Source organism: Saccopteryx leptura, chromosome 5, assembly GCF_036850995.1.
Source record: "Saccopteryx leptura isolate mSacLep1 chromosome 5, mSacLep1_pri_phased_curated, whole genome shotgun sequence".
In the NCBI taxonomy this organism is placed as follows: Eukaryota; Metazoa; Chordata; class Mammalia; order Chiroptera; family Emballonuridae; genus Saccopteryx; species Saccopteryx leptura.
The window spans coordinates 218114197-218366696 of record NC_089507.1 but is presented as its reverse complement, the minus strand read 5'-3'; the positions used below and the strand labels follow the sequence as shown (position 1 = coordinate 218366696).

The 252500-nt window shown below is 57.5% G+C and overlaps 10 protein-coding genes, 1 long non-coding RNA gene and 1 other non-coding gene across 22 annotated transcripts in view; 7 read left to right on the top strand and 5 right to left on the bottom strand.

Annotated features, from left to right (window-relative positions):
- The window catches only part of CDH26 (cadherin 26), a 33149-nt gene extending 5846 nt beyond the window's left edge, over positions 1-27303 (bottom strand). Inside the window, exons 1-13 of one of the 2 annotated variants that reach the window (XM_066384315.1) lie at positions 27012-27303; positions 22311-22415; positions 19771-19932; positions 18428-18575; positions 16276-16439; positions 15940-16068; positions 14799-14984; positions 13284-13555; positions 9620-9762; positions 7721-7966; positions 6385-6609; positions 4380-4612; positions 984-1052 (exon numbers count right to left, since the gene is read on the bottom strand). In XM_066384315.1, coding sequence (XP_066240412.1) covers positions 984-1052; positions 4380-4612; positions 6385-6609; positions 7721-7966; positions 9620-9762; positions 13284-13555; positions 14799-14984; positions 15940-16068; positions 16276-16439; positions 18428-18575; positions 19771-19932; positions 22311-22415; positions 27012-27074 — 2145 coding nt within the window. In that variant the 5' untranslated portion in view covers positions 27075-27303. The remainder of the gene's footprint in view (positions 1-983; positions 1053-4379; positions 4613-6384; positions 6610-7720; positions 7967-9619; positions 9763-13283; positions 13556-14798; positions 14985-15939; positions 16069-16275; positions 16440-18427; positions 18576-19770; positions 19933-22310; positions 22416-27011) is intronic. The other variant, XM_066384316.1, reaches the window with a different exon arrangement.
- A 7352-nt stretch (positions 27304-34655) lies between these two features.
- Positions 34656-48855, bottom strand: FAM217B (family with sequence similarity 217 member B). 5 transcript variants are annotated; one of them, XM_066384321.1, is made up of 5 exons: positions 48770-48855; positions 42853-42972; positions 37517-37628; positions 37302-37387; positions 34656-36629 (listed from the first exon to the last, which is right to left on the bottom strand). In XM_066384321.1, exon 5 carries the CDS (start codon positions 36623-36625, stop codon positions 35468-35470), a length of 1158 nt encoding a protein of 385 aa, XP_066240418.1. In that variant the 5' UTR covers positions 36626-36629; positions 37302-37387; positions 37517-37628; positions 42853-42972; positions 48770-48855; the 3' UTR covers positions 34656-35467. The 5 variants fall into 5 exon arrangements, with proteins under 5 accessions (XP_066240418.1, XP_066240419.1, XP_066240420.1 ...); XM_066384322.1 differs by having other exon boundaries at positions 48824-48840; XM_066384323.1 differs by lacking the exons at positions 42853-42972; positions 48770-48855 and adding an exon at positions 40304-40386.
- Positions 40491-42859, top strand: PPP1R3D (protein phosphatase 1 regulatory subunit 3D). Its single transcript, XM_066384326.1, has one exon. The coding sequence runs from the start codon at positions 40997-40999 to the stop codon at positions 41900-41902; it is 906 nt and encodes a 301-aa protein (XP_066240423.1). The 5' UTR covers positions 40491-40996; the 3' UTR covers positions 41903-42859.
- On the top strand, positions 47832-141864 carry DNAAF9 (dynein axonemal assembly factor 9). The gene is made up of 37 exons (XM_066384327.1): positions 47832-48011; positions 61653-61732; positions 65731-65850; positions 69890-70014; positions 72067-72163; positions 74072-74178; positions 76510-76587; positions 81065-81163; positions 83900-83955; positions 86937-87072; positions 89286-89367; positions 90711-90744; positions 93912-93999; positions 95214-95290; positions 97899-97943; positions 98419-98464; positions 100017-100128; positions 100957-101027; positions 102727-102777; positions 103297-103384; positions 107948-108051; positions 111443-111589; positions 112573-112664; positions 113079-113180; positions 113548-113665; positions 115630-115718; positions 117273-117431; positions 122571-122696; positions 124311-124348; positions 129175-129310; positions 130171-130257; positions 133394-133500; positions 133845-133919; positions 135984-136189; positions 137420-137485; positions 139162-139255; positions 140015-141864. Exons 1-37 carry the CDS (start codon positions 47929-47931, stop codon positions 140125-140127), a joined length of 3534 nt encoding a protein of 1177 aa, XP_066240424.1. The 5' UTR covers positions 47832-47928; the 3' UTR covers positions 140128-141864.
- On the bottom strand, positions 63646-63709 carry LOC136407344 (small nucleolar RNA SNORD42). Its single transcript, XR_010751889.1, has one exon. It is a non-coding gene; the product is annotated as a small nucleolar RNA SNORD42 (small nucleolar RNA).
- On the bottom strand, positions 99831-100942 carry LOC136405209 (uncharacterized). The gene is made up of 3 exons (XR_010751482.1): positions 100768-100942; positions 100556-100661; positions 99831-100046 (listed from the first exon to the last, which is right to left on the bottom strand). It is a non-coding gene; the product is annotated as an uncharacterized lncRNA (long non-coding RNA).
- A 9333-nt stretch (positions 141865-151197) lies between the features above and the next one.
- On the top strand, positions 151198-163871 carry SLC4A11 (solute carrier family 4 member 11). 2 transcript variants are annotated; one of them, XM_066384298.1, is made up of 20 exons: positions 151198-152482; positions 154626-154670; positions 156930-157094; positions 157229-157278; positions 157543-157774; positions 158419-158500; positions 159150-159273; positions 159682-159897; positions 160027-160126; positions 160221-160346; positions 160435-160548; positions 160643-160775; positions 161011-161084; positions 161547-161805; positions 161995-162101; positions 162198-162366; positions 162466-162639; positions 162845-163040; positions 163154-163323; positions 163452-163871. In XM_066384298.1, the coding sequence occupies exons 2-20, from the start codon at positions 154640-154642 to the stop codon at positions 163513-163515; spliced, it is 2586 nt and encodes an 861-aa protein (XP_066240395.1). In that variant the 5' UTR covers positions 151198-152482; positions 154626-154639; the 3' UTR covers positions 163516-163871. The 2 variants fall into 2 exon arrangements, with proteins under 2 accessions (XP_066240395.1, XP_066240397.1); XM_066384300.1 differs by lacking the exons at positions 151198-152482; positions 154626-154670; positions 156930-157094; positions 157229-157278; positions 157543-157774 and adding an exon at positions 158293-158310.
- A 2229-nt stretch (positions 163872-166100) lies between these two features.
- ITPA (inosine triphosphatase) lies at positions 166101-177648 on the bottom strand. Of its 3 annotated transcripts, XM_066384297.1 has the most exons (9): positions 176680-177648; positions 172550-172607; positions 172402-172466; positions 171717-171790; positions 170896-170927; positions 170098-170213; positions 168169-168215; positions 167756-167832; positions 166101-166576 (listed from the first exon to the last, which is right to left on the bottom strand). In XM_066384297.1, exons 1-9 carry the CDS (start codon positions 176965-176967, stop codon positions 166344-166346), a joined length of 990 nt encoding a protein of 329 aa, XP_066240394.1. In that variant the 5' UTR covers positions 176968-177648; the 3' UTR covers positions 166101-166343. The 3 variants fall into 3 exon arrangements, with proteins under 3 accessions (XP_066240394.1, XP_066240392.1, XP_066240393.1); XM_066384295.1 differs by lacking the exon at positions 168169-168215 and having other exon boundaries at positions 176680-176830; XM_066384296.1 differs by lacking the exon at positions 168169-168215 and having other exon boundaries at positions 166380-166576; positions 172389-172466; positions 176680-176830.
- A 1213-nt stretch (positions 177649-178861) lies between these two features.
- Positions 178862-197658, top strand: DDRGK1 (DDRGK domain containing 1). Its single transcript, XM_066384294.1, has 9 exons — positions 178862-179020; positions 180165-180371; positions 181547-181659; positions 181919-182020; positions 189958-190080; positions 190622-190660; positions 193881-193937; positions 194464-194512; positions 197219-197658. The coding sequence occupies exons 1-9, from the start codon at positions 178930-178932 to the stop codon at positions 197383-197385; spliced, it is 948 nt and encodes a 315-aa protein (XP_066240391.1). The 5' UTR covers positions 178862-178929; the 3' UTR covers positions 197386-197658.
- Positions 197659-214371: 16713 nt separating this feature from the next.
- LZTS3 (leucine zipper tumor suppressor family member 3) lies at positions 214372-219885 on the top strand. Of its 2 annotated transcripts, none has more exons than XM_066384293.1 (4): positions 214372-214736; positions 215346-215839; positions 216126-216992; positions 217305-219885. In XM_066384293.1, the coding sequence occupies exons 1-4, from the start codon at positions 214508-214510 to the stop codon at positions 218001-218003; spliced, it is 2289 nt and encodes a 762-aa protein (XP_066240390.1). In that variant the 5' UTR covers positions 214372-214507; the 3' UTR covers positions 218004-219885. The 2 variants fall into 2 exon arrangements, with proteins under 2 accessions (XP_066240390.1, XP_066240389.1); XM_066384292.1 differs by having other exon boundaries at positions 214709-214818; positions 215362-215839.
- Positions 219886-222169: 2284 nt separating this feature from the next.
- On the top strand, positions 222170-252091 carry UBOX5 (U-box domain containing 5). Of its 2 annotated transcripts, none has more exons than XM_066384291.1 (5): positions 222170-222300; positions 245354-245448; positions 247655-248789; positions 249828-249989; positions 251453-252091. In XM_066384291.1, the coding sequence occupies exons 2-5, from the start codon at positions 245395-245397 to the stop codon at positions 251572-251574; spliced, it is 1473 nt and encodes a 490-aa protein (XP_066240388.1). In that variant the 5' UTR covers positions 222170-222300; positions 245354-245394; the 3' UTR covers positions 251575-252091. The 2 variants fall into 2 exon arrangements, with proteins under 2 accessions (XP_066240388.1, XP_066240386.1); XM_066384289.1 differs by having other exon boundaries at positions 251448-252091.
- FASTKD5 (FAST kinase domains 5) lies at positions 222186-232749 on the top strand. Its single transcript, XM_066384288.1, has 2 exons — positions 222186-222300; positions 230054-232749. Exon 2 carries the CDS (start codon positions 230078-230080, stop codon positions 232514-232516), a length of 2439 nt encoding a protein of 812 aa, XP_066240385.1. The 5' UTR covers positions 222186-222300; positions 230054-230077; the 3' UTR covers positions 232517-232749.
- Positions 252092-252500: the final 409 nt, after the last annotated feature.

The following is a 252500-nucleotide window of genomic DNA, read 5'->3' as shown; positions in this document are numbered from 1 at the left end:
GCCGTGTAGAGCGTGAACGGCATGAGGCCCTGCTGAGCCCAGGGCCCGGGGCGAAGGACCGGGTTCCCTGCCCAGGACGCTGGCCCCACGGGGACCAGAGAGGGACCCGCCGATCGACGCACGGCCCTCGCGGGGCGGGGCGGGGGGGCCTGTGGCCTCCTCCTTGTGCAGAACAGAGCGCGCGTTTCTGTCTGCAGGCTGAGAGAGGACCGTGAAATTACAGAAGTCTTGAATTCTTTTCTTTAGAAGCTTTCCATCATAGAAATCGTGGCTCTTTGGACCCTGAATACCTCTTTCAGTTTTTTGTTGTTTTTTTTTGTCAGAAAAGAACATTTTTGCTGTTGTTGCTGCTGCTGTTGTTGTTACAATAATAGCGAGTTAGGCAAAGTCGAGGTAAGGTCTGTATTTGAGACCTACGTGAAGAGCGCCGTACCCAAGTCGACGCTCTGGTTTTGATCACGTGCTACGTTTATGTGAGATGCTCTCCCTGGGACTCCGGTGCCTGGGAGCTCTCTGAACGACGTTTACAACTTCTCGTGAGCCTAAAATTATCTCGGGAAAATCCTTTAGAAAAGCGGAGCCATAGTTCGAGAATTTGTACCCAGACTTCTCAAAGTCAGGATGTGAGGAGGCTGTCAGGGCTCGGTTGGGGCAGGAGGTGCCAGATCAGGGGGCTGGAATTGTCACGTGCTCTGAATCGTACAGAACGATCCCCGGTGTCTTTAGACCGACACAAGAAAATGTCTTGACTCCTGGATGTTCTGAAAGGTGTCCTTTTTGACCGGGACGGTCAAATAATAATAATTCTTAACTACAACCAAGGATAACAATAGCTCATTAAGACAGGTGAGGTTTTTCACTGACTGCCTGTCTGTTTTCACCAGTATCGCAGAAACTTCTAGAAGGAAGGTCGTCCCTAAGGGAACCAACAGCCCCATCGTTAGTGAGATGCCCACAGCGGGGAGTGAACCTCTGTAACTCACCGGAGTCCCCAAGATAAGGTGCGCGTGCTCTGACGCACAGGGTGCAGGTGGCAGCCTTCCGTTTAGATCCTAGGGGGTGGGGGAAATAAGACCATTTAGTGACGAGATCGTGCGTTCTCCTCCGGCTGAAAGCGAAGCAGCTCACACACTCACAGGCAAATAAAAATTAGCGTGATGACGACCGGGAGGGAAAGGAAAATTGGAGAGCCGGACCGGGCTCCAGCCGGTGACCCCGGGGGCTCTACCCCGCGGCTCGTCGCCAGGACAACGCTCTGTCCACTGCCCCACTGGTCAGGGCTCTTTGGCCTTTTCTGCTGATGGAACGCACGGCCAGCTTTTGTCTGTGGTTGACAGTCGGTGGACGGTGGATGGACTGCATCAACAGTGACGTCTCGGATGAGGCGAGTCCTCCCGGGGGCGCAGAAGGTCCCGGGTGAATGTGTGCAGATGTAGGCGGGCGCAGGCGTGTGAGACGGATGATGGAGAGAAGCGTGGACCCTGGGGGATGGCCTTGCTGACCCACGGTTACAGAGACACAATCAGACGTTCCCGTCCGTCATGCCGATCCTTGGCGGCCACTGTGTATCATGCGCCTGCAGACGCCCTGGCCGGCGCTGAGGACTTCAGCTGTGCGTTTTGTTATTTGACTGAATTGTTAAAATCCACGTAAGTCAGAGAGAGAACACTGTCCACCGTCCTTGATCAAAGCCGCGGGGCAGCTGGCTCACGCACCTCAGCTACAACTTCGTCATCCCAACCCAGGTGTGCTGCGTCCCCCGTTCTCAGGGCCCCAACGGTACCTGGGCAGGCAGAAGTGGGGGCGCGTCCTGAGCTCCGAGTGGAGGACGAGGGGAAGGGTAAGTAGGTACGAGGGGGGGAAAGAGAGCCCCTTGTCCTGCGTGGAGCTCTCGACCCTCTGACAGCTGGTCCTCAGCCGGTGACATTGCCCACCAGTCACCCCCGCCCCCAACCTGCCAGGCTTCAGCGCCTCCGCGATGACCGAGCTTCCCTTGCGCTCGTTCTGCCTTCTGTAGCTGCCGCCTCCTTCCCGGGAGGCCACACGAAGCTGCCGGCCAGTAGGAATCGCATCCGGGCATCACCACCCACGCCGGTCCCATCTTGGCTGTGACAGCAGCAGCCAGTCCTTGGGGAGGCGACGCCCCCCCCCCCTTGCCTCTAAGCTCAGCTGTCTCGCTCCGCCCCACCGAGCAGGAGGCTAAGCGCTGACCCTGTTTGGGGAGCCAGTCCCACTGTCCTGGTTCGCTGAGCTACGGAGCAGAGAACTGCCCCAGGCAAGGTGGTGTATCGGTTCCACAAAGCACTGCTGGTGGGCAAAATGATTCCCTTCCTAGGCCCTGGCCGGTTGGCTCAGCGGTAGAGCGTCAGCCTGGCGTGCGGGGGACCCGGGTTCGATTCCCGGCCAGGGCACATAGGAGAAGCGCCCATTTGCTTCTCCACCCCCCTCCTTCCTCTCTGTCTCTCTCTTCCCCTCCCGCAGCCGAGGCTCCATTAGAGCAAAGATGGCCCGGGCGCTGGGGATGGCTCCTTGGCCTCTGCCCCAGGCGCTAGAGTGGCTCTGGTCTTGGCAGAGCGACGCCCCGGAGGGGCAGAGCATCGCCCCCTGGTGGGCAGAGCGTCGCCCCCTGGTGGGCGTGCCGGGTGGATCCCGGTCGGGTGCATGTGGGAGTCTGTCTGACTGTCTCTCCCCGTTTCTAGCTTCAGAAAAATACAAAAAAAAAAAAAATGATTCCCTTCCTAAAAGGACACAGACTGTGGCTCTCATTGTTGGGGTAGGGGGTGGGGGGGACCCAGCTATCTGGATAGCTAGGATCGTGCCTCCTACTTTCTCGTCCCCACCCTGGGTAGGGCGTGAAGCCGGTCTGCGTGGACGTACAGGCGTGAAGGGCGCAGAGCCGGTCTGCGTGGACGTACAGGCGTGAAGGGCGCAGAGCCGGTCTGCCTGGACGTACAGGCGTGAAGAGCGCAGAGCCGCTCTGCATGGACATACAGGCGTGAAGAGCGCAGAGCCGGTCTGCGTGGACGTACAGGCGTGAAGGGCGCGAAGCCGGTCTGCGTGGACGTACAGGCGTGAAGAGCGCAGAGCCGGTCTGCGTGGACGTACAGGCGTGAAGGGCGTGAAGCCGGTCTGCGTGGACGTACAGGCGTGCACCTCGGGAGCGTGACCCCGAGCAGTTACTTCCCCTGACCTCACGCCCGTAAGGAAGAGAAGGTGGGGAAGGACCTGAGGGGTCCAGCAGAGTATCTCCCCATTTACTCGAGCATAAAGCCAGCGTGAATCAGACATTCTTGTCCCCGAAAGCCTCTCACGTAGCCCAGCAAACCCCGTCCGTCCGTCCGTCCGTCCTCCCTGGAGAAAACGTCTACGGAGTCTGAGACGGCAGATGGCGAGCAGCCTCAATCCTCTGGGACCAAAAGGTGTTGCCTTTTGACCTTTCTTTGGGTTTTTTTTTGTTGTTTTTTGTGTTTTGTGTTTTTTTTAGGTCAACCGCCCTTAGGTTCCTGGTGAAGACAGACAGACCAACGGACGAGGAGTCCACAGCGCTTTCAGCTGGTGGCCCCGCCAACCTCAGCCCGGCGTTGCTGCGAAGACCACGGAGACACCGCAGGGCCGGTGTCAGAAGCACAGAGGCCGCCGGCTTGGAAAGCCGTTGTTCACTCATTGCTTTCTCATAGTGCCTTGACCGGGGGCTCCAGCAGAGCGAGTGACCGTGTGCTCAGGCCAGAGACCAGGAGCTGGCCAATGACCTTGCGTGTCGGGGGCACCGTGGGGGCTCCCCCAAGCAGCGTCTTCTTCGACCCCCCACCAGCGGAGGGCGTGGGGTTCAATGACGCCCTCCGCACAACAAAGCTGGCACGACACGGAGTCCGGGTCTTGTTCCCTTTAAGGCCAGTGAGCTCTGCTCATCCTCTGCCCGTGAGGATGGGGGAATGGTTCCGCCTCCCTGCGCCCCAGACCGCGGCCGGGAAGCCGGCGTGGACTCATTCCATTAGTGAGCCCAACACGTGGTCCCCTGAGAGAAACTGTGTCTGGTAAAAGAAACCGTTTCTCCCCTGAACGAGATTTCTCAGCCTCGGGACTGCTGACACTTGGGGCCCCACGCGACCCTGTTGTGGGGCCCTCTCGTGCACCGGACGGTGTTGGGCAGCATCCCTGGGCTCCACCCGCTGGGCACCAAAGGCACCCTCTCCCACCCCAGCCGAATTATGACAATGAAAATTGTCTCCAGACACTGCCCAATGTCCCCTGGGGGTGAGGGGTGGGGGGTAAGATCAGCCCCCACCCCGTGGAGAAACGCTGACCTGAAACAAAAGGTCAGTGTCCTCGTTAAGTGGGACGACTCTGCCAGTGTCTTTCCCCGTTTGCTACTCACATACCAGGGAGCGTGGGCGAGACGGGCGAGGTGGGCTCCCTGAGAGGGGGAAGGTTGCACCATCCACGTCGCCGTCATGACACGGAGCGCCACGTTCCGCTCCCCGGGCTGCCGCGGCTCTGCTCTCGTCGTTGTACGCGATCAGGGTCTGCTGGCCCCCGTCGGGCGCGAGGGGGCCCCGGGGCGGCCTCTTGGCTTCGGGCAGGACACGGAATCGCAGCAGGAGCAGCAGAGCGACTGCGATGAGACAGACAGGGCGGGCAGTGAGCTCCACGGGCCCGTCGGCCCCCACGGCCGCCGCGGGGTCACGTCTGCCAACTCAGGTTTTCTGTGTTTGATCGTGTTTTTGTTTTTGCAAGAGGGAGAGAGGGAAAGAGGGACAGACAGACAGGAAGGGAGAGAGAGGAGAAGCATCATCTCATAGTTGCGGCACCTTCGTTGTTCACTCATTGCTTTCTCGTGTGTGCCTTGACCGGGGGCTCCAGCAGAGTGAGTGACCGTGTGCTCAGGCCAGAGACCTTGGGGTTTCAAACCTAGTTTCCCAGCGTCCCAGGCCGACACTTGACCCCCTGCGCCACCGCCTGGTCAGGCTCATCTGTTACCTCACAACTCAGTCATGAATGACAGAGTCAGACTGCACCTTAACCATCTTTGCAGCTGCGGACCTCCAGGGGGCACGGCTTGTGGCACAGCAGGTGCCCGGTGACCGCTTGCTGACCGGATGGACTAACGCCACGTGACCAGGAGTAGAGTCCTTATTGGAAATCTGGCTTCTCTATCCACCCCCCCACGATGGGCGCTCAGAGGGGAATCTGCTTCTTGCGGCCCCCACTGTTATTACACACGTCAGGGTCGCCCCTCAACGGGGTCCGTGCCCTGGCTGGGGGCCGCACCCACTGCCTAGAACAGGGGTCGGAAAATGTTCTGGCCGAGAGAGCCATGAATGCCACATATTCTAAAATGTAATTCCGGCCTGACCTGTGGTGGCGCAGTGGATAAAACGTCGACCTGGAAACACTGAGAGGTCACCAGTTCAAAACCCTAGACTTGCCTGGTCAAGGCACATATGGGAGTTGATGCTTCCTGCTCCTCCCCCCTTCCCTCTCTCTCCTCTCTAAAAATGAATAAATAGGCCCTGGCAGGTTGGCTCAGCGGTAGAGCGTCGGCCTGGCGTGCGGGGGACCCAGGTTCGATTCCCGGCCAGGGCACACAGGAGAAGCGCCCATTTGCTTCTCCACCCCCACCCCCCTCCTTCCTCTCTGTCTCTCTCTTCCCCTCCCGCAGCCAAGGCTCCATTGGAGCAAAGATGGCCCGGGCGCTGGGAATGGCTCCTTGACCTCTGTCCCAGGCGCTAGAGTGACTCTGGTCGCGGCAGAGCGACCCCCCAGAGGGGCAGAGCATCACCCCCTGGTGGGCAGAGCATCGCCCCTGGTGGGCGTGCCGGGCGGATCCCGGTCGGGCGCATGCGGGAGTCTGTCTGACTGTCTCTCCCCGTTTCCAGCTTCAGAAAAATACAAAAAAAAAAAAAAAAAAAAAGAATAAATAAAATATTTTTAAAAAATGTAATTCCATGAGAGCCATACAATGACCTGTACACGTTATGCATTATCCAATAAAAATTTGGTGTTGTCCCGGAGGATAGCTGTGATTGGCTCCAGCCACCCGCAACCATGAACATGAGCAGTAGGAAATGAATGGATTGTAATACATGAGAATGTTTTATATTTTTAACATTATTATTTTTTTTTAATTAAAGATTTGTCTGCGAGCCAGATGCAGCCATCCAAAGAGCCACGTCTGGCTCGCGAGCCATAGGTTCCCGACCCCTGGCCTAGAAGCTGCTCTCGCCAGACGTGCAGCCTGTCTGACCAGGTCGGCGACCTTTGATCTCCATGACCCTCCAGGTCATCCTCCAGGCCTCCCACTGCTCTCTGTCACCATCCGCTCCCCACCCCCACGGGGCCCCACGCCCCTGGCTTAGGGCCCACACAGCCCTGCAGACCGCTGACCTGCCAACGCCGCGAACCCGGCACAGAGAGGAGCCAGGACCCCCACGAGGAGCTCCGGCCGTGCGGCTGTGGACTCCGCGGTGCCCGTGGCTCCTCCGGGGCAGGAACAGACCCCCACGAGCGCGGCCTGCCTCCGGGAGAGGCCCTGCCTGTCTGCGATGAGAAGCGGCACGGAGTGATTCCCACAGGGGAGGCTGGTCCGCATCCAGAGTTCAACCGACCTTCCTGCAGAGGGACAGAGGGACAGGGGTCTTGATGCAGCAGCCAATGACCTCCCCCGTGCCGAGGCTCCTTACGGAAGAAGCCGGCCGATGGCAGAGTTAGAGGGGAGCCCCCGGGACCCCCCCACCCCCGTGCTTCTGACAGCAGCCGCAAGTCCAGGGGTTCCCCAGGCCAATCGGCCAAGGGAGGAAGCACACAGGGCGGAGTCCAGGGACGCACCAAACGAAGCTTCCAGTCCCCTCCTGTCCCGTGGAGTCAGGACAGCCCTGCACCGAGAGTGACCAGACGCGTGGCACATGGCCAACCGGGAAATCCCAGCCCAAGCCTGGTGTCCAGAGCCTGCGGACACCCAGCCCCCTCAGCCTGACTGGCCGCCCACACGTTCCTGTGAACGGGCACGGGACTCCCCCTCGCCACCCCCAGGAAACACTTTTATCAGGTAGGACATTCCAAGGGCTTGGAGATCCGCTCCCAGAAGCCAAGGCAAAGGCCAGACCTCGTTTTGGGGGGACGGTCAGTGCTTTTACCCCACAGGCTGGGCCTGGGAACGGCACACAGGAACTCGGCTGCAAAGACGCGCTCCCCTCTACAGACCCGTTAAGGGAAGCACCAGGCAGGATGCTGACCACAGCAGAGGCCGTGGGTTCCTCCTGGGAACAGCCCCCCCAGTTCCCCTTTGGAGGAACCCACATTCCTGAACTCTCAGCCCCTGGGGGTCCAGAGAGCTACGCCCCAATCTCAGCCCGGTCCAAATGTGGATTCAGTACCAGCCACCCACCGCCGTGGGCAGGGCGGGTGACCCAGGCCTCTCGATGATATCAGGGTTCTTGCCGGGTATGAGGGTGAGTCTCGGGGACTCTGTGCAGCCACCCTTTGACCCCCACCCCGAGGCAAACCAGCCTGGAAATGAAGGAACCCCAGAAGGACTGGGCCGTGCTGTGGACAGGCAGTGTCCGGGGCTGTCCTCCGAGGACCGGGGCACCGCTGGGCCAGAACCCAGGCTCCCCGGCTGTCTCTCTCACTCACATTAACCCCTCGGTTCCTTTTTCTGCCTAAGTTCGAGTCCCGTCTCCGCCATTTCAGTCCTCGACCCCTGGCCAGTCCCAGCACTCACCTTGCCTCTCCCCGAGTCTCCACATGTCCCCCGCACCTCCCCCGGCGTCGGCCGCGTCCAGTTCGAACGTGAAGGGGTCCGCGTAGGGCTCCAGGTCCCGGTCCTCGGCCTCGATGAGGAGGGGCTCGCTCACCGAGGACTCGCAGACCTCCAGGTACTGAGAGCGCGGATGGAGAGTCGGGGCGTTGTCATTGACGTCGGACAGGAAGAGCAGCAGGGTCCCCGTCCCCGTCTGCGGCGGGTGGCCTTGGGGGACACCGGGAAGGGTTGCTTATCAGCTTAACCAGCCCACTCCGTGCACAAAACCCCGCTGGAGGAGGAGCACGCAGCCTCGAGGGACAGAGCCGTCCCGCTGAACCACGGACACCGTTTCCCTTTCTTTTGTCTTCTTTTTAGAGCAACTGAATGACTGATTGATTGATTTGAGAGAAAGAGAGAGAGAGAGAGAAAGACAGAAACATCGATCTGTTCCTGTACATGCCTTGACCAGGGCTTGAACCAGCAACCTCTGTGTATCAGGACAACGCTCTACAGAACGAGCTGCCCGGCCGGGGCTCGTTTCCCTTTCAAAGGCGAGTGTGCGTATGTGCGTGCGTGCGTGCATGTGTGCGTGCGTGCGTGTGTGCGTGCGTGCGTATGTGCGTGCGTGCGTGCATGTGTGCGTGCGTGCGTGTGTGTGCGTGCGTGCGTGTGTGTGCGTGCGTGTGTGCGTGCATGTGTGCATGCGTGCATGCGTGCGTGCGTGTGTGCTTATGTGCGTGCGTGCGTGTGTGCGTGCGTGCATGTGTGCGTGCGTGCGTGCGTGCGTGCGCTGTACCGTGGGCGCTTGGTCTGCCTGCCTGCTTTTTTTCCCCTCAAGTCCCGAGCCTCTCGTGAGGGTCAGTTAACAAACCACCCTCTCAAATCCTTTGCAGAACCGGATAGAACGTAGAATCCTCAAACGCTTTAAAGCGTCGGTTTCGCCAGGTATGATGAAGAAGAGAGGGATGGGACAGGAGGAACACGGGTGGGCTGTGAGGACGGACATACTCTGTTTCTGGCCGGTGTCCACGTCAGGGACCCGGCTGTGAGGTGCATGCCTGTAGTTCTGCAAGGCGTCGCTGTTGGAGACCCTGGGCAAAGGGGTCCTCGGGGTCCCGCTCTATTATTTCTTTACACCCCCAAAAGATGGACCTCACTTTCCTCCTTCTCACTCAAGCCTGATGAGGAACACAGGTGTGCTGTCTTCCCAACCCTCGCTCTGCTGGTTCTTTATTACAGACAAGAGCGCCAACCCCTCCCCATCCCTCGGGACCTGGGTTCCAATGCACAGATTTCCTTATCTACAATCACTGAGGGGATCTGAACGTTTTTTGTTTTTTTGTTTTTTTTATCTCTTTGGTTTCCTGTTCTGGCAGGTTTAAAACATCCGCCTCGGGGGGATGGCAGAGAGAAGTGTTGAAACACGCTCAGCAAACCCCCCCCCTTCTCCTCCGCCCCCCCCCCCCCAGGGTGTCGAACAGATTTGTTCTACGCCGTCACATTGAGCTCAGCTCCTAAGCCGTTCCAAGCAAGGGGAAACCGGCTAGATGTTTTATCACACGCCCTGGGCTTTGACAAAGAGCTGAAGAGTTTGTCCTGTGAGCTGATGAAGAGACGTCGGGTTTGATGGCGCCTCCTCGCGTGTTTAACGGCCCCTTCTGAGCAAACGCTCCCTTAATCCTTCTCGGGCATCGGTCCCCCCCCACCCACCCCTATGCTGTTTCCAGGATTGTCGCCAAAAATAATCACTGCGTGCGTGCCCGGCGGTGATGAAAAGGTTTGTATTTTTCCCATTTGTGCTGAGAGGCTCTGTTGTTTTCCCTCAGGAGTGAGGAAACACTTTCCCACCTCCCCCCCAAGTCTGGATAAAACACTTACCGTCGTCCACGGCCTGCGCCGTGATCACGTAAAAGCTGTCGTTCACGTAAGGGGACTCCCGGTCCAGCTGCCCCCTGGTGACCACCACTCCCGAGTGTTCGTCCACGGAGACCCAGTGCGCGGGGTCGTGAAGCAGTTTATACCTGCAAGGAGGAAAAAAACAAAAACAAAGATAGGCCGTGTTAAAAATGACCAAGTTGGCCTGACCTGTGGTGGCGCAGTGGATAAAGCGTCAACCTGGAAACACTGAGGTTGCCGGTTCAAAACCCTGGGCTTGCCTGGTCAAGGCACATATGGGAGTTGATGCTTCCTGCTCCTCCCCCCTTCTCTCTCTCTCTCTCTCCCCTCTCTATAATGAATAAATAAAATCTTAAAAAGAAAAAAAAAGATAAATAAAAACGACCAAGTTAACTCAGAAGTCAAATGGGAAAACATCGCAGCGGACACCATTCCAGCCGCAGGTCACGCGGGAGGTTCTGGGAAAGGTGACGTTCGGAGCGCTCCTCAGTCTGACGAGGGCGCCCAGGCGGCAGCAGCCCGACAACCGCGGCGCTTCAAACATCAGGTCGGGATCCCCGGCGAATTTTGTGTCAGGTGCTGGGCTGAATGTAGCTCTGTCCGCCTCGGGGAGAGCACTGCATCCCAGACGGGAACCGGTCTTCGGAGGCCGGTAGGTGCTGGTTGGTAGCTTAGTGTAAAAACCAGCCTTCCCCTGCAGCGGATGCACGGACGCTGTTCCTCCACCCGGGTGTCTGCAGCCCCCTGCATGCTCTCCACGTCCCCTCGCCTGTGCGCACCGGTGCCCCTTGAACAGGTGAGCATGCCCAGCGGTCTGGAATCCCCCCTGAAACCAGTCAGAATCAGAGGACACCCAGTGGACGGACGGGCCCGGGCACTGCTGCCTGCCTGCTGAGGGGCCCGCAGGGAGCCTCCTGGACACAGGGGCCAGCGCTAGACAAGCAGCGGGTCCCCCACAAGGGCCGGAGAAGGGAAGTGCCCCGCTTGCTATTCCCCACTGGGAAAGGGTCGGCAGCTAACCACCCCCCCCCCCGCCCCCATAGTCCACATAGTACGGTTTTTGTTGTTGCTGTTGTTTTTGTTTTTTTGTGTTTTTTGTATTTTTCTGAAGCCGGAAACGGGGAGAGATAGACAGACTCCCGCATGCGCCCGACCAATCGGGATCCACCCAGCACGCCCACCAGGGGGCGATGCTCTGCCCCTCCGGGGCCTCGCTCTGCCGCGACCAGAGCCACTCTAGCGCCTGGGGCAGAGGCCAAGGAGCCATCCCCAGCGCCCGGGCCATCTTTGCTCCAATGGAGCCTTGGCTGCGGGAGGGGAAGAGAGAGACAGAGAGGAAGGAGAGGGGGAGGAGTGGAGAAGCAGATGGGCGCTTCTCCTGTGTGCCCTGGCCGGGAATCGAACCCCCGCACGCCAGGCCGATGCTCTACCGCTGAGCCAACCGGCCAGGGCCATAGCACGGTATTTAAAGGGACTGAGGCTTTTCTTCCCACGGGTCTGCATTCAGGAGGCCCCAGGGGTTCCTCGGAAGGGCATCGTTTGTAGCGTTCACAAACCAATCGAGGGTGGGAGCTCAGAGTTCGTTCGTGGATCATCTCAGGCGGAAGGCGCCTCTCCGCAAGTTCACGCGTGAAAGGGACGCCCCCCCCAAAAAAAAAAAAAGAAAAGAAAATGGAGACGCTGTCGACACCAGTGAAGCAGACCCGCCCGCGGGGTCACAGCCCCGCTCTGTCCCGGGAGCTCTGGGCGGACACGTTGGCAAAGGCGATATTGGCGGCTCAGGCGAGCAGGCTGTCCAGTGTTTGACTCCGGCACAACGCCAACGCTTCCGGAGACCGACTTGTGAGCCAGCACGCGCCAGGGACGGGGGCGCAGCGGGGACCGAGGATGGACAGGGCTGTGCCTCGGGGTCCTCAGAGCGAGGCCCACGGGCCAGCGGCATCAGCGTGCCCCCGGGGGAGCCGGTTAGATGTGCAGAGCGCCAGGCTGCGTGGGCCGGGCCGGCCCGTCATCAGTGCCCGCCGCGCGATAGCCGCCAACGTGGAGGGCAACTTCTCACGGTCACAGTGTCACCCTGACCCCGGCATGGAGCCGTGTCCCTAGTGATTCAGCGCTCCACAGAGAACTGAAGATTAAAATCTGGGCCCTTCTCAGAATAGGAGCTGAGCAGCATTCTTGAAAAGCGGGCGGGGGGGGGGGGGGGGAGTCTCAACCTGCGTGCCACAAGCGTGTTTAAACCATGCAGTACCTGACTGTTTAGTCAGGGGGTGCAGGTCCCTTCTCCCTTTAGAGCAGCGGTCCCCAACCTTTTTTGGGCCATGGACCGGTTTAGTGTCAGAAAATATTTTCACGGACCGGCCTATAGGGTGGGATGGATAAATATATCACGTGACCAAGACAAGCGTCAAGAGTGAGTCTTCTTAGACGGATGTAACAGAGGGAATCTGGTCATTTTTAAAAAATAAAACATCGTTCAGACTTAAATACAACGGAAAGAATGTAAGTTAGTTATTCTTTCTCTGCGGACCGGTACTGGTCCACGGCCTGGGGATTGGGGACCACTGATTTAGAAAATGTCCAATAAAGAAAGAAAATGACAACCGCCAACACAACTGTGAATGAATGAAAATTATACCTATGTCTTTGTCAGATCAGCAAAAAATATCGCCACTCTAAAGAAAAATCTCACACTCAGGTGCCCACGGGGCCCAGCAGGCATCCAGAAACAAGGAAGCCAGCCAGCAGGGGCCAAGTGTTAAGCTTAGTCCCTTAAAGGACCTGACCCCACTGGGCCCCTAGTGGCTTCAGAATGCAGATCCAGTGACGTCAAATCTTTCATCTTTTTTTTTTTTTTCCAAGACGTCCAGATATCTCAGGCTATTTACTTAATCTCTTGATTTTTTTTTTTCTGAAGTTGGAAACGGGGAGGCAGTCAGACAGACTCCAGCATGCGCCCGACCGGGATCCACCTGGCATGCCCACCAGGGGGCGATGCTCTGCCCATCTGGGAAGTCGCTCTGTTGCGACCAGAGCCATTCTAGCGCCTGAGGCAGAGGCCACAGAGCCATCCTCAGCGCCCGGGCCATCTTTGCTCCAATGGAGCCTTGGCTGCGGGAGGGGAAGAGAGAGACAGAGAGGAAGGAGAGGGGGAGAGTGGAGAAGTAGATGGGCGCTTCTCCTGTGTGCCCTGGCCGGGAATCGAACCCGGGACTTCCACATGCCAGGCTGATGCTCTTCCGCTGAGCCAGCCAGCCAGGGCCCTCCCACAATTTTTTTTAAAAAGCAACACTTCTGTAGCCCAGAAGCCAGAGGGTGGCCAGTTTACAGCCTTTGTTGAAGAGGGAAATAGTACCACATAAATTATTCTAAGACAAGTGAAGCCTGTGAAGGAGTGTATTCTAAGTGCAAAGGGACATGAGCGAGGGAGCTCCACCTGGCAGGGTCAGAGGACACTGTGCCAGGACCAGGCATGGACCTGGGCCAGCCAGAGGGCATTCTGGGGGCATTCTGAAATTTCCATAACTGAGACAGAGCCGGCCTCCCCATCACACCCAGGGAGCTGGCTTTCCAGCCAGGGGACATCGTGGGGGGAGGGGGGTGTGGCCGTCTGCTTCAACCGCCTCCTGTCTCCTTCCTGACCTCTCACCTTATCTGGCCGTCAGTTCTGTCTGGATCCGTGGCATTGAAAACTCCCAACTGCGTCCCCGGCCCGGCGCCCTCGACCTCGCTGACGATGAAGGTCCTGGGGTGAAAGGCTGGCGGATCGTTGTGGTCGGTCACCCGCACGCTCACCGTGGCGCTGGCCGCCGCCGCCCTGGGCCTCCGAACCTCGCCCCCCTCGCAGGAGAAGAGGGGCTCCTCGTTTTCCACGGCCACCACCAGGCTCCTGGCCGCTGGGTGGGCTTCGTAATCCAGAGCCTGCGAGAGCCCCGCGGAGAGGTTTCATTAGCGCCTGGCGCTTCCCGCCTGCAGCTCCCCTGTTATTTATCTGGGCTTTGATAACGATCAAGAGAGGGCAGGCAGCCCCCCCCCTCCCCGTCAAATCATTTATGCAGTCCCTTCACCCCCCACCCCCATCCTGGTTGGAAAGAGCCACCAGCCGTCAGAGCGTAATGAAAAATGCAACAAAAACCGTAACCTAATAAAACATTCATGGGACAACCCTGCTGCAGGGGAGAGAAAGCCGGGGACCTGAAGGAAACGTGCATATCAACGAGCTCAGTCACTCCGGGTGCAAAGCGGTCAGCAGGGACCAACCGGGAAGGATGGGAAGGCCAGGGGCCTATGGGCATTTCTGCCCCTGGGGAATGTGCAGACACAAGCCTGGTCATCACCCTGGGGACCTGCAGCACGGACAGGCAGAAAGCCGGGCCCCGCCCCAGACGTAGTCCGCTCAGGTCCACCTTTGAACCTGACCTCCAGGTTGACTCACCTGCACTGCCCCAGAGGCACTGGCCACCACCCTCGGGGTCTAGCCGAGAGCCATTAAGACCAAAGGCACTGTGACTCAGGCTGCCCCGGTCAGAACCTGGTCTAGCTGTGTGACCTCACGAAAAAAAACCACCCTCTCTGGGCTTCGGGGTCCTTATCGGTAGAGATAATACTTTGCTGTGGGGTCAGCTCTCTGCTGGCCACAGCAGGCCAAGCACCAGTGGCCCACGGCACCACTGGTCAGAGCAGGCCGAGCGCCGGCCGCCCACGGCACCACTGGCCACAGCAGGCCGAGCGCCGGCGGCCCACGGCACCACTGGCCACAGCAGGCCGAGCGCCGGCGGCCCACGGCACTCTCGGGGGCTCGTGAACGTCCTTATTTCTCTTAGACTCAGAAGGAAATAAATGAACTCATAGGGTTAGAGAAAATGTCCTTTTATCACATCAAGGGGGAAAAATAACATTTTAGGGCCTATGCAAGTCTATTAAACTTTGTCCAAAATTATTGAGTGTCAAAGTACTTGAAGGCTCATCAAAGATCCTTTTTACTACTGATGTTAATTTGGTGGGAGGAGCCAGGGAGACCACCGCAGAAGTCGTGGCCAGCCCTGCGCCTCCCCAGATGCCGCGGGGTCCCCGGGGTCAGCTCCTGCCTCGCTCTCAGGACTCCCCCAGCACGGGCGTGTCAGCGCCCACGCCACCCGCCGGTGTGCCGTCCACGTGGCTTTACCTTGATAACATCGATGATCCCGTCGTTGGTCTCAGGGTCAGTCCGAACGTCAAAATGTCCCCCTTCGTTGCCCTCGGATATGTTAAATCTCGCCCTCCAAGCTGACGTGAACGGCGAGTCCCGGTCTTGGACGAGGAGACGGAGGACGCCCGGGCTGACCTGGCCTTCGGGAACCTCGACCTCATACTGCGAGAGGGGCCGCCATCGTTCCCAGGGTCGCGGAGACAGAGAGACGCAGTGGAGAAAGAAAGAAAGCAGGAGACGGGAATGTCAGCCAAACCTTCCGCCACGGCCTGGATCTTTCCCTCGCTGCTGAGCTTGTTGACCCCGGGGGATTTGAAACTGCCTGACACAGCGGAACGAGCATCAGTAACACAGCCCTCGCCTCCCCCGCCCGCCCTCTGCCTGGGCGCCGGCGGCTGAACGACTTTAAAACGGCTCATCCATCCAACGCCCGGCACCATTTTTCGAAGACTTGAAAAAACAAAAAATAATAATAATAACACACATCCAAGTCTGGGCTGCCTGAGCATCCTCCCGTCCTAAAATGGAACCCCGATGGCTACTTAGGTCGATACTCTAACACACACAGATCTTTACAATCGATGGCTGCTCCACAGGCGGGGTGACAAGATAATTTCTCCAGACAAGCACGTCCCGGTACCAGGGCTCATTTTTCCAGCCGGGCAACAGAGCCCAGCGTGACCCAGGCCCGGCAGGGAGACTTTGGAAGCCAGGCTCACATGTGGTAGGCGTCATGTTGCAGCGACTCCTTGCTGCGTGCTGAGGGGGCTCTCGTTGGAAACATTTCAGCTTTACTTTATACAGCTGGGTTTTTTTAAAACAATGACTTAGGTACCCGAGTCTGTGTTAGGTGCTATAGGAACCAGTCCCGCCCCCAGGCAGCCAGGGGACGGAGCACCGTTTCCGGCACGGAGTAGTGAAACATCGCAAGCTCGTTCGACTCAATGGGATGATGCCGTGCCCGCGTGGCCCCTTTTGGATTCCAGGGTCGACGTTACTTGGGAGAACGGCAGGGTTACAGGGTGATGGGAGGGGGGCGTCCGTCCCTCAGTGAGACCGAGCCCGGGACTCGGGGCCATCGTGGCGGGACTCAGACCGGGAGTCAGCAGGTGCTTACGTGCTCCTGGGCGAACGTGGGCCTGTGGTTGTTGCCTTCTCGCACGCTGACGTGGACCGTGGCTGTGGACGACAGTGGGGGTTCCCCACAGTCCCTCGCCCTGATGAGTAGTGTAAACCGGGGAGCGCTCTGTGTGGGGAGCAAAGAGGAAGTCAAGACCTCCAAATACAGAAAAGGAAAAATGTTAACAAGGAGATAGTTCCCCATTGTAGCAATTTTAACAGCCAAGTCCGGCCACAGAGGGTTTCCCGCCACGAATACAAATCCTGTGTCCGGGGCTCAGAGATAGAGAACACACTGCATTGGGTTTTGATGTTTCAATAAGATCCAGCCCACCTCATAATCTAAGCATCCCGAGAGGCGTAGTTCTCCACTGTCCCGGTCAATCTCGAAGACGCTCTCATCCAGTGACGGCGTTTGAGAAACCAGGGAGTAAAGGACCTGAGAATTTGGAGTATTCTCTTGATCCAAATCGACCGTTAACATCTGAAAAATAGGGCCTGGAAAGAATTGTTTCCATTGTGACTCTTGGTCAAAGGCAGCTTGTCAGAGCAGTGGGAAGGCGGGTGCTTCACTAAACGGTCCTGGGCCACACAGCCGAGTAGCTGAAACGTTTCAGTACACACTGTAGCTATACCAGGCAAAGCAAGAGGACTAGTTACAAATCCGTCAGGTCGTGATTGCAAATGCAGAAGACTTTTTAAAGACAGAACTGATGGATAGATTTTTAAATGTGCTCCCCACCCCCCTACCCCCCCCCCCAACAAAAAAACCTGCAGGCGAAAGTGAAAAGGAAGTAGTAAACCAGAAGATCATTTGAAATGCTCAGTGGTAGAGCACTGGCCTGGCATGTGAACGGCCTCAGGGGCGATTCCTGGTCAGGATGCACAGGAGAAGAGCCCATCTGCTTCTCCATCCTCCCTGCCCCTTCTCTCTCTTTCTCTCTCTCTCTCTCTCTCTCTCTCTCTCTCTCTCTCTCTCTTTCTCTTCCTCTCCTGCAGCCATGGCTCAATTAAAGCAAGTTGGCCCTGGGCACTGAGGATGGCTCCATGGCCTTCATCTCAGGCACTAAGAAGAGCTTGGTTGCTGAGCAATGGAGCAACGCCCCAGATGAGCAGAACATCGCCCCCTAATGGGCTTGCAGGGTGGATCCCAGTCAGGATGCATGAGAGAGTCTGTCTCTCTGCCTTCCTTCCTCTCACTGAATTAAAAAAAAAAAAATGCATATGGCAGACAGGCATTCCTGATATAGGATGAGGAGGTTAAAACCAGGAAGAAAAATGACAAGCACGCTCACGGAAATGGACAGAGAAAGGAACAAGCCAGTGGAAAGAAGAAATATCCAAGAAGAAAAGCCGGTGAGAACACACAGGCTCAGCCGTCACAGGTGTGCCCTCGGCTCCCAGGACCGCTGCCGGAGCCGCAAGTGGGCACGTAACCTGTGGGCGCTGTTTGAACCAGCAGCTCCCGTCTGAACCCGTCCTGAGTAAGTAACACTGATTTAGCTGCGATAGATTCATTGGAACGTTTTTCATAAAAACAACAAAAAGTGGCAAGAGAGCATAAATTCCAGCAACAGGAGACTAATTAAATACCTAAAAGCATACGTGTAAAATAAAATATTTCACTCCCGATGTTGTAGGATACTGCTCGATTACTAATAGAAAAAAAATGGCATTTTTCGAAAAAAAAAATCAACCCACTAATATACACAAATAAAAAAGCATGCCCGTATATTTGTAAATAATACACCCACACACATATGCATTTTTACCATGATGATTTTTAAGTGGATGTAGATATATACAAGTAAGCGTTTGAAATGATATCTTATCTCTATCGAATCTGGATCATCTGGATATGCACACATAAATACACAGCGTGGGCATGCACCGAAAATGCAGAGAAGCACACAGACGGAAGGCAAAGCGAACAGCAGCGGCCCAGGTCTCTAACTGGGAGCGCTACAGACGCTTTCTGTTTCTGCCTTCCGTGGCCTGGAATTTTCCCAGTCTTCTAAAGACCGTTTCTTGCAAAAGTAAAGAATGTTTTGTTCTTTAAACAGACGCACGTGCTCGTGCGTGTGGTTTGGTGTGAGAGACTCCCAGCGCCTGCAGGCCTGACACGAGGTGTCTCACCATCTTCCAGGTGAGAAGTCCACCGGGACGCTCAGAAACTCACCTCCCAGCTCCGCCTTTTCCTCCCCTCCTGGCGGCGGGCTTTATTCTAGATCGGTAGTTACGTACCCGCTCTTCCGCTGGACCCGATCCCACGTCACTGTGTCCCCAACACAGAACGAAGCTGCTGTCGACCTCAAGCGTTTTTGCTCTAACCCAAGGCATGGGCCCTTCGGGACATGGACAGTGTGTGGGGTGGGGTGGGGGGCTCCCTGAAGATCCCCTGGAGCGAGTGCCCCACGTGACCTCGGGGAGGAGAGGCTTCAGGGAGCCAGACTGGGAGGGGCAGCTGAGGCCCCCCCGGGACGCACCTGCGCCGTGGTCCTCTCTCACGCTGACGTTAAATTCCTTCTTGGGGAACTGGGGGGCGTGATCGTTCACATCGCGGATCCTGATGTTGAAGATCAAGGAGTTATCCACGGTCTTTCCCGTCAGGCGGTTCACGGCGTCAAAGTACACCTGGGGGGGGGGCAGAGATCTGGGCTCAGGCGGCAGAACCGTCGACCTGGTGACGCCGATTGAGTAACCATCAGCGTCACCGTCTTTGCCTCTGTCTCCTCCACGAGACCGGCAGTTTCCAAAGCCAGGCGCCGCCGACGGCTCGTTCAGCAGGCGGCCCAGGGACCAGGCCCGGCGCTCAACAAACGCTGGTAGATCAGCACATCAGTGCACCAACTCGAGAAAAGACATCACTAGCTGTTACCAGGTTCGACCTCAGTCTCTCCCCCCCGGGTGACAAGCCTCGGCGTGCATGGCCTGTCTGTCGTCACGTGAAATGAAGACGTTAATGGATATTGCCGGCACGCCCCAGACAGCGGACGCTTCAAAGCTCGGGGTAAAGTGAACGTTTTAAGGTAACGAGCCCGGCTGGCCGCGGACCCGCAGTGGGTTCCGAAACGGTCACCGCTCTTCTGCGAGAGGGTCAGATCCTCTCGCGCATGCCTGTGACAGGCCTTTTTCCTTCAAAGATCTCAGCTCAGTGCTTGAAGCGTCTATCTTGAGTTGCTTAAGAAGCTAAAGAAGAAATGAAAAGCAGGCGAAACGCAAACAGGAAGAAGGAAGTGTTAAAAATAAGGACGCAGAGCGATAAAGTTGGAAACAGCGAAACAATGAAGTCGGCGAAGCCCAGGGCGGGTTTATGCGTCCCCCCCCCACCCCCACCCCGTTGCCTCTGCCGGCTGAGAACCTGAATCTCCACTTCACAGTAAGTGGACCGTGGTGTGGGGATGACAGCAGCATAAAGAACACCTGGAGACACACCGAGACCCTGTCGTCACCAGGGGAGCAGCTCGTCACTCATCAGTTACTACGCAACCCAAGGGGTCGGCCGGTGCCTCTCCCCGTCAAAGGGTCAACTCGCCCATTTTACAAACAATCTGTAGCTCTACCCCCCACCCGCCCTCCGAGAACCCAATACAGGTCCGGGGGAGGCAGGGGTGTAGCCGTTCACACGGGTCGCAGAAATTGTTACAAAGCCAAAGTCCACACTGAAGGAAGATTACGAAATCAACCTCCGTGCCCCCGGGCATACTTCCACAGCTCGCCACGGAGCATTAGAATACATCAACCTCCCAGAGGCCTGGCACCCAGCTCAGACAAGCCTCACCGAATGCATTACGCCCGCAAGAGCTTTACGGTATTAGATTTTAGGTACCGTGAAAGATGGTGTTGTCTCTCGGTCGACAGGGCGGTGAACGTATATTTTTCCGTTCTCATGATCTTCTACAGAAAACAAACCGATCTCTGGCTCTCTGTCCACACCGGGTCCATTGATTAAATACGTTAATGGCATGTTATGAGACATGTTATTGAACAGCTGGAAGGAGAAAGAAACGAAGGAAGAGAGAGAATGAGCACACACCACTCGGGGTGTCATTTATCAAGACTGAGATGAAGAGGCGTCTGTAAGGAGCCGTGCCCAGCAGTTGTGCGTCGGACGGTTTATCCTGCAGAAATAAACGGGTGAGCAAAGACGCAGGGAAAGGAACAAGTGGGCGTCGGAAATGACATCCGTGTGCATCCGTGTGCCCGGGATCCTGCAACGATGCCCGTCACACAGAGCGGGACCCGGGTTTCCACGCACGGCCACAGAAACGGGCGTGACACCCGGTCAGGCCGGGGACGCGGCCGGCGGGATGTGCAAAAGCGTGACCTCGTTCTCCTAACGCAGACTCATGTGCAGAATCTGGGCAGAGGAGTCCGAAAGAACACGGACTGACTTGTTCGTCCTGGTTGTCCGGCCAAGGAAAGACAAGGTCACACAGCTCCCGTTTCGGAGGAGCTCACAGTGAGCCGTCCTTGTCCTAAGCTATTTAACCTGGAGGACAGCCCCCTAATGGAGACACTGTCACCCATGAAGAAGCAGCCAGGGTCTCTCAGAGACTAAGGATGTGGTACGTCTGGACTAGGAGCTCCCCGACCCTTGGGAGTTTACACATTTAACCACCAACCCTTGAAAACTTCCTGTAGGTGAGCTATATAGATATAGATAGATAGATAGATAGATAGATAGATAGATAGATAGATAGATAGATAGATATAGATAGATAGAGATATATATCATATAAATGCATATCACCTACTTCTTGTATATATGACCGGCAAACTGTAGCTCATGAGCCCCGTGTGGCTTTTTGGCCCCTTGAGTGTGGCTCTTCCACAAAATACCACGTGCGGGCGCTACCTCGATAAGGAATGTACCTGCCTATACAGTTTAAGTTTAAAAAACTTGGCGCTCAAGAAAAATTTCAATCGTTGTACTGTTGATATTTGGCTCTGCTGACTAATGAGTTTGCCGACCACTGACATATACTATTTTATAAACATTGCAAAAATATGAGTTATGCTTAACTCTCTGCTAGGAATCATAGAGTGTCAGAGGTCTGGGGGACTTCATTACTCGGGCCGTAACTCAAGGTTGGGAAGGTAGTGGAAATAACGTGGGCCACGTGTAAGGAGCCTGGCGTTCCAACATCACCCCGTGTCTTCCTTGGTGCCTCAGCCGAACCTCAACCTCTGTGAGGGAGACAGTAGGGGGTGGTGGGGACTGCGGCGTTCTGGCACAACTCGGGCCCCTCTCGGTGGTTGCTGTGTGGGAATGGGGCTCCCCGTGGTCAGATCTTCCGATTCTTAAAAAGCCTCTAGACGTGCAGGACTTTTGAATACAGTCTCCCTTATTTTTTTTTCTAATTTGTTTTGTTTGGGGGGGGGGTTGTATTTTTCTGAATTGAGAAGCAGGGAGGTAGAGAGACAGACTCTCACACGTGCCCGACCGGGATCCACCCGGCATGCCCACCAGGGGGCGATGTTCTGCCCATCTGGGGCGTTGTTCTGTTGCAATTGGAGCCATTCTAGCGTCTGGGGCACAGGCCACAGAGCCATCTTCAGTGCCTGGGCCAACTTTGCTCCAATGGAGCCTTGGCTGCGGGAGGGGAAGAGAGAGACAGAGAGGAAGGAGAGGGGGAGGGGTGGAGAAGCAGATGGGCGCCTCTCCTGTGTGCCCTGGCCGGGAATCGAACCCAGGACTCCTGCACGCCAGGCCGACGCTCTACCACTGAGCCAACCGGCCAGGGCCTTTTTTATAATATTTTATTGTGGTAAAAATAGTACAACATAAAGTGCACCGTCTCGGTGGTTTTCGGGTGCGCAGTTCTGAGGTGGGAACTACGTTGATATCTTTGGCCGCGTCACCACCATCACCTCCAGAGTCTTTCATCTCGTAAAAGGGAAACTCCATCCCCATTAAACACTCACCCTCCTCGGACACCCTCCCAGCCTCCCCGGCACCCACTGCTCTGTTTTCATTTTTTTATTTTAATGTCCCTTGTGCCCCCACCCCACCCCCCAGCTTCTGGTAACCACAATCTCCTTTTATTTGTTTTTTAAAATTTTTTTTTTTTTTTTAAAGAAAAGACTGCGTGGGCCAAATTCATCAGACCTGCCAGCTGGACTCAGCCTGCCTGCCGCCCTGTGTGATCCTGACCGTCTGGGGGGCATTCACGCCGAGGAGCCCGACGCGCGGGCACAGGGGCACCCGGGGCACAGCCCACCGTCCCTCCCCGCCCTCCACCCCCGACCTCACTCAGCGCCCGGCCTTCCAGGGCCTCATCCTCCTGCGGGCAGGGGGGCAGGGGCTATGCTTTCTCAGAGGGGACCCTGGGGGGGCCTTTCCCAGAGGAAGAGTCGCGGCCTTACCTGACCCACAAACTTGGGGAAGGGGCCGGGGTCTTCCTCCGCCAGTTCCAACGTGCTGAGAATCCACCTTCTCCTGGATCTCCGGAGAGGCCCATGGCTTTCTCCCTGGAAAGGGGATGATGGTGACGGTGATGGTGACCGTGATGGTGATGGTGACGGTGACGGTGACAGTGATGGTGATGGTGACAGTGACGGTGATGGTGATGGTGATGGTGACAGTAACGGTGACGGTGAGGAGGGGGGTGATGCCGGTGGCCCCTGGGCTGGGTTGTGGCATGCGTTTTCTTTCTCTTCCCCCCCCCAGAACCCCCCCACACTCAGAAATGAAACGGGCTGTGCTCTTCACAGCAGGGTCCTTTCTAGACCGCGAGGCGCGTGCCGCCCGACGATCTCTCACGATTTGTGAGATGATGATTTTAGGGGTTGTAGGGACATAGCAGGAAAGGCCACTGCCCGTGACGGGCTCACCCCTGTCCTGTGGTAGACATGCAGGTAGTCGTCAGGGGGATGAGGAAGCCGCTCCCTCTCTCTCTCCCTCTCCCTCTCTCTCTCTCTCCCTCTCTCTCTCCCTCTCTCTCTCCCTCTCTCTCTCCCTCTCCCTCTCTCTCTCTCTCTCTCTCTCTCCCTCTCTCTCTCTCTCTCCCTCTCCCTCTCTCTCTCTCTCTCTCTCTCCCTCTCTCTCTCTCTCCCTCTCCCTCTCTCTCTCTCCCTCCCCCCCCTCTCTCTCTGTCTCTAGCTATCTTTCTGACATCATTGATAAGGGATAAGGAAGTCTCCATTCAGTGCGGAGGGGTTTTGAACGCCCTTCTGTGTCCTGCTCTCCCTTGTGACAGGGACACGCAAAGGGAGTGACAGAGACTCTGACACTGGGGTCAGAGGTTTGTGGGGCAAAGGAACAGAAATAACAACACAGTTGTCTTTGCCTCACCTACAATATATTTTACAGTCACCATCTGCTTATTATTTATATAAGTGAACCGAGTTTATTGCCACATTAATTTTTAATCCAGCCTGACCTAGGCTGGCCCAGCAGACAAAGCACCAACCTGGGATGCTGAGGTCACCAGTGTGAAACCATGGCCTTGCCCGGTCAAAGCACATATGGGAATTGATGCTTCCTGTTTCTCCCCCCTTCTCTCTCTCTCTCTCGTCTAAAATGAATAAAGTCTTTTTGTGTGTGTGAGAGAGACAGAGAGAGGGACAGATAGGGACAGACAGACAGGAAGGCAGAGAGATGAGAAGCATCAATTCTTCATTCCCACACCTCAGTTGCTCATTGATTGCTTTCTCATATGCCTTTTGACCATGGGGCTACAGCAGATAGAGTAACCCCTTGTTCAAGGCCAGCGACCTTGAGTCCAAGCTGGTGAGCCTTGCTCAAAGCAGATGAGCCTGTGCTCAAGCTGGCGACCTCGGGGTTTCGAATCTGGGTCTTCCACATCCCAGTCTGACGCTCTATCCACTGCACCACCGCCTGGTCAGACTAAAGAGAATGAAGTCTTAAAAAAAAAAAAAAAGAAAGAAAGAAAAATGTTTTAGATAAATTTTAATCTATCCTGACCAGGCGGTGCACAGTGGATAGATCATCGGACTAGGATGCGGAGGATCAGATTTGAAACCCCATGGTCGCCAGCTTGAGCGCAGGCTCATTCTGCTCCTCCCATGGTCAGCTGCAACTCCATGGTCTCTGGCTCGAGCAAGGGGTCACTCGCTCTACTGTAGCCCCCCGGTCAAGGCACATATGAGAAAGCAATCAATGAACAACGAAGGAGCTGCAACGAAGAATTGATGCTTCTCATCTCTCTCCCTTCCTGTCTGTCTGTCCCTATCTGTCCCTCTCTCTATCTGTCCCTCTCTCTCTCTCTCTCTCTGTCACATACAAACACACACAAAAAAATTTTAATCCAGAAAAATGTTTGGTTTTTTTTTTTTTTTTTTCAAAAAGTGACTTAATTAGAAAGTGAGTTGATCCCAAGAACAGGAGGAAGGAGACGGCCCGCGGTGGCCGAGCGTGGGGACGGGCACCTGACCGCGGCCCTGTGTGCTCGCGCTCGCCTGGGGGACAGACACCTGACCGCGGCCCTGTGTGCCCGCGCTCGCCTGGGGGACAGACACCTGACCGCGGCCCTGTGTGCCCGCGCTCGCCTGGGGGACAGACACCTGACCGCGGCCCTGTGTGCCCGCGCTCGCCTGGGGGACGGGCACCTGACCGCAGCCCTGTGTGCCCGCGCTCGCCTGGGTGACAGACACCTGACCGCGGCCCTGTGTGCCCGTGCTCGCCTGGGGGACAGACACCTGACCGCGGCCCTGTGTACCCGCGCTCGCCTGGGGGACAGACACCTGACCGCAGCCCTGTGTGCCCGCGCTCGCCTGGGGGACAGACACCTGACCGCAGCCCTGTGTGCCCGCGCTCGCCTGGGGGACAGACACCTGACCGCGGCCCTGTGTGCCCGCGCTCGCCTGCAGGGGAACGTTCGGTCCACTCTGCCTCGACTCCACCAGGAGGGACAGGGCGTGGGTGAGCCGCTGGCTGGCCTCTGATGCTTGCGGACAGCTCACGTTCTAATTAGACATCAAAGCACCACCAGCAGCTCCCTGGCAGCCCCTCAGCTTCCGCAAGCCCACGTCTCGTTCCTAATCCGTCTCTGCCAACCAGACAGCGCCCAGGCTCCACTGTGAGCGCAAAGCTGCCATCCGGTCTCCCAGGAGAAGTGGAGCCTCACTCGGCGGGCACAGACACTGACTTCCACACCCAGCTCTGTCTCATTGGTAAGATCGTCGCTTTCTGGTTGGAAGCTGTGGATGAGGGTGACCTTAAAAAATAAAAATTGATGGACCTGGCCGGTTGGCTCAGTGGTAGAGCGTCGGCCTGGCGTGCAAGGGGTCCTGGGTTCGATTCCCGGCCAGGGCACACAGGAGAAGCGCCCATCTGCTTCTCCACCCCTCCCCCTCCTTCCTCTCTGTCTCTCTTCCCCTCCCGCAGCCAAGGCTTCATTGGAGCAAAGTTGGCCTGGGCACTGAAGATGGCTCTGTGGCCTCTGCCTCAGGTGCTAGAGTGGCTCTGATTGCAACAGAGCGACGCCCCAGATGGGCAGAGCATCGCCCTCTGGTGGGCATGCCGGGTGGATCCCGGTCAGGCGCATGCGGGAGTCTGTCTGCCTCCCCGTTTCCAACTTCAGAGAAATACAAAAAATAAAAATAAAAAATAAAAAATGATGGCCTTGGCCGGTTGGCTCAGTGGATAGAGCATCAGCCCTACGTGCGGACGTCCTATGTTCCATCCCCTGGTCAGGGCACACATAAGCAGTGCCCATCTGCGTCTCTCCCCCTCCCTCTCCCTCTTCTCTCTCTCCCTTCTCTCCCGCAGCCAGTGGCTCGGTTGGTTTGAGCATCGGCCCCCAGGCACTGAGGATAGCTTGGTTGACTCAAGCATCAGCCCCGGATAGAGGGGCTCTCAGGTGGATCCCTGTCAGGGCACACGTAGGGAGGCTGTCTCACTATCTCCCCTCATCTCACTTAAAAATAAATCAATAAAAAATAAACAAAAATGATGTTCATTGGTAAGGAATAAACTTAGCAGAATCAAGGAGAAGTACAAATCATGTAGAATTGGGGTGGGGGGATGGGGAGGGAGAATGTCAACATTTAGTTTGATAAATGTTCCAGGCCATGATGACCACTCCTCTTGTGTAAATACAAGGGAAGTGGCCCGAGGCTGCTGATCTACCGTTACCAGGGTGGGGGCACAGAAAGCCATAAAATCAACAACGTGGTGGGGGGGGGGAGGTCACACCGTCTGAGAAAGACGGGGGCAAACACATTTCTACGTGCCCATGGGAGACAGCACCCCAGGACAGGTGGTGCTGGATGCAGGTGGGCTTTTAGCTGTTTCTTTCTTTGACTTTTTCCCCCCAAATTTTTGGACTTGACCTTACAATAACCACTGAGGTCACTAGATTATTCGACCAAAAGCGGGGAACTGTTCGAAACGAGACAACAGGCCCACGCCCTGGCGGTCGCCGGCACTCAGCCCCAGGTCGCCAGAGTGAGGCTTGACTTCCTTCCCTGTGGTCCTCTCCCAGGAGGGGACACTTGAACCGATCCACCTGGCATGACCTGGTCAGCACCAGCGAGGTCAGGTGCCCGGCAGACCCCCGCCCACCGCCTGGAGAGAAAGGCGGCTGGACCGGTAAACTTCGCCGGTGTAACCTCCCCGTTCCGCCGCCCCCCGTCACGGTCTCTCCTTCTGCAGAATTCCTCGGAGCTCCGTCTGTGACTCTGTGACCGGGGAGGCTGCCCGATCCTCGCTCCGTAAAGCCAGCGGAACCTTGGGGCCCCTTGGGACGTGGGTCTCGAACACCTGACACAGCCGAGGTTCTCCCAGTCTCGGGTCCAGTGCGAACAGGAGAATCGTCGGGGCAACTCGCCCGCGTGTTGATACACATCGGAATAACGGGGTGCGCGCTGTGTGCTCCCCTCCTGAACTGAGTCTCCTCAGCCTGGTCCGCCGCTCCCCCAAACAGAGGGTGGCCTGGGCCCCTCCGTCTCTGTGAATCCTGGCGCCCCACTGCCCACAGCAGGCAGGGGCTCTGCCGCCTCCCTCCGTCTCAGCCGGGTCACACCCATCCTTGTCCCTGTCCCAGCGGGTAGGTAGATGACAGGTGCCCAGTGGTGGGTCCCAGCCCCCTCCCCCACACTCACCTGCAGCAGCAGCAGCAGCAGGAAGAGGAGGAGCAGCAAGGAGGGGGGCACCCTGGAGCTCATCGTGTCAGCTGGTGATGCCTGAGACGCCCCGAGCTCCCAGCTGGCAGTGGTGACAGCTTCTCCCGGGCTGTGGTCTCACCCGTAGACAGGCAACGTCCCTCCCAGCAGGACCTTCTCCCCCGTCTGCAGTCACTTTGTCCCAGACACTCTCAGCCCTCCCTGGCTGGCCCTGGGTGTATCAGGGTGGGGCCGGCCGAGCCCTAAGCTTTACCCTCTAATCAAGCAGTGGAGTTCCTAGGAAGGGAGTGGAGGGCGGCGCTGCTGCCGCGGACACACAGCTCCCACGCTCGCTCGCTGGCAGATGCCAGGGAGCCTGACCCGGGGGTGAGGGCGCCGCCCGCGGAGGAGCTGAAGCCAGCCTGTCTGGGGAGTGGGGCTTCTCTGTGTGTGTGTTCAGTGTTCAAGTCAAAGGTCCCACGACTGACCTCCTGCTGTATGTAGCAGGCTGTTGTAAGGACTATTTCCTATGACCCCTCGCCTTTGTAACGAAAGAACTGGAAAAGAACTCCAAGGAAGAATAGTTTTATTAAGGATAAAGAGAAGGAGGGAAGGGAAGGGAAGGGAAGGGAAGGGAGGAAGGAAAGAGAATTACCTCTTTCTTTCCGAAGCACTAATCATCTTCATGCCAACCCTGTCTCAGGGCTCTGGGGTTTCCAGATGTTTTTTCTACCGACATCTCTTTTAAGCTGAGATGAATCTGCCTTTCAGATTTGTGGATTAAAGAAGGAGGAAGGAGACATGGGAAAGAGTCTCCCTGGGGGAGGGTCTCTGTACCAACCGGGGGTCTTGCAACTTGCATTAGAATTCTGGGGGAAAGGGGGGAAGTTGGGAATTCTACTCCGCCAGTACCGAAGATCGCAACGATCGAGTGTAAAGTGAAATCTGACCCATTAACCCTGATTACCTCAGCATATCACCGTGTTATCGCACGGCCTTGTTTAAAACTGTAAACAGTTCTTTACTAGGCAAAAGAGGAAGTAGACTTGCTCACTGCACATCCTTAGCTCTGGGAGACGCTCCAAACACTGTCGTGGAGATAGTTCATTACCTAAGTCCAAATGAACAGCTTACGATTAAAAAGAGTAAACGATGCGATTGTAAGGTCTACAAATATTGCCTGTGTGTAAAGAGAAACAGTCATCACTAGTGGATTTACAACTTTGTGCTTATTTTTAAAGTGGATATCTTTATTCTGTGGTACTCTATCAGAAACCTTAAGCTAGAATCCTTGATCTATCTGTGTGTGTGCGTGTGCGTGTGTGTGTGTGTGTGTGTGTGCGCGCGCGCCCTGACCAAGGATTGAACCTACAACAACCTCAGCATGTCAGGATGACGCTCTAACCCAGTGGTCCCCAACCTTTTTTGGGCCACGGACCGGTTTAATGTCAGAAAATATTTTCACGGACCGGCCTTTAGGGTGGGACGGATAAATGTATCACGTGACCGAGACAAGCATCAAGAATGAGTGTTTTTTTTTTTTTTTTTGTATTTTTCTGAAGCTGGAAACGAGGAGAGACAGTCAGACAGACTCCCGCATGCGCCCGACCGGGATCCACCCGGCATGCCCACCAGGGGGTGATGCTCTGCCCCTCCGGGGCGTCGCTCTGTTGCGACCAGAGCCACTGCCTGGGGCAGAGGCCAAGGAGCCATACTCAGCGCCAGGGCCATCTTTGCTTCAATGGAGCCTCGGCTGCGGGAGGGGAAGAGAGAGACAAAGAGGAAGGAGAGGGGGAGGGGTGGAGAAGCAGATGGGCGCTTCTCCTGTGTGCCCTGGCCGGGAATCGAACCTGGGACTCCTGCACTCCAGGCTAACGCTCTACCACTGAGCCAACCGGCCAGGGCAAGAATGAGTCTTAGACGGATGTAACAGAGGGAATCTGGTCATTTTTTAAAAATAAAACATCGTTCAGACTTAAATATAAATAAAATGGAAATAATGTAAGTTATTTTTTCTTTCTCTGTGGACTGGTACTGGTCCGCGGCCCGGGGATTGAGGACCACTGCTCTAACCCACTGAGCTAACCTGGCCAGAACCACTGGTTTAGAATTTATCAGAAAGCTAAGCCGTATTGAATGTCCAGAGGTCGGGAACACTAGGAAGGGCTCCACCGCTCACATTTGCTGTCAGTGGGAAGAAATTGGTCTGTTAACAACCGAATTTTCAACATCCTCAAACGTTTAAAAATAACCAAGCAAGAAGCTCGTTTCCCAAAAGGCAACCCTTTCTCCGTTAGGCTGTGACTCCCTCCCGCTGGTGACTCTGGGCGTCACCTGCCCAGTGTCCCAGGTGAGACGGACCTGGAGGAGGTCCAGGTTCCGGTTCTGTTCACGGTACCCACGATTCCAACCAGGAAAAGAGCAGCGGGTTCCCGTCCTTAGAGGTGCAGGAATGCATGACGGCCACAAGGTGGCAGCTCCCAGCTCCGTGTAAACTGATCAATGAAAAAAAAAAATACAGAGGATTGCTTGTGAGATCAAAGCAAGTGAGTGATGAAAAGGGGGTCTGAGCTGCAATTCATTATCTAGACGCAACGCTGTCACCTTGGGTGTTGAGGGGTTCCCAGGCGACTGCAAGTTCTCGGTATTTTTTTTTTTTTGTATTTTTGTATTTTTTTTTCCTGAAGCTGGAAACGGGGAGAGACAGTCAGACAGACTCCTGCATGCGCCCGACCGGGATCCACCCGGCACGCCCACCAGGGGCGACGCTCTGCCCACCAGGGGTCGATGCTCTGCCCCTCCGGGGCGTCGCTCTGCCACGACCAGAGCCACTCTAGCGCCTGGGGCAGAGGCCAAGGAGCCATCCCCAGCGCCCGGGCCATCCTTGCTCCAATGGAGCCTTGGCTGCGGGAGGGGAAGAGAGAGACAGAGAGGAAGGAGGGGGTGGGGGTGGAGAAGCAAATGGGTGCTTCCCCTATGTGCCCTGGCCGGGAATCGAACCCGGGTCCCCCGCACGCCAGGCCGACGCTCTACCGCTGAGCCAACCAGCCAGGGCCTCGGTATTTTTTTTTATAATGGGCATAAGGGCTGGTCTCACACTCCGGCCTGGGAAGGATGGCATCTCCCTTCCACTTCGGGGATATCGGTGGACTGGGTTTTCCCGGAGACTGGAAGGGGGAGGAGCATCAAGAGAGTCCCTGGTAGTAACCAGGGCTCCTGCAAGACTGAGCACCTGGCCCGGTCCGGATCTCATCTGCTCCAACGACACCCTGGCCAACCAGGCCCGTGCCCAGCTGAGGAGGCATCCAGGGCAGACAGCAGGGTTTTGAGCAGGACAACAGAAGTGTCCAGCGTCCTCCACTCGGGCGGGGTAAGGAGACACCACTTCTCACATCTCAAGGAAGTGTCAAAGAAGAAAATCGGGGAGGTGGGGGGTGGCACCCTCCTCCCGCCCTGAGAGGGGGCGGGATGCGGCCACCTGCAAAGGTAGAGGGCAGAGCACACGCCTGGCGGGACGTCCAGCATTGGGACACCTGGAGGTCGGCTTACCCGGGCAAGCCAGCTGCAGTGAGAACCCGGCAGAGTAGCCTGTTAGAGAGGAGCGCGGGTGCGGGGAGTGGGGAAGGTTCTTTATTTCTTTTCTTTGTCCCAGCCCTGGAGGAAGCAGAGCAGGGCAGAGCAGAGGGAGGACTGGAGGCGTCCCCATGGCGAAGACCAGCCACGCCTCCCCCCCTGTCCTGGTGGAGAGGACAGCAGATGGCCGGCCGAGCCCTCTCACCCTGACCCGGAGGACGGTCGGTCCTGGGAGGGGCAGGGAGTCTCTACATAAATCGGGATGGACATCGGTGGTTTAAACTGGGCTGGCTTCACCAAGGCCTGGGGGTCGCCTCCGATGGGGCCACGCGGTGGAGGGAGCTTGGTGGGCAGCACAGAACAGGGAAATCAAAGGGTCCGTGGCTAGACCTCCCCGGGGGTCGAGACCTCTGCGTGGAGGTCGACTCACTCGAGGTGTATTTTCCAAAGGATTCTGAGGTCAAGGTCCCATTGCTTCGTGGTCACAAGAAAAGTCTAATTTCTCAGGATAACCCTGAGTAGAAGCCAAGAAACAAACAGAGCGGAAGAAGCCCAGGGAAGGGCCGGGCTCCCGCCATGGGGCCATGGCTCCCAGGGAGAGAGAAGACAGACCCAGCAGGAGAACCGCGTCTCAAAAGCGAAGCAAGACCAGCCCAGACAAGCCCAGGCCCTGTCCCTCTGCCGTCTGAGTCGATCTCCAGGAAGGAAAAATGCAGTCTCCAAGATCGGGACGGACCCGCTTTATTGTCTACAAAATGAAGCCTGCGCACGAGCAGGCTTCGCGCCGCGAGTCACACACGTGCCGAATGTCACCAGGCTCTTCTGAAGGGGGCCCTGCGTATGTCCGTGAGTAAATAACAGATACCGCTCTGCTGTGAACCTGGAAATACGGAGCCACCAGCAGCTTGACACGTGTGTGTAACTGATCGAGGGAGCAGAAAGGAAAGCAGAAACAGGCGATATTTACATCGTGGAAGGCAGAAATTCTTACCTCTTTTTAGAAACTGACCCGACAGGCCTGAGAGCCAGGAAAGACCACTCCCTTTTAGCTATGAGCTGTCCTAAGACCCCCGCCTGTTGTCTTGGGCCACTGCTCTCGTGCCAGCCACGTTACTTTACAAACCTTCAGCCGGTTTCATCAGTCGGGTTTTGAGAAACAGCCTAAACCTAGACAACTGTAGATAATACTGGTATATTTTTTGTGGTTCGCTGTACATTTAAAAAAAAAAATTTTCCCCACTAACTGATTCTAAGTCCGAAGTCATTTTCCGAAGTCATTTTTTTTACACTCAACACTTTTTGGGCTTTCTTTCTTTCTTTCTTCTTTCTTTTCTTTCTTTCTTTCTTTCTTTCTTTCTTCTTTCTTTTCTTTCTTTCTTTCTTTCTTTCTTTCTTTCTTTCTTTCTCTCTCTCTCTTTGGGTTGTTTGAAACTACTTGTACGTAAACAGCTCCCCAGAAACAAGAGGCACTTCTTAAAAACACAGTGACTTCCGTCGCTACATTGGCAAGGAACTCAGCGGCTCAGACTCGAACTGGGTGAGCCCATGACTCAATGCTCTGACGCTGCCCACATGAGAACGGCAGGGTTTTTATCTGCGGCACTGAATGTGTTCAGATGTGCTGGATATGTGTCTCAGAAACTATAAAACCGAAATTGTGCTTATGTTCACTAACGGACCTGTAACATCCATTAGGAGTTCCGAGTCCATCCCAAGAACACCAGTTAAAATAAACCACCCACCGGAGGCCAAAAGTAAGCCAGCAAAGTCACCTCTTCAGGCCCTTTAATAAGTGTCCTGCCCTGTGATGTCACGACTGTTCCCCAAATGAAGCGACCGCCTTCGATTCAAAGAGCAAGGGACGGCCCTGGCCGGTTGGCTCAGTGGTAGAGCATCGGCCTGGCGTGTAGAAGTCCTGGGATCGATTCCCGGCCAGGGCACACAGGAGAGGCGCCCATCTGCTTCTCCACCCCTCCCCCTCTCCTTCCTCTCTGTCTCTCTCTTCCCCTCCCGCAGCCAAGGCTCCATTGGAGCAAAAGATGGCCCAGGCGCTGGGGATGGCTCCTTGGCCTCTGCCCCAGGCACTAGAGTGGCTCTGGTTGCCCCTGGTGGGCGTGCCGGGTGGATCCTCGTCGGGCGCATGCGGGAGTCTGTCTGACTGTCTCTCCTCGTTTCTAGCTTCGGAAAAATACAAAAAAAAAAAAAAAAAAAAAAAAGCAAGGGACAAAGGTAACATCGGAGGCGGTCCCTCTAAATCTCTGAAGTGTGACGGTCTTCACACGTGAGGCCAGCCAACTAAACCCTGTCGGCCTCACCCCGCCGGGTCCCCGGGAGCACCCACACAGGCGGACACATCAGCAGGCAGGCAGCAACGGAGCGGAGCGTCAGCCCTCCCGTGTAAATATCAGGAGAACACGTGGGTCTCTGAGGGGCTTACCGAGCACTGTGGGCCCTGAAACTCCGGGAGAGCCGTGGAGAAACCTGGCAGGGAAGAACCCGCAGAGGCCGCTGGCGTTTATAAAGGGCTGACCCGCCTGCGCTCACAGGGAGCGGGGTGGCCCGGGGCACGGGGGTTCCACTCAGGAAGCAGAGAGAGAGAAGAGTCAGAGCAGGTCTGTGTGCTCTCACAACACAGTCCATACACTGAGAACAAGAGGGCGCTAGGCGGGGGGGACGGGGAAGTAACGCCTACAGACATCCAGCTCTGATTGTTCACAAAGGTGAGAGTCCTCCGGGTACCAGCACGTGTGCTCCCTGGGGACAGGGCAGGAGGTGAAGATGTGAGAGAGGACCTGGAGACATCTGCAAGTCAAGTCGGGGAAGAAAAAGACGACCGTAAAAAATGTTACACGTGGCCCTGGCCGGTTGGCTCCGTGGTAGAGCGTTGGCCTGGCGTGTGGATGTCCCGGGTTCGATTCCCGGCCAGGGCACACAGGAGAAGTGCCCATCTGCTTCTCCACCCCTCCCCCTCTCCTTCCTCTCTGTCTCTCTCCTCCCCTCCCACAGCCAAGGCTCCATTGGAGCAAAGTTGGCCCGGGCGCTGAGGATGGCTCTGTGGCCTCTGCCTCAGGCGCTAGAATGGCTCTGGATGCAACAGAGCAACACCCCAGATGGGCAGAGCATCGCCCCTGGTGGGCATGCCGGGTGGATCCCGGTCGGCCGCATGCGGGAGTCTGTCTGTCTGCCTCCCAGCTCCTCACGTCAGAAAAAAAAAAATGTTACGTGTTCTTTAGTATGACTGAAGTCTGATTTCAAAACAGGATCTTAGTATTTCACACCCAGCCTTTATTTTAATTATCATGAATCTTGTCCTGGCACTGTTGGCATAAAAGCGCCTTGGATGACATTGACCGCTGAGTGCAAAGTCTGCAAGCTACATTGTATGTCTTCAAAGGAGAAGGGCCACGTTTCTCATTTGCCCCCAAAGGTGAAAGAGTAGAAACATGTATGTAAAAAATAAGTAGAACAATCATTTAAAGGGATAAAACCCGCGGCTGTCATGAAAACACACTGTACAGCGAGGAAGTCTCTAGAGCCGCTCCCAATAATATCAGCAAGAATCTCGCGGCACAGCCCCCACGGCAGTGGGGACACTTAGAAGTCACTCCACTGCAGTGAAGCAGGAAACCAGTTGGAGCGCCCGGGGGCCGCGGGGCCAGCCGAGGCCGCTAAGAAGACATTCAGGAACTTCATCCACGTCCCCTGCCCACTCTGCCCCCCACCCACCCAGCAAGATGACGAGATCCTGCTCTTGCAACCTAAAAAAAAAAAATCATCATTTTGATTTAGAGCACGTCCCAAAACAGAAACGTAATAACCGTGACGGTCCGAGTGGCTACATGTGTTTCTCTCTGACAGGCGGGCCCTCTGCGTACAAACCCCACACCCACCGTGATTTCCCCCGCGTCCCCCCTCCAGAAGGTCTGGGGTGCCGTGTAGCTCACGCCGCCCCCGGCACACACAGGAATGTCATGTTCACCCACTGACGTCCCCACCGGGGATGGGCCGCACACTTTTTTTTATCGCCGGTTCTAAATTTAAAATGACTTTTTCTTGTTTTTCACCCACGTCAGGGAAAAGGCAGGAAGACACTCGATTCTGTGGTCTCCGTCCAGCAGGCGGCTTCTGATACATGACTTTGCTCAAAAGACAAGCTCCCCAACTGGAAGAGGGGCCAGAGCGTCCCAGGCTTCTCTGCCTGGGGGGGGGGGGGGGCGCTCGTGACAGGGACACTGCGAGCCCTGACCCTCTTCTCAGACGCTCAGCATCCGACGCTGCCGGCACCGCTTCCTGTCCTTACAGGCAGGGAAACTGGGAGCCACGCATGACGGACGGACGCTGTTCTCCACGGCCACCCGCCTGCTGGTTCGGTGGCGCTGACCCCTCCTCGGGGAGCTGTCACTCTGTCCCTTCACGTGGCACAGACCGCGCTGGGTTCATTGGTATTCAAAGGGCTGTCATTCACTTAAGGTGGTCCATAGGGAGAAAGGCTTCCTGCAAGACACCTTCCTTTGAAAATAACCTGGGGGGTGGGGGGGTGGGGACGGGGGGAGGCGCCGAACGATCCAGGCAGCCCCTGAAATGGCAGTAATCACAAAATGTCACGGTATGGTCACCTCGGGAGGAGCTCTAACCCTTAGGCCCCCCGCGGGGAGGAGCTCTAACCCTCAGGCCCCCCGCGGGGAGGAGCTCTAACCCTCAGGCCCCCCGCGGGGAGGAGCTCTAACCCTCAGGCCCCCCGCGGGGAGGAGCTCTAACCCTCAGGTCCCCAGTGGGGAGGAGCTCTAACCCTCAGGCCCCCCGCGGGGAGGAGCTCTAACCCTCAGGCCCCCCGCGGGGAGGAGCTCTAACCCTTAGGTGCCCCCGGTTCGCCACTCAGGACGCTATTGGAACGAATGCGCGTTCTGCTTGCCTCCATTGGTCCGGAGTTTCTTCTCCCCGGAGAGGGAGGCGTGGCCGCAGCTGTCGGCAGTGCCCTTCTTCTTCAGGTTGGCGCGCGCTGGCGTTCTGGAGGCCTTGTGGGCACCCGTGGGGTCCAGGATCAGCGCGGGCTGCTTGGGGACGCGGATGTTCCCACTGCTCTCCATCCGAGGGCCGCCATTGCTGCCCGCCGGCTCCCAGCGCGGTGGCCGGGGGCTCTGGCTGCGTTTCTTCTTCTTGTCCTCGGTCCTCACGTCCAGGGCTTGCTTCTGAGCACACAGCCTGCTACCGCCCAGCACGTCCAGGGGCTTGGGGCACGTCTCACAGCAGCGGCAGGACGGATGGTCTTCTTCGTGGGGAAAGAAGCCCTTCTTTCGTGAAGGGCCGGTCTTGGGAGGCCCGTCCTGGTGGACCCTGGACACGGCACCACTGGCCACGAGTCTGCTCCTCCCCGGGCTTTTGAGAGGCCCCGCGGGCCCCCCGGGGGCTGGCCTGGCCTTGGCCCCCTTTCCTCTCTCGCCCTGGACAGTCTGGATTTGCAGCCACTCGAGCTGAACGAGCCTGTCCACGTACCTCCCCAGGGGCCCCCCCACGCGCGGCACGGCCCCGGGCCTGTGCTCCGCGTGCACCAGCACGGCCATGTCCCGCAGGTCCCAGCAGTTACAAGGCGGCGGCAGGAAGTCAGGGTAACCGTACTCGGGCCCGGCGTGGCCCTGCCCGGCGTGCAGGTCCCGATCGAAGCAGACCGGGTCGATTTCCTCTGCTCGCAGCCGGAGATCGGGCGGCGGGCGCGGAGAAGGAGGGATGGGGACCCGCTCGGAGTCCGAGAGGTCGCTGGCACTGTCCTCGTCAGCGTCTTCCTTCAGGATCCTCAGGGACTGGAAGTCCAGGAACAGCTGGCTCCCCGAGGCCCCCTGGCAGCGGGGCGACCCCAGTGGACTCCTTTCGGCTCTGCCTGGGGGTGAGGTGCTTCCTCCAAGCTCCTCCCCCGCCGCCTGGGAGACTCCTAGCAGGCTGCTGTCCAGCCGGGAAGGAACGCGGGGGACTTGGGGCTTACTCTGCCTTCTTCCTGAAGAGCTCTTCGACCGTTGCACTTGAGTCCAGGACGGGCCAGCATCCATACTGCTGCAAGAAATAAAACCGCAACGCTTAGTGCCGTGACAAAAACTCGCCTGCCTGCCACCGATCATGAACAAATGCTCTAGCTGCCAGGAGGCATTGAGACAGGGAGGACCTCTCATCTGCCCCACCCAGAGTGGGCAGTTCTTACAGACTGGGCCCAGCACCGTTCTCCACGGAATACTCCATCTCAGAAACACTCCCGGGCCCAGGGCCGGCAGTGTGTGGGTGGGTTCTAGCTTACATCAAATATTAGCATTTAAGGAAGACAGGAACACTGCTTGAAGTGCTTATGTTACCAGTCTAGGCCCCTCATGTGTACTCTGAAAACAACTCGTTTGGAAAGAACCTGTCAGAGAATGCTCCACCTGTGCCGTTAGTGAGGAGAGGTGCTTCTCAATATTCACAAGTAAAACCCACGGGCTTTCTTTTACACGCCTGTTGTAAATGAAGTGTCAACAAGATATATATAGATAGAGATAGATCTATAGATATAGGTGTCCATAGATCTATCTACATATATATAGATATGTGTGTGTGTATGTTTCTCATCCAGAGACATGCTACTTCTTTTTCCAAACACACAGAGTCAATCCAGAGGACTGAGAGAACACAATGTTACAAGATAAAGCAGTTCTATGAAATCCATTTAAAAGCAGTTCTATGAAATCCATTTACCCGCTTTTCTGATGAGATTCCTTCACCCTACTCCCTTTCTTGAAAAAATCACATGGCTGGTCATCCTCTAGGGTTGGATGGACGGTCTAAAAAACAACAACAAAAAAAACCCCAAACCAGACATGCAGCAATAAATACCACGAACACGCACGAGAAACAAACAAATGAAAAACAGAACCAATCTAAGTACGGTCCTCCTCCCAAGGTTACATCACCTTCTCTGTAGCGCTTGAAATATTCTTGCTCAAACTGCGGGAAGATGATGACACCTGCGGAAGTGACTTCTTTATTCCTCTTATATTTGGAAAGGACTCCTCACCACCGGAACTAGAAGCAACAGAACTCTGTGTCAGTAAGTTGGGGATGCTTTCTTAATTCATCTTTCAAGTACAGTTGGCATACAGGAGTGTATTCGTTTCAGATGTACAATGTAGGGAGGAGACATTTATGTAACGTCAAGGAGGGTCCAGGACCTGTCTGACACCGTCCACGGTTATGAGGATGTTGGGGAGTATAGTCCCTGTGCTGTACCTGAACGCCTCTCCAGGACTAATGTTGTAACCGGTGGTCTGCACCTCTTCATCTCTCCCCCCTTCTCACCCATGCCCCCCACTCCCCTCCCACCTGGCAACCATCAGGTTGTTCTCTGTATCTCAAAGTTTGTTTCTAAAAATAAGGAACGCTTCACAGATTTCGGAATCTGCCTGTGATCCTTGCCCAGGGCCCATGCGGACCTTCTCTGTAACACTCCAATGCCAGGATGGAGCAAAATCAGTGAGTGCTGACTGTACGTGGTCCCGTGTCCAGTATCGGGCTGGTTTTCAGTTGCTTGTTTTTAAATATGTGCAAAGTATTAAAATACCGGTGGGGCCCTGGCTAGTGGGCTCAGTGATAGAGGGTTGACCCAGTGTACGGATGTCCCAGTTCAATTCCTGGTCAGGGCACACAGGAGAGGAATCCATCTGCTTCTCCACCCCTCCCCCCTCTCTCTTCTCTCTCTTTCTTCTCCTCCTGTCCTGAAGCCATGGCCCCACTGGAGTGAGTTGGCCCCGGGTGCTGAGGACGGCTCCATGGCCTCTGCCTGAGGTGCTAAAATATGGCTCTGGTTGCAGCAGAGCAACGCCCCAAATGGGCAGAGCATCGCCCCCTCATGGGCTTGCCCGGTGGATCCCGGTCAGGTGTATGTGTGAGTCTGTCTCTGCCTCCCCTCGTCTCACTAAAATAAAAAATAAAATAATAATAAAGTATCAGTGGGGGATAGGCCTTATGTTTACAGTTTAATTTTTTTCTGCTTTGTTTTCCACAGTGGGTATTGGATAAGAGATCGCACCACTATAAATGCTGTGAGTGGAGTCACACACACACACACACACACACACACACACACGGTCTCCTTGGAATTAACACATTGAGGAAATACATGAGGCGAGGTCGGGTGCTACTCCAAAGTTCCTATAGCCAATCATTCCCTCATTCATAATAATTACAGAAGCACCTAGAAAGTGACAGGATTACTGCCATATCCCAGCTCTCAAGGAGCTTCCACTCTGTTGGGGAAGCTCGCTTTCCATGCTATCACACCAATCCATTAAAAGATTATCAATATATATTAATACACATCAGATCGTCCTGTCTCTTTATGAAATTCTGTTGATTCAGATCACACGACACTGCCCTGGTCTCTTATTCTGAGTGTCCCCAAAGTGCCTTGATTTAAAAAGTGAATACTTTTTTTTTTTTCTACAGGGACAGAGAGAGAGAGTCAGATAGACAGGAACGGAGAGAAATGAGAAGCATCAGTCATCAGTTGTGACACCTTAGTTGCTCACTGATTGCTTTCTCATATGTGCCTTGACCGCGGGCCTTCAGCAGACCGAGTAACCCCTTGCTCAAGCCAGTGGCCTTGGGTCCAAGCTGGTGAGGTTTGCTCAAACCAGATGAGCCCGCGCTCAAACTGGCGACCTCGGGGTCTGGAACCCAGGTCTTTCCACATCCCAGTCCGATGCTCTATCCACGGCGCCACCGCCTGGTCAGGTGAAAAGTGAATACTTTACTCAGCAGTAGGCCCTGCCTCCATAACAGGAGAAAGAGGTGGGATTATAGAAGGTGTTTATTTTCTTCCTGAAACTTTGCTGTAGTTCTGGTCACCATAAGCGTGCACGCCTTTTTAGTTGGCGTACACAGGATGGTGACAAACATCCCACCTGGGCTCTCACAATCAATGAATGATGCCATAATCAACAGGCTGGATGGGTTGTAGATACACGGAATGTTCCTTTACCAACCCTCTTTCGTTAGTTTCCTTTTCTGTCTGCTCTGGGTAGTAAAAAGGAACCCTCTGGAATTCCTGGCCCCAAACTGCCCTCTTAGGCTTCCGCGTTTTCTGCCCAAAGTGACCGAGGGACAGGCCTGCAGGGCCCCAAGGATGGAGAAAAGGAGCTCAGTCATGTTCTGTTTTCCTAACGGTTCGGGCTTGCCTAGGCACAATGCTAAAAAGTCCGAAATTCTGGCTACAAAGATGCTTCCCAAGCGCTGAAAGGCCGATTAAGGGCAGCTACATACTTCATCACAGAGTATTAACTGCTGTCCCCACATCTTCTTCTCCGGCTTGGCGCCTGGAGATGGACAGAAGCAGCACTGCCCCTCCACAGCCCCGGGAATTGGCTGGCCGTCCTGGGTGGCAAAGCATTGTGGGTGATGCGTGGACAAGAAGCTTATCTACGCAGGGAGGCTCCCTGGGTCCGGCCGAGGGTCCGGGTGACAGTGCCTATGTCCAAAGAGCTGGCCACCCTAGAGGCTTAAAATGCTCCTGGGAACCAACCCCTGGAAAGGCCAGTTTTTGCGCACACCCCCCCCCCACACCCCCACCCTCCCTGCCCCCCAGTAACCCAGAAATCCCAGGACCCGGCAGCATGCATTTTCCTCATCTTCCGTTGGTGCCGACACCGATCTACGATCGACAGGCGCGCGGGCCAGGCGGACGCACATAAAATTGATCAGACCTGTTTCGCGATCGCCGATGACACGTGACGTGGCCGCCAGCCTTCCTTCCCCGGGCCCGGGGGAGGGGGGTGACGGAAGGGGGCAGGAGGGGGGGCGGGGGGGGGACGGGGAGGCCGTTCGGCGGCGCCCTGCGGCAGGGGCGCGGCACGAGGGCGGCCCGGCCGCGGCGGCGCGCAGCTCGGCCCGGGCTCCCCGGCGGCGCTCCCGCGGGCAGGAGCCAGGAGCCAGCGCGCGCGGGCGGCGTCACGGGGGGCGGGGCGGAGGCTCGCCGGGAAGTTGCACCCGGACAAGTTGCAGCCATGTAAGTCACGTCGCGGACCGGAGGAAGGTGGGAGGGGCCGCTCTACCAACACCACCTTCCCAGAAGAACCTAAAAGGAGGCGAGAAGAGGTGCCACCCTGCGCTCCCCGGGTGGCCTCGAAGACCTTGCCCCGGAGATAGCCCTCATCTCTTGGGAAACAAGCTCTGTTTTCGCAGCAAGAAACGGGAAGACCTGAGAGAGGACTCAAGGCTACGAGGTGGCGGAGGAGGGAGGCGCGCCCCGGGCCCCAGGGTTTCTAACCAAGCTGCGGTTTTCGCGACACTAGGGGACTCCTGAATACGACTGGGAACACTGCCGAGGTAGCGGAGGCGGGGTCGGGAGGCTGCCCTCTCCGGTTCGTACCCCCATTGCCCCGGGGGCCGGCTGGGCCATGTCCAGAAGCTCCAGCTCCGCGGTCCTGCCCCGCGCCCTGGGGTCCCGGAAGCTAGTCCTGCGGAGCTTCGGCTGCCTGTCGGACTTGGACGGCAGCGCGGCCCCTGAGCGGCGGCCTGTGCGGCCCCCCGGGAGTCCGGGCAGCGCGCCGCGGCTGCAGCAGCGGTCCGCACCGTCCGGCTGCGACCCCAGCCTGAGACCCATCATCACGCGCCGGGCAGTGTCGCTGCCCAGCTCGCCCGAGCGCCGCCAGAAGGCCACGGGCGCCTCGGGAGCTGCGTGCCGGCCGGGCTGCAGCAGGCAGCACCGTGTGCGCTTCGCCGACGCACTGGGCCTGGAGCTGACGCAGGTCAAGGTGTTCAACGAGGGCGACGACCCGTCGGTGCCGCTGCACGTGCTGTCGCGTCTGGCCATCAACTCGGACCTATGCTGTAGCAGACAGGACCTGGAATTCACCCTGCAGTGCCTGGTGCCCGACTTCCAGCCTCCCATCGAAGCCTCCGACTTCAACGAGCGCCTGGGGCGGCAGCTTGTGTGCCTGGAGCGCGTCACCTGCTCGGACCTGGGCATCAGTGGCACGGTGCGCGTGCGCAATTTGGCCTTCGAGAAGCAGGTGGCTGTGCGATACACCTTTACCGGCTGGCGCAGTGCGCACGAGGCCGTAGCCAGGTGGCGGGGACCCGCGGACTCGGAGGGCACCGAGGACGTCTTCGCCTTTGGCTTCCCAGTGCCGCCCTTCCTGCTGGTTCTAGGCTCCCAGGTGCACTTCGCCCTGCGCTACCGCGTGGCCGGCGCCGAGTACTGGGACAACAACGATGGCCGTGACTATAGCCTCACGTGCGGCAAGCACGAGCTGCGCATGCCCCGTGGGGAGTGCGAAGAGAGCTGGATCCACTTTATCTGAGCCGCGGGGGTCAGGGACCCGGCGCCTCGGCACCCAGGCCACCCTGGCGGTCACTTCCTAGCTGGGCTCTCACGGAAGAGGTGGTTGCCTTTCCTTACACTCCGTCCCCAAACCTACGTCTGATCTCACATCCTGCTGGAAGGTCCCCTGGCAGGAGCCATCCTAACAGCTACTTGAAATGTGTGTGTCACTTGCTGTAAAAAGTAGCTTCGGGCAGACAGAAGGCTCAGTGTTGTCATAGGCTGCGGCCTGGTGCTGGTGGGTAGGTACATGGAAGTGTTGGGCCTCTGGACAGGGCTCTGGCGGGGTTTGCGGGGGGAAGGCCTGTGTCCTCCTGCTGGGAGGGCCTGGCGCTTTCACCTGTGTTGTGATGGGGTCTCTGTGGACCTAGGTGTTATTTATTATCATTGCGATGCTGGGACCTTTTACCCTTAATGGATGCCTTCTCAGGAACATTCTGGATTTATTAAGCAAAACAAACAAACAAAAACCAGTCTTGTGTATTTGTGCTGCAGTGTGACACCACCCCCCTCCACATCATGGTCCTTTGAGGCATTCCTGTCCTGGGACAAGGAAAACCTGAAACCAGGTGTGCTTGCCAATGTCTGAGGGATTCTTGCAGTGGGAAACTATTAATAGGCAAGGAATTTGTGCCTCCTTAGTCACCACACAACCATTCTTAGGCGTCCAGGCCACCCCCGCCACGCTGCGTGTCTCCCACATCACAGCCGAGAGAGAGGGGAGAGCTTGACATTTGTAAAAGAGCGAGACAGCCCGTTCTAGGCAGTCTCTCCTCTCCCGTCTGTGCATTTCTCTGGTGCGTGTTTGATAATTATGCGTCTGCATGTTATTGGGCCATTCTGTTTAGTTTGGAAACAACCTAAATGTGATAAGAAGCTCTGCCTCAAGGTGTTGAATTTTTTTCAGGCAACAAAGCCCTTTTCGATTACCTTTTTGGGGATGATGACTCTTGTTATGTCTTCTTAAGCGTCAGAGGACCCCAGCGGTCATCTTGCAGCGGTCAAGACACCTCGTGGAATTACTAGGTGTTTTCAGCAATGGCCAGAGCCCTGGAGGAAAAATAATTCACAAATATTTATACCTTTTTGTGTTCAACTGTATCTATCTATCTATCTATCTATCTATGCCCGGTTTTATCTGCTACCTGCCAACTTTATTCTTTGTGCCTTCAGATCAGAGTGTTTCTAATATTGTCTGGACTTGTTTCCCAGTTTGAAAATGTTAAATGCTTTTCTTTTGTAAAAAAAAAAAAAAAAAGAAAAGAAAAGAAAGAAAGATCTCCAACTAAGAAGTCAAGGCCATTGTCCCCTGCAGAGTGTCACAGTGACTGGTGATGTCTTTTGGTGCTGAGTGATGGCTTCGCTGACACCAGGTGCTGTCACTGACGTGTGAAAACCCAGCTTCATCAGACAAGGCCTGCAACTTGTGAAGTTTCATTATGGTAGGCGTGAATCCAGTGTGGTCAGTTTGTGAAAGCTGTCACTGGTTAATTAACTCTAAATTTTTAAATGCTTGCTTACATTTGTTAAGTCAATAGTGGAAAGGGTGCATTTTGCCTTTCAAGCAATTTGTCTATTACATAATGGCAGCTTTTGTGTTTTTAAAATTCCAAGGAGAAGGAGGCTTTCTGATCTAGAGGGAGTAGCTTCTCATTTAAGAACACTGAATTTTGGTCTAAAACATTGCGATTAAACTAAACAACCTTTGGCTGTTAGCACTTCCATTGACATGCAAGAGAGAGAGAGGCCTGGTTTCATTTCCTGTTGTTATAACAAAACTGTCCAATTAGGTCAGCAAGCTTGTGAGGGCCCTGGCCGCTATGTCCTTGGCCCCAACCCAGAGTGCAAGACAATTGTCCAGAGTATTCACGTAAGGAAGTTAGAGTGCCAAATGCATCGTTGTATAAAGGCATGTAGAGAATCTTGTAATCTGTGGAAATTCGAATTGAATTTCCAAGACAATTCAATGGGGTGAAAATAGTCTGTTCAAAGAAATGGTGTTGAGACAGCTGGATAGCCACACGCAAAAGAGTGAAGTTGGACTTTTACCCACACCGTTAAATATAAAGTTTAACTGAAAATGGATCAAATACCCAAATGTAGGAGCCAAAACTATTAAACTCTTTTAAAAAAATGTGAGGGTAAGTCCTCATGACCTTGGATTAGGCAATGCTTTCTTAAATTATACACTAAAGCACAAACAATTAAAGAAAATAATAGAATAATGGGTATCATCGAAAATTTTTTTTTAAAGTTGTGCTTCAAAGGACACAAGAATGTAAAAAGACAACCCACTGAATGGAAGAAAATTTTTTGCAAATCATATATCTGATAAGGGCCTTGTATCTAGAACAGGGGTCGGGAAACTTTTTGGCTGAGAGAGCCATGAACGCCACATATTTTAAAATGTAATTCCGTGAGAGCCATACAACGACCCGTGCACTTTACGCATTATCCAATAAAAATTTGGTGTTGTCCTGGAGGACAGCTGTGATTGGCTCCAGCCACCCGCAACCATGAACATGAGCGGTAGGAAATGAATGGATTGTAATACATGAGAATGTTTTATATTTTTAACGTTATAATTATTTTTATTAAAGATTTGTCTGCGAGCCAGATGCAGCCATCAAAAGAGCCACATCTGGCTCGTGAGCCGTAGGTTCCCGACCCCTGATCTAGAACAATTACAATGTAATAAAAAGACAACCCAATAAAAATGGGCAATAGCTCTAAAAAGACACTTTCCGAAAGGATATGCAAACGGCCAATAACAAGTACATGAAAATGTGTTCGACATCGTTGGCTAGCAGGAAAACGCAAACCCAAACCACAATGACGGTGGGGAGAGCACGATGTCAAACCATGATGTGCCCCTGAAACTTATGTAAGTGTTATAAACCAACGTTACCTCAATAAAAAATAAAATGTAAATGAACCACTATATATATAGATGTATATGAGATACCACTCACACCCATTAGGATGGTTATAATAAAAAAGATGGGTAATCACATTGGTGAGAATGTGGAGAAATTGGAACTTGCATCTGTTGCTGCTGGGAATGTAAAGTGGTGCAGCCACTTTGGGAAACAGTTTGGAAGTTCCTCAAAAGATTACACAGAGGCCCTGGCCGGTTGGCTCAGTGGTAGAGCATCGGCCCAGCATGTGCAAGTCCCGGGTTCGATTCCCGGCCAGGGCACACAGGAGAAGCGCCCATCTGCTTCTCCACCCTTCCCTCTCTCCTTTCTCTCTCTTTCTCTTCCCCTCCCGCAGCCAAGGCTCCATTGGAGCAAAGTTGGCCCAGGTGCTGAGGATGGCTCTGTGGCCTCTGCCTCAGGTGCTAGAATGGCCCTGGTTGCAACAGAGCAACGCGCCCCAGATGGGCAAAGCATCGCCCCCTGGTGGGATGCTGGGTGGATCCCGGTCCGGCACATGCAGGAGTCTGACTGCCTCCCGGCTTCTAACTTCAGAAAAATACAAAACAACAACAAAAAAGATTCAACAGTTACCATATGATCCGGTAATCCCACTCCTAGGTTATATACCCAAGAGAATTGAAAACACATCCATACAAAAACTTCTATAAGAATGTTCATAGCAGCCTTAGCTAAAAAACATAGAAAAAGTGGAAAGAACCCCAATGTTTGCCAACTAATAAATGGATAAGAAAGATGTGATATATCCATGCATTGGCATATTATTCGACCATAAAAATAAAATTCTGGTACATGTGAACAACATGGATGAGACTTGGAGAAATTATGCTGAATGAAACAGGTCAGTCACAAAGGATCACATATTGTATGATTCTGTTTTTAAGAAATGTTCAGAATAGGCAGATCCATATGTAGAGAGAAAGATTAGTGGTCACCCAAGCCTGGGATGGTTGGGGAGAAACGGGGTCATGACTGCTAAAAGGCATAGGGTTTCTTGTTGGGGTGACGGAAATGTTCTAAAACTGGTTGTGGTGGTGAATGCACCACGTTATGAACATAGCCATAGAAGTTGTAAAAAAAAAAAAAAAAAGTAATAATAATGGCAACCATCATAAGACCTGAAAAGGTTGTCTTTGATAAGTCTCATGGCTGCGACATTGCATTTGTCACAAGGCCAACCTCATAAACAACAGCAAGAATTGAATCTTGAAAGGATTACGAACTTCAGACTTGCGGGGGGTGGAGGGTGGAGAAATGTTGAACTCAGTATCTGATAGAAAAAAAAAATGAATTTCTCATAGGTCACCAAAGGAAAGCTGTACTTGTAAGGTACAGTCTCCTTTTGTTTAAAAAAATAATGTTTATTTTATTGACTTTAGAGAGAGAGGAAGGGAGAGACAGGAACATTGATCTGTTCCCGTATGTGCCCCGACAGGGGATCGAACGGGCCACCCATGCACTTGGAAAGGATGCTCTAACCACCGAGCTTCCGGCCCAGGCAGGCACAGTCTCCTTAAACCCAGCGAGGGCTGATTTTATATAGGTTTGGGGAAGCCTGGCGTTCAGGCATTGGCCGTTTCAGAAGCGGGAGCGTCCAGCGATGGACGGACTTGCAGCTCCGTTATGTGGTCACCGTTGCAAGGCAACGGAGGACCGGCAAACTCTCGGAAGCTTGGTCCCTGGAGTGAGGCGCTGGCTGATTGGCTGTGGTCTGGGACGTGGAGCTGTCCATGATTGGCCGGCTTTCAGAAGCTTGGGGCCGTAATTGATTTACTAACTTTCAGAAGCCTGGTGACCGGAGTGAAGCCGTTGTTGACTGGCTGATTTTCAAGCGCAGCCACTGGGAGTGAGGCCGTCGCTGATTGGCTGTTTTCAGAGTCTGTGTACTGACGTCAGGTTATCTCTAAATATCTTGTTCACGACTTTGAACTTGAGCCAGAAGCCTTTTCTCCCTTGAATATTAAAATATAAATATATATAATTACCTTTTTTTTATTTTCACTCCCTTCTTTTGGTCTTCCTTCAGTTAAACCCGCGGGAGACATCACAGCCATTGTCCAAGACGTCTTACTTGTGCAGGCAGGATTTTCAGCTAGTATTCCATTTAAGCGACTTCAGCGCCAATTCCCTTGGCGGAAAAGTAGCTCTTAACATAGGTGTCACTGACCGCACAGAGATGAATACAGGACACTTAAGGCATCCTTACAATGTCAGTACATGACGCAAGACAAAATCACTCACTACGTCCTGTCTACATGGGACTCCCGGCATCCCCTGTCAACGGGGTCTTTCCCCCACTTTACACACGAAAGCACCGGGGCTCGGTGGATTAGGTGTCTTGATTATGGCCCTGCAGTCGGAAATGGGTCAAGCGAAGAGGTGAACAGAGAAAGGGCCGGGGTCCTCTGGGACCTCCGGAGCCTCTAATGCCGGTACCCTGCGCACCGCCGGGCGCGCACTACTAACCCGAGGTCGGCTAGGTGTTTAAAGGGAGCGTGTGCCATCGATTAGCCGCGGGTTCGGACACGGTAGCGAGGTACCGGCCCGGTCCGGCCGGCCCGGGAGGCCGCGGAAAGCGAGCAGGGACCTAAGGAAGTGCTCAGGTCCCGGTGCGGTCCGGGAACCCGGCTGCCGCAGAGCGAGCGAGGCTTTGCTCCAGGCCGAAGCCGGCTCCGCGGGGCGGGGCGAGGCGAGGCCCCACCCCCGGGCGCGTCCGCGTGCGTGGCTGCGGGCGCGGCGCAGAGTGCCCCTCCGCGGCGCGGGAGCCCTCGCTCCGGGCACCCACGAGCCCAGCTTCCCGCGAGGGGACATCGCGCAGCCGGAGGAGGGCGCGGCCCTGCGCCCCGTGCGCCCTGCGCCCGCGCTCCCGTCCCCACGCCCCCGCCCGGTCCGCGCTGGCCCCGACTCCGCCCCCGCCCCCGACGTGCCCCCGCGTGCCGCGCCCCCCGCCCGCCCACCCACCCGGCACGCCCGGTCGCCCCGCCCGGCCGCAGAGGCCCCGGAGCCGCCCCGCGGGCCTGCGCGACCCTCCCCGCGGCCCATTCGCCTCCGCTGCCCGCCGCCCGTCGCCATGGACGTGTACCCCCCGCGCCGGCTGGGCTTGCCCCGCGCACGGTCCCCCGGCGGCCCCGGCCGCGGGTCGCCCTCTGTCAGGTACGCGGGACCGAGGCTGCAGAGGGGTGGCCAGGCCAGGGATTGCGGGTTGTTGGGGTCCGGCGCCGCCTCCCGTCGCAGGGCGTGGCCGGGCATGGCTTCCTTGCGGATGATTTTTGCTTAAACGGCTCCTTGAGGAACGTTTCCCCAGGAACGGCGGCCTGTGTGGAGCCTCCCACAACGGCTCCCTGGGAAGGACCCCCGACTGGGACACCCCCACCCCCAGAGAAGGTCTCCCCCAGCGAGGATGTCCCTATAGAGATTCTCCATAGTGCCTTCTTCATGGCTAGGTCACTGGCCTGCCTTATAGGTCATTGCCCTCAGAAACCGCTAGAGACCCCCGCCCCCATAAGAGCGCCCCTGTATAAAACCCCCAAATGGGTTGCCCTAGAACCGGCTTGCCTATCGTAGGGCCCCCCTAGAGCCTCTCCGCTGGACAGAGGCTCTTCCCCAGGGGGTACCCTCCTTCCGACCCTCCACACGGACAGAAACAGCATCCATCCGCTGGCGCATTGCCTCACCTCCCCCTGCCCAGCCTGCAGCGCGACGCTCTCTCGCTCCACAATGGGGGAGCTCAGGTCGCAGGGAGCTGGAAGGTCATTCGGGGCGCAGGAAGGGAAACTAACCGGATGCCAAGGCAACAGAGGCCCGGGAACCCCGAAAGCAGTGGACCCCAGGCCCCTGAGCCCAGAGACAGAAAGAACTCCTGGGGGCCTCTCAGGATGGGGAAGGGGATATTGGGGAAGGGTTCCCCGCACCCTTTCAATATAAAGAGGATCCCGTTTTTTGCTTCTTGCGCTTTGGGGGCTGACCTTGATAGTCTGGGCATTGTTTGTGAAGGAGCTGCGCGCAGTGTGGAGGTTGGAATGATGGAAGTGTTGCCGCAGAGACCATTGAGTGGGAGGGAGGGAGGGAGGGAGGGAGAAATGGGCTTCAGGACTGACTGCTACATTGCTGTTAACCCAGAGGAAGGTTGCTGGTTTTGTTTTTGTTTTTGTTTTTTTTTTTTTTTTGGTTTACTTTTTCTCCATTTTAGCCACTTAGGAAAGCAAGTATGTTATTGTTCCCTTAATGGAGACTGTGAACTTAGAGGTTAGAACGGCTTTTCCTTCATCTTTGCTAGGGTGATGAAGGCATGGTTTGTTTTGTTTTTTGTAACTATTTGCTCACCGATCTGTCTTTTGTTGTTGTTGTTTTGTTTTAACTAAACCAAATTCATGGAGAGCAAGAAATAAATCTTAGAATCCTGTTCCTCTCTTTCTGGCATTTGTTCCCCGACCCCAGCAACTAATGCATGTTTGTTGAATGAATAAAGGATGGGAGAGGTGAGGCTAGATTCCTGTGGTGGCACCGTAGGAGTCGTTTGCTTTTCATTTGTCAGGTGACCTTGTTTGAATTCCTGCTCCGGCCTTTCAGTGGAATTCCTTGTGACCTTTACAGTTCCAAGTGTTTAACTAATTTTTTTTTTAAATTTTTTATTTATTGCTTTCAGCGAGAGAGGAATGGAGAGACAGAGAGAGACAGGAACACGGATCTGTTCCCGTATGTGCCCCGACTGGGGATCGAACCCACAACCTCTGTGCTTTGGGCTGATGCTCTAACCGACCGCGCCATCCGGCCAGGGCCAGTTTCTTAGGATAACCATCTCTCCAGTCCACCCTCTAACGTCCTAACATTGCGGGCAGCCAGCCACTGTTAGAAACTATTTGAACTTGATGTGGAATGAAACTGCGCAGCATACTTTAGAACTTGGAGCGGCCATCTGTTAAATCTAGGCTCTGTGTAGACTTGGGGTTCATCCCAGGTCATCTGGAGCTTAGGAATCTTGAGTCTTTGAGACTTTTAGGGGTGGAGGGGGGGGGGAAGAACTCCCCAGTAAAATCCACCCTCGAAAAAGAACGACTGTCTTCCCCGTTTCTAAAAGCCTGGCAGGGGTACACCATTTTTTTTTTTCTTTTAAGTCGTGTTTTTATGTTAAAAAGATAAATGTTGCTTTACTTGACTAATCAAACTAGGAATCTCCCACCGAGTGGCTTGAGTGAGACCTGTTAGTGTGAGGAACCCCGAGACCCGGCTGTTCAATACCTCTGGTACAAGAAACTGAACGTGCTTTTTCTTAGCCCCTTTCCAGCCTTTCCCTGGCTTTTGACATTCAGCGTTTCTAGCCGGTCTGGGCTCAGCTCTTCCCTGTACGGGCTTCTTTGCTGCACTCTGGACTCCTGAGTGATGAACGAGGCAGGCCTAACTGGTGAAGTGACATTCCTGGAGACCCGTGGATAGTACTTTGCAAGTGTGTGTCTGGGCAGTGGTGTTTGTTTTCTCAGATGAGGGAGAGAGAGAGATCAGGAGTTAAACATCTTGTCGCTTTAGCACAAGAAGCCTCTTTTTAAGGGTCTGGTAGTCATTAGCGCGTGCTGTCCATCAGATAATGTTGGTTTCTGTCTCCCGGGTGTGCGGTACCATTGTGCCTGCGTGTCCCTTGAAGTTGGGTTTGGGTACGGCCTTGCCAGTTGCTTCGGGTCAGTGTCACGGACTCAGGAATGATGGCCTAGGCCTCTTGGTATGCAGTTTACCATACTCTTCCCCTTTGTTATGGAGACTGTCGGTGGCCATCAGTCTGGGGCCCAGAGCAAGCAAGCAAGCTTCCCGGTGACTTCACGTTCCGCACGTAGAGTGAGCAAGAAGTAAACTTTTGTCGAGTCAAGCCCCCGAGCTTGTGCAGTTGTTTATTCACCAAGCAGCTCTCGTGACCGGCGCTCGGGAACCAGTGGAGAGAGCCGGCTGTCCTTGCCTGCTTCAAAAATCTTTCTCTGCGAGGCGGTCAAATCCTGCTCAGGATGTGTTTGGATCTCCCTGCCTCTTGATACAAGTAATCCAACATACTCTGTGCTAGGTGTTGTGGCTCCAAACAAGTGGAAAGAGACCAAAAAAAAAAATACAAATTGGCCCTGGCCGGTTGGCTCAGCGGTAGAGCGTTGGCCTGGTGTGCGGGGGACCCGGGTTCGATTCCTGGCCAGGGCACACAGGAGAAGCGTCCATCTGCTTCTCCACCCCTCCTCCCCTCCTTCCTCTCTGTCGCTCTCTTCCCCTCCCGCAGCCAAGGCTCCATTGGAGCAAAGATGGCCCGGGCGCTGGGGATGGCTCCTTGGCCTCTGCCCCAGGCGCTAGAGTGGCTCTGGTCACAACAGAACAACCCCCCAGAGGGGCAGAGCATCGCCCCCTGGTGGGCAGAGCGTCGCCCCTGGTGGGCGTGCCAGGTGGATCCCAGTCCGGCACATGCGGGAGTCTGTCTGTCTGTCTCTCCCCGTTTCCAGCTTCAGAAAAATACAAAAAAAAAAAAATAATAATACAAATTGTAGTGCAGAGTGGTGATAAGTGAATACTGAGAAAGAAGGGGGGCTGAAGGAGCGATCATGTAAGAGGGCCCGCCGGTCAATGTTGGGCTCAGCTGTTGGAAGAACGGGGTTGCCATTTACTGATTTGGGAACACGGGAGAAAGAGCCCATCTGGAGGAAGGAGAAAAGAAAAGAGTTCGGTTTTGGCCTTATTCATGTTGAGTTACCTGATCGATAGATACCCACGCAGAGATACTGGGTAGGCCGTTAGGTGTCTAAGTCTGGAGTTCAGGAGAGAGACCGGGACCGGAGACATCGCCCCCATGGGCTGCTGACTCCCAGATCTTTATGGACAGCTGGGAGACTAGACAGCGATGCAGAGTCAGTGTGGACGGAGGAGAGGACAGACATCCAGAGTCAGTGTGGATGGAGGAGAGGACAGACATCCAGAGTCAGTGTGGACGGAGGAGAGGACAGACATCCAGAGTCAGTGTGGACGGAGGAGAGGACAGACATCCAGAGTCAGCGTGGACGGAGGAGAGGACAGACATCCAGAGTCAGTGCGGACGGAGGACAGACATCCAGAGTCAGTGTGGACGGAGGAGAGGACAGACATCCAGAGTCAGTGTGTGTGGAAGAGAGGACCCACATCCAGGGTCAGTGTGGACGGAGGAGAGGACAGACATCCAGAGTCAGTGTGGACGGAGGAGAGGACCGATGTCCAGGCCCCCGGGTGGCCCACAGAGGAAACAGAGTGGAGCAATGTCTTCCAGCTCCTGAGGGAAAGTGGTCTCCTGCCCCCGAGAGACCACACAGTGATTGAAGAGAGGGAAGGGGCAGTGGCCTGTGATGATAAAGCCCTTGAATAGGTGAGAGAGAACGGGATCTAAGGCCATCAATGGATATTCTGGCCTCAGGCTAGGTGAGAGCGGTGACAGTTCATCTGTGGCCATTACAGGGACACAGAGCTGGTGCTGGTGGGTGGCGGCCTGGGGATGGGAGAGAGAGGAAGCCCCCTTCTGATTAATTCTGTGTGTTCAGCTCAGTAGGAAGGAAGCCCGCCCTCGGCCACAAACACAGGGTCGGGAGGTGTTGGGAGTCTGTGAGGCGCAGTGTCTTGCCAGGAGGGTGGGGGACCAGGCGCGTGGGTGCTTACCCTTCAGCCATGTTGAGCCGCCTGGCTGTGGGCCCTGTGGGCAGGACACGCTGATGTGGGACAGAGGTCATCGCTGGAAGGTGCGGGTACAGGAACTGAGGGGCGAGGACAGCGGAAGGCGTCTCTGTGCATGCCGAGGTTACCGTGAGTTAAGGTGGGAGCGGTAATAGCAAAACAAGACAATGGTCCAGAATCCAAAATCTGTAGGGAATGTGGAGGGTAGAACGACCCAGAGGTCTGTAGCTGTCTGTAACAAGGAGAGAGAAGGGGGGGGGGGGTGATGGTTGGCGTGCAGAAATCATGACAAATAAAGTGAGATTTCTCAAAGCCCAAGGACGCGAGTGTCCAGAGTAAAAGGACTCTCCGAGAATCTAGCACAATTCATTTAGAAACAGCCATGCCAGGGCACTTGGTCCTGAGAATTTCGAGCACAGTCAAGACGAAAGAATGTTCACAACTCACCCACGTAGACACAGGGTCAGGAACTACAGCATCGGAAACCTGGGGGGTGGGGGAGAATGGAGCAGGCAGTGCCTTCAGAAGGAAAGTGGGTCCCCACCCAGAATGCTGGGTCCAGCCACAGTCCCAGGAAGGAGCGAGGTTAGAACAGAGGCTTGTCCCACGTTCAGGCTCTCCGAGTTTGACCTTCTGCACAGCCTGGCTTGAGAAGCCCTGAGGCGTGTCAAGCTCCAGCAAAACCGTCTGAGGAGGGGGTTCCTGTGCGAAGCCCCCTCTGGTCCAGTGGCCGGGGGGAACACTGAGCATAGGAGACCACTAAGGCAGAAATCACACAGAGCATAAAGGAATTCGACTAAGACCCTTGGGTCTAGAACAGGGGTCCCCAAACTACGGCCCACAGGCCGCATGCGGCCCCTTGAGGCCATTTATCCGGCCCCCGCTGCACTTCCGGAAGGGGCACCTCTTTCATTGGTGGTCAGTGAGAGGAGCATAGTTCCCATTGAAATACTGGTCAGTTTGTTGATTTAAATTTACTAGTTCTTTATTTTAAATATTGTATTTGTTCCTGTTTTGTGTTTTGTTTTTACTTTAAAATAAGGTATATGCAGTGTGCATAGGGATTTGTTCATAGTTTTTTTTTATAGTCCGGCCCTCCAACGGTCTGAGGGACAGTGAACTGGCCCTCTGTGTAAAGAGTTTGGGGACCCCTGGTCTAGAATCTCCACACGCTCCTTCGCGGACCAGCCCATGGACCGGCGTTTGGAAAACACTGCCATGTACAAGGTCGGATGTCTTCTCTGTTAAAGGGGACCCGTCAGGAAGGACCTTCTTCTTTACCCTGGAAGTTACCAAAGGGATGGGACAGTTTTTTACTGCCATGTCCCCCAGCGCTGGCCCTGGCGCTAAGATCAGTGTTGCCTACGGTCGGCACTCAGCTCAGGTCGCGCAGAGACGGGCTCTCTCTCGGGGCCATGCGCATGTTGGCCGGGAGCCCGTGCCCACAGTGCTCTTGGGTGCACAGGTCTCCAGAAATCATCGCTGTGGATGTGGCACAGGGGATCGCTGCCTTGAGGAAACTCAAAATGCAAAGCCAGGCTCTCCTGGCTGACCTTGTATGTCTGGAAATGTGATGTTTCACCCCCCGTGTACTGGGCTTGGGTGCCGGCCAGGGAGCCTTGGTGTGGAGCCCACAGAAGGAGACGCTGATAGCTGAGTGAAGCTTTTACGGCCATATTTCTGGCCCAGGGGTCTTAAATGTCTGGCTTCTCTCTTGTGCCTTTTCGCTGAGGACCCGGCATTGTGGCATTAATAGTACGTGGCACGCTGACAGTGCTTCCTAGCTCGTGGGCTCTGCTCTAAATGTCCTGGTTCTTTTTTAGAGGAGGAGTGAATGAGATGCAGATGCCCTCCAGGTGAACACAGCCTAAATTATTGATTTTTTTTTTTCATTGACATTTAAAAAAAAAAAAAAAAAAAGAACAGAAGAGAGCCTGCCTCTTGGTTATTCGAAACTGTTCGCTGCGACTTGGAGCCTTAGTTTAGGGACGCCAGCTCGGGTGGCATGCTTTGTGTTTTCGACTTTTTTCTTTAGAGTAATTTTAGGTTCACAGATGAGCTGCTGCCATGGCACCCAGCATGCCTACAGCACCTTGACCCAGCCTCCCCTCCCTGGTGCTCACGTCTGAGCCGTAACCGTGGTGCGTCCATCAACCCCGGGAAGTTCGTAGCGGTCCAGGCCTTCGGTTGACTCGACGCTTCTGTCGACTTGGGAGTTCGGTGCTCCAGACTTTATTTGGCTCTTCCCACCAATATCTTTTTTTTTCTTTTTTTGGTCCGTTCAAGATCGGGTCCAGGGTTCTGCATCGCCTTTAGATTGAGCATGCTTTTAATAAATAGTCCAGAGCAGTGAGGGAAAGTCATCGTGGACACTTGCTGAAAGAAGACTGGTGAGACCAACGTCACAAAGAGCGGACCGTGTGAGGCGAGGCTCAGAGGAAGCTGGAGAAAAGGGAGAAGATGGGAAATCAGAGGCCGTAACCCGGGCGGGTAGTGAGCGGAGACCTCTGGAAGATGGTTTGCCGTTTGCGGCGGGGAGCCTCTCCAGACGCTCTTGAGTGTAGTTACTTGGTGAGAGTGTCTTGTGGACCCAGATCCATGAAATATGTGTAGGCCTGAATTGCAGTAGGGGCCCGAGTCGCATACCTCATAATTACGATTTTATGTAGGAACAAACTCCCACCCTCCCCACGAAAAAACTCACCCTAATTATATCTTCTGCTGAAAGAGTCACACCAGATTGTTATGATAAGGTGAATCGGGTTGGTGTGAGAATTCTCTTTGTAAAACATTCAGAACACAGAGCATACGGATGAGGAGAAGGTGTATGTGTGTTTTAACGGTACAGTTATGAAAAGCAAAAGGTTGGCATCAAGTATGGAGGGAAAACAGGCAAAAAATAAAATTTTCCATGTTTGTTCTTCATTTGCAAGGAGCCAGGAAAATGTAGAACAGACAGACAAGAAAATAAACTTGGCTGTGGATACCGTAACTGTGCTAGAAGCGGCGGTCAGTGAATTAACTGTCACGCGAAAGTCGGAAGGTGAGAAGAACAGAGAGGACTGTTTGGAACTTAAAAGCATGATCTCTGTGGCTCACTTCACTGTCAGGGAGTCGGGGCGGTGAGGGGTATCAGAGAGAAGGGGTTCGGAGTCGGGGTGTCTGGTCCCCCGGCTTCTGGTGCAGCGAGTCTGTGCTCAGTCTCGTGATCTTGGGCAAACCGCTTCTGGGTGGGCTTTCGTTTCTCCATCCTGTCATAGGTCTGCATTCCGGGGCTGAGTCCGAGGAGAGAGAGAGATGAGGTGCAGTCTGCGAGCGAGCAGCGTATTGAACGTGAACTGCAGGCATCCTAAAGGGGGGTCTTTGTCAGGTCGTGGGTGACCGGAGGCCGTCCTCCCAGGGGATATGCCCACTGGGCCCAGGTAGAGCTGGAAGCTAGGGGGTCTGGTGGACATGGGAAAGTTCCTATTATAAAAAAGAGAGAGAGAGAGAGAGAGAGACTGCCTGACCAGGTGGTGGCGCAGTGGATAGAGCGTCGGACTGGGACGCGGAGGACCCAGGTTCGAAACTCCGAGGTCGCGGGCTTGACAGTGGGCTCATCCAGCTTGAGGGCAGGATTGCTGGATTGAACATGAGATCATAGACATGACCCCATGGTCACTGGCTTGAGCCCAAAAATTACTGGATTGATCAAGGTCGTTGGCTTGAGCCCAAGGTTGCTGGCTTGAGCAAGAGGTCCCTCAGTCTGCTGTAGCCCCCAGGTCAAGGCACATATGAGAAAGCAATCAATGAACAACTAAGGTGCTGCAATGAAGAATTGATGCTTCTCATCTCTCTCCTTTCCTCTCTGTCTCTATCTGTCCGTCTCTCTCTCTCTCTTTCTCTCTCTCTAACAAAAACAAAAAAAAACAAACAAAAAAAAGACTCACCTGACCTGTGGTGGCGCAGTGGATAGAGCATCGGCCTGGAACGCTGAGGTTACCGGTTCAAAATCCCAGGCTGTGCTCAGTCATATGGTCAGGGCACATATGAAAGTTGATGCTTCCTGCTCCTCCCTCTGTTTATCTCTCCCCCCTCTCCTCTCTGTTTCTGTAATAAAAATTAATAAATAAAAAATATCTAAAAGACAAAAAAAAGTGACTACAACAAGCTCATAAGGTGACCTCTAGGGGTTAGGCACAATAGAGACTTTAGTTTTCTAGGTAACATTTCTCCCTTTCATAAAAAGGTATAACAGGTTAGTATCTTAGGCGCTGATGTTGATTAGCGAAGGCGGGCAGAGCGTGTGGTCCGGGTGCTGGGGTCGTGGGCGACGGGGGTTTTCTCCACACGCACTTACCAGGCCGTCGCTGCTGCTGTTCTCAGATAGGCAAGTATTTCGGTAAGTGCCGAGTTTAATGGTTCAGTGACAAGTAACAGCCTGTGTCTGGTTAAAGATTAAGTCTGGGAAGCCGAGGAGAACTGACTCGAGCTGTACGCAGTGGACGGGGAAGTGAGAGACGGCACTTGGGGTCACGCTCTGCCCTTCCCGTGGCTCCCCTGTGGGTGGCCAGGGTCCTCGTAGGAAAGAAACTCCCTTTGTATCTGCGCTCGCTCGATCGGATCGCCTTGGCTTTCCACGGCGGCCGTGGGGGGGGGGGGGGCGTTTGTTTCCTGGTCACATGATCTGTTTACCCCTTTGTCACTTGGCTTCTTGTTCAGCCTGAAAACCAGAGGGTTCTTGATTAACCTTGGCCGGCGGTCAGCCAGCTGTCCAGATGGGTTGGAACAGGGGCCAAAGGAGCAACTCGATGAAATATCATTTCCAGCGTGGAGAGTGATCGCAGGGGTCAGCCTTATGTGCAGTGCGGGGGGGGGGGACAGACAGCCATTCGTGGGTGGGACAGGACAGACAGCCATTTCCCAGGGAAAGGACGTTTGCTGGTTCCCATCTCGGTCCTCTCGGAGCTTCTGCCCTGCTGCCTCTAAAACCCTAAGTTACGCCACTCCTGCCCCCGCGTTTTCATTATGAGAACGTCCGGAGTGTCCAAGGAAAAAAAGGTAAATGAATAATAGTACAATGCATGCTTGTTACATCCACCACCTAGATTCTACAGTTTTTAACGTTTTGTCATATGTGCGTTATTTTTATTTCTTTTCTTTTCCTCGTTCATCTTTTCTCAAAACCTTCTTCGAGTGATTTGCAGACATCATGGCCCCTCTCTGTCAGTTGTGGGAGGGTTTTTATTCTTCTTTAGCCTATCAGTATGATGGATTCCACTGATCGACTTACTCCTGTGAACCAGCCTTGCACCCCTGAGATAAACCCCCTCTTGGGCAGAGGATAGGTTTCTTGGAAACCGCGACTTGATGGGAAACAGCACATAGCGAAACTATATAATATTACCGAAGACTAATTGATAGAAACAGGAATTACGTTCCTTTGTTATATATATACAGTGTGTCCTTCTATATATATACAGTGTGTCCTTCTATATATATACAGTGTGTCTCTAAAGTCACGGTGCACTTTTGACCGGTCACAGGAAAGCAACAAAAGATGATAGAAATGTGAAATCTGCACCAAATAAAAGGAAAACCCTCCCAGTTTCTGTAGGATGATGTGGCAGCATGTGCGCATGCGCAGATGATGATGTAACACTGTGTGTACAGCGGAGCAGCCCACGGCCATGCCAGTCGAGATGTGGACGGTACAGAGGAAAGTTCAGTGTGTCCTGTGGCTCGCTAAATTCGAATCCGTGACCAAAGTGCAACGTGAATATCGGCGCGTTTATAACGAAGCGCCACCACATAGGAATAACATGACTCGGTGGGATAAGCAGTTGAAGGAAACCGGCAGTTTGGTGGAGAAACCCCGTTCTGGTAGGCCATCAGTCAGTGACGAGTCTGTAGAGGCTATACGGGATAGCTACCTAAGGAGCCCTAAAAAATCTGTGCGTGAGCCCACATCGAACTGCACTGAATAGGTATGAAACGGGGAGAGTTTTCCTTTTATTTGGTGCAGATTTCACATTTCTGTCATCTTTTGTTGCTTTCCTGTGACCGGTCAAAAGTGCACCATGACTTTATGGACACACTGTATATATCTGGCCACAAAGAGATCAACAAACTTGTAAGTACAGACCCAAAACACTTCTAATATTTAAACATTGAAGTCAAATGTGAGCTGTGCACCCACTTAAGAAAGATAAATACAAAAAAAAGAAAAGAAAAGAAAAATACAAACAAGTCAGGTCGTTCCTGTCCGACCCACGTGACGCCGTCCAGGGTATCGGGTGGCTGGGTCCTGTCCTGGCAGCTCAGGGCGCAAGGCAGGGACCAGCCCCGGACAGCACCCCCTCCCATTGCAGGGTGCACTCACACACCCCCACATTCACACTCTCTCAGACTGGGACGGTTCAGACACCCGGCTCACGTCCTGTCACGTCTTTGGGCTGTGGGAGTCCCCAGAGAAAACCTGCACGCACATGAGTGGGGACAGCGAACTCCACACAGACAGTGGCCCTGGCTGGTGGGGACGGCGAACTCCACACAGACAGCGGCCCTGGCTGGTGGGGACGGCGAACTCCACACAGACAGTGGCCCTGGCTGGTGGGGACGGCGAACTCCACACAGACAGTGGCCCTGGCTGGGAATGGATTTTTTTTTTCCTCATCAGCGTTATAACAATGTTATGATGACCTGCGGTAATTCTTTTAGCGTGTATTTGAGTTTTATTTTGTTTTTTTAATTTTTTTTTTTTTTAGATTTGTAACTTTTTTTTTTAGATTTTATTTATTCATTATAGAGAGGGGAGAGGGGGGGAGAGAGAGAGAGAGAGAGAGAGAGAGAGAGAGAGAGAAGGGGGGAGGAGCAGGAAGCATCAACTCCCATATGTGCCTCGACTAGGCAAGCCCAGGGTTTTGAACCAGCAACCTCAGCGTTTCCAGGTTGACGCTTTATCCACTGTGCCACCACAGGTCAGGCCAGCATGTATTTGAGTTTTATTTGCTATTTTATTAAGGGGTTTTATATCTATATTCATGGTAGATAGTATTCTTGTTTTGCTTTGGGTTTTTGTTTTTGTTTTTTTTTGGAACTATCTTTGGGTTTGGTATTTGATGGAAGATTGTGAATTTTTTTTTTCTAATCTTTTATTTACTGATTGATTTTAGAGAGAGGAACATCAGTTTGGTGTTCCAGTTATTTATGCATTCAGTGGTTGATTCTTGTACGGGCCCTGGCTGGGGATCGAACCCGCCACCTTGGTGCATCTAGACAACGCTCTAGCTGACGGAGCCACCCGGCCCGGGGCGAGACAGTGAAGCTCTTGAGGGAAGACAGTGATAATGGGTAACGAGCTCTTCTAGGTCGTGGAGTGGGTGACTTGGGGCGTGGGGATATCAGAAGGGATCCGGAGAAGGGGAATAGTGTCGTCGGCCAGAAACGGGGGTGGCTGGGGTGAGGGGAGGGCGGTGTCACCAGAGCCGTTTCAGTGAGGGTAGGGGTGGGGCCCAGTCCGAAGGGCGTGGATGGGACAGTTCGTGTCGTCGGCGTGTGGAGAATCTTGGTTGATAACGACGTGTCAGGGCTGGAAATCCACTGACGGTCGGGGAAATGTGAATAATTCCAGCAGTGTCAGGGCCGGAGAGCGGAGGGAGATCCCGGGCCTGCAGGAGGATCGGGAAGTGGACCACCCCCCCCTCTGGGACTGCCGGGAAGGGGAGGCTTGGGGTGGAGAGCAGGGGCTTTAGAAGCGATACCAGTGCCTGGGCGTGGCTCTCCTGGGCCTCGTGAGGGAGGAGGGGGATACTCCTGCGGCCCAGGGAAGGACAGACCTGCTCCGGAACGGGAGCCCTGTGCCCTGTGCGGACGGATGCTCACGTGGCAAGTCGGAGCTTGGTTTGGGTCCTCACACTAGTTTTGGGGGTTCTTATCGGTTTTTGATAGACTGGCGATGACCGTACGGTCTCCCCGGGACAGAGCAGTCTGGAAACTCTTTGATCATTCCCCCAAAATGAGACGCTGTCTCTGTGCTGAGCCGCCGACTCCCGTGTGGCCCGGCGCTGCCCGTGCGAGGGCCTCCGGCTCCGTCCTGTGTGGACCCGGAGGACCGCTGACCATCCAGCGGGTGGTCCGCCGTTCACACTCAGTCTTCTGGCCGATTCTAGGCCGTATCACTTCTGGAAGACGGGAGAGAAGGGAACACTTCCCAGCTCGCCCTGTGGTTCGGGGACCAGAGCCAGACAAGGACGTCCCCATCCCCAACGGTCAGGTCCCTCCCCTCCGCTGGCACCCAGGGAGCCGTCTGTGGGGACCAGAGCCAGACAAGGACGTCCCCGTCCCCGACGGTCAGGCCCCTCCCCTCCGCTGGCACTCAGGGGGCCGTCTGTGGGGACCAGAGCCAGACAAGGACGTCCCCGTCCCCGACGGTCAGGCCCCTCCCCTCCGCTGGCACTCAGGGGGCCGTCTGTGGGGACCAGAGCCAGACAAGGACGTCCCCGTCCCCGACGGTCAGGTCCCTCCCCTCCGCTGGCACCCAGGGAGCCGTCTGTGGGGACCAGAGCCAGACAAGGACGTCCCCGTCCCCGACGGTCAGGTCCCTCCCCTCCGCTGGCACTCAGGGGGCCGTCTGTGGGGACCAGAGCCAGACAAGGACGTCCCCGTCCCCGACGGTCAGGCCCCTCCCCTCCGCTGGCACTCAGGGAGCCGTCTGTGGGGACCAGAGCCAGACAAGGACGTCCCCGTCCCCGTCCCCGACGGTCTGTTCCTCCCCTCCGCTGGCACTCAGGGAGCCGTCTGTGGGGACCAGAGCCAGACCAGGACGTCCCCGTCCCCGTCCCCGACAGTCTGTTCCTCCCCTCCGCTGGCACTCAGGGGGCCGTCTGTGGGGACCAGAGCCAGACCAGGACGTCCCCGTCCCCGTCCCCGACGGTCAGGTCCCTCCCCTCTGCTGGCACTCAGGGGGCCGTCTGTGGGGACCAGAGCCAGACAAGGACGTCCCCGTCCCCGTCCCCGATGGTCAGGTCCCTCCCCTCTGCTGGCACTCAGGGGGCCGTCTGTGGGGACCAGAGCCAGACAAGGGCGTCCCCGTCCCCGACGGTCTGTTCCTCCCCTCCGCTGGCACTCAGGGGGCCGTCTGTGTTCTCGTTGCAGCTGCAGCCGACTCCGCCAGGTCCAGAGCATCCTGACCCAGAGCAGCAAGTCTCGGCCGGACGGCATCCTCTGCATCCTCGGTCAGTGCTTCTCCCCGGCGGGCGCCCAGGGCCGGCGCGGCCGGGCTTCTGTTCCCGGGAAGATACGGGTGGTAGCATCGCGGCGAGATGGGGGGGGGGGGGTCAGTGTGCCCTGCGCGCCCCCCCCCCCCGCACTCGTTCCCGTTCCCGGGGAGCCCCCACCACAGAGCAGGCACTCCCCCTCGGGGGGCAGTGTGGCCCCTTCATCGCAGAAGAGGAAACAGATGCTGGGAGATTCAACAGGCTTGCTTGGGGCCCTGGAGCGGCAGGGCCGGGCATTTGTTTGTGATTTAAAATGTTTTATTATGAAAATATATCAGGTCATTTTAAAAGTTAAGACCATCCGTGAGTAAGTAATGAACAGAGTTTCTGAACCATCCCAAATGACCCGAGTTTCCCCGCTCTCCAGAGATAACATTGTCAACTGTATCCTTTTTTTTTTTTTTTAACACAGATAGGAACATTTTTTTTGCATGTCGTCGTTGACCTAATTTTTAAAATTCTCACTTGACCATAGACTGTCCTGGAGCTCTTTAAAATATCAGATTGACTGCTTGAATATAGGCTCCCTCCTGACAGCGCTGCAGAGATGCAGGTGTTTGGGGTGGGGTGTGAAGACGGAGGTAGTAAAAAGAAGAAGTTCATTAGCCTTCAGGACAGAACCTGATGGGCAGGGGACGCAGGGAGTCAGCGAGGGGGCGGGCCCGTTCTGAACCGGGTTCTGAGGGGCCGCGGATTCTGCCTTTCTGGGTCACGAGAATTGCCATGGCAGATGATCTACTGCTGGTCGGTCGGTGGGCTGCGTCCAGCCTTCTGACCCCTGGACTGTCTGTCTGTCCCTCAGGGCAGCTCCGGCCACACTCACCTCCACTCGGGCGCTGGTCAGTTCGTTGTTATGCTGTAGGAAATGCTCTGATTTTTCTGCTGACTTTTTTGTTACCATGGCTTGCTGGCACCATAATGAACATAGAGTAAACTGCGCACATGTAAAGTTACAATGTGGCAGGTCTCAACAGGCGTGTGAAAATGACCGCCGCCCGTCCGGGCAGAGCACACGCATGTCCGTGAGCTCCACCATCGTCCACACGTGTCCCTGCTCCCTCTGTGAGCTCTGCATTCTGCCCCCCCCACTCCCCCCAGTCCCAGACAGCTGCCGGGACGCTCTTCTGTCGCTCTGCCCCTCCCGGCGTTTCCTGGAGTTACGCCGCTGGGATCGGTCTTCTCATCCGCCCTCTCCTCACGGAGCATAGCTGTTCCGAGGTTCACCCACCTTGTGGCGTGTGTCTGCAGGTCGGCCCTTTCTGTTGGCGATGAGGATTTCAGGGTATGTCTGCGCCAGCTTGCTGACCCGGTCAGCTGTGGGTGGGCGTTGGGTTTCTATCGTTGGCCCGTTAGACATAAAGCTGCCACAGACATTGTTAGACCAGGCGGTTGTGCCGTTTTATCGTCTCACCCGCAGTTCACGAGAGTGTCCCTTTCTCGTACCGCCTCATCACCCTTGGCACGGTCAGCCTTGCTTTTTGGGGTTTTTTTGGTTGTTTTTTTTTTTGAACTTTTTATTTATTTATTATTTGTTTTTACAGAGACAGAGAGAGGGATAGACAGGGACAGACAGACAGGAATGGAGAGATGAGTTTTTTGTTGCACAGTGCGACACCTTAGTTGTTCATTGATTGCTTTCTCATATGTGCCTTGACCGTGGGCCCTCAGCAGACTGAGTAACCCCTTGCTGGAGCCAGCAACCTTGGGTCCAAGCTGGTGAGCTCTGCTCAAACCAGATGAACCCGCGCTCAAGCTAGTGACCTTGGGGTCTCGAACCTGGGTCCTTCCGCATCCCAGTCCAACGCTCCATCCACTGTGCCACTGCCTGGTCAGGCTTTTTTGGGTTTTGTTTTTTGTTTTTATTTTCACATGTGCATCAGTGGTTCCTTTGAAGACATCACAAGTCTCAGGTTAAAATCTTTCCATCATGTGCATGGTTCTTTTTTTTTTTTTTTTTTTTTTTTGAGTTATGATCTGCTGCTACTTCATCTTGTTCCGGCGTGGGCCGGATGGAGCTCTTACAGTCGGGTCCTGTTGTCTGCGTCCCTTCCTCTGACATACGCCCGTCAGAGTATTCTGTGTTCATCTGTCTGTCTAGCCCTTTGTACTTCCGGGCACAGTAAGATGCTCCAGGCTTCCTGCCCCTGTTGCCTGTGTCGGTCCTAAAATCAGCTGTTTCTCTAAGGCGTCCTGGTTTCTCGTCCTGGGGAAGGGTGTTAGAAGCCCAGGAGAAGGGTACTAGAAGCCCTGGAGAAGGGTACTAGAAGCCCTGGAGAAGGGTACTAGAAGCCCTGGAGAAGGGTACTAGAAGCCCTGGAGAAGGGTATTAGAAGCCCTGGAGAAGGGTACTAGAAGCCCAGGAGAAGGGTACTAGAAGCCCTGGAGAAGGGTATTAGAAGCCCAGGGGAAGGGTACTAGAAGCCCTGGGGAAGGGTACTAGAAGCCCTGGAGAAGGGTATTAGAAGCCCTGGAGAAGGGTACTAGAAGCCCAGGAGAAGGGTACTAGAAGCCCCGGAGAAGGGTACTAGAAGCCCCGGGGAAGGGTACTAGAAGCCCCGGGGAAGGGTGTTAGAAGCCCCGGGGCAGGGTACTAGAAGCCCAGGGGAAGGGTACTAGAAGCCCCGGAGAAGGGTACTAGAAGCCCCGGGGAAGGGTACTAGAAGCCCCGGGGAAGGGTGTTAGAAGCCCCGGGGCAGGGTACTAGAAGCCCCGGAGAAGGGTACTAGAAGCCCCGGGGAAGGGTACTAGAAGCCCCGGGGAAGGGTACTAGAAGCCCCGGGGAAGGATACTAGAAGCCCAGGAGAAGGGTACTAGAAGCCCCGGAGAAGGGTGTTAGAAGCCCAGGAGAAGGGTGTTAGAAGCCCAGGAGAAGGGTACTAGAAGCCCAGGAGAAGGGTACTAGAAGCCCAGGAGAAGGGTACTAGAAGCCCTGGAGAAGGGTATTAGAAGCCCTGGAGAAGGGTGTTAGAAGCCCTGGAGAAGGGTGTTAGAAGCCCAGGGGAAGGGTATTAGAAGCCCTGGGGAAGGGTGTTAGAAGCCCAGGACCTGGGCCCTGAGCGTGCTCATTGCTGCCCAGGCATCACTCTTCCCGGCTGCGCAGCTGACAGTGGCAGGAAGTGTGTATGCCCAGAAAGGGGTGTGTCTCCCACATTAGAAGCCCCCCTGGCCCAGGCAGTGCCTCGCCCTCTCTGGTCTGAATGACCGGTTGGCTCCAGCCACAGCTCCATTCTTGGGGCTCCTACAGCCCCATCTCCTTCCTCTGAGCCTCCCGTAGACAGCCGCTGCCGCCTGCACCCCCAGATGCGCCTTCCAGATGCCCGGGAACCGGGTGGTATGTGTGTCTGTGGCATTGCAAGGCAGGATGATGTCACGTCCCTGTTACCTCTGACCCAGCCCCACGGGACCGGAAACTTCGCGAGGGCCGTCGATGGGCCCAGCGCACGCTCCGGCACCCAGCCCAATGCCTTGCGCCCGGACAGATGTTTGTGAAATGATGGCGGGGGGTGTGGTCCTGGTCACCTGTCCTCCCTTCTTCACTTCTTTGAGTTTGTCTCAAACCACCTTAAACTTCCTTGATCGGATCCCACATGTTGGGTGTGGAGGTCCTTTGGAGAAGTGAATCTTTTCCTGACAGCCCATTCCTGCTCCAGCTGAAAATCCTTAACCAGCCGCGACAGGACTTAAGATGACATTTTCTGGTTCCGTCCGTCCTGGAGAACTGTTTGTTTTTTTTTTTTGGCAATGAACAGTTTCGATAACCTGTGCTGTTTGACTGTCTCCTGGATCCAGGGACGGTGCTTGGGGCTGAGGCCGACTTCTTCCCGGGAGGGTTGCGTGGTTTGCTTCCTGGAGGAGGAAGACTGGGCCACACTGGCGCCTTGCCCCAAAGCCGTCGGGGTTCCGCTGAGCCCCCGGCAGGAGCGCCGGGCAGCTGACCAGAGCTTCTTGCCTTGCAGGGATCGACAGCAGGTACAACGAAGGCTGCCGGGAGCTGGCGAACTACCTTCTGTTTGGTCTGTACAATCAGAATACCAGCGATTTTGAGAAAACGGGGTTTTCCGAAGAAGTTCTAGACGGTAAGTGTCACTTAACGTCGGTTAACTCTTATGAAAGAGTCGTGGGTGACTTCTCTCTTTGGGTCTTTACTGCTTTGTCTTTTTATGGTAAAAAATATATATATATGATCAGATTTAAAATAGCCTGAAGCCCCAGGACGTTTTTACTTTTTTTATTAATAGAAAGCAGCATTTATTTCTCTTCCTTGCTGATATTTTAAGTGGTGTCACCCTCTTGGGAGTCGCCCGCTGGACAGTAAGCGACTAGACGAGCAACAAGCCGTTTCCAGGATATGCTGACTGGGCAGATCAGCTTCAGAGAGAGAAGTCAAACCCCAGTGCTGGGCTTTCCGTCCCCCACTGAGTGGCCGGCAGCCCGTCCGTCCACGCCGGGGAGGCTCAGAGCGGGAGCCCCGTCAGGGCTGGGCTCTCCCACCAGGAAGACTCGGTGCGGCTCTCCGGCGTCGGACAGAGGCTCTTTGTCCTGCCCCGTCTTTGGGGATTGCTTCCTGCGTGACTTTAATTCATGACGCTGCCCGTGACAACAATGAGGGCTTTCTGCCTCCATCGCCTCCCTCCTCAGCGGGGAGACACCCGCCCTGTGTCGATGGCCTCCCGCGGCCGGTGCCCAGGGCCGCTCTCGGCCGTCTCAGACTCAGCCTCGCAGCTTGTCCGCCAGGCGGGTCAGGAGACACAGAGAGAGACCCGGTCCAGCTGGCCGAGAGACAGACAGCCCTTGTGAGGCAGTCAGGGCACGCACAGACGCCAACATCTGGTGCTGATACAATCTCGCTGTGTGGACCCAGCACCGTGTGGTTCTCACCGGGGGTTGGTTCTCTCCCCAGGGGCCGTGCACTCGTCGGTTTTTTTTTTTTCATTTGTCAATATTTTGAAGGCATTTTTGATTCCCATAACTAGGCAGAGTTGGCAGAGGCCAGGGATGCCACGAACCATCCATACAGGCCCCGGACAGCCCCCACCACCACCACCACAAAGAGCAGTCTGGCCCAGACGGCAGTAGTGCCGAGGTCGGGAAACCCTGGTCCCGTGTCTGTGAAAGGATTCTGGAGTGCAGTCCTTCATGGTGTCTATCCCAACGGGGGGATTAAAGGTTTCTTTCTTTTTTTGGGGGGGGGGGTATTTTTCTGAAGCTGGAAACAGGGAGGCAGTCAGATAGACTCCCACATGCGCCTGACCAGTATCCACCTGGCACGCCCACCAGGGGGTGATGCTCTGCCCATCTGGGGCGTCGCTCTGCCGCAACCAGAGCCATTCTAGCACCTGAGGCAGAGGCCACAGAGCCATCCTCAGTGCCCGGGTCAACTTTGCTCCAATGGAGCCTTGGCTGCGGGAGAGGAAGAGAGAGACAGAGAGGAAGGAGAGGGGGAAGGGTGGAGAAGCAGATGGGCGCTTCTCCTGTGTGCCCTGGCCGGGAATCGAACCCGGGACTTCCGCACGCCAGGCCGACGCTCTACCACTGAGCCAACCGGCCAGGGCCAAAGGTTTCTTTCTTATTCGGAAGAGCAGAAAGAGGCTGAAATGATTCCTTCCGTTCATTTTTTTTTCTTTTTTTTTCAATTCAAATTTAAGATATTTATTTTTAAAAAATGTTTCCTTGTGCTGTGCAGCATCAACTGGCCTGGAAAGAATTCATCTTGGCAGCTCACGTAGAGAGTTATAAAAAGGCAGACGCTCGTGCCGGCCACAGGCTTCCCTGTCCCCTTCGCTGTGGCCAAGCTTGCTAAGGACGGTCTAGTACCGACCTTAAGGAAATAGTTTAAATCCTCACAGGTGTGCTTCCCTTTTTTTTTTTTTTTTCTTTGTCCTTGTCACCTGCCGTGATGGGTGCATATGAAATGAGCATTTTCTTCAAAATTAATAAATTCATCTTTTCAATTCAAGTATGTAGTTGGGAAGGTTAGATCAGGTCTATGCGTCTGCATTTTGGTCTCTGATTAGATGCGAGGAAAAGAGACCAACACGAAGGATTTATTTTGAAAGAAACTTTTATTTTCTTCTTTTCCAAGTGAGAGGAGGGGAGATAGCGAGACAGACTCCCACATGCGCCCCGACCGGGAGCCACTGGCAACCCCCGTCTGGGGCCAATGCTCGTACCAACCGAGCCCTGGCTGCGGGAGGGGAAGAGAGAGACAGAGAGAAAGGGGAGGGAAGAAGGGTGGAGAAGCAGATGGGCGCCTCTCCCGTGTGCCGTGACCGGGAATCGAACCCGGGACTCCCACATGCTGGGCCAGTGCTCTACCCACTGAGCAACGCGGCCAGGGCCCCAGTATTTCCTTTACTGAATTCTTGGCGGTATGTGGCACGTCAGGCAGGAAGCCTCAGGTCCTGCACGTGACGTCAGCCTCTCCCGTCCTCGGGGGGGGGGGGGTCTGCCTGGGACTCAGGGCCGGGCCCCTCTAGAGGGTGAAACCCGGCGGGCGAGACAGGACCCCGTCCCCACCACTTGCCACCTTCTGACTCCAGGGCGTGCCCGAGAGTCGGTCGCGGAAAAAGCCGCTTCAGACGGTGCCCCCTAGAGCAACGTGGGTCTGACCATGTGTGTCGCTCAGAGTGGCTTAAAAGGCCACTCACATGGAGCTTTGTTTCAAGAGGCCACCCAGCTGTGCGGGCAGCTGCAGTCAGTGGGCATTGGGCTTGCGCTGCGGTAGCTTTACGGTCCGTCACGGTGTGACAGCGTTGGCACTGCCCTGCCCCTGCCGCCCCAGCCTCCAGCAGCCTCCCTCCTGCCCTCCTGCCAACGGCTCTGCTCTCTGCGGGGCTGTGGAACGGAGCCTCTCCGCCCTTCTCCTGGGAGCGTGACAGCTCAGTAGCCCTGCCCCGTCCTGTGGCTCTCCCAGTTTTTCTGAGTTTATTGGCATTCTTGGGACTGCTTTGTTTATCTGGCCCACCCACGGATGCACAGCCCTTAAATCTGCGAGCTGCTGGTCTATTTATAGAAGCCCCGTCCACCTGCCTCTGCTTCCTTCCTCCCGGCCTTTCCTGCGTGCGGCCTTCACCCTTGTACACGGTGACCCTTCCCAGAGCAAACGGGCCTTGTCCCTGGAGCCAGAGGAGCCGGCAGCCAGGAGCTGTCGGCGCTGACGTCTTTCGGAGGGACAGGTCACGGCCGTATGTGGTGCAGAGCGCAGCTGGGTCCGGTACCGAGGTCCGACCGTGGTGCAGAGCGCAGCTGGGTCCGGTACCGAGGTCCGACCGTGGTGCAGAGCGCAGCTGGGTCTGGTACCGAGGTCTGACCATGGTGCAGAGCGCAGCTGGGTCTGGTACCGAGGTCCGACCATGGTGCAGAGCGCAGCTGGGTCTGGTACCGAGGTCCGACCGTGGTGCAGAGCGCAGTTGGGCCTGGTACCGAGGTCCGACCGCGTTGCGCTTTGCAGAGCACCGCGAAGGCCGTTCCTCGTACTTACCCTGGGCCTGCCCGGCCGTCACGAGAGGGGGCCCCCACGGTGGGAGCATCCACACGGGGAGCGAGGAAGTCCCTGCTGTCCACACTGCGTGCTCTTGCGTCCTTTGGAAGGATGTTGCCGAAATAAAGGAGTTTTCAGTGTGGAGTTCTGTTGCATCGTCTCTAAAGTCGTTTTTTTGTTTTTGTTTTTTTTTGTATTTTTCTGAAGCTGGAAACAGGGAGAGACGGCCAGACAGACTCCTGCATGTGCCCGACCGGGATCCACCCGGCACGCCCACCAGGGGCGACGCTCTGTTGCGACCAGAGCCACTCTAGCGCCTGGGGCAGAGGCCAAGGAGCCATCCCCAGCGCCCGGGCCATCTTTGCTCCAATGGAGCCTTGGCTGCGGGAGGGGAAGAGAGAGACAGAGAGGAAGGAGAGGGGGAGGGGTGGAGAAGCAGATGGGCGCTTCTCCTGTGTGCCCTGGCCGGGAATCGAACCCGGGACTTCTGCACACCAGGCCGACGCTCTACCACTGAGCCAACCAGCCAGAGCCTCTGAAGTCGTTTTAATAAAACTCTGTGGGCAAAAAAAAAAAATGTCTGGAGAGAAAGATGGCCTTTGACAATTGGGTGTTACATTTTGCTTTCCTCGCAGATGTGATCGTGCTGATTAAAGCGGACAGTGTGCAGCTGTACTGCAACCCCGTGAACTACCGCCACCTGCTCCCCTGCGTGGCGCACTGGAGGAACCTGCACTGCCACTGCCTGACCGAGGGCGAGGTGAGGGCGGGGCGAGGGCGGGGTGAGGGCGGGGCGAGGGCGGGGCGAGGGCGGGGTGAGGGCGAGGTGAGGGCGGGGCGAGGGCGGGGTGAGGGCGGGGTGAGGGCGGGGTGAGGGCGGGGTGAGGGCGGGGTGAGGGCGGGGTGAGGGCGAGGTGAGGGCGGGGCGAGGGCGAGGCGAGGGCGGGGCGAGGGCGGGGCGAGGGCGGGGCGAGGGCGAGGCGAGGGCGGGGCGAGGGCGGGGCGAGGGCGGGGTGAGGGCGGGGTGAGGGCGGGGTGAGGGCGGGGTGAGGGCGGGGTGAGGGCGGGGTGAGGGCGAGGTGAGGGCGGGGTGAGGGCGGGGTGAGGGCGGGGTGAGGGCGGGGTGAGGGCGAGGTGAGGGCGGGGTGAGGGCGGGGCGAGGGCGGGGCGAGGGCGGGGCGAGGGCGGGGCGAGGGCGGGGCGAGGGCGGGGCGAGGGCGGGGCGAGGGCGGGGCGCGCGGCGAGGTGAGGGCGGGGCGAGGGCGGGGCGAGGGCGGGGCGAGGGCGGGGCGAGGGCGGGGTGAGGGCGGGGTGAGGGCGAGGTGAGGGCGGGAGGGCGAGGTGAGGGCGGGGGGGGGGGGGGGGCGAGGTGAGGGCGGGGTGAGGGCGGGGTGAGGGCGGGGTGAGGGCGGGGCGCGCGGCGAGGTGAGGGCGGGGTGAGGGCGGGGTGAGGGCGGGGCGCGCGGCGAGGTGAGGGCGGGGTGAGGGCGGGGTGAGGGCGGGGTGAGGGCGAGGTGAGGGCGAGGTGAGGGCGGGAGGGCGAGGTGAGGGCGGGAGGGCGAGGTGAGGGCGAGGTGAGGGCGAGGTGAGGGCGGGTGGGGGGGGGGGGGCGAGGTGAGGGCGGGGTGAGGGCGGGGTGAGGGCGGGGGCGAGGGCGAGGTGAGGGCGGGGGGGGGGGGCGAGGTGAGGGGCGAGGTAGGGCGAGGTGAGGGCGGGGTGAGGGGCGGGGCGAGGGCGAGGTGAGGGCGGGGGGGGGGGGGGGGGCGTAGGTGAGGGGCGGGGTGAGGGCGGGGTGAGGGCGGGGTGAGGGCGGGGTGAGGGCGAGGTGAGGGCGAGGTAGGGCGGGGTGAGGGCGGGGGGGGGGGGGCGAGGTGAGGGGCGAGGTGAGGGCGGGGGGGGGGGGGGGGGGGGGGGGGGGGGGGGGGGGGGGGGGGGGAGGGGGTGGGGGGGGGGGGGGGGCGAGGTGAGGGCGGGGTGAGGGCGAGGTGAGGGCGGGGGGGAGGGCGGGTGTGAGGGGGCCGGGGGTGGGGCGGGGGGGGGGGCGGGGTGAGGGTGGGGTGAGGGTGGGGTGAGGGCGGGGCGAGGGCGGGGCGAGGGCGGGGCGAGGGCGGGGCGCGCGGCGACCGCCCGCCGGGAAGAGTCTCCCGGGGACGTGTAGGTCCGCAACGGGAGTCCCCTGAAGAGACCAGGAGCAGAGTGTGGTTACCCAGAAAAGGTTCTTCGTCTCGGTGGGGCGTTTCCCACTTCACCGGGCGGCTGGCCACCGTACGGGGCGAGGAGACGGGAGGGACTCTTCAGGTTGGGACCTGGCACAGGCTTGTCACCACCCCACACACACTGTCCCGGGCTAAGCGCCCACGTCCTGCTCCGGGCGGGGAGGGGGACCAGCTTCGTGACATTTCCGTGTTTGGATTTCTGGGGTGTCTGTGTCTGTGTCCCTCTGGGCCCGTTTCAAGGGTTTGGCTGAGGGATCAGCTGGGGATTTGAGATTCAGGGCCGCATGGAAATTGTGACCGGAGAGGGGGTCAGGAACCCTTCTTTCCCTGTGAGCGTCTGGGGGGTTTTGAGGACAGGTTTTACCTGTAGGGTCTGGTCTATTTTGAGTTGATGTATGGGCGTGGGGTGTGAGATCAGGGAAGGACCGCGTTCCTGACCAGCAAACACAGCGTTGGCTTTGGACGCGCCCTCTGGGCACGGCCGTCTGTGAAGTGTTGTTGGGGGACAGCACTCTGATGAAAGCGCGGAGGAAAAGGGGGGGCTTCGCGTGACGTCTCACGGGGCCCCGTTCCCTTCCGATTCCCCTTGTCTTCAGTATGAGGATGAAGAGGCCGCAGAGGAGTTTAAAATCGCCAGCTTTGTGGACATGGTTCGAGACTGCAGTCGGATCGGCATTCCTTACAGCTCCCAAGGTGAGTGCCGGGTGGCGGGCGAGCGGGCGAGTCGCCTGTTCCTGCTTCTCCTCTCCTGGGGGGGGTCGGCTGGGAAACCCCTTGAGCTATTGTCACTGAAGTCAGAGGCCAACGGAAAGGAACGTAAGGAGTTTGGGAACTTTTCCTGGGCAAGCTTGTATTCAGAAGTGCAGTTTCTGCAGCAACACAGTAGGCTCCCTGCAGTCAGGTGGACGGACTGGCGGCTCCCCACCAGAGCTGCCCCTCGTCTGTGCCCTGGTTGCATGTCCTGTCGGCGGGCGGCCTCTTGGTGATGAGGAGTCAAGTCAGGTAGCTGGTCACGATAGGCCGACCGTGAGGCTCAGAAGCGGTGGGTGGAATGATAGGGGAAAAATCAAGTCTAACAGTGCTTGTATCTTATTAAAAAAAATCTTGCGCAGTGAAGATACTGTTGTAAGAAAAGGAAATTTTTTATTCGGTAATTTTCCCTTAAGGAAGTTGTTTGAATAGACTGAGTAAGGGGGCGGGGCCGAGCTTGGGTCCATTAATAATGATGTCCACTGGCTGCTGCCTCAGAGGTGATGGGCCTGTGTGTGTGTGTGTGTGTGAGTGTGTGAGAGTGTGTGTGTGTGTGAGTGTGTGTGAGAGTGTGGGAGTGTGGGAGTGTGTGTGGGAGTGTGAGTGTGTGTGTGTGGGAGTGTGAGTGTGTGTGTGTGAGTGTATGTGTGAGTGTGTGTAAGAGTGTATGTGTGAGTGTGTGTAAGAGTGTGTGAGTGTGTGTAAGAGTGTGTGAGTGTGTAAGTGTGAGTGTGTGTGCATAAGTGTGTGTAAGAGTGTGTGTGAGTGTGTGGGAGTGTGGGAGTATGTGTGAGTGTGTGGGAGTGTGTGTGTATGTGTGTGTGTGAGTGAGTGTGTGGGAGTGTGGGAGTATGTGTGTGTGGGAGTGTGTGTGTGGGAGTGTGGGAGTATGTGTGTGAGTGTGGGAGTGTGTGAGTGTATGTGAGCGTGTGTGTGTGTGGGAGTATGTGTGGGAGTGTGTGGGAGTGTGTGTGTGAGTGTGTGTAAGAGTGTGTGTGAGTGTGTAAGTGTGAGAGTGTGTGTGTGCATAAGTGTGTGTAAGAGTGTGTGTGTGAGTGTGTGTGTGTGAGTGTGTGGGAGTGTGGGAGTATGTGTGAGTGGGAGTGTGTGTGTATGTGTGTGTGTGAGTGTGTGGGAGTATGGGAGTATGTGTGTGTGGGAGTGTATGTGTGGGAGTGTGGGAGTATGTGTGTGAGTGTGGGAGTGTGTGAGTGTATGTGAGCGTGTGTGTGAGTGTGTGTGTGGGAGTATGTGTGTGAGCGTGTGTGAGTGTGTGTGTGGGAGTATGTGTGTGAGTGTGTGTGGGAGTGTGTGTGTGGGAGTGTGGGAGTATGTATGTATGTGTGGGAGTGTGTGTGTGTAAGTGTGTGTGAGTGTGTGTGTATGTAAGAGTGTGTGTGAGTGTGTGTGTGAGTGTGTGAGTGTGTGTGTGAATGTGTGTGAGAGAAAGTGTATGTGTGTGAGAGTGTGTGTGTGTGTGTGAGTATGTGTGTGTATGAGAGTGTGTGTGAGTGTGTATGTGAGTGTGTGAGTGTGTATGTGTGTGTGTGTATGTGTGAGTGTGTGTGTTTACTTCCTTTGTTTGCTTGCCTACAAAAATAGAATGTAAAAATATACCACGGAGAAATGAGAATTGATGTCACTTGGTTGTGGTTTAAACTCTCCTCGGCTTTCCCTTGTGTTTCTAGTGCTGATGTCTCACCTGATCCATCTGTTTTTATTCTATTTTGCTGGATGAGGCCGGGTGAACTTGGGAGGAGGAAGGCCTGTCCGGTCACCTTAGATCAGGTGTGGGCTGCTGTTAGGTCCAGGATGGTATTTGATACGTGTTGTTGTATTTGATTCCTCTAGGTCACTTGCAGATCTTTGATATGTTTGTAGTGGAGAAATGGCCGATTGTACAGGCCTTTGCACTCGAGGGCATTGGAGGGGATGGATTTTTTACCATGAAATATGAGGTATGTATGAAAAGCAAACAAACAACAACAGCAAGACTTATGCCTGGTTTTCCAAAGGGCCCTCAGCGTAGGTGGATCCCAGGGTACTTCCTGGGTCGAGAGTCTGCTGAGACCAAAGCAGCTAGGGTGACGAAGAAGAAATACTGCCCAGATCTACCAGGTGTCCCCTGCTGCCGGCCCGTACCCGGTGTTCAGCGGGGTATTGGTCACTGCATCCACACCACAGGTGGGGAGATGGGTGGAGACAAAGAAAACGTGTGAAAGTCACCAAGAACAGTGCCTGGTGCGTGCTGAGAGCAGGGAGTGCCTCATCCCACCGGTTAGACTGGAACAAAACCACCATAATTCCCGGGGCACCGGGCAGAGCCCTCCAGAGGGTCTTGCCTTGGTGGTGGGAACTAATCAGCTCTAGACCCTCTGAAGAGATCACAAAAGCCAGAACCGGAAAGGATCAAACTGTTTGCAAGTAACTGAACTGCACCCCAGAAGAAAGCTCGAGGCTGTTGATAGGAATACAAACTTGCACCCAGCCAGGTGCCGTTCCCGATGCCAGGCATCCGAAGACGATCGGGTTTACCAAGAAGCAGGAAAACATGACCGGCAATGAGGTAATCTGTCGGTCAAGACCGACCTAGAGGTGACAGACACATTTGAAGTGACAGACAGGGACATCGGGACAGGAATTGCAGCTGTGTTCCAGGAGTTCAAGAGGCTGGAGAAGAGACTGAACATGTTAAACAGAAACAGAAAGACAGGGAAAGGACCCAAACTGAACGTCTGATGATGAAAACCGCAGTGTCCAAAGTGAAAATGACGCTGAATGGGATTAACAGCAGATTAGACACCGCAGAAGAAAAGGTCCGTACTTTGGAAACCTCAGCAGTAGAAGCTATCCAAGCAGAAGCATAAACAGAACAAAGAATCCAAAGGAACGCAGAGTGCATCCGTGACTGATGAATCAGAAAGGGGGAACGGAATAAGGACATTTTTAGAACTCAGGAAGTTCTGCCTCTTGTTAACCTTGTCTGAGAGAGCTGTTGCGGGGTGTGCTCCAGCAAACAAGGGCGTGGACTAAGAAAGAGGCGACGAGGGAGCTGTGCTCCATCACCCGAGACCTCCAGGAGAGGAGCCCCCCAGTGGGAGCGATGGTTGTGCAGCAAGTGTGCAGAACAGATCAGAGGAGGCAGGAGGAAGAGGAAGGTGGATTATTTGATATGTGTAAGCCTGGTTTCTCAATCAGGATGTTTTTGCCGCCCCTCCCCACACCCTCCCCCCCCAGAGACATTTAGCAGCGTTTGAAAATACTTTCAGTTTGTTTGGGCAGATTTAGGGGTGGTGGTGCTGCTGCTAAGCCCCCGACAGTGCACGGGCGGCCCCCTCACAAGGAAAGATGTGGCCCAGAGTGACAATAGGGCTGCTGTTGAGAAACCCTAGTGTGAGCATACTCGCAAACTGGGAGGTGGGCAGTTAGAAAAAAAAAGCTTTAGAATGGATTTTTTTTTTAATTATGCAAGTGAAAAAGTGAAGCTGTTGGTAGCTCTAGTGAAAACAAAATTTCTTTAAAAAAGAAAATGGGTGTGTAGTAGTATATGGTTGGCCTGCTGTAAATGAGGTATCTATGGTCTTGACAGTATAACCAGTAATTACTGACATAACCAAAAAGGATGTTATGGTATCAGATGATGGAAGTGTGTGTGTGTCTGTGTGTGTGTGTGTGTGTGTAAACTAAGTGTGGGAATGGGGCTGGTTGTAGCAGAGCTGCGTCTCTGCCATAAGTCAGTATTTAGTTTCTTAGCTGATACATCAAGAACTCGCGATATGATAAGCACATTAGAACAAAATACAGAGGTAAGTTCCGGAAGAAACTGTTAAAAGACTTTTAAGCGGTTGCCCCCTGAGGAGTGTGAGACTAATAGAGTTTGTGAAAGGTTGGAGTAGAGAATACAAATTTTTTTATATTTGATTTTTTAAAACAATGGGCATGTGTTATTCTAATTAAACTTATTTTAAATAAAAGTAAAAATGTGTGTGTGTGTGTGTATATATATATATATGCACGTATTATACATAAACATATGTATATATAAACATACACGTGTCCGTGATTGACGATATTTTAAGAAATGCCCTCTAGTTTTTGAAAACATGGTGTCTTTGAATGGGACAGCATTTATTAATATGTATAGGTGCTAATGTAATTGATAAAAATTTCATTAATTGTTCTAATCGCTGAGCTTGCACCAAGATAGTCATTTCTGAATGTCAGGGAGTGACCCGGATTGTCCTGGCGGCACTGACCCTGTTATTTCCGTCTTTGCCCCCGCGCGGCAGCTGCAGGACGTGAGTGTGGACCTCTGGAACGTCTACAGCAAGATGGATCCCGTGTCTCTGGAGAGCTTGCTTTCAGAGGTAAGGAACCCCGGGCGTCTTACGTGCAGACACCACAGCCAGGTCACTTACCTGCCGAGTGCGTGTCACTTGAGGAAACGCAGTATATATCTTAGGGTACTTGAGTCGAAAGAAGGAGCCGTTTCTTCTACGATTATTTTCTTGAGCGCCCTGAGGGACAGAGGGGACCCGGGAACGCCTCACCTGAGTGCCACCGAGTGCCACCAAGGCCACCGGCCTGGCTCAGGGTTTAGGTTTTCATCTGAGGACTTTGGGAGAAACACTGTCGGGGTGTCCTTCTGCGCTCTTTCTTTGGGGTGAGAAGGTGAGAAAAGCTGACTTTAAGGGGATGGAGGATAAATGAAAGCACAGGTCAGAAGCCTGTTCTGTGAGAAGACCAGATAGCAGCGCTCGGACTCGGAGCCCTCAGGGCGGCCGCGCCAGACGGCGTGTCTGCGTCACAAGGACACTCACTGTGTGAAAATAGGCGGCTTGCCCGCAGGCCGTGATTTGCCAACCCCTAGACGAGAGAGCCAGGCATCCATTTCTGGTCTGAACTTTGAAGGAAGAATTCCAGGTGGGAGGAGCAGCGAACAGAACTGAATGAAGCCTAGGTCCCCCGGTGAGACAGCTGAGCCGGTCTCTCTCTCGGTGGCCGTGGGTGGGTGCACGCGGGGAAGGAACAGCTTGTGGCCTCTGAGTGACATTAGCTATCAGATTGTCAGGGTCCTTCCCCAGAACGAAAACCACACATCAGCCTCACTTACAAACGGCCGTGCCTGTATTTTAAGTCAAACGTGAGCAAACAGGACCCTGTATCGTGTTAGAAGCATGTCCTTGAACGAAGTAAGGTTTATCGAGGGTTCAGTGTTTATTTAAGTTGAGGAAGCCTGTGGATGTCATCACTCTACTAATTTTTTTTGTTGTTGGAGCCGTTTACGGCCCCACAGAGGCCAACAACGGCATTTGATAAAATTGAACATTCATGTCTACTGAAACATATCAAATTGAAATGGGAATATAAAAGGAAAATAAATCCTGACCTTTCTGGGTTTTGTGAAGACCTAGTTGTCATCATCCTCAACCACGTAGCCAGCCTAAATCATGGCAAAAAGGAGAATGCAGGAAACAGTATAATTAAGAGTGACGAAGTTGAACCGCAGATAAAGAAGAGAGAGGGCCCTGGCCTGTTGGCTCAGTGGTAGAGTGTCGGCCTGGTGTGCAGAAGTCCTGGGTTTGATTCCCAGCCAGGGCACACAGGAGAAGCGCCCATCTGCTTCTCCACCCCTCCCCCTCTCCTTCCTCTCTGTCTCTCTCTTCCCCTCCCGCAGTGAAGCTCCATTGGAGCAAAGATGGCCCGGGCGCTGGGGATGGCTCCTTGGCCTCTGCCCCAGGCGACAGAGCGAAGCCCCGGAGGGGCAGAGCATCGCCCCCTGGTGGGCAGAGCGTCGCCCCTGGTGGGTGTGCTGGGTGGATCCTGGTCCGGCGCATGCGGGAGTCTGTCTGACTGTCTATCCCCGTTTCCAGCTTCAGAAAAATACAAAAAAAAAAACAAAAACAAAAACATTGCTGTTGCCCTGACAACCAAAACAGTCCGAATAAGCAACAAAATAGTAGTTTAAAAAAGAAACCGTTAGTGAGCTGAAGATGTGAAGAAAGGTAAAAGAACTCAGCTCTGGAAAACGGAGGGCCCTTCCTGTCCTCATTTCTGGTGGAGCCGCAGAAGGAAGAGGAGCTTGTTGCAGATAGGGCCAGGTAGCAATCAGCTGACCTTTAAGAGAGCGATCAACGGCCCTGGCTGGGCAGCTCGATTGGTTAGAGCATCGTCCTGACACACAAAGATTGTGGGTTTGATCCTCGGTCAAGGCACATACAGGGACAGATTGATTTTTCTGAATCTCTCTCTCTCTTTCTCCCCCCTTTCCTCTCTCTCTAAAATCAATCAATTTTTTTTTTTTTTTTTTTTTTTTTTTTTTTTGTATTTTTCTGAAGCTGGAAACGGGGAGGCAGGCAGACAGACTCCCGCATACGCCCTACCGGGATCCACCCGGCATGCCCACCAGGGGCGATGCTCTGCCCATCCAGGGCGTCACTCTGTTGCGACCAGAGCCACTCTAGCGCCTGGGGCAGAGGCCAAGGAGCTATCCCCAGCACCCCGGCCATCTTTGCTCCAATGGAGCCTCGGCTGCGGGAGGGGAAGAAAGAGACAGAGAGGAAGGAGAGGGGGAGGGGTGGAGAAGCAGATGGGCGCCTCTCCTGTGTGCCCTGGTCGGGAATCGAACCCGGGACTTTCGCACGCCAGGCCAACGCTCTACCACTGAGCCAACCAGCCAGGGCCAATCAATTTTTTTAAGAGCTGTTAATGGCTGTGTCGGGTGAGTCAGCACCTACGTCACCTCTGTCCCCTAGGGTCTGTACAAGTGCTCAGGGCAGTGTGACCAGAGGCTTGGGTCCAGGCAGGAAGGCTGAGAACCATCCCCCTAGGGCACTGGACTCTTCGCTGTCACCTGGGTCGGAGCAGGAGCCCGGAGAGCAGCCCTTTGGAGGCATCCCTGGTGTTTTCGGAGTTGGAGTTGCTGCCCTCTCAAAGCTGGGGGTGAAGCAGCAGGACACCCCCGCCGAGGGGACCGGAGAGCTGAGAAGCAACCCTAGCAACCCAGAAAACGTGGTGGCCAGCTGGTAAAGCAGGGAGAGAGGCCGTGATTCAGCTAGCGTGCGGCGCCTCAGCTGTGGAACACAGAGATTTCCAGAACCTCGTCAGTGCCCTGAGCGCCGTCTCTGCTGAAGTTCCTACCCACCCTCGTGGTGTTTCAATGTAGCGGTGAAGAAAATCAAACCCCAAGTGCAATAAAACCCAAGACCCAGGTCGATGAAAAGAAAGGGTGTGTGCCCTCTCCTACTGGTCAATAGTGTTACCTCGGTTTTTAATGTTCTTTCACACCAGGTGTGTGGCATGTGTTGTTTTTTTTGTTTTTTTTTTATTGTAAAACGGGTCCCCAAACTTTTTACACAGGGGGCCAGTTCACTGTCCCTCAGACCGTTGGAGGGCCGGACTATAAAAAAAAACTATGAGGCCCTGGCCGGTTGGCTCAGTGGTAGAGCGTCGGCCTGGCATGCAGAAGTCCTGGGTTCGATTCCCGGCCAGGGCATACAGGAAAAGCGCCCATCTGCTTCTCCACCCCTCCCCCTCTCCTTCCTCTCTGTCTCTCTCTTCCCCTCCCGCAGCCGAGGCTCCGTTGGAGCAGAGATGGCCCGGGCGCTGGGGATGGCTCCTTGGCCTCTGCCCCAGGCCCTAGAGTGGCTCTGGTCGCGGCAGAGCGACGCCCCGGAGGGGCAGAGCATCGCCCCTTGGTGGGCAGAGCGTCGCCCCCTGGTGGGCAGAGCGTCGCCCCTGGTGGGCGTGCCGGGTGGATCCTGGTCGGGCGCATGCGGAGTCTGTCTGACTGTCTCTCCCCGTTTCTAGCTTCAGAAAAATACAAAAAACAAAACAAAACAAAAAAAACTGTGAACAAATCCCTATGCACACTGCACATATCTTATTTTAAAGTAAAAAAACAAAATGGGAACAAATACAATATTTAAAATAAAGACCAAGTAAATTTAAATCAACAAACTGACCAGTATTTCAATGGGAACTATGGGCCTGCTCTTGGCTGATGAGATGGTCAATGTGCTCTTCTCACCGACCACCAATGAAAGGGGTGCCCCTTCCGGAAGTGCGGCGGGGGCCGGATAAATGGCCTCAGGGGGCCGCATGCGGCCCGCGGGCCGTAGTTTGGGGACCCCTGTTGTAAAACATGAAGAGGCAAGAAAATTCGAGCCGTGGTCAAGAAAGGATTTTAGAAAGAGAAAGAGAGAGAAACATTGACTTGTCCCACCCATTTACGCGTTCATTGGTTGATTCTCCTGCGTGCCTTTTGGTTATCAGGTGTCTATGTGCCCTGACTGGGGATTGAACCCACAACCTTGGCATATCGGGATGATGCTCCAGCCAACTGAGCTGCCCAGCGAGAGCAGCAGTTTGCTACCACCTTTTAAAACAGCATAATTTGGCCTGGCCAGGCGGCGGTGTAGTGGATAGAGCATCAGACTGGGACGCGGAGGACCCAGGTTCGAGACCCCGAGGTCGCCAGCTTGAGCGCTGGCTCATCTGGTTTGAGCAGAGCTCACCATCTTGGACCCAAGGCTTGAGCAAGGGGTCACTCGGTCTGCTGTAGCCACCACCACCACCACCCCGGTCAAGGCACATATGAGAAAGCAATCAATGAACAACTAAGGTGCCACAACGAAGACTTGATGCTCTCATCTCTCTCCCTTCCTGTCTGTGTCCCTATCTGTCCCTCTCTCTGTCTCTGTCACACACACAAAAAAAGAAACAAAAAGCAGCATATTTAAATGGTCTGGTATTTCGGGATCCGACGCGGCTCCGTGATGCTGACCTTCTAAAGTGCGTCCTTCAAATGACTAAACGCCGTTACCCTTCTCCTTTTCTTCCCAGGATTTGGTGGCTTTCGAACGTCAGTGGACGAGCTTCTTCGCTAATTTTGACACAGAAATTCCTTTCCTGCTGGAACTTTCTGAGTCTCAGGCGGGTGAGGTATGTATGAGAAGGGTTGAAGGGAAAAAAGAAAAATGGGTTGATTTACTTGTTGTTTTATCTATGTTCTCACTTCTTTTTCAGAATACAGCACTCCTAATTTGTTTTGGTTATCATTTCCTTAAGCTTGGTTATGAGCTGTACAGAAGTTTGTAACCCCATGCCGACTCCTGTATAAAAACTTGTGGGTTTGTGTTTTTTTTTCCTGTGCTTGTCTACAAGGATCCTACTCATTTTTTTTTTTAGTGTGATGGTGCCTCTGTCAGGCAGGAATTCTATTCGAGTCTAATTAATAAGCCTGGGACTAATTGTCCACCGGGGAGTAGAACCCCTTTGTCACGTGAGCCTCCAGGTCACACCGAGCTCTCTCTCGGCAAACAGGAGTGAAGTTACTAGGTCCGGCTAAGACCCACTTAGTGAGTAAAGCTGAGGTTGCAGTCAGGAACCGTGTTGCAGGGCTGTGTCCCCTAAACTAGGGACTAGGAAAGCTCAGAAGAGCCCCCGGAGCCGAACATGGGCTTCCCCTGCCGGCCTCGCTTTTTCTGTGCTTTGTCCTCCGCGGCCCTGGTACGGGCTCTGCTCCCGGGAACTGGCATCTGTCTGTGTTCTTAGGTGTTTTATTTCTATGCCATGTGGTTAAACCCCACAGCATGTTACCATCATTTTTGTTTAAAGAGCTTTCTTTTTCATCTTTTAGGACATTATTTAAAAGATTTAAATGATTTTGCCCTGGCCGGTTAGCTCAGCAGTAGAGCGTCGGCCGGGCATGGGCATGTGGAAGTCCTGGGTTTGATTCCCGGCCAGGGCACGCAGGAGAGGCGCCCATCTGCTTCTCCACCCCTCCCCCTCTCCTTCCTCTCTGTCTCTCTCTTCCCCTCCCGCAGCCGAGGCTCCATTGGAGCAAAGTTGGCCCGGGCGCTGAGGATGGCTCCATAGCCTCCGCCTCAGGCGCTAGAATGGCTCTGGTTGCATCAGAGCATCGCCCCCTGGTGGGCGTGCTGGGTGGATCCCGGTCGGGCGCATGCGGGAGTCTGTCTCTCTGCCTCCCCGCTTCTCATTCCGGAAAAATACAAAAAAATTTAAAAAATAAGGATTTAAATTATTTAAAACCCTCCCTGTTTGCTCACAGAGCTGCTCTTCCTGGCGCCCTGCACCCCTTCAGGGGGGCCCCACCTGGAGAACTTCCTTCTCCCCGACATTGTCCCTGAACACCTTCTGTGGTGCGCATCTTCTGAAGAGGAATCCTTCCAGCCTCCGTGTGTCTGGAGAAAAAAAAAATTTTTCACTTTCATCTTTGAAAGACAGTTTTGTCACGTATCAGCCTTCTAGGTGGACGGTGTTTTTCTTTCCAGTTCCTGGAAGGTGTTCGCCGTCTTCCTTCCTTGCCTCGTTGCCGATGAGAGAGGTTAAGGCGTTAAAGAGATAATCAGAGCTGCGGATACAGTTTATGGAAAGTTCCTTAGGGTGTTGCTTTCTTATACGAGAGTTAGTGGCAGTGGCAGCCCTCTATTTCCAAGAATAGAGGGCTATTGAGTAAAACTTTGGTACAGTCGTGTGTATATTATGTGGAGGTGCCATAGAAAAAAGATGTGAAGGAAATGTACCAAAATGTTAGCCGTTCCTAGAGATTGTAGGGGGGTTTGTTGTATTTCTAAAATAAACATGTTAGTTCTATCACGGGGGGGGGGGGGGGGGGGGGGGGCGGGAACCCAGTAGATGTTAGTGAAGGAGATTAAAATTTTGAACCCTTTTGACATGGATCCTGCATATCAGATTTTGGTTGGTGTAGCCCGCTCTGTGCTCGGCAGAGCTGAGACGCTCGCTCTGGTGCCCTGTCCTTCTAAGCTCCTTGGACTCTTCCTCATCACTGATTTTAAGTTACTTCCTTAGAATTCGTGTATAGTCATTCTTTAAAAATGTAGGGGGGGGAAGTTTTAATAGAAGAGACAGTTCCCACATGGTTAGTAACTTGGGCCATAGATGGTGGTTCTAATCTCCTCTCAGTAGATAAAAAACGATAAAATTGGCCAAGAATTTCTCTTCTTTACCTTTCTTTTCCTTCTGTTTTACAGCCTTTTATCTTTTTTTCTTTGCTGTTTTGTTTTTGGGGGTTTTTTGCTACTTGTCCCCAAAACTCATGTCACTATTCACCACATGCATCCTTCCATGTTCTTTTTTTTTTTTTTTTTTTTTTTTCATTTTTCTGAAGCTGGAAACAGGGAGAGACAGTCAGACAGACTCCCGCATGCGCCCGACCGGGATCCACCCGGCACGCCCACCAGGGGCGACGCTCTGCCCACCAGGGGGCGATGCTCTGCCCATCCTGGGCGTCGCCATGTTGCGACTAGAGCCACTCTAGCGCTTGAGGCAGAGGCCACAGAGCCATCCCCAGCGCCCGGGCCATCTTTGCTCCAATGGAGCCTTGGCTGCGGGAGGGGAAGAGAGAAACAGAGAGGAAAGCGCGGCGGAGGGGTGGAGAAGCAAATGGGCGCTTCTCCTGTGTGCCCTGGCTGGGAATCGAACCCGGGTCCTCCGCACGCTAGGCTGATGCTCTACCGCAGAGCCAACCGGCCAGGGCCTCCTTCCATGTTCTTAATCTGCAAACATACATCTCTCTCCACCCCTCCACTATATGTGTGTGTATATTTATATATACATACAAGTGTACATGAGAGGTTCTGTGATCGCTTTATCAAACTTTGATCTTAACATGTACAATGTTGGCTTGTTTTTCAGCCATTCAGAAGTTACTTCAGCCACGGAATGATCTCCAGCCATATAACTGAAAACAGGTGAGGTTCCCGGGGAAGGAAGGTGAACCCTAACAGAGAGAATGGGGTTCACAGAGGGGGTGGGGCCAGGGAGCATCTAGGTCTAGAAGCCAGAATTGGAAATACAGGTCCACTTTAGTCGTCACAGGGTAGGACTCCACACTCTGTAAAATTGTCCATGTCACTGCTTTTGTGGGGGGTTTTTTTTTGGGGGGGGGTAACTTTTTTTTTCTTTTTCCTGGAGAAGCAGGGAGGCAGAGAGACAGACTTCGCTTGCGCCTGACCCGGATCCACTTGGCATGCCCACCAGGGGGTGATGCTCTGCCCATCTGGGGCGTCACTCTGTTGTGGTGGGAGCCATTCTAACTGCTGAGGCAGAGGCCATGCAGCCATCCTCAGCACTTGGGCCAACTTTGCTCCAGTGGAACCTCGGCTGCGGGAGGGGAAGAGAGAGACAGAGAGGAAGGAGAGAGGGAGGGGTGGAGAAACAGATGGGTTCTTCTCCTGTGTGCCCTGGCCGGGAATCGAACCCGGGACTCCTGCATGCTGGGCCGACGCTCTACCGCTGAGCCAGCCAGCCAGGGCCTTTAAAACATATTTTTATAGTAAGTGAGCTTCCAAAGCATGGTAGCTGGCAGAAATCTAAAGAAAGGAGCTTGTTATCCCACTCCCGGTCCAGGAGAGCGGGAGGGGGCAGAATGTCTGTGGGCTGGACTGGGGTCAGCGGTGGCCTGTGGGGAATTGCAGGGACCATCCATTCGTAAAGGCCCAGGCCCAGGAGGACATAGGAGGAGTGAGGGGACCTGTGTGTCTGTGTTCTTGATCGGTTTCCTTGGGCACCTGTGTTGTCACGGTGATCAGGAGCGGTTCCCCTGATGGGCACGTGAGAGTGGGTTGTGCCTCTTGTCCTCCATTCTGACAGTGACACAGGTGACCCTGGCTGGGACTCAGTCGTCTTTTTTTCTGCTCAAAAGTGCCCCTTAGAGTGAAGCTTCAGAAGAAGAATCCGTCATGAGTACTTTAGGCCCCCCGTTTGAGGCTTAAGGAATATTTTTTAAAGAAGAATGAAAAGAAATGCACAGACTTTTCCGCACGATGCCCCACAGAGCAATTTAGAGAAAGGGTGGGGGTCAGGGGAGCGCTCCGTCTGTTCTCGCTGCCGGAGAACGAGAATACGGGGAGCCGGGTGGGGCGCGCACGCACGCGCACGCACGCACGCGCGCGCATGCGCCATTGATTCTTCACAGTTCCGGAGGCTGGGAAATCAAGGTCCCGGTGCTGGTAGGTCCGGTGTCGGGCGAGGGCCTGCCGGCTGCCACCTCTCTGTAACCTCACGTGGCAGCCAGGGCCACGGGTCTCTCTGAAGCCTCTTTTCTGACAGCTTCTTCTATAATCCCATGAAGGAGGGGTCCCTCTTATTGACCTAATCACCCCCCAGAGGCCCTGCCCCCTGACACCCATCGCTTCGGTGGGGTGAGGATTTTGAACGTGTGAATTCACGGGGGGGACACACAAACATTTGGTCCATAGCAGAACTATGTCTTTAAAATGTCGTGAACGTTTTACTGAGAACGTAGGACATAATAAGCAAGTGATAACCAGGCTGGAAAGAAAAAAGCAAACTCAGCCTTGGTCGTGGTCTCCGTGGAGTGTGTGGTGTGGTGGAGAAATGAGAGGTGACTCACGCAGCCCCGCAGGGAGAGGGATAGTCCCCAGCTCTGATTGCTGCCCTGAAGGGAGGGAGGGAGGACTGGGGAGAGGGACCCCCTTCGGGGGAAGGTCTGAATAACGGGTAGAGATGCTGGAGGGAGAGGAGAGAAGCCGGGAGCCTGAGGTGGGACCGTAAGGGAGGAGCTCGGCTGCAGGGTGGGAGTTGGGGGGTGGCCTCCACGGACCTCAAGCGGCTGGCTGGGCCCGACCATGCAAGCCCTCGCTGGCTACATGGACAGGTGTCAGCCTGTCTTCTGAAAAGAGCACAGAGGCTTGCAAGGCTTTGCACGTTTAGAAGAGGCTCACCCTCCCTGCAGCGTGGAGACTCGGCCGGGGAGGGCGGCGAGGGTGCAGAGAAGCGGAAGCAGGTGTGAATCTGCGTTTCGGGTCGGGTGGGCTTCAGAGTTGAGGGAGCAGGGGACGTCAGAGAGGCCTCTCGGGTGCGGCCGGCCCAGTCCCTGGACGGACGGTGATGCCGTTTATTTGCTGCAAGAACCGGAAGAGGTGGGTCACAGGAGAGGAGGGGGGGCAGACCCGCCAGAGGTAAAACTAGCGGTACGTCCGACAAGGCGACAAGGGAGACAGAAGCATCCCCTTTTGCAGGGGAGGGGACAGGTATTAGGAAGGGCAGGCGGGCGACCGGCCCTTGGGCTGGCTGTGTGCTTCCTCAAAGGCACTGGTGACTGCCAGAGCAGTTTGCGTGGGTAGACCGAGGGATGTTGACTGGAGCGGGCTGGGGAGGAGTGAGAGCAAGCACAGACCCAGCCAGGAGAAGAGGGCGGAAGGGACCAGGTGCAGGGGCGGGCGGGTGTGGTGAGGACAGCGCAGCCCACCCTCCTTCCCCCGCCCCGGACCCTCCCTCAGGAGCTGCTGGCGGCCCTGTGGCGGTCTGTCTGCAGCCTGAGGACCCCAGCTGCCCCCATTCCTTATACTTCTTAACCGAAAGCCTGCTTTATAAAACGAGGGTTTTGCTCCATCTCGCCACAAACTCTCGGAGCTCCGTCATTGAGAAGTCAGCCAGGCTGACCATAAAACACCTGGCCCGGGTTTAGTCGTGTCTCTTAAGTGACCAATGCGTGCGAATAGGCAGAAGGAGTCGGGGACACCCGGCACTCCGCCCCAGCCGGCAAAGGAGCGTTGGGCGGGCGGACAGGACAGACGGACGGTACTGACCACTCTGCTTGAACTGCGGCAGGCCGCTGGGAAGAGCCCGAGGACCCGCTCCCGGGGAGGCGGCCCCGGACGGCCGGGAACCTCTGTCCCTGATCGCAGGTGTTTCCTCTCCGCCCCAGTCCTCACAGGCAGCCGTTCGTCCTCTTTGGGAACCATTCCACGCGAGAAAACCTGAACGCCAGCAGCTTCAACTTCCCCTCGGAGGGGCACCTGGTCCGCAACACGGGGCCCAGCGGGAGCTTCGCCAAGCACGCGGTGAGTGGCCGGGCGGCCCGGTGCCCCCCAGGTTTCGTCCTCCGGTAGGGAGGCGGGGAGCCGGCCCAGAGGAGCCTCCCCCAGTCCGTGCGCTGATCCCAGCCTGGCCGGGAAGCTGTGTTGCGGTGGAAAGATGTGGCGAGGACCTGCTTTTTCTGCACGAGTGCTAGCTGTTCTTTGAAAGCATCGTATTTGATTGCTAAATATTTGCAGGAAAAGGGTTTAAAAAAAAAAAAAAAAAAGACTTTCGCAAACCAAACTCTTGCAGTTGTAAGAACAGTATCGTCAAGTGGAATAAGAATCTTGAGCTGACGTGAAAAGAGACAGTCATTCCAAGCCTAAGTTTGTTCCATTTCAAGACAGAAACCTTGGGGATCCCTGTCCTTTTACTGAGGGTGCCAGGGGGGAGGTTTTTTTGCATTCGTTGGTACATTGTCCACTACGTTCTTTTAAAGAAAACATTACCAGGGGTCCCCAAACTTTTTACACAGGGGGCCAGTTCACTGTCCCTCAGACCGTTGGAGGGCCGCCACATACAGTGCTCCTCTCACTGACCACCAGTGAAAGAGGTGCCCCTTCCGGAAGTGCGGCGGGGGCCGGATAAATGGCCTCGGGGCCACATGCAGCTCGGAGGCTGTAGTTTGGGGACGCCTACAAGTGAGAGACTCGAATGATTACAAGTCTCTGCGATTTTAAGTATTCTCAGAATGTTTCTGACGATCAAGAAAGCTGGGAAGTAGGCACGATTATATTTAAATCTGGATTTGGAGAACGTGAGACCCTATTCTCTTGTATCGAGACTGTAGCTGTCTCCAACCCAGTGGGGGGGTGGGGAGGGCATAGGGCTCCGTGAATGGATGTGCGGGTCAGGACCTTGCTGCTTTGGGGGGGGGGGGGGCGCAGACTGTCCGTCTAAGGAGGAGCTCTTACAGAAACCCAGAGAGACGAATACAAGGGCACCAGAGGAATGGGTAACCCCTGGCAACGGCGGCTGCAGAAAACACTGAACGCAGCCCAGCTCCCTCTCTGGTCGTCGTACAACCTGACGTTAAAGCCTGTTTACCTTCATCTCTCTGACCACATCTGGCTTTCAACAAAAAAATTACACGTCCTGCTAAAAGGCAAGAAAAAAAACACAGTCCGAAGGATCAGGGCGGCAACCGTCAGAGCCAGACACAGATACAGTGTTTTGGAATTGTAAGGAACGTGTTACGAGTCCTAGTGGAAAAAGGAGACAGCGGGTTGAGAACAGACGGGTCAGGGAAGCAGGGAGGTGGGAGAGGCTGAGGAAGAGCGGGAGGAAATGCCAGAGACCAGACGCACGGTGACCAGGTGGAAGACCGCTCTGGACGGGCCCGTGGACGACTGGCCGTGCTGTGCCCGCTCGCCGCGGCGAACGGGGTGTGCGTCAGAACCAGCCCTTACCTCAAACCTCCGCCTTCTCTGTTGGCCAAGCGCCTCGCTGTGAAGGTTCTGGACTGACTCTTTTTTTTCTTTTCTTTTTTTGTATTTTTCCGAAGTTGTAAACAGGGAGGCAGTCAGACATACGCCCACATGCGCCCAGCCGGGATCGACCTGGCATGCCCACCAGGGGGCGATTCTCTGCCCATCTGGGGCGTCGCTCTGCCGCAATCAGAGCCATTCTAGCGCCTGAGGCAGAGGCCACAGAGCCATCCTCAGCACCCGGGCCAACTTTGCTCCAATGGAGCCTTGGCTGCGGGAGGGGAAGAGAGAGACAGAGAGGAAGGAGAGGGTGAAGGGTGGAGAAGCAGATGGGCGCTTCTCCTGTGTGCCCTGGCCAGGAATCAAACCCGGGACTCCTGCACACCAGGCTGACGCTCTACCACTGAGCCAACCGGCCAGGGCTTGGACTGACTCTTAACGCAGTCAGAAACCCCAGCCCTTTTTTCTCTTCTTGTCCGGCTCCGTTGTGAGTTCATCAGCCTCACGGGCTGAGTGCCCAGCCGCAACCTCACAACATGGCCGGGGTTAAAAATAAACCCGCGTGCGCACACGTTAACCATCGGAGGAACAGCTATTAAAGGTGGTCTGCCCCCCCCATCCCACACAGTCCCTGTGCCTTTAAAAAAAAAATAAAATCAGCTGTGAAAACAAAACTGATTTCCGTTCACTGACATGCGCCGTGTTTCTCTAGTGTCGTGTCCCCCCAGGTCCCTTGTCCCTCTTCATTGTTGCTCTTTGCTGACACCCAGGTGGTCCAGTGCGTCTCGCCGAAGGGACCCCTTGCTTGTTCCAGAACTTACTTCTTTGGAGCTACTCACGTTCCTTACCTGGGTAAGTCCCCGCACGCCGTCTTCTCACCAACTTAATGCACAGTTCGCTCCTCCCTGATCTGGAAGCGGGTTCATGACTACCTGTTTTGCCGGAAGAGCTCACGGTGCCCAGGCTGTGGGCCTCCAAACTCCCTGGCCGCCGCTGGGAGGCTGGTGTGCTCCCCGCCTCTCTCACAGAATGCATTTCAGGAGCAGAAACCATGGGCTCAGCATGTACCCGGTCTCACCAGGTGTGAGACTGCGCGCTCAGTGTCACCGGGGAGGCAGGGACACGTACGTCCCAGTTGGAGGTAGCAGGCGGTCTGGGCGCATCGGTAGTCTGGGTGACGCGGCCAGGCGCCCGCCAGCTCTCCTTGTGAGGGAAGTGAGGAGGGGCCATGCTGGAAGGGTTTCTGGAAGCAAGGGCTCCGTGCTGTGGGCCTGCAGCGAGGCTGCCTGGGGCTGCCCATCTTGCTGGGGCTGCCGGAAGCTGCAGGCACCCTGGGAGACACTAAAAAGAACCTCTAGAGGCCCTGGCCGGTTGGCTCAGCGGTAGAGCGTCAGCCCAGCATGTGGAAGTCCCAGGTTCAATTCCCGGCCAGGGCACCCAGGAGAAGCGCCCATCTGCTTCTCCACCCCTTCCCCTCTCCTTCCTCTCTCTCTCTTCCCCTCCCGCAGCCAAGGCTCCATTGGAGCAAAGATGGCCCGGGCGCTGGGGATGGCTCCTTGGCCTCTGCCCCAGGCGCTAGAGTGGCTCTGGTAGCGGCAGAGCAACGTCCCAGATGGGCAGAGCATCGCCCCCTGGTGGGCATGCCGGGTGGATCCCGGTCGGGCGCATGCGGGAGTCTGTCTCTGCCTCCTCGCTTCTCACTTCAGAAAAATACAAAAAGAGAGAGAGAGAGAGAGAGAACCTCTAGAACGAGTGAGGCTCCCGGCCCTGCACCACAGGGCGTCAGAGACCAGGTTTTCTCCTGGACGCTGTTAACCTGAGCCAGGAAAACGCTGAAAGAGGCGTCGCTTTCGGCCGGATCACTAAGGAAGCTTGAGAGAGAGACAGAACAGCCGCTTCCTTATACCACCGGGTGTAAACATTAAAATAAAGGCAAAAACATTCCTGAGCGCAAGGTTCTGTGCTCCCGGGGTGTGGTGGCCATGTGGAGCGAGTGTCAGCGTCAGCGTCACGGGGGGAGGCCCCGGAGGAGACGGCGAAGCTCGGGTCCGCTGTCGTCGGTGCCCGTACGCTATTTCACTTAAAGGGGGAAACACAGTCAGCCCTTGACTCCCCCGCTCCCCCCGCGAGGTGGGCCCAGCCCCCGGGGTCTCCCCCACCCCCACCCCCATTCTTACTCGGTCCTCTCTCCCCAGGTGAAGACAGGCTGCCCAAGAAGACCGGGCAAATGTAAGTCCTCATTTCTGCTTTCTGTTCCCTTTTTCAAAAGCTGAGCTCCTGAGAGGTTGAGCCGTCAGGTCGACCTCCGTCAGAGATCGGCGGTGGGGAGGGCCTGTGCTTCATGAGGGCGGGGGGCACTGGGCGGTGTCGTCCCAGGAGGCTCCAGCCAGCCTGTGCCTGTCAGCCAGGCGTCTGTCCGTCCGTCTGGGCTGGAGACCCTGCCCACGTGGTCACCTGCCCCTCCCTGCAGAACTCGGAAACGTCCCGCCTGCACGTCCCTGCATGGACGTGGTGTGACTCCTCTTCACGCGTCCCCTGCATCGCGCATTCTTTCTTTTTTTTTTTTTGGTGGGGGGGGCTCGCCTAAAAGTAAAACATCCTGAAACCCACTGGGGAGAATCTGTGAATGAAGCCCCTCCGGTCCGAGACGCGTTGACCGTGGTTCTGACGCTCGGACTTAACGGAACAGACCTGGGGTCTGCGCTCGGGCGGAGCAGCCTCAGGAGGGTCCTCCTCGTGTTGACTTCTGCCCCCCCCCCACGGAGAGCAGGAAATCAAAAGCAGGAGGCGGACTCCTGCGTTCTTGTGTCCGTCTGCTCAGGCCGCCGTAGCGAAGGACCACAGAGTGGGTGGCTTGAGCAGCCAGACTTGATGTTGTCACAGTTCCGGAGGCTGGAGGTCCAAGGTCAAGGGGCAAGCCAGCGGGGCTGGTTCCCAGCGAGGCCGGTCTCCCCGAATTGCGGGCCACGGCCTACCCCCCCTGTCGTTCCGTAGCCTGTCCCCTCTGCTCGTACGGAGAACAAGGTCTCTGCCATCTCTTCCTCTCGGAAGGTAGTGTGGTCACACACTACAAGAAAATCTGGAAGGTGGAGAACAGAAAATAAGCTCTTTCAGAATCCTTGCCCTCTGGCAGGACACAATAGCATCCTAGGAGTCTCTTGGCGCGTAGCCCTCTGGGCCTTTTGTTTTTTAATCGCACATGGAGGCTGCGTAGCTGTAGTTCTAGCATGTGCATGTTTCTTGTGTGTTTTCTCCACCGGATCCGCCAGCCCCCACGTTCGGCTGGGTGGGTGGGAGGGTCTGTGCGGCCCTGCTTTGTGTATCTGCTTCTGTGCCAGCTGCACGGAGCCACACGCAGCCCTGGGCCCTCGTCCTGGACCCTGAGGCATGTCGACTAACCCGAGTCCGTCGGTGGTCAGCCTCAGGGGCTGGTATTGAGGCTGCTTGGGCCCTTCCCTTGTCATGGGTCCCAGACCTCCCGGTCTGGCCGTGTGACCAGCCAGTGGCCAGGTGGCTTTGTCTTGAGCTCTCTCTTGTCCGAGGGCCTGTACAGGAGAAGGCCAGACGGGGGAGGCCTGACCAGGGTTGGTACTGGGTGGTGTTTGAGTCGAGCTCGGGTGGGGAGGGAGGAAGGCTGTCCATATACAGCTATAGGGTTGGCCTCCATCAAGCCTCGTCCTTGGTGTCGAAGCGTGGAGGGTTCTGGTTTGACCTGGAAGCGGCCAGGCCCATGGGCAGCGTCCCTGCTGGACCCCTTCCGGCCAGGATATGACCCTCTGCCATCTCCTGGCCAGCAGTCTTCAGGATATGTTGGCCCTTGGAGCAGCTGTCACTTTGTTCTGTGTGCTTTTTCCGTCCGTTTTTCTTCTACGCATCTCGGACCCCTTCCCCGCAGCGTGGGGGGTGGTGGGGGAGCCCCGGAGGAGACGGGCCGTGTGGGGTCGAGGTGGCCCCAGGTTAAGTGCAGGCCTGAGTCTGAGTCCGCCGGTGGCCTCTGTGACCTTGGACAACCCGTTCCGCCTCGTAAGGCCCTGCTCGCCTCTTCTGTAAGGTGAGAGGGTTGGACAGATAGATCATCTCTGCGTTCATGCCTTCTCTCCGACTCCTGTCGCCCTCGTGGACCTGTTTCAGGATTCTCGGGCTTCAGAGCAGGCGCACCCTTGAGCCCTGGCTGGGTCGCTCAGCCGGTTCGAGCGTGGTCCCCATACACCAGGGTTCCAGGTTCTATCCCCGCTCAGGACCCGTTCTAGAATCCACCAGTCAATGCATAAACGGATGGAACAACAAATTGATCTTTTTTTTTCTCTCTCTCTCTCCCCCTCTCTCCCTTCCTTGCTCTCTAAAATCAGTTTTTTTTTAAATTTAATGAATAAAATAAAATGTGAAAAAAACAAAAATTAGACAGCCACAGGTGAGGCGTCTTTACCAGCCACCTCCCTTTCCCTCCGGGCCTCGTGGATGGGCCTCTTCCCTCTCTCGTCCTCCCGATGACATTCTGGGTCTCCCTCCCCTAACGCGGTGTCCCTCAGCCGAGGGCAGGTGTCCCATCCGCTCTCCCCAGCCCCCCCCCACCCCGCCGCCCTTGGGCCGTGTCTGGAGAAGGATGCGCCCCAAAATGCTGAGAACGGACAAACCGACCCGAAAAAGGCAGCCAGACTTCAATTTTCTAGGGACCCTGGTGGCAGTCCCAGCCTGGCAGAGAAGAAACCTTTTTATAATGACTTTGGGGAAGTGAGAAGTCTGAGAACAAGAGCCGGGCTGGGGAGAGGGTGCTCCGGGAGGGGAGGGCTTCCCCCAGTGCCCCCCCCCCCCAGAAGCATTCTCTAGTCTCCAGCTCAGGGAGCCGCGTAGCCAGCGGTCTGCGGCTGCGCATTGGGATCGACGTGGGTCCCGTCTTCTCCCTCCCGAGAGTCATCGCTTTTGCCCCCTGAGGTCCCCAACCCCGAGGGTCCTATAGCAGCCTGCCCCGAGCAGTCCTGGGAAGAGGGCGGGAAGGCGTGGGGCGGGTGGTCCCTGGAGACGCAGCCCGGCTGTATCACTCCGCTGACGGTTCAGGGACTGGGTGACTCACCGTCCGGCACGCGCAGGGCTCGGGGGGACGCCGTGTCGGTTTCCTCTGCCGGATTAGACGGGGAAGGCCTGTCTTTCGAGCGGTGTTAGGAAAGAGCTGGCTTTCCTTACCATGATTTCACAGAGAAAAGTGTGAATCCGATGGAGCCACACGGCTTTTAAAAAAAGGTTTAGAAGTCAGCGGGTTCCGTTTTTTCCCTCCTTCCCACTCGGTTGAAAACCCAGCCCCTCCGGGGAATGTCATTTCTGGTGCATGCAGCTTTCGACGAAGCCTTGTAATGCCGTAGTTAACCTGTATTTTTTGTTTGTTTGTTTGTTTTTAAAAGTAGGCTCTTGGCCCAGGTCTATGCTGCTGTTGTTAAAGCTGTCCTGGCTGGCATTGCATGTTACGCTAAAACCTCCAGTCTAACGAAGGTAATTTCGACGCTGCGTTTTCCTCTCCTGAGACGTTGTTGGAGTGTGAAGCTCCCTGTCCGTCAGGGTGGGGTGGTGGTTTTTCTGTCCTGTGCCCGGACACTTTGTGTAACACCCAGCTTTGTGTGCGCCTGGGCCTCCGTCCTCCGTGGAGCTGGTGCCGGCATAGACGCTTCCAAAGCGCTGAGCTTGTGCCAAGCCTTGCGACCAGGCCGCCCTCCCTCGTGAGTGCCAGCCAGCCAGCACTTCCCTGTGGATACCCTGGCTGTGTGCAGAAAGTCATTCTATAGCTTATCATCTTCCTTAATGGTTTTGTTTTTTTTTTTTAAAGGCCGGTAAAAGTCGAAACCTATATAGTTAAACTGTTTCTACTGGGAATCGAATCAAAAGTTGGGAAGTTTGTTTTGAGCAACGTTAGTTTGATTTCCTGTAGTTCAGTGTTTAGAAAAAAACAAAAACAGAAAGCACAGATGATGAGAAGAACCTGACTTGCCTGACGCGCCCCTGTGTTCTCGCCCTCTGACCGATCGCCCTCCTTCCTGTTTGGCGGTCAGCCTGCCCCGCTGAGTTGGATCCCTATATCTGACCCAGTGAGGAGAGGAGAATCAGCAGTGCCAGTAGGACCTTTCCCGAAGGAAGCCATTTGACCTTGGAAAGGTTGTGTATGACGTAGCTAGCTGGCTAGCAGAGACACCGTAGCGTAGTCACCGGCTCCTCGCCGCGTCCCCTCCTCAGCCTGAGTCCCCGGTGCCGACTCCGGTCCTCACACCTTCGGCTCTTACCTGGTCCTTGGTAACTAACTCACTCCAGGTGCTTGAATGAGATTCTGAGCACCGGGCAGAATCTCTGAGGGCAGGAGTCCCTCCCCCAGGGCCAGGGAAACGGGGAGCAAGAAAAGCACATTTCCAGACCTCACCGTGGCCCCGTCCCCCTCGGGGTACCGCTCACGGGGAGGTCAGGGTCCAGGGCCCACGCGCCTGAGTGACATGCTTCCCGTGCACCCTGCTGAGCAGAGCGGGCCACCGGCTGCCCTGAGCGTGAAGGCGTTTCCTCCGTAATCTACTGACCTGCATGCAAAGAGGTCCTGAGAGGGGAGGGCGCGGTGTGCTCCCGGCCAGGTGCTGGAAGGGCTCTTCTCTTCGGTGGCATGCATGCTGCCCTGCCGCCCTGCCGTGAAAGCTCATGGTCCCCGGTTTGTTGTTGGTTCTATTTAGGCCAAGGAGGTCGCCGAGCAAACCGTGGGCTCCGAGCTGGACTCCTTTGACTTGGCGCAGTTTAAGGCAGCCCTACGGTAAGTGATCGATGGCTGGTATTTTCTGTGAGGAGTTTGGGGGGGGGTTAATGTCTGTTTTGTTGGGGTTTTTTTGTTTTTTTGTTTTTGTTTTTGTTTTTTTTTCATTTTTCTGAAGCTGGAAACAGGGAGAGACAGTCAGACAGACTCCCGCATGCGCCCGACCGGGATCCACCCGGCACGCCCACCATGGGGCGGCGCTCTGCCCACCAGGGGGCGATGCTCTGCCCATCCTGGGCGTCGCTATATTGCAACCAGAGCCACTCTAGCGCCTGGGGCAGAGGCCAAGGAGCCATCCCCAGCGCCCGGGCCATCTTTGCTCCAATGGAGCCTTGGCTGCAGGAGGGGAAGAGAGAGACAGAGAGGAAAGCGCGGCGGAGGGGTGGAGAAGCAAATGGGCGCTTCTCCTGTGTGCCCTGGCCGGGAATCGAACCTAATGTCTGTTTTGTAAAAGACTCCTTGGTCCCTTTATAGTCGATAGCCCACGTCCCCCGTGAGAAACGTTCCAATAAAATGAATCGAAACGCAAGGAGGAGAATCATTCGTGATCAGGGCCCTGAGAGGCCAGGGAGCCGGACGGGGAGGAGCTATGTGGGAGAGCCGTGTCCTGATACCGGGCCGGGGGGGGGGTGCAGGGGGGGCAGGTCGATTGTGGAGCCACTGGACCCATGACACACCTAGCTCAGGGGTCAGAAAGGTGCAGCCAGGGACCTGAGCGGCGAGGTGTGTTCGGTCAGGGGGCCCTGGGCACATGACAACAGTCGCTGCTTCGGAGAGGCGTGCCCTGGGCTTGATCTGCCTCTCGGATGGGGGAGCCCAGCGCCTGGCTGGGTCTCGGGGTCCCGACGCTGGGACTTGGCATGCTCCTCCGGGGCACGTCACCGTGGACCTCCCTGGGGTCCGGCCCACTTAGCCCGCCGTCCCACAGGAGGACCGCCCGGGGGCACGCCTAACAGAGGAGTCGGGAGTCCCCCATGCGTGTCGGGGGGTTTCTTGAAGGGCAGTTCTGTTCTGTGCCCCGCGGGCCTCTGCTCCATGCCCCACAGGGTCTCACGTCTGCAGCCCTGGGCGGTGAGAAGCAGCGTTTAGAGCACACGTCCCCAAACTACGGCCCGCGGGCCGCATGTGGCCCCCTGAGGCCATTTATCCGGCCCCCCGCCGCACTTCTGGAAGGGGCACCTCTTTCATTGGTGGTCAGTGAGAGGAGCACTGTATGTGGCGGCCCTCCAACGGTCTGAGGGACAGTGAACTGGCTCCCTGTGTAAAGTTTGGGGACCCCTGGTTTAGAGAGAAGTCAGTCAGGGGTCCGACAAGAAGAACTGCTCTGCGTCTCTAGGACTGCAGGAAAGGGCCCGGGCTCTGTGGAGCAGGGCTTTAGGCTTACTTCTGGTCTGCTTTCCTCGGGGTCCTCTGGGTCTTGGGACTCCGGCCCTGAGAGGGAGGGCAGAGAGGAAGCCGGCTCCCTTACGGCCTTGCACTGGCCTGGACTGTCTTCCCGGTGACCTGAGCTTGAGGAAGCTCCTTTGCTTCTCAGCTGTGTGACCCTGGACAAGATAGAGAGCTCCCTGGGCCTCTGTTTCCTCGCCTTCCCACCTTGTAGGGCGCTCAGACATGTGATGTCAGCTGCTGTCGCTGCAGGGTCATCTCTGTTCCCACCCACGTGGCTGACGGTCATTCCAGGCAGTGGGAGGGGCCCTCCAGGGCCGCCCCTCCCCCCACAGCCCCACCCCCCTCCACAAGGTCATTTCACGGAGTCCACTCTCGAACTGCATTAGGTTAGCAAATCATCTCTCAAGAAGAGCAGGGGACCTGGCCTCTGCTCAGACCCCAAGCAGGGACGGCGCTCGACCCAAAAGTGGTGAGGGAGCAGGATGGGGACAGTTCGTCCGGCTGTGGGGCGGGGGGCCAGGCCCGTAGAGGGTCACTCTCCCGGTCTGTCACTTAGTCCCCGCCTGCTCTGGCCCCGACAGCCCTGAGAACCTGCCCAGAGGCCGGGCCATGACCCACCAGAGCGGGGTTCTGGCCCCGCACTTGGCAGGAGTGCCGCGAAGGCCCGCACAGGCGCACGGCGGTGGCGCCGGCAGGTGTGTGGGCCGGGCGCCAGCGCGGGGTCGGCAGGGGCCGGGCGCCAGCAGGTGTGTGGGCCGGGCGCCAGCGCGGGTCGGCAGGGGCCGGCAGGTGTGTGGGCCGGGCGCCAGCGCGGGGTCGACAGGGGCCGGGCGCCAGCAGGTGTGTGGGCCGGGCGCCAGCGCGGGTCGGCAGGGGCCGGCAGGTGTGTGGGCCGGGCGCCAGCGCGGGGTCGGCAGGGGCCGGCAGGTGTGTGGGCCGGGCGCCAGCGCGGGGTCGGCAGGGGCCGGCAGGTGTGTGGGCCGGGCGCCAGCGCGGGGTCGGCAGGGGCCGGCAGGTGTGTGGGCCGGGCGCCAGCGCGGGGTCGGCAGGGGCCGGCAGGTGTGTGGGCCGGGCGCCAGCGCGGGGTCGGCAGGGGCCGGCAGGTGTGTGGGCCGGGCGCCAGCGCGGGGTCGGCAGGGGCCGGCAGGTGTGTGGGCCGGGCGCCAGCGTGGGGTCGGCAGGGGCCGGCTGACCTTGCTGTCCTCTGTTCTGTCTGCAGCTCCAAGGTGGCTTTTCACATCCACGCCGTGAATAATCAGGGAAGGTGAGTGCCCGTTCCGTGGCGAGTCCTCGTCGGGGCAGGTCTTTGAAGCAGAAAGAGAAGAAGAGGCCACCTGGCAGCTGCTGAGATGGGTCTCCTCCCGGCTCCACCCTCGGGCCCGGGGCGGGCATGGTCAGCTGAGACCTGCACCCCAGTGCTCCCTGCCGGAACCCTGGGGGGCGAGGTGGGGCAGGCCCAGCGCCCTGCGGTGGCCCACATTCTGACTGCGTTCCTCCGAGTAGCCCAGCGTTTTGAAAGTCGGGGAGGAACCCAGGTCTGGGGGCCGCTGCCCAGCTGGGAGGAAAGAGCGTTGGAAGTGTAACGGCCGCCTCCCCCCTCCCCCCTCTCCCCTCTCCCCTCTCCCCTCTCCCCTCTCCCCTCCCCCCTCCCCCCTCTCCCCTCTCCCCTCCCCCCTCCCCCCTCTCCCCTCTCCCCTCTCCCCTCTCCCCTCTCCCCTCTCCCCTCTCCCCTCTCCCAGAGTCGTGCCCCTGGACAGCGAAGGCGGCCTGTGCTTTGTGAAGACGGTAAGCAGGGCTCTCCCAGGCGGGCTGGCGGGGCGCAGCCGTGGAGGGGTGTCCGCACGCACGGGGTGAGGCAGAATGGGTGGCCCAGCCCCTCCCCGGGGATGGTGGCCGGTCCTCCGCATGCGCCCGCTGCCACGGGGGTGAGTGGGCGCCTTCTGCAGGTGCCCGGACGGGCTGCGCCAGCCCTCCCACTGCGTCCACACTCCCGTGCCTCGATTCCCTTGGGCCCAGAGCCGTGGCGGGGGGCTAGAGAGAGACCCCCCTCTTCCTAGGGTTAGGAAGGCTTCCTCCAGCTGGCCGAGGCTGCTCTGACCTCACGGGGAATTGTGAGCTGAGGACGAGCCCAGCTCAGCACAGACCCACGAGCTCTCGGGAGTCTAAGTGTGCCGAGGCCTGTGCTGGTGCCCCGAGCAGGGGTCTGTGCGAGTGAGCAAGACTGACCCTCCAGGGAGGGGGCAGTCGGAACCGAGCTGGGGCACACTGGCTGGCTGAGGGAGTGGGTTCGCAGGACAAAGTACACATCCCTGGGGACGGGAGGCCACGTGGCCTGGGGGAGCCCGAGTGTCTAGACCGGCTGCTCCCAGCCACAGGCTGAGTCCTCCCCTTACCCCAGGGCACCTGGCGTGAAGAAGAGCGGCCGGCGATGGCCGTGAGCAGGGTGGCCGTGCGGCCACGATCCTGGTCGCAGATCTGTGGGCAGAAGCTATACTTTGCGTCTGTTTTGCGGCCCCTGCCTGAGCCTGAATCGCCGTGAGCTCTCGGTCACTGGGAGCGAGTCGGGCTGCTGTGGACGGCAGGATGTACACGCAGCCCGCCCCCATCACCGGGGCAAAGGCAGTGGTGCCACGGGGCACTTCCGTTTGTACAGCGCGCCCGCGCCCTGTGTCTGTCAGTCAACCCCTGTGTCGACGTTCTTGTAGAACTGAGACTTTCTCACGATGTCACCAAGAAAGATGAATTTGTTGTTTCACTTATTTATGCATTCATTGCTTGATTCTTTTTTCTTTTTTTAATTTTTATTTATTCATTTTAGAGAGAGACAAGAACATCGATCTGTTCTTGTGTGTGCCCTGACCGGGGACACACACACTCCTGTTCTCTCTAAAATCAGTTTATTACAAGAGTAATTATTAACAGTAACAATCGCCTGATCGGTGGTGGCGCAGTGGATCGGACGTCGATCTGGAATGCTGAGGTTGCCGGTTCAAGGCCCTGGGCTTGCCCGGTCAAGGCACATATGGGAGTTGATGCTTCCTGTTCCAACCCCTTCTCTCTCTCTCTCTCTCTCTCTCTCTCCTCTAAAAATGAATAAATAAATAAAAATTAAAAATAAATAAAAGTAACAATCCAATAAAAAAATTAAAACGACTGCAGGGAAGCCTGTGTTATCGCAAAGTCATCTCAAGATCACTTGAGGTTTCCCTAGAATCTCTCCAGTTCTCTTTTGAAATGTACCCGAAAGCAGTAGTCTGTGGTTCGTCTCCTGTGGGTCTCCTCTCTCCGGCGGTCCAGACTGACGGCTGGTCTCGCCCCGTCTTCTGACCTGATCCAGGCTTGCATGGCCGTCTACGACATTCCTGACCTGCTGGGGGAAAGCGGGTGCTTAGGATCTGTGGTCTTCTCGGAGTCGTTCCTGACCTCACAGATCCTGGTGAAAGAAAAGGGTAAGTGCGTGTGACCTCTGGAAAGCTGAGCTTGAACCTTTTATTTTATTTTGTTAGTTTTGCCAAATAAACCATAAAGACCAGCCATAAACTGGTGAAAATACTAGAATATTTATGGTAAACAAAAGGGCATCTATCCTGATTTATGAAACGCTCTTATGAATTAAGAGGAAAAAGACAACCTACCCAGCGGTTGACGGGCGGAGAGGAGGAACAGGGAAGTTCACAAACGTGGAAAACAAAACAGTTCAATATATGGAGTGTATGTATTCCCTCACAGAAAGTAGGGGATATTTCATCGCTTCATACTCGTCTTTGTGAGCAGGATACTGTATTGTCTCCACACGTACACATGTAGGAATACGTACAGCCGGACCGGTAGTCAAGAACAAACGATTTGAGGCAATGATTAGGTTAACTTTCTTACCCTGTTATGTTGACAAAAAATTCTGCAGCATGATAGTGTCTGCTGCTGGTGGGATGAGCCTGCTAATGTCTTTGTTGGGTTTCTAATAGGTACACCACGATACTGCCTTGATAAAAAAAAATGTAAAAATAGAGGTAAAAAGGACTAATTCCCAGAGTTCTTCACTTAAATGTGTTTTACAACCTGTTGTAAAACATAACAGTTAAAATCACCTGGAGGTACCGTGCTGTAGGCTCCCTGTCCCCTGATGAGGAAGTTCCCATTTCCTGAGGGCGTCTGGCTCTATGCTAATAAGAGAAGGTCCCACCCACCCACCCCATCCTGAGAAGGGGAGGGGCTAGGACCTGCCTGGGGGGCTCAGGTGGCCGGCAGTAACCTGCACGTCTGTGCTCCTCCTGCAGATGGCACTGTGAACACGGACACCAGCTCCATCGTGCTGACTGCCGGCGTCCCCAGATTCTGCTCCTGGTTGGTTAGTGTCACTCGTCGGGTGAAGGGGGGTGTCAGTGGGGACAGAGCAGGCAGGGCACTTGAGAAAGAGCCTTCTCCCTGGTCCCTGATGGGTTTTCAGATCCTGAACCAGCCCGCGGTCCAGGAATGGAAGTTTTTATCCCAGCTGTTTCTTTGTACAAACTGCACCTAGCTCGTTTAACTCTCAGAATCTTGGAGAAGGTTTGCAAGAAAGGAACTGAGTGGCCTGACCTGTGGTGGCACTGTGGGTCAAGCGTCGGCCTGGAACGCTGAGGTCGCCGGTTTGAAACCCCAGGTTTGCCCCGTCAAAGCACATATGAGAAGCAACCACTACAGATTGATGCTGCCCCTCCTCCCCCCTTTCTCTCTCTCTAAAATCAATAAATAAGATCTTAAAAAAGAAAGGGAGGGAGGGGAGGGGAGAGGAGGGGGAGGGGAGGAGCTGAGTTATCTGTTAAATTTGGGAAAGAAAGAAATGAACCCCCCATGTTACAGATGAGGGGACTGAGGCCTAGAAACGGACCCGCCTGCCCAGGGTCACACGCGGATAGTGAGGGGTGGGTGACGTGGCCTCCTGCGGTCGGAGCGGTCGTGCTGCGTTTGTACAGCGGCGTCTGCGTGTGGGAAGGTCCCGTTCTCATCGGCGGGACTCGGTCTGACCCTCGGGTGCCCTGGCACACAGGACGGAGGACAGCAGTGGGCCTGGCCGTGACCTGAGTCCCCGTCTCAGAAGCTCCTTCTGCTCTGTCTCCGCAATTCTGACGCTGGGAGGGAAGGGCGGGAGCCGCCCTCAGCCGGTCTGGGTTTAAATGAGGACGCACTCAGCGTATCTTAACATGTTCTCTGTCCTTCTTCCCTAATAATACTCACTTTGCCCCCAATTGAAGTGTAAGTGGAGGTGACATGTCCTCTCCACACATCACAGGCTTGTTTGTTTTTTTTTTGGGGGGGGGGGTTGTGTGTGTGACAGACAGAGGCAGAGAGAAGGGACAGACAGGAAGGGAGAGAGATGAGAAGCATCAATTCTTTGTTGTGGCACAAATTGCTTTGTCATATGTGCCTTGACCCATGAGCTACAGCAGAGCAAGTGACCCCTTGCTCAAGCCAGCGACCTTTGGGCTCAAGCCAGTGACCATGGGGTCATGTCTCTAATTCCACACTTAAGCCGGTGACCCCACACTCAGGCTGGTGAGCCTGTGCTCAAGCCGGCGACCTCAGGGTTTCTAACCTGGGTCCTCTGCATCCCAGCCCAACGCTTTCTCCCCCGCACCACGGCCTGGTCAGGCCCTCACAGGCTCGTTTGTTTAGCTTGAACCTCGGGTCCCAGCAAGGGAGCCCCGTGGCCTTGGGCTCTGAGCTGTGGTGACCAGCAGCCGGCTCCGCCAGCCGTCGGGGCCCAAGAGATGGGATTCAGTGGAGGGGCTGCCCAGCCAGTCTCCTGGAAATATCCAAACCCGGGGGTGGCGTGGGAGTGTGGGGGTCACCCGGCAGAGCTCGCCCTTGGAGGGTGGGAGGGTGGGGGTCGCCCGGCAGAGCTCGCCCTGGGAGGGTGGGGGTCACCCAGCAGAGCTCACCTTTAGAGGGTGGGAGGGTGGGGGTCGCCCGGCAGAGCTCGCCCTGGGAGGGTGGGAGGGTGGGGGCCGCCCGGCAGAGCTCGCCCTGGGAGGGTGGCAACCGGAAGTCTGCTCCTTTGGTCGCAGGTGGAGGACAGCGAAGTGAAACTGTCTGAGAAAGCCCAGCAAGCCGTGAAGGTAGGTAACCTTCTCATTCTTGCTGTTAGCATCGAATCAGCAGGAAATGCGAATGGTTAACAGAAGGACAATTTAAAAAGTCTCCTTTTAGGGCGAATCCCAAGGATCTGTATGTACCACTTGGTCTCAGTTCCTGTTTGCATTCTCCCTGTCCCAGCAGTTGGGGACACGCGGTTAGAAGGATTCCCCATCCCATCCCCCCGGTACTATTAAAAGCAGCTCTCAGGCTGGCCTAGACAGACAGAGCCCAGAGGTCAGCAAAGCCTTGGGCCAAGCAGCGCTGCCGGCCTCAGTGCCTGGACGCAAGGAGGACCCTGCCAGGGTCCCCCCAGCACAAGTGACAGGACCCCCAGGGACGTGACAGAGGTCCAGGCAGCGCCACAAAGCTGGTGGAAGAAGTTGGGACTGTGTGAGCCTGACTCAGAAGCCTTTGTGGACAAGACTCGCGCAAGAGTTTTGACTCTGGATGTTGATACTGTGACTCACCTGCTCTTTGTGTGTGTGTGTTTGTTTTTTAAGGGGGATGAGGGCGTCCTGGGAGCTTTCCTCACAGGAGGAGAAGGGGCGTACCTCTATTCCGGCGGTCCGCAGTCCTGGCCCGAGGAAGGTGAGCTCTTCTGGGTCCCTCTGTGGCAGGTGTGATGAATAATCCACGTGATATTTGAGAAGACTTGTCGGGGTAGAAGTGTTTTCTCACGGCGTTTCTCCTTTGACCCACCCGTGTGCGGATGAGGAAACTTGCGCTGGGAGGGGCTGGCCCCAGACCTGCCCCTGTCCTCTCGTGTGCGGGCTGAGGACTGTGCTCAGAACCAGCTGGGGAAGCAGCACGTCCAGAAATAGGATCTGTGGGCGGAAACGAAATCGGGGTGGGTTTTCTATTGTTGTGTTAACACATCGCCGCAAATTTAACAGCTTGAAACAACACGCGTGTATGATGTCACCGTTCTAAAGGTCAGGGGTGGGAGCACACTGGGCTGGGTTCACGTTTAGGGTCTCATAGGCGTCGGCCAGACTGGGCCCGTACCCGGAGGCTCTGGGGAAGAACCGGGTGACTGGTGGAGCCCAGTTCCTTTGGGTTGCAGGACTGAGGTTCCGCTCTGCTGTTGGCTGTGAGCCAGGACCCCTCGTGGCTCCTCCTCCCTGTGGTCCTCGCCCTGTGACACCTCCGTCTGAGCAGCAGAGAACCTCCCTTGTGTTGTCCAATCTCTCTCAGACTTTCAGCTCTCTGAATTCCTCCCCCCACCCCCCCACTGCCAGACGGAGAAAACTCCGTACAAGGGGCTCCCGTGACCAGAGGAGGCTCGCTCAGGTCATCTCCCTTGTGCCCAGGAGTAACGTCAGGAGCGAAGGTTGTGGGAGCCGTCTCAGATTCCTTTCTTTACCGCAGTCTACCCTCTGACCCCCCACGATTCGTGCCTCTGCCACGTGCAAAACACAGTCACCCTTTCTAAGGCCTCATCGGTCATGGTGACAATTCAAAGCTCTAACCCTCTTCAGCTCAAAAGTCTAAAAATCTCACCATCGAGGTCATCTAACTCAGCTATAGATGACACTCTGTAACGTGTGACTCTCTGAGAACCTCTCCTGCCCACAATGCCTCCCCACCTGTGGACTTGCGAAACTGAGGCGACAAGTCACTGTCCTGGCCGAGTGGCTCAGTGGGCAGGGCGTCGTCCCGGGTGCCGAGGTCACGGGTTTGACCCCCCAGTCGGGGCACATGTGAGAAGCAAACACTGAGTGCAACAACTAACTGGCACAGCGAGTGGATGCTCCTCTCCCTCTCTTTCTCCCTTCCTCCCTCTCTCTCTCTCTCTCTCTCTCTCTCTCTCTCAAATCAGTGGGGAAATTTACGAGAGACAAGTTCATGCCCCAGCCCTCCCAGCATAGAGCCGTTACGGACATTCCGGTTCACGAAGGGGGCGGGTTGAAGATAAAACGGGGTCACCGGCTCAGGGCAGCTTTGAGATCACTCCGGGCAGACTCCCGTTCCTCGGTTAATTCCAGGGCCCGGGAACAGCCCCCCCAGGGCTCCTAGCTCTGCCCTCGGGGCTCCTGGTTCCGCCCTCTAAACTCCTTAGTTTTGCCCTCTGGCCTGGTGGCTGTGTGTCTGTCATCCTGCCTTTTCCACAGAGGCTGCACTTTGTAGCTGAGTAGGAGCCAGGAGAATGCCGGGGTCTGACTGTCTCACTTCACACTCTCTCCGTTCCTTCCAGCTCAAGCCGGCAGTGTTTCTGCTCGTGTGAAACACTCGAGAGCCACGTTGGTCTGGCACGGAGTTCCTGGGGAAACCAAAGTGCTCCTTTCTGGTTTCCTCAGCATAACATTTTTTTTTTTTAAGTAAGTGAGAAGCAGGGAGGCAGGAGGTAGAGAGACAGACTCCCACATGTGCCCCAACCGGGATCCACCCGGCATGCCCTCTCCTGGGTGATGTTCTGCCCATCTGGAGCCACTGCTGTGTTGCTTGGCAACTGAGCTATTTCAGTGCCTGAAGCGAGACCATGGAGCCATCCTCAGAGCCCAGGGCTAACCTGCTTAAACTATTTGAGTCATGACTGCAGGAGGGGGAGAAAGAGAGCGAGAAAGAAGCAAGAGGGGGAAGGATGGAGAAGCAGATGGGTGCTTCTCCTGTGTGCCCTGACCGGGAATCGAACCGGGGACATCCACATGCCATGCCGACGCTTTACTGCTGAGCCAACCGGCCAGGGCCAGAATAACATTTCTTAATGAGTTCTGTTCTTTCCCTGTCAGGTATAGCCATTTTGTGGAGGAAGAGTTGTGTCTTCTTCCACAAGTTTTCGGCCTCCACTACGCAATCCCCTTTCTGTGAAATTTGTTCTTGAGAGTAATTCTATCCGGTGGCCGATTCCCCCTCGTTCTCAGATCGCTGGGGCAGCGTCCACTCCTCTGTTCACATAGACGACAGAGCGTAGGAGCTCTGGTGCCCACCAGGTGCTGGGTGGGGGGTAAGGAACTGTGTTTGTCCCTGTGCCTGCACCCCTCCACCCGAGCCCGGCGTGCCTGCACCCCTCCACCCGAGCCCGGCGTGCCTGCACCCCGCCACCCGAGCCCGGCGTGCCTGCACCCCTCCGCCCGAGCCCGGCGTGCCTGTGGGCGGCAGGGAGCGTGGGCAGCACCACCACCCTAGGGGCCGGATGTGGGGTGTCCTGGCGGCAGGTGGCAGACACGGCACAGAGGTGTTTGCACTTTGCTGGAGACGAGCCAGTTAGAATATTTAGCAAGGATGTTTGCCTACTCAGCAAAGTGCCGTGCGACACAGATAACCTTACGTCGTGTTGTGTTGTCCAGCAAGGTCCAGTGTGTCCCCGGGTCCCCCTGAGAGTCAAGGGCACAGCCAGGGACTCCCGGAGCCTGGCTCGTCCCACTTTCGAGAACGTCGAGTTTTCCGACTCCCTCAGTTCCTGACGGAAATGCGGTTTAGATGAGGAGGTGGTTCCCTGAGGAGGAGAACTCGGCAGGAGCGGAGCATGTAGACGGGCTCCTCGGCTCCGTGTTAAGCATGTTCTGGCTCCGTGTGTTAAGCATGTCACCAGGCTGGGGTTCAGGGCGGCGGCGTGGGGCCTGAGGTTTATCGCGGTCGGCAGCTGAGTTAAGGAAGGACAGTGGGTTTGTCCAGCAGCAAGTGGCGCTGGGCTCACTTCTGACAGATTTCGGGTTGGAGGCGCCAGGCAGCGGGCGGGGGGCCCGGGTCTGTAGGGGGGCCGGGGTCTGGAGGGGGGGGGCCGGGGTCTGGAGGGGGGCCCGGGGTCTGGAGGGGGGGCCCGGGGTCTGGAGGGGGGCCCGGGGTCTGGAGGGGGGGGCCGGGGTCTGGAGGGGGGGGCCGGGGTCTGTAGGGGGGGCCGGGGTCTGGAGGGGGGGGGCCGGGGTCTGTAGGGGGGGGCCGGGGTCTGTAGGGGGGCCGGGGTCTGAAGGGGGGGGGCCGGGGTCTGGAGGGGGGCCCGGGGTCTGGAGGGGGGGGCCGGGGTCTGGAGGGGGGGCCCGGGATCTGTAGGGGGGCCCGGGGTCTGGAGGGGGGGGCCAGGGTCTGGAGGGGGGGGCCGGGGTCTGGAGGGGGGCCGGGGTCTGGAGGGGTGCCGACCCCGGCAGGAGGCGGGGGGGGGGGAGCCCGGGGTCTGGAGGGGGGCCGGGGTCTGTAGGGGTGCCGACCCCGGCAGGAGGTGGGGGGGGCGTTTCTGCCCCTGACACCGGTTGCCGTTCTTTTCTCTGTGAACAGTAGATGGAGTCCCCTTGTGGCGGCATCGGTGAGGCCGTGGTGTTCAGAGAGTGCCGCAGGCCTCGGCGGGACCCCCGGGGAGCCGGTGGGCGGGTTGGGAGAAAGCGGACAGACCGCTGGGCGGCCCTGTGGGCGTGTTGAGGCCGAGGAAGCAGAGCAGGCCCGCGGTCAGACGAGCCACACGAGGGCTTCGGGGAGCGCGGGAGGGAAGGGAAGCGGGGCCGGGAGAACCGAGGGGCCCGGGACAGAGGCTCGGCGTCGGGCAGACCCGCCTCGGGCACTGGACCCCACCCCCCACCACCCCCCACCCCCGCCAAGCAGTTGTGTGACTTTGGGGGGTAAATCCGCCTGAACTTAAGTTTCCCCTTCAGTCCCGGAAGAACTCTTCCTCGTCATCGTGGGCCTGACCCGAGGGATGTGGTCACGACGTGTGGGCGGGGCCAGCGTGTGGTCACGACGTGTGGGCAGGGCCAGCGTGTGGTCACGACGTGTGGGCGGGGCCATCGTGTGGTCACGACGTGTGGGCGGGGCCAGCGTGTGGTCACGACGTGTGGGCGGGACCAGCGTGTGGTCACGACGTGTGGGCGGGGCCAGCTTCTGCCGAAGCAGGAGGCGGGGCGCCTGGGAACCCATGGCGCAGCGGACGTGGACGTCCGAGCCTTCCCCGTGCGTCCCCCCGGGAGACGCCGGCCGTGGGGGCGGCCCCGCCCCTCCCCATCCACGGCCACTCGCTCGTTCTTCCTGATTCTCACGCACAGATGCGGTCTGACCCCCGCCTCCCTCTGAGCGCTGCCGCCCCCCCAGCCCAGGGCGCAGCACAGAGTCACGGACGTAGGCCGTTCCTGCCCGGGCGTGCCCTGGCACCGCGAGGAGGGCGGGCACTGGACGCTGGCCAGCAGGGCCCGGCCCCCCAGCTCTGACCAGCTCCGTTCCTTCCAGGGAAAGTGTGTTTCTTCTCTGCCGGCCTGCTGTTCTCCCACCGCCGTCACGGCAACATCCTCGTTGCCAAGGATCACGTGACCTCCGTCTCGTTCTACGACGGGGTAGGTGTTTCACCTCCTGGTCCACGGCCGTGGTGTTCTGAAAGAGGCCCCTCTGACGGAGAAACCAAGTAACCTTCCCTGTCCTCGCCCCTCCCCCGCGGGACAGGACGTCGGGGTTCAGCCCTGCCTTCCAGGCTGGTGGGCAGGGCGAGCATGGCGGGGCCTACCCTCTCTCGGGGCTGAGTGTTGTCTTGCTGCTCCAGAAAGAGCTTAGCCAGAAAGGGCTTCGGGTCAGGAGAGCCAGCAGCCACCTGTGGGCAATTAGCTCACTCAAAGAGCATCAGAAAGTAGGCTGGAGAAGCCTGACCAGGCGGTGGTGCAGTGGCTGGAGTGTCAGACTGGGATGCGGAGGACCCAGGTTTGAGACCCCGAGCTCGCCAGCTTGAGCACAGGCTCACCAGCTTGAGCGTGGGATCATAGACAGGACCCCATGGCCACTGGCTTGAGCCCAAGATCACTGGCTGGATCAAGGGGTCACTCACTCTGCTGTAGCCCCCCCCAACCCCCCCCACCCCCCCCCCCCCCCCCCCCCGTCAAGGCACAAATGAGAGCAATCAATGAGCTAAGGTGCTGCAATGAAGACCTGATGCTTCTCATCTCTCTCCTTTCCTGCCTGCCTGTCCCTCTCTCTGTCTCTTTCTGTGTCTCTGTCACAAATAATAATAATAATAATAATAATAATAGAGAAAGTAAGCTGAGGAAGGCCTCTAGCGGCCTGAACAGACGGCCTCCTGCCCAGGCACACAGAGCTCGCCCACTTAAAACCTGCAGAGAAGCTGCTTCCTGTGACACTGAGGGGGCTCCACTCACCCACTCGCCTGGGAAAGAGTTACAGCTGAGGCAGAGAGGAAGACACGGGGCTACCGTCCCCAGGAGGACTTAGCCTACCCCTGATGCGCTCAGACTTAACCCCCAGCTGCGGGGAGGAAGTTCCACCCCAGGGCTATCCTTGACCTTCACCGGTCTGCATCCACACTCCCCCTTGGCCTTCGGGGACAGAGGGCAGTCACGAGTTTCCTCCAGCCGGTACCCCCTGGCCAGAGCACAGTGTCTCTCTCAATGTGACTCTCAGCCTCAGCATCAAACCCAGCCCGTTTGGGAGCCAGGACAGGGAGGCTGGGTGAGGCGGTTTCGTCAGATGGTCAGAAAATGAAGGCTGTGAGCAGTTCTTGAAAGAATCCTTTCCCCCCGCGTAGAGCCTCGAAGGCTGTTCATAAAGGCAGGCGGACCAATGACAGAGTGAGTGGCAGCCCAGACGAGAGCTCTGATGTCAGGAAAAAGGTCCCCCAACGTCAGAGGGGAAGGCTGGTCCTTCAGGCGCTGGGGTGACATGTTAGCTGATTTGGGGAGAAAATAGAGTCTCCATATCAAAAATCAAGACAAACTTCCAATACATGAAAATGTAAATAAATATCTTTAAATTTTGCAAATAGAAACAAGAACATAAAAATGAATCTTGATTAAACTTCTGGGGACAGGAAGACTTTTCTAGCTTAGAAACTTTTTTAGATACAGGAAACTCTAAAGGAAAAGTCTGTCAAATGTAGCCACCTAATGGATTTTTTAAAATTTTTGCTGCTAAGTTTATTGAAGTATACTTTAAATACAATTCACTGTATCCATTTAAAGTTTTTACAGAGCTGTCACTCGTGACACCACCGTCACAATTAAGGTACAGAAGACTTTCAGGTTTTGGCCAGGTAGCTCAGTTGATTAGAACGCCATCCTGATTTGCCAAGGTTGCAGGTTTGATGCCCGGTCGGGGCACAGGCAAGAATCAGGCAATGAATGCGTAAATAAGCGGGACAAGAAATCGATCTCTCTCTCTCTTTCTCTCTCTCTTTCTCTCTCTAAAATCCATAAATTAGAAATTTTAAAGAAAAGACTTTCATCGTCCCCCAAAAGGTTCCTAATGCCCTTTCGCAGTTCATCCCTTCCTCTGCTCCTGGCCCCGGGCAGCCGCTGGTCAGCTCTGTCCATCACCACGGTCCATTGCCACGGTGCTGTCACTGTAGACTAGTTTGCATTTTCTGAAGTCTTGTGTAAATGGATGTTATACGTTCTGTACCCTGGACATGCAGGACATTGAAGTTGAACCCTTACCTTATGCTATATACAAAAAATTAACTCAAGGCCCTGGCCGGTTGGCTCAGCGGTAGAGCGTCGGCCTGGCGTGCGGGGGACCCGGGTTTGATTCCCGGCCAGGGCACACAGGAGAAGCGCCCATCTGCTTCTCCACCATCCCCCCCCTTCCTCTCTGTCTCTCTCTTCCCCTCCCGCAGCCAAGGCTCCATTGGAGCAAAGATGGCCCGGGCGCTGGGGATGGCTCCTTGGCCTCTGCCCCAGGCACTAGAGTGGCTCTGGTCGCAGCAGAGCGACGCCCTGGAGGAGCAGAGCATCGCCCCCTGGTGGGCAGAGCGTTGCCCCTGGTGGGCGTGCCGGGTGGATCCCGGTCGGGCGCATGCAGGAGTCTGTCTGACTGTCTCTCCCCATTTCCAGCTTCAGAAAAAATACAAAAAAAAAAAAAAATTAACTCAAAGTGGAACACGGGTCTAAACGTAAGACGACAATGAGTAAACGCTCAGAAGAAAACTCAGGAGTAAAGTCCTGTGACCTTGGATTAAGCAGTGATTTCTTGGGCACAATGCCAAAAAGCACAGACAACAAAAGAAAAAATACATAAATTAGACTTCATCAAAACTAAAAACTGGCCCTGGCCTGTGGGCTCAGCAATAGAGCTTCAGCCCGCAGTGTAGAAGTCCCGGGTTCAATTCCTGGTCAGCGTGTACAGGAGAAACGCCCATCTGCTTCGCTAATCCTCCTCCCTCGCTTCTCTCTCTTCCTCTCTCTCTCTCTTCTCCTCCTGCAGCCATGGCTCGGTTGGAGCAAGTTGGCCCAGGCACTGAGGATGGTTCCATAGCCTCTGCCTCAGGCTCTAAAATAGCTTGGTTGCTGAGCAATGGCCCAATACGGGTAGAGCATCGCCCCCTAGTGGGCATTCTGGGTGGATCCCGGCTGGGTGCATGCAGGAGTCTATCTCTCTACCTCCCCACTTCTCACTTAAGAAGGGAAAGAAAAAAAAGCTAAAAACTGTGCTTCGAGGGTCACTATCAAGAAAGTGAAGCCCACCCACCGACTGGGAGAAAGTGTAAATCTGATGGAGGATTAATACGCTAGAAAGAACTGTGAGATGACATGTTTAGGAAAAGCCCTCATGCTCCAGGCGCCGTGTGTGGCTCGGTACCGGAAAGCACGCCTGCGACCGGAGCCCAGTAAACACGTCCTGTGGAGACGGTTGCGCTGAGGCCCGGCAGGTGCGCCGGGCCCAGCAGTCCACGGCGGGCACCACACGGGCGGCTCTGCTCGCTGACGCTTCCTCCCCTTCTCCTAGGACTCCACCAGTGTTGTTGCCGCCCTGGTGGTCAACTTCAGGAGCTCCCTGCTTCCGCACCTGCCGGTCCATTGCCACGGTTCCAGCAGTTTCCTGATGATTGCCCTTTTCCCCAAATCCAAGATCTACCAAGCGTTTTACTCGGAGGTAACCAGTCATCCCTTGGCAAAACCTCTCCCGTCTCTCCCCGGCGGTGTAGGCGCCGAAGCAGCAGCGTCTCAGGGTAGACGGTGAGGTGATGGGGGGGGGCCTGCCGCTGATCCCTTTGGGTCCCAGGGTGACGTCGCTGTCGCCGTGGAGAGGTGAGAACCTGAGGGGACTTCTAAAAAACAAACCTTCTCTGTCCTTTACATCTGGATCAGACTCCCTCTCCCTTTGGCTGCGTGGTGGCGCTGTTGGGCCCTGCCTCCTGGGTCAGAGCTCCCCACTGCACCCCGATCCGTGGCCCCTGCCCTTGTGAAGGGTTTCCCCTGGCGGGCTGCGTGGCCCAGGCACTCGGCACTGGCGGCGTGAGCGAGGGAGCTCCCTGGGGATGTGCCACCCACTTGGTACCGAGCGGTAGGCGAAGTCAGACAGGTGCCCAGCCTTGTGACAGGTGGCAGTGCTGGGCAAGGTGGGACAGCCACAGCCGAGGAGAGGACAGTGTCTTTCCTGTGGGACAGACGCGCAGGGCGTGCGAGAGGCCAGAGCTGGCCTCAGCTGCCGGCGGCGTCTCGGGCCGGTCCGTGTTTCTCTTCCGCCGGCTGGTCCTCCGCCTCTGAGCTCGTCCTCTGGACCAGGAACGCAGAGGCAGCCCTTCCGGGCCCCCTCAGCCATCCCTCTGCCTCCAGACAGGAGTTGGCTTGACCACTCCTTCCGTCCGGCCCCATCGCCGCCCTTCTGCCAGGACACGTTACCCAACACCGTCTTCCGTGTGGGCCCCGAAGGAGCAGAATCCCTGGGAGAGAAATCCTAGTTTTGAAAAACACAGAACAGAATTGCTTCGGGCCTCTGTGTTTGAAACAGACTTGTTTTGTTATGATGATTGGTCTCTGCACCGGCCTCCGCAGTCCCCAGCAACGGTCAGCTCTCCCTGTGGGTCCCGTCTCCTGTGGCTAAAGTGTCCTCTGCTCACATTCTGTTTTGTCTAGGTCTTCTCCGTCTGGCAGCGGCCGCGGGCTAACTCAGGGCTGTCCTTAAAAGTGATCCAGGAGGACGGGTTGTCAGCGGAACAAAGGAGACTGTGAGTGGCCGCCCTGGTGTTGACGCCTGCCGCCCTGGGCCGCGCCTGCCCGCTTCTTCTCTGCGGGGTGGCTCATGTTACATAACACGTAACTCGGGGGATCTTGGCTTCTGAAAGGGTCACTTCCCTGCTGCCAGCCTGCAGGTAGCGAGAGCCCCCGGGGACACAGAGGTCACGAAAGATGAGATCCACCGAGAACCAGCGTCCCGTAGTGTCTCCAGGGGCGTCAGGCCGGGCCTCCGATGTGGGCACACCGGTCGTCACGCACACGCGCCACCTGTTATCTGAGTCGGTGGCGTGCTCGACTGGAGAGTTCTGACTGTCACGGGGCCCTGGCTGGGGAGCGTCCGAGGGAGGCGTGTGGAGCGCGCCCTGGGGACACGGGCACTGACCCGCGGGCGTCTGCTGTTGCAGGCACGGCTGCGCGCAGAAGCTCTTTGGCGTCCTGAGCCACGCCGCCACGGAGAAGCGCGGTCCCCGGCAGCTGCTCGCGGCCCGACTCCCGGGGCTGGACAGGTGCGCTCCCTCCGCTCACGCGCTGCAGACGCCTGGCGTCTGGCTTCTGAACCGTCCGAAACCGCAGTGTCGGCCTCTCCTCTTTCCTTTGTAGCCCTTAGGTCGTTGTGAGGGTCAGTGGCGTGCACGCCGGGTCGTTGCACACTCTGGGGAGACTCTCTCTGAGGTCCCCGTCTTCACCCGTTCAGTGAAGAGTTCCTCGTGCGGGCAGGCAGGCTCAGGCGGGGCTGGCGCGGTGACATTAGGCCGGTGCGGTGACATCGGGCCGGCGCGGTGACATCGGGCTGGCGCGGTGACATCAGGCTGGCGCGGTGACATCGGGCCTGCGCGGTGACATCAGAGCGCCGTCTCTGCCCCCCCCCCCCAGGTTTCTCCAGCACTTCGCCCTGGGCAGTGTCAGTCGGGAGCCTGTGATGAGGACCCACCTCCCCGACCTGCTCCGGCAAGCCGATGCCAGCCCCGCTCCCCGCGTAGAGAACGACAAGGTGAGGCCGCACACCATGTCCACCCGCAGGCCGGGCTCTCTGTCGGCTCCGCACAGGTGGCCCGGGCCGGGTCCCCTCTGTAAGACGCTCGCCACGTCCTTGGGTGCTGCTGCCATGGCCCGGGGGACCCGTTCTGTGCAGCGATGTGTGCAGGTGTCCACACCCCCCCCCCTGGCCGCGCCCTGGGGCAGCACTGGCACTCCGGCTGGCCGTGCCCTCCCCTTCCTCCCCTTCCTCCTCCTCCTCCTCCTCCTCCTCCTCCTCCTCCTCCTCCTCCTCCTCCTCCTCCTTTCCTGGGCCCCTCAGACTCCAGCTTGGGGCTCTCATGCTGTCACCTCTTTCTGGTTGTGACAAGGATTTACCTGGCAGTGGTTGACAAATGGAGCTTAATGAGGGGCCGGGCCTCGCGGGCCTCACCGGGGGGTAAGGTGACGCTTTATAAACACCATCCCCGGGCGTGCATTTCAGCCTGGCCTGCGCCCGCCACACCCTCCCCCCCTCGCAAGCCCGCCCCCCACCGTTCCTTTGGACCCTGTGTCTTCATAGGCTTGAAGAGGGTGTTCGCTTCCTTCCGTGCTGATCTAGGACACCCTCAGCTACAAAAGGAAATATTCTTCTCACAGAAGTCAGGGGGTATTTTACCACTTCCTGTTCATCTTGAAACATCCCCTAGTTTTTGGGAGCAGTGTAGAAGCACCGAGCTCTCCCCTGAGGCGAGAGTTTAGAAATGAAAACACCCCCCTCGTTGTGTTTTGTTAGGCCCCGCAGGACTGACCTTAAGTGAGAAGGTGTCCAGCCGGTAGGAGCTCACGTGCTGCGACGTGGAGGCTGAGGCCCAGCACGGAGGTCTAGGCACCCGCGTGGGGTTACTCCCCAGAGGGGCAGAGGCTCAGGGGCCCAGTCAGAGGGGACGAGGGACATCTGGTTCTCCATGGCCATCTCCAGCTCAAGTGACGAGTGCCACAAGCGCTGAGCTTGAGTCTAAGTAGTTTGTGACCAGACCTGCCCCGGCGAGTCCTGTGCGTTGTGATAAAACACGCCCCTAAGGAGGCCCTCCCTCGCCGTCCCAGGTCGTTATCCGTGTCCTTCAGCCTAGCAGGGCCCCTTTCCTGCCCGCAGAGGAACCTGGGTTGTGTCCTGGGGTTAGGGCAGTCCAGCCTCTGTCTCGGGGAGTGCAGCTCCTCCTCGGGCTGGGCCACTGCAGGGCGTGAGCGTCTCACGGCACCCACGTGCAGATGCCGGCCGGCTCTCCAGAGCTCAGCCCGGACACAGCAGAGAGAGGGGAGCCCGCTCTGTGCTGAGCTGCAAGAGGCCGACACCCATGTCCCCACCCGGCGTTGGACACACACGCTGTCCCCCGAGGCGTCCTCCTAGCTGACACCCATGTCCCCACCCAGCGTTTGACACACACGCTGTCCCCCAAGGCGTCCTCCTAGCAGCACCCGGGACCCCCGCCCCCAGTCCTGCTTATCAGAGCAGAATGGACCGAAACCCAACGCCTCAGCCAGAGCGACTCGCACGCTCCCACACCAGTGTGTGTGCGTAGCCCCGGCAGCGCGGCTGGGCGGGGGCAGCAGACAGAGCGTGTCCAGGGCCGCTCGCCCCCTTCGCGGGGGGTGACTGTGCCAGGGGAGCCCGCGGTGTTTCTGTCCCAGACCTCTCTGCTGTATTTCACCTGACCTGGTCCCAGTCAGCTCCCTGGGAATTATAATAGCGACACGAGACATCAGCGGTGTCTGCACCGTGCCGGACGGCGTTCTGAGCACTGGACGCCCGTTAGCTCGACTCCGCGTCCACCTGTGTGTCTCACAGGGGAAGCTCTGTCTTTGGCCTGAGGTCACAGAAGGTTGTGAGCGCAGCCGCTGAGGGTCAGGCTCCAGAAGACCGTGCTCTTGCCCACTCACGCTCTGCGCTGCCTCCCTGTGGTGGGACCCACAAACCCACACGGCGTCCCTTGCCCCTAGATCGTCATCAGCGTTGTGACTGGCCTCCCGGGGTGTCACGCCAGCGATCTCTGCGCTTTCCTGGTCACTCTGCACAAGGAGTACGGCCGGTGAGTACGGCCGCCGCCTTCGGTTCAGGGGAAGGGGACTCTGGACCGGGGCCTGCCCAGGCACTGGGAAGCCTCGGACGTGGACTGAGCGTTGCTGGCCTTGGCACCGGTCAGCACAGTGGCCGTCCTCTGTCCATTCGTCCATCCGTCGGGCATGTTTGCCCTGAGCACTTCTGGAATGCCAGGCCATGTTCTCAGGGGGCACAGGTACCCAGATCTGGACACCGGTGTGTCAACTAGCGAGGGGCACCGTGGAAGGCCTGAAGTGGAGAAGGCCGTAGGGGGTGTGGGGTAGGCGCTCGGGGCAGACCCCGCCGGGAAGCAGACAGCTGAGCAGGGGCCTGGGGATGTGAGGGGAGGGGCCGTGGACATGTGGGCGGGGCACTGGGACGGCAGGACCGACATGTGGGTGGAGCGCTGGGGCGGCAGGACATGTGGGCGGGGCACTGGGGCGGCAGGACATGTGGGCGGGGCACTGGGGCAGCAGGACATATGGGCGGAGCACGGGGGCGGCAGGACCGACATGTGGGCGGAGCGCTGGGACGGCAGGACATGTGGGCGGGGCACTGGGGCGGCAGGACATGTGGGCGGAGCACTTGGGCGGCAGGACCGACATGTGGGCGGAGCGCTGGGACGGCAGGACATGTGGGCGGGGCACTGGGGCGGGAGGACCGACATGTGGGCGGAGCGCTGGGGCGGCAGGACATGTGGGCGGGGCACTGGGGCGGCAGGACATGTGGGCGGGGCACTGGGGCGGCAGGACATGTGGGCGGGGCACAGGGCGGCAGGACATGTGGGCGGGGCACGGGGCCAGCGCAGGCGGAGGCCCCGGGAGCGCACCTGCTTGGCGGGGCGACGCAGGCCGGGGGTGCTTAGCGCTTGGTTGGGACCTTGCCCTGACCACAGGAGCACTGTGCTTGTCGGGACGCAGCTGGGACACGTCGGCCGGGGTGGACGTGGGGGACTCGCCCACCCGGCACTCGCACCGGGCTGAGCTGAGCGTTCAGTCGTGTCAGCCCGCCTCGCAGGAAGGCGCCCGCAGGGGCCGTGGAGGGCTGGCGAAGACGGCGGCCGCCCAGAGGCTGGGGGTTCGGGGCGGGAGGTAGTGGAGGCCGGGGAGACGTGCACAGATGGGGGCGATGGGGGCCCTCCTCCAGAAGCACTGAGCAGCTCACAGGCCCCCCAGGGCCCCTTGCTTCTGTTCCGTGAACAGTCTGGAGTCTTCACTCTCTGCCCGTTTATTGCTAGAAGCGCGTTACTGTGCACCAGACTGCAGCCACGTGCTGAAGGGCCCCCCAGGCCCCGACTGCCTGGTCAGGCGTGGTCAGACTGACGTCTCCTGCTCTTTCCCCAGCGACGAGCAGTTCTCTGCCCAGAGCTCCGGTGGGGCTCCCCACCCCGCCGGGGCCTCTGCCTGTTTTTTCGCCATGTTGGCCCTCTCCCACACAGACTCCCCGGCTGGAGTGCCGGTCACATCCGCGCCCACCCACCCCCGGCAGAGCGGCCTGGCCGGCCTCGGGCGGTGCCCTCTCTGAGCTGGCGTGCCGTTTGCAGGTGGATGGTGTACCGCCAGGTCATGGACGGCTCCGAGTGCTTCCACGCCGCGCACTTCCAGAGGTACCTCTCCAGCGCCCTGGAGGCCCAGCGCAACTGCTCTGCCCGCCAGTCGGCCTACCTCCGCAAGAAGACCAGGCTGCTGGTGGTGCTGCAAGGGTGAGCGCTGGGCGTCTCCCGGGCACAGGGCGGTGGGCTGGTGTGTGGCCCTGCCGCTGCGGTCGCTGAAGGGTGCGGCCAGCCTGGGGCACAGGACAAACTCCGCAGGTGGTGGGCGCGCCGCACAGAGAGGCCGCAATGAGCAGGGACTCCTGTGGCCGCCCTGTGGCCTGGGGCAGGTCGTGCAGTTTACCAGCAAGTTTTAGGTTTGGTTTCAACATCCTAACACCCCCGAAAGGTGGGGAGTGAGGGCGGAGTTTTCTGGGCAAGTTCCCTCGATCACTCTCAGGACAGTTGCAGTCCCTCAGCGCCTGTCTTCACCGTGGAGGTACGGGGGGTCCTGTGTTTGAGTCCTCCCGCCCATGGCCCGGGGGGTCGCGGAGACAGCCCCCCGTCCCGCGTCCCACGTCCTCGGGGTGGTGGGTCCGGGAGGGCTTCATTCGTCACCGTGAGGGGCAGGCTCCTCTGTCTGCCGGGGGCCGGACTGTGAGCCCAGAACTGGGGGGGCTGCTGGTGGAGGTGACCCCAGTGGCTTCTCAAATTGAGGCTGTATTCCTTCAATGTCACCTTCATCTTCATTTTTGGGATTGTGCTGGGGGGGAGCCTGTGGTGAGGGCGGGGTTTCCTTCTGCCCCAGGAGTGGCCTGGTGCCCTCTGCCGTCCTCCTCGGTGGGGACGGGCCTTGTGCTGAGCCTGACAGGAAGTGGAGCTGTTGTTGGTTATAAAAAGCAGCGTGTTTTGAAATGGTGACTTTTTCTACAGATTTTTTTAAGTTGATTGATTTAAGTGGGGAGGGGCAGAGCGGGAAGCATCCTCACATAGCAGTTGCTTCTCGTATGAGCCTTGACCGGGCAAGCCCAGCGTTGCGAACCGGCGACCTCAAGTCCCAGGTGGACACTGTATCCACTGCGTCACCACCGGTCAGGCCGGCGAGGTTTATTTTTTAGTGGAAGACAGAACTGGTCTCCAGGGGTTAGAGACAGAAGCGAGAGTTAGAGAAGGGAGCAGGGGTTAGAGACGGGAGCAGGGGTTAGAGACAGGAGCGAGGGTTAGAGACAGGAGCGAGGGGCAGGAGGGAGACGGGTGGTGTTAAAACAGATCCTGGTGGTGGCGCTATCCTCATGGCGGCGGTGAACACAGGAACTTCCGTGTGGAGCTTAATGCACGCAGCAAATACGCAACACCGAGAACTCTGCACTTAAAAAAATTCATTTTGAGGAATTTGTTTTACACTTGGCAAGGTTGTGAAATTATTCTTTAAGATGTCTACATTTAAAACAGAGCATCTCTCTCCAAACAAAAATTGAATTAACAGAAGACATGTGCCCGTCTGACCAGGCGGTGGCGCAGTAGATAGAGCGTCGGACTGGGATGCGGAGGACCCAGGTTTGAGACCCCGAGGTCACCAGCTTGAGCGCGGGCTCATCTGGTTTGACCAAAGCTCACCAGCTTGGACCTAAGGTCACTGGCTCGAGCAAGGGGTTACTTGGTCTGCTGTAGCCCCACGGTCAAGGCACATATGAGAAAGCAATCAATGAACAACTAAGGTGTCTCAATGAAAAACTGATGACTGATGCTTCTCATCTCTCTCCGTTCCTGTCTGTCTGTCCCTGTCTATCCCTAAAAGACGTGCCCACGTAGTAGGCTTGAATCGCAGACATAAAACAGAGGCCAGAGGACACTTGAGCGGAGTACCTGTGGTTTCAGAGGAGAGAAAGTTCAGGTCCTGCTGGGCTGTTGTTTTGTTTTGTTTTCACTTCTAATAATGAGCGCACTGACCAGAGCGAGGCTGACACAAGGCTCCAGTTATCTGCCTTCATCACGCATTCCGGCAGTTTAGCCAAAGTGGCCGGATCAAGTCTGGCAGCTGGAGAGGCCGCTGTCCTCGGGGCTGAGGGCTGCCTCCTTCCTGTGGGGGCCCCGCCCAGGGCCGTCACTACAGGGCCAGGGCTCGGAGGGGGGCTGGGGCTGCAGGACCCCCCTCATAAGTCGAGGGAGTGACACTTCAGGCCTCCTCTCTCTGTGGCAGTGAGTAGATGCGTCCTGTAGATGCCACTGGCCTCATGAGGAGCCCGGGGCCTGTTTCCGGCTCTAACCTTCTTCACTAAAATAGATGAAAATGAGCGGAATGCTCTCAAAACCTGGCCGTCCCACAGTCGCTCTCGCCAAGGGTGAATCTGCCGTGTTAGCGTGAAGGACCAAGACCGGCTGGGCTGGCTCGTTAGTCTTTCTCACCCTGCGAAGGAGGGCCTCTAGCAGGCTCGTCCCAAACGCGGGAAGTGAAAGACACTGCGCAGAGCTGGGACACGGAACGGGCGCGTTAACGCCGTTAAACGCGACCACGAGGGGATCTGGGGCGTGTGCAGGCCTCGGTCCTGCCCGCCGTGTGGGCCTCCGGGCCCCGGGAAGGCTCTCCTGGCATTGCGGGCCCCTGGAAGGAACCCCACGTGGCTGTCCACGCACCCGCCCGGGTTTGGGGAGCAGCGTTGGAAGGGAGCAGTGAGCAGAGGGCTCGCCGTGACGGCGCTCTGGCTGCCAGGCCTCCGGGGAGCTCTGGAACCTAGCACCCCCTCTGAGCAGGCCTGGGGCGGGGTGAGGAGCGAACATCATTGTTCTCTGGGCCAGAGCCAGGTGCCACCTTGCAGGTGGGTCTGCAGAGTGACCGGGCCTCCCAAGGGCCCAGGCTTGGCCCCGGCCCACGCGGTCAGCAAGCCAGCCCGTCGGCTCTGACGTCCCTCCGTGGAAAATGACCTTCCGGTGATGGGCTGGGCCCGTCGGGAGAACGTTCTCCACGAGGTGAAGAGGGCAGGTCCCCTTAGAGTGGCCGTGTGCATGTGTGTGTCCCTGAGGTTGAATGTCCAGTTCCTTCGTCCACTCCGCCTTGGGCTCCGTAGAGTATAGCCGCCTTCCGTTCTGACGGCAGAGACGGACCACAAACAGATACGTGAGAAAGTGCAGCAGGTGTAGCTGATGCCCAGCGCTTTGGGGGGGGGGGGGGTTGGTCCAGAGAGGGGATTGCCGTAGCCCATGAGGCAGTGAGAGGGGAGTCTCACAGACATCAGGGAGAAGAGCCCCACGGGGGGGGGGACAGAGCCCCACAGGGAAGGGACAGGGCCCCCGGGGAGGGGACAGGGCCCCACGGGAAAGGGACAGAGCCCCACGGGGAAGGGACAGAGCCCCACGGGGAAGGGGACAGAGCCCCACGGGGAAGGGGACAGGGCCCCCAGGGAGGGGACAGGGCCCCACGGGAAGGGGACAGGGCCCCACGCGGAGGGGACAGGGCCCCATGGGGAAGGGGACAGGGCCCCCGGGGAGGGGACAGAGCCCCACGGGGAAGGGGACAGAGCCCCACGGGGAAGGGACAGAGCATGCCTCCTCTGCAGAAACATGCCTGGAATGCTCAGGGACAGGCCCAGAGGCCAGAGTTTCTGGCTCAGGTAAGGGCAGGAATGGAAGGAGATGGAGCTTTGTCTGCGGCCTAGAGGGCGTAGTCGGGCCATTTTAAGGGCTGTGGCTTTTATACTGAGTGGAATGGTAGCCTCTCGCCCAGTGGGGTTAACACAATGCCACTGCTCTGCGTTGAAAACAGGTTGGGACCTGACCAGGCAGTGGCGCAGTGGATAGAGCATCGGACTGGGATGCAGAGGACCCAGGTTCGAGACCCCGAGGTCGCCAGCTTGAGCGCGGGCTCATCTGGTTTGAGCAAAGCTCACCAGCTTGGACCCAAGGTCACTGGCTCCAGCAAGGGGTTACTCGGTCTGCTGAAGGCCCACGGTCAAGGCACATATGAGAAAGCAATCAATGAACAACTAAGATGTTGCAATGTGCAATGAAAAACTATGATTGATGCTTCTCATCTCTCTCCATTCCTGTCTGTCCCTGTCTATCCTCTCTCTGACTATCTGTCTCTGTAAGAAGAAAGAAAGAGAGAGAGAGAGAGAGAGAGAGAGAGAGAGAAAGAAAGAAAGAAAGAGAGAGAAAGAAAGAAAGAAGGGAAGGAAGGAAGGAAGGAAGGAAGGAAGGAAGGAAGATAGAAAGAAAGAGAAAAGGAAAGGAAAGAAAGAAGGAAGGAAGGAAGAGAGGGGGGGAAAGAGAGAAAGAAAGAAGGGAAGGGAAGGAAGGAAGGAAGGAAGGGAGATAGAAAGAAAGAGAAAAGGAAAGAAGGAAAGAAAGAAGGAAGGAAGGAAGAGGGGGGGAAAGAGAGAAAGAAAGAAAGAAAACGAAAAGAAAGAAAGAAAGAAAGAAAGAAAAAGAAAGAAAGAAAGAAAGAAAGGAGGGAAGGAAGAAAGGAAGGAAGGAAGGAAGGAAGATAGAAAGAAAGAGAAAAGGAAAGAAGGAAAGAAAGAAGGAAGGAAGGAAGAGAGGGGGGAAAGAGAGAAAGAAAGAAAAAGAAAGAAAGAAAGAAAACAGGTTGGGGAGAGGCCAGACCCAAGCAGGGAGGCCATTGGAGCAGCTGTGGGGGTGACCCAGGCAGGACCAGTCAGCCTGGCAGTACGAGCAGTGAGCCCATGCCGGCTGTACATGGAAGACGGGGGAAATGGCGTCGGGGACGTAGACAGATCTTCTGGCCCAGCAGCGGGAGGAGCGGCGTCTCCTTTGCTGAGAAGCCCAGGCCGTGGGAGGAGCAGGCGTGGGGGAGTCAGGTGGTGAGCTTTCTCAGTGAAAGTATCAAGCGGGCTCTGGACCTCCGGAGTCAGAGGGAGTTCCAGGCAGGAGATGTGAGCACGGGGGGGTGTGACGGGTCTGCGGACCTGGAGAGACACCCGGTGACACCCACTTCCCTCCTGCCCGTCTGTTCTGTGAGCGGGAAGAGAGGAAAGAGCTCTAAAAAAAAAAGACCAGTGCGGAGCTCCTGACTCGATCAGAGAACGGCCCTACGGACCCGAGTCCCCTGTGCGGGCCGACCTTTCCCGGAGGTGGGGGTGGCACTTCTGCCCGCTCTCGCACAGCTGAGCAGCTGTGAGGACTGACGGAACTGGGGACCGAGAAGCTCTGGACTCCAGCGGCCCCAAATCCCGCAGTGGGGGGGCCCCAGGACCCCAGTCCCGGGCGCGTCCTCCGCTTTTCCTGCCAGCCTCGCTCGCTCTGCCACTCCCAGTCTGCACACTAACCATCCCCTCTCCCCACCCCCACCCCCAGCTACACGGACGTCATTGACGTGGTCCAGGCCCTGCAGACCCACCCAGACTCGGCAGTCAAGTCCGCCTTCGCCATCGGCGCCGTCTCGGCGTGCGTGGAGCCCCTGAGCTGCTACATGGAGCACAGGTACGCACGCGGACCGCCCCCAGCCTGCAGGCAGCGCCGTCTGCTGTACGGAGAGCTGTCTTCTCCCCCCCCACCTCCCACCCCCACTAAAAGGAGACACATCCCCAACAGCGTCTCCCAGAAAGAGCCGCCCTGGTGGCCTTTGTCTCGTCTTGGCTGCGTGGGAGGGCACGTGTCCCAAGACTCTGGGAGTATCTTACAGAGTGCCATGTGGTTAAGCCACTTGAAGGCCATCTTACCTCAGTTAATGACACTCCTTCTCACTGTTGACAGGAACTATTTTTTTTTTTCTTTTAACTTGGGAAGAAATATAACAACAGCAAAGCAAAGTGGGTAGTAATTCATCCGTAATGTCGTGGCTCAGTGTGACTGTTACCATGTTTGTGAATTCCTTTCTGATCTTCTTGTGTGCATGCTTATTTTACAGTTGTGATGGATCTATAATTTTATATCTTGTGTTAACACGTAAACATGTGTGTTAGCATATGTACGTTATTGTGTCACACTGGTCAGGACATCTGGATAAATCATGTAATTATTACGTGTGTGGGCCTGACTGGTGGTGGTGCAGTGGATAGAGAGTGAGTGAATCTGGAACCTTCATAAGTACAGTGAATGACACTTTTTTTTTTTTTAATCAAATGAGAAGCAGAGAGGCAAACAGACTCCTGCATGCACCCCAACTGGGATCCACCCGGCAACCTGTCTGGGTCTGATTGCCTGCCCATCTGGGGCCACTGCTTCATTGCTTGGCAACTGAGCTATTTCAGCACTGGAGGCGAGGCCACAGAGCCATCCTCAGCGCCCGGGGCCAGCTTGCTCAAACCATTCGAACCATGGTTGCGGGAGGGGAAGGGGGCGGGGCGGGGGGAGGAAGTGGCAAAGCAGATGGTCACTTCTCCTGTGTGTCCTGACCGGGAATCGAACCTGGGACTTCCACATGCCGGGCCAATGCTCTACCACTGCCGAGCCAACTGGCCAGGGCCGTGAATAACACTTTCAAACCTCAGTGTCCCTGGTTCAAAACCCTGAGGTCACCTGCTTGAGCACGGGCTCCTCCGGCTTGAGCGTGGGATCATCGACATGACCCTGGGGTCGCTCGCTTGAGGCCAGAGCTCACTGTCTTGAAGCCCAGGGACGCTGGCTTGAGCAAGGGGTCACAGGCTCAGCTTGAGCCCCCTCCCACCCCCAGTCAAGACACATATGAGAAGTATGTAGTTAATGAACCACTAAGGTGCCACAACTACGAGTTGATGCTTTTCATCTCTCTCCCTTCCTGTCTGTCTTTCCCTCTGTCTCTGTGTCTCGCGAAGAAGAAAGGACGGGCCAGCTCTCATTCCCTGCTTGCCGTGGTCCAGAGACAGGCCCTTTTCAGCATCCCCCCAGGAGCTGGCCACGTCGGGACTGTTACGGGTTTCCCGGCCTGAGGAGCTCTGTTTGGGCTCAAGGCTGGGGAGCCCTCGGTAACCCTGGCTGTGCCCCGCGCTCCGTGCTGCCAGCCACTCACCGGCCACGTGGGTCGCCTTAGCGTGGTCCTCGCCTGTGTGTGGGAGACCGTCCGTGACAGCGCCAGCGTGAGCAGTTCTGAACTGTCTCTCTCTCTTTCCTCTCCAGGTTCCTCTTCCCTAAGTGTCTTGACCAGTGCTCACAAGGTAAGCCACGTGCTCTCCCCACCTGTCACCCGCCTGTCAGGTTCTGTCAGGTGCAGCCGGCTTTTCTCAGAGCTCCCACCTGCCATTCAGAAATCCAAAACAAACAGAACCGGTCCTCACCTCTGGGTCACCCAGCGCGTGTTTCTCCTGCCCGATGAGGGCAGAGTGTGGTCCAGTAGGACCTCCCTGAACGTCCTCCGCTCCGCACACCGGGTTCTCCGCACCTCCGCGGGAACATTGGGAACACGCGCCCCACCCTGTAGGGGACGCTCCACCTCACGGTGTCCCACCCTCGGCCGCCCTGGAAGCGCCTGTTGTAGTCACACTAGCTCTGGTGCCTGGAGACCCAGAATAAACCCCGCATTTACTGCCGGGGCGACAAGATGCTCGTTGTTGTCCGAGGACCTGGGCTCTGGGCTTCCCCAGCCAGCCCAGCAAGTAGACAGCAGACAGAGGAAGGTAACTCGGTGTCCCCAGCACAGTCTGGCCCTGCTGAGCCCACGGCCGGCCCACGGGAAGCGGAGACAGCCGAGCCCACCAGGGGTCCGGGGATGCTGTCTGGGGAGACGGCCGAGCTGGGTGCTGCACAGGGCAGGAGGCCGGGTGCCCGGAGGGAGGAGTGTGGGTGTCGGAGGGAGGAGTGTGAGTGTCGGAGGGAGGAGTGTGGGTGTCGGACTGCCAGGTCAGGAGTCTCGACCGCGGCGTGCAAAGGCCCTGTGGTTTCTCAGGCACGGCACCCCAGAAGCAGAGTGGAGTGGAGGCTGGCTGGGCCCCCCCACTGTGTCTGTCCACCCCACGTAGGGGTTGAGGAGGCTTTATGGAGGTTAGGGTGACGGGATGTGAGGGGGAAAAAAAACACCCAGATCAGGGGATGACCACGGACAGCCCTCTGGCCCTCAGATACGGGTTCCGTCGTCACGGCCAAAGCCAAGGCCGCGGGCTGCTCTCAGCCTCTGTCCACCCGCCGCACCGGTGCCACTGTAGTGTTCCCGGCCCCTGGACACTTCCCGCAGTGCCCCTCCCCCCCGCTGTCCTCGCACATAGAGCACAGGCAGAGCGCGCGGGGAAGGGCCCCAGCGCCCTGTCCACCGCCCGGGCGGCGTCCCGGGTCAGACCGCAGAGCGCGCGGGGAAGGGCCCCAGCGCCCCCGTCCACAGCCTGGGCGGCGTCCCGGGTCAGACCGCGTTCTCCCCGACACTCGGCAGCAGCATCTCATCGGCGCTGCCTCCAGCCCAGGCTTGGGAGGTCACCTGTGTCGGACCCTGAGCCTGTGTGACCAGGGGTGTGGACGGGTGTGGGCAGGTGACCTGGACACCGGGTCTATACACCGTTTTCTGGACGCCAGGGGGCTGCAGGGTATCTTCCTCCTGTCCCTGGGCCCAGGGGAGCCCTCTGGACTCCTGCAGCCTGGCTCGCCGTGGGCACGGGCTGCCTGGGAGGGGAGAGCCCTACGGATGGATGGCAGGGCGCGGGCGGGCGCTGCGCAGCTCTGCTGGGTGCGGGGTGCTGTTGGGGGTTCTTCTTTCTTTTTTTTTTCAGTCAATACTGTAAATGTATTTTTCCTCCTCTACAATTTTTTTTTCTACAATTTTTTAATATTCTCTTTTCTCTGGCTTACTTTGTAATAATACGGCATACATATCACATATATACTTTATAACATCTGTGATCACCAACTGTTAACAACTAGGCTTTTTGGGGCAACAGGAGGTTCTCAGCAGTTAAGTTTGGAGGGAGTCAGAACTTACATGCAGATTTTTTTTTTTTACTGTCATGCCCCTGACCCCAAATCTGTCCACGGGTCAGCTGTAGCTCCCCCTCCCTGACCCCAAGTCTGTCCACGGGTCAGCTGTAGTTCCCCTCCCTGACCCCGAATCTGTCCACGGGTCAGCTGTAGCTCCCCCTCCCTGACCCCAAATCTGTCCACGGGTCAGCTGTAGCTCCCCCTCCCTGACCCCAAGTCTGTCCATGGGTCAGCTGTAGCTCCCCCTCCCTGACCCCAAATCTGTCCACGGGTCAGCTGTAGCTCCCCCTCCCTGACCCCAAGTCTGTCCATGGGTCAGCTGTAGTTCCCCTCCCTGACCCCGAATCTGTCCACGGGTCAGCTGTAGCTCCCCCTCCCTGACCCCGACTCTGTCCACGGGTCAGCTGTAGTTCCCCTCCCTGACCCCGAATCTGTCCACGGGTCAGCTGTAACTCCCCTCCCTGACCCCGAGTCTGTCCACGGGTCAGCTGTAGTTCCCCTCCCTGACCCCGAGTCTGTCCACGGGTCAGCTGTAGCTCCCCTCCCTGACCCCGACTCTGTCCACGGGTCAGCTGTAGTTCCCCCTCCCTGACCCCGACTCTGTCCACGGGTCAGCTGTAGCTCCCCCTCCCTGACCCCGACTCTGTCCACGGGTCAGCTGTAGCTCCCCCTCCCTGACCCCGACTCTGTCCACGGGTCAGCTGTAGCTCCCCCTCCCTGACCCCGACTCTGTCCACGGGTCAGCTGTAGCTCCCCCTCCCTGACCCCGAGTCTGTCCACGGGTCAGCTGTAGCTCCCCCTCCCTGACCCCGAGTCTGTCCACGGGTCAGCTGTAGCTCCCCCTCCCTGACCCCGAGTCTGTCCACGGGTCAGCTGTAGCTCCCCCTCCCTGACCCCGAGTCTGTCCACGGGTCAGCTGTAGCTCCCCTCCCTGACCCCGAGTCTGTCCACGGGTCAGCTGTAGCTCCCCCTCCCTGACCCCGAGTCTGTCCACGGGTCAGCTGTAGCTCCCCCTCCCTGACCCCGAGTCTGTCCACGGGTCAGCTGTAGCTCCCCCTCCCTGACCCCGAGTCTGTCCACGGGTCAGCTGTAGCTCCCCCTCCCTGACTCCGACTCTGTCCATGGGTCAGCTGTAGCTCCCCCTCCCTGACCCCAACTCTGTCCACGGGTCAGCTGTAGTTCCCCCTCCCTGACCCCGACTCTGTCCACGGGTCAGCTGCAGCTCCCCCTCCCTGACCCCGACTCTGTCCACGGGTCAGCTGTAGCTCCCCCTCCCTGACCCCGAGTCTGTCCACGGGTCAGCTGCAGCTCCCCTCCCTGACTCGGTGGCGCCCGACACCAGCAGACCAACCTTTCTCTGTCCGAGGGGGCGCTCTGCCTCCCTCTGCTCCCACTTGCTCTCGAGTCAGGCTCCCTGGTTCACGGCTGTTACCACAGAGGAGATTGGACAATGAGGAAAGGGCTGTGTGGCAGCCCGGGGTGATGTCTGTTACAGAAACACAAGGGTTGGGACATAATCTCAGGGCTCAGAACGCTCGCGCGGCTCCATCGCCGTGCGGGCTGGGACACAGAACAGACGTTGGCCCCGTGCCCTGCTCTTAGGAGCGTGCGCAGACGGACGGACGGACAGGTATGCCCCCCTCCTCCCCGGGCTGCGGGGGAGCCTGTGGCCCAGACGAGGACGGTCGGACAGAGCTCAGGCGGCTGTCCACCGCCGGGAGTGGGCCAGGCTGCTGAGAGCCCGGCCCGAGCTGAGGACCCGCTCCGTGACGGCGAGCAGGAGGAAGCTCCCAGCCCAGGCAGCCTGAAGGCGCCCACCGTGGCCCCCGCGCCCTGTGCCCCAGACAGCCGCTGCACCTGCCCCGCGATGGCATTTCCTCTTGGCAGGTGCGCTGGCCTGAGGAATGCGAGGCGAATCCTCCGCCTGTTCCCTGTGAAGCAGAGCCCCCTTTCTGTGTCCCCGCTCCTGACCTAGATTCCCAAGCCCACAGGGTCTGTCTGCCCGGGACTCGGGAGGCCGAGCGGCCCTCTGGCACGGGATCGCCCGCCTTGCCTTCCTCCGGACGGGCCAGGCCTGTGTCCCTGACCCTGTTGGTGCACGTGGCTCGGGCGCCATGTCTGCGCCAGCCTGACTCCAGTTCCCTCTGCCACGGGGACACTGACCAGAGCCCCGGGGCCCCCCTCCGGGCTCCTCACTGCAGGATCCACCACAGCTATTGTCCTCCACCCCCCGGGGGTCTCCCTAGGTCTCTGCTCGGCCTTTCCAGGCTCCTTACTGCAGGATCCACCACAGCTATTGTCCTCCACCCCCCGGGGGTCTCCGGGCCTCTGGCATCTGGCATCTGCCATCTCCGGAATGTGCTGAGCCCTCTAGAACCCGGCCCGCTCCCCCGCCGGGCCGCAGTCGGCCTGGCCTCCTCACCTTGCCTCGCTCTGTTTCCAGAGGCCCCAGGCGCTTCCTGCGGCCGCACCAGGGCCTGGGCAGCTGGCCTGGGGCTCACCAGGCTGCCCTTCCCGTCTGACCTTCCGGAACGGGAACGGGGCGGCACAGGCGGTGGCACCAGCGTCACCTGCCCTCGGAGGCTTCCCTGACACTGTGGCTGAGGACGGTCCGTCTTCACGTTACAGCCCCTGAATAGGAAGGGCACGAGAGGAACCTTTTGGAACGGGATAAACGAAATGCTAAGCCTGTCCTCCATCTGAATGTCTAATCCCACGTCGTTAGCTAGACCAGGTCTTGCTCGGAGACCCTGACCAGAGAGGTTTCGAGTGTGGTCGAGACGCTTTGACAATGTGGTGCCGTGTGTTCCTGCGTGGTTGAATATGCACAGACTGTCTGAAGGCGCCCACCCCAAACTGGTCGTCTGTGCTTGCCTCTGGGCGGGGGGCAGGGCTCACTCAGGGTGCAGAAGGAGGGAGAGGGAGACACTCTGGGCTGGGTACCTTTCTGGACTTCACGAATTTTGTGGCACAAACGTGTGCGCACCAGCGAGCCGCAGGAGCCCTGTCAGGCGGCGGCGGGGTTTGCTCAGACCACTGAGGACTCCGCAGGCTGAGCTGTTCCCGGTCTCCCCCCCCCCAGGCCTGGTGAGCAACGTGGTGTTCACCAGCCACACCGCGGAGCCGAGGCACCCCCTCCTCGTGCAGCTGCAGGGCCTCATCCGGGCCGCCAACCCGAGCGCGGCCTTCATCCTGGCGGAGCACGGGATCGTCACCAGGTCAGTGCGTCTCGCTCGCTTCGCCCACAGGACCGGGCGCTTTCTCAGACACGGCAGGTGCCCTCCGGTGATCGTGCACCGCGGGCCTTGTCCCCGCGTCCGAGACCTGGGCCTCTATTTACAGGAGGGTCCTGATGCCCTGTCAGTCACCAGGCGGGGCCTGTGCGTCCGCGGCCTGGACTGGTTTGAGGTTTTGGGGGGTTTTTTTGGATGCATTCACATTTTCATTCATAAAGGGATGGAAGTGAAAAATTTCTCCAAGTTCCTGTGTTGACATGGAAGACAGAGGAATGATCTTTTTTTTTTTTACTTCATAGACTTGGGTCCAAATTACGAACTGAGAACGGAGAATCAGTGTGTGTGTGTGTGTGAGAGAGAGAGAGAGAGAGAGAGAGAGAGAGAGAACAGCTGGTTGTATAGCAATTTTGGTTGAATACTAAAAGGTGTATGTTTTATATAGATAGTTTAGACTTTTGAGCAATGCAGATAGTTTACATAGTCGGAAATGAAATGAAATTGACCGGTGGTGGTGGTAGTGGGGGGAGGGGTGTTATTAAAAGAAGGGTTCTGAGCCAGTGGGTCTGGAACGGGGCCTGAGATTCCGCATTTCCGATGAGCCCCCGGGTGACCCCAGAGCTGCTGGTCCACAGGATGCAGTTCCCTGGGTGCGACCCCAGTGTCCGGTGCTGTGAGGGAATGTCCTTGTTCTCAGGGGACAGGGACTGCAGTGTTTCAGGGTGATGAGGTAACGGAAACGTGGATGTGTAGAGCTTACAGGTCTGTGGGGGGGGGGGGGACGGTGGAGAAAGAAAGCAAAACGTGTCCTAGTTCATCTTTCCTTTTCCTGTGTGTTCTCAAAGGAATGAAGACGTTGAGCTGATCCTGTCAGAGAGCAGTTTTTCAAGCCCTCAGATGCTCCGATCTCGATATCTCATGTACCCTGGCTGGCAAGTACCATCCTTGAGAAGTAGCTACGGTTTCTCTGTAAACCCCGTGATTTGTTTGTTTACAGGAAACAAACCAAAAAAAAAAAGAGAGAGAGAAAGAGGAAACCCCAGGTGTGCCGTGGGAAGGTGACCCTGGCGGCCGGAACGACCTGAGTGTCCCGACAGCCCCTGGCTGTTCCAGGACCCCAGGGCCCCCCATCTTGGGCTCCAGAGTGGGAGCCTGGCTGGTGGTTGAGACTCAGCAAGGCAGCTGTGGGCACCGGGCATGCTGTGTCCTATGTCTCCTCCGGCCTCCAGGGCGGGGAGGCGGCTGGCACGGAACCCAGGTGTGGTGCCAGGAGGCCGCCAGTGGGACCCAGGAGATGTCCTTCCTCCGCTGGTGGCCTCCCGGCCTTGACCCTCTCTCCTGCAGAGGGGAGGAGAGAGGGGACTGCTGGGTGCACCGTAGTCACACCGGCACCAACACCACAGCTGACGGGCACTCACACGCCGGGGTCTGAGGCTGCGCCCCCTAGTACCGTCCCCACTGCCCACAGCTGGCCACTTAAAATAATGTACGTGAACTGGCCTGGCCTGTGGGGGCGCAGTGGATAAAACGACCTAGAACGCTGAGGTCACCGGTTCGAAACCCTGTACTTGCCTGGTCAGGGCTCATATGGGAGTTGATGCTTCCTGCTCCTCCCCCTTCTCTCTCTCTTTCTCTCTCTCTCTCTCCCGCCCCTCTAAAATGAATAAGTAAAATCTAAAAAGAAAGAAATGTACATGAACAAAAATTAGAATGCAGCATTTAGTCTTTCGATTTGAGTCACATCACACTTCCTTAAACAGTGGGGGTGTGACTCGCCCCTTTCGCCTGAACAAAGCAGCTACAGCTTCTCCAAGAAGACAGGTGGAGTTTGGGGGTGAAGCCCTCTTGTCTGGTAGCTGCAGGTCCTGCCCCTTTGGCTGCCCAGACCTGTGGGCCCGGGCCCGAGAGGTGCGCTGTCCGCACTGGCTGGTGCCCGGGGCGACCCCCTCCTGCAGTCTGCGCTGCTGCGCGGACCGAGCTCAGAGTATGGACTTCCCCGGAGGCGGGCTGGCCTGGGACAGAGCTGGGCGTGGGGTCCACTGGACGGCTCCCTTCCCCATACCGGGAGGCCATCCTCGTGGGGACGCCCAGACGGAGGGGACTTGAGATCACCCCCGGGCCTCCCATAGGAGTTCTTTCCCTGCATCCCAATCGTTTAGTCGGTTAACAGGGTGGCAGCCGTCCATCAGACCCTGCTCCTCCCTCCGCAGCCCCCTCTTCCCTCCACGGGTCAGGGCCGCCACCTCGCAGGGAGTGGGCTTTAGCTGCTGGCCGCGTGCTCTTCAGTGCCCGTGGGCCTCACGGGCCCCGCCCCCCTCCCTGGCAGAAGGGCTTGTTTCTAGTCAGGAGGAAGCCGTTCGCCTGGGCATCCAGTTCCCCGTCAGTAATAATCAGAAAGTACAATGATGCCTCGTTACTGCTTTGACCGATACTGTTACATTTAACCAAAAATATGGAATAGTAACCATGGCTGGGAGAATCGTTGTGAGACCGGGATACTCGTCTGCTGCTGGGGAGGTATAAACTTTTACCCACGGGAAGGTTACCCCCTCTCCTGGGCTGACTTCAGTGATGGGGTTCATCTGAAGAAAATAATCCAGAAAGAAGAAAGGAGAGCTCCATCCCTTCAGAAGCCTGGGGGTGGGGGGGGTTATCAGACCACCCTCTGTCTTGGCATTTGAAGTTTCCCACATTAGAAGTTAAGTTTTTTGCCTGACCTGTGGTGGCGCAGTGGGTAAAGCGTCGACCTGGAAATGCTGAGGTCACTGGTTTGAAACCCTGCACTTGTCTAGTCAAGGCACATATGGGAGTTGATGCTCCTCCCCCTTTCTCCCTCTCTCTCTCTCTCTCTCTCTCTCTCTCTCTCTCTCTCATTCCCTCTCTACTCTAAAATGAAGAAATAAAATAAAAATAAATAAATAAATTTTAAAAGTTAAGTTTTTCAAATGCTCTAAAGATGGCCGTGTTCTTTATGAGTCTGTGGCCAGCATGACACGTCGTCTGCTGGACTCGAAGCTGATGGTGCAGAGGCCCCGGCCCTGGTGTTCCTTGCGGAGAGAGTGCGCCCGGCCAAGGAGAACACAGGCCGTCAGGCTCCCTCTGCGGTGGTGGGGCGGCCTGGAGCCCTGGAAGGAGTGTGGGACGGGGTCCTGAGGAGGAGGCCTCCAGGGGGACCCCGGGTCTCAGCTGGGGACACTGGCAGGCTCCAAAGGTAGAAGGGGCCTTGGACCTCAGGAAACCGCCCGTGTAAAGGGGGTGACGTCTCCCTGCTCCAGTGAGCCAGCCTTTCTTTCCCATCTCAAGATGAAAGAGACATAGATATTCATTGAAGGTCTTATCAGAAAGGTCTTATCCACAAAGTTGTGTACAAGGAAGAGGGAGTTCAACCAGACTGCTCACAAACACTAGGGGAGATTTCAAAATGAATATGAAGCGATTAAAAAAAAAATCATTTGATTTTTTTTTTAATTACTATTAAACAAGAACATCAGAAAAGCAAACGACAAGTCAGAGAAAGTTCTTCGGTTACATGCAAAACCCAACCCTTACTTCATTGGTGAGCACACACCTGACCAGAGGCTGGAAGGACGAGTGTGTGCACGCCTGACCCCCTCATTTTTGTGAGCAGTGTGTTACAGGATAAGTCAGGGGTCCCGAAACTACGGCCCGCGGGCCGCATGCGGCCCCCTGAGGCCATTTATCCGGCCCCTGCCGCACTTCCGGAAGGGGCACCTCTTTCATTGGTGGTCAGTGAGAGGAGCATAGTTCCCATTGAAATACTGGTCAGTTTGTTGATTTAAATTTACTTGTTCTTTATTTTAAATATTGTATTTGTTCCCGTTTTGTTTTTTTACTTTAAAATAAGATATGTGCAGTGTGCGTAGGGATTTGTTCATAGTTTTTTTTTATAGTCCGGCCCTCCAACGGTCTGAGGGACAGTGAACTGGCCCCCTGTGTAAAAAGTTTGGGGACCCCTGGGATAAGTGATGGGTAGTTCGTTCCAAAGTAGCGTGCAAGGCTCGAAGCCCCGACGACTTGTACGTAACAGTTTTTCTTAACCCTTCGAAGGTACGAAGGTAAGTTCGATGCGGGTTCGGTCTTTCCGCTGATGGTGCAGATCTGCGTGTGGTTCTGTCGTCCCCTGGAGAGGACGCGCTTCGTGGCCAGGTGTAAAGGTGAGTCTTGGCCGGCACAGGTCCCCGCCCCAGTCGAAGAAGGGCCGGAGCTGCCCCTGCTCCCTGGCGCCGTTTTAGTTGTCTCCGTGTTCTCTGCGCTGTCTCTTCCCCTCTCCATCTGGGCCCGGAGACAGGCAGAGGGTTTGAGGGTGCAGGAACCCCCCACCCCTGGGAACAGTGGCAGAACCCCTGGGGAGGAACGGGGGGCGGAGGGGTGTGAATCCTTGAACCCTGGACCCTGGAGTCAGATCCCTTCCCGGCCCCTCCCCCTCCCCGCTGTGCCACCCTGAACTTGGCAACTCTGCCCCCAGGCAGGTGACAATCCTGTCCTCTTCCTCCACCAGCAATCCAGGCCTCCATCAAGTCCAGTCCCTTCTCTGGGAACATCTACCACATCCTGGGCAAAGTGAAGTTCTCAGGTACTGGGGGGGTTGGAGTCGGGAGCCCGCACGCTGGAGCTCACAGCCCCCCCTGGTGCTCTGCAGACCACTGACGCCCCCAGACTCTCAGACCCTCCCCCACAGGCCTCACAGCGCTGGGCTCTCCCCATCACCCCTCTCCACCAGGGGCCCGCCTGCCTTCGGGGCCTCCGCCTCCGTGGTGGAGGACCCTGCTCATCCCCGGTGGCCTGCCCAGGCCTCTCCTCGCAGCTCCCTGACCTCCCAGGTCCAGAGACTGACACCGTCATCCCCGGCTTCTTTGCAGACCCATCCCCAGGAGCCACCAGGCTCCTGATCTGCTTCTGTCCAAGTCGCATGGCTTCTCCTCCCCTCTGTCCAGCAGGCCTGTCGATCAGCCTTAGACCTCCGGGGCCCGTGAGGCCTGAGGGCTGTCCACCCGGGGCTGGAGGCGCAGGGAAGGCCTCAAGATTAGAAGGAGTTGCTCAGCTCAGCACTGAGGAGGGGGGAGACTGTCCCAGAGAAAAGGCGCAGCTCGTGCTGGGGCCCCGAGGCACCCAAGGCACACTTCCAGACAGGGTTTCCTGGGGCTGAGGCCCAGGGGGACGGGGTGGTGTCCGGTAGGTACAGGGTTTCCTGGGGCTGAGGTCCAGGGGGACGGGGTGGTGTCCGGTAGGTACAGGGTTTCCTGGGGCTGAGGCCCAGGGGGACGGGGTGGTGTCCGGTAGGTACAGGGTTTCCTGGGGCTGAGGTCCAGGGGGACGGGGTGGTGTCCGGTAGGTACAGGGTTTTCTGGGACTGAGGCCCAGGGGGACGGGGTGGTGTCTGGTAGGTACAGGGTTTCCTGGGGCTGAGGCCCAGGGGGACGGGGTGGTGTCCGGTAGGTACAGGGTTTCCTGGGGCTGAGGCCCAGGGGGACGGGGTGGTGTCCAGAAGGTGGTCAGCTCAGCCAGCAGGTGTTGGCTGCATGGCGAGGCCCGTGAGGACTCAGCTGTGTGTGTCTCTGTTCTTCTGTTCTTGCTGCTGGCTCGTCCTCAGGTGTGTCCCCCCCCCCAGGGTTGCCAGGTAGCGCTGTGGGTCTTGGTGTCCAATCCAGACACAGATCCCACCGGGTCTCTTGACCACCGTGGAGTGCCTCCCGCCAGGTCTCCGCTCACTGGCCGGGATTGAGTTGCCAGGGTCTTCGAGGACCCGTGACCCCTTGGGGAGCTGGTGTTGGAGGAAGGGGGACGCTGGGCAGGCAGCCATAGTGTCTGCCACTGGGGGAGCCACCGTGGGCTGCCAGCAGGGCACCCGCTGGGCCTTCCAACGGAAGAATCAGATAGTACCCTGTGACAAGGGCATCTCGTGAGGTCCGAGACCCGTACCACTGGCCTTGCGGGCGGCCCTGAATCTGGAACGCTCCCCGCTCCTCGCCCCGGCCCCCCCCCCAAGCTCGCCCGCCCCCGCCCCCCCCCACGCAAGCTCGCCCGCCCACGTGGCCCCAGGGCCCGCGCACCGCCCCCACCCCGCTGGGAAGGGGAGGGCCCAGGGCCTCCGTCTCCCTCTCGCCTCTTCAGCTCTGGCTCGTCTTCCTCTGCACCTTTTGGCCCCTTTCCTGTTCAAGGTTTACCTCTCTATTCTGGGTCCTTCTCTCGTCCTGCTTTTTATGGGGGAGGGCGAAGGGGGTACGCTGACCTTCTCACATCTCCAGTCGGGCGTGGCCCAGGTCCTCAGCCTGTGAACTCGGACATATCTTTCCTCGTTCCGTCCAGGCGACCCTCCGGCTGCACTTGTACTGTTGACACCCCCCCCTCCCCGGCCTCTCAGGCCTCTGCTGAGACCCACCCCCTCCCTCTCTGTCGAGGGGCTTTTCTCTTAGAGTCCCTCTGGTTCCCTGTGCCCTCCTGCTGGCTGAAGCAGCCGTCCTAGAATTCTGTCTGTCGCCCTGCCTCTCTGGCCTCTTGCTTTCTTTCTCGTCCGCAATCATGCCAGCCCCCCCCCCCCACCCCCTGCGCCTGTCTCGTGGACCTGTCTCCGGCCGTCGCCCCGTGCTGTGTCATCCGGGGGCAGGGTCTCAGGCTCCGTTGTGCGCTCTCTCTGCAGACTCCGACAAGACCATGGAGGTCTGCCACAACACGCTGGCCAATTCCCTGAGCATCGTGCCGGTTCTGGAGGGACCCACGCCGCCGCCCGGCTCCAGGGGGGCCCCCCCGGACAGCCCCGGGCAGCAGGAGAGCTACCTGGTGTTCATCGGCTGCTCCCTGAAGGAAGAAAGCGTCAAGGACTGGCTGCGGCAGTCTGCCAAGCAGGTGGTTTCCGAAGCCCGGACCTCCGGGCCCAGGTGCGGCTAGCGCACCTCAGGGCGGCAGAAGCCCCTCCGTGGTCTCCCGGAGGACCCCCACCCCGCTGGCGCACCCCTCAGGCTCAGCCCGCACTTTCGGGGACACTCGGGGGGTGGGAGGCCGCCGTGCGGGGCACGCTTAAGGCAGACTTGTTCTCGAAGCTGTTTCCAATTCTGCTTCCGAAAGCAGACTCGAGTTACTAGGTGGCTGAGCTCGAGGACCCAGGTGACGCCTCGCTGCTCCATGTTGTCCCCGGGTCCTACTGGTGTTGTTCTCGAAGCTGTTTCCAATTCTGCTTCCGAAAGCAGACTCGAGTTACTAGGTGGCTGAGCTCGAGGACCCAGGTGACGCCTCGCTGCTCCATGTTGTCCCCGGGTCCTACTGGTGTTTCAAACTCAAAATGTCCTTTCTTAGCCACACCTAATTCCGAGACTGTCTCGGGTCCTGAGCCCAGACTCTCCTACTCTCCAGCTTTCTCTCTGGAAAGGAATTCACAGCAAAGATGCGCTCAGAGCCTTTTGCAAACCAAGGACTCTGGGCGTGAACGGCACTGAGCCCATGGCCCCGGAGACCCGTGCCGGGGAGAGAAGGCTTGTCTGGAGATGCACACAAGCATCTTTAGCCTAATAGCACCAAAAAGAGAGAGAGGCAAACCGGACTGGAGTTAAAATCCTTCAGTGCACTGCAAGCTTTGGGCGCCCAGCCCCCAGCACAGCCTCGGGGGTCAGCCCCCCCGGAGCTCTGGGGTGGAGGGGCCCGGGGCCTGGGGCCTTTGCACATGCCCAGTGGGGACCTGTCTTGTGCACAGAGAAATGGCTGCCTGTAGGCTCTGTCCTGCTCAGCTGTGCTGGATCCACTCAATGGTGCTGGGCTGCGGGACCTCGTCCCTTTCTCAGCATGCCTGTCACTGGTGGGCGTAGGGTGGAGACTCCGCACGGACAGAGACCAGGCAGAGACGTGCTTCTCCTCCACCACTGTCCCCCAGACACACAAAAAGTTCCGTGGTTGGGGAGGGGCCTTCCCGAGGGGTGGACGGACAGGCAGGCAGGCAGGAAGGATGTTGTGTTCTGGCCACGACAGCGCTTGCTTTCCCCGTCGCGGGGACCCTGGTCCTGTAACGGGGCCCCCTGAGTCCTCACCTGCCCCGGTGCCGAGTCAGCTCTGTCGGGATCTGACCCTCCCTCTGTCTCCACACAGAAGCCTCAGAGGAAAGCCCTGAAGACCCGGGGGATGCTGACCCAGCAGGAGATTAGGAGCATCCACGTGAGTGCCCTGCCCTGCCCTGCCCTGCCCTCCCCTCGGGGCCTCGGCCCCCTCAGCCTCCCAGGCTGGCGTGGCTCCACCCTGCAGGATTTTCTGGTGTTACCTGGGCACAGAATCGGGGAGAACAGTGCCCATGGAAGGGACATTTTCTCTCCGCACATAAACCGTCTAGACCAGTGGTGGTCAACCTGGTCCCTGCCGCCCACTAGTGGGCGGTCCAGCGTTCATGGTGGGCGGCAGCGGAGCGACCACACTGAGCCGCAGTTACATACTAATTGACTAACTGCTGTTAAGTAAGTTGTTTTGTAAAGATTTATTCTGCCAAACTTAGTGAAAATCTGATATAAAGTACTTGGTAAGTAATTATTATTATTATATGCTTTAACTTGCTGTAACTCTGCTTTATAAATTTTATGAAGTAAAGTTACCTACTTTATAAATCACCATGACTGTGGAACCTGTCGGCGGTTAGAAAATGTTACCACTAACAGGGATACAAAAGTGGGCGGTAGGTATAAAAGGGTTGACTGCCCCTGGGCTACACCCTGAAGCTGCTCATGGGCAGGGTGCAGGACCTTGAGGCCAAGAGGGGCAGCTCCTTGATGAGCCCCCCCCCCAACCTCCAGGCTGACTCCCAGCCTCTGCCCCAGTCCCTCCCCCCACAGAGGCCCTGTCCCAACAGGTTTGGGGACAAAGGCTAAAAGGAACACAGTGTAGTCCCAGCATGGGCTGTGTCACCAGTTCCAGTAATGAGCTGGTGGGGGTGGGGTTGGGGGTGCTCAGGGACGCCAGGAGTCCCCGCTTTGAACTTGAGGGGGGCCCCTTCATATTCCAGGCCGTCTAGGACCTGGGCGGCCCTGGGTGCACCTGGGGCAGACAGCACGGGCAACTCGGAGGGCAGTCCGTGTAGCATGACCTTGAACGAGGATCTGAGTGCAGGAAGTTTATTCTGGAAGTGATTCTAGGAGACACCAGTCATGGAATATGGGAAGGTTGAGAGAGAGGAGAAGGGGGCGACAGCCACCAGAGGTGGGCGATCAAACCAGCGCCGCTGTGGACAGCCGGGGCTCACACTCACCAGGGACTCCCAGCCTTCCTCGCTCAGAGCTGGGGGACCTGTGCCAGTCGTTCCATCAGGGACTCCCAGCCTCCCTCGCTCAGAGCTGGGGGACCCTGTGCCAGTCGTTCCATCAGGGACTCCCAGCCTCCCTCGCTCAGAGCTGGGGGACCCTGTGCCAGTCGTTCCATCAGGGACTCCCAGCCTCCCTCGCTCAGAGCTGGGGGACCCTGTGCCCGTCGTTCCATCAGGGACTCCCAGCCTCCCTCGCTCAGAGCTGGGGGGCCCTGCTCCAGTCGTTCCATCAGGGACTCCCAGCCTCCCTCGCTCAGAGCTGGGGGACCCTGTGCCAGTCGTTCCATCAGGGACTCCCAGCCTCCCTCGCTCAGAGCTGGGGGGCCCTGTGCCAGTCGTTCCATCAGGGACTCTCAGCCTCCCTTGCTCAGAGCTGGGGGACCCTGCGCCCGTCGTTGCTGGGGGGGGGGAGGGTGTTCATTCCCTGGCACACAGCCTTCCGAGGCTGAGTGGGCCGTCTTGTGAGGGTAATCGGTTTGATTTTAACGAGTGAGTGAATGATAGACAGCGGTTAGCTCATTTCCAACAGGACTCTCTCCTACAGGTCAAACGCCACCTGGACCCCCTACCTGCTGGCTACTTCTATAACGGCACCCAGTTTGTCAACTTCTTTGGTGACAAGACCGACTTCCACCCACGTATCCTTGGAGCCTGGGGCAGCGAGGCTGTCTGTGGAGAGTGTCTCCTGGGGACTCGGAGCTGGGCTCTGGGGACACACGGCAGCCCACCCTGGCGCTGGGCCCTGGGGACACACGGCAGCCCACCCTGGCTCTGGGCCCTGGGGACACACGGCAGCCCACCCTGGCGCTGGGCCCTGGGGACACACGGCAGCCCACCCTGGAGCTGGGCCCTGGGGACACACGGCAGCCCACCTGGCGCTGGGCCCTGGGGACACACGGCAGCCCACCCTGGCGCTGGGCCCTGGGGACACATGGCAGCCCACCCTGGCGCTGGGCCCTGGGGACACACAGCAGACCCCGGGGGCGGGCTTCCTTCTGGCCACTCAGAGTCACCGCTCCTTCATGGCAAGTTCACTGATGTAACGCCATGGGTTGTACTTCCACTCGGCGATGGTGACACCTCAGTTCTGTGGTCATCGGGGTCCTCACTTAGATGCTGAGGACTGGGCCCGACTGCCAGGGTTACTCTGAGAAGGTGGCAGGGAGTTGCTGAGTGTGGATGGGAGCAGGGGGGCGGGGGCTCAGGTCCAGGACGTCGTGAAGGGCCCTGTGCCAGCCGCTGCCACAGTCTCTGCAGCCGTGGCGCTGCCAGTAAATGAAAGCCCATCAGGCCCCCAGTTCCTTAGTCCCCCGCGTCACCTGCCTGCAGGGCCCCCTGGGCCGGGGCCGCTGTCTTGTCCTCCGGGCTCAGGGCTCTCTTCCTTGACGAGACGCCAGTCATGGACCAGTTCATGAGCGACTACGTGGAAGAGGCCAACCGGGAAATTGAGAAGTACAACCGTGAGCTGGACCAGCAGGAGTATCACGACCTCTTTGAGCAGAAGCCGTAGAGGGGGCTGCGGAACGTCCGCTCCCAAGACGGGCGGGGCGGGGCAGGGCGGGGCGTCTCAGCCGCCGTCCTGTCCCCGGGCGCCCCTTCTGCAGAGGCCATCTTTGTTCTCCTTGGCCTGTGTGTGCTGGCTCGAGTGCATGTTGTCTCTATTCTCTGCCGCGCTGAAGGGCGTCACCCCGCGCCGCTGACCTGGGGGGGAGGGCCACGGGGGAGGGGGGGCGGGTGAGCCCACGGGGCCTGCGCTGCGTGTGGCCGGCAGTCCAGGACCCCTGGGTCAGGTGACGGTGTCTCCTCAGGGCTGTTGGGGCACGCGCGAGGGTGGGGGAGCTGCTGGGATGCAGAAGGAACCCCAGCTGCCCCACCTGGGGTCACCCTTGGGGACAGCCAGGCCACCACAGAGCTCAGACCTCAAGACACTGCCCCAAAAGAGCCCTGACCCCAGTGGCCGCCTCCCTGGCCAGGCCCCGTCCATTGAAGGAGCTGGCCCTGCTGGGTCCAGTCGGGTGGGGTGGGGGGGCACAAGCCCTGCGCTGGCCCGGCCCAACCCAGTCCAGTCCAGCCCGCATCGGCAGCTTGGACTGAGACCAGTAGTTCTAAAATGAGGGGGTTTTCCTGAGGGGCTAAACAGGCAGGACGTGACACCAGCAGCCCCCGTTGGGATTGGTTTTGAGTCCCCCCTCCCCATACCCATGGTAGCATCACTCCCGTTTGCTGAATTCAGGGACCAGAGCAGCCCTGCTCCGGAAGGCGAGGCGATGCTGTGGAGAGGAGCGTCCAGCCCCTGCTCAGCTCAGTCTTAGGCCCTGATCGCTTGCAGGGCCTAAGGGTGTCCTGGCAGGGGGTTCCGTCTCCAGCACCCAGCCTCCCCCCACCCCACCCCCTGCAGCCTTTCCCGGGAAGGCCTGGTTTTCAGCCACAAACTTCAGGAAACTCATGCCCCCAAGCATTGTTCCTGGCCTTGGACTCAGGGTTCCTGAGGACCAGGAATTTCAAAGAATTCCAAAATATCCATAGCAGGACAGCTCCCAGTGGCTCTGTTTTCAGCTGGACCGTAAAAGCAGAGAGGTCTTAACAGGTGTGTCCCAGGCCTGACCTCCAGAATTTGTGCGGAAGCGGAGGTCATGAGCACTGATGTCTAGGTGATGTCGCTTAGGACTCCAGCGCCTTGGCCGCCTGGATTGTAAATGCTTTCTGAATTTCACGTATTTGTTTCTGTTTTGCATGCCTTAGGAACAAGCACATAGGCGAAACCAGCGAAGCTCCCAGTAACGTAGCGGGGGTGTTTAGAGAAAGGTGCAGAAGAGAGCTGGAGAAAGGGCAGAGCACAGGTTGCTGGGCGTGCCTGGTCACACGGAGGCCTCACGCAAGAAACGAAAGCCCCCATTACGGGTTTGCGGGTAACCCGTACTTGTATTAGAAAAGAACAATTTGTATTTGAAGCCTAACAAACAAAACACAGTACCTTGCGTGAGGAAAAGCTTCTGCAAAGGCCCGTGTGCTCTGGTCCCGGCTCCTGGAGCTGCTGGTGACAAGGCCGCGGTGTGGAGGCCATGTCCGGGCGCCCCTGACCGTCTCTGGCTGGCCAGAGCTCGGGGTTCACGACGCGCCTGCCTGTGCTCCAGAATCAGTAGCCTAGATCTCAAGTGCAATTGATTAAATAAGCGATGAGTTACTGTAGCTTCCTTTAGCTCTACCGAGCTCTTTTTAAAAACTCTGACCTTGAGCAGCCTTAGAAAAGGGGGGGATAGGGTGGGCGGGGAGGGGGGGTTGGGCACAGGCCATTTCCTCCAGGTGGGTGGCTGCTAGACGTTTTAAATGAAGGCTCCAGACCTCCTCGGAGCGCGAGCCATTTCCCGGCTGCTGCACAGAAGAGTTTTTAAAGAGGGGTCAGACCCGCCACGCGCGTGGGGCTGTACTCACGCGGTGGCCTTGACTGCTGGCCATTATCATCATTGTCCGTAGAAATGCTCTCTCACCGACACACGCCCTGCTGCCCCAATCCCTCCCTTCTCGGAGGGGAAAACTGATTACCTCAACTTGAATACGAAACTGTGATTGAAAAAAGGCAAAACGTTAAGTTTTAAAAGCCAAAAAAAAAAAAAAAAAGGCACAACTGGCTTAGGCCTCCTCGGCGGCGAAGGGGCGCACAGGTGAAAGGGCATTTCGTTCCGCGGCCGGGGCCGAGGGGCGCCCTGGCCGGCCGCGCGCGGCGTGCGCTCCTGAAGGACTGCCCTCCCGGAACCCGCGGGCCTCTGGGTTCTGACTGTGACGGTCAGGGTCCACTTGGTTCCCTCCAGGCGGAGGCGGCGGCTCCGCTGTCCCCAGAAGAAGGGCCACAGCGCCGTGCTTTGGATTTTGACCTAATGAGCAGCGGACGCTGAGGACCCAGCCGAGACACGGGGCGTGGGTTCCCAGGGACGGGCGCGCGTCCTTCAGGGGCGCACGGCGTTTTCCGCCATCTTTCCTGTTAGCGGCTTCCGTCTTGATCACCCGGAGTGAGTGTGATACTGTTGAAATCGCTGAAGTTATGGGTCATTTTACGTTCTGATGTGGAATTTTGTTTTCTTCTTTCTTTTTAATTTGAAGGAGGGAGGCAGAAATTGGAGAAAAGGGATGACCCCTCCCCCCAAGAAGCGGACCCTGATGAGGAGTCAGGTTGGGTCCCCGAGGGCCCCAGGCGGGGGCTCTCGGACCTGAGGCCTGGACCCTGGGCCCTGCAGGTCACAAGAACACAGGTCCCCTCCTCAATTCAGCTAGGATTTTGGAGAATTTTTGCACAGTAAATAAGCTCTGAGTTGCTCTTCAGGCTTTTCAAAAGGGAAAAGTGAACTCAAAAGATTGTAAACTGTTAAGTATTCATTCCGGCGGCCACTGACGCAGTGGACAGTCAGTCGTACCTCAACAAGCAGGTGAGAGCCGGCTTCCTCGTGGTCTTAGGTGTCAGATACTAATGACTGAAGAAGAGCCCACTTACGTGCCAAAATTCACTCTCGTACTCGTTTCTCAGTGCTTTAATACTTGTAACTTAAATTTTAAAGCTCACAAACACTACTGTAACTTCAGTGAAACTGAATTGTGTGATTGAAGCTTTTTTTTGCTTATGATAGTATTTATTACACAACCTAATTCAGTAAATATTTAAAAGTAGCCTTCAATTTATTTTTATATTATTTTACATGTTTTTACCGGCAGCTGTGTATTTGAATTTACCTTGGTAACCGAGATGTTAACGCTAAGGACCAATAAATTATCACTGAACAAGCAGGGCTTCCCTGACCTGCCTGTCCCTGTAGACTCAGTCCCCAGGGGTCCCCGGGTGGGGTTGAGGACAACGGGCACAGCCTGGGGGACTTGTCACCTCTCTGCTCGGGCTCCCAGGCCCCGGAGTGGCCCTCAGAGAGGAAGACTCTATGTGGAGACCACCCTGACCTGGGTGTGGGCACTCCCGAGCCCCCAGAGAGAAGCCGTTCCATCCTCACGGGTCCCCGTGAGCAGCCACATCCGCAGCGCCCCCGCCCTCATCCCCGACAGCAGGCAGGGCGGTGGGTCTTGTGGGTTCTGCCGGTTTCGGGCTGCAGCAGGGACCCTTGCTTCCCAGATGAGTCCGCTCGCTCAACCTGGTCAGATCTTCACAACACGAGCAACCTGGCCACTCCGGACTTTCTAGTGGGGGGAGAGGGGGCAACCAGCTCACAAAGGGCACAGGAACTGTCCCAGGTGGCAGAGCCGCTGTCCTGGCCCACTTTGGATCCGAGATGCCCTCCCTGGGCTCCCGGGGGAGTGGGCCTTGGAGGCCACGTTTTAAGGCGGAGGGTGATGAAGCTTGGGGACTTGAGCAGCGGTTTTCAACCGGTGCACAGCGGGAAGGATAAAAAATGCAGTGCCTGACCATTTCGCCAGGGGCACTGCCCTCTCTTCCCTTGGAGTGTCCCGTTTAAAAATGAGCACAGCCCTGGCCGGTTGGCTCAGTGGTAGAGCGTCGGCCTGGCATGCAGGAGTCCTGGGTTCGATTCCCAGCCAGGGCACACAGGAGAAGCGCCCATCTGCTTCTCCACCCTTCCCCCTCTCCTTCCTCTCTGTCTCTCTCTTCCCCTCCCACAGCCAAGGCTCCATTGGAGCAAAGTTGGCCCGGGCACAGGATGGCTCTGTGGCCTCTGCCTCAGGCGCTAGGATGGCTCTGGATGCAACAGAGCAACGTCCCAGATGGGCAGAGCATCGCCCTCTGGTGGGCATGCCAGGTGGATCCCCGTCGGGTGCATGCGGGAGGGAGTCTGTCTGACTGCCTCCCCGTTTCCAGCTTCAGAAAAATGCAAAATAAAATAAAAATGAGCACAGCCAACACAATAGCCATCGATATGAATGAATCAAAATTACACCTTTTGGGGGTTTGGTTTAGTCAGATGGGCATAAAAAGGTTTTTTTGCTGTGCCACAGAATTTTGGTCATTAGTGCATCTGTGCCATGAGATGAAAAAGGTTGAAATTGCTGCTCTCGAGGGGCAAAACTCAGAAGCCCGACTTCCCCCTTGCAGGTGCTGACCTCACCTGCCCGGTGGCTCCCTGCGTGAGGCCACCAGGATGGGTACTTCCCACCACAGGGATCTGGTGGGGCTGCCAGTGGGGGCGGGGGTAGCACTCCCTCCAGGCGGGCTTCTGCCCTTTCTAGAAGAGGGCCAGCCGGGAGGGGCCCCACTGCGGGCAGCAGCCCGTCCACAGTGTCCACAGAGGCCCTGCTTCCCGTCCCACCCTCCACGCAGGAGCCTCCGGAGAAGGGAAGAGGCCCCCTGGGAATGTTTGGAAGCTGGCCCTTGGGAGAAGGCACATCCTCTCCTGGATGGGGGGGGGGGGGGGGTGTCGGGTTTGGAGTTTGTATGCGAATTATTTGTGTACAATCCAATGCAAATCAGCGTGAGAAGAGCCGAGTGAATTGGGGGAAGGGTTGGCAGCAGGGAAATGCGCCCCACAACCCCCTTCCCCCAGCCACCGCCACCCCTCCAGGGCCAGGTTTCTCAGAAGAGAAGAAGCCCCAACCTTGATGGAGCTTCTGTGCTTGCCCTGCTCAGAAACCGCCAGGGCTAGGGGGTCCCCTGCAGTTCTTGGCCCTGACTGAGGAAGGGCCGCTGAGCTGGGTGACCCTTGAGGCCAGATGATGTAGAGGCCAAGAAGCTTAAGAACCAACCTGGAAGGGGGCCCGTCCCCCACCCAGAGCCCACGGGGGACTGCGGGGGCATGCTGGGCGCGGGAGCCCCGGGATCCAGGAACACAGGTGGGGCCGACCTGTGGGAAGTGTAACTCGGAGCAGAGGGCTGCCGGGGAAGCTGCTGAAAATCACAGGGCTCTCCAAGGAGCTCGGAGAAACACCGACGTATTGATTTCTGACGGGCAATCTAGGGCACACTCACGCCCAGAGAAAAGGACCATAGACCCCATGTCCGGCCTGCCGGCCACAGGGAAGGGCTTGGCCCCTGTAAGAGGCATCTGGGGTGGTAAGTACCAGCTTCCAATTCTGCCGGGCCCAGGCACTCAGATTTCATCAGAGTCCTCTCCAGCCACAGTCTTCTCTGGCCCGAAACTCTCTCTAGGCCACTAGCAGCCCCAGCACTCCAAAGCAAGACCCCCATCTCCCTCTCCAGGGCCAGCCCCGGAGCCTGGGGTCCCGTTCCCGTCCCTGAGCCAGTCACAGTGGTCAGAAACATTCTGCTTGGCCTGACCAAGGGTCACTGTGTCTTTCTAAGGACCCCCAACCCCAGGCCCCCTGGGGAGCTGAGACCCCCCCTCCAATGGAGGGCTTGTTCCCCAAACCAGCATTGCACACACCCCTGCAGCCCGCCTCTGAGCTTTTCTGTTAGAATCAGAGCCCTACTTGATTGTTTAAAATATTGCTTTCCACTAGTCCTTCCTAGCCCAAGTGATAGCAAACACAAAGTCATTCCACTGTGGCGGCGGTGACTTTTAACCAAGGGAAGAAAAAAAATTTTTAATTGGAAACATGCTCTCCGCTAAGATCACTTCCTCCTGCAAACCGAGAAGAGGGAGGCCACCATTACTTGGCGCTCTCTTGCCTCCACACACCCAGGGACGCCAGCGTGCCACAGGAGCCTGGTTAAGAATCCTCCCCCCCAAAAAAAAAGAAAAAAGAAAAACTGTCACATGATGGTGGCGGTGGGAGGGTGTGAACTGCTGGTCCCCACTGGTGAGGGTCAGATGCGAACCAGCAGAGAGATTTCTGAAGGAACAATTGAGGAGACACAGTGACTAATAAGAGGGCAGGGGGGATGACCTCAAGGTAGGAAGTGGAAAAAGCCAGAATGGAAAAAAACCCCACACCGAAACGGCTCCAGAAACTTTTTTGTTTCATCCTCCAAAAATTTGAAGAAAAATAAATGTTTATTCAGTTATCATCATTATTACTGTTTTTTTCCCTCAGGCCTTTCTATGGCTAACCGACCGGCCAAAATAACTTAGTTTAAAAAAAAAAAATTGACAGCATCAGGGTCAAAAAGTCTTGTGTCAAACTAACCCACGACTTCGCATTGCATGAAGCGTGAGCCGGTTTCCGTTCTACCTGCCTGTTTGTTGTTCCTGCCTTTCCCACGCAGATACAGACGTTTACATTTCTTTTCTTTTGTTTTTTTCCTCCGATGGCCTCAAATACTTAAGAAACTACATGCTTACTCTGAAATTTCATGCCTGGGTGAATGTACAAATCATAGCGAAGTAAGGACAACAGGAAAAGGAAAGATGGTTAGATAACCAAAAATTCATGGAATTTTCTAGCCAAAAAGACTCCATTTTCAACCTCTTGTGTTTTATAGATAAAAATGATCAGAGACTCAGAAAGGCCCCGGGGGTGTTACCCTGCGCCTTCCTGCTCGCTCTGCCACCCCGGTGTCCCCAGCGTCCTGCCAGGAGCTGCAGGGGGGCTCCCCCCCCAAGGGTGGTGGGGTGTGGGGCTGAAGCCAGTGTCGGTCCTGGACAGCGGGCTGGAGGCAGCAGCTGGGGTCGCCCCTTGACACCGGGCACCAGGAGAGTGAGCGCCACGGGTGGGCAGGACAGGACAAGGTACAGAGAGGAGCAGCCGTAGTCTCAGGAGGCTTCCCGTGGTGGGAGATGGGGTGCCAGTGGAGGGAACGCCTGGGGGGGCGTCGGTGAGAGTGGGGAGACTCGGAGTCAGTCCAACCGGTGGCTTTTGTCCGGGGGCTTTCTGCACCCCTCAGCCTGCCGCCCTGGGGAGCTCATTGTCATGCGGATCCCTGGTCTCTTCAGGGGACCTGTCAGTGAGCGTCCCGGGTCCAGCCTGGGCATCTGGATTTCAGCACGCTCTTGGTCGGCGGGATTCCGGAGGGTCCTGCTGGAGGGAAAGCCTTCAACGCACACAGCGGGGGGGCCTCTGGAGAAGGGTGGGGGGGCCTCTGGAGAAGGGTGGGCGGGACAGGTCTGGTTGCCTGGCTTCGGACTCTGGGAGGTTCTCCGGTGAGGCGGCCGGGCTGTGGAACTGGAAGCCAGGTCAAGGGGTCTGGAACCTTCCTGCCCAACAATCTGGCCACATGGAATCATTGAGCAAAGAGCCATTAAACCTCTGTCCAGTGCTAGGTATTTTTATTTTATTTTATTTATTTTTTTAGAGAGAGAGGGGAGAGAGGGCTGGGTGGAGAAACAGAAGCATCAACTCATAGTAGTTGCTTCTTGTATAAGCCCCAACCAGGCAAGCCTGGGGTTTCGAACCGGCGACCTCAGCATTCCAGGTTGACGCTTCATCCGATGCGCCACCACAGGTCGGGCAGTCCAGTGCTGGATTCTGGCTCTGAGTCCGGACGGGGGTGGGGCGTGGGGCCGCAGAAGGATGTGGTCCCGAGGGGAGCAGGTCCTCGGGAGCCGTCCACAAGGCCCCTCAGCCTCCCGGCTGCTCTGATAGGAGTCTGGATCTTTCTCTCACTAGAGTAGAGAGCGTCTGGGAGAGGGTCTAATGCTGGGTCAGCTGGGTACCAAAGGGTCTGCCCCACACCCACCTATATGGCCTGCGGGTGTTCCCGGGAGAGAGGGGAGGCCATATCCCCTCCCTCCAGCCCCCACCAGCACCACCAGAAGGACAGTGAGTGTGGGAAGAGCATCCCTCCTCCAAGGTGATGGTCAGGGCTGCCTGCCCAGGGCACTGGGGGCCCCAGAGCGACTCCGGGGGAAACTGATGGCTGCAAGAGGCAGGAAGTCACACTTGCCACAGACCCAGAGGAGGAAAGGGGAAAAGGGAGCAGACGGGAAGCGGAAATCAAAGGCGTTTGCTCACGGCCCGGGGGCCAGGTGAGAGGAAGGAGGAGCGAGCCAGGAAAACCCCAGAGGGGAGGGAGGACACAGAGGTCATCTGGGGGCTTCATCCATCGGCTCTCAAGCCTCCGGGACGTCGCACAGAGACATCGATCGCGCGGCCCGGCCCACATGTCACGGGTTTATCGAGCGCCCACGACCCTAGGCGCTGCGCTGCTCGTGAAAGACCAACAGCCCCACTCTCAGGGAGCCCGGCTCCGGTCCAGCCAGGGGCATGGGGGCCCAGGCAGGCAGGAGGGTGAGAATAAGAAGGCCTCAGCCCACTCACAGGGGCCCCAGGGTCTGCGACGGAGGGCACGGGCAGCACCCACGCTAGATGGTGTGACCAGGGGAGCCTCCCTGAGAACCAGAGCATGGAGCGAGCCTTGGTAAGACCTGTGCCCCCGCCTTCCAGACAGTTGTTGTACGGGAGGAAGAGCCGGCCAGCAGCCGCTGTGGCCAGAGCAGCACCCCCAGCCCACCCCGGGGGAGCAGGAAGTTCAGGACGAGGTGGGAGACAGGCTGTGCAGTAGCATCTCCCACACCCCCTACTCCCCTAGGCCACAGCAGGGAGTCGGGGTGGTTCCTCTGAGCGCCCTCCATAAGCCACTGGAGGTGAAGAACAGATGATGGAGTTGGGGTGGAGGGTGGAAGGGCCAGTCAGAAGGCCAGATGATGCAGGCCGGAGGTGCAAGTGGACAGAACCGGACTTAATGTGGAAGGAAAGCCCAACAAAAGCTGCTTATGGACCAGATGCGGAGGAAGGGGGCCAGAGCAGCTAGCCGGCTGGGTGGACAGTGGACACGAGAGAGCTTTCTGCCTGAGTTTCGTTTGAATAGCCTAGTAGCCGTGGGTGGGGGCGGGGGGGGGGAGCAGGCTGTAGCATGTTGAGGTCAGGACCTCAGTGGCCGTCAGTGGTGGCCTGGATTCAGGGCAAGGTTGGCATAAGCCAAGGCCGAGGGCCCAGGGCTGGGTCGGAGGGAGGAGGGAGGAGGGAGGGAAGAACCTGTTGCAGGAAAGTCCCCCGTGGTGCTGGGGGCTGCTGGGGTGGGGGAGGGGCTGGCCTGAAAGCTGCGGAGGAGGCAGGGTGACCTTGACAAGAGGAGATTCAGTGGCCTGGTGAGGACAAAAGATGAGTGTGCTTGGGTCAAAGGGAAGAACAGCAGGGATGTGGAGGCAGAAGAGCAGAAGAGATAACTGGAGAAATTTGCTCGGAAGCACGACTGGGGCATCGGGTGGTATCTGGAGCAAGGAATCGAAGGGAGTGTGTGTGTGTGTGTGTGTGTGAGAGTGTGTGTGTGTGTGTGAGTGTGAGAGTGTGTGTGAGCGTGTGTGTGAGTGTGTGTGTGTGAGAGTGTGTGTGTGTGTGAGTGTGAGTGTGTGTGAGCGTGTGTGAGTGTGTGTGTGTGTGAGAGAGAGAGAGTATGTGTGTGAGTGTGTGTGTGTGTGCGTGTGAGAGAGTGTGTGTGTGTGAGCGTGTGTGTGTGTGTGTGTGAGAGTGTGTGTGTGTGTGTGAGTGTGAGAGTGTGTGTGAGCGTGTGTGTGAGTGTGTGTGTGTGAGAGTGTGTGTGTGAGTGTGAGTGTGTGTGAGCGTGTGTGAGTGTGTGTGTGTGAGAGAGAGAGAGTATGTGTGTGTGTGTGTGTGCGTGTGAGAGTGTGTGTGTGTGTGTGTGAGCGTGTGTGTGTGTGTGCGTGTGAGAGAGTGTGTGTGTGTGTGAGCGTGTGTGTGTGTGTGCGTGTGAGAGTGTGTGTGTGCGTGTGAGAGAGTGTGTGTGTGTGTGTGAGCGTGTGTGTGTGTGTGAGTGTGTGTGTGTGTGAGAGAGTATGTGTGTGAGCGTGTGTGTGTGTGTGTGTGTGTGTGAGCGTGTGTGAGTGTGTGTGTGTGTGAGAGAGAGAGAGAGTATGTGTGTGTGTGTGTGAGAGTGTGTGTGTGTGAGTGTGTGTGTGTGAGTGTGTGTGTGTGTGTGAGTGTGTGTGTGTGACTGAGATGCCATAGAATCCCTTCTCGCCCCGGCCTCTAGCATCTGCAGGCATCAGTGGCACCCGGGAAAAGGGAGTCGGAGCCCCACTCCGTGGCTTCTGGAACGCAGGGCTCAGTGTCGTCTGAGACACCACCACCCCCGCCGCCCCGGGAGGGAATGAGAGGAATGCGTGTGCTTGCGTCTGAGTCTCAGAAGCACCTGTCTGTGGGAAGGACCCTGTGGGACACAGGCGGGGGACCTTGGCCTCAGACTCACAGACGGAGGGCAGACGGCGGACGGGAGGACGAAAGGGAGCAGCTCCCACACGGCAGCGGGGGCTGCGGGGGCTGCAGGGTCAGCGTCAGCCCCTCCAAGAGCCACGACCATAAACCCTGGGAGGTGCCTGAGCCCTGGGCTCCTGTTTCCTGGGGGTGGGGGGGAGGGAGGCTGCAGTAAGGATGGGAGGCTGCCCCTCCAACCCAGATTGGCTTCCCGGCACAGCTGGGTCAGAAGGTCCCAGTGTTGAAGCTTCCCGAGAGCCCCTGGTGACACAGGGAGACTGGTGGAGAACTGGGGACAAAACGGGTGGCTTTTCAAGGGTCCAGCCCCGGCACACACACATCCCCAAACCAGCCTGGTTGCCTGGGCAGCCAGCTTGTCTGTGCTTCCGTGTCCCCTCAACCTCCACCCCTCACCCCCGTGACTCCGGGAGTCTGTGCTGTGAGCTGGGGGGTTAGCTAGAGGGTGGAGTTAGAGGGGGTAGCCTGGATGACCCCGTTTCTCTTCCCAGGCCCTGCTCACCACAAGGAAAGAAGCGGGCGGCCAGTCCCGAGTCAGTCCACCCAGGCAAATCGCTGTCAACCTGAGCGCCCACTGCAGTAGTAGCAGGGAGCAGGGTGCTGGAAGCCATCCCGACCCCCAGGCTGTGCACGTGCCAGGAGGGGCCCTCCATGGCTTCTCTCCTAATGTGCTCCTATGCCCCGTCAGTCTTGCTCACCCTGTCTGTGCCCAGGGCTCCCGCAACGCTCCGGGACCCCTTAGGGCCTCGCAGGGCAGACACTCCGCAGAGGTGGGCTCCCCCTCCGTTGTCGGAGCCAGCCATCTCCCACGCCTGGAGAGCAGGGGCTCAGGACCCCATGGCGGCAGGAGGGGAAGGCAGGGATCACTGCTAGTCCTCGGGCAGGCGGCCAGTGTGGAGGGGAGGAGTTAACACTTGGGAGTGGGGGAGATGCTGGGTCAACCCAGGGCCGGACGGTTGTGGAGTCATTTACTGAGAGGCCACCGGAGGCCAGGTAAAGGGTTCATCCCATGGGCCCGATTGGTCGGATCCCATCGCAGCGCGTGCCCACCTGCCCGCGCGCACGCCCCCCCCCCCCCAAACACACACACAGACGCGGGCACGCTCACATGCGCGCGCGCGCGTACACACACACACACACACGCATACACTCACTTTACTAGCAGAAGACGAAGAGCCAGAGAAGGCGCGACCGGGGCCGAGATCCCGCTTGTCTTAAAAGGAAAACCGAGCGGCCGGGCCATCTTGAGAAGGAAAGAAGCCGCGACCCAAGATCCGGACACAAGAGAAAGCCGAGGGCGTGACGAGGCCATGGGCAGAAATCGCGAGGCGCGCAGCGAGCTAACTCGACGCCGCCGAGTCGGGAGGGCGGCTGGCTCCGCGGGCCAGGGCGTAACCCAAGGAAGGCGCGCCAGCCCTTCTAGTTAGTCCAGGCGCGCTTCCTGGAGGAGGAGTAGGAAGGTTTGCCGCCCGAGCAACCGGGATGAATGGAGGGGGCGGAGCAGCCCGGCGGCGGGTCAGGCCCACCCGAGGCCCCCTGCCGAGAAGAGGGGGTGGAGGCCCGCAGTGCCCTTAAAGCCCAGGCTCAGGAAGCCCTTCCTCGACCCGCCGCGGTGGCTTGATTCCGTGAGTCCCTGAGCCCAACGAGTTTCTTCCCAGAAACTTACCAACCCCGCCCAGCCCCTAACCCGGCGACGCCTGGGCGGGCGCGCTGGCCCGGAGAAGCCTACACTTTCTGGCTCAGTCTCCACGGGCTTCCGGGAGGAGGCCGCCCCGAGCTGACAAGGAGTACCGGTGAGGGAGCAGGGCGGGCTGGCGGACGGGACTCAGTCCAAGGCTGCACGGTTCCCGCGCTGGGGCTGGGCGCCTGGGCGGCATTAGGACCCAGGCGCGGCGCGGGAGTGTGTCGCCAGCTCCCTCCGCTGGCGCGCCCCGGACGCCGAGTTTTGGGTGCGGGAGAACGAGGTGAGGATCCCGGTGCGCGCGCGAGTGCCGCCGTCCGACAGCCGTCCGACAGCCGACCGCCAGGGCCGTGACCGCGATCACCAGGCGCGCGTTCCATTCCCAGCCTTGCGGTGGATGCCCCATCCGGCGGGCGCGCAGCGGGGGCGTGCTGGGCGGGGACGCGGAGCCGTTGGGGCGCTAGGGGGTCGCGGCTGCCACCCCCTTTAAGGGCACCAGGGCAGCGTGGGCGAGAGGGTCGTGGGGGGCTGCTTCCCAGCCTGGGCGAGAGTCCGGGGGTGAGTTCAGTCTCCAGGGAGTGAGTGGACGGGTGGTGCAGGGAGACCCTCAGGGACGATATCGCGGACACTGCGCGCTGGCTTCATGTTCTGCATCGACGTCTTGAGCTTCTTAAACATTTTTTTTTTTTTTTTTTTTTTTTTTAACAGAGGCAGAGATAGACAGGGACAGACAGACAGGAACAGAGAGAGATGAGAAGCATCAATCATCAGTTTCTCGTTGCATGTTGCGACTTCTTAGTTGTTCATTGATTGCTTTCTCACATGTGCCTTGACCGTGGGCCTTCAGCAGACTGAGTAACCCCCTGCTGGAGCCAGGGACCTTGGGTCCAAGCTGGTGAGCTCTTTGCTCAAGCCAGATGAGCCCGCGCTCAAGCTGGGGACCTCGGGGTCTCGAACCTGGGTCCTTCCGCATCCCAGTCCGATGCTCTATCCACTGCGCCACCACCTGGTCAGGCGAGCGTCTTAAACTTTTGAACCAATGAGGTAGCCGGTGGAGGGCTGGGGGGCTTGGAAGTGGGCGGGGCGCAGTTGTGAGGCGCCGGGCTTTTCAGAACCCGGCACGCTGCTGCCTCTGAAAGCCTCGTTGGACGTTCTGCGCAGAAGTGTGCCCACTGGTAGTGGTCCCCGGGCCTCCGAGTGTCCCCGGCACGGCCGTAGCAGTCTCCAACGGGGCTTGGACCACCGAGGGAGGGCCAGCCCGGGCTTTGTATGACATTTACTTGCACGTGGGGGCGCCCGGGATGGGAGTAGGGTGCGCACCATAGCCACCCTTCCAGGGCCTGGCCACCCTTGTCTTCTAGCTGTACTGCCCCCCCCCGCTCCTCCTCTCGGGGTGCAGCCCGGGTTCCCGCCCCGCCCGTAGGTCGGCATCCTGCCCCACGACCCCCAGGTTCTCCGAGTCTAGAGCCGCTTTCCTCTTGTGCGCGCGGCCCCTCCTGTGGCTTCCTTCCTCGCACAGCGCGGCACAAACAGCCGCGACCATTCGGGGCCCGGCGTGGGGAGCGCGCACGGCTCCACACTTTCCCATCCCCCCCTTGGGGACCAACGGCTCCGCCTCCCAGGAGGCCCTGGACTTGGCTGGTGGCGCCCGAGGGAGGAAGGCAACGAGAGGAGGAGGAAGCCGTTGCCCCTTCGCCCCGTGTCGCACGGCTCCGCGGGCTTGTGAAGTTGGCTGCGCGTGCGAAGGGTGTTGATGTCTGCCAGGACCCGGCGTGAGAGGGAGAAGAAAAACGTGCCGAGAGGAGCGCTCCCGCAGGAGCGCTGGGCTTGGCAGCGACAGGACAGGCGGAGAATGGGGCCGGCTATTCCAGGGAGGGTGGAGGTGGCCACCTCCCACCCATCCCAGCCACGTTGGAGTCTGGCAACCAGGGAACTCACCTTGACCTCAGGGGGTACTGTTGATTACTCTTGGAGAAAACGGTGCTGAGAACATCTCCCTGCCTCCTCACCTGGGTAGCCCCTAATAGCAGATGGACAAAGTAACGAATAACAGGCTTGACTTCCTCTGGCTCAAGAGAGCTCTCCCTAATACCCTCCCCTGCTCCTTGTCCTCCCAGGTTGGCCTGAGTGGGGTCCCTGGGAGGGGTAAGAAGAAATCAGCAGGGTGGTTGTGCGGGGGTGGAGGGCAGACACCGGACACTGTCCAGAGCTGGTCCTCGGAGTGCCCGGGCTAACAGTTCTTCGGCTTCCCTTGCAGAGTTCTTCCATCATGTCGCAGCCTGGACGCCATGAGGATGCAGGTGAGCACACTCGGGGTGGGGGGGGGGGTGTAAATAGAGATCCTTGGTCAGAATTCTCCAGGGGAGCTAGGCTGTCCACCGGGGTGCCCATGGCCTTGGCCGCCTGTCTGCAGTCCGCTGCTGGTGCTGGAATGCCTTCGGAGACTACACCTCAGGCGGTTGTGTGTGGTCAGAGAGGCGGCTGAAACTGCCCTGGACACGGGCAGGTCTGTGGTCCCAGGGTCCCAGGAGGGCAGGTTGCCTCCTCTCCTGGTCTGTGTAGACCCTCTGGTGATCTCCCGTGGTCACTTTCACAAGGCTCTGGTTATCTGGCCAGCCTTACTTGGGCCAGGCATTTGGAGGCTCACATCCCTCAGTCCCTGCCCAGCCCAGAGAAGAACAGGCTGGCTGCCACTGTTCCCCTGAAGAAATGTGACTCTGCTTCTCTGTCCCCTGCTAGGAAAGGGTTTAACTAACTCTCCCTTCCCCGTGTCTCCGGGCTGACTCTGTGCTGCCTCTCCTGAGCCCGGACCCAGGAGCCGACATGACTGTCAGACGGGTGTCATCGTGGGAGAGGGCTTGGACAGAGTGGTCCTCTTGCCCGGGGTCCCTACGGCACAACGACTGCGTGTGCCGGGCTGCTGGCATGGGAGTTAGGCATGTGGCTGGGCTGTAGGATGGAGATGGGGACGTGGCATCCCAGGAGCCTTGCAGGGACCTGGTAGTGCCACCCGGGCAAGTCCTGGGGAGAAGGGAGCAGCGTGGGGGGATGCTGCGTGCTTCGGGTGACAGGGAGGCTGCAGCAGGCCGGGGCCGGAGAACCAGATTGTCAAAGCAAAGCCGGCCTGGGCTTGGGCAGGGGGGAGGAGTTTTCGGTGGACGTGAGCTCCGTGACAAAAGTCAGGAGGACACCCTGTCACTGAGGAGCTCTGCTCTGGACTCTGGGTGCAGTGCAGACCGAGGGCTAGGGTTCACCTGTCCGTGGGGGTCTTGACAGGGGAGGCCTAGGGTCTCCTGCCCAGAAAGGGCCCAGGCTGAGCGCAGGATGGACGACACGGGGGAAACGGGGCCTTGGATGTGCAGAGGAAGCCGGCGGAGGGAGGGGACGTGAGTCAGGGCGAGTCCCTGCCTGGCAGGTGTCCGTGTGACCGACCCTTCCCTCTCCCTGCACAGGCGGTAGGCACTGGGGTCAGGGCTGCAGGAGCCCCTTTCCTGGGATCACCCACAGGTGCTGCACCATTAGGGACCCATGGTCAGGAAGAGGCGCCAACGAGGCCGAGAGGGAGGCGGGAGGTCTTGCCAGAGGGGAAGTGGGCTTTGCACTCGGAGGACAGGAGCTGGCCCGGCTGGGGTGCCGGCCAACTGGCCAGAGATGGGAGAGGTCGAGTGGCAAGTGGGACTGGGTCTGAGGGGCCAGGAGTCAGGACCGCGGGAGCAAGGATGACTCGGACTGTGCTTCCCCCCAGAAGTGGCGGGGAGCCCCAACAGGGCTTGGGGATGATTGGGACCCCTGTACCCCACCAGGAAAGCCTTCTGACAGGAGGGAGGCTGCGCTGTGGGGCTGTGGGGCAGGGGCAGGGGCAGAACCAACAGGGGCTCTGTTCTCTGGGAGCCCCAAGGGGCTGCCGCATGCCCCGCCCCTCCTGGGGGCAGGGGGGGTGTTGAGGTGAGGCCTCCTTCTGCTGATCCCCTCTCTTGTCAGTCCCTGGCTCTATCTGTCTGGCTGTCCTTCTTTGCCTTGTCTGCTGTCTGGACCATGTCTCAGCCTTGATGCTCTGTCCACAGGCCCCCCTCGGGATGAGACCCTGTGCCAGCAAGGTGGGGAGGGAGGGGAGTGGATGCTGCCACAGCACCAGCTTCCCTCGGATCCCATCTGGGCAGCCAGGCGGGTCTGGGCAGGGGTGAGGCAGTCCTGCGTCCCGACACCGTGTTCCTGGCTCAGAGTCTGTAGAATGGACGTATGTTTTTCTAGCTGAAGGCTGTGTGTGTGGGTCAGAAGAGGACAAAGCTCTGCCTCCTGCAGCTGGAGAATGCAGGAGAATGTTGTTGGGTGGGAGCCTCCCGCTGGCTGCCATACTCTGAAGGGGGCAGGGGAGGGCCGGTGAGGCTGGATACTCTGTTGTCTACCTGGGTGGGCCTGAGGCTGCCGCCCTGACCACTCACAGAGAGGGCACTGAGTGGGACAGCCCAGGGTCCCTGCTCTTCGGTCTTGAAGTCCCTCCTCGAGCCCAGCGCTGACAGCCAGGCCCTCTTTGGGGGGGGTCTCTCTCTTGGTGGTAGTTGGGTCACCAGGCTACCTCAGGAGTGACACAGACGATACTTCCGAAACCCACGAGGAGAGCCTGGGGGAAGAGGCCTTCGAAACGGTCAACTCCTCCATTGTGTCCGGCGAGAGCATCCGCTTGTTTGTCAACGTCAACCTGGAGGTGCAGCCCAGCCACACTGGTACAGCGGCTGGTTGTAGCAGGGAGAGGCTGGGGGTGGGGGGCGGGCTGAGGCTTGGGCAGGTGTGGCCCCGGTTCTCCAAGAGAGACCTGAAGAGCTGGGGTGGTACCCGGAACCTCCTGCCTTTCTTCTAGCTGAGTGTGAACTGCCTGATGGCTGCGGGCTCCTCCATACCTCCCGCAAGGTGAGTGGCCCATCTGTGGGACAGGAGGCATTTGATCCTGGGCCACTAGTCAGGGGTGGGGGTGGTCGGTCCCCTGCAAGAGCTCGCGCTGCTGCCCTCTCTCACGACACAGGGATCTCATACTAGCCCAAGGCTGGGGCCGTCCCTCCCGGAAGGGGGTGTTGGGCCTGGTGGGAAGGGGCCACCAGGGGCCACCGCGGAGGAGGAGAGGCCCGAGTGGTGACGGTCCTGCTCACTCACTGGCCTGTGTCGTGTCCCCCACAGTTCATGAAGTTAAAAGACTTCAAGGAAGAGATCCGCGCACACCGGGACCTGGACGGCTTCCTGGCACGGGCCAGCATCATCCTGGACGAGGCGGCCACCTCGCTGGACGACGTGCTGCGGTCCATGCTGCTCCGCGTCGCCCACGACCCCCTCTGCGTGGAGCTGAGCTGCAACCTGGACCTGCTCATGGCCATGCTCTTCACTGACGCCGGGGCCCCCATGGAGGGTACAGGTGAGGCCCGCCACCCCTCCTGGGAGGGGGGAGGGAGGCCCGGGGCCCCCATGGAGGGTACAGGTGAGGCCCGCCGCCCCTCCTGGGAGGGGGGAGGGAGGCCCGGGGCCCCCATGGAGGGTACAGGTGAGGCCCGCCGCCCCTCCTGGGAGGGGGGAGGGAGGCCCGGGGCCCCCATGGAGGGTACAGGTGAGGCCCGCCGCCCCTCCTGGGAGGGGGGAGGGAGGCCCGGGGCCCCCATGGAGGGTACAGGTGAGGTCCGCCGCCCCTCCTGGGAGGGGGGAGGGAGGCCCGGGGCCCCCATGGAGGGTACAGGTGAGGCCCGCCGCCCCTCCTGGGAGGGGGGAGGGAGGCCCGGGGCCCCCATGGAGGGGACAGGTAAGGCCCGCCGCCCCTACTGGGAGCGGGGAGGTAGGCCCGGTGCCCCTCCTGGGAGGGGGGAGGTAGGCCCGGGGCCCCTCCTGGGAGGGGGGAGCAGGCCCGCCGCCCCTCCTGGGAGGGGGGAGGGAGGCCCGGGGCCCCCATGGAGGGTACAGGTAAGGCCCGGGGCCCCTCCTGGGAGGGGGGAGGGAGGCCCGGTGCCCCTGAGCCGGCCAGAGACGGGAGCCAGCTGACCCTCCTCTCCTCCGCCACCCCGTCCTAAGTCCATCTGCTGTCGGATACCATCCAAGGAGTCACTGCCACTGTCACGGGGGTGCAATACCAGCAGTCATGGCTCTGCATCATGTGAGTTGCCAGGCCACTGTGTGTGGCCTTCCTACAGGTCACCTCGGAGCCTAGTATCCCATGTCCCCACAGAAGCTGTCCACCCAGTTTAGGGAGAGAGGGGGTGAGGGGATTCCCATTCCATTTGGTCATCTTCTTTTTCTTTTTTTTTTTTTTTCTTTGTATTTTTCTGAAGTTGGAAACGGGGAGGCAGTCAGACAGACTCCCGCATGTGCCCGACCGGGATCCACCCAGCATGCCCACCAGGGGGCGATGCTCTGCCCATCTGGGGCCTCGCTCTGCTGCAACCAGAGCCATTCTAGTGCCTGAGGCAGAGGCCACAGAGCCATCCTCAGCGCCCGGGCCAACTTTGCTCCAATGAAGCCTTGGTTGCGGGAGGGGAAGAGAGAGACAGAGAGGAAGGAGAGGGGGAGGGGTGGAGAAGCAGATGGGTGCTTCTCCTGTGTGCCCTGGCCAGGAATCGAACCCGGGACTCCTGCACGCCAGGCCAACGCTCTACCACTGAGCCAACCGGCCAGAGCGGTCATCTTCTTTTGTTCCTAACAGAAGTCACTGGGGTGGGGGGAGAGTCAAAGTCGGGTACCCTGGGTGGGGTTACCCCCCAACCAAGAGTGGCAGCTGTGTGCCGTGTGCGCCCCCTGCCCGTCAGCTGCACTTCCAAGTGCCTGCAGAAGCGGCACGTGTGCATCAGCCGCCTGGACCGCCCCCAGAACTGGGGTGAGAACTCCTGCGAGGTTCGCTTTGTCATCCTGGTGCTGGCCCCACCCAAGATGGTAAGGGCTGGTCTGGGGCGGCTCCTGCCCCTGGGCGAGGGGTCCAGGCTTCCTTGCTGTCCCTGGGAGGGGGGGGGGCTCTCTCTTCCTCGTGCTGGAGCATTTCACAGTCCTGGCCTCCAGAGCCAGGGAGGGGGGAGGGGCTCGTTCCCACCCTGTCGCTTCCTGGGGGCCCACCGGGGTTTCCCTGACACGCCCTGGCTAGGTCCTCGTGGAATCCTAGCTTCCTCGGGGACTGCCCGAAAGACCGTCTGTCCTGCCTGATGGAAGAGATACTTGTCAAACATTGTTCATTCAACCACGGGGGCTCTCCGTTGGCCTGCCCCGACCTCACCCTTCTATCTAGTTGGCTGACAGCCATGTGCAGGTGTGACTCTTCCCCCCCCCCACCCCACCCCCCACCCCCAGAAAAGCACCAAGACGGCAACGGAGGTGGGGCGCACCTTCGCCACCATGTTCTTGGACATCGCCTTCCGCCAGAAACTGCTGAGGACCCACACGGAGGAGCAGTTCAAGGAGGCCCTGCTGCACCAGAGCCACCTGCTGTCCTCGGAGAGCAAGGCTCCGACGTCCAAGAGAAAGAAATACAGCAAAAACTCCATCTACAGCCAGATAACCCCGAAGGTACAGGGGCGGGGCGGACCTGGGCAGGTCGAGGGGGCCGGGCCGGGGTCGAGGGGGCGGAGCAAGGTCCAGGGGGCGGGGCAAGGTCCAGGGGGCGGGGCCGCAGAGCTGACAGGCCCCCTGCTTCAGTCCCAGTCCCTGCAGCCCCGAGATTTTCTCGCGGTGGGAAAGGGCATCCGGGAGGACTTCGCCCGCCGGTTCCCAGTGTACACACTGGACTTCACAGATGGTAGGTGGCCCTGCGGTCCCCTGAGAGCTCAACCTGTGTGTGGCTCAGACCACACAGAACGACACTGTGTGCCCCATCCTGCCCCCGTTCCTAGGCATCATCGGGAAAAACAAGGCTGTGGGCAAGTACATCACCACCACCCTGTTCCTCTACTTCGCTTGCCTCCTGCCCACGATTGCTTTTGGGTCCCTCAACGATGAGAACACTGCCGGGGCCATCGGTGAGGGGCCGCGGAGGTCAGCCGGGGGAGTGCTGGAGGGGGCGGGCCCCAGGACGGCGACGCCCACCTGACCACCCCACTTGCTCAGGTGTCCAGAAGACCATGGCCGGGCAGAGCATTGGAGGCCTCTTGTACGCCCTCTTCTCTGGGCAGCCGCTGGTGGTCCTGCTGACGACCGCACCCCTGGCCCTGTACATCCACGGTGCGGCGCGGGCGGCGGCAGCGGGGAGATGGGGCCCGCGGTCCCCAGGCCCCAGCCGGGCCCTGACCGCCGGCCTCTGTCCTGCTGCCCGCAGTGATTCGTGGCATCTGTGATGACTACCAGCTGGACTTTGACACCTTCTACGCGTGGACGGGCCTGTGGAACAGCTTCTTCCTCGCAGTCTACGCCCTTTTCAACCTCAGCCTGATCATGAGTCTCTTCAAGAGGTGATGGGGTCCTTCCCTGAACGGCTGGGGCTCTGAGCAGGAGAGAGACCAGCGCCCGGGATCTGGGTCGTCCTCCATGCCAGCCTCTGAGGTCCTGTCACCCTAAGAGGGGGTGGGGCACCCCAAATGGAAAGCCTGGGACTGTTCATTTTCAGTAGGAGGGGGGCGCATACAGCTACCCCCACCCCCCATAATAACTCATCCTAATCTTACGAGGCATGTCACCCCCTGGCAGGTCAACAGAAGAGATCATTGCCTTGTTCATCTCCATGACGTTCGTGCTGGATGCGGTCAAGGGCACGGTCAAAAGTGAGTCTCTCTCCAGTGGCCACTTGCTGCAGAGGGGTCTGAGTTAAGATGGGGGTAGATATGTTCCTGGCTGTGGCCGGGGCCAGTTGAGCGGCATGCAAGCTAAGGTTGTTTCCAGGGTGCTCCAGGGTGATCGGGGTGATCTGGGGAGCAGCAGCCTCGTGTGCTGGAGGGGGCCAGGGCTGTCCCGGGCAGGACCAGGGCCCTGGGCCAGGCACGATGCACACTCCCAGACAGGGCAGAGGGACAGCAGCAGGGAGTAGGACTGGTGGGGGGTGGCGAGTCGATGGGGTCCTGGGTGATGGAGAAGGGCCAGCTTCCCTCCCCGACTCCTCCGAGATGCCCCTTCTCCCTTCAGGGCCCCCCTACCCAGGGCCCCACCCCCACCCCACGTTCAGAAGGAAACTGGGCCCCCGTCTCCCGAAGCCCAGACAGCTGAGGCTCGTTGGCCTGTACCCACAGTCTTCCAGAAGTACTACTACGGCCACGGGAAACACGACGCAGATCACAGTTTTGCCGGGAAGCTGCTGGGTCTCGGCCCCAGCCTCAACACCAGCTTCCACGCTGCCCTCAACTCCAGCCTCCTGGCCAACCTGCCGGAGCCGATCTCTGTGAGCAGCCCTCCCGCTGAGCACCTGGGCCGGGACACTGCTGTGCTCAGCCTCCTCATCATGCTGGGCACGCTCTGGCTGGGCTACACCCTCTACCAGTTCAAGAAGAGGTGAGGGCAGCCTGGAGGGGAGGGGAGAGGAGGGGAGGGGAGGAGCGGGGAGGGGAGGAGAGGGGAGGGGAGGGGAGGGGCGGGGAGGGGAGGGGCGGGGAGGGGAGGAGAGGGGAGGGGAGGGGAGGGGCGGGGAGGGGAGGGGCCACAGCCGCTGGACCATGCTGATCCACCCGCCTGTGCCCCCAGCCCCTACCTGCACCCTTGCATGCGGGAGATCCTGTCTGACTGTGCCTTGCCCATCTCGGTGCTCACCTTCTCCCTCATTTGCTCCTATGGCTTTCAGGAGATTAAGAGTGAGTTGGGATTGGACGGGAGTGGGGATGGGGGGCGGGCTGGAGTGCTGCCGAGGAGCTGCAGGCTGGAGCAGAGGAGTCTGTACCTCTTTGCAGTGAGCAAGTTCCCCTATAGCCCCAGCCAGAGCCTGTTTAAGATAGCAAAGATGGACTCGCTGTCCCTGGCCGCCGTCGGCAGCGCCATGGGCCTCGGCTTCCTGCTGTCCATGCTCTTCTTCATCGAGCAGAACCTGGTGGCCGCCTTGGCTAACGCGCCGGAAAACAGGTGCGCGGGGGCGGAGTGGGAGGGCTGGGGGGGGCGCCGGGCCCTCCAAGGGGCCGGCAGGGGGGGCTCTAGCCACGTGTCTCTGCCTGTCCGCCGCAGGCTGGTGAAGGGCACGGCCTACCACTGGGACCTCCTGCTCGTCGCCATCATCAACACGGGGCTGTCTCTGTTTGGGATGCCCTGGATCCACGCCGCCTACCCCCACTCCCCGCTGCACGTGCGGGCGCTGGCTCTGGTGGAGGAGCGGGTGGAGTACGGACACATTTACGAGACGTGAGTGTGAGATTCACTCCTTTAGGCCTGAGGCAGGAATCCCATAGGCCCTAAGGTGGGACAGCCCTGGGCCACAGGTGACCTAGGGAGGAAGGGATGTGGCCCTGAAGCCACCCTAGCCTGGGAAGCCACAGGTGACCCGAGGTGGGGCACAGCCCCCACGGACCGGGGGCTGGAGTGACCCCCGTGCTCTGGGACCACGCAGGATCGTGCACGTGAAGGAGACGCGGCTGACCACCCTGGGCGCCAGCATCCTGGTGGGCATCTCCCTCCTGCTGCTGCCGGTCCCGCTGCAGTGGATCCCCAAGCCTGTGCTCTACGGCCTCTTCCTCTACATCGCCTTCACCTCCATCGACGCCAACCAGCTCTTTGAGCGTTTGGCCCTGCTGCTCAAGGACCAGGTGAGGGGTCTGGCCCTGAGCGAGGGGCAAGGTATGGGGCGCGGGAGACACGTGGGCGCCGGACCTGCCCACCCCGGCTCCTCCCACCCACACGTGGCTCCTCCCACCCACAGGCCTCGTACCCGCCCACCCACTATATCCGGAGGGTGCCCCAGAGGAAGATACACTACTTCACTGGCCTGCAGGTCCTGCAGCTGCTGCTGCTCTGTGCCTTCGGCATGTGCCCCCTGCCCTACATGAAGATGATCTTCCCCCTCATCATGATCGCCATGATCCCCATCCGGTACGGCGGGGTGCGTGGAAGAGTGGGCGGGCGGGGAGGGGGTGCCCTTGCCTTCTCCCGGATTCAGTGTCTGTCTTCATCTTCCTGCCTGTCCCCCCCCCATCCAACCCCCACCCCACTTTGTCTAGCTACAAGCTGCTGCCCCGAATCATTGAAGCCAAATACTTGGACGCCATGGACGACGAGCACTAAGCCTGACTGGCAGGCCCTGGCTACGTCCCGCCCCCACCAGCCGCCACCACGGGGACTTGGTTGCGGCTGTCTTGGAGTGCTGCTCTGTGCTGTGGCCGCCTCGCAGCTGTCCCAGCAGGCCTCGGGCGCGGGGGCGTGGGGCTGTGGGGGCGTGGGTGGGGGTTCAGGGGTGTGTGCCTGCACTTCCCCACTGCCTTTTTGCTTTGGGTCAAAACACTGCCCAGGGTGCGACTAAGCAGGACGGATTTTCTTTTGATAAAAGAGTCAGATGCCTGAAAGAGAAACCATTTCCTTGATTGTGTAAGGAATTTGCTGTATGCCCCTTAGAGAATAAAGCTCGTGTTTCTAAGCTTCTACCTGCCGTCTCCCTCCCTGTAGCCTTGCCCCAGCCTCTGAAGGGCCCCTGGGGAAGGGGGAATGAAAAGGACTTGTGTGTGTGTCGAGTGTCCTCTGTGTTCCCGTCCAACTCCACACAGTGGATGTTGGCTCAAAGGGGAAATGTGGAAGACCTGGGAGGGCTTGGTGCTGCCAGGAACCTCCAGGGGAGGTGTCTGGGAACAGCATGTGTGAGGACCCTGAGGAGCATAGCTGGGGAGGAGAGGTCAGCAGGACTGACCACAAAGGGCCCTGACTCTCAGCAGCCTGACCCAAGAGAGAGGACGGGTGTGTGGGGGTCAGACGGGCAGTTCTGAACTATCTAGTCTGTTGGGAGAGTCTAGAATTTGTAGGTAGGCAGTGTGGGCTGGGACAGGGGCAGCACCCTGCACCAGTGCAGCGCTGGTGGGGTGAACCAAGTGGAAGAGGCCAGGCCGTGGGGTTTGGTTTGACGGAAGGGAGAAGGTGCCATGTTTCTGGCTCGGCCACTTGGTGGCTGACAGGGTAGGGGTCCATGACAGTGGCAGCAGGCTGCAAGGACTCCAGATCTGAGGCTCAGGGGAGCGCCCCCTGTCGGTACCTGGGCGCAGCAGCAGGGGTAGGCAGAACACCTGGCTCACAGACGCCCCATCACGTCACTTTTTAGGACTCCGGCTGGACAAATACACCGTAGACCGAGGACCACGAAAGGACTAAGATCTGGATACACCAACTTACAAACCAGCACAAAGACAGTGCCTCTGGCGGGAAAGGGGCAGAGGCTGTGAACAGGAGAAGGGCTCTGAGTGGTAACAGGGAAGCAAGAGATGATGCAAATGCCCCTGAAATCTGAGACAGGCAACCCAACACTGAGGTGGTGCCTTCCGCTTGGTGGGCTGGCAAAAATCAGAAGGCTGGCTGGACGATCCAGGCGGGCATGGGACCTCCTGTGCACTGACGGGTGGAGGCTTGGGCTACCCGCCAGGTACCTCACCCTCCAACCGAGCAGTGCCATTGGTGGGGGTGAGAGGAGCGTAAAGCTAAGGAAAGAGGGACAGTGTACCCTGCACAGCAGAGCTCCGGGGAAGGAGCGAGGGACAAAGAGGGATGTCTTGCCCCAAGCTGTGGGCACCTGCCCCACCCATGTGGCATGTGAGCCTTTGGGACCCCTCCCCAGTAGCTTGGGTCTCCCCTGAGGGTGGGGTCACGTCCGGGATCGCCAGCCACGGACCAGGGAGGCTGCGACATCAGCCCCAGCCAGACATCACCTGCCACCAAGGAGACAACTCAGAGGGGCCAAAAGAAGGGTGTTTGGCTGCGGCCACGCGCACGGCAGGAAGACACAGGGCTAAAGCCACGCCCGGGCCATGCGGCCAGGACTACAGGACGCGGGCAGGCGGGGACACTCTCCAGAGCTGCCTGTGAGCACGAAAACAAGCCTGGGTGCCCCCGCAGCACTGAGGACACTGCTACCCCCTCCCGGGCCTGCTGCACGGGGCAGGCTTTTCTGAACGTCCTCAGGGGTGGGGACCGCCCCCTCCCCAAACACCTGCAGGAAAGGCGAGGGAGCCATCCCAGGCCCCCAGAGCCCCTCCCAGAGCCCCTCCCAGGCCCCCAGAGCCCCTCCTAAAGCCCCTCCCAGGCCCCCAGAGCCCCTCCCAAAGCCCCTCCCAGAGCCCCCAGAGCCCCTCCCAGAGCCCCTCCCAGGCCCCCAGAGCCCCTCCCAGGCCCGCAGAGCCCCTCCCAGAGAATGGCTCCACCAGGGTACAGTGAGGGTCCGGGGCAGCTGACCCTGGCTGAATACAGCATGTCAACCCAGCTGGGGTCGAGGACTCTATCCTTGCTTCTGCCGGAAAAGTGAACTTGACATCATAATCGCAAGCCAACATTTGAGCTGCTCCGATGTACAACCCCACGAAGCAAAGGCACTAGATGTCCCACGTGGTCCGTCCCCAACCCAGCGGACACCGTGGGGACCAGCTGGGCAGTGACATCCTTCGGTGGGTGGGCAGGCAGCACGGATCTGGCATGGAAAAGGTCAGCCCTGCGTCCGAGACTTGACACATGAGGGGAAATGGAACACTCCAGCTAGCAAGGGCATGCGGTACAGCGCTGGCCTTGTCCCACCAGCACCCCCCACCCCTCACCCCCATCCTGAGAGGGTTCCTGCCTCTGCCAAAGGGGACTCAAGAAACAGACACCTGCCCGGGGCGGGTTTCAAAGCAGATCCATCCGGTGCCTTCCACAATGTTTATTTGCCACATTTGAAAAACACTAAGACTGGGTGTGGTTCTTCCTCAATCCTGCCAAGGTCAGTCTAACACCTGAGGCCCCTTCGGGACCCCAGGCCTGGAGGCTGTAGGAGAGACCAGTGAATCCCCGAGAGCAAGAGAATGGTGTCCCTTGCCCAAAGTCTTCCAAACAGCCACCTGCTCCTCGGACTGGTGAGGCTGGTCTGGTGAGGTTGTCAAGTCTCAACACCCCCAGGAAGTGGTAACTCTGAAGGACGCATTGGGGGGGTGCCTCCCTGGGGGGGGTGTCCCTGGCGGGGGGGGCGGGTTCAGGCTAGCCCTCCCCAGATCCCCGGTGAGCATGCTCCTCGCAGGCCCCAGAACAAGTCCGGCCGCCAAAGTACTCCTGCAGCTCACGCAGGGCCCGGAAGCGATGGGAGATGGCGTTCTTCTCGGCTTTGGGCATCTCCGCAAACCTGAGGGGCGACAGCAGCAGCTCAGCGAGGAGGGAGCCCAAATCGGGGGGGTGTACTTCCCCTACCCCCCAACCCCATTCCAGAGCCCAAAGCGCGAGTCCCCAAGAAAAGGGTAGTGGGGTCACCAGCTCCTGGCGGCCGGTTCATTTCTCAAAAATGGTAACGTTTTAAATGACCCCATCGGAGGAAACCCACATGAGTGCGTGTGGCAGGACTTTATACACCCGCTCCAGTGTGTCCAGGAGCCATGAAGGGACGCTGGGGACAGGGACGGGCTGCGTGTTTGACCAGCTTTGTCATCTGTTGACAGGAGGCAGCGGAGCCTGACAGAGCAAACACAGCAGTCTGCTCCTGGACACCGCGGGGGGCAGCGGGGGGACAGCCAGCCAGCCAGCCGGGCCTCCGGGCCAGGGCCCCGGTGAGCAGGCGGAGTCTCCCACTCCCCAGTGGTGGGCTTCAGACCTGCGCTGGCCAGTGTGGGGCCACTTACATTTAAATCACTGACAGCCGAATAAAAAGACTCTCAGTTTCCCGGTCACCCTAACCACAGACACTCCACGGCCACTGGTGCCTGGCTGCTGCTGGATTGGACAGCACAGCTGTAGAACATCTGTCCCCAGAGAGCGTTCCTGGGCAGTGCTCCTTCGAGCTGCCCTCAGCCCTGTCTGGCTATCGTGAGGCCTCGGACTCCCGAAGGGCCTGTCCAGCCCAGAAAACCTGACTCCCGTAAGGGCCAGCGTGTCCCACGTAAACAGGGGAATCAGTAGTAAATACTGGGAAGACTCAGCGTAGCGGGGGTTCCATGTCCATCAGGAGCTACCAGTGCTCACAGTTTCCCAAACTAGGTGGGGAGAGTCAGAAGACCCCCCCACAAATCCGTCAGGGGTACAGAAGACAAGCCAAGGTCAGCGAGGGGAAGCCACACCGAAGCCGCGCAGCTGCTCTGCGGAGCTGGAGCTCAAACCCAGGTCTCCCGGCTGCGCCTGGCTGCCTCCCCGCCTGCAGACCCTGGACCGGGCCGCCCGGATTCCTGGCGTCCACCCCAGCAGAGCTGCCCGCAGCCGGAACAGCACCCTCGGAGCCTGCGTCCACCCACGTCCGCGGGCCTGCGCACCGGGGCCAGGCGCTGACCTGATGGCCACGACTAGCCTGACCCCGAGAAGAAGCCGGGCTCCTTACGTCTGCTCGCATCCGTCCGGCTGAAAGCAGGGGTCCCAGCCGAAGTCCCGGCTGCCTCGGGGCGCCACGATCCGACCCTGCCGGAGGAACAGGGGCAGGTGTGTCGCTGGGGGTGTGGGACACACACTGGGACGGAAGCAGTGGCCAGTCTGAGCTCAGTGTGTTGATGGGGTTAAACCCTAGTCACTGAAAACACGGTTTCAAGGGGCCCGTGGTGTCTGCAAACGTTGGCTGCACACACGTCTGAAATGCACAGCGGGGAGCTCCCCCCTCACATACAGGGAGGGGCCGTGTGTCTGATATCCCTGCAGCTCCCCTGCCCCCTACAGCTGTGACAAACTGCAACCTCCTGAGTAAGGGTCAACTGCGAAAAACTGACAGAAAACATTCCCTACTAATAGGAAGTTAAGGGCCCCAAACTTTGCGGACAAGCTCTACGCCTGCTCCTATGACGGCATTCCTCAAAATGCAAGGGAGCCTCTCACAATTCAGTGAAATAACATCACAGAAATTACTCAGCACAATGTTCAATATACAAACGAGCTCAATAAAGACGAGCTGTAACAGGTGAATTCCAACAGGAACACGTTACAAAGAGAACCAACTGTAGTCCAGTGTCATGCAATGTCGTGTTGCCATGAAAGCAGTAAAAAAAACTTATGAACAGCCCTGGCCGGTTGGCTCAGCAGTAGAGTGTGGGCTGGGAGTGTGTAAGTCCAGGGTTCGATTCCCAGCCAGGGCACACAGGAGAAGCGCCCATCTGCTTCTCCACCCCTCCCCCTCTCCTTCCTCTCTGTCTCTCTCTTCCCCTCCCGCAGCCAAGGTTCCATTGGAGCAAAGTTGGCCCGGTCACTGAGGATGGCTCTGTGGCCTCTGCCTCAGGCGCTAGAGTGGCTCTGGTCTCAACAGAGTGACGCCCCAGATGGGCAGAGCATCGCTCCCTGGTGGGCATGCCGGGTGGATCCCGGTTGGGCGCATGCAGGAGTCTGTCTGACTGCCTCCCCGCTTCTTGGAAAAATACAAAAAACAAACAAACACAAAAACTAACAAACAAAAAAAAACCTAACTTGAAAAATAGAAGAGAGGTGGCAGAAGGTGGGGATCAACCACATCCGCGCCTGGTTATTCCGACCGAAGGCAAAGTCGGCTTCTGCTCGTAGGGAGCTGTGTGGCCGGGGCCAGTCACTGAACTACTCTGAACGACACCCACATAGCACACACGTTTTCTGAGCACCTGCAGTGGGACAGGGACGTAGTGCTGTCAGCACTGGGATTACAGCGGGCTTCCCCTTGCCCCCCACAGAACGGAGCCTAAACAAAAGCAGGCATCAAACCAGTCAACAAATTACCAAATGCAAAGTACCTTCCAGGGAACAAACAAGGAACTGGGGCTCCAGGATGTAGTGATGTGGGAAGGCCCTGGGGCCGGAGCGAGAACATGTCAGCGCCAGCCAGCGCAGGGTACGACGCTGAGGCCAAGGCCCAGAGACAGGGGAGGGCGTGGCAGATGTGTTGCTCAAGGGACGGTGTGATCGGGTTCAGAGAGCTCAGGTGAGAACAGAGGGTGAAGGAACAGGGCTGCCTCGAGTCACGTGGGGGCTGGGAAGCCACCAGGGCTGAGGAGACGGTAGGGAACGGTGGGGACGGCAGGGACCGGGCCCTGTCAGCAGCGCCGAGGGGAGCGGGGGCTGTTCACACCTCTGATCCTTTGAGAGGACATTCCCACACTCACAGCAGCATTATTCACAGTGGTCAAAATGCGGAGGCAATCAACGTCCACCGACTGATAAATGGATAAAGAAAATGTGGTGTATGTGTACAAAGGCTTATGCAGCCTTGAAAACCGATGACCCTGGCCGGGTAGCCCAGCTGGTTAGAGCGTCACCCCAATACGGCCACATTGTGGGTTCGCTCATCCATCAGGGGGCCAGTACAAGAATCAACCAACGAATGCATAAGTAAGTGGACCAACAAGATCCATGTGAATTTCTCTAAAATCAATAGATTTTTTTAAAAAATGTAATGATACTGGTAATTTTTATGGTTTTTTTTACCACGCGCACACACACACACATCTAACCAGGTAGGGCAACATGACACCCGTGTGGTCAGCCCCCGGTGCAGTCTCTGGGTTAGGGCTTTGTGGGCTACAGTGGGGCTCTGGATAGTATCCTGAGCAGGCGGGAAGAAAGAAAAGAGTGAGTGCTGGAAGGCACCGTCCGGCCCTAAAGAGGGAACCAGCTCTGGCCGGAAACCCTCCCTGCATAACTAACGCCCTGGACCCCAGGCTGGAGTCGCAGCGCCCCCTGGCGGCACGCGGAGGAACCAGCATGGGCACCCACCGAGGTTCGGCCTCTGAACAGGCGCACGGGCTCCCTGGCGTCCCCGGAGCTGAAGGCGAATGTGCAGAGCGCGTAAGCCGACTTGTCCTCGAACCCGGCCAGGAGCTGGTAGAGACCTGCGGGGAGGGCAGGTGCACCGAGGGCTCAGCGCAGGCTGTGCTTGCCGGCCCCCACGCCCCCCAGCGGCCCCCACGCCCCCAGCGGCCCCCGCGCCAGGCCCGGGATTGGGAGGCACCCGCCAAACGGGGGGTTTGTACATGTCATCAGATAGGCTTCGTGCTGATCACCCTGGAAGCTGGGTCATGGGGACGTGGGGTTCGTTATTCTGTTCTACTACTGTACACGTTTAAATGCTCAGTGATACAAAGTGATTTTAGAAGCACTAAAGAGGGACCGTTTTGGCCTGCTGTCGGTGACAGGGTGTGCATGGTTGGGGCCCGGGCGGGGAAGACCGCGAACCCCAGGCCAAGCCGGCGGTCTCAGCCAAAATCAACTGCAGTCCCTCCACCCCTCAAATTCACAGCCCCCTCCACCCCCTCCCCATCCACCCCTCCCAGGTCTCAGCGCCCCCTGGCAGCCAGGTGTGCAGGGAACGTGTGAGCCTCCGGTTACGGATGGGGAGACGGAGGTGAACAGAGCTCTAGGGTGGGGCTGGAACCTGGGATTCCCCACTGGGTTTGGGGCCCGCCCTCCCTTCCTCCCTCCCTCCCTTCCTCCCTCCCTCCCTCCCTCCCTCCCCCACCCCCTCCGGACTCTCGATTCCCGACAGACCTACAGGGGGAATAAAGGGGAGAGTACCTTCGGGCTTCAGCTTCTCCAGGAACCATTTTCTGCAAGGCAAAGGCGAGTCAGACGCCAGAGGAAGGGTCTTCTGACCGCCTTCTCCTCTGGGTTGCGCCCCCTCCCCCGCTGGGGGACTAGAGCCCCAGGACAGCGAAGGGGCTGACATGACCAAGACTGTCTCAACTCAAGACAAAGAGAAATCCCCCAACAGGAAGAAGGAAATGGAGGCAAAGAGACCATGCAGAAGAGCATCGCTGATTCACTGAAGGGCTCCACCCGGCTGGTAATCAGGGAGAAGCAAACTCAAACTGCACGTGACATTTCGCACTCCCACATTGCAAGATGCGAGCAAGGCCTGCTGCAAGCCTGTAGGGGTGCTACGCCCTTGGCAAACACTTTGGCAATCCGAATGTTCAAGATATACACGTCCAAGACCCGGTGACAGCTCTGCTAGGCCTGTGCCCTCCAGCCCCAGAGAGGGGCTATGTGTACCCTTATAGAGATACCAGGGCGCTGGGTGCTTTTAAGGAAATCCATTTTCAGATCCTGACGTCCTTATTTTCTCTTTCCCGAAACCGATCGGCCCATGAACGGACCCCTTCTGCAGGGAGGATTCCCCTTGCCCATCTCCGTTTACTCAGTGACATTCCCACACTTTACAAAAGAAAGGCATGCCCCCCCCCCACCCCCACCCCTAATCCTTCCTCAGGACAACCTGAAATATTGGTATCGATGCCAAGGCAGTGAGTGGACCGCGGTATCGGGTATAACCAATCATTTCCAAGTTCGGGTGGCTCGGTGGGCACGGCCCTGCCAGGGGGCGGGGGCGTACTCACATGTAAGGGCCGGGCAGGCCCCCGAGGGCGTTGAAGCAGAGGCAGGTGTCCTCCACCAGCACAGGTCCCTGCACCTGCAGCAGACGGAAACGCAGCCCTGAGACCTGCCGCAGCGGCGCCCCCTGCTGCCACCCTGGACTCCCTGTGACGACCGGGCCCACAGCCGGCTGGGATCAGCAGCAGCAGCAGCAGATAGAGGTCCATCTGCTACCGGGATTAGCCCTCGGCTAATCTCTGATACCCATTTTAGAGACAGGGACACCGGAGCCTTGGTAGGGTGTACAGCCCGCTCCAGGCACACAGCAGAAAAGATGGGGTTCCTTCCTACTCCGGCAGCCTGATCCCTCAGGAAGCGCTCTCTCGCGGTTCCGCAGAGACAGGTGAGAACAGGAGAGAATGTGTGTGGGCAGACGGTAGGGGCTGGCACGTACGCATCGGAGAATCGGGGAGAGAGAAGTCTGTGTGCGTGTGACGGTCTGGGGAGACACCGTGCAGTCAAGGCTGAGAAAGGCACACACTCCAGGGCCAACACGAACTGACCACAGGACAGCTCGGCCTGGGCAGGCCCCTGAGGTCCTAACAAATGCTGCCCACCCGATGGTCCTCCACCCCTCCCCAGAGGGCACAGGCCCCAGGAGCCCCCAGGACAAGAGCAGGGAGCAGAGCACCCACGCGGAGCAGGCACCTGGCGAGCTGCCTCCCGACACTTCTGTACGGAGATCTCGTCGGGCTCCCCCTGGTACTCGGGCACTTTCGGGGTGGAAAAGACACACAGTCAGGTCACCGGCAGAGAAATCAAACCGTCTTTTAAAGATAAAACGAAACAGACTTACGATCAATTTTCTGTGCCACCAAAGTACATGGAAACTTGTCTCCTAAAATCTGAATGACCTGTTCCGAAACGAAAAGAACATTGTATCACCATTTGTTAATGACTTCCCTCTTACTACACAAGCTGTCAACCACCCTTCTCATCGGGTCACAAACTGTCCGGCCAGTCCCCTCAAGCTTACCAAGTCGGGCCCATGAGCCTCCCCCCAGCCTTCGGGGGACCACTCCCACAGGTCAGCTCCCTCCTGTCCTCATTCTCCGACTTCCGGTCTCGGTTCCTGCTAACCACCCATCCAGAACACCCCCCCCCAATGCTCCGGGAACCCCACCCATTTTCCTAGGAATTCTCTATCAGCCATTACCCAGAATCCAGGACACCTCGGAACTTGGAGGGGGGGGGGGACTACCATTTTTAAAAATTAATTGATTTTTAAATTAAATTTACTGTGGTGACATTGGTTAAAAATAATCTCTTTATTGCCTGACCGATGGTGGTGCAGTGGATAAGAGCGTCAACCTGGGACGCTGAGGCTCCAGGTTTGAAACTGCGAGGGCCGCCAGCGTGAGCATGGGCTCACGCGCTTCAGTGTGGAATCATCAACATGGTACCAAGATCAATGGCTTGAGCAAGGGGTCACTGGCTCAGCTGCAGCCCCACTGGGTCAAGGCACATATGAGCAGCAATCGGTGGACAACTAATGTGACGCAACTATGAGCTGATGCTGCTCATCTCTCCCTCAAAACAAAACGACAAAAAGCAAAAAAAAAAAAAACAAACCTCCTTATTCTCTGAAATTTAGAATCTCCTTCAATTGTGAATATAGAAAATCAAGGTGGCATTGGTGATTCCTGTGACCATTAAACCTATTAAAATCACAGATGTTGGCCCTGGCCGGTTGGCTCAGTGGTAGAGCGTCGGCCTGGCGTGCAGAAGTCCCGGGTTCGATTCCCGGCCAGGGCACACAGGAGAGGCGCCCATCTGCTTCTCCACCCCTCCCCCTCTCCTTCCTCTCTGTCTCTCTCTTCCCCTCCCACAGCCAAGGCTCCATTGGAGCAAAGATGGCCCGGGCGCTGGGGATGGCACCTTGGCCTCTGCCCCAGGTGCTAGAGTGGCTCTGGTCGTGACAGAGCGATGCCCCAGATGGGCAGAGCATCGCCCCCTGGTGGGTGTGCCGGGTGGATCCCGGTCGGGCGCATGCGGGAGTCTGTCTGACTGCCTCCCCGTTTCCAACTTCAGAAAAAAAAATACAAAAAAATAAATCACAGATGTTGCCATATCCCCTTACACTTATAGCAGATATCTCGAAATATCATTTACGCTCATTTTAAAATTAGTCCTGACTGGATAGCATGATTGGTTAGAGCAGGGGTCCCCAAACTTTTTACACAGCGGGCCAGTTCACTGTCACTCAGACCATTGGAGGGCCGGACTATAAAAAAAACTATGAACAAATCCCTATGCACACTGCACATATCTTATTTTAAAGTAAAAAAACAAAACGGGAACAAATACAATATTTAAAATAAAGAACAAGTAAATTTAAATCAACAAACTGACCAGTATTTCAATGGGGACTATGCTCCTCTCACTGACCACCAATAAAAGAGGTGCCCCTTCCGGAAGTGCGGTGGGGGCCAGATAAATGGCCTCAGGGGGCCGCATGCGGCCCGCGGGCCGTAGTTTGGGGACCCCTGGGTTAGAGGATCCTCCTGATACACAGAGGTTGCGGATTCAGTCCCTGGTCAGGACACATATAGAAACAGATTGATGTTTTTCTCTCTTTCTCTCTCTCTCAAATCAATGAATAAGCCTGAGCAGGTGGTGGCGCAGTGGATAGAGCATCGGACTGGGATGCAGAGGACCCAGGTTGGAGACCCTGAGGTTGCCAGCTTGAGCGCAGGCTCATCTGGTTTGAGCAAAAGCTCACCAGCTTGGACCCAAGGTCGCTGCTCGAGCAAGGGGTCACTCGGTCTGCTGAAGGCCCATGGTCAAGGCACATATGAGAAATCAATCAATGAACAACTAAGGTGTCGCAACGAAAAACCGATGATTGATGCCTCTCATCTCTCTGTGTTCCTGTCTGTCTGTCCCTATCTATCCCTCTCTCTGACTCTCTCTGTCTCTGTAAAAAAATAAAAATTAAAAAAATCAATAAATTTTTTAAAAACTAAAATTATGGTAATCCATACACTACTAGATTGAATCCTTTAATACATTAATAAAGTCTACGTAACTCATCACAAATGCTTTTTTTTTTTTTTTTACAGAGACAGATAGACAGGGACAGACAGACAGGAACGGAGAGAGATGAGAAGCATCAATCATCAGTTTCTCCTTGCGCGTTGCGACTTCTTAGTTGTTCATTGATTGCTTTCTCACATGAGCCTTGACTGTGGGCCTTCAGCAGACCAAGTAACCCCCTGCTGGAGCCAGTGACCTTGGGTCCAAGCTGGTGAGCTCTTTGCTCAAACCAGATGAGCCCGCGCTCAAGCTGGCGACCTCGGGGTCTCGAACCTGGGTCCTTCCACATCCCAGTCCGACGCTCTATCCACTGCGCCACCACCTGGTCAGGCCACAAATGCTTTTAATATTTTGAGAATTGTAGTTCAATAGATCTCCTTCGTAATTCTATGTATTTCATTTCTGATATTTAAAAATATTTTCTTGCCTGACCTACGGTGGCACAATGGATAAAGCGCCCACCTGGCACGCTGAGGTCGCGGGTTTGAAACCCTGGGCTTGCCGGGTCAAGGCACATATGAAAAACAACCGCAAAGCAACCAGCAACGAGGAGTTGATGCTTCCTGTTTCTCCCCCCTTTCTCTCCCTCGCTCCTCTCTCCAAAATCAATACATAAAATCTTTAAAATATATATGTCTTCCTGAGAAAGGGTCTAGAAGGTTTATCAGTCCACCAGTGGGGTACCACGGGACGATGAGTCCGTCTTCTTCAGTGAGCCTCATCTGGCCATGCCAGCCCCTTCTTTTAAATGTGGGACGGCCATCTCTTCAGCTAGAGGTGGAGCCGGGCTTGGACTCTGGCACCCACCATCTTGCTTTGGGCTCTGTTCAGGGTGGCACTACCTGTCTGCTTGACTGGTCTGTCCTCAGGACCTCAAACCTTTTTTATCAACACAGGGCTCAGGCTCCTGAGAAGGCCACTCTGTCCTGGCACAGAAGTAGACAAATGAAGAGTCCCCTAACGACGGCAGCCCCTCCCCCTTCCACTGGTCTGCCTCCGACATATCTAGTGGGGGTCATCCTTATTCCCCACCTGCTTGGCCATGGCTGACCCAGCAAGGGCAAACCCTTGACCACTCGCAAGGCCAATCAGAGCTAGTGACTGGCAGAAAAGTCCCACTGCCTCCTTCACTGGGAAAGGGGGAAGCAGAAAGACTCAAACAGGAAAAGGGATGATCATACAGAGGACAGGACAGCCCCTCAGGAGCCTGTGGGACACCGTGACATTGTACTTCCACTTGAGTAAGACGGTTTAAATGAGCTCCCTGGGATCTCTTATTATTTGCATCCGAAGATGTTTCATCAACCCTAGAATCCTCACAACCAGCTACAAAGTGCCTGTAGCCAGGAACTTGGGATCCACTGCTTCCTTCACTCCTCCTCCCAACGTCCCCATGTCACAGATGCGCAAAGAGGCTTGGAGAGGCTAAAGAGTAAGTTCCGGACAGTGGTGGGACGTGGACAGCTCAGTCGGGATTCTCTTGCCCCTGTCGGGCCCCTGTCACCCCGGAGCCAGCAGCGCAGTCTGCATCAGCTCCAGAAAGATGGGGGTCGGGATCCCGGTTGGAGGTGTTGCTCAGTAAGCGACCTTCGTGACAGGTGCTCAGGACCCCGCCACTCCATCGGCTCCCACAACCTCTGAGCGCACAAGTCCCGTGTCGCCGGCCACCCCACAGTGGCCCCTCCCACCGGTCCAACCCCTCCCATACGCCCCGGTCCGACCCATCCCTGCGATCCACCCCATCCCCAGGATCCCACTCGCCACCCTCGCCCCGCGCCTCCCCCCACGTGCTCCCGCCTCCGCCCACTCCCCCGCCGACCCGGCCACACGCACCCCACCCCACCCCCCGCCAAGCCGCCTCCCGGCCGGCCTCCCACACCCGCCCAGCACCTCCTCCAGCTTCTTGGCGTTCCCCGTGACGAATACGATCTTCTTCCCGGCCAAGGAGGCCGCCATGGCGACATTCGGGTCCCAGTAGCCCCGCCGGAAGCCCCTGTGCTCGACCTGCGAGCACTTCCGGCCGGCGGCGGAACCGGGCAGCTGGGCGTGCAGCCGGGAACGCGGGGGAAGCTGCCTGTGCGCATCTGGCCCCGCGGTGTGCATCGGCCCGGCTGTGCGCATTGGGCCTCGCTCTGCGCATCGGGCTCCGGGGTGCACATCGGACCTCGCTCTACGCATCGGGCTCCGCGGTGCACATCGGACCTCGCTCTACGCATCGGGCTCCAAGGTGCGCATCGGGCCCGGCTGTGCTCATCGGACGACGGCGACAGATAACTATCTTCCGGGGCCAGGCCGTGCAGGGCGCCCGGAGTCCTCGCTCAGACCCCTGGGAAGCACAGTGCTGTTTTTCCGGAGGAGCAGCCTAGAACGCCGAGCGCTGGGAAAAGGAGGGAAATACCCGGCCCTGCATCCCAAGGCGGCGGTCTTACCGAGGGGAGGCTGCCTGCGCCCCAGACCAGTCGCTCCCACCAAGGGGCGTCGCTTCGGGGACAGAAGAGATCGTTCCAGCCGCCCGCCCCAGCGCCGCTTTCGCCCCTCTCTGGGATTTGGGCACCGAGGGAAGCAAAGAACCCCCTCGTTCCCACCCGAGGCCGTTGATGAGCGGGCACGTCCAAGCCTGTTGCTAAGAACTGCCTTTTTCTGAGCAAGGGCTCCCAAGGAAGGAGATTGCATCATTCATTCATCATGCAGCGGACTATGCTAGAATTAAAATGTGTGAATTTTTGCTTTGCCCAGTTAGCTCAGTTGGTTAGAGCTTTGTGGGGGGATTCCCGGGTCAAGGCATATACAACAATCAACTAATGAATGCATAAATAAGTGGAACAACAAATCAGTGTTTCTCTCTCTTTCCCTTCCTCTAAAATCAATCAATAAATTAAAAGAAAAATTTTTAAAGATTTTTATTTCATAATTTTACAGAGAGGTGGAGGGAGCAATAAGTATCAACCCATAGATGCTTCACTTTAGTTGTTCACTGCTTACCCTCTTATATGCAGCTTGACTGGCAAGTCCAGGGATTCGAACCAGCAACAATGTCCTGGAACAACGTTCCAGGTCAACAATACCCTATCCAGTGTGCCACCACAGGGCTGAGCAGTAAATAAGTTATATATTTTTTAAAAAAATTAATATAAATTATGAGATATTCCAAACTTACAGAAAATAATAAAATAGATACTCAGGTTTCCACTATTCCAATTTAACAATGCGATATTGTTAGTGCTTTTAGTTTTATTATTTTTTAAGATTTTTAAGTCTGTCATTTTAAACGACAGATTTGGTCTCCCACTCTCCCCTTTTTTTTTTTGTATTTTTCTGAAGCTGGAAACGAGGAGGGACAGTCAGACTCCCACATGCGCCCGACCGGGATCCACCCGGCACGCCCACCAGGGGTACGCTCTGCCCACCAGGAGGCGATGCTCTGCCCCTCCGGGGCGTCGCTCTGCCGCGACCAGAGCCACTCTAGCGCCTGGGGCAGAGGCCAAGGAGCCATCCCCAGCGCCGGGGCCATCTTTGCTCCAATGGAGCCTTGGCTGCGGGAGGGGAAGAGAGAGACAGAGAGGAAGGAGGGGGAGGTGGAGAACCAAATGGACGCTTCTCCTATGTGCCCTGGCCGGGAATCGAACCCGGGTCCCCCGCACGCCAGGCCGACGCTCTACCACTGAGCCAACCGGCCAGGGCCATCCCACTCTCCCTTTTAACGGAATCAAATGTCACAGAGACAGGCAAAGTTCTGCCCTTCATTTCATCCATCTTCTTCCCTCCCCAAAAGGTAATCGTTGTGCTGAAGTTGGGGTGGATTCTTCCCAAGTATCTTTTTTTTTTGTACTTGTTTCCACACAGTATGTGTGTTTACAGAATTATATTGTATTTCGTGCTTTAAATATATATATATATATTACTGTTGTCACACTGCACATTACCGTTTGCAATAATTTCCACTTACCAGGTTTTTTTATGACTCCCTAATTCATTTTAAAATGAAAAAAGGTCTGTCTGTGAAACGCGCGGCCTGGGCGGAGTCCAGCGTGGTGGGCGGGGCCTAAAAGGAATGGGAGGGGCCATAGGGGGCGTTGGGCGGGGCCTACGAGATCCGGGGGCTCTGGGTGGACGCGCAGATCCCGCCTGGAAGCCGTCGTCATGGTGGCCCCCGCGGTCTACCTAGTGGCGGCGGCTCTGCTAGTCGGCCTTATTCTCTTCCTGACTCGCAGAAGGGGCCGAGCGGCAGCAGGTAGGAGATGCCGCCGCGCCGGGGCCGCGGGCCGCGTTCTCTGACCCCCTGAGCTTTATTAGGCCGTCGCGTCGCCGCCGCTCCTGCGCATGCGCCGGATGCCCGGCTGGGCGGGCTGACGAGGATCTCGGCGCCGGCAGCTCGTGTGCGCGTGCGCAGGCCTGCGGGACGGGGCACCGGCCTGGCACCCCCGGATGGAATGACAGCCCCCTGCGCCTTTCTCCCTGCCCCCCACCCAGAAGTCAGCCTCGCCCCAGCCCTGCCCTCGCTCCCTCGCGCTCCACACCCAGAGGCGCCGGGCCCTGGGGAACACACACCGCCGTCGCTCTCATTGGGGGCGATCGCCCAGATGTTTCTCATCCCTCCCAGCCTGGCTCCAGAGCCGGTGCCACGGCGGGGCCACCTGAGGGTTTCGTGCCGACCCACGAGCTGGAACTCCAGGGAACTGCCTGACGCTCTCTCCTTCCCGCTTAGGGAGACTCCCGTGCACCCTCCTCCCTGTTCTGCACCCTGGTGGGAAGGCTGTGAGGTCCACCTGCCAGGGCGTAGAACACCTAACACCCGTCATTCCCCACCCTCACCCTGCTTTTCTGGTCAGCGCGTGGCTTGGTGCATAATGTCTCTCCCTGTCTCTGGGCCCGCAAGCTCCACTCCAGAGCACCTGCATGCCCCAAGGGCGGGAGAGAGAAGCTGTACCAAGGCAGGTAGCCAACACATCTCCCTGGGAGGCGAGACGGCCCCCCAGGTGGGCTCTCTGGTTGCAATGCCAGATCAACGCATGGCAGGCGGTGTTAGGCAAGAAATAAACGCGGTCCTGCTGTGGGCGTTCAGGTGAGGTCTGGAGAGGTCAGAGTGGGCTTCCTGGAGGAGGTGGAGCTTCAGCTCCATCTTGCTGCACCAGGGTGATCATCTCCTGACCGGCCAGCGGGAAAGGAGGGCTCTTGAGAGGAAATGTAACGCAGGGAGGAGGGAAAGGCTGATCTTGCTACATAGGACCAAGGAATGGGTCTGCATTGTCAGGTCCTCAGCGGCCTGAGAAGTCGGGGTTGGTGCTCTGGACACCGGGAGCCGGGAGGAAGTTGATCCTCTGCCACCTGCTGGATTGGGCTGACAGGCAGCACAGTGTTTCCTCTCCTTCCCACAGCGGGCCAAGAGGCACTCTACAATGAGGAAGAGCCAGTGACAGCAGGCCGAGTGGCCCAGCCTCCACCCCCGGAGCCCGAGGAGCTGAGGGCCGGGGGCAGACCGCGGCGCCGCAGGGACCTGGGCAGCCGCCTGCAGGCCCAGCGCCAAGCCCAGCGGGCGGCCCGGTTGGAAGTGGATGAGAATGAGGAGGAGGCCGTCCTCCTGGGTGAGTAGCTCCTGGGTGAGCAGCTCCTGGGTGAGCAGCGCCAGCACCTGGGGGGGAAGGGACTGCGTTAGGGAGTGAGAGGACGCCGGAAGCTGGGTGGAAGAGGCCGGGGCGACTCCACAGTGCGGGAGGATTTCTGGGAGCGTGGGAGGGCGCGTAGCCAGACGGGTGCCAGCCGTGGGTCCTAGGGATGAGAAGTTCTGGAACCTGGCCCCAGCTCCACGGGCCAACGCCCTCTTCCTTCATCTCAGTTCTCAGTGTCCAAGCCGGAGGACAGGGGTCTTTAGATTGACCAAGAGATTCTTCAGTCCACTCCTTGTATCCCAGGATACTCATTCCTTGAGGGCCTTACCCCAGGGCCAGAGTTCCTGGCCAAGAGCTCTTCCTGGAGTGGGGGCCTCTCTCTCCCTGGTGCCGGGAGACGGACCAAGCCCTTGGAATTGTGGGAAGGAGTCTCCCCTGTCCAGTGCTCCACAGCTAGCTTGAGCCTGGAGGAAGCATTTGGGGCTTTTGTCCTCGTACTGTTGGAAATTAGCCCCTTTGGCTCAAAAAACAAGGCCCTGGGTCACACCATCCCTCCTGTCTCGGACTCGGAGTCGAACATCCTTACTGCTCAGAAATCGGTGGGGCTTTAACTTTCAGAGGCTTTGTTGACCCTGGGGTAATCCTGGGGTTTGGGCTGGTTTTTTGCCTTGGATCTGGTGGGTCAAAGGGATCACCCTGGCCAGGGGCTGAACCCAGAACCCTCAGCAGTTCCTGACCACATCTCCCCTGAGGCCATGTGGCTTAGAGACACAAAGCAGAGAACTCAGGGGGCGAACCCAGACCGTCCTGCCTGTGACCCGCAGACATGCAGATATGGGAGCCGGGCACCTCCCTCCATGGCTCTGCAGCCTCTAAAGTTCTTATCTCTCCTGCCCTTGGTCCATGGCCCCCTCACTGTACCACCACCCCTAACACACGCACGCCCGGAGTTTGAATGTCTGTGAAGGCCAGAGCCGGGCTGTCGACATCTGCAGGTGGGCGGAAGGGGAGCCACCCGCCCAGGAGGACAGAGACAAGGGGTGTGCACCGGTGGGCCCATCATCCCTGGTCCTCTCTGTGGGTCTGTTGGTCTAACGAGAAGTTAGGTAGACATCTCAGGACCTGAAGTGTCTCTCTCTGACCACACTCAGCCCGTGAGGAAGAAGACTCTGAGAAACCAGCGGAAACTCACCCGTCGGGGAAAATTGGAGCCAAGAAACTACGGAAGCTGGAGGAGAAACAAGCACGAAAAGCCCAGCGTGAGGCAAGCAGGAGGGGTGGGGTGCAGCCCCGGGAAGCAGGAAGGCGCCTGGCCTCCCCTGTCCCCTGTGCCCTGTCCTCTGTCCTCTGTCCCCTGTCCCCTGTCCCCTGTGCCGGACCCTCCCTCCCCTTGCGGCTCTTCCCGTGCAGGGCTGGTGCGGGGGACCCGCCTGGCTCTGTCTCCTGCAGCCTGGGTGTGTGGTGTGGCCTGGCCTGTCTGGGAGGGGGACAAGCTCACGGCCCCCATGACGGCCTCTCTCCAGGCCGAGGAGGCTGAGCGTGAGGAGCGGAAACGCCTGGAGTCCCAGCGGGAGGCAGAGTGGAGGAAGGAGGAGGAACGGCTGCGGCTGGAAGAGGAAAAGAAGGTGAGGCCGCCCCCAGAGCCTGACCTCTGACCTCTGACCCCTGACCGGCAGCATTTCTCAGGCAGCTCCCCACCCCCGCCAACCAGGAGGATGGGCTCTGGGTTACCTGGTCCCTGGCCGTGCAGTCTGGGTAAAGCCGCTGCCGCAGAGCAGAGCCTGAGACGGGAACTTCCATAGCCTGTGATGCGTGGAGCATGCCTGGAGCGCATTGGAGAACATGGAGCCTGCGAGGGTGGCTAGAGCCGGGGAGGCCAGGAGAGGGGTCGGAGGGGTAAGGAGTGGGGGGGCTCTGGGTCCTGAAGGCCTTGGGGCTGTTCCAGTCATTGTGAGCGATGGGGGACCCTGCCTGACCAGGGCCCTCAGCAGTTGTCTGCGGCCTTGCATGGAGGAGGTGCTCTGGTACGGGGCCACTGCAGTAAAGAGGTGGTTAATGGGTGCTTCCTTCCTCCCGAGAACCTGCTGCCCAAGAAAGGGAGGATCCCAAAGATGTGATAGGGTGTAGGGCGAGAGCCAGGTGGGGAGGCCCGTAGTTCGGATGAAGCCTCTGCTCTGACTGGCCTTGTTGCCCCGGGCCCTGGACGGCCGGAAGCCCGGGAATGGGTGCCGTAGCGATCGGACCAGAACACAGCACAGGGCAGGCATTGGCGGAGAGGGCGTTCACCTTGATGAGTATCGACTCTGCTAAAGAACCACCAGGACCCTGGGCCCTTCTCCCCAGTTTCCTGTTACTCACGTCTTGGCCTGTTGTGCTGTTTCTCACAACCGGTGTGGATGCGATGAACTAAACCCACACGTTATTCAGGTCTCGTTAGTTTCTCCCCAGAGTCCCCTTCCCTTTTCCAGGGTCCCGTCATCCGGGAGACCACAGCGCCCTTGACTGTCCTGTCCTCCTAGGCCGCTCCGGGTGACAGTTCCTCAGGGCCGCCTTGCTTTTTTATCTTTTTTTTTAATTAATTATTTTTTTATTTTTATTTTTATTTTTTTTGTGACAGAGAGAATCAGAGAGAGGGACAGATAGGGACAGACAGGAAGGAGGTTGAGAAGCATCAATTCATTGTGGCTCCTTAGTTCATTGACTGCTTTCTCATATGTGCCTTGACCGGGGGCTACAGCAGACCGAGTGACCCCTTGCTCAAGCCAGCGACCTTAAGTCCAAGCTGGTGAGCTTTGCTCAAACCAGATGAGCCCGTGCTCAAGCTGGTGACCTCGGGGTCTCGAACCTGGGTCCTCCGCATCCCAGTCCAACGACGTTCTGTCTACTGTGCCACCGCCTGGTCAGGCCCTCCTTGCTCTTGACCATGCTCTTGATTGTCTGGAGGAAGGCTGGGAAGTGGTTTTGTAGAAGGCCCCCCACAGTTTGTGTCTGGCTGATGCTTTTTTCTCGGGGTCAGACTGGGGTGATGGATTTCCGGGAGGAGGACCCCACGTGAGGTGGCGTCTTCAACACAGCATATCGATGGGACATGTTATCGGCTTCACCTGTGCCTGGTGATGTGAACCTGTCACCTGGCTAGGGTGTCTGTCAGACTTCTCCATGGTCATGTTAACTGCCCCCTGCCCATACTTCTCGGGAAACAAGTCGCTGTGCCCCGCCCACACTTAGGGGGTGGGGAGTTGTGGTCCCCCTTCTCGAGGCAAAACGTGTTTGGAACCCGTCTGTGCAGGGGGGTTACTTTTCTTCTCTACACCCTCAGTTGTTTGTGTTTACCTACATGGACTTACCACTGCTTATCCTGTGCTTTGTCTTCTAACCCAGTCCTGTCTTATATACTTTGTTGCTGAGACGGCTCCACTTCTGGCCCCTGGGAGCCCTTTAGGCTGGAGCCTGCGTGCCTCGGACACACTCTCACTGTCTCTTACTGTCAGCTGGTGCCTGCGTGCCTCGGACACTCTCACTGTCTCTTACTCTCGGCTGGTGCCTGCGTGCCTCGGACACACTCTCACTGTCTCTTACTCTCGGCTGGTGCCTGCGTGCCTGGGACACTCTCACTGTCTCTTACTCTCGGCTGGTGCCTGCGTGCCTCGGACACTCTCACTGTCTCTTACTCTCGGCTGGTGCCTGCGTGCCTCGGACACTCTCTCACTGTCTCTTACTCTCGGCTGGTGCCTGCGTGCCTCAGACACACTCTCACTGTCTCTTACTTTCGGCTGGTGCCTGCGTGCCTGGACACACACTCACTGTTCTCTTACTCTCGGCTGGTGCCTGCGTGCCTGGGACATTCTCACTGTCTCTTACTCTCGGCTGGTGCCTGCATGCCTCGGACACTCTCACTGTTCTCTTACTCTCGGCTGGTGCCTGCGTGCCTGGGACACTCTCACTGTTCTCTTACTCTCGGCTGGTGCCTGCGTGCCTGGGACACTCTCACTGTCTCTTACTTTCGGCTGGTGCCTGCGTGCCTGGGACACTCTCACTGTTCTCTTACTCTCGGCTGGTGCCTGCGTGCCTGGGACACTCTCACTGTCTCTTACTCTCGGCTGGTGCCTGCATGCCTCAGACACTCTCACTGTTCTCTTACTCTCAGCTGGTGCCTGCGTGCCTCGGACACTCTCACTGTCTCTTACTCTCGGCTGGTGCCTGCGTGCCTGGGACACTCTCACTGTCTCTTACTCTCGGCTGGTGCCTGCGTGCCTCGGACACTCTCACTGTCTCTTACTCTCGGCTGGTGCCTGCGTGCCTCGGACACTCTCACTGTCTCTTACTCTCGGCTGGTGCCTGCGTGCCTGGGACACTCTCACTGTCTCTTACTCTCGGCTGGTGCCTGCGTGCCTGGGACACTCTCACTGTCTCTTACTTTCGGCTGGTGCCTGCGTGCCTGGGACACTCTCACTGTCTCTTACTCTCGGCTGGTGCCTGCGTGCCTGGGACACTCTCACTGTTCTCTTACTCTCGGCTGGTGCCTGTGTGCCTGGGACACTCTCACTGTCTCTTACTCTCGGCTGGTGCCTGCGTGCCTGGGACACACTCTCACTGTCTCTTACTGTCAGCTGGTGCCTGCGTGCCTGGGACACACTCTCACTGTCTCTTACTCTCGGCTGGTGCCTGCGTGCCTCGGACACACTCTCACTGTCTCTTACTTTCGGCTGGTGCCTGCGTGCCTGGGACACTCTCACTGTCTCTTACTCTCGGCTGGTACCTGCGTGCCTCGGACACTCTCACTGTCTCTTACTCTCGGCTGGTGCCTGCGTGCCTGGGACACTCTCACTGTCTCTTACTCTCGGCTGGTGCCTGCGTGCCTCGGACACTCTCACTGTCTCTTACTCTCGGCTGGTGCCTGCGTGCCTGGGACACTCTCACTGTCTCTTACTCTCGGCTGGTGCCTGCTTGCCTGGGACACTCTCACTGTCTCTTACTCTCGGCTGGTGCCTGCTTGCCTCGGACACTCTCACTGTCTCTTACTCTCGGCTGGTGCCTGCGTGCCTGGGACACTCTCACTGTCTCTTACTCTCGGCTGGTACCTGCGTGCCTCGGACACTCTCACTGTCTCTTACTCTCGGCTGGTGCCTGCGTGCCTGGGACACTCTCACTGTCTCTTACTCTCGGCTGGTGCCTGCTTGCCTCGGACACTCTCACTGTCTCTTACTCTCGGCTGGTGCCTGCGTGCCTGGGACACTCTCACTGTTCTCTTACTCTCGGCTGGTGCCTGCTTGCCTCGGACACTCTCACTGTCTCTTACTCTCGGCTGGTGCCTGCGTGCCTGGGACACTCTCACTGTTCTCTTACTCTCGGCTGGTGCCTGCTTGCCTCGGACACTCTCACTGTCTCTTACTTTCGGCTGGTACCTGCGTGCCTCGGACACTCTCACTGTCTCTTACTCTCGGCTGGTGCCTGCGTGCCTGGGACACTCTCACTGTCTCTTACTCTCGGCTGGTGCCTGCGTGCCTCGGACACTCTCACTGTCTCTTACTCTCGGCTGGTGCCTGCGTGCCTGGGACACTCTCACTGTCTCTTATTTTCGGCTGGTGCCTGCGTGCCTGGGACACTCTCACTGTCTCTTACTCTCGGCTGGTGCCTGCGTGCCTCGGACACTCTCACTGTCTCTTACTCTCGGCTGGTGCCTGCGTGCCTCGGACACACTCTCACTGTCTCTTACTCTCGGCTGGTGCCTGCGTGCCTGGGACACTCTCACTGTTCTCTTACTCTCGGCTGGTGCCTGCGTGCCTGGGACACTCTCACTGTCTCTTACTCTCGGCTGGTGCCTGCGTGCCTGGGACACTCTCACTGTCTCTTACTCTCGGCTGGTGCCTGCGTGCCTGGGACACTCTCACTGTCTCTTACTCTCGGCTGGTGCCTGTGTGCCTCGGACACTCTCACTGTCTCTTACTTTCGGCTGGTGCCTGCGTACCTCGGACACTCTCACTGTCTCTTACTCTCGGCTGGTGCCTGCGTGCCTTGGACACTCTCACTGTCTCTTATTTTCGGCTGGTGCCTGCGTGCCTCGGACACTCTCACTGTCTCTTACTCTCGGCTGGTGCCTGCGTGCCTGGGACACTCTCACTGTCTCTTATTTTCGGCTGGTGCCTGCGTGCCTGGGACACTCTCACTGTCTCTTACTCTCGGCTGGTGCCTGCGTGCCTGGGACACTCTCACTGTCTCTTACTCTCGGCTGGTGCCTGCGTGCCTGGGACACTCTCACTGTCTCTTACTTTCGGCTGGTGCCTGCGTGCCTGGGACACTCTCACTGTCTCTTACTCTCGGCTGGTGCCTGCGTGCCTGGGACACTCTCACTGTTCTCTTACTCTCGGCTGGTGCCTGTGTGCCTGGGACACTCTCACTGTCTCTTACTCTCGGCTGGTGCCTGCGTGCCTGGGACACACTCTCACTGTCTCTTACTGTCAGCTGGTGCCTGCGTGCCTGGGACACACTCTCACTGTCTCTTACTCTCGGCTGGTGCCTGCGTGCCTCGGACACACTCTCACTGTCTCTTACTTTCGGCTGGTGCCTGCGTGCCTGGGACACTCTCACTGTCTCTTACTCTCGGCTGGTGCCTGCGTGCCTCGGACACACTCACTGTCTCTTACTCTCGGCTGGTGCCTGCGTGCCTGGGACACTCTCACTGTCTCTTACTCTCGGCTGGAGCCTGCGTGCCTCGGACACTCTCACTGTCTCTTACTCTTGGCTGGTGCCTGCGTGCCTGGGACACTCTCACTGTCTCTTACTCTCGGCTGGTACCTGCGTGCCTCGGACACTCTCACTGTCTCTTACTCTCGGCTGGTGCCTGCGTGCCTGGGACACTCTCACTGTCTCTTACTCTCGGCTGGTGCCTGCTTGCCTCGGACACTCTCACTGTCTCTTACTCTCGGCTGGTGCCTGCGTGCCTGGGACACTCTCACTGTTCTCTTACTCTCGGCTGGTGCCTGCTTGCCTCGGACACTCTCACTGTCTCTTACTCTCGGCTGGTGCCTGCGTGCCTGGGACACTCTCACTGTTCTCTTACTCTCGGCTGGTGCCTGCTTGCCTCGGACACTCTCACTGTCTCTTACTTTCGGCTGGTACCTGCGTGCCTCGGACACTCTCACTGTCTCTTACTCTCGGCTGGTGCCTGCGTGCCTGGGACACTCTCACTGTCTCTTACTCTCGGCTGGTGCCTGCGTGCCTCGGACACTCTCACTGTCTCTTACTCTCGGCTGGTGCCTGCGTGCCTGGGACACTCTCACTGTCTCTTACTCTCGGCTGGTGCCTGCGTGCCTCGGACACTCTCACTGTCTCTTACTCTCGGCTGGTGCCTGCGTGCCTGGGACACTCTCACTGTCTCTTACTCTCGGCTGGTGCCTGCGTGCCTGGGACACTCTCACTGTCTCTTACTCTCGGCTGGTGCCTGCGTGCCTCGGACACTCTCACTGTCTCTTACTCTCGGCTGGTGCCTGCGTGCCTCGGACACTCTCACTGTCTCTTACTCTCGGCTGGTGCCTGCGTGCCTGGGACACTCTCACTGTCTCTTATTTTCGGCTGGTGCCTGCGTGCCTGGGACACTCTCACTGTCTCTTACTCTCGGCTGGTGCCTGCGTGCCTCGGACACACTCTCACTGTCTCTTACTCTCGGCTGGTGCCTGCGTGCCTGGGACACTCTCTCACTGTCTCTTACTCTCGGCTGGTGCCTGCGTGCCTCGGACACTCTCACTGTCTCTTACTCTCGGCTGGTGCCTGCGTGCCTCGGACACACTCTCACTGTCTCTTACTCTCGGCTGGTGCCTGCGTGCCTGGGACACTCTCTCACTGTCTCTTACTCTCGGCTGGTGCCTGCGTGCCTCGGACACTCTCACTGTCTCTTACTCTCGGCTGGTGCCTGCGTGCCTGGGACACTCTCACTGTCTCTTACTCTCGGCTGGTGCCTGCGTGCCTCGGACACACTCTCACTGTCTCTTACTCTCGGCTGGTGCCTGCGTGCCTGGGACACTCTCTCACTGTCTCTTACTCTCGGCTGGTGCCTGCGTGCCTCGGACACTCTCACTGTCTCTTACTCTCGGCTGGTGCCTGCGTGCCTCGGACACACTCTCACTGTCTCTTACTCTCGGCTGGTGCCTGCGTGCCTGGGACACTCTCACTGTCTCTTACTCTCGGCTGGTGCCTGCGTGTCTCAGACACACTCTCACTGTCTCTTACTCTCGGCTGGTGCCTGCGTGCCTCAGACACACTCTCACTGTCTCTTACTCTCGGCTGGTGCCTGCGTGCCTGGGACACTCTCACTGTCTCTTACTCTCGGCTGGTGCCTGCGTGCCTCGGACACTCTCACTGTTCTTTTACTTTCAGCACTGCAAGAGGCTAGACCAGGCTCTTCCGGGACATTCCCTGTCCCAGCGTGAGCTTTGTGTTTTATTTTTTTATTTCTATTTTTATTATTTTTTCCTTGCTGATTTGAGAGAGAGAGAGAAACATTGATCTGTCTCTGTGCCCTGACCGGGGATTGAACCCACAACCTCTGCCTGTCGGGACGATGTGCTCACCAGCTGAGCTATCTGGCCAGGGCCGAGCCTCATGTTTTGAAGAGACCTTTCTGAGAGCTCCTGGACAAGGCTGAGGGGAGGTGGTTGTAGTAGGTGGTGATGGTGATGGAGTAATGTGGGTGGACTGAGAGCTTTCTGGAAGTTAAAGAAAGAGGTGGTAGATGGGACCTCCTTTCCGCCTGGGGCAGCTGGCCAGGTGGCTGTGTGACTCACGAAGTCAGGGGGAGGACCAGACATGGGCGGAGAGGATCCCAGGGTTCTTGTGGACCAGAACCGGGTCGCAGATGCCCCTGTGACAGCCCAGCGGCTGTGCCGTGTGAGCAGCCGTGTGCCTGGGCGTGGAGATTTGGGCAGGGCTGTGACTGTGGCAGTCACCGGCAGGAAAATGGTCATCGATGCCGTGGGCGTGGAGAGAGAATGGAGCCGGGAGGGGTCAGGGCTGAGCAATGGAGGAGGCGGGAGGAATGTCCCAAGGAGCAGGAGGACGTTCAGGAGAGGGGAGAGGGGCAGGGTCTGGAGACTCCTGGGGAAGGGGAACGGTCAGCTGGGCCCGGTGGCACTGGGTGGACAGGGAGGTGTGGTCTGATGGCTGTCCCTTGGATCTGGTGGGATGAGGGCGTGGCCGAGACTGGAGCCAGAGTGGTTTCAGAGGGGCTGGCTGGGCGTGCAGAGGCCGGATTCGAGTGGGCCGGAGGGGCGAGGAAAAGGAGCCGGAGTGTGTGTGTGTGAACGGGAGGGGAGAGGGGACTGAGGGCATCGTGGGTGGGGTCACGGCAGAGCCTCAAGGAGAGGAGACTGAGCTGAGGACAAGAGGGGAGGGGGCCGGGGCCCTGCGTCCTCTTCGGAGTGGCGGCCAGAGGGATCGGGGACTGGAAGGAGCTCTGTCCCGGAGAAGGGGCTGGCCCGTGCGACCTGGTGCCCTGCAGGGGCTCCAGGCTCCAGAGCAGGGATGGGGTGGTGCCCACATGCCAACCCTCGCCCCCTGGTGCCCGCAGGAGGAGGAGGAGAGGAAGGCCCGGGAGGAGCAGGCCCAGCGGGAGCATGAGGAGTACCTGAAGCTGAAGGAGACCTTCGTGGTGGAGGAGGAGGGCGTGGGCGAGACCATGACTGAGGAGCAGGTGGGCCCGCCGTTCCTGCGACACCCCCCTGCACCCCCAGGCGGGCCTGTGGCAGAGCCCAGGCTGGCCGGCACATCCCTGACCCCCAGACACCCCCCCTGCACCCCCAGGCGGGCCTGTGGCAGAGCCCAGGCTGGCCGGCACATCCCTGACCCCCAGACACCCCCCCTGCACCCCCAGGCGGGCCTGTGGCAGAGCCCAGGGTGGCCGGCGCATCCCTGACCCCCAGACACCCCCCCTGCACCCCCAGGCGGGCCTGTGGCAGAGCCCAGGCTGGCCAGCGCATACCTGACCCCCAGACACCCTGTCGGGCAGCGGGGGGAGGGTGGGCACAGAGACTAGCAGGCTCTGGCGGCACGGGGGCCTTGTCCCCAGGGGAGGTGGCGCCTCCAGAACCCTCACCACGGGGGGCCGTGCTGCTCGCAGAGGCAGGTGGCACACGCAGGCGGCACTCCGGTGGGCAGGAGGGTAGGCGCAGACCCCCCCGCAGGCTCTGCCAGGGGGGCACTCATTCTGGTTTCTCTGTCTCCCCCACCCCCAGTCCCACAACTTCCTGACAGAATTCATCAACTACATTAAGGTAAGAAGCCAGAGAGTGGAGCCTGGGATCCACTTCCTGCCACGTGTGTGTGTGTGTGTGTGTGTGTGTCACGTGGGTGTGTCACGTGTGTCCTCAAGGCCTGGAGGGAGTGGGGGCTGCAGGAGTGTCACTCACGCGTGGCACAGCAGGATGGCGCTGGTGGGCGTGCAGCCGCAGGACGGTGTGGACGGTGCAGCGGCCCGCGAGCGGCGAGCTGCCTGGGTCTTGGCAGGGGAGTCTCTTCTCCGGCCCCCAAGGTGGAGAAGGACCTGGGCCTGTGGGTGGCGTGAGCCTTTGATGCTTTCCCTCGGGGCGTGCCAGCCCCCCACCCTGCTCTTCAGACCCCACGCGCAGTGACTCGCCGTGTGTTCAGGTTCCTGCACACGTGTGTTTCGTCACTTCTGTCCCACTTGAAACGAGCCTCCCCTGCCACGTGTTCCTGACCTGGAACTTGGGTCTTGTGGGGTGGGGTGGGGTGGGGTGGGGGGGACGATGCTGTTTCCTTTGGAATCTCGGGCGGTGACAAGGTGGCCCTCCTGTCTGCAGGCCGCCCGCCCGCCCTGGGGCTGCTGACTGGGGTGGGGTTGCATAACCACACCCGCCGTCCTACTCTGCTGTGCTGCTAAGCAACTCCCCCTCTCCCACCAGGATGCGAGGATGCGAGTGCAGCTCCGAGTGGGCGAGTGGGCGCGGAGGCGGCTGAGGAAAGCAGGGCGGAGGCAGCGGGGCGGGGCTGGGCTGGGGGGCCAAGCAGCCAGGCTGTGCATAACCCTCCCCCAGCCCCTGAGAGAGAGCAGGGTTTGGCTGCCTCCGGGCAGTGAGGGGCTGGGCTCACCCTCTGGGGGCTGGGGTTTCCCAAAAGGAAGAAGGCTCCCTCCACCCGTGCCCGGTCCCCCCCATGGGGCCTTCTGCACGCTGGCACACGTGAGTGAGGGCTGCAGCCTGGGCAGGGCATCTCTCACGCTGCCCTGCGGCTGTTTGCAACTGTCTGTCCCCATGCACCCATTGGGCAGCTACGTGGTCCTGTGTCTCCTCCAGGAAGCCCTCCTGCATCAGCTTGAGCACCCCATGTCCTCTCCAGAGGCCTGGGAAAAGGCCCGTCCCCAGAGCTGCGCCCGCATCTCTCTCCGTGGCTCTGGGAGAGCCGTGGTCCGGTGGTTCTCCAGACTCTGGGCCTCAGTGGTCTTTGCAGCCTGTGCTGTCTCCTGTCTGATTTCCCCAGGGCTCCTGTATGCAGGGAGAAGGGGGACTTTTTTTTTTAACAGACACAGAAAGTCAGAGAGAGGGATAGATAGGGACAGACAGGAACGGAGAGAGATGAGAAGCATCAATCATCAGTTTTTCGTTGCGAGACCTTAGTTGTTCATTGATTGCTTTCTCATATGTGCCTTGACCATGGGGCTATAGCAGACCAAGTAACCCCTTGCTTGAGCCAGCGACCTTGGGTTCAAGCTGGTGAGCTTTGCACAAACCAGATGAGCCCATGCTCAACCTGACGACCTCAGGGTCTTGAATCTGGGTCTTCTGCAGCCCAGTCCACTGCTCTCCACTGCACCACCGCCTGGTCAGGCGAGAAGGGGGACTTTAAAATGTCATTCCCCCACCTCCCTGCCTCCGAGGGGCTGGCCCTTTTATCGAGGGTTTCGGCACGGGTGGCACAGCTCTGTGCCCAGCACAGCGTGGGGGGCGTGGGTTGGGCTCTTGCCCATCAGTTGGCTCAGTCTCCTGTCTGATCAGGGCTGGGTTTGTTTGTTTTTCTGAGCACACTTCCGGGCCCGGCACCCCTCAGACAGGGTCTCATGGGACCCGCCTGGGGTGACTTCACGTTCCCACCCCGAGCACCCGGCCCCCGCGCCCTGCGCCATAGGTAGAGGCCAGCTGGCCTGGTCGCCCCGTGCCTGCCCGTTCCCTTGTCCAGCTGCCGCTGGCACGCCCACCTCCCTGCCCACACGCTGGGCTTGGCATTTAGAGCAGTCACATGCCGTCTCAGCCCAGGAGGTGTCACTGTGTCAGTCCTCCCCCGGCTCGTGCCTGTGAAAGAGTCACGGACACATCCAGACCGCCTCCCCTGGAGCGCAGGCTGTCTGGCTGTGGGAGGCAGGCGGGGCGTGTGGAGGGCCGGGGCATGTGGAGGGCCGGGGCGTGTGGAGGGCCGGGGCGTGTGGAGGGCCGGGGCGTGTGGAGGGCCGGGGCGTGTGGAGGGCCAGGCAGCGGACGAGCAGCGCCCGGGGCGTGTGGAGGGCCGGGGCGTGTGGAGGGCCGGGGCGTGTGGAGGGCCAGGCAGCGGACGAGCAGCGCCCGGGGCGTGTGGAGGGCCGGGGCGTGTGGAGGGCCGGGGCGTGTGGAGGGCCAGCAGCGGACCCGCAGCGCCCACCGAAGCCAAGCTTCTGCTGGGGTTTGAGGGAAGCACGTGCAACGTGTCTGCACACGGAGAGCACTGAGTGTTAGCGACAGCTGTTTTAAGGGTGACGGGGTGGAAACGGGGGGGGGGTTCTCCGGGCCGGGGCACGAGGCAGAGGCGAGGTGGGAAGAGCCATGCCGCCCTCCTGAGACCCCTGCTCGCTGGGCCCTTGAAGCTGCTCTCTCCTTGTCCGGCTGTGAGCTCAAGGGCGGAGCCATGTTCTGGTCACCGTTGCATCCTCTGTGCCTTCTCAGGACGTTGTCCTGGTGACAGTTTTTTAAAATAGCTTTTGGGAAGTCCCCTCCCTTCATCTTAGAGTGCTTCCCCTTCCAACCTGTCCGACGTTAAAAAGACACACCTGACTACAGAGGAGAAGGTTCAGCTCTCCGTGTGTGTGTGTGTGTGTGTGTGTGTGTGTGTGTGTGTGTCTTTCTCTCTCTCTCAGCGTGGTCCTCAGTAGTCCAGGATGCGGCCTGCGGGCCAGGTAGTGGTCTCAGGCAGACACCTGCCCACCAGCAGGGGAAGGAGAGAGTTCATGAGAGGGTGCGTCTGTGTATGGGTGCCTGGAAAGTGAGTGAGTGTGCGAGGGGACCGAGGGTGCATCTGTGTATGGGTGCCTGGAGAGTGAGTGTGCGAGGGGACCGAGGGTGTGTCTGTGTATGGGTGCCTGGAAAGTGAGTGAGTGTGCGAGGGGACCGAGGCTCTCCCGTGGGAGTCTCGGCCGTGTGACCCGGCCACCCAGAGCAGAGCAGAGCGGGCAGAACGCAAGCCCGGTCTGTGCTGAGAGGGTTGACCCCGCACCGCTCCCTCTCTCTGCAGCAGTCCAAGGTTGTGCTCCTGGAAGAACTGGCCTCCCAGGTGGGCCTGCGGACTCAGGTAAGCCCTGGCAGGTGCCTGCTGCCTGGAGTGTGGCCGTGGGACCTGTGTAGCCGTCAGAGGGGGCCTGCCCTAATGATGGACAGTCCTAATGCCCCGTCCACTCTGCCTCCAGCCAGGAGGGGTAGAGAGTAGGACTCTCTGGGCATGGCCAGAACCCTGCCTTTCCACTGGAGGGAGGGGCAGGCAGGGAAGGAAGGAAAGAGGTCCCGTCACTCCGGCGGCCCCTGTAACCAAAGCAGCCCAAGCCAGTTACCTTGACAACTCCCGCAGACAGGCTGTGGCAGCCTTCGTGGCCACATGTCACCGCTGCTCCTCTCCTGGTTGGAAAAGCACTTCTCTGAGGGGTGTGCAGGCCCCGGGACCAGAGCCCTTCCCCCCCCACCCCAGCAGAGGCACAGAGGCACACTGGGGGGGAGCAGCCATCAGTGGGAGAGCAGGTTGGCTCTGGTGGCAGGGAGGGTGCAGGGGCCTTTTCTCGGGAAGGCGGCGCCCGTCTCTGCTCTGAGACGACTTCTCCTCACAGGACACCATAAACCGCATTCAGGACCTGCTGGGTGACGGGACTCTGACAGGTGAGAGGGTGAGGGTCCATCACAGCAGGCCTTGGCCTTGGGTGCTGCCTGGCCACTGGGGGCCGGGGACTCTGACAGGTGAGAGGGTGAGAGTCCATCACAGCAGGCCTTGGCCTTGGGTGCCTCCTGGCCACTGGGGGCCGGGGACTCTGACAGGTGAGAGGGTGAGAGTCCATCACAGCAGGCCTTGGCCTTGGGTGCTGCCTGGCCACTGGGGGCCGGGGACTCTGACAGGTGAGAGGGTGAGAGTCCATCACAGCAGGCCTTGGCCTTGGGTGCCTCCTGGCCACTGGGGGCCGGGGACTCTGACAGGTGAGAGGGTGAGAGTCCATCACAGCAGGCCTTGGCCTTGGGTGCCTCCTGGCCACTGGGGGCCGGGGACTCTGACAGGTGAGAGGGTGAGAGTCCATCACAGCAGGCCTTGGCCTTGGGTGCTCCCTGGCCACTGGGGGCCGGGGACTCTGACAGGTGAGAGGGTGAGGGTCCATCACAGCAGGCCTTGGCCTTGGGTGCTCCCTGGCCACTGGGGGCCGGGGACTCTGACAGGTGAGAGGGTGAGAGTCCATCACAGCAGGCCTTGGCCTTGGGTGCTGCCTGGCCACTGGGGTCCAGGGACTCTGACAGGTGAGAGGGTGAGAGTCCATCACAGCAGGCCTTGGCCTTGAGTGCCTCCTGGCCACTGGGGGCCGGGGACTCTGACAGGTGAGAGGGTGAGAGTCCATCACAGCAGGCCTTGGCCTTGGGTGCCTCCTGGCCACTGGGGGCCGGGGACTCTGACAGGTGAGAGGGTGAGAGTCCATCACAGCAGGCCTTGGCCTTGGGTGCTCCCTGGCCACTGGGGGCCGGGGACTCTGACAGGTGAGAGGGTGAGGGTCCATCACAGCAGGCCTTGGCCTTGGGTGCTCCCTGGCCACTGGGGGCCGGGGACTCTGACAGGTGAGAGGGTGAGGGTCCATCACAGCAGGCCTTGGCCTTGGGTGCTGCCTGGCCACTGGGGGCCGGGGACTCTGACAGGTGAGAGGGTGAGAGTCCATCACAGCAGGCCTTGGCCTTGGGTGCTCCCTGGCCACTGGGGGCCGGGGACTCTGACAGGTGAGAGGGTGAGAGTCCATCACAGCAGGCCTTGGCCTTGGGTGCTGCCTGGCCACGGGGGGCCGGGGACTCTGACAGGTGAGAGGGTGAGAGTCCATCACAGCAGGCCTTGGCCTTGGGTGCTGCCTGGCCACTGGGGGCCGGGGACTCTGACAGGTGAGAGGGTGAGGGTCCATCACAGCAGGCCTTGGCCTTGGGTGCTGCCTGGCCACTGGGGGCCGGGGACTCTGACAGGTGAGAGGGTGAGGGTCCATCACAGCAGGCCTTGGCCTTGGGTGCTGCCTGGCCACTGGGGGCCGGGGACTCTGACAGGTGAGAGGGTGAGGGTCCATCACAGCAGGCCTTGGCCTTGGGTGCTGCCTGGCCACTGGGGGCCGGGGACTCTGACAGGTGAGAGGGTGAGGGTCCATCACAGCAGGCCTTGGCCTTGGGTGCTCCCTGGCCACTGGGGGCCGGGGACTCTGACAGGTGAGAGGGTGAGAGTCCATCACAGCAGGCCTTGGCCTTGGGTGCTGCCTGGCCACTGGGGGCCGGGGACTCTGACAGGTGAGAGGGTGAGAGTCCATCACAGCAGGCCTTGGCCTTGGGTGCTGCCTGGCCACTGGGGTCCGGGGACTCTGACAGGTGAGAGGGTGAGAGTCCATCACAGCAGGCCTTGGCCTTGGGTGCTGCCTGGCCACTGGGGGCCGGGGACTCTGACAGGTGAGAGGGTGAGAGTCCATCACAGCAGGCCTTGGCCTTGGGTGCTGCCTGGCCACTGGGGGCCGGGGACTCTGACAGGTGAGAGGGTGAGAGTCCATCACAGCAGGCCTTGGCCTTGGGTGCTGCCTGGCCACTGGGGGCCGGGGACTCTGACAGGTGAGAGGGTGAGAGTCCATCACAGCAGGCCTTGGCCTTGGGTGCTGCCTGGCCACTGGGGTCCTGGGACTCTGACAGGTGAGAGGGTGAGAGTCCATCACAGCAGGCCTTGGCCTTGGGTGCTGCCTGGCCACTGGGGGCCGGGGACTCTGACAGGTGAGAGGGTGAGAGTCCATCACAGCAGGCCTTGGCCTTGGGTGCTGCCTGGCCACTGGGGGCCGGGGACTCTGACAGGTGAGAGGGTGAGAGTCCATCACAGCAGGCCTTGGCCTTGGGTGCTGCCTGGCCACTGGGGTCCTGGGACTCTGACAGGTGAGAGGGTGAGAGTCCATCACAGCAGGCCTTGGCCTTGGGTGCTGCCTGGCCACTGGGGGCCGGGGACTCTGACAGGTGAGAGGGTGAGAGTCCATCACAGCAGGCCTTGGCCTTGGGTGCTGCCTGGCCACTGGGGGCCGGGGACTCTGACAGGTGAGAGGGTGAGAGTCCATCACAGCAGGCCTTGGCCTTGGGTGCTGCCTGGCCACTGGGGGCCGGGGACTCGTTGCAGAGGCAGGGTGATGACCGAGGGTCAGGAGAGCGGTGTGCAGGAGGGACACCGGGCAGGGGGACACAGAGGCCGGCAGGGCGGCCTGATTCGACACCCGCCCAGGACTGGACGCAGCTGGGGAAGGCTGGGCAGGCCCGGAGGGCTCAGAGCCAGGTGGAGGGGTGGGAGGGCCCAGAAGGCTCCGCCTCACAACCTGTGTGTCCCCGCAGGAGTGATTGACGACCGGGGCAAGTTCATCTACATCACCCCGGAGGAGATGGCGGCTGTGGCCACCTTCATCCGGCAGCGGGGCCGGGTGTCCATCGCCGAGCTGGCCCAGGCCAGCAACTCCCTCATCGCCTGGGGCCAGGAGCCCCCCACCCAGGCCCTGGCCTGACCCGGCCCTCCCCTCTCGGCCCTCTCGGACTGCGAGCTGACACGGCCTCCCTGACCACACGGCGTTCTCCCTGTCCGCCTCCTGGGCCAGTGGTGGCGTGCGGAAGGCCCGTGAGCTCCGCTGAGCGTGGTGTAGCAGAGGCCTGGCTTGCGAGCCCAGAGGACCAGGTGAACTCTAAGCCTCAGAATGTATGGGGGGGGGGGGTCGCACCGAAGCAGACAGAAGTTCTCTTTTTATGGAGTGTTCGTTCATGCAAACAAGAAAAGAACAATTTACTAACTGTTTACTGTGTGCCTTCCTTCCTGCAAGCCCAGCTTCCAGGGCCTGGAAGAGATCTTTCTCTCCAGCCTTCCCCCTTCCCCTTGGAGGAGATCTTTCTCTCCAGCCTTCCCCCTTCCCTGTGGACCACGTGTCCGCTGACTGGGGGGGAGGCGGTCTCACCACGTCTGCCCTGGGCTCAGGAGCCCTAAGGAAGGCTGTGAGCCCGAGGGAGAGAGGTAACGAGCCTGCCCAGGAAGGAGTCCCAGGGACGGTCAGCCTTTGAGAGGGAGGAGAGAGGTCAGGGAGGGCCAGGGGCTGGCCGGCTGCTGGTGGGGCAGGCCGAAGGAAGGTTCCTGCCTGAGGTGGACGGAACCGGGCCAGGGAGGGGCATTGCCGCCTGCAGCCTGTCACATGCCTCCTGCCCCACATTTCTGACAGCCGTCTGAATGGTGTGGGTGCCGCCTCCCACCAGTGGATGTGAGGACCATATGCTGGGGAGTGGGTGTGAGATGGGAGAGGGTGCATCTCTGGAGGGTCAGCCGCTCTGGTTCCTGCGGGCTGTTCGTGGCACGCGCCTCCCACTGTGCCGAGGGCGAGGCGTGCTTTCAAACGTGTGTTTCTTCTGCCAGGTGGCCCCTCCACACGAGCCTCCTACTTCCTGTGAGGCCTGGTAGTGGAGGGGGCGGCTTTCTGTTCTGGCTCAGGAAGAAAGTCTGAGGGTGGGGACGGCGAGACAGGACCTCAGCCCCGAGGCGGAGCCCCCCTGAGGGGTCGTCGAGGGTGATTGTGCCTCATCGGGTGTCCTGAGCAGCAGGTGCAACTCGCTCCTGCCACCAGCAGTGGCACTTGGAGTCACCTGGAGCCGGGAAGGGCCACGGGCCGGGCACTGTTCAGAGGGCCATCCGGGAGCCCGCGGTCTAGCAGCATAGCGAGGGACAGGCATCGGGACCTGCAGCCTGGGATAGACACGCCTGCTTCCCGAGGGGGAGGGAGGGCTGGCTGGTGGCTAGAGCGGCACCTCGCTGCCCAGGTGCGCGGTGCTCTGTGGCACCCCCCGGGGAGTGCCAGCAGCGCCGTGGAGCAGGCGGGGTGGGGCACAGAGGTAGTCCATAGGGCTGCCAGGAGTTATAACCCCCAATGCAAGGGGCTTCCTGCAGCCCGAGGCAGCGGCTCCGGGTCACTCCCACCCTTCCCTTCGCCCATCCTCAGTCCTCTGCCAGCCGTGCAGGTAGCAAGGTGGTCACGACAGCCCCTGGCCCCACACACAGCTTCAGGCCACTGTCCACAGGCCAGGAGTGGGGACAGGGAACATCGATTCCTCACATCCCTGAAGAGTCTAGGTCCCAAGGTTTGGCATGGAGGGAAACACCTGTGACCCTCTGTGCATTATTTAGTGATGGATCTGATGAATAAAATTATCAAGTGAGCAATGATTCAAATACTAATAAGTTAACATTTTTCTAAACGTACAAACTGCTCTCATAACTAAATAATGGGAACTTTCAGGTTCAACCCCTTAAAGTGTTTCAAGCATTTAAACATTAATTATTACTTAAATACTTGTAAACATTTAAAGTCCCCAAATTTAATATATGAAATTGTTTATTTTAAAGATCTTCGTTTATTGGTTTTTAGAGAGGAGAGGGGAGAGCAGGGGAGGAACAGGAAGCATCAACTCATAGGGGGCAGTTGCTTCTCACATGTGCCTTGACCCAGGTTTTTGAACTAGCGACCTCAGCATTCCAGGTCGACGCTTTATCCATTGCGCCACTACAGGTCAGGCCGAAGTTACTTTAAATGCCTTTTATACCTTAAAAAGTAGATCAGCCTGACCAGGTGGTGGCGCAGTGGATAGAGCGTCGGACTGGGATGCAGAGGACCCAGGTTCGAGACCCTGAGGTCGCCAGCTTGAGCGCGGGCTCATCTGGTTAGAGCAAAAAGCTCAGCAGCTTGGACCCAAGGTCGCTGACTCCAGCAAGGGGTTACTCGGTCTGCTGAAGGCCCACGGTCAAGGCACATATGAGAAAGCAATCAATGAACAACTAAGGTGTCGCAATGTGCAACAAAAAACTAATGATTGATGCTTCTCATCTCTCTCCATTCCTGTCTGTCTGTCCTTGTCTATCCCTCTCTCTGACTCACTCTCTGTCTCTGTAAAAAAATAAACAAACAAAAAAAGTAGATCAGACCTGCAAAGTGTTGAAACGATCGCGCTGCTGATCTGTATGTATACAATGCTAAAACTGATGATAAATACGTCAGTACCGTGAGTTTATATAATATTTGCTCCTTCACGAGCTTTATTTTCATTTCTTCCTGAGAATACATACGGTTTTCACTTGTCCTGGAGCACCAGGGTGACTGTCTCAGGTGCCGGAAGGATGGTGATTCAGAGCCAGGGACTCAGGGCTTCGCTGTGATCCCGTCGGACCCCCAGGCCCGCTGTGTGGCCCCTCTTTGGCCGTCAGGTTCGCCCCCTGCCTCAGGAACTCTAGGCTGTTGTTGACTCCAGCCGGTCAGATCGGTTTCGATGTTTGTAACTCCCCCGTTACCAATGCTCGTTCTGCATGTTCTGGGCACCTCATCTGCACGACTCGGCCCAACCAGGCTCTTCTGACACCGCTCGCTCCCAGGGGAGGCCCTTCCCGTTCGGTTTGGTCCTGGGAGAACTTCTCTTCATCTCGCACCTTCGAAGCCTGCTCTCGACCAGCCTGTGGTTGGAGGGCCAAATAGTGTTACTCGTCTTTTCAAAAATGGTTATTTATTAGATCTGCCAGGAGTTGAAACTTACGAAAGCCAAACAGCGGTACGTGAAGGTTAGTGCCATCTGTTCCAATAGATGTCAAACAAGCCCCACAGCAGAAACTAACGTGAAACACCGTGAGCCCTGACGGCCTCCCGTACCCTTGACTCAAGCTGAGCCTCAGAAAAGGGGCCGTAGAAGCTGGCTCCGTGAGGCCACCAGTCATCACTCCGTTCACCCAACAATTGAGTGGCTCCGCCTCTGAGGCCACAGTGACACACAGCCCCATCCGTAAGGGGGAATGAGGTGGTGGTGGTCATCTAACGGGGAGCCCGCCAGTCGCCCAGGCGGCAGGTGCCTGGCCAAAGGCGGTATGTAGTCACCACGCGGCGAGGCCTTCCAGGTTGAGGAGAGGACGGGCGGGCGCAGAGAGTGGAAAGGATATTGGTTCATTGAGAGGCACGGCACGGTGCAGTGGGTGGAGGGAAGGGAAGAGCTAGGCCTAGGGGCCTGGCCGGACGGCATAGTGGATAGAGCGTCGGACTGGGATGCAGAGGACCCAGGTTCGAGACCCCGAGGTCGCCAGCTTGAGCGCGGGCTCATCTGGTTTGAGCAGAGCTCACCAGCTTGGACCCAAGGTCACTGGCTGGAGCAAGGGGTCACTCGGTCTGCTGGAGCCCCCCGGTCAAGGCACATATGAGAAAGCAGTCAAAGAACAACTAAGGAGCCGCAACGAAGAATTGATATTTATCATCTCTCCCTTCCTGTCTATCTGTTCTTCTCTCTGACTCTCTCTGTCTCTGCCACGAAAAAAATTTTTAAAAAGCCAGGCCAAAGAGAGATGGGCTGGGAAGGGGTTGGGTGCTGAGCCCGAGGTTTGGGCTGTTATCTAGGGGCGGCATCTGTTGATTGCTCTGAATCAGTAACTCATTTCTCAAACCTTTGCAATCATCGAGTCCCATCAGTAGGCGTTACTCCCATCAGCTTCCCCTTTTGTCCCCCCGAGTCCTGTTGGTGGGTCTCACCACCAGCCTTCACAAGTGCACGGTCCAGACAGACACCTCCAGTCCCAAGTCCCGCCCCAAGACCGAAAACCGTTCAGGTAACAATGTGTTTCTCAAACTGTTTTTGGCAGCGTCTCAGTAAGAAACCCATTGTACGTGAAGGACTCGGTACAGACGTGTGCCTACCTACAGGTGGCGGGGACAGAACTTGACAGCAGTCTGCTTCCTTGTCATCAAACGCCTGTCGACACTTGCTTCTCTGTTCTGTCATCTATGGATGGGGGCTACACAGACTTTATAACCCCCCAACAGAGCTCAGCCTACCGTTTGAAAAACGGGGTTCTAAGGGGCCCACTCCTTTTCTGTTGAGGACAAGGCCGAGGGGTCAGTGTCTGGGTGAAGAGTTGTGTATCAAATCTAACTTGATAGTCACAGAGCTATACCCATCGAGATGACAGTTGTCACACTGAAAAATAGTTTTACTTGGTTTATCCCGATACCATACATACTGTCATTTTTGGCTGGTTTATACATGATTTGATTACTCATTACAGCAGAACATCTATTCTAAGGGAACCTTATAAGAGAATGTACAAAATCCCAATACTCGCATGTCCAACTTACTCAAATGTAACCTTTTGCATGTAATATGCTAGATTCACTGACTGGTTTTAGTCCACTTTCACTTTCTTACATGATTTTACGATTTGCCTTCCATTTGCGATGTGATACCAAAGGGCACATTCATCATAGTAGCGATACTAGAATTAACCCTCTGAGAAGTGCGGACGTTCATGGACGTCCTCGTGCCTCCTGACCATCCAGAGTGCAATCATACATGTACGGTGGCAACATTTAAAAAAGGCAAATGTATGTTCTTATTTCCATAAATTGGTTATCAAACAAACATGATTTTAAGTTAATAAAACTGTAAATGGAACTAACTTCATTTTTTGAAAAAAACACAACTCACTCCCGGGGGTCAGCAAGCATGAAAAAAACTCACTGCCCAAAGGGTTAAAACTAATACTGCTCCAGCTGTATGCCGAGTGGGGAACGGAGATCTAACACATCTCTCGTTTTACTTTATGTCTGATCAACAGGGTAAGTAAGACACGTCAGTCTGTGGTGGCGCTAAACCCCACAGCCCACACACCAGGCTAGTTGTAGAGACACACGCTTGATGTCTTGTTGGGCAGTTGTCTTAATGCCTTTCTAGTTTGTGTGTATTCCTTCCGTCGTAATAAATACGAATGGATGAGAAACTATTGACCAAACAGTCCATCATCCCTGGGAAATTTTCATTTTTCCACATCTCAGCTACTGTCCCTGCTGGGTGACAGCAGCTCAGAGGAGGAGATGTGAGCAAACGGGCCATGAAGGACACCCAGGAAGTTTGGGCCGTGGCAGCAGGTAACAGAAGGTCCACTTAGCCATCATCACTGTGTCTGCAACGACGATGTAAAAAAGTTTGCCAAAGAGGCCTTCTGCCCGGCACGTTCAGCCCAGCTTTTACAAAAATGAAATCTGGTGACCTGTTTGGAGCTTGCTGTTTCCATAAAATGGGTTGAAGATTTGGGCATGGCCATAATTCTCACGATGCAATCATCATTTTGTTATCATTCCGCTGGGGGCTTTAGGAAGGACCGGCATGCTTCACAAAGAGATGCGTCTACGTCAGGGGTCTCAAACTCAACTCAGCATGTGGGCCGCAGAGCAAGATCACAGCCGTTCGGCGGGCCGCACTAGGTCTACAAAAGGCAACTGTTACGCAACACTTTTCTCACTGCAGTTGAAAACAAAAAATATCAGTACAACAAGCACAATCGTACATGCAGTTTACTCGGTGTCACAAAACGACCAGAAACTGTAGTTCGCATCACAACTGCTGTTAACTAAGCTAATATCTAGCTAGGATGCTAGAGAAATGAAAAATACAAATAGGCCCCTAGGCTTACTTAATTTTATCCAAAATATTTTGAACTTCGTGGATTAGTCTGCGGGCGCACAAAATTGTTCGGCGGGCCGCGAGTTTGAGACCCCTGGTCTACGTAAAGCTCATGGGGGGTGGTGGGTGGGGTGAGGGCTTCTATTCCTTTTCACTTTGTTTCTTCATATCTTGAAATGAGGTGTGCGCTGTGTAGGTCCAGATAAGCCTCTTTGTTCATATTTCCACAAAGCATCAATTAAGTGAGAACAGGAAAGAAAAATGAAATGTTAACAGAGGGACCCTGGGGAACATAAGAGCATAAACCCTCTATCTCAGGTTAAATGTGCCGTTATGAAGAACAGTGGTGAGAAGGAGAAGTCATTGTTGGTGTTTTTCCTTGAACTTGTTTCGTGGGCCCTGAGTGTGTGTATGTGAGTGTGTGTGTGTGTGTGTGTGTGTGTGTGTGAACATCAGCTAACTGGCTTAGAAGACGGCCTGGGAAAGACTCCAGCATACATACTTGGGTCATAAATGTTTTCGTTAGGGTTTTATATTGGTTTAGATAACCTCCAAGACCTTGACCGACTATTCCCAGGAAGGTTTCTTAACAATCCCGGAGGTTTTTATTTCCTCGTATACAGCAAGCACGGCTGTAGAATGCTTTAGCGTGGATTTGCGTGCCTAGTCTGCCCCCTAACTGGGTGTTTGGGTGGTCCCTGGAATTGCCTTGTCATCCCAGAAAAGAAGCCACAAGTCCCCTTCTGGATAACTTAGTGGGTACGATTCCCAGCGGTCACACTAGTCTGCTAATTTGATATATTTTTTTGATGATTTTTTTTTTTTATTTTTCCATTGAGAGGGCTGGGGGGAGGGAGAGAAAGAAGCATCGACTCATTGCTCCACTTAATTGTTGGCTGCTTCTCAGATGGGCCCTGACTGGGAATTGAACGAGAAGGACGCTCTAGCCATGGAGCCGCCCAGCCAGGGCCTGCTGACTCCATTTTGATTTGCATCTCCCCCCTATCGGCAGGGCTGACGGTGTTTCTAACAGCTTGTTGGCCATTTGTGTTCTGAGAAATGCTCTGTTTCTCTCTTTTACCAAGTACCTGCAGGCCCGGGAACTTTGCCGTTTCATTCGGCAAACGAACGTCGAGGGTCTAGTTTGTGCTCACTTTGGTTTTCTACCGCGGCTGTAACAAGGCCCCGCCAACTCGATGGTATCAACCAACACAAACGTATTGCCTTCTAGTTCTGTAGGTTAGAAGTTCAACGTGGGGCTTCCCGGGCTAAGATCAAGGTGGGGCTGTGTTCCTTTTGGAAGCTATTTTCCATCTTTAGGGGGCCACCGTATCCCTTGGCTCACGGCCCCCTTCCTCCCTCTCTAAAGCCAGCGACGTTGCCTCACTCTAACCAGTCTTCCATCGTCAGAGCTCCTCCTCTCTCTCTTCTGCCTTCCTCTCCTCCTTTCAAGGACCCTGTGTGTTGTTGTGAGTCGGGGGCGCAGAGAGAGAGATCAGCAGACAAAACCATCGTGGACTAGCAAAGGACCACCACTCGCTCAGGCAAATGGCCCTGAGTTTGCGCTGTGTCCTATTTTTATTCACAAGACTTCAAAAGGCTTGTTTACTTAATTGGCATAGCATCAAGCATAACTTTTACTTAAAGATACATGGAATACACCTGCATAATAGCTTAATAACAATATAATATCAAAAGGTATTAATTGCTATTGCTTCTATGGTTCCCACAACATTCCTCTCTTTATCTCAAGAAATAGCCTTGAAAGGAACAGAAATCTTAGGAGAATGTTTTACTGAGAAAAAAAGCCCAGCAACCGCCTTCAGTCACATAGACCTGTTTCAGTGACCCGCCTTCAAGTCACAAAACAATTCTCTGGGCAAAACATTCTTTTCTTGTTGGCTGTGTTCCCATCCAAGGCCATGCAATGGATTATTCTGCTACACCTGTGATTACCTTGGGCTTGCCTAGGATAATCTCCCTCTTTTAAGGTTATCTGGTTAGAAACTTTATTCTATCGACAACCTTAATTCGCCTTTGCCACGGAACCTAAGGTAGGTACGGGTTCTGGGGATTAGAACTGGGACGTCTTTGGGGGGTCATTATTCTGCTTAACAGAGTATTTAAGATGGGGATGTGACTTTTTTTTTAAATTTTATTTATTCATTTTTAGAGAGGAGAAAGACAGAGAGGGAGAAGGGGGGAGGAGCTGAAAGCATCAACTCCCATATGTGCCTTGACCAGGCAAGCCCAGGGTTTCAAACCGGCGACCTCAGCATTTCCAGGTCGACGCTTTATCCACTGCGCCACCACAGGTCAGGCAGGGATGTGACATTTTTAATAAGGATCCTGTCTACATGGATGCTGCAAGCTAGGGAGGAAGACAGATGATTAATCAATCACACCTTTCTTCTTTGATATCATTTTTCAGATTTTGGCATTAAAATTATTCTGCCTTTGTAAAGTGAATCTGGGAGATTTTCATCTTTTTCCTATGATTTGGAATGATTTCTTTATAGAACTCAGCCACAAGACGATCTAGGGCTAATACCACTTAACAGGGTAGATCTCCAGTTATTTTTGTGGTTATTGATGTTATTAAAATTGTAATTGAAATAATGGTTGTCAGTTTTTTCCTATTAATTTCATTAATAGACTGATATATTTTTTTGTTTGTTTTTGCTATGGTAATCAATGCATCGACTTTGTATATCTGTCATGTGACTTCGGATGGCATTTATTCCCAGAAACAGAATTGCTGGGTCTGAGAACATACACATTTCACATTTTTATATCTTACCCAATTGTCCTCCCCAAAGGTACCAGTATATTCGCTCAAAAACACTTGAGTTCCTGTTTCCCTGCACCCTTGCTAACATGGGAGATCATCGGTCTTTCTTATTTTTGTCAGTTTAACAGACTCTTCTCAGTTTTTTTTTATTTCCCTAGCTTTGCTGTGAGGATAGATTCTTGTTCTAACGGCCGCCCCTCTGCCACATTGGTGAGGGAGGGAGGGAGGGATTCCCACCCGAGGGTGAGAGGGACGGCCAGACACAAGACCTGATATTGGGCAGGTGAGCTTGACAGCAGTGTCATTAGTTACATATCCCCACAGCTGAGGGGAGGAGGACACCGCAAACCACACGGGGCCACAAAGGTGTCTCACTCTGGACCAGAGTGAACAGCCAGAAGCTCTGGGGGGGGGGGGGGGCTTTGTATCAGTAAGAGGATGAGGTGACCTCATCAGGTTGCGATCGGCTTGTTTGAATAACTCCATAGACTGGCAGAGCAGGAGCGCCACCTGGTCCATTCGATCAAGATTGTTTGGCTAGGGCCCTGGCCGGTTGGCTCAGTGGTGGAGTGTCGGCCTGGCATGCGGAAGTCCCGGGTTCGATTCCTGGCCAGGGCACACAGGAGAGGCGCCCATCTGCTTCTCCACCCCTCCCCCCCTCCTTCCTCTCTGTCTCTCTCTTCCCCTTCCGCAGCAAGGCTCTATGGGAGCAAAGATGGCCCTGGCGCTGGGGATGGCTTCTTGGCCTCTGCCCCAGGTGCTGGAGTGGCTCTGGTCGCAACAGAGCATCACCCCCTGGTGGGCAGAGCGTCGCCCCCTGGTGGGCGTGCTGGGTGGATCCCAGTCAGGCGCATGCGGGAGTCTGTCTGACTGTCTCTCCCCGTTTCCAGCTTCAGAAAAATAAAAAAAAAAAAAAAAAAAAAAAAAATTGTTTGGCTAGGGCAACTTTCGGTTAGGGACATCAGCGCCATTGGGAATCTTTATATCACTTTTGAGTCCCCCCAAACTTAATTACTGGTAGTCTTCAGCTGAGCAGAAGCCTTCCTGATAAACAGTTGATTAGTATATATTCGGTACCATATACATACATGCCACATCTTTACATCTGTGTAGATTTCTCTCAGCTGTGAACAGCACCATGTACAGTCTGTGTTTGTGTGCCCCTGTTTAGATAAACTTGAACTCTAGAATAGACCTTATAGTCTATAGTGACGAGCTTATAGTAGTAAATGATAAAATAGACTGGCATCTACATATATTTTATGCATTTATGACATACCTGACTTTTAAAAAGTTTTTTTTAAGATTTCTAGACCACGAGGTTCACCTGTGAGTTTTTTTTTTTTCAAATTGTTACAACTCTCCAAAAATTTTGTTTCCAATATATTAAATTGGAAAATAAATTCCCATAGAAGTGGACCTCTGCAGTTCAAACCCAGGTTGTTCAAGGGTCAACTATGTATAGTTTCAGGTGTACTTGCTACCATTTTAAAAAGCCAGAAGACAATAGGATAAGGACAAGAGACTCTTGAGGGGAAGAGTCTGAGACTCAAAGTCAAGCCACCATTTCGGTACCATTTTTTTTTTCTGCACAGGAGAGAACATTCTCACCCAAGACCAAGGCTTAGACAAAACATGCTATTCAGGAGCCCTCCCTGAAATCACCAGGGGAGTGAGACATGGGTCTGAGGAAAGAAAAAAAAACTTAGAGCATGAAAAAAAAAACTGGCAATGACATTGATAACAGAGGGCTGGCAAACGCCAAAAACAAGGACTGAAAAGAGGATTTAGTGGCTTTAAAAAAAAAAAAGTTGATGAGATCGGATCACTTACAACAAAATGGTGGGATCTTGATAACATTATATGAAATGAAATAAGTAAATCAGAAAAAAACAAGAACTGCAGGATTCCATACATTGGTGGGACATAAAAATGAGACTAAGAGACATGGACAAGAGAGTGTTGGTTACGAGGGGCGGGGGGAGGGAAGGAGGGAGGGGGGGAGGGGGGGAGGGGAGGGACACAAAGAAAACTAGAAAGAAGGCGACGGAGGACAATCTGACTTTGGGTGATGGGTATGCAACAGAATTGAATGACAAGATAACCTGGACAGGTTTTCTTTGAATATATGTACCCTGATTTATTGATGTCACCTTATTAAAATTAATAAAAATTTATTTATTAAATAAAAAAGTGTAGCCTAACCAGGCGGTGGCACAGTGGATAGAGCGTCGGACTGGAATGCGAAGGACCCAAGTTCGAGACCCCGAGGTCACCAGCTTGAGCGCGGGCTCATCTGGTTTGAGCAAAAAGCCCACCAGCTTGAACCCAAGATCACTGGCTCCAGCAAGGGGTTACTCCGTCTCCTGAAGGCCCGCGGTCAAGGCACATATGAGAAAGCAATCAATGAACAACTAAGGTGTTGCAGTGCGCAATGAAAAACTAATGATTGATGCTTCTCATCTCTCTCCGTTCCTGTCTGTCCCTCTCTATCCCTCTCTCTGACTCACTCTATGTCCCTGTAAAAAAAAAAAAAATGTGTAAACAAAAGCTGGGCCTGTCATCCTGGATTACTTAAATATAAGTAGGTGTGAGAGTAGCAGGCCAGGAGGTGGAAAGGCACATTGAAATTGTGTGAAGAGAAATATAAAAATAAATTATTTGTCATTGACTAATAACTTGTGAACTATAAACTGTGTTTTTATTTAGTAAACTTACAGGCAAGCATCAGGAGAATTGAAAAACTGGCTTTCTGCCTTGCAAACCCTATAGAAGAGAAAAGCAAATATGAAAAAAATTCAGAAAACAGAAAATAGTAAAGTAAATACTTTAAGAAAAAATAGGCTGACAGAGAACCAAACAAATCAGCTATAACAGCAGAGATACAATGGGTTAAATCTCAGCCAGAGTGGAGGCACTGCGGGGGTTTTAGGGCAGACCCCTTGTACCTCCAAGCTTTTGCTAATGCTGAACCTTAGAGGCCTGACTTGCTTTCCCGCCTTATTTAAGGCTAAGATCCTAGTTCCACGGCAGACCTCTTACTCCAGGCAGTCCTCCAGGGCCACCCCAGGCGGGATGAGCACTCCCTGCATAGAACACAGCACGGCACGTGCGTTCGAAGCTGCTGTTCCGGGTTGGGGAGGAAGTCCCCACCTCCTTCTCTCACCCCAGGACGAGGCCTGCGGGACGGGGTCGGGCCTCCTCCCACGTGCAGGGCACAAGGTGAAAGCGCTGCAACCCTGCTGGACTGTAATGGGCATCTTTTTCCGCTGGTCGCTCGCCTTTCCCCCCAGACGGTGAGCATTCCCGAGCAGCAAGTTTCCAATGGGCTCGGTTTGCTGACAGATGCAGTCAAGGCCCCTGGAAGCCTCCCCCCACACACCCTCCTGCGGTCCCCGCGCGGGGGCGGGCCTTCCCACGGCGGTGTCGGATCCACCCGTGACGGCTCGCCCCGCCCCCACGTGCAGACTTTCAGAGGGTCTCGTGGTGTCCACTGGGAGACCGCGGCGGAAGAGCGGGCGCCGAAGAGGAATGGGGCTCTGGGCTCGGCGTCGGGAGCCCCTTCCCCAAACCAGAAGGGCCGCTTCTCGTCGCCACCGATGTGGGGTTCAGGAAGGCGTGGCCACGTTGGGGATGTTGGAGAGACGGGGGGCTTAGCCCAAGGGTCTTGGGGGTAACGGGCGATGGACAGGGGGGCGCAGGGAAGACTCGCGGCGCCCTGGAGAGGTGCACGGAGGGGTCCCCGGCGCAGGCCGGGACGCAGCGAGCAAAGCGTTAAAGCCCGGGGCCCCGCCCCGGCCCGGGGATTGGCGGCTCCGGGGGGCGTGGCCGGGGCGGGCCCGCGTTTGCCGCAGCTGCGGGTGGGCGGGGCCCGGGCGGGGAGCGGGAGGGGCGCGGAGCCGAGCCGGGCCCGCGCCGCGCGCCCCGCCGGGCGGGCTTCGGGCTGCGCCAGTGAGCCGGGCCGGTGGCGTCGGTTCCGAAGACACCCCCCCCGCCAGACCCTGAGGCAGCGAGTAAGTGAGGCAGGCCCCCCGCGGCGCCCCTCCCGGCTCCGACCTATCGCTGTGCCCTCTGCACCGCGAGGCTCAGCCGTCCGGCGGGACCCCGAGCTGGGGAGGGGGCGCGTCCCGCGGCCGGGGTCCCGGGGTCGGGGGGAGAGGAGTGGAGATGAGGCCGATGATGTCATGTATGCTTCGTGGGGCCTGGGGAGCGATGGAGGCCGGAGGGGGTGCGGCCCGGATTATGTCACCTCTTCCCTCTGCGCCCCGCCCCCCGGGGCCACCCGCGTTGGGGAGCACGGGGAGGTGAGGGCGGGATTTCCCCCGCCGCAGAGACCCCCGGGCACCTTCTCGGGACGGCGTGTGGCCGGGGGGTCTCTATCTGTGGCGCTGCGGGCTGTGGGCTGTTGGTGAATGGCGAACACCCCCACCCCTCCGTGCAGAGACTCGTGTGTGCGCGCGTGTGTGCGCCGGGTGGCGGGGGGGTGGGGGCGCTGTCAGCCCCCACAGCCCTGAAACATGGGCTTCATCAGAACCAGGTTCTCGAGAATGGGCCCTCTTCCCCCGCTGTCGCCAAAGGAAGATGGCTCTTCCCTCACGCATCCCAACCAAGAAGTTCTGGAGACCTCTGCACCCCCGAAAGATTTACAGTGCCCCCTGATCTCTGGTTTTTTTAGTCCTTCTTCCCGGAAGACCTTCCTGGTTTTCCTGTCTGGATCCATTGCCTGTTTGCATTACCCATTACTAGCCATCCCTTACATACTCTCTCTGCATTCCCTCAGTGCCAGAGCCCAGAGATCCCCAGGACTTTGCCATCTGTGCCCCCTGGGCACCCACAGGTCAGCGCCAGGGAAGCCTCAGGGTGAAATCTCCCTGAAGGAGCCTGAGCCAAGTGCTCCGAGACCCTCCTTCGCTATGGGCTGTGGGGGCTGCTGTCCAGAGAGGCGGCATTTGGATTGGGCCTTGAAGGATGCAGGATGGGCAGAGATCTGGGAAGAGGTTGTGTGTGGGAGTGGAGAGGGGCTCCGGTCAGGGGCGGCAGGATGGGCAGTGCCAGAGGCTCTGGGGGCCCTGCTGCCAGCTCTGCTCTGGTTCCGGGGGCTGAGAGGAATGCCGGGCATTTTACCCAGAATACATGTGCTCCTTAAGGTTTCTCCTGTGAGCAGGTGTGAGGACCTGAGGTGAAAGAGCCAGAGCCTGCAGACAGCCCACCCCTAGTTTATCCTTGGGGCCTAGGCCTCCTGAACTCCCACGAGGCGACTGCACTCATGGAGGAATCTGGACAGAGCAGGGACAAGATCAGCTTTGCCCTTTAAGAAAGAGTCCCCTGGCAGTTTCGCAGGGGAAAGGTTTGCAGGGGGAGAAAGGTCAGGGAGGAGCCCCCAGCAAGAAATCTTTAGGAGGTGAAGGGGCTGGGTTTGGGACCTCCGAGACCCCAAGAGAAAGTGGGGCATTCCAAGCTTTGGGAGGAACACCGGGAGGGAGGGGCCAGGCGGTCACTGTGGGTTGGAGGGGCCTGCCCATGTAACCTACAGGCAGGATCCATTTAGCCCCTCTGTGACTGCGAATGCTGTAAGTTGTGTCCCAGACACTGAGGGTTGATGGGACAGAGACAGAGGTAGAGTCAGACATCAGGCTGTCGTCCAGGTTGTCGAGCTGATGCCACGAGGCTGCTCCTTGCAGGCCACACACTCAGCTACCTGGGCAGTTCAGGATTCTGACCCACAGACCAAGCTCAACTCAGTTTCTGCCTAGCCAGGGAAACATATGCTGCTCCTTGCCCTGCTGGGGCTTTGAGGAGACAAGCTGGGAGTAGGCAAGAGTCAGGGAAGGCTTGCGTGGGATTAGCCACGATAGATTAGAATTATGGCAAGAAGCTTTTGGGGGAGTGAGGCTTGAGGGAGAGCTGCTTGGGGCTGGCAGTAAAGGATTCCCAGGTAAAGCACAAATATAAGAGGCTTAGGAGACAGTCCTGGGACCTCGTTTCCATCCGGGACTCTGGGTATCCACGCCGGACTGGGGACCACACACACTCTAGGGAAACAGTGGAGCAGGGTGGTATATGACCAGCCCGGAATGATGGTCTGGGCCCCACACACACACACACACACTACCCTGGAATGCTGATGATGCCTGTCTCCTATCCAGTATGCACCAGACCTCTTTCTCTGGTCTTCCCCAAAGCACCTGTTCCGCCCCCAAACACTCTCCCCCCATGTCGTGTTAAATGTGTCACACCCATGCTGTTGCCCCAGCCCAGACCCTCCCTTGCCCCCAACCACCTGATTCTTCTTTCCTGGATTTCACAGGAGGTAGGAGTAGTGCATGCCGGCATTGCACCTTTGAGTTTACAAATCAGCTTTGCGAACGTTATCCTCGATCACTCCCTTGATGAACGTGATCACGTCTGAGGTTGGCTCCTGCCCACACCCTGGCCTCTGGTGCCCCCCCACCCTCGCCTAGCTCTCCAATCTGACTATGGGTGCCTTCCCTCCGCATATCAACACACTCAGGTTTCTACCACGTTTAATTTTAAAATTAGAAGAAGAAAAAAAAAAAGCCCCTGAATCCCAAACCACTTCAGCGCCTGCCTTCTCTGGCTTTCTCTTCGCAGGGAGCTTTCCACCTTTCCCTCCAGACCTCTCTACTCCCGCAGTCTGGCTCTGCCCCGAGGGAGCTGAGACCACTCTCTCATAGACACCGTCCAAATGCAGGGCATACTCTCCGACCCCAGTTCTGCCCGGTTCCTTTCTAAGGCCAGAATGGCGCCCACATTCTTGAAGGCGCCCCCTCACAGCTTGGTCTAGGGGGCCTGCCTTCTCCTGGCCTCCTCCCTGCTCCTACACTGTCTCTCGGGCTTCTGGGGCTCGGTTACCCTCGCTAGTTGCTGGGCCCCACCCACGCACACTACCCTGGAATGCTGATGATGCCTGTCTCCTATCCAGTCACCTGTTCCTCCCCCAAACACTCTCCCCCTATGTCGTGTTAAATGTGTCACACCCACCCTGTTGCCCCAGCCTAGACCCTCTCTTGCCCCTACCACCTGAAACCCATCTGTATGAAGTTGTATCAGTTCTTCTTCCCAAATCCTGCCCTGGTCTACCTACTGGTTCCCAACCTCAGGCTGCTCAGCCTCCGTCCTCTTTTGGCCCGTTCTTGACCCTGCAGCAGGGGTGGTGAGAGAAGGGGGTCATGATTAGAATGGGAGGGGGGTTTCTGAGCCGAGGGGTAGCCGGGCGGGCCTATGCTGGGAGTGGAGGCAGAGCAGGGACTCGGGTGAGGCCCCAGAGGCAGGTTCCTAGGCCACCACAATAAGAAGGTCCTCGCTCTCTCTGGGTCTCCCCCTGCTGATCCTGTGTGTCTCCTGGGCCCTAGGTGACAGGCTGGCTGAGGGAGGGAGGTGGCACAGTGCTGTTCTCCACGCCTAGGGAGCTGGCTCCGAGACAGAGTGGAATTTCACAAAGGCAGCGCAGACCAGCTTGGTGGCGAACTCTCCAACCACCCAGGGCTGTGACTCCGGGTGTGGTGGTCTGAAGGTGGCCGAAGGGGAGTAGTGGTGCGTCCGGCTCCCCTGGTCTGGGGCCTGGTAGGACGGACACATTAGAAGAGGTCATCGGGGTAGAAGACCGTCTGAGGCGTGTTCAAGGGGCTGTGGGGTACCACCTAGACGCCTTCACCTCGGTCGAGCAGGCTTCCCTGCCTGGCTTCCGGTGGGAGTAGGGGATCAGTGTCTGTAGGGCGCCTGCTGCCCCTGCCAGGCTGGACTGTTTGGATCTCTGGGACAGGTGTTCCCAGGTGCGGACTTGAGACAAAGGAACCAGGAAGTAGGGCCTCCCTGAGCACAGGTAACCCGAGGCCCTGCTGGCCCTGTTTCTGTGTGCTGACCTTGGGGGGCGGGGGTGCACGCCCACTGAGGGGCGCCGAGGAATTCACGGTGCACTGAGCAGGGTCAAGGTCCACAGGGAGTGGGAGAGGGGAGTAATCCTGGAAGTCTTCCCGGAGGCAGTGAATTTGTAGCGGGGTTCCGCGGCACGGGATCTACGGGGGCGCCCCAGGGAGCGCAGGCCCCGCCTATCCCCGCCCACCTGTGGGAAAGGCAGGCCCCGGGGGAGGCTCGGCGGCTCCGGCTGCTGGCGGCGTTGCGTCCTCCGCCCCGGCCACAGCCGGCTGGGGTTCTCTGCCGAGGGCCAGACGCGGGGGCGGGGGCGCTCTGTGTCAAGCTTCGGTGCGGCCCACTTGGGAAGACCTGTGGGAGCGCTCCTTGGCCACGCGCTGCAGCCGCGGTCCCCAGCCGGCCGCAGGGGCCGGGGCGTGCCTGTAGTGGCCCAGGGGCGCGCTGCAAAGGCAGCTCCTGCTCCCGCCCGTTCTGCGACCCCGATGCTCTCTGGCGCCTGTAGCCTGGGGGTGTTTGGCACGTGGCAGCTCTGCGAGGTAGGTCCCTCGTTCCTCCCATTTCACAGCGAAGAAAACTGCAGGCCAGGATGGCTCTGTTGGCTCGTCCAAAGTCGCGCAGCTGGTTCGGGCCCAGCCCCGACTGTGAGAGTGAGGCGCATGGCCCCTGCAGACCGGGCCTCGGAGGGCCCCAAGCTTGAGGACCTGTCGGCCCTTTCACCCCCCTTGGAAAGACCAGGAGAGGAGCCTGCCCGGCAGTGAGCCGCCGCTTCTGCCTTTGACTGCAACACCCTAGGGTAGGGCGCTGGGAAGGACCCCAACCCCCATCTTTGGGTAGGGGTGGGTTTCTCTCTTTGCTCTGACTTCTGAGGTCCCCTCTTAGATTCAGATACTGCCGTCCCCTTCCAATGCCATCTCCCCGCCCGGGAGGTTGGGGTGTAGGGGCCCAGACCCAGGATAAAGAAGCCTTAAGTTCTGGAGGTTGCAGTGAAGAGGGGCAGGGGCCACTGAGTCTGGGAGGCTCATGGAGAAGGGGGGGTTGAGGAGTGAGATACAGAGTTGAGTGACGCTGGGGGGTGGGGGGGCGATGTGCATGGTGTCCGGGGCTTCGGCTTTGTCAGGTGGGCTGCAGGCAGGCCCTGTGATGGAGGGATCATCACCCTTCCCTCAGCCCCGTCCTGTCACCTAGTTGCTGGGGAATTCTTGTCTCTGTTGTAGGGAAGGGGACAGTGAGAGGCACGGTGTGGGTGCTGCTGGGGCTGACTTAGCTGGTGTGGTGTGGTGTGAGGGGTCTGGGGGGGGGGGTCTGACCAATCTCTGCTTTCCCACCTTGCCCACAGTGCCCCCCCTGGCTCAGTCATGGCGAAGCTGGAGACCCTGCCTGTGCGCGCTGACTCAGGGCGGGACCCCCTCCTGGCCTTTGCCCCGCGGCCCTCTGAACTCGGACCCCCAGACCCTCGCCTGGCCATGGGCAGTGTGGGCAGTGGGGCGGCCCATGCCCAGGAGTTCGCCATGAAGAGCGTGGGCACCCGCACGGGGGGTGGGGGCAGCCAGGGCAGTTTCCCCGGCCCCCGTGCTGGTGGCAGTGGGGCTGGCAGGGAGAGGCCAGGCCGCTACCCTTCCGAGGACAAAGCTCTCGCCAATTCCCTCTACCTCAATGGCGAGCTGCGGGGCAGTGACCACACGGACGTCTGTGGCAATGTGGTGGGCAGCAGCGGCGGCAGCAGCAGTAGCAGCAGCAGTGACAAGGCCCCACCCCAGTATCGTGAGCCCAGCCACCCACCTAAGCTCCTGGCCACCTCTGGCAAACTAGACCAGGTCAGTCTCCCCGGCCTTTTTCTGGGGGTGAGAGGCAGCCCAGAAGGGAAGATGGAGGCTGGGCTTGGAGGGCGGGTCCTTGCGGGCCAAGTCCAGCTGGTGGGTCCAGGGCAAAAACTGGGCTTGGGTGGGCCATGAGGTCGAGGCCCAGCCCTGAGTGACTCCTGGGATGGAGACCAATGGGAGTGGGAGGGAGGGCTGAAAAGTCTCAGCCAAAGGGCAGAGGCTGGGGTCCAGGCAAAGGCCTGGCCCTGATGCCCACGCCCTCTGCCTTGCTTTCACTCAGTGCTCAGAGCCGCTAGTCCGGCCTTCAGCCTTCAAGCCCGTTGTACCCAAGAACTTCCACTCCATGCAGAACTTGTGTCCCCCACAGACCAGCGGGACCCCTGAGGGACGACAGGGTCCCGGTGGCCTCAAGGGTGGACTGGATAAGTCTCGGACCATGACCCCAGCAGGTGGGGGCGGAGGCGGCCTCTCCGACTCAGGCCGGAACTCACTGACGAGCCTGCCCACCTACAGCTCTAGCTATAGCCAGCACCTGGCGCCCCTCAGTGCCTCCACCAGCCACATCAATCGCATCGGCACTGCCAGCTACGGCAGCGGGAGCGGCAGTGCCAGCAGCGGTGGTGGGTCGGGCTACCAGGACCTGGCAGCCTCCGACAGTGGGCGGGCCTCCAGCAAGAGCGGGTCGTCCTCCTCCGTGGGGCGGCCTGGCCACCTGGGATCGGGCGAGGGCGGAGGTGGAGGCCTGCCGTTCGCGGCCTGCTCGCCGCCCTCGCCCAGCGCTCTGATCCAGGATCTGGAGGAGCGGCTGTGGGAGAAGGAGCAGGAGGTGGCCGCCCTGCGGCGGAGCCTGGAGCAGAGCGAGGTGGCGGTGGCCCAGGTGCTGGAGGAGCGGCAGAAGGCCTGGGAGCGCGAGCTGGCCGAGCTCAGGCAGGGCTGCAGCGGGAAGCTGCAGCAGGTGGCCCGCCGCGCCCAGCGCGCCCAGCAGGGCCTGCAGCTGCAGGTGCTGCGGCTGCAGCAGGACAAGAAGCAGCTGCAGGAGGAGGCGGCCCGGCTGATGCGGCAGCGGGAAGAGCTCGAGGACAAGGTGGCCGCCTGCCAGAAGGAGCAGGCCGATTTCCTGCCCCGGATGGAGGAGACTAAGTGGGAGGTGCGGGTCAGGGGGCCTGGGCCTTCTCCCCGGGCTCCCCTTACTTCTGTCCCTCTGGGGCCACCGGGATCGCCCGGGGGAGGGAGCGCGGTGAGGAGGGCGGGGCACAAGATGGATGAGGACCAGAGCTGGCCCTGGGCGGGCTGGGATTGGCCCTGTGCGTCTGGAGCCCAGAAGGGACCCTGAGTGTCACTTCTGGTCAGTGCAATGCCCTGGGGAAGCTTGGTGCCCCCGGGAGCTGGGAGGAGGGGCGGGGTGGGGGGAGCGGAGCTCCGCCTTCACCCCCCCTGCCCCTCCCTTCCCCGGCCCCAGGTGTGCCAGAAGGCCGGGGAGATCTCCCTCCTCAAGCAGCAGCTGAAGGACTCGCAGGCCGACGTGTCCCAGAAGCTGAGTGAGATCGTGGGGCTGCGCTCGCAGCTGCGCGAGGGCCGGGCCTCGCTGCGGGAGAAGGAGGAGCAACTGCTCAGCCTGAGGGACTCCTTCGGCAGCAAGCAGGCCAGCCTGGAGCTGGCCGAGGCCGAGCTGCCCGCCTCCTGCCTCAAGCCGGCGCTGACCCCCGTGGACGCCCCCGAGCCGCAGGACGCGCTCGCCACCTGCGAGAGCGACGAGGCCAAGATGCGCCGGCAGGCCGGGGTGGCCGCCGCCGCCTCCTCGGTCTCCTTGGATGGGGAGGTGGAGGCGGGCGGGGAGAGCGGGACCAGGGCCCTGCGGCGGGAGGTGGGGCGGCTGCAGGCCGAGCTGGCGGCGGAGCGGCGGGCTCGCGAGCGCCAGGGGGCCAGCTTCGCAGAGGAGCGCCGCGTGTGGCTGGAGGAGAAGGAGAAGGTCATCGAGTACCAGAAGCAGCTGCAGCTGAGCTACGTGGAGATGTACCAGCGCAACCAGCAGCTGGAGCGGCGGCTGCGGGAACGCGGGGCTGCGGGGGGGGCCAGCACACCCACCCCCCAGCACGGCGAGGAGAAGAAAGCCTGGACCCCCTCCCGCCTCGAGCGCATCGAGTCCACAGAAATCTGACCCCTGACCTGGGCGTGCGGACTTTTGACAAATGCCCTGTCAAAGGCCAGAGTCCCCAGGGTCCCCCCATTACCACCACCACCATCGTGCTTCCCCACCTTCCCCGTGTCCCCAGACCAAAGAGGTTCTCAAAGCAGCTGTGACCAGGTCCCTCCTCCTCTCCCTGCACTGAGTGCTGTCCTAGCGCGACCACTGCCCCTGCAGGCAGCCCACTCGGAGTCTCCTTCCGCGCGCGCGCGCGGGGAGGGCACAGACAGGGGGAGGGCAGGCGAGTGGGGCCCTCCCTCGTTGGGGACGGAGGCGGCAGGCCTGCAGTGCCGTGAGGTGCCCCAGCCCCGAAGGGTCTGGCCCGCTGCTGTGGCCACCCTGTGTCCAGTGACGTTCTGTCTGTGCTCACCCCCGAGGCCGTGGACCCTGAGGGGTCTGCATGGGGTCTGCTGAAGTGGATAGACCTGGGGCTCCTGGCCTCTCTCCTTCCTGCCCTGTTCTCCCTCTCCTGGGCAGATTGGCAGGACGAGTGGGAGCAGATGGCCTGCCTGCGGTTGAGAGGGCTACCTGCCCAGCCCCTCCCCCCCGAGGTCTCGTGGGCTCAGGCCTCAGAACCTGGCTTGGTCCTGAGTGTGTGTCCATTTGTGTGTGTTGGGGGAGGGATGGGCTGGGGCTGGAGGCTTTAGTGCCCAGGAAAGATTTGCCCTCCTGTTCCTGGGTAGGGTCCCCTGGAGGCTTCTAAGCTCTCCCCCCATCCCCACCTGCACCCCCACCACACCCCCTTTCTGGCCAGGATCCAAGGGCAATAGCCTCGTCTGCTTGGCTGACCCCACACCCTGGGCCACTGTCTGGTTCTATCTATAGCTATGAAGTGCTGCCTGCCTCTCAGGCACTCCCTGCACCCAGTTCCTGAGGTCACGAGTGTCTGTGATGTCTTCCCGACTCCATTCCCCCAGCCTCCTCTGCTTTCAGCTCTGAATATCATTGTCCCAGGCCACCTCTTCCCTCAAACCTCACCTTTTCTTCCGGTAGAAAATTCTGCTTGATATTTGGTGCACTGCCCACTTCCAAGTTCCACTGGGCCCAAGCCTGAGCCTGAGGCCCTTGTTTTGGGGGGTTGGGGGAGTGGTTGTGATTGCCCTTGAAGAAGGCTGACCTGAGAGGAACACTGACCCTTGGGTTCCCGAGGCCCCGAGGTAGTCCACTGTTTGCCCGGTGTAGGCCTGGCATGGCCCTCAGTGGGGTTGGGACAGCCAATATGGCTTCCTCCTCTGGGGGCCGTCTCAGAGTCCATCTCCCCAAAGTAGGAAGGGAAAGGCAAAATTTCTAATTCACCAGCAATAAAAATTGGAGGAGGCTCGGCCTTTGTATTTCTCTCTTTTCAGCCTCTTCCTCCCACCCCCCACCCCCAAGACAAGGTTTGGGGGCAGGGTAGAAAGAGCTGGCAACTACTGTGAGCAAGTGCCCTAACCCCTGACCAGCCTCCTCCCCTGACTGGTGACTGTTGAACAAGCTGTGCGTCCCCCGTGAAAATAGGAGTGCCCCTCTGTTGTGGCCTCTGTCTCTTTGCACAGCCCCTTCCGGTGGCCCTCACCGAGCTCTGAATTGGGTTAGGGGGCCCATCCTGGTCATCACTGCCCTTTTCCACTCACCCCTCAGTGCACCTGGCCCAGAACTCGGGCCTGGGCCACAGGGGCAGGGGGAAGAAGAGAAGGCGTGAGTAGGAAAATAAATAAATAAATAAAAAGAAAGAAAAATTATTAACAGACTCAGCTTTGGGACTTCCAACCACAAAAGAAATTATATATAAATATATATAAATATATATCTCTACCATATGTGATGGAAAGACTTTGTTTTCTTTTCCCAAAGAAATAAAATGGAGAAAGCCTCTTGAGTGGCATTCTTTGGCCTGTTTGTGTCTTTGCAGGTGAAGGGGGTGTGGAGGGCAAAGCGGGAGTAAACAGATTCCCCAGAGGAGGCACGAGACTGGAGGTGCTCACTGGGCCGTGCCGGAGGTTGGCTCAAAGCCCAAGCTCTTCTGTGGTGCCTGGGAGGAGTGATGGCTCCACATTTCTGCCCAGTGGGGCCTTCTTTTAAGAACGCTGCCCAAAAGTAAAAATCTTAAAAATAATAGTAACAATAAAAGAATGTTGCCCAAGCCCTGGCCAGATAGCTCGGTTGGTTAGAGCATCATCCTAAAAGTACACAGGTTGCCGGTTCAATCCCCAGTCAGGACACATACAGGAACAGATCGATGTTCCTATCTCTCTCATTCTCCCTTTCTCTCGCCCTAAAATTAATAAAATAAACATTGGGGGGGGGGGAAGAATGTCGCCAAAAGGGTTTCAAGTTGGTTTCAGCTCAGAATCTGGACACCAGGCTGCTGGCCAGAGGCAGGTGTTGTCCTTTATGATCATTTCACCTGTCGTCCTTACAAAGACCCTTCAATCAAGAACGTATTCCACTACAAGTAGCACACCCTGACTTATAAGTGGGACTGTAAAGAGTGGTTTATTTTTTCTCACCTGACAAGTCTAGTAGGCATCTTTTTATTTTATTTTATTTTATTTTTTATTATTATTTATTTATTTTTTGTATTTTTCTGAAGTTCGAAACAGGAAGGCAGACAGACTCCCGCATGCACCCGACCGGGATCCACCCGGCATGCCCACCAGGGGGCAATGCACTGCCCATCTGGGGCGTCGCTCCGCTGCAACCAGAGCCATTCTAGCACCTGAGGCGGAGGCCACAGAGCCATCCTCAGCCCCTGGGCCAACTTTGCTCCAATGGAGCCTCGGCTGTGGGAGGGGAAGAGAGAGACAGAGAGGAAGGAGAGGGGGAGGGGTGGAGAAGCAGATGGGCGCTTCTCCTGTGTGCCCTGGCCGGGAATCGAACCCGGTACTCCTGCACACCAGGCCGATACTCCACCACTGAGCCAACCGGCCAGGGCCCCCTAGTAGGCATCTTAAGTGTCACAGGGGTTGGTGCACCGAGGACCTAGACTGTTCATCCTCTTACCTTCCTATTCTTAGCACTTTGTTCCCACCATGCTACAAAGTGGCTGCCGCAGCTCCGTGAAGGCCTTGAGGCAGCACTGTTCTATGAGGACAATAAAAGTTACCAGCACGTTTCTCTTTCAACGTTGTTGGCCAGAACTGAGTCACACGTTCTCCCCACCTCAAGGAAGACTGAGATACCGAGTCTTTATTTGGCAAAGAAGAACCAAATTGCCATGGCTGCCTAGGAGCAAGGGGGTCTGTGCCCTGGGGATAGGCCTTCTGCTCTCTCTGGATTCTGCCGGCCAAGGCAGAGTCATAACCCACAGCTGTGTGCCCTGGTCTGGCCACAGTGAGAGATCCCTCCGTGAGCAGCCGTGTCAGTGGCCTGGGGCCCCAAATGTTCCCACCTAGGCTAACAGTGCCCTCCATAGAACTCAGGAGTTTAGATGCTAGGCTTGTTCCCTCTTGGCCTTGCAGTGGAATATCCTGCCTACACATTGGTTTGGCCTTCCCGACAAGACAGCGCCCCAAAGGGAGTACCAATTCTCATGGCTTCTTTATAGCCCTAAGATAGATGGGCCAGCAGCCAAGGCACTGACAAGGTGTGGTGACCCTGGCCAGCAGCTCAGCAGCGCCCCCCCTCCCCAGGGGGGAGGGGAGGCAGTCTGGGGTCAGGCCCCCCCTGGAAGATCTCGGTGGAGCCTCTTCCTGGTCCTATGCCGACTCAGGTGTGAACTCCGCTATTTAGGGAGGTGGAGGGTCCCCCTGGCCCACCCATCCTAACACTGGCCTCCTCCACCTCCAGCTCCTCACCTCCATTTCTCCTAATAGGCTTTCTATTCGTCACTAACTCTTCTCTTGGGAGCACTTTACGATTACATCTCTATTTTAAATGCATGATTACCCTCCCTGTACAGAGGAAAAGCTAGAGACTGCCCTCTCCCTCCCCCTCCAGGCCATGAAACCCTGAATAGCGGTCGGGATTCGAACCCCGCTTCATCAATTCCTTCCAGGGCGGCGTTTCCCCTCGGCTGTCCTAGATTCCTTCTGACTCCTCAGCATCGTCCTCTTTCTAGTAGGAAAAAAACGTCCTTGAAAAAAAAAAAACGCTGACAGAGTCTTTTGAGCCTCGGCCGCACCCGTCGTCGTTCGCGCGGCAGCCGGAAGTAGCAATCAGTCGGCCGGAAGTGGGGCAGCCAGGCTGGGGTAGACCTGGAGGAGTTGCCGTGCTGGGGACGGGAGTCAGTCCGCGGGACCCCCCCACCCCCGCCGTCTGTGGTCGCGGTGCCCGCGGTGGCCGGGCCCAGGTGAGTGGCGGCTGCCGGGGAGAAGGTCGCGCCGGCCGCTCCAGCCCGACCTGGGCCGTGTGACCCGCGTCTCCCGGCCGGCCCAGGGCCCGTCCGCCCGCGAGCGCCGAGGCCGGGGCTCTGCGCGTCCATCCAGGTCCGGGTGGCGGGCGTCTCCCGCAGGCCCGGCTCCGGGGAAGAAGAAGAAGTTCGGCGACGCCCCCCCGGCCACGCCGGAGAATTGCGACCTTGGTCGAGCGGCGGCTGTATCCGAACCTTGATTTTTATTTTTTATGATTTTTGTCCAGCTGTTGAGACAGAGCCGGTAGTCACAATAATACCGGCCGCCCCGCGCCGTCGCGAGAATGTAGCGAGAGGCACCTCTCTCTGCTCACACTGGAATATGCATGCGCATCCCTGAGGGAGCGAGAAGATTCCGGTCCTGGAGGTCTGGGGTGGGTGGGGGGGGGGGTCTAAGATCCCTGGTGTTCTAACCAGCGTCCAGGTGCGGCTCCCCGCCGCTCCCCGGGCCACACCGTGCCGCGAGGTCCTCCGGTGTTTTGCTTAGAACTGGGATTGGTGTGTGTGTATGTGTGTGAGCCTTCTGTAAATATCAGTACAGTTTTGTGAACAGTTCCTGGTTGCACAAAGCTTAACGAAGGGTAGTATTGCTGTCTCCGTGTCCCCCCCCCCCACCCCCACCCCCGGTTTTTCTCTCCAGGAATGAGAGACATCCTTGCCGGTGCACTTTATGTGCACATCATGACACAGCTCCTTCTGCCCTGACTCAGGAAGCTTTTGGGGCGCTCTTGACAGCAGTTAGGTGAACCTATCTCCTGGGGTGATGATGGCTTCGCTGCTCGCTCACTGTAGGACCCCCCCCCCAACCCGTTTCCTCCAGCACTGCGTCCTGTGGGGCTGGTAGCCAGGTGCTTTAACACCCACATGGCTCACGTTTTGTGCTTCTGTGATTGGTGGCTGCTGTAACCCAAATTCATGTTTTCTGCACGTTGGGCACACTTCCAGTAGTTACAACAACTGCCTTTCAAGACGAACTAGATCCTGCAACTCACCGCTCCAAATGGTTCTGGGCAAGCTTGGGGGTGCGTTCAGAGCTGCCTGAGAGACCAGGGTAAACCCCGAAAACAGCGCCGTATAATGACAACTGAGAAAAGTGCGGCCTTTGGCCCTGATGCGGGTCTGATCTGTCAGTCTGGCACTCTTCCCCGTTCGTTGGTTTATTTTTTTCTGTCCTTCATCATGCAGACAAAGTCAACTTTGATGTCAACGAATTTTGAAGTTCCCCCTTCCCTTGTCGGAAACACTATTTGTGTGGCTTTGCAAATCTAAGAAGACAGATTTAAATTTTTTGTTTATTTATTTATTTATTTTACAGAGACAGAGAGTCAGAGAGAGGGATAGATAGGGACAGACAGACAGGAACGGAGAGATGAGAAGCATCAATTATTAGGGTTTTTTTGTTGTTGCGACACCTTAGTTGTTCATTGATTGCTTTCTCATAAGTGCCTTGACAGCGGGCCTTCAGCAGACCGAGCAACCCATTGCTTGAGCCAGCAACCTTGGGTCCAAGCTGGTGAGCTTTGCTCAAACCAGACGAGCCCACGCTCAAGCTGGAGACCTCGGGGTCTCGAACCTGGGTCCTTCCTCATCCCAGTCCGATGCTCTACCCACTGCGCCACCGCCTGGTCAGTGTCTAAGACCCAGTGTCTAAGAAGACAGATTTAAAACCAAGTGTTGGATGGAGTTAACAGTAATAGGTACTTGGGACTGTTTATATGAGAACTTTTTTCCATGTAGCTGTGGGGGGTACAGGTACTTCTCTTCACCTGTCTGGATTTTGTCATTCCTCTAGTCGTCCCGCTTAGAGGGGCAGAGAGAACGTGAGATTCTGCTCTTTGTTGTCAGAGCTTTTCTAACGGCAGTCTTACCCGGCCCTGTAAGAACGGCTCTAACAGAGCTGTCTGTGGGGTCTTGTCAGACTGATTCTACCCAGGCCCTTCTTGCCGTACGCAGAGTATTAGAAGGGAAAGAGAGGGCCCCGAAAGCTAAAATAAGTTTCCCAGGTGATTGTGAAGCATGGAAACTGGAGCGAAGTGGAGGGAATGGACAGTTAGACTTGATTTTGGTGTGACTTAGCCCTTCGGGCAGGACTTATCTTGACCTGGACACCTTTGCACCAGTGCTTTGCCTTCCTAACAGCTGTAGACCCCCATCTTGTAGGCTGTGCCCGTGTGGAAATACACACGGAAGAGTCCAGCCCAGCTGGCATCTGCATTAACAGCTAAGGGTCCATGCTACTGACCTCTAAGCCCTCTGGGGCTTTAAAGCTTTGTAAACTCACATCGGTAGACTCCAGCACCTCGAGAAAGTTAGTTTTCTTAATTCTTAAGGTTGCCCAATAACTTATTTGCTGAGATAAAAATGGATTTTGAGCCTGACCATGTGGTGGCTCAGTGTCACCTAGAGTGTCAGCCTCGGATGCTTAGGACCTAGGTTTGAAACCTTGAGGTCACCAGCTTGAGCACGGGGTTGCCGGCTTGAGTGTGGGATCATAGACATGACCCCGTGGTCACTGGCTTGAACCCAATGCCCCTGGCTTGAGCAGGGGGTCATTGGCTCGGCTGGAGCCCCCTGGTCAAGAGACATAGGAGAAAGCAGTCAATGAACAATCAAGGTGCCGCAACTCTGAATTGATGCTTCTCATCTCTCACTAAAACAAAACAAAACAGAGTTTTGAAGTATCCAGTTATTTTATTTATTTTAGAGAGAGAAAAACATCGATTTGTTGTTCCACTTATTTATGCATTGGTTGATTCTTGTATGTCCCCTGGCTGCGGATTGAACCTGCAGCTGTGGTGTATCAGGACGATGCTCTAACCCAGCGGTTCTCAACCTGTGGGTCGTGACCCCGGTGGGAGTCAAACAACCAAAACACAGGAGTCGCCTAAAGCCATCGGAAAATACATATTTTATTTAAAAATGTATTGTATAATAAATATGTATTTTCCGATGGCTTTAGGTAACCCCTTGTGTTTTGGTCATTTGACCCCCGCCAGGGTCGTGACCCACAGGTTGAGAACCGCCGCTCTAACCAATTGAGCTACCTGGCTAGGGCCTTGAAGTATCCATTTATTTGTGGCAATTTTATCAGGACAGAAGAGGGTCAAACCTTTCCAGCAGAAACTAGAATTAAGAGATAAGGTCTACCCTGGCTGGATAGCTTGGTTGGCTGGAGCAGCCTTCCAGAACACAGAGGTTGCTGGTTCGATTCCCCGGTCAGGGCACATACAGGAGCAGCTCGATGTTCCTGTCTCTCTCAAAAAAGAAATAGATAAGTAAATAAATACACTCTGTATGTAAGAGATGAGATCTGGGCAATGGCATATTCTGAGGGTGTTAGGTACTTAATCTGCGGTCAGCATGGCTGCCGACTTCCTCCTGGCTCTCCTCTAACTTCTGGACTGTAGTTAAAAAGGAAGCTGTTTTTGACCTTACCCACACCTGTACCTGGGAGGTGGAAAGGTAAGAGTCCTCGCTCGTGTGAAATCATATGATTCGGTGTGGTTTGGGCAGCCATGCTTCAGGGGTCTGCGAGGCTCCACTCTGGTTCGTAGGGACTCCTGAGGAGGAGGTGGGGAGCAGGGCATACGTGGGCACTTAAACTAGGAAAGGGGCTTTGTGCCATGATGCCACGGCTGTTTGAGCCTTTGTAGAAGGCTTCAGGAGTTGCGGGGCATCTCACAGTGTTCTCGGCGGTCTTCTGGATTCCCTGGGGGTCCTCAGTAAGGAGGAACTATCCCTCTCAGCCGTGTTTTCTCTACACGGGCAACACATCTTACCGCCTTTTCTCCCCACTCCCCCCCCTTGAAAGAATCATTTGCGGCCCTGGCCGGTTGGCTCAGTGGTAGAGCGTCGGCCTGGCGTGCGGAGGTCCCGGGTTCAATTCCCGGCCAGGGCACACAGGAGAGGCGCCCATCTGCTTCTCCACCCCTCCCCCTCTGCTTCCTCTCTGTCTCTCTCTTTCCCTCCCGCAGCCGAGGCTCCAATGGAGCAAAAGATGGCCCGGGTGCTGGGGATGCTCTGTGGCCTCTGCCTCAGGTGCTAGAGTGGCTCTGGTCCCAACAGAGCGACGCCCCGGAGGGGCAGAGCATCGCCCCCTGGTGGGCGTGCCTGGTGGATCCTGGTCGGGCGCATGTGGGAGTCTATCTGACTGCCTCCCTGTTTACAGCTTCAGAAAAATGCAGAAAAGGAAAGAAAAAAAAAAAAAGAATCATTTGCTAGAACATCAGTGTCTGATTGGGATAGGTCCCATGTTTTGAATTAATGTAGCTCTCTATTCACTTGTAAAAATACAGGCTAAGTCCCAAGATGGAAATAACAAGAACTGCAGTTGGCTTAGGGCACCCCTGTGCCAGACCTAGTATGAGCTACTTTATCTGCGGCCGTTCCCATCCTTACAGCAGTTCTGTAAGGTAGGTGTTAGCAGCTCCCTACTGTTGACGAGGAAAAGGACTTTGCAAACTTAGGAAGCCTGCCAGAGGTACCCAGCCAAGGCACACAGTAGGGTCTGACATCAGGTACTGATTCATTCTAAAACGAACAGTGCTAGGGACAGGAGAGACAAGAAGGGGCCTCAGATTCCAGATGGGGGGGGGGGAGAACACGGAACAGTCTGGGGGGAGGGTTAGAAACTGAGGAGGTCAGAAGCCCCGCCTTCCTTGCACAGTCTGGGATCCTAACTACGACCACTGTTAGTCTGTACTACTTACTGAAAGAGCAAAGAGAAAACCTCTGAAACAACCAAAAAACCCACAAAACTTCAGAGGGAAATCTACATAAGAGGGTTTACAAGATGCCCCAGTATCAAGAAAAAAAGATCTATCACATTTGAAGACTTGAAAGTTGGGGAAGAGAGATCCAGGATGCAGGATGTAGGGTTCAGCGTAGGGGAGAAGCCAAGGGAAGCCCCAGGATGATGAGGAAGGAAGGTCCCAGGGCCAGAGCTGTGGACTGATACAGAGTAACAGGTTCCTGCTGGAGGAGATGATGACCTGCAACGTTCCAGGTCGATGCTTGATCCGCTGTCCGCAGCACCACCACTGGTCAGGCGCGGTATTTGTTACATTAATCCTTTTACTCTTCTCTATTAATGCCTTTTATTTATTTTTTTTAACAGAGACAGAGAGAGAGTCAGAGAGATGGACAGACAGACAGGAACAGAGAGAGATGAGAAGCATCAATCATCAGTTTTTCGTTGCGGTTCCTTAGTTGTTCATTGATTGCTTTCTCATATGTACCTTGACCTTGGGGCTAAAGCAGACCGAGTAACCCCTTGTTCTAGCCAGCGACCTTGGGTCCAAGCTGGTGAGCTTTGCTCAAACCAGATGAGCCCGCACTCAACCTGGTGACCTTGGGGTTTCGAACCTGGGTCCTCCGCATCCCAGTACGACGCTCTATCCACTGTGCCACCGCCTGGTCAGGCTATTAACGCTTTTTAACCCCAGTGGAAAGGGGGAGGCTAATTTATCAAAGATGCAGCGAAGTCTCCCCCACGGAGAAGCTGTAGAGCGTCTTTCCTTTCATGTAAGTGTGGTTTAGGTGCCGGCACCGTCTGAGTTCTGTTTGTCCACTGACATTTGTGTGTGCTGTCTCGTGTTGATGCCTGCTACACACTTATTTTATAAACCAGCCGCCGCCTCCTGGGTAAACATTTGCAGTCAGTTTGGGGGGGATTTTTTTCTGTTTTTTGTTTAGATAGCACAGCTATTGTAAAAAAAAAAAAAAAATTTGTCTTTTATTAAAATTATTTCTTCAGATCTGTTTCCCAAGACGAGATGAAAGACTGCAGATCTGAGTAGTGTGCGGCTTGAGTTGTACATTGTGTTGGACTAAGTCTACAGCCCAGGGTCCGGACCAGGTCTTCTGAAAAGCCCTGTTCTGTCCACGGGGGAGGTCCATTGTGTCTCCACCTGCCTGTATTGCAGTATTAATTGAGATTCCCAGTGACTCTTTTGAGGCATAAATTGCCAATTGTCATCTAAATAGTAAAGGAAAAAAAATAAAATGTATTATTTTTCTAATTTTTCAAAGCTTGGCCATCTGCATGCATAGGAGTACACTACTGGTCTATAGTAAACTTCTTGTAAAGGAGAAGACAGTCAGTATTTCATAGCTTTGCTGGCCGTATATTTTCTGCCACATTTGCTCAGTTATTTTGCTCCTCTAGTGAGAGAGCAGCTATAAATGATACGTAATGAATGGCCTGCCAATGTTCAGATACTACTCCACTTACAAAAACGTGGAGGGCTAGATTTGGGCCGTTTGCTGATACCTGGTCTGTGGCATCTGGACCCTAGACTGATGGTTGGTGTGCAGAGTGGATTCCCCAGGCCGCAGCAGAGATCCAAGTCTAGAATGATTTCATGTGAAAGAATTCTGCTTGTTCACAGAGAAATGGGAGCACACGCTCCTGCCACCCAGAGAAGCCCTTCTGGCTGAGTTCCCGAAGAGAACCCCTCACCTGCCCTGTGGTCCCCGGTCCGTGTGCTGGGGGCTCTGGAAGGAAGAGGCTGATGGCAGGTGCGCAGGCATTGCAGGAGGCCCCTCTGCTCCCCTCAGGACCCTCGATTCTCCGCAGCACCGGCTCTGCCCGGTCCGGGTCTCGGCAGCTCAGGGCTCCGTAAGTTTTGCTTGTCAGGCTGTCAGGCTGTGCATTTCTGAGTGGAAGGAAGGATGGTGAGCATTCAGAGAAAGCAGGAGCACCGCAGCGTCCATTCTGTCACCTCTTGCGCTTTCTGCCACACGGGAGCAGTGGCTAGTGCTGCTCACAGGCAGGGTCGTCGCCCCTGACCCGCCGGGGGCGTCCGGAGGAGAGCTGTGCCCCCCCTCCCCCGGGCAGGGCAGTGAGGTGCGTCGGGGCGTCCTGGACCCGGACCCAGCTCCGAGAGACTGCTTTCCACCAGCGAACTGACCACAGGGCCTCGGCCTTCTGCCCTCTCCCACCAGAGCGCCTGAGTGTCTGGGTGTACTTCCCAATTGCGTGACCACTCGACAGCGTGGTTCAGACTCTGGTGTACACGCCTTCCGGAGAGGAGGCTGGGCGTCTTCTAGTGGGGAGTGGAAAGAGCAGCAGAATCCTGTAAGCAGAAGTTTTGTGCTTTGGGGATTTTTTAAAATTGATTTTAGAGAGGGCGGGGGAAGAGGAACATTGATCTGCTCCTGCATGTGTCCTGACCAGGGATCGAACCGGCTACCTCTGTGCTTTGGGAGAATGCTCTAACCCGCCGAGCTGTCCAGCCAGGGCGAGTGTAATTAATTAAACTTTACACTAAAGCCCACTTTTTACTCTTGGTTTTAGCATGGCATCTTTTAGGCGCTTTCTTATTCTATGAGTCCTTTAAGCATTGCTATCACAGAGATGGAATCGGTTGCTAACTTTGTTCCCAGCTTTCTTTCTAAAAAGCTGCCTGCCTTCCTGTTGGAAGTCAGCAGAGCAACCGTCTCTTCTCTAACCATCGCTGCTCTCCTTCTGCTGGAAAGGAGGTCTGGACTGAGCAGCCTTCCCGAGAGCTGTCTGGTAGGACCCCGCTGGTCACACGGAGTCTGTCCTTGATCAGTGCTGTCTTGTTTTGGCGTTCACTGGTGTTGAACTCAATTAAGTGGACAGCACAGTTTTAATCCGTTTCTTATAATGTGTGAGTTTCGGTATTGTGATAGGTGGAAACCACTTACTCTTCATCTACCCTTTTTTCAGTATCTGGCCCAGTCGCTTGTGACCATGGCTCTTGTGAAGTGCCGAAGATTCCCAGGCTGTGTGTGTGGAGCGCCGCCCCGTCTGGCTGTCATCAGGCTCCACGTGAACCAGCAGCTGCCTGGTCGGACCTGGGAGGACTGGGCTCCGACAGCCAGAACCAGCAGCACTGACACCAGAACGGCAGCCCCTCTCATGTTACTGAAACCGCTAGGACATCAAGCGCTGCGCGGTCCTTCTGCCCACAGTGCAGCCCAGCGTGCGGCGTGCTGGAATGTGGAGAGCTGCGCACGGCCCAGGGGACACAGCAGTCTCTGCCATCCTGCCTACAGAGTGGGGAGCATTGGCAGCACCTCCTCTTCTCGGAGGGTCCTGACAACCAGCAGCGCCCTCCTGGGTTTGATATCCAGCCGGGCTCCGGCCTCCAAGGCCAGTCCGCTGAAGCCGGGCTCCCCCGGGGCCCTGAAAGCTGATGAAGAGGGCGTTGAAGTTTTTGATTCCTTTGAAGAGCCCCGCGTTTTCCTGCGGCTCAGGCCGGAGTACCAGCTGCACAGCTACAACAAGGCGGAGCCCTGCCAGCCCCTGTCTGTCTCAGAGAGCAAACTGATCCTGCACAAGGTCAGAGTGCATGGAGAGAGCCTGCAGCCTCGGACCATCGCCGATCACCTCTGCCGGCTGAGCGCCGTGCCCGCCGAGCAGCGCCCTGTGCTGCGCTCCAGCGCCAGCTTCGCCCTGCTCTGCCAGCTGAGCGTGAAGAACATTCAGCTCTTGGACGTCCCAGAGCTGATCCGTATTATGAAGGCCTTTGTCGATTTGGGCATCCCGCACTCCCACCCCCTGCTGGATGTGTATGAAACCCGGTTCTGCCATAAGGTGTGGGAGATGCGTGTGGATCAGCTGCTCTTGGTAGCAGACCTCTGGCGGTACTTGGGCCGCAGAGCGCCTCGGTTTTTAAAGATCTTCTTCAGTTACCTGAACCTGCACTGGAAAGACCTCTCCTTGTCCCAGCTGATCCACTTGATCTATATCATAGGGGAGAGTCGGCAGGCACCCCCGGACCTGATGCAAAAACTGGAATCATTGATCCTCAAGTATATAGACTCGATCAGTTTAGAGGAGGCGGGCGCCATCTGTCTGGGGTTCTTCAAATCAAGTAGCAGCCTCTCCGAATTTGTCATGCGGAAGATTGGAGACTTGGCGTGTGCTGACATGCAGCATCTGAGCAGTTATGCCCTGGTGAACATTCTAAAAATGTTCCGTTTCACGCACGTGGATCATGTCAGTTTCATGAAGCGATTTGGACAGGTTGCTCCTCAGCGGATTCCTGCCCTGGGAGTCCAGGGGGTCATGCACCTGACTCTCGCCTGTTCCGCTTTGCGCGTCCTGGACGAAGGGGTGTTGAATGCCGTGGCCGCTTCTCTGCCCCCCAGGGTAGCGTACTGTCGCAGTAAAGATGTCGCCAAGTTCCTGTGGTCGTTCGGAACCCTGAACTATAAGCCGCCCAACGCGGAGGAGCTTTACTCCAGCCTGGTCAGCGAGATCCACAGGAAGATGCCGGAGTTCAACCAGCACCCGGAGCACCTGCTGACCTGCCTGCTGGGCCTGGCCTTCGCCGGGCACTTCCCGGGGGAGCTCATCGATCTCGCCTTGAGCCCAGGGTTCATCAGGCTGGCTCAGGAGAGAAGTCAGTTTGAACTCACCAAGGAGCTGTACACTCTCGACGGGTCGGTGGGCGTCGAGTGTCCGGGTTACACTGGCAGTCGCCTCAGCTCGCACCTGCAGCAGGAGGGGGCGGCGATGCTGTGGAATTCCGCCAGGAAGGACATGACCTCCAAGCCCGAGTTCCTGGAAGCGCTCTTTTTACTGGAGACCGTGCTGGGGGGGCCCCAGTACGTCAAGCACCACATGGTCCTGCCTCACACCCGCTCTTCCGACCTAGAGGTCCAGCTGGACGCGGACATGAAGCCGTTACCCTTTAACAGAGAGGCCACGCCCACAGAGGGTGGAGCCGCATTCAAGCTCAAGCACGTGGGAGTCAGTCTTACGGAGGATTTGATGAGTCAGCTACTCGGGGGCAAGTCAGGAGGGCGGGGCTACGGGGAAACTGAGTCCCAGACGGGGCAGCGGCCCGTGGAGGTAGAGAGGGCGGGGGCAGCCGGACCCTTGGGGACCTCGCTTCACAGGGTGATGGGCGGGGCGGGGGCCACGGAGGTGGCCGCCCCGGGCCCCCCAGCCTGCGTGCGGGCCCCCCATGTGAAGCTGGCCGTTCAGCTGACGAACAGGAACCAGTACTGCTACGGGTCCCGGCGCCTGCTCGGGCTGCACCACATGAAGCGGAGGCAGCTGGGCCGGCTGGGGTACCGCGTGGTGGAGCTGGCCCCCTGGGAGTGGCTCCCGCTGCTGCCGCGCACCCGCCTGGAGAAGCTGGCCTTCCTCCACGAGAAGGTGTTCTCCGCGGCCCTCTGACTCTGGCCTTTGCGTTCCCCTGTGCCGCGGACAGGAGCCCTGGGCCCGGTGTGGCGAAAGCAGGCGTCAGAGCCGGGACGTGGGTTTGTAGCAAAGTCACGCTTTGTGGAGACCTGATTGTGCTCTAGCCTGTGGCACATGGACGGTGGCGTGTGTCACTGTGGGTGGATTGTAACCTACCCCTCTGTAAAAGTTGCTGCCGATTCGTGCAGGTCAATAATAAACGTCTTAAAATGTCCTGTTTTCAAGTAATTTCCATCTCCTCTTTCTTTCTCTGTCTACCAATCTTGTCTCGCTGTTACTTTGAATTTTTAGGATAAAGTGCAGTTAGAAGTCTGAAGCCAGCTTTTAAAAGTTGGTTTTCATATACTTTGTTACAAAATAAGAATCTTATACAACTTGATTTACTTTTCAGAAACCAGAGAGAGAGGAGAGTATTTTATTTATTTATTTATTTTAAATATTTTATTGATTGATTTTTAGAGAGAGAAAGGGGTCGGGGGATGAACAGGAAGCAGCAGTTCATAGTAGTTTCTTGTATCAGCCTTGACCCGGCAAGCCCAGGGTTTCGAACCAGCGACCTCAGCGTTCCAGGTCGAGGCTGTCCACTGTGCCACCGCGGGTCAGGCAAAAGAGTGTTTTAAAAGAGAGGGTTTGTAAGTCAGTTTGTAAGTTAAGACAAAACTGAAAAATCCCCAGTAGACCTGGCAACTTGGATATTACTTGATGACCTTGACAGTAGCAGTTTGAACGTGAATTCTCAGCAGAAGCCCACGCGTTGCACACCTGTGGGGATGAGCAAGAGTTAAGGCATGAGTTGGAAATTCCTGGAGAACTCTGGAAGAGCCTGGGAAATGTTAGCAGGGTTTAAGGTAGGGCTGGGATTGCCGGATAGAATCTCGGATGCCCGGTTAAATCTGAGTTTCAGATACGCAGTAAATGACGTTTTTGTGGTGCATTGCGCATCAAACTGGCCATTTTAAACAACATGTGCAATTCAGTTAAATAGTTTAGTACCTTTGTATTGTCATGCGAAACCATCACTGGACTTCCCGAATGTTTTCTTGACCACAAAAGGAATCCTCGTACTCTTTAAGTGGTTACTCCCTGTTTTCTCCGTTCCCCTGACCCTGGCCACTCCCCATCTGCTTTCTGTCACTGTGGACTCAGCCTAGTCTGGATGTGCTTTTTAATGGAATTATACAGTAGGTAGCCTTGTTGTCTGGCTTCTTGTGCTCAAGGTTCATCCAGCCGGTGCCTCATTCCTCCTGTGGCTGTGCCTCGGGCCGTCTGGGCTGTTTGGAACAGAGCTGCTGTGCACAGTCCTGTACGGGGCTTCTGTTTGAACCCTGGTTCCCAGTCCTGTGCCTGTGCCTCGGGCCATCTGGGCTGTTTGGAACAGTGCTGCTGTGCACAGTCCTGTACACACACCGGTTCCCAGTCCTCCTGTGGCTGTGCCTCGGGCCGTCTGGGCTGTTTGGAATAGAGCTGCTGTGCACAGTCCTGTACACACACCGGTTCCCGGTCCTCCTGTGGCTGTGCCTCGGGCCGTCTGGGCTGTTTGGAATAGAGCTGCTGTGCACAGTCCTGTACACACACCAGTTCCCAGTCCTCCTGTGGCTGTGCCTCGGGCCGTCTGGGCTGTTTGGAATAGAGCTGCTGTGCACAGTCCTGTACACACACCGGTTCCCAGTCCTGTGGCTGTGCCTCGGGCCGTCTGGGCTGTTTGGAATAGAGCTGCTGTGCACAGTCCTGTACACACACCGGTTCCCAGTCCTGTGGCTGTGCCTCGGGCCGTCTGGGCTGTTTGGAACAGTGCTGCTGTGCACAGTCCTGTACACACACCGGTTCCCGGTCCTCCTGTGGCTGTGCCTCGGGCCGTCTGGGCTGTTTGGAATAGAGCTGCTGTGCACGGTCCTGTACACACACCGGTTCCCAGTCCTCCTGTGGCTGTGCCTCGGGCCGTCTGGGCTGTTTGGAATAGAGCTGCTGTGCACAGTCCTGTACACGGCTTCTGTTTGAACCCCGGTTCCCAGTCCGTTCAGGTGTAGATCTGCAGGAGTGACGCTGCTGGGTCACTGGTGACTTCTCTGTGTAACTTCCTGAGGCGTGGCCACACTGTCCCACGGCGGCTCTGCCATTGAAAACTCCTAGCAGCAGTGTACTAGGGCTCCGTTTTTGCTAACACTGATTATTTTTGGTGTTTAAAAAAAATTTTTTTTTTAGGCCCTGGCCGGTTGGCTCAGTGGTAGAGCGTCGGCCTGGCGTGCAGAAGTCCCGGGTTCGATTCCCGGCCAGGGCACACAGGAGAAGCGCCCATCTGCTTCTCCACCCCTCCCCCTCTCCTTCCTCTCTGTCTCTCTCTTCCCCTCCCGCAGCCGAGGCTCCATTGGAGCAAAGATGGCCGGGGCGCTGGGGATGGCTCCTTGGCCTCTGCCCCAGGCGCTGGAGTGGCTCTGGTCTCAACAGAGCAATGCCCCGGAGGGGCAGAGCATCGCCCCCTGGTGGGCAGAGCGTTGCCCCCTGGTGGGCGTGCCGGGTGGATCCCGGTCAGGCGCATGGGAGAGTCTGTCTGACTGTCTCTCCCCGTTTCCAGCTTCAGAAAATACAAAATAAATAAATAAATAAATAAATAAATATTTTTTTTTTTTATTTATTGATTGATTTTAAAGAGAGAAAGGAAGGGGTAGAGGAAAAAAACCATTCATTTGTTGTTCCCCTTAATTGTTCCACTTGATTCATTGGTTGCTTTCCATATGTGCCCAGCTGGGGCGTCAAATCCGCAACCTTGGTGTGTGAGGACAACACTGACTGACTGAGCTACCTGGCCAGGGGGGGTGTGGTATTCTTTTTAAATAGCCACCTTGGTGGGTATGAAGTGGTTTTGATTTGCATTTCCCTAGTGACTAATGGTATTTAGCATTTTCCAGGGTTTTTTAAATTGACTTTAGAGAGAAGGGAGACAGAGAGAGAGAGGAGCATCAATCTGTTCCTATATGTGCCCTGACTGGGAATCAAACCAGCAACCTCTGTGCTTCAGGACGATTCTCTAACCAGTTGAACTCTGGGCAGGGCTCAGTTTTAACCATATTAAGCTACCAGCCCATGAACACAGGATGTCTTTTCACTTATTTAGGTCTTCTTTAATTTCTTTCGTTAACATTCTGTAGTTTTCAATGTACAAGTCTTATACCTCCTCAGTTAAATTTATTCCTATTTTATTCTTTGTGATGCTATTGTAATGGGAATTATCTTAATTTCCTTTACAAACTTCTCCTTGTTAATGTGTAGGAATGCCACAGATTTACCCTGTACTTTTACCTAACTCTTTTATCAACTCTCGTAGTTTATTTTTGTATGTATGCATGTGAATTCTTTAGGGTTTTCTCTATATAGGATCATGGTGGTTTGTGGATAGAGATAGTTTTACTTCTGTTTCCTTTGGGTACCCTCTTACTTATTTTTCTTGCCTGAGTGCTGGCTAGACTTTCCTGTACGGGATGGAATAGACGTGGTGAGAGGGGCCGTCCTCATCTTGTTCCTGATCTTAGCGGGAGTGCCTTCAGCTTCTCACCATTGCGTTATCAGCTGTGGGTTTTTCCTCAATGCCCCTCGTTGTGTTGAGGAAGTTCCTTTCTATTCCTAGTTTACTGAATGTGCAATAAATAATTTGTTTAGTCTATTTCCCAAATAACACATGGGACATTCTAATACTAATGGGGGAAAATCTGTTGTTTATCATGAGCATTTAAAATTTTTATTTGCTAAGTGGGCAACCGTAAAAAAGGCACAGTACCAAGGCAGGTTTTTTGTTTTGTTTTTGGGTGTTTTTTTTTGTATTTTTCCGAAGTTGGAAACGGGGAGGTAGTCAGACAGACTCCCGCATGCGCCCGACCGGGATCCACCCGGCATGCCCACCAGGGGGCGATGCTCTGCCCATCTGGGGCGTCACTGTTGCAACCAGAGCCATTCTAGCGCCTGAGGCAGAGGCCACAGAGCCATCCCCAGTGCCCGGGCCAACTTTGCTCCAATGGAGCCTTGGCTGCGGGAGGGGAAGAGAGAGAGAGAGAGGAAGGAGAGGGGGAGGGATGGAGAAGCAGATGGGCGCTTCTCCTGTGCGCCCTGGCCGGGAATCGAACCCGGGACTTCCACATGCTGGGCCGATGCTCTACCACTGAGCCAACCGTCCAGGGCCTTCAAGGCAGGGTTTTTTGGCTGGGCTGTTGAGGGCGGAAGAGACCTGAATGTTTCTACGTTGAGGAAAGAAAGGGTCCAGTACTCAGAGATGACTTGAGGATTCAGGAAAGGGGCAAGAACAGAGGGAATGAGGCCCGAGGGCAGGGTGGAGTGAGGTCAGGGTTGTTTGTGGAGAGCCTGCCTGCCTCACCTGGGCTCCCTGGGGCTTTGCTGACAGGCTATCTAGGCACTGAGTAAGTGGTATTAGACTTTGTCCGTGCCCTCATTTTGAGTTCATGGGTCTCTTAAAAAACTGGACCCATCTGTGCCCTGCTTTGAGCCTGTGGGTTTTTAAAATGTGTCTACTTGTGCCTAGCCGGGTGCCTTGTGCATGCTAGGACCTTGGAGAGTGAGTTGGCTCCCGAGTGTGTAGGGTTGCAGCTTCTCCGGGGCCCACGCCTACGTCCTGGTCTCTGTGCCCCTCTTCCTGGCGAGGACTGTGTGGGACAGGCTGGGACAGCCGTCTTTCCTTCTAACCAGCTCTAAGAAGAATGCACGTAAGTCAGACTTTTTTTCATGGATGGGCAAGTAACTCAATATAGAAATTGTAAGAAGTATTGTACTTCCTTAAAAGCTGAAGGGCCCAATTTATGAAATTGCTCAGTGCATTGGTATTCCACCCACTCCTTGAGGTTAAATGCTTTTCTCTTGTTTGACAGGTAATCTTTTCTTCTTTTTTCTTTTCCTCTGTAACCTGTTTGAGCCTAGGCTTTAGAATCCGTGTAACTGCCAGAATTCCTTTCCCTCTCAGTTCCGTGAGGTTCAGAATCAGGTTGTGCAACTCGGCCCGGCGGCAGCTTTGTAGCCGAAGGAAGACGGCTGCTCGGGGGCCGAGAAGGGGTCACGGTCACCTTATTCTTGTCTAAATTCTTCTTCCACGCTCCCCCCCCCCCCCCCCCCCCCCCCGTCTTCAACAGCAAAAGCGATTGTCTGGCTGCTTCAGGCTCCACAGCAGCACAGACAGCAGCCTTGCAGGTGGGGGGCCCAGCCTGGCCCGGTTTGCCCGGGGCGCTCCCGGCTTCAGCCCTGAGAGCCCCACATTCCAGAATACCTCCATCCTGGGTGGACCCCGGGGGTGGGCACCCCACCTTCAGTCTCTTCTCAGCCCTTCCCTTCTCAGCCTTCCCCTCGCTCTGCCCGAGTGCAGGGGGGGCAGGGAGAAGGGGCTGTCCCGTCCCGTCGGGCTGTCTGCCGCAGGCAGTGCTGTGGGCGTGCACCCAGACCCTGTCCTTTTCCGACGTCACCCTGAGGCCTTGGGAGTCCTCAGGGTGTCACTACTTACATCGACTTGAAACGTCGGGCAGGGAAAAACCAACTCACCCCACGACTGGAATACATGGCGTATTTTAAATTCCTGCTTGTCCACAGCTCTTCGAGGGCACCTGTTCCTAATACAGAGTTCTGACAGGCATGTGGTCCTGATTCTTCTGCTTTGTGCTCTTTGCGTATACCTTTGCATTTTTCTACATAGCCGTATTTATCATTTAAGCGACAGGTGCAGCACGAATAAGTGTGTTACTCAGGACTGTTTCTTCCAGGCTGGGTTGTGGAATTACCAGAAGTGTTCACTGGAGAGGCTTAGGACTTCAAGACTCCTGCAAGTCAGAGTAGTTGGGTTTATAAAAGGCTCCTTCAAGGGAAGCCCAGGTGAGGGGCTGTCCTGTATCTTCACTGGTGGCGATGACAGATCTGTGCACTGAATGAAGTTGCACAGAACTAAGTACATAGGCACGAGTGAGTGCCTGCACGACAGGGAATCTGACGGAAGGACTGGGTCGTAGTCTGTTTCCTGGTCGTGATGTTACACTGTAGCTGTGCATGGTGTTACCACGGAGGTTAAGCTGGTTGAGGTCTCTTAATGACTGACTGGGAACCTGCAGTGATCTTAAAAAGTTAATTACAAATTTTTTTAAATGAAAGATTTCTTGTGAGGTAGCTTTGAAACCCTTGGAGATACTCGGTGATGTGTTAAATCCCCCCATGCTCCTCCTCTCCTCAGCTTAAGGCATGCCCCTCCCTCCATGAAAAAAATTGAAGGAAGGATATGTCAAGGGAAAAACTGAGACTGCTAGTTTATTTCTAAGTAGTTTGTACTTTGATACTCATTTGATGTCTTCTGGAAGCCATTTGCAAAGATAGCCCCTCATGTGGTGCAAAGAAAGATGGCAGGGACCCGTCAACTCGAGGAAAAAGAAACCCTTGGAAGGGTGAGCTGCCGCTGAGTGGTTGGGGACCACTGCTTTTATTCAGGGCGTTAATGGCAGACTTTTTGTTTGTGTCTTTTTTTTCTTTTAAACTGGTTATAATAAGCCTTCTCTCCGACCAGTGGCTTTCAACATTTTTTTTTTTTTTTTTTTTGTATTTTTCTGAAGCTGGAAACGGGGGAGACAGACAGACTCCTGCATGCGCCCGACCGGGATCCACCCGGCACGCCCACCAGGGGGCGATGCTCTGCCCCTCCGGGGCGTCGTTCTGCCGCGACCAGAGCCACTCTAGCACCTGGGGCAGAGGCCAAGGAGCCATCCCCAGCGCCTGGGCCATCTTTTTTTTTTTTTTTTTTTTTTGTACTTTTCCGAAGCTGGAAACGGGGAGAGACAGACAGACTCCCGCATGCGCCCGACCGGGATCCACTCGGCACGCCCACCAGGGCGACACTGCCCACCAGGGGGCGATGCTCTGCCTCTCCAGGGCGTTGCTCTGTTGCGACCAGAGCCACTCTAGCGCCTGGGGCAGAGGCCAAGGAGCCATCCCCAGCGCCCGGGCCATCTTTGCTCCAATGGAGCCTCGGCTACAGGAGGGGAAGAGAGAGACAGAGAGGAAGGAGAGGGGGAGGGGTGGAGAAGCAGATGGGCGCTTCTCCTGTGTGCCCTGGCCGGGAATCGAACCCGGGACTTCTGCACGCCAGGCCAACGCTCTACCAATGAGCCAACCGGCCAGGGCCCATCTTTGCTCCAATGGAGCCTCGCTGCGGGAGGGGAAGAGAGAGACAGAGAAGAAGGAGAGGGGGAGAGGTGGAGAAGCAGATGGGCGCTTCTCCTGTGTGCCCTGGCCGGGAATCGAACATGACTTCTGCACGCCAGGCCAACGCTCTACCACTGAGCCAACCGGCCAGGGCCTCAACATTTTTTTTTTACTACAACTCAGTAAGAAATACCTTTTACACCCGAACCTAGGGAGGAAAGGGTGGGGAGGGGAAAGAAAGATGCAGTTCTCTATCTATATCTGAGACAAGTTTCCCGAAACACGGGTCACCCTCCTGTGTGCCGCACTCTGACATCTCCTGTTCTTTTTGTTTTTTTCCCAAAAGTTTATGTCTTGATTTTAGCGAGAGAGGAAGGGAGAGAGATAGGAAACGGGAACATTGATCTGCTCCTGTAAGTGCCCTGACCAGGGACTGAACCCACAGCCTCTGCACTTGGGGACAGAGCTCTAACCCACCGACCCATCCGGCCAGGGCTCCTTTCTATTCCTGACTCTTTTAAATGCTGACGATGGCTCAGTTATTTGAGTTCATGATTCTCGATCTGTCCCCCAGCCCACCAGCGAAGGGGTCTGGAGCCCCAGGGCATAACTCAGAAGGCCCTCCCCGTGGGGTTTCACCTGCCTGTGCCGCTTCCTCTTTCCCCTCCGGCCTCCTCGGGGTGCAGGGACGCTCAGTGCAGTCCGGCTCTGGGCCTCGACTCTCCCTGTGCCCTTCCCCTTTCTTCCTCTTCTTTCTTGCACCTTGGCTCCGATAGTCAAACACGTGGTGTCCCTTGTACCGTGACTGTGTAACATCTGTCACTCTTCAGAACTGCCCATGAGGTCAGCCCTGTGTCCTCATCGTCCCAGTTCAAAGTGGTACAATGGGGAATTCTTCCCTGACTTCTGGGCATACGTTTGGCCAGTGTTTTTTTTTTTTTTCAAATTTTTTCATCAAGAGCCACAAAAAACAAAACAAAATCAAACAAACAAAAAAAGATACATGTTTTATTGACTCGTATATAAAGACTGGAGAACAGGACCATGAGGGAGTGAAAATGAATAAACTATACATTTCAACACAGAAAACTTAAAATATTGGTGCTTAATAGAAAAGCAACTTTCAAAATGATACTTATGGTGTGTTATCATTAAGGCACTTTAAAAATATATAACACGGTGTTGTTTATGGATACACACATTACATTACTAGACTGATCTGAGCGAGAGCACCAGCTGCAGATGCTTCTTGGGAAGAAGGAAGAAGGAATGGGGTTGTGGTTTTTCTTGTTTATATCAGATAAATTTTGCTCTTAACACTGAAATGAGAAGCAAAGGCCGCAAAATGTTAACATTTGCAAATCCAGGTGGTAGGTGTGTATCTACTGTGTTGTGATCTTGACCTTTTTACCTGAAAATTCTTGTAATGAAAAGACAGTTTCTGGAGTGAACATGGACGTATCTACTGGTGAACCTCGTGACCTTGCTGTCTTACACCAGTGTTATCCGGCTCCGGGCCACTTCTCTGAACTGCAGGGCCCTGTGCTGGGATCTGGGTATGGACGTATCTGCTGGTGAACCTCGTGACCCTGCTGTCTTACGCCAGTGTTATCCGGCTCCGGGCCACTTCTCCGAACTGCAGGGCCCTGTGCTGGGATCTGGGTCCCCGCCCTCCCCCAGTTTACACTCAGACCTAGTCTTTCCTGTACTTGGACGCCAGGTTTGGAGAGGAGGCTGAAGTCTCCCCTGGACGGTGCTTGTGGACAGTTCAGGTAGCACTCGGCACGGCCCAGACGGGACGGAGGAGGCGGCCCTCCTGGGTGAGGCTGTTTGCGTTTTCTTGTGGTGAGCTGGGCTAGACTAAGCACCAGGCAGGAGGCACCTGACCTTCAAGTATCCAGGGGTGTTGGACCCAGAAAGGTGATTAAAAGCATGCAGAGACCTCGATGGCAAGCTGTCCTGTGGGCACCTACAGTGTTTGGGTTTCACTGTCTCCCAGGGAAACAGATGCCATCATTTCTAAGTTGTTTTTAAAAGGGTCTGCCACAGGCCCTGGCCAGTTGGCTCAGTGATAGAGCATTGGCCTGGCATGTGGAAGTCCCGGGTTCCATTTCCAACCAGGGCACACAGGAGAGGCGCCCATCTGCTTCTCCACCCCTCCCCTCTCCTTCCTCTCTGTCTCTCTCTTCCCCTCCTGCAGCCAAGGCTCCATTGGAGCAAAGTTGGCCCGGGCGCTGAGGATGGCTCCATGGCCTCTGCCTCAGGCACTGCTAGAATGGCTCTGGTTGCTGCAGAGCATCGCCCCCTGGTGGGCATGCCGGTGGATCCCGGTCGGGCACATGCGGGACTCCATCTCTCTGCCTCCCTGCTTCTCACTTCAGAAAAATACAAAAACCCCACAAAAAACAATAAAAGGTTCTGCCACACTTGTCCCGTAAGGGCACAGTCACTGTTTCAATTGGATCTCTAGTCCTAATTTGTTTTTAGTCACTCCCCCCACCCCCATCATCCTTTATTATTATTACTACTAGTATTGTTTTTAGAGTGGTTTTGGCTTTACAGAAAAACTGAGCAGGGCGTTCCATGTGCCTCCTCCCCTTGCGCACAGGTGCTGCTGTTACTGACTTCTTGCATTTCTGGGGTATGTTTTTGTTTGTTTGTTTGTTTTGTGACAGAAACAGAGACAGAGAGAGGGACACACAGGGACAGACAGGAAGGGAGAGAGATGAGAAGCATCAATTATTCGTTGCAGCTCCTTAGTTGTTCATTGATTGCTTTCTCATATGTGCCCTGACTGGGGGTGGGGGGGGGACTACAGCAGAGCGAGTGACCCCTTGCTCAAACCAGCGACCACGGAGTCATGTCTATGATCCCACGCTCAAGCCAGCGACCTCGGGTTTCGAACCTGGGTTCTCTGCGTCACCGCCTGGTCAGGCTGTGGTACATTTGTTAACACTTGATGAGCCAGTGTTGGTGCATTGTTGTTAACCGAAGTCCACAGGTTACATTAAGGTTCATTTGTTTTGCTGTCCAGCTCTGGGATTTGACAGATGCGTGATGTCACGTGTCTGTCATTGTGGTGTCTTACAGGGTAGCCTTACTGCCTGACCGTTCCGTTTTGATCTCTGTCCTTCACGTGTTTAGCATAAGGGCTTGTGAATATTCCACGTACACAGTATTATCTCAAACCCTGCCGCAGACAAATAGAAGAGTATCCTAGGGAGAAAAGTAAGGTTTAAAATGAGAAAAAAATGTGTTCTAGCTCATCAGTCTGTTAGAGAAGGAAAATAACAAGAGTCAATACGCAGAGAAAATCAGAATACAAAGTGTAGGGTTTTTTTCCCCCAAAAAAACTATGAAAATTAGAATGCTTTGTGAACATAAAAAGAGAACTTCAATCTATACAATCAACATTATGTTCAAAGATGAGGCCCCAGAGGCGTCTCCTAACGGGAGCAAGTGGAGCAGCTCTGCTGTCATTCCATGTAATTCTGGAAGTTGCAGCTATGTAATAAAGTGGGAGACAGATAAGGGTTACCGTTTTGAGAAAGAGGCTCATTATTATTGAGACTGTAGAAGCCTCCAAAAAAAACCCCAAACAAACAAAAAGAAAACAAAACCCACGAAACTAAAATCTGTTAAAATCAACATCGTCAAGGAGACAACTGAGCACAAAATAAAGGCACCAGAGTAAGAAGTTTTCTTATACAGGGATAACTGGTGAGAAAAATTAACAGGGCGAAAGGACCCTATTTATAAGTAGCAAGCAAGTAAAAAGAAACATGTAGGACCCCTTAAGAAAAAAAATGTCAAAATTGTACTAAGACAAAAGTCTACTTAAGATTTTTTATCCTAAAGGCCCTGGCCAGTAGCCCAGGTGGTTAGAGCGTCATCCCATTGTGTCAGGGTTGCGGGTACAATCCCCAGTCCACATGGTCAGGGCTGTGGAGCTGTTTTTTTGGGTTTTTTACTAAATTCCTTGCTGGTGGGCCACAGAACCAGTGGACAGTGTGGTCAAGAGCGTTTGCGGCGGGCCGAGGAGCATGTGATGGTTGTGGCCGGGGCGAACAGGATGGGGTTGGCACAGTCCTCCGCGGTACCGGGAGAGATGTTTCTGCTGGCTTCCCAGCGTCTCTCCAGAGAGAACCAGAGGCTGCTGGACATGGGTCATCTTTTCATTTTCTTCCAATTTTGTTGCCCTGAAATTGCCATACAACATTGTAACAGTTTAAGGTGTACCACATAGTGATTTGATGTGTGTGTGTGTGTGTGTATTACAAAGTGATTGTGTAAAACGTTAGTTAACATCCATCAGCTCACATAGCTATTTTCTGGTGGTGAGAACTTGTCAGATCAACTCTCTCAGCAGCTTTCAAATACAGAGGACAGAATCGTGAGGTGTCCTCTCCATGTTAGACATTGTATCTTTAGAGCTTATGTCTCTATGTCTCTTGTGACGGGAAGTTTGTACTGTTTGACCACCTTTAACTGCTTCTCTGTTTTAATGACATTGGTCATTAAAATGTCTGTTTGGATTAGATGTCCTTTTGAGGTGCTTTCCAACCCTAAGATTTTTTTTTTTTTTTAAGATTTTATATATTGGCTTTACAGAGGGAAGGGGGGGTAACAAGAAGCATCAACTCATAGCTGCTTCACTTTAGTTGTTGATGGGTTGCTTGTCGTGTGTTCCTTGGCCAGGCAATCCCAGGGTTTCGAACCAGCAGCCTCAGCGTTCCAGGTTGTTTTTATCCACTGCGCCACCACAGGCCAGGCAGATTTTTTTATTTCTTTTTTTTTTTTTTTTTGTATTTTTCTGAAGCTGGAAACGGGGAGGGCAGTCAGACAGACTCCCGCATGCTCCGGACCGGGATCCACCCGGCACGCCCACCAGGGGGCGATGCTCTGCCCCTCTGGGACGTCGCTCTGCCGCAACCAGAGCCACTCTAGCGCCTGGGGCAGAGGCCAAGGAGCCATCCCCAGCGCCCGGGCCATCTTTTGCTCCAATGGAGCCTCGGCTGCGGGAGGGGAAGAGAGAGACAGAAAGGAAGGAGGGGGAAGGGTGGAGAAGCAGATGGGCGCTTCTCCTGTGTGCCCTGGCCGGGAATCGAACTCTGGACTTCTGCATGCCAGGCCGACGCTCTACCACTGAGCCAACCGGCCAGGGCCAGATTTTTTTATTTCTTAATAATGTTATTCCCTTTTCTTGTTTTTGTTTTAAGAAGAAAATGTAATCGCATTGACAAGTGTTAACTAACAAAGATGCTTAGTAATTCTAGGGTTGTGTTCTGTGACCCCTTGCACTCTGATCCCTCTGGGTAAGCAGGCCTGTTCTTTCTCTGCACTCCGACACTTGTGGCCTCCCCTTCTGGTGGGGAGCTGCCCGCAGGGCCCCCGGCCCTCGCCTCGGCCGGGTCTCGGCCGTCCTGCTGAGTCGGCACTGGAGGCCCCCTGCGCCGTGCTGCAGTGACTGGCTGTTTTCCCCGCGGCACGCCACGCGAGACAGAACGTGAACGCAGGCCGCGAGTGGTGTGAGTGGACGTTTCTGTCGTCGCCCTCTGCTTCCCTTCTCTTCAGAATCCACTCCCAGAAGTTTCAGATTGACTTTATCTTGTCTAATCCACGTTGTATTTTCTATTCAAGGCTGGTTCTGATGCTCGGAAGCCACCCTGACAGTCGCAGAGATGGTCATAAACCTTTGCCTCCCACAGTTCAGACCAAGAATCTGCTGCAACAAGGTAAACAGCACAGCCTGCAGACATAAGTAAATTCCTGATCTCTGCTCTCCCTGTTTCCCCACGCTTCCTGCTCGTTCAGCGAGCTCCAGTCCACTCAGTGTGCTCTCTCACCCTCCTCGTGCTGAACTCCAGCTGACAGGTGGGTGAGTGGGGCTCCGGCTGAGTGTGCTCTCTCGCCCTCCTCGTGCTGAACTCCAGCTGGTGGGTGAGTGGGGCTCCGGCTGAGTGTGCCCTCTCACCCTCCTCGTGCTGAACTCCAGCTGACAGGTGGGTGAGTGGGGCTCCGGCTGAGTGTGCCCTCTCACCCTCCTCGTGCTGAACTCCAGCTGACAGGTGGGTGAGTGGGGCTCCGGCTGAGTGTGCCCTCTCACCCTCCTCGTGCTGAACTCCAGCTGACAGGTGGGTGGGTGAGTGGGGCTCCGGCTGAGTGTGCGCTCTCACCCTCCTCGTGCTGAACTCCAGCTGGTGAGTGGGTGAGTGGGGCTCCGGCTGAGTGTGCCCTCTCACCCTCCTCGTGCTGAACTCCAGCTGGTGGGTGAGTGGGGCTCCGGCTGAGTGTGCTCTCTCGCCCTCCTCGTGCTGAACTCCAGCTGACAGGTGGGTGAGTGGGGCTCCGGCTGAGTGTGCCCTCTCACCCTCCTCGTGCTGAACTCCAGCTGGTGGGTGAGTGGGGCTCCGGCTGAGTGTGCTCTCTCACCCTCCTCGTGCTGAACTCCAGCTGACAGGTGGGTGAGTGGGGCTCCGGCTGAGTGTGCTCTCTCGCCCTCCTCGTGCTGAACTCCAGCTGACAGGTGGGTGAGTGGGGCTCCGGCTGAGTGTGCCCTCTCACCCTCCTCGTGCTGAACTCCAGCTGACAGGTGGGTGAGTGGGGCTCCGGCTGAGTGTGCTCTCTCACCCTCCTCGTGCTGAACTCCAGCTGACAGGTGGGTGGGTGAGTGGGGCTCCGGCTGAGTGTGCCCTCTCACCCTCCTCGTGCTGAACTCCAGCTGGTGGGTGGGTGAGTGGGGCTCTGGCTGAGTGTGCCCTCTCACCCTCCTCGTGCTGAACTCCAGCTGGTGGGTGGGTGAGTGGGGCTCTGGCTGAGTGTGCCCTCTCACCCTCCTTGTGCTGAACTCCAGCTGGTGGGTGAGTGGGGCTCCGGCTGAGTGTGCTCTCTCACCCTCCTCGTGCTGAACTCCAGCTGACAGGTGGGTGAGTGGGGCTCCGGCTGAGTGTGCTCTCTCGCCCTCCTTGTGCTGAACTCCAGCTGACAGGTGGGTGAGTGGGGCTCCGGCTGAGTGTGCCCTCTCACCCTCCTCGTGCTGAACTCCAGCTGGTGGGTGGGTGAGTGGGGCTCTGGCTGAGTGTGCCCTCTCACCCTCCTTGTGCTGAACTCCAGCTGGTGGGTGAGTGGGGCTCCGGCTGAGTGTGCCCTCTCACCCTCCTCGTGCTGAACTCCAGCTGACAGGTGGGTGAGTGGGGCTCCGGCTGAGTGTGCCCTCTCACCCTCCTCGTGCTGAACTCCAGCTGGTGGGTGAGTGGGGCTCCGGCTGAGTGTGCCCTCTCACCCTCCTCGTGCTGAACTCCAGCTGGTGGGTGGGTGAGTGGGGCTCCGGCTGAGTGTGCCCTCTCACCCTCCTCGTGCTGAACTCCAGCTGGTGGGTGAGTGGGGCTCCGGCTGAGTGTGCCCTCTCACCCTCCTCGTGCTGAACTCCAGCTGACAGGTGGGTGAGTGGGGCTCCGGCTGCCCCTCAGGAGTCAGGCAGCCCCGTTGCAAGGTCAGCCGTGACTCGTCTCGTGGAAGGCCGCATGCACTGTCCTTTTCTCTCTAGTGATAAATTTTAATTCCTCTCAGAGTCATAGTGAAGGTAGAAATGCTCCCCCACCCTCACCCCCAGTTCTTGTCATTTCCAGTGCCAGAAAGAGTGGCTCTGTTTGTCATCTGAGCTCCTGTGAATCAAGCTGCCTCCCCTTTGTTGAGGGGGTCTTCCCCCGCTTGCCCGGGGCCGGGAGGAAGGGAGCCCCCAGCCCAGTGTGGAGTCCCTGCACTCAGCACACTGGGTCAGTTCTCAGATTGTTAGGCTGACTCCTTCGGACAAAGAGACCACAACGTTTCCACTGGTGTTGGTTACAGCAGCTGTTACAGGTGTTCAAAGGGGAAGAAGTTACTTACAATCTCATCATCTAACACATTGTTTCTCTCTCTCACATCTCTCATTACATCTAGATATCAGCTGATGGCTACGAAGTGGAAAACCTCATCTCTGAGGACCTCGCCAAGCGAAGCCGTGGTTTCAGGACAGAGTACTTTATTAAGCCGCCGGTCTATGTGACAGTTTCCTTCCCCCTTAGTGTGGAGATCTGTAGGGTCAACGTCGACCTCGCGGCTGCAGGAGGCCACAGCGTCGCTGGCCTGGAGGTGTACACGTCCAGCAGAGCGGCCCCGAGCCCGGCCGAGCCGTCCGTCCCGGACAAGGAGTTCACCTTGGTGGGCAAGGTCTCGCTGAAAACCCAGAGCCGAGTGGAGTTCAGCCACAGGGGCTTCCGGGCCAGGCCGCCCTTCGCCCCGGTGGAGGCCACACTGCCCTCCCCTGCTGTTGTGGCCCAGGAGCTCTGGAGTAAAGGGCCACTCTCGCTGAACCACGTGGCCCACCTCAAGCTCTGTATCACCCACGTGACGGGCAGCGGGGTCCCTTGCATCCGGCGGCTGGAGGTGTGGGGCCAGCCGGCCAGAACCTGCTCCCAGGAGGTGATAGACAGTGTCCTGCTGGTCGCCTCGGAGAACCTCCCTCAGGACCTGGCTCCGCGGGCCCCGGCCCTGCCCATGGAGAGCGACTGCGACCCTGGCGGCCAGTCTGCGGGTCAGCAGGGGCCGGCCGAGGTCCTCCCGGACGTGCTGGACGTGCCCGAGGAGTTCCTGGACCCCATCACCCTGGAGATCATGCCGCGCCCCATGCTGCTGCCCTCGGGCAAGGTCGTTGACCAGAGCACGCTGGAGAAGTGCAACCGCAGCGAGGCGGCGTGGGGCCGGGCGCCCAGCGACCCCTTCACGGGGCTGGCCTTCACGCCGCAGGCCCAGCCCCTGCCTCACCCGTCCCTGAAGGCCCGGATCGACCGCTTCCTGCTCCAGCACGCCGTCCCCGGCTGCCACACGCTGGGGAGAGCCCAGGCGGCCCTGGCCGTGACCCCCGCGTCCATCGCCCTGCCCTCGCGGAAGAGGAAGGCGGAGCAGGCCGCGCAGGCCCCCTGCTTCCCCGCCACCAGCCTCCCGGCCTCGCCCGCTGCCTCCGAGCACACCCACACCGCTAAGAAACTGAAGGCCGCCAGCCAGCCCGGCCTGGCGCACATGGACTGCTCCGCAGGTAACCGTGCCGCGGCCCTGCCACCGTCCCTCTCCTCCCGAGGACGCCTGGCTCGCTGCCCGTTCTGTGCTCTGCCAGCTCAGATGACCCAGCTCACGACATAAAGCTCCACACAGTCGCCACCTCGTGGCTTCTCTAGTCGGGGGTCAGGGGTTGCTGGGCTGGGTCATCTGCCCCCGGGTCTTCCGAGGCTGCTGTCCGCTGGTGGGGCCGCGGTTACCGGGGCCCACGGGGCAGGATTCACGCCACGCTCCCTCCCTCACTGAGCTGCGGCACCGGAGGCTTCAAGTCCTTGTTGGCTGTTGGCCGGAGCCTGTACTCCGGTCGTTGGGGCAGCGGGTAGTGGGTGGGGTGGGGTCCCTGCCCCCCCGACCCACCCTCCTGGGCAGCGGGCGGTGGGTGGGGTGGGGTCCCTGCCCCCCGGCCCACCCTCCTGGGCAGCGGGCGGTGGGTGGGGTGGGGTCCCTGCCCCCCGGCCCGCCCTCCTGGGCAGCGGGTAGTGGGTGAGGTGGGCGGGCTGAGGTCTCCCGTGTTGCGCTCGGTCGGAGCAGCTGTCTTGTGCCCACAGGCTAGTGCAGGCCAGCGGCGCTGCTGAGTGTGGGGTCTCCAGAAGGAAGGAGGTGGGAAGAGCAGCTCAGGCCACTGGGGAGGGACAGGGCAGGGAGCAGGGGTACAAGGCTGGACGTTGGGTCCACCCTCAGGGGCCATGGCCTGCAGGAAGGCCTTCAGAAAGTAGGGTGCATAGGGTGCAGTTCTGCAGGTGAGCCACAAGGTGGCCCCCGCCCGCCCAGCAGTTGTCGGGGGGAGCTCGTGCAGAGCCCAGGAACCCCCAAGCAGTGCGGACTCGCAGCAACTGCCAGGTCCCCAGGCTCTGCCTGCCACCCAGCTCCACTGTAGACACTGAGGACAGCTGTCTTCCCAGTTGTGTCTGTTTGAAGTTGCAAGTGCCCCTCTGTGGTCCTCGGCGGACTGTGTGAGCTGGTCTTCGCCTTGACCAAGCCCGTCTCTGGATCTTGTTACCTGGGCATCTCTCGACAGGTCCGCTGTCCCATGAGCAGAAGCTGTCACAAAGCTTGGAGATTGCCTTGACGTCGACCCTGGGCTCCCTGCCCTCCTTCACGGCGCGGCTGACCAGGGGCCAGCTCCCGCAGCTCGGCACCAGAGGGACCGGCGCTTCCTGGAGGGCTGGCACCGGCTCGGGTAACGGGGGGCCCCCTCCTTGGAGCACTCGGGTGGGTGCGAGGCTGGGCCCCTGGGGCTCAGGGACCCTCGTGCCCAGCTCCTGAGCTCCAGCCCCGGGAACCAGGGGAGAACCTGGTCTCTCCTCCTGCCGGGGGAGCCCGTGAAGTCTGACTCTTCACAGGAAGGTTTCTGTGGTCACTGTGGTCACTGGGGCTGAGGCCTGGCTGCCCTGGGCGTCCCTGTGAGACCTGGAGCTAAGTGTCCTGTCCTGAGGGCTTCTTTGTTCCTCTTCAGTTCATTTTTCTGATCTCACTGTTTCCCATCTGGGGATTTTATGGGAGCATGAAGTTTGAGGGTGTGTATGTCGTCTTCCTTAGCAGTGAACTTTCTCGTTCAGATCTGCTCCAAAGCCCCACCCCACCCGCCACACCATTGAGGGTGCCGAGCGTGTGGGCGGGCCTGTCACAGGCAGGGGCGTCCTCACTCTGACGTTCTGCTCATCAGGTCTCGTTCCTCCCCCTCCACAGTCGATGGCAGGGTGCCCTCCGCCCGGCTGCCCTCCCCCTGCCCTGCCCAGACCCCCGTGGCGGCCACGCTCTCCTTGCCCTAGCCCACCCCCCTCACAGGAGCCAGACCGACCTCAGTGTCAACTAGGTCATGGTCCTCCACTCGGAACTCCTCCCTCGCATCCCATTGAACTTGGAATCAAATCAAACCCCCGCTGCCCGCGAGGTCCTGCACGCTGCAGCCCTGCCCTCCCTGACTCGCTGGCCCAGGGCACACCTCTGCCTTCCTCCTCTAGTGCGCCAGCCCGTTTCGGTGCCGCCTGGCCCCTTCTCGCTCCCAGGGCTCTGCCGCGAGGCCGTCCCTGGCACCTCCTGCGCAGGGACTGGGGGAGGAGGTGGCCGCGGTCGGCACGGAGGCAGGGCAGCCTGGGCGGCCTCGTTCGGGAGGCCTGGCCAGAGCAGGAGCCAGCAGGCAGGAAGGGTTGCCGGCTGGCTGGGTAGGGAAGGGGGCTCAGGTCAGCCCTGCCCTCCAGGGACCCCCCTGCCCCGTGACCTGCCCGGCCCTGATGCACCAGACGTCTCTGCTCTCCCGTTCCTTGCCGGGTCTCGCCTTCCCTGTGGTTCACCAGGGCTGTCGGCGTGAGCCTGAGCCCGGCTCTGGCCTTAGCACCTGTCCCAGGAAAGGACATCCTGTTGAGGGGCTGGGTGGAAGGGCCCCGGGCTGCCCAGGGGCCTCAGGAGCCAGCCGTGTGGGAGCAGCGAGACTTGGTGACCGGGAGGAGGCCGTCCAGCTTCCAGCTCCCTGCACCTCTGCCCCCAGAGCAGCCAGAGGGGCCTGAAGGGCGCGGCCAGGCGCTGCGGGGGGGGGGGGCAGCTTCCTGTCCCCCGCCAGGCTGTGCCCTGCCTGCAGGACGGAGCCCGGGCTGGGGCAGCTCTTCCTGACCCTGGTCTGTCCTCCCCGATTCACCAGAGCAGCCTGGGAGCGGCCTAGGCCCCACGTGTGCCTCCTGCAAAACAGCCTTCTCTCCCTACTTCCACACGGAGCCCGTGTACCAGCTGCCTTGCGGCCACCTGCTCTGCCGGCCCTGCCTGGCTGAGAAGCAGCGCCCCCTGCCCGCCGCGTGCCCCGCCTGCCAGCGGCCCTTTGCCAGCCAGGATGTGCTGCGGGTCCACTGCTGAGCGCCTGCGGCCGGCCTGGAAAGACAGGAGGACCTGCTGTTGGGGGAGCAGAGCCGGGTCGTGACCCCCGCGGTCTGGCCGGGTCCAGGTGGAGGGGCCTCTCCTCCCAAGGGCTTTCCCTGCGTTGCCTCCCCGTGCCGCAGGGCCAGTGGGGCGCCTGCCACTCCCCCCAGTGGCAAGAGGACCACAAAGCCATACTGCAGGCTGGGCGGGATGAGGGACAGGTCCCTGCCCTCCTGCACCGCCCCAGCCCGCCCGCTGGGCCCCCAGCTCTCTGTCCTGCAGGGCGGGTGTGCCTGGAGCACAGTAGAGGCGGCTCCAGGTCAGAGCCTCGGCCTCTGGTGTCCCCGAAATGGGCTGTGGGGGCCTGTGGGTGGTGACTCGGCCCCCACCGGCGGGCTGTGCCAGCTGCAATAAAGCTTGACGTCTGCTGTGCATGTCTGCTGTGCGCTTGTCCTGAGGGCCCCTCTGTCGTCACGCCCCTGCCCACCTGCCCACACAGCATGGGGCTGGCACCAGGCAGAGCAGTCGGGCTGCCGCTTGCTCAGGGTCAGGCGCTGCCCTGAGGGCCCCGGCAGGGAGCCTGGGTGGGGAGGGCTGGGGGCTCTCCCGGGCTGGGTGAGGGCCCTCCGCGGGGCTGGGTGGGGGCTCTCCCGGGCTGGGTGGGCGCCCTCCATGGGGCTGGGTGCGGGCTCTCCCGGGCTGGGTGGGCGCCCTCCGCGGGGCTGGGTGGGGGCCCTCCGCGGGGCTGGGTGGGGGCTCTCCCGGGCTGGGTGGGCGCCCTCCGCGGGGCTGGGTGGGGGCTCTCCCGGGCTGGGTGGGGGCTGGGTGGGGGCCCTCCATG

Coding starts and splice junctions, on each gene's coding strand:
- FAM217B (XM_066384319.1), bottom strand. Junction 37,388..37,516: donor TTTCAAGCGCTACAGAGAAG/GTGATGTAACCT, acceptor GTTGTTTTTTAG/ACCGTCCATCCAACCCTAGA. Junction 36,630..37,301: donor GAATCTCATCAGAAAAGCGG/GTAAATGGATTT, acceptor TATTTCTTGCAG/CAGTATGGATGCTGGCCCGT.
- PPP1R3D (XM_066384326.1), top strand. CDS start 40,997: ATGTCCAGAAGCTCCAGCTCCGCGGTCCTGCCCCGCGCCCTGGGGTCC.
- DNAAF9 (XM_066384327.1), top strand. CDS start 47,929: ATGGACGTGTACCCCCCGCGCCGGCTGGGCTTGCCCCGCGCACGGTCC. Junction 113,666..115,629: donor CCCGCGTAGAGAACGACAAG/GTGAGGCCGCAC, acceptor CCTTGCCCCTAG/ATCGTCATCAGCGTTGTGAC. Junction 137,486..139,161: donor AGGAGATTAGGAGCATCCAC/GTGAGTGCCCTG, acceptor TCTCTCCTACAG/GTCAAACGCCACCTGGACCC.
- SLC4A11 (XM_066384298.1), top strand. CDS start 154,640: ATGTCGCAGCCTGGACGCCATGAGGATGCAG. Junction 158,501..159,149: donor CAGTCATGGCTCTGCATCAT/GTGAGTTGCCAG, acceptor CCTGCCCGTCAG/CTGCACTTCCAAGTGCCTGC. Junction 160,127..160,220: donor CACACTGGACTTCACAGATG/GTAGGTGGCCCT, acceptor CCCCGTTCCTAG/GCATCATCGGGAAAAACAAG.
- ITPA (XM_066384297.1), bottom strand. CDS start 176,967: ATGCGTAGAGCGAGGTCCGATGTGCACCCCGGAGCCCGATGCGCAGAG. Junction 172,608..176,679: donor ACGCCAAGAAGCTGGAGGAG/GTGCTGGGCGGG, acceptor GTTTCGGAACAG/GTCATTCAGATTTTAGGAGA. Junction 166,577..167,755: donor CCGGACGGATGCGAGCAGAC/GTAAGGAGCCCG, acceptor GTCGCCCCTCAG/GTTTGCGGAGATGCCCAAAG.
- DDRGK1 (XM_066384294.1), top strand. CDS start 178,930: ATGGTGGCCCCCGCGGTCTACCTAGTGGCGGCGGCTCTGCTAGTCGGC. Junction 182,021..189,957: donor GGCTGGAAGAGGAAAAGAAG/GTGAGGCCGCCC, acceptor TGGTGCCCGCAG/GAGGAGGAGGAGAGGAAGGC. Junction 194,513..197,218: donor GGGTGACGGGACTCTGACAG/GTGAGAGGGTGA, acceptor GTGTCCCCGCAG/GAGTGATTGACGACCGGGGC.
- LZTS3 (XM_066384293.1), top strand. CDS start 214,508: ATGCTCTCTGGCGCCTGTAGCCTGGGGGTGTTTGGCACGTGGCAGCTC. Junction 214,737..215,345: donor GCTTGAGGACCTGTCGGCCC/TTTCACCCCCCT, acceptor AATCTCTGCTTT/CCCACCTTGCCCACAGTGCC. Junction 216,993..217,304: donor TGGAGGAGACTAAGTGGGAG/GTGCGGGTCAGG, acceptor CCCCGGCCCCAG/GTGTGCCAGAAGGCCGGGGA.
- FASTKD5 (XM_066384288.1), top strand. CDS start 230,078: ATGGCTCTTGTGAAGTGCCGAAGATTCCCAGGCTGTGTGTGTGGAGCG.
- UBOX5 (XM_066384289.1), top strand. CDS start 245,395: ATGGTCATAAACCTTTGCCTCCCACAGTTCAGACCAAGAATCTGCTGC. Junction 248,790..249,827: donor GCACATGGACTGCTCCGCAG/GTAACCGTGCCG, acceptor ATCTCTCGACAG/GTCCGCTGTCCCATGAGCAG. Junction 249,990..251,447: donor GAGGGCTGGCACCGGCTCGG/GTAACGGGGGGC, acceptor CCGATTCACCAG/AGCAGCCTGGGAGCGGCCTA.